Below are 251,312 nucleotides of genomic sequence, written 5' to 3' on the forward strand. Positions count from 1 at the left end.
ATACCTATCAGTCTAATTAATTAATTAATCTAATTAATTCCTGTCCTGTGACTGTTAAGGGAGGAGCTACCCATAAGTGATGCTGCCATGATTAGCCAGGAATTTAAATTTAACTTCATTACTAAAATAAAATAGAAAAAAAATAGAAAAACATTTTCCTTCTCTATTGCTTACCTGTTTTGCATGGTGTGGGGTGAATTTTTCTGTTGATCCATTGTGGGGTTAATAATAAATAGTAGTGGGGGATTAATGATTGTAGCAGAGACTTCGGACTATATAACTTATGCAGCAAAGGACATTGAGCTGTCTGCAAAATTGTGTGTTTTAAAAGGCTTTCGGTACTTTGCTGCTATATATATCTTCAGTGTATGAAGCATTCGTTTGATTGTCCCCATAAAACTGTATTGACCCACTGCATTCGTCATACAAACTAAATCTACCAACAACAGACCACCCTGATACAAAGTGTGGCTTCAATCAACCTCTTAAGTGGAAACTCACGAACGCTCGATTAGGTCCCTGGGTGGCTGCCATTTCGGGAATTTAACACGTGGCGGCGGCCATCTTAATCTCCAGAACAGCTGTATTTTGCCGTCGAGTGTCTGGAACTAAAAACGGACACTTGACTAAGCAAACACCGCTGAGACATCCAGACTTCCATATCTTTGGGCTGGAACTACTGAATGAGCCGTCGTTTGGTAGAAAGACTCCTACCATGGGGATTAAAAAAAAAATCTAAAAATTTGCATGTGAAATAATAGCAGTCAGGTTCCTTCACACGTGTGCGTTTCAGGGCCTGCCAGGGCACAGTGTCACACCAGTGCAACTAATATCTGGTGTAACAGTAGTGTACATTAAAAAAAAAAATACAGGGGGCTTGTTGTCACCTTTCGGGGACCCTTGGTGTTGTACGTGGCTGGGTGGAGGAAGAGACCTTCAATGACATCAGTGAGGACAAGGAACAGGACATGGCTAGCTTGGTATCCAACCTTGTGCAAATGGGGAGTTTGCGGTTGTGCAAATGGACTGTTTGCGGTTGTTTGCGGTGCGTTAAACGGGGAGTTTGGTCTGTCACTGTGAAGCGGGCGTAACCCTTACACTACCTGATCGATACAACATCAGACCTGATGTTTTAAAGCATGTTATTCCAAACAATTTAGGAATGTTAGGTGATTTATGCCCTTTATGGATTAAAACCAGACTCTGCATCAACTATGTAATTTTCCATGGGAGTTTTGCCATGGATCCCCCTCCGCCATGCCACAGTCCAGGTGTTAGTCCCTTTGAAACAACTTTTCCATCACTATTGTGGCCAGAAAGAGTCCCTGTGGGTTTTAAAATTCGCCTGCCTATTGAAGTCTACGGCGGTTCGCCAGGCTCGCCCGTTCGCGAACATTTGCGGAAGTTCGCGTTCGCCATTCGCGAACGGAAAATTTTATGTTCGCGACATCACTAGTGATGGGATATTCTTGGAATATATTGCTGATTATGCCTGCTACTCTATTGGAATTACTACTTGTTCCTGAGCCATTCTAGGATACCAGCGGAAATAGGCTGTGGGAGACCACCTCTCCGCTACGATTCCTTTGATTTTCGATGGAGTGATCATGATGATGCATTGCCAGGAGAGCCCTGACATCCCCAAGCTGAATGCTATCAGCAAATTGTAGAGCATTATAGGACTTAGTACAGGAGAGTTAACAGAAGTTCCTGTTGAGGAACTTCCAGCTCTGAGGACATGGGAGTTGAGTGGTGCCCAGTGGACCTAAATAAAGTTGTAGTGGTTTGTTCCTTTAATGATAAATCCTTGGTGGTCCAGTAGCCTTACTAAAGATTACCTGGTGGTCCGGTGGTGGAGTGCAGACCACCTGCTTATGGTGCGCACTGAGGAAGTCAGAGCACAGGCTAGTAATACAGGCAACTGTGCTCTGACTCCTTCACTGAGCATTAGAGCATCACAAGGGATTGATTAATATAGCCTGCACCAGACAGAATGGGAATAATATTTTATTTTTTTATTGCCAGTTCTGCACTATATTAAATAGAAAGTGTTCTTCGTTGGGGGTGCACCAGCAAGCTTACACCCTCTACTGGTTGCTGTTTGAACTCTTTTTTTAAACCTTATGAAAGCTGCCAAGCTCAAAAGTATTGATTGAAATCATATTTGACGCAGCCAATCAATTCAAGTAATCTTTTAGGAAACAAATTGAAATGCGTGAGCGTTGACTTTATCACCTGCTACAGGTGAAGTTCCTTGTATGAGCATTGGGCCAACATTTATAAAGGCACATCTTGATTTGTAATGAAATATAAAATACTTACTCCAGGGTGGGGGACCTATGTCCTTAGGGCCACATGTGACCTTGTGACTGAATCCAAATTTTTCAGAACAAAACCTTTTATTTTTATTAATAATTTTTTTAAATATTTTTTAATTTTATTTTTAAAATGAACATATTTAAACATTAAATAATACAATAAGTTTCTACCTTTATTTAATCCTGTTGCCTACTGTTTTCACACCAAAAGAACAGGTTTACACAATATTTGGAAGCAGGCCATCAGTTTGCATAAAGCTTCTAAGACAATATTTTTTCCTCCTAAAGGAAATTATCAACTGCTTCAAGTTTTCACTGTATGTTGGTGCCCTCTGTTGGATATGTTGTGCTAGACTATATGATCACTCTAGACTAGAGCCAAATCTATTTTATACAGGTACACAAAATGTACAACAAAGAAGTCTACGCAGTGAGAAGATGAGCTGCATTTAAATATTCAATTTTGACACATAGGGGGATATTTTTTCAAAAGGATCTGAAAAGTGGTGGTTAAATTCCATCACTATTTTAGTTGTGTTAAAGTCATTTAAAAACAGTTTTTCTTCGTAGTAAACTCCTCCAGTTTTAGACATTTTTATGATAAAAGACTGCCATGTTTATAGTGGTAGAAAAATTCAGCCAATCTTATGCTGGAAAAAGTGGCGTAAATATTGATAAATGACCGAAAAGAGACAGATAAACAAAAACCAACAGATGTAATAAATTGATCCAAAAAAATTCAACAAACAAATCAATGAAAATTAAACATTTTGATAAATCTCTTCCATTTTGTCCTATTTATAAATTCTCGTTTCTCTTTCATATAGCACCGTGTTATATTGTCTAATGTTTGGTGTTTGTGGCACAGATTTTAATATTTGTTAATGCGTGTATTTTAGAATATCAGCATAGAATGGTTTTCAGAACTTATCCCTGGTACAAACATAAATTTTTAAGTTTCATCTAATGTTATTTAAACAATTATTTAAACGAATATTTTGCCTAAATGGGCAACCCCCTCCACCAACCCCAATAAAATCACTGTTTAGTAGATATGCCCCCAATTAATTACACGGATGAATATTTTATGCATGTATTCATTGGGTGTATATCTTAAAAAAAGCCTGAAAATTTTGTTTTGTTGGGCTAGAGGTGTTGTGTACTTAAAATAGGTATGTCTAGTGCAGCCACGGACATCCGCGACATCAAAGCAATCATTTATAATCTTTTATGAGTTAAATAAATTGTAGCGATGCTAGGCCATTGGGGTTTTCTGTTCTCTCTCCATATCACGTGCTGAAGAAATAAAGAGTGGCAAGATTTTAGTTTGAGGGTTATACTCCCTCTCATATTGGAGCTAGGTAGGCTCTGGTATATGTGAGTCTTATTATTATAGAGTTTGGAATAAAGGTTTCATGTTAATTTTGCACAGATTGTCTGCACTATATAGTTTTATATACCATATGGAACAATCTCAATAATAAGGATTATTTGTTACGTACAATATAATTGGGTTGGAAAGCGTGTCACATATATTAATATGAGAAGGTGAAGTGTTTCTGCACAGTGTTGTATAGTGTTTTTATTGTCTATTTATTTTGACACTGTTTAAATGGGAATTACACTTTATGGTATTGCATGTGTATGTAAAGAGAAACTTTAATATTACATTGAGAAAATATTGTCAAAAACATTTTTAAGCACCACGCACACATATTTCATTTTTTGGGATAAATAAGGTGACTATGCAGGAAAAGGCAGGAGAGATTCAAATAGGATAATGCAGAGTTATACATTTTGCGATCGGGAGTAAACATGTAATCTAAACTGCAACTGGGGTTGATTTATGGTTATTATTAAACAAGACTAGGTGACAATTTAAAATACCTAACTAGGCAACAACATGCAATGCCTTTTAGAAGCTTCAAGGCGAGCACTGTGCGGTTATGTTGGGGGAAAAAAGGGGGTATTCATTGAAACAACCAAGATATAATTACGTCTATTTATAAATAAATGGTAAGACCCCCACCTCTAATATGTTGTGCTTTTGATGTACCCTTTATCAAGAAGGAGTTTGTTGAGCAAGAAAAATAAAAAAAACAAAAAACAGAGGTGATTAAATCAATAAGGGGAACATCAGATTAATGTAAGGGTTCTTGACAGTAAGCACAACAAAGACATGGAATTCTCTGCCTACAAAATGTTCTGACAAAATGAATAGTTCTTTCAGAATGGAATTGGAGAAGGCAGGTTTTTAAGGCTATAATTTAGAAAACGGTCTTATTAGACGCTGGTTGCACAGGTTTTTACAGCACATTTAGAAATCGGCTTCCTATGGATGAATAGAAGTGTGATAGGTTGAACGTGGCATCCTATGTTGCAATATAATGCTATAACTTGCCACTTTCCATAGGTCTGACCAATGTTCCAAAGGGCAGGTTGGTGTTATCTGTAAGCAATAAAACACAGCAATGTCTGGCACGTGGTGTTTTTATGCTACAGCACTGCACATGCTTCTGTCAGAAATTCCCCTTTCTCCCCATGAAATTCAACTTGGCTAAAACCACAGGAATGTAAAACCTAAATATCTGGTTCATAAAATATAATGACTATGGAGTTTACAAAATGGCGGACGTTGCTATAATGCCATTGCAGATATATGTGGACTCCATTCAAATTATGTTCAGGTACACAGCTACAAATCTGTGAATGCAGGCCACAGACATGAAGTCCACACAAATAACTAACTCTATATACCTCCCAAGTGTCCCTATTCAGGAGGGACAGTCCCTATTTTAGGCCCGAATCCCTCTGTCCCTCTTTTCGATCCCAATGTCCCTCTTTTTAGGAGCTTCATGTTGTTGGTGTGTCTGAGTATGAATGAATAAGACTTTACAGGTAGATTCCAGAACAATCAGTTCGTTTGGGTGTGGATTTGGATGAACTGGGTGAAATTAGTTTTTGCAGAAGTCCAACAGAACCATGAACTTAAGTTTTGGAAATTTCACTATGACTTGAAATTTGCTACTAAATCAGGCACTGTTACCTAGTGGTCAGAACCTATATTTCATCATATTACCAAAATCCAGGAGATAATATGCCCAATCAACTAATGGACAGAAAAGAAAAAAAGTCACAGAAATAAGTCATATTTTTTGTTGTTAAAAAGCTGTTTATTGTTCGCATATAAATTCAGTGTCAATGTACTGATGTAAAAATCAAATAAATAATAATAATATGAATGTCTGGATACAAGTCATAAATGATAGCAACATTAAGTAGAACATGTAACCTTTCTCTCGATTAATAGGAAGGGGTAGAGAGCACACAAATGTTTTGTCCAATTCTGAATATCAGATTACTGAGGGTTTTTCTTTGCTATCAAGAGAAGGAAAAAAAAAGAATATTAAAGGCTTACTTTAACCCTTTGGAGCGCGGGAACCTTTCCTATGTAAAATGCCATATTGTGCACTATGGGGGAGGTCCCTCCACTCCGATTGCTTACTTACTTGGAATCCAGCGCTGGGCGAAGCTTCTAGCGCTACCTTCTATTCACTGTGCTCACGTCACTGGGGCCACGTGCATTGCAAACACAGAGAAACCTGTGGATGGACCAATTGCCAGTTTAGAGTGCATGCGTCTCAAGATGAAACACTGCATCCTGCACCATGACCGCTTCAAATCACTGCAGTGGTCATGGTGGTTGAAGTAACCTTTTAAATCTTTCTAGTAATTCACTAGAAGAAAACATAAGTATGAAACAGAGATTCCACTTGTGTAATTAGCTAAGCTGAACAACCATCACAAAATCAAAAATGCCTCCTAACCCTCAACTGTTTTGGTGGATAAAAATGACATCTTCTGATATCTATGAATAAAAAAGGCAAAAAACAGTCGGCATCGGATGAGCAACGGCACCCTGCACTCCCGAGCACGACCCCCACCATGCCAGGCTAAGGACTGAACTGCCTTTACAAGCACACTAACGGTACCGGGGGAAAGCCTACAGCTACTACTCCTACTATGCCAGCGCCCATCCGGGTTAACAGAGCGGGACTTATTAACTGTTTATACTGGGTTTTTTTTTTGTGTGTGTTTTGTTTTTTATTTTATTTTTTGCTACATACCAGGTGGTATTAATGTTCCTTTCTAATTGCTTTAGCAGTAGAACAGCCTGTTACCACACAACCAAGCTTGGTAGGCCTAACACGCCTCATACACTTAACCTTGCGAGCCCAATCCTCACAAGACATAATACTGTTTGACTTTACCCGGCTCAGCCAGCATATCTAGCTAGTACAATATACATATGTCTCACTAACCATGTTAGTCTAGCCGTTGGAATCCTAGACATCACAGATTAGTTAATCTTCAGCCTGTTTATAACATAAAAATGTGCAACGTTATTTCATGCCATTGTTTCACCAATATGTCAATGTATGCGCTGTTGTGGTGTTTATTAAAACGATTTGTCCCCACATGCACAACAACAAAAATAAAAATAAAAAAAAAGGCTGTGTGGCATCCTCTCTTTATTGGACCATAAGTGAGGTTATTAGAGGATACAAATTAAAAATCTTCTTTTGATGATTTTAATGCCTTTGTTTCTTGCATTAAAGGGACACTGTAGGTACCCAGACTATTTCAGCCCATTGAAGTGGTCTGGGTGCCAACTTCCATCACCCTTAACTCCTGCAAGTGTAATTATTGCAGTTTTTTATAAACTGTAATGATTACCTCGCAGGGTTAGGTCCTTCTCTAGTGGTTGTCTACCAGACAGTCACTAGAGAGACATCCGACTATGCATGAGGACATCCAGCGTCGCCGAATTGAATAATGCTTTCCTATGGGTAGGTCTAATGTGCGCTCATGGCCATTGCCGTGCATACGCATTAGGTCTCCCCCGCCGACGTCCGCGAGGAGCGTGGGTGGAGCCTGTCCCAGTGCCGAGGGACGCCGGCGCTGGATTCAAGTTTATGTCTGAAGGGGTTTTAACCCCTTGAGCGATATGAGATGGGGGGTACTCCAGGATTCTACACTAGAGAATCCCTTTAAAGCATAGTGGAGATCCCAGTTCCTATGCTCTTTTTACATGTAGTTTAACACTGGTAGAATGTTTTATGATTTGATAACAATAAAAGTAAGCCCAAGATGGCAGCCACCTGCAGCCTTAAATTTGAAATTCTCTTACAGTTCTATTGGAATTCACACTATGTAAATAACAGGATAGTTAGTTTGAAATTAAAATTGCATTCTACATTAATACATATCATATATCAAAAATGACAGTTACAGAAAAAGAAAAGAAAAATAGTGAAAGAGTTTAATCTACGGTACTTTTAATGAAATTAAAATGAGAAGAATGGTACATATTTATATAGCGCTCAGTTTTAAGCAAAAACAGTTTTAGGTTATTTGCTAAATTGAGAATTCAAAGGGAATTTCAGATCTCAGGTCAAAATAGCCCAACTGGAACGATTCTTTAAGTCGGCTATGATTTCAATTCGGCTCGTCTGGCCCAGAATTTAAAATTCACTTTGAATTCTCGTTTTAGTAAATAACCCTGAGTTAATTGGATCATTTTAAGTTCCAACAAAATACAGTGAAAGCATTTAAATTCTGAAGTGGATCTCCCGAATACAGAAGTAATCTTTGCAGAAGGCAGCGATAGGAGGAATTCATTTAATAAATAGCGTGTTTGTGTTTGTATGAGTGACAGAGCTCAAATGCAATATTCTCCATTGTATCACTCTATGATATAGAACATGCATAGACTGTATCAAATCATTATGTTCTTCAACAAAAGTCCAGACTTCTCGAATACTTTTGTAATCCTGTAGTCCGGGATAGATTATAAAATGATTTGATATTAAAAGATATTTCACTCCAATTAAATAATCTATTTTCTTCATACCCATCCTTTAACAATGTTACACATTTTATTTTATCTGGTTAAAATAGCTGCTGTTTGCTGCTTTTAACAAATATTAAATTGCTCATTACAGATTTCACTAAAGTACTTTTATCGAAAGCTTTTATTACATCTCTGGCCCCTAACTAAAAAAGCAACGCCTTTAGATGAATAATGGTAAAGGACGTGAAAAACACATTACCATCAAAGACACAGATACAATATGCTACCAAAGCAGGCTGTAGTCACAAACTGTTATTACCTAAATGAGGGTTTAGATTAGATTAGGTGTAAACATATAAAATAAAAAATAAAATATATGTTTTGACAACATTGCACTACTTTACACCCTATATGAACATACTAATCCCCCACCCCCCAGAATATATATTCATTTAAAGAAACACTATAGTGTCAGGAACACAAACATGTATTCCTGGCACTAAAGTGTTGAAATCATTGTTTAGGTGTCCGGCCCTCCTTGCCTCCCTTTTAATTTACTCACTTCTTTTTTCGCATTCCGCGCTGGTCTCCTTGCGGCTGGCTCCGCCTCGCTCCGTCTCCGCAGCTGAGATCATCAAATGATGATCTCAGCCAATCCAATGCTTTCCCATAGGAAAACATTGGGAGACTACTGTGCATGCGCAACAAAACACAGCCCTGGCCAATCAGCATCTCCTCATAGATATGAATTGAATCAATGCATTTCTATGGGGAAAGTTCAGCATCTCCATGCAGAGGGTGGAGACGCTAAATGTCAGTGATTGACACCGTGTAGTTCTATATTAAGAAGCAGCTCTAGTGGCCGTCTAAGTGACTGCCACTAGAGGTGTCCCTAGGCAGCAATGTAAACACCGTCTTTACAATAAAAAGGCAGTGTTCACGTTAAAAGGCCTGCAGGGGCTCACTATACGCACCAGATCAACTACATTAAGCTGCAGTTGCTCTAGTGACTATAGCGTTCTTATATACTGCAGCCAGCAAAAAAAACAAAACAAACAAAAACCAACACACTTTATCATAGCACCAGATGTCAAAAGCCTGGTAAAGACTCTGTTAAACATATGGAAGTTTCATTCAGATCGTCTAATGTTTTAATGTAGACCCTTGATGACCTGTTGTGGGGCAAAAGCTCCTAAATGCTACTGATCTGACAGTGACCCATAAAAAAGATCTCAAGGTTCTGATAAAATCACAAAAAAAGTACAATATTTATATTAAACCATCATCACTGATGTTCAACTGAAGAATTATTGTGTACCTTCTTGATCACAGATAGCCCGAGCATCTTGTTGCCTATCTAGATTTCAACCCAATTACTTGAAAGTACAGTAGTGACATTCCTGATTAGTATTTTGGTGTGGACATTGGTATAGCCAGGAGAGTTATGGTACACTCAAATACATTTTACGATTAAATATTTAGAGTCTAAGAGCAGCAAATTTATTATATTTCTGATCAACAGGAGCAATAAAATCTATTTTTCTCATCTCATACATATTTCTGATTTAGTAATACACTTTAAAGCACATTAGTTGAAGAAAAACAATTGCTGAAGGATTGTTGCTTGTCCTGAAAAAACATCTGGGTTTGGTAACATAAGGTCCCACAAAGCATGCTTTGAATAGAAAGCAGTGGCATGGAACAAAGGGGGTCCATCTGCAATTTAGTTGCTTGTTTAGGTTTTCTTTTGTCACACGTGCACATGGGCCATCAAGGTCAGCACACAGGTTGATTCTTCTTTTTGTTTATGGAGCTGAGAATTTTCGAAGAGTAATCACAATCAGAGCAATGAGCACAGAGGTCCCCAGCAGAGACGCCAGGACAATCGCAGCTACAGCCCCCGGACCTAGAGAACCTGCAACAGAGACAGAGTCAAAGTCTATAAATATTGTGATCAGTCGAGGCTGGTTCATAGAGGCAGGTGGGACAGCACAACCCAGTTCGAAAGTAAATCAAATATAGTGAATTGTTAATAAAGAATACATTTATTTTAGAATAAAAACAATGTGTGTCATGATTAGTTCTGCAGTTTCCTCCACCCGTCATTTATTATACCTCGAGATGCATTGAACAACTAATCATTTCAAGATTTGGGGTTTTGTTTTTGTTTTTTTAATGCCCCATTCCCAAGGGATACATCTCTTAGTACGCTTAGTGTGCTCTAAAAGGGTCTGAGTCTTTAATTGGGCTGTCAGACCCTAAAGGGCCTTCTTGCGTATTGTCCTTTCACAGGACAATATGCAAGAAGGCCCTTTAGGGTCTGACATCCTGTCTTGTAGCACTGTAATTGGGTAAAGTATGAAGGGTTGGACTCAAAAAACTCTTTAAAGTAGCTTGTTTCCCAAATATGTGTATCTATATATTTAGGTTTTGAACACGGCATGACCTCTCATTGTGTCAAGGTTTGAGAACATGGGATAAAACGGGCATAACCCAACGAGTTAATGGCAGAGACAAACTCTAGGGTTAATCTAGTAACCCTTCAGAAACTACCAGTCATTTGTATTGGCATCTGTACTTTTACATCTGGACATAGATAATGTTAATATTATACATTTTACAGATACCAAGAGAAGACATTCTATAATTTCCCATTCCAGAAAAAGGATCATAGCCACTTATCAAAATAAAAGCATAGCAAATCAATAGATAAAAATTATTATAACACGGGGGGCGGGGCCTGACCGCAGAGCCGAGTGGTTGACTAGCTCAAGAGCTCCTGCAACAAAACAAATAAAACACCCCTTTTCATGAACCAAACAGCGACCAATCGGGCCACAAAGGCCAGGAAAGGAAAGGGGACACTGAGAGGAGCATTATGGTACCCCTTCAGCGACTAAACAACCGGCACCGCGGACAAGCACGTGAGGCCCAGTCGACAGGCGGACGCGGGAGAGACGGCCGCTCTCCCCCGCCACAACTAGATGCCACTGTGCAAAAGGGCCCTCGTTTCCCCCCCCCCTCTGGACCGGCGGGGGTCATCCCGGTCCGCCAGTTAACGAGCAACACCCACCTCTGGGACACTCGTCACAGCACCTCCGACCAAACGGCCCCAAGAGGCCAAGTTAAGATGGCCGACAGCAGGGCCATGAAACAGTCAGCAGAGGAATGGGCAGCGGCCTTCCAAGCTAAGTTCGAAGCAGTATGCCAAAAATTCTGGGAGCGACTGGAGAGGAGGAACTTACCTCCAGCACCGAAACTAGCCACAAAAGCAGAGCGGCAACGAACAACCCCTCACATGCAGCCGAGGCACCGGATCCCAACAACACCACTGCAGGAACGACCAGCCTGCGCCACGCAGGAGGTGCGACAAAGGGGCAACAACCCAAAGCGGACGAGCAGAGCCCAAGCAATGGCGGCGCCGCCACCTACGAGAGGCTCACACAGACCCACCTCAACCCAAAAGTGTTACCAAGGTCTAAAACGAGCACGCCATCAGCAACGACCTAAGGGCCTGCAGCCATTGCTCCACTACTGCACCGCTAGCCCGGATGCGTCAGACACAAGGGGCAGAAGCTTACAACTACTCCTCACACACCCAGCCAACAACAGAGTATCACTACAGCCCGGACCGGAGACACCACAGCTGAAACATGCCTGTTAGCACACAGCCCAGCAGTTGCCACGGACCAACAAGAAGGCGCAGGGGGACACCACTACACCCCACAACCACAAAGGGTTCCTACCGCAAACCGGAGTCGGGTGAAATCTCCCAAAATAGAGGCACCAGAGACTGAGCATACTAACTATGGAGGACATTGTTTTGCGAGAACGACCGACGGGGTGGAAGATTTAACTACCTGCTCCAGCGCACTAGTGGCATCGGGTGAAGGCTTGCTGGTCGGCAGAGCACAACTGTATGTATAGTCACCCTACAAGTATCCGATACCCAGCGGTTCAATTGTTTTCTATGCTTAAGCCAAACTTGCCTTTATACCTCATGTTATTTTATTGTCCCCCTCAACCCAGATGTATATGTATATGAGCCAAAGGCTAGCACAGCTTTATACTATTAAGCTCACTGATAACTGCACTAAGCCGCACATGGCTTTGATAAAAGTGCCTAGCCTCAGAACACTATAGAGCATTAACCCAATCTAACCTGACCCTTCAAAGCATGTATGTTACATACAGTGGTCGGTTCGTTGACCTAATCACCAAGTCTCACTGCCTACATAGACATAAGTTTAGCTCGCTCTCTACTAAACAACTCCTCATACTCCTGCTTGATAAGCCTGAAATGCCATTTATTCTTCTATAATCTTCACCATGTATAGACAGACGTTGATATCTCAGAGGCTTTTCCCTGTACTCCAGACATGTTTGACCAGCCTGTTATCTTACAACGTTAATTACAAATGTGTGCAGTAAACGTATATGCCATGTACCAGTTATACAGTATGAATTACAACTCTTGCTCCCGCTGTTGTGGCATGGCAAGAGCGTTTGTTCATTATTTGCACCACAAAAATAAAGAATTTAAATAAAAAAAATTATTATAACACATAATTGACTGAATGCTTAAGTGAGGACTGACACGTGACCACCCCAACTCTAACAATTAGTTTAATTGTCTAAAGTGAGAAGTATTCTGAACCTTATAAGATCATGTGTTTCACTATAGTTTTTACAAAAAAGCACATGATTTTAAGCAATGACTGCCTGATCTAGGTAGCAGAGGAGAGACTATTGCATACCATCATCGTTACCCAGGGGCTCCTCATGTGTTGGATCTGGGTCTGAAGTATCGGGGGGCACCCCTGTAACATCTGAAGGCCGAACAGATGGTGTGGTTTCAATTGGTTCCACTCCCGAAGGAAGCTCTGCAGGTTCTTGCCATAGGGTGGGAGCGGCCACTTGTGGATACCCTGCTGGATACAGAAACACATGAACTGTTTAATAACAATAACATTAGATGGAGTAAAACATAAATTACAGTACTTGTCAAACTTTAGAACCAAGGCACATTTTGAGAGGGTTATATTCTCCTTCTCATTTAAAAGGTTTGTTCATAGAGTTTATTTTCGAATGTTAGAGTCTGGTAGAATGTCTGCTATATTCCAAGATTCTTCATGCAGGTATTGTGTGTTTTAAATGTACCAATAATAATAATGTAATGGAGACTGCTGAAGACTTGGCGATTAGTTATAAGTACCTGAAAACTACTGATTTGGCCTTTTGCCAGTTAGGGAATCAAATCTTTCAAATATGATAGAGCTCTCATATTGTAATGATATTCTTTCTGTACGATCATGTATAGAATTTAGGAAATCCAGCTTATTAGTCAATGAGCATTTGCAGGGCCATGTCATGTTCTCCCTCCTTTGCTGTGCACAGAATGTTCCTAATCTGAAAAAACATAATAATACTTCTACTGAAATTAATCTGCAGATTACCATTGGTCATAAAATAATGTAAAATCTTGTAATAGCAAATCCAACAGCACAATGCAGAGATGAAATGTTATGTTCTTTCAAACATGACAGGTCCCCCCCCTAAGCCATCCAAAACGTCAAAAATCCCCATGGGATATCATTTGACATTTCAACTGCTGGTAAATTTTGTCTATATAAAAAGCAATGGACAGCTCAACTTAAAGGGTTATTCCACTGATTTCACAGATTTTATGTATGGAGTCCGTAAGTGCAGCGCTTCAATAACTCCACCTATGGCTCCAGCAGCATTATTAGCCAGGCCGGAACTCTTCATATAGGCTAATGTCAATTCTGAGCATATATCTATGCACAGTCGTTCATTCATTGGCTGAGAGCAGTCAGCTGATGCTCTCAGACAATGCATGAGTGTCAGGTTCCGCATCTTAGTTTTGCAGAAGCCCAATATTCTAAACATGCACATAGTGAATGCCCAGTGCCCGGAGGACAAAGGTAGGAAGGCAAACTGTTGCAAAACAGTTTGACCCATTATCCGGGAATGGAGCTTGTGTACTCCGAGCATGGGCAGGCTGTAGCAGTTATGATGGCTGGAGTAACTCTTTCATTTTGACACATTAATGTCTATATACTGGAAATTACTAGGAACACTCTCCTGTGGCCTATATCTTTGAGAGAACTTACCTACCTTTTATGTGCTTACACCATGCAGATGGTTTTGTACCCTTCGTTGTCAGAGATTCTTAATTAAAAGAGCCCATTTAACTTTGTACTGTAGTAAATGTATGAATCTCATACGGAGGTATTAGGCTGCTAGAGCAAGCCCTGCTAAAAAATAAAACAATGGGGTGTAATGACGTTGTGGCAGGCTTATGCAATGTATGATCATATAATGTAATTAAATCCCCATTATTTTTTGCCTAGATTAGGTGTTTTTAAAACTATCACATTCTGTGAGCTTGAAGCTGGTTTTTAGTGAGTGAGTGAATAAACTGTATTTTGTATGTTAATTAGTCTGCGCATTCCCTCCTATAATGTATGCCTGTCTAGATGAGAGCAGTTTTCCTGGATTCATGCCATACAGATGGGTACACTACTAGAGTCCCTCTCAACTCTTTATCATCTTAAAGACTGGCCCCAAAACAGGCTCAAAGTCAACATCAGCTGGTTCCATTTCAACCCTGTCGTCCTTTGGCACAGAGACATTTAAACATGAGTGCCAAAGCACCTTGGAAGACCATAATGGCTCATTCCTACTGAGCAAAATGTAATATTGAAATCTTGAAAAATATGTCCTGTAAGGCTGAAATTGATATCTGTAGTTTGCTATGAATTATTATTTTCTTTATTATTTTGGTTAGCAATCACAGCTTTAACTTCTACTTGTTATAATTGAATCAGCGTACTAGCTCAGACAATGTCCTATTCTTCTTTTCTTATCCCTCCACAAGAAGACACAGCCTAGCATCTTCTCGCCGCCTTGTTTAATGTTCCTATCGGCAGATAATGACGTTCCATCTGGAATGACATTTATAGAACTGCCCCTAGATATCACTTTAACAATACGCAATCGGCAATGGCCCTCAGGGTTAAACAGCTTTAGTATACTTTTCTGCACCAGTGTGTTACAGAAAAGAAAAAAATCTAAAATAAATAATAAATATCAATAAATGATTGGTTGTATTAGGCCCCACAGTATAGCATGAGTTATGGGAATTAGAAAGTGGGCATTTTGATGTGGCAACTGGTTCATTTGTACGTCAAAACGATATATACGATATATACCGTCAAAATGAATTTTGGAAATGTCTGATAATTCATTTTCCACCCCAAGTAGTTCAATTTGTACTAAGAATTGTATTATTTCTCTTGGGCCTCCAGTTTGAGCAAATTTGAAGGACAGTAATTTTTCATAATTTCCTTTAAATGTTTGTCTTTGAAGTGTCGTTTGTTGTCCACTGTTTTCTAATTAGCTCCAAAGATGTTGAGTTTAGTGAACAGCAAGTACAATACAACATTAAACAACCCTGTTAAAGATTATACTATGGCAATATGACTCCAATAGCAGGGCAGAAAGACACATGAAATCTTCTGGATATAGATTGTTTTGTACAGATATAACCAAAGAATATTGCATTATATCGAAACTTGTATCAACTGATAAGTTAAAGGGTTACTGTAGGCCCATTACTGCTGCATCTCATTGTAGTAGTTATAGTGTCTGGAATCGCCTGGTGCTGTCCTTCTAAACCATTTTAATGCTTTAATGCTAAACAAGAGGCCCCAATAGCCCACCCTCTCTATGCTGTTTGGGCTAATGAGAAAGCATTAGCCTGAGCTGCAGTGGGTTATGGTGATTAACTGAGAGTGTGACTCCATTCGGCCTGTCACATCACCCATGGCTAGTATGAATCACAGTATGGCTACAAAGAAGTTTAGAATCTCTGCCTTAGTTACACCTCCAATGGAAGCCAGGGACATTAATGACATGAATGACATTAACACTGAATTGAGAGACAGTGCTAGGGAACTCCAGGCATTATAACCAATTCAATTAGATGAAATGTAATGGTAATAATATTATGTATATCCCCCTCGTGCTGCCAAAACAGCTCTGATGCATCGAGGCGTGGGCTACACAAGACCTCTGAATGTGTCCTGACTCCTGTGATATCTGGCATTAAGACATTAGCAGCAGATCCTTTAAGCCCTTCAAGTTGTGAGGTTAGGTGCGTGCTAGCCTGACTTCTTCCCATTGTGCATTCTGCTGCCATCTATTCCACAGGTAAACAACGCACACACACACGGCTCTCCACCTGATCTAAAAGAAAATGTGATTGCTCCATAGTCCTGTTCTGATAGTCATGTCCCCATTGAAGGAACTTTCGGCAGTGGACGTGTGTCATCATGGGTACTGTGACCGGTCTGCAGCGACGCAGCAAACTACGATGCACTGTACGTCCTGACACCTTTTATAATGGCCAGCATTACGTTTTTTTTTTTAGCAATTTGAGTTTTCCAGATGGGCTAGCCTTTACTCCCTAGGTGCATTAATGAGCCTTGCACCACTTTTGGCATGTACTAACCACAGCATACTGGAAATACCCCACAAGACTTGCCATTTTGGAGAGGTTCTGACCAGCAATCACTATTTGGCCCTTGTCAAAGTCACTCGGATCTTTGCACTTGCCCATTTTTCTTCTTCCATCACTTGAAATTCAAGATCTGAATGTTCACTTGCTGCCTAATATATCCCACCGCTTGACAGATGCCATTGTAACAAATAACCAACGTTATTCACTTCACCTGTCAGTGGTTTTAATGTTGAGGCTGACCAGTATTAGGATTCGATCCCTAAAATGTGCAACTACCTAGTCAATTTTTTCGCAACGCAATTATTTACACTCTTAAAATATCCAATGCTGCAGAATTTGTTGTGTTTTAAAAAATAAATGATCAATTATTCATCCATTATCTTTCTGTAAGATTATTTTGAAAGCCAACAGGTCCTGCTGAAGTGAGTGCAGTAGTGTAGATTAGTATCCTTCTATTGGATCATGTTATATGAACAGAGCCCAACAGGGGTAATAATCAGCTTTTCGGTAGCTCTTGATTGTGGAATGATATATGTTTAGTAAAAGGTGATGTAATATTATAATTTAATAAGATCCAGCACCTCTAAAATGCAAACCAGCAGATCTAAAATCAGAAAACTAACATTAACAAGCACAAATCTTGTTTGTTTGTTTTTGGATTAAAAGTATAAAAGAATGGGATTTGAATGTGAACTTAATGGACTTTAGTCTTATATCAACCTAGACAACTATGTAACTATGCAACACACATTAATGGTCTCAGAGTACTGTTTAGGTGTCACATGCACAGTAAAAAAACGGTTGTAAAAATGTTGTAACAAAAATACTCAAGTCCTCCTGTCTTAAAGGGACATTGTAGTCACTATAACCATTTCATCTATTTGAATTGGTTATAGTGCCTGGAGTGCCCTGGCACTGTCCCTCTATTCAGTGTTCCAACATGTTCATGCAGTATACCACAAAATAAGAGTCCCTGGCCACCCACAGTCCGGCCCCTTCTGTATGTGTAGCTAAGGCAGAGATTACACACTTCCTTGTTGTCATACCTATTCATACCGTCAGTTGGATCTCTGACAGGCTAAAAGCAGTCAGCTGACACTCTCAGCCAATCACAGCTACCCATTGCTGCTCCAGTTAATACTTCCTTATTAGCCAAAGCAGCACAGAGGGGATGGACTGCCGGGACTCTTGTTTAGCATTAAAACATTAAAAACTGTTTAATGCTGAAATAAATGATTTTACCAGGGGACTCCAGATACTATAACCAGTTTAACCCCTTAAGGACACATGACATGTGTGACATGTCATGATTCCCTTTTATTCCAGAAGTTTGGTCCTTAAGGGGTTAATGAGATGAAGCAGATACAGTGCCTACGGTGTCCCTTTAACCTTTTGTGTATTTATATTGCTAATGTTGAACCAAAAAGATGTAAATAACATAAAAAGAAATGACATAACATCCAAATGTGAACCAAGTTTTAAAAACATTCTTTTAATGATACGTTGACAGATTTCTCACTAAATCAACAAGCTTCTATTTTTAAACTATTTTATTGTCATGAGTCAGGTAAAAATAATAAGTGAGTCATTCACAAATATTACATTATAAATGAGCAGGTTGAAGACATACTTATTGGTTTACATGACATGATTTTGGAGAAGGTTAAAAGAATAAAAATAATTAGAACAACATAGCATAAAATCAAAACTGAACTAAGCATGCTCTCTTTGACCATTCATGTGTGTGAAGGCACAGTAGATGAGGTCTGCAGCCTTGATGCAATAAAGTTGACACAACATCGGAGGAAGCAAATATGGTGTGTCCAGTTTCAAAGGGTTTGTTTTATGAGATTATTGGTTGTTGGTCTGCTATAACCCTAGTTAAGTACCAATCTGTAAATTCAAAAGTGGATTTAATTTTGGACTCGGTAGAGCAATCAAGTGAACTGATATAAGGTGGCCAACTGAGAACGAATGTTTTCATCAATATACTTTTGTTTAATGAGGATTCTATCCAGTCCATATGGAACAGGAAGGAAATTTTTGTCTTTAGCAAGAATATTGGGGGCTATGGGAGACTGATCCAGTGATTATAATACTTCAAACGTGCCACAACCAGGATCATTTGGGTCAATTTATAAATGTGGCTTGATTCTTCCATTGTTTACCCTTACTGTTGCTAATGTTGGAGAAAAAGGTAATAATTTACCCACTAGTCTCGTTACATAATTTTTGACTTGTCTCCAGAATGTTTAAATTCCCACACATCACCAAAAGCAGTGCTAAAGGTCTGCTCTGTCTGTCCCACAGTTCAAACATCTAGCCCACATGATGTGTGATCTTGAAATACATTTCCTTATAAGGAACTTATGGGAGTAGTTTAAGCAGCTTGAGTATTGTTGCTATGAGCGTCTCAAGAGTTATAAAGGTGTTATCCATCGTGACAAGCCAGGTTATGTCACCGTGTGATCCTAGATATGTCTAATTTAGGAAAAAAGTGAGCTTATGGAATAAGATGAAGTAGTATGCTGTGAGAGTAGGTGATCTATAGAATGGTCCCAGTCTTCCGAGCTGAGGTGTGGCAAGATAGTGCCTAACTGCCTATCAAATTACGTGTCTGTAGGTATGCAAAATAGGGTACATTGAAGTCAGGAAATTTGTTTCATTTGCTGAAACATGTTAATTCATTTATTGCTTTCATCCAGGAAATCATGTATACTGGTTTGACCTGCGGTTGCCCAAGAACAGCGTGGATATTGGGCTTCCCCATCCTGAAAGTGAGGGTTTCATAAAAAGGAAACAAGTCTGGTGTATTGCCATTGGAGTCCTCGGAGCGGTCTCAAAAATTACCACGTTTTAATAGTGGTTGCTAATAAAGGATTTTCATATTCTTCCTCTGGGAGGGAGAAGTCTGAGGTGTGCAGCATTTGAGAGAGAGACAAAGTTGTGCTTCTATGTGTACTACTGTGAATTGTCCCGACCCTTTTATCCAGTATAGAGTGTGACAATAGTGTGCTGCTAGAATGTGAAGTTTCCAATTTGGAATATATAAACACAAGTTAAATCTGGGTAGGGATAGTTTATGCATTGTGATAGTTGGATGTTTTATGTTGCCAAAGAAATTTGGAGAAGAGCTGGTTAAGAATATTTTTGTAAGAACATGAGAGAAGTATGGGTAAAGCCTGTAAAGGATATAGGAGTTTGGGAACTATAACTGAATTTAAGACAGTGGCTCTTTTTAAAAAATACAAGGGGAGGTGTTCCCATCTAGAGAGAAGATCCTTCAACTCCACCAGAAGCGGCATCATGTTAATTCGACATAAAGTGGATATTTTGGGGGGGATAAGTACCCTTAAATATTTGAAGTTCGAGGTTGTCCATGATAACTGTTGTGGAAATGAAATATTATCCTGATTTCTTTAAACTAGTAAAATGTCTACCGTATATACTCGAGTATAAGCCGACCCGAATATAAGCCGAGGCCCCTAATTTTTCCCCAAAAAACTGGGAAAACTTATTGACTCGAGTATAAGACTAGGGTGGGAAATGCAGCAGCTACTGGTAAATTTCTAAATAAAATTAGATCCTAAAAAAAATATATTAATTGAATATTTATTTACAGTGTGTGTATAATGAATGCAGTGTGTGCGTATGAGTGCAGTGTGTGTGTATGAGTGCAGTGTGTGTGTATGAGTGCAGTGTGTGTATGAATGCAGTGTATGAATGCAGTGTGTGCAGGGCCGGTGCAAGGATATTTGCCCCCCCCCATATGTCCTGACCTCCCCTCCTCCTCCCTCAGTGGTCCTTACCTCCCCACCCCCGTGTTCCTTCACCCCCCTCCCCCAGTGGTCCTTACCCTCCCCTCCCCTAGTGGTCCTTACTTCCCCCTCCCCTCCCCTAGTGGTCCTTACTTCCCCCTCCCCTCCCCTAGTGGTCCTTATCCCCCCCCCCTCCCTCCCATAGTGGCCCTTATCCCCCTCCCTCCCATAGTGGTCCTTATCCCCCCCCCTCCCTCCCTCCCATAGTGGTCCTTATCCCCCCCTCCCTCCCATAGTGTTCCTTATCCCCCCCTCCCTCCCATAGTGTTCCTTTTCTCCCCCCCTCCCTCCCATAGTGGTCCTTATCCCACTCCCTCCCTCCGATAGTGGTCCTTATCCCCCCCTCCCTTCCATAGTGGTATAGTGGTCCTTATCCCCCCCCCTCCCTCCCATAGTGGTCCTTATCCCCCCCCTCCCTCCCATAGCGGTCCTTATACCCCCCCTCCCTCCCATAGTGGTCCTTATCCCACCCCCTCCCTCCAATAGTGGTCCTTATCCCCCCCTCCCTCCCATAGCAGTCCTTATACCCCCCCTCCCTCCCATAGTGGTCCTTATCCCACCCCCTCCCTCCCATAGTGGTCCTTATCCCCCCTCCCTCCCATAGCGGTCCTTATACCCCCCCTCCCTCCCATAGTGGTCCTTATCCCACCCCCTCCCTCCAATAGTGGTCCTTATCCCCCCCCTCCCTCCCATAGCGGTCCTTATACCCCCCCCCCTCCCACAGTGGTCCTTATACCCCCTTTTTTTATTTTTTATTATTATTAGTATTATTTTTTATTATTATTTTATTTATATTTGTATTTATTTTTCGTCCCCCCTCCCTGCTTGATACATGGCAGGGAGGGGGGCTCTCCTTCCCTGGTGGTCCAGTGGCAGTTCAGTGGGGGGAGAGGGGTGCTGGCAGAGCTGTAACTTACCTGTTCTGCAGCTCCTGTCAGCTCTCTCCTCCTCTGCGCCGTCCGTGCAGCTCCTTCTATCAGCTCACACTGTAAGTCTCGCGAGAGCCGCGGCTCTCGCGAGATTTACACTGGGAGCTGACCGAGGTGCTGAACGGACGGCGCGGAGGAGGAGAGAGCTGACAGGAGCTGCAGGAAAGGTAAGTACAGCTCTGCCAGCACCCCTCTCCCCCCAGTCTGTATTATGGCAATGTAAATTGCCATAATACAGACTCTGACTCGAGTATAAGCCGAGTTGGGGTTTTTCAGCCCAAAAAATGGCTTATACTCGAGTATATACGGTATTTACTTTATATAGTTCTCAATCAGCATTTATCGTTTTATATGATTTACTTAAAATGGCCGCTAGGGCCAGGGAGTTTCCCTTAGTCATCGAATAACACCCTCACTAACAAGATGGCGCTGGAATCTGGGGGAGACCCGCAAGATGCCAGTGACATCACACCCGGTAGGACGAGCAATAAATCAACCACTTAACCCCTAACCAATTATTGATGTATTATTTCATGTTATCTCTGACAATGCTATGATGTAATTTTGCTTTATAAGGGGCATGCCACCCCCTTCTAATAAACATTCCTCAAGTTTTTCATTAACCTGAAACTTGTGTCCGGTGTGAATTACTTCAGGGAGCGTGCACGCATTGTTTCTTAATTTGGCATGGGGCAGATACACAAAATAATCAATTTATTGATTGATTTCCACTTCAATAACGTGTTTGGTTTTCCTTAGGCTTATTGGTGGGCCTGGGTCTAACCTTAGTGCTATCGACTTGAATAAGTTAATTAGAAATCCCATTATCAGGCTATATCGATCAAGAAGAGCTATTGTGTTAGGGAAGGATGTTACAGGGTCCAAGAGACAGAGTAGAACAAGCCCATAAGTTTAATAGTGTGGGAGCCTAGTTAAATTCATTTTATATCCTCAGAAGAATACATATATCTAATAATTTGGTCTAACGCTAAATTAAAAAGGATGGGTGATCATGGGAAACTCTGTTCCACTCCTCTCGTAATTATGAGTTCTTTTGGGTCTAGGCTGTTAGAGGAATCAATTATTATTCATTATGGAACATTTCAGTTTTAAGGAGTCAGCTGAATTAAACAGACTAGCTCTATAACACCCATACCTGAACTGTTTATATTGTGAAGCAATGTTTTATATTATACACCAAGGCAAAAACCATTCTATACATCATTCCCAGTTCTAATCTTGCATCCTCAGGTACTCCTGCTTTAATGATATCCCTTTCTCCCATTGTAAATTTAATTTTAGATTTAGTACTAAAATGTGCAATTTTATCAATGCCAAGTCTCATATTCCAATAACCAGCCCAGTCCCCTGATGTATCCTCTTTATTCAATGAAATTACATCCCATTCAGATGAAACACAATTAGGTTAAGCAGAACAGAGAGTGACTTCTCAAATCTGTTCCCACCACTTTTGATCAAGCTCAGAATGTTCAATTCAAATTTTCTGTACTCCATCTACAGTCTACTTTCAAAACTATATGCAAAGCTGTTTCTAAAACTTGTTTCAGTTAGTGTATAAACTTTGCCTATGCAACCAAATACAACGTTAGAATAAACCTAAGTAAATTATAACTCCTGCAAATCCCCCCATTTTTACGTAACACAATATAGTTAACCTGACATATTGGATAATTCTTTTATTGAGTTGGGGGTTAGAAAAGTCTTAGAACACTCTCTAGTAATTTTTGATTTGTATTTTCCCATTCCTACCTATCACTCTCTCCCATATCAGTGATTTAGCTAATAGACCACTTTTCTTAGCACTAAAAGGAATTATCCACAATTCTAGAGGTGCATTTAAGTGCTATCTTATTTTAATTTCAATTTCACATGTATCACTGAGCTTTTCATTAATAGTTACTACTTGGTTCTCCTGTCCAGCAATAATTAATTTGATGATTATGGAAATGTCCTTACTTCAGTTCCTGACTCAACATATTTAGGGACTGAAGTCGTTCTCTCACCTTTTTTTCTGGTTACACTATATAGGGCTTAGCCCTAATTTGGAAATGAATCCCAGGAGAGACCTCCTTTTTTTTTTTTGTATGTTTTAACCTGACATGTTCCATCCTTTACGAACCAATGCTGACATTTTCTAAAGGCATGTGTAATTTTTCCCTTTTATATAATTTATTAAACTTTAGATACATTTTTATAAAACAGCCATCAAGTTGAATAACACAAACTCTCTTAGGTTTGCAATATTCAAAACACGTTTACATTTTACAGTACACGGATAGTCCATTTTTGTGCAATTTGTTTTACAAGTGAAAAGTAGTAACCATTAAAGCTGGGGGTGGGGGGGGAGTAGTTGCAGTAAAAAAAAAAAAATATATATATATATATATATATATTTTTAAAATCTACCAATATAGATCTTTATGCTGCCCTGCTATTTCTTCTCACATTGTCTGTGAATAAAACCAACCTCCGTTAGTGGCTTCCCCCTAGCCATAAATCATCTGTTTTTCCATCAGTGGTCCTTCTTTGATACTACGGATGGAACGCCGAATCACTAAAGGAAATGGTTTGCCCATTGTGTTTTATTTTTATTTTTTTTTGACAATCTTTATTTTTCATTTTATGTTGTACAGAAAAGTGAATAAGCAAAGATTCAAAACAACGGTTGCAAGGAAAATTAGTGCGATATCCCAACACTAAGGACAGTACATGAATGTTCACAGTCTAGCCCTGGGAGAATACAAGTAGGCACTAAGAGTGTGCATTCCAAAAGATTATCCGCTTCTATATATGGGAGGTCCTACGTTGCTATATATGGTGGTGCAGAAGCGTGGCTAGTCTTCGCGTGGCTAGTCTTCGCGTGGAGACCCTCTGGATTACCGACATGGCTGCCTAGAGTCATGCCCTGTCCTTCCCTTGGGTGGCTATTGTCCTACCCGCCGTGGTTTGGCAAGGGAATTACTATGGTCTAAATTCAACTCCCTTGACCGAGAGTAGTCAGGAAACATTGAATGCGCAGCAACTGGATTGTAGGACCTCTGAGGGTCTAGCAGTGCAACTATGTAAACGTTTTGCCGCTCATGTCCTATCGACTACCCAAAGTGCTGACACAGCACTCCCATTGGCACCTTTTGTATGATAGGGGGGGGCTATAGTGATGAATTTGACTTCCACCCTTACACGACAGATACCTCATGAGGTAAGGTGGCCCGTCGGACCTATATTACGGGCCTGAGTTGATCAAGGTCTGGCATCGGGCGACTATCAGGTACACATCAGCTGGACAAGCGTGACCCGCGGTACTATCTGTGATCCCTGTGGGTGCAATTATAGGGAGTGCATCGGGGGGGGGGGGGACGGGACTTATGTGCGTCCTGAGCCATTGTGTGTTTTATGATTTGTCCAGACAGCGTTTCGAAGGTCAGAATTTCAGACGAATCACAATTCATTTGAAACTGAATGCACGAGTCTAATTGATAGCTTTGTATAATGGGTGTGTGTAACCCTGTTCTTTATGAGTAACACAAGAGGAGAGATTAACAGATACCCACAATAACTTGCCAGTCTTCATATGGGAGTTCTTCTCCAATGCCTTCTTGCCAATAGCCAATAATACATATATGGGAAATAGGCGTGAATGTTAGTAGGGAATTATAATTATTTGTGGGACAGATCCACTGGGTGTAAGTGCATGCAACATGGTGATTGAAAGCACATGGGTTCTCTGACGTTGCTGTATGTAATGTAAGATATCTTTACAGGCACATGGAACCTGCTCAGGTATTTTCATGTAGGTTTTAAGACTATACATTCCTACAGGAAAAGAGTTGCTGGAGTTCAAGTAGTAAAGATGTAGGTTTCAAGACTACCATTTGCAAATAGATTAGGGATTTGAGATGTCAGCTTAACCGAGGGATGCATACGAAATTAGACATTTATGCAATATATCCCACCACTTGACAGGTGCCATTAAAACAATAGAATCACTGTTATTCACTTCACCTGGAAGTGGATTTAATGTTGTGGTTGGTCAGTGTAAATTTATGTGAAGTTAGCTAAGGTGCAGATCAACCTATCAAATGACTATTGCAAGGCAGAAAATAAGGAGACAATGTTTTTCATTTGGGCAGCACAATGTTGATTTAGGCATCTGTGGCGTTATCCTTAGTCTGCTCTTGTGGGATAAATTCAATTCGGTCAGGGTGGATAAGGTGAGGTAATAGAAAAAGTTGGGTTGTAAGTATTTTGGTGAACATCTTGTAATCAATATTGACTAGGACTAGAAGTTTATCATTAGAGCAGTGCTCCTCAACACTCTCCTCAAGGCCCACCTAACAGTCCAGGATTGAGGGATTACCTGGGTGTATATAAGGTGTTTGAAAAAAAACAAACAAAAAAAAAACAACTTAGAGTCTAAGGCTTTAGTTTTTTTTAAACTCCTTGGGCACACCCAGTTTAGGGCAGGCTAAGCCCTAAATCCTAGACCGTTAGGTGTGCCTTGAGGAGAGGGTTGAGGAGCACTGAGTTAGAGGGTTGTCAGATGGCTTCCCTAGTTCAGGAATCAATGAAACCTTAGTGTGTTGCATATCATCATAAAGTAGGAGACATCCAAAAAAGCCTGGAACAATTTATTAAGTCTTGAAGCAAGGGTCTGACTGCGAATTTAGTAATAGGCTTAATAATTCTTTAAAAATTGAATGGTATTGTGTACTTCTTTTGGCTGAGTCAACATAAACAAGTTTAGCTATGTCTATGGCCTACAGAACTGTATCATTTTAACTCATGTAGGTTGGATCACTTAGCGCTTGGTCAGAAGAGTGGTGGTTCTGGAAATATTTTGAGTAATTGAAATTGGCGCAGGGTTGGAAGTTATGGCACTGTCCTTTGAGCACTCATACCATTTAGATTCCAGCCATCATAGTGCTGCTTTGTCAACTCAGTTTGTAATTAATGATAAGAGAGCACAACTCTATTCAAGTTTTTATAAGTTCTCCAAGCAGGAATTAAAGAGACGAATGTTTGTCTAGTTGTTCTAGGTCAAACAGGGTAGATTGTAGTTGGTGTTTTGTGAAATTAATTTTCTTGTGCTGAGTGTCCGGACCAATTAGCAGGTCTCTGATGACGGTTTTGTGATAGCCCTAAATATGTCTGTATTAATTATCTCGCTAATATTTTTACCATGCAGAAATGGATCATTAAGTTTCAATGCTCAGTGCAGCACTTACATCAGCACGATCAAACCAGTAATTAAAGGACCACTATAGGCACCCAGACCACTTCAGCTTAATGAAGTGGTCTGGGTGCCAGGTCCAGCTAGGGTTAACCCATTTTTTTTTATAAACATAGCAGTTTCAGAGAAACTGCTATGTTTATAAATGGGTTAAGCCTTCCCCCAAATCCTCTAGTGGCTGTCTCACTGACAGCCGCTAGAGGCGCTTGCGTGATTTTCACTGTGAAAATCACAGTGAGAGCACGCAAGCGTCCATAGGAAAGCGCATTCAGCCGATGGGGCGGAACGGAGGAGGATCGGAGGCAGAGAGCTCCCCGCCCAGCGCTGGAAAAAGGTAAGTTTTACCCCTTTTCCCCTTTCCAGAGCCGGGCGGGAGGGGGACCCTGAGGGTGGGGGCATCTCAGGGCACTATAGTGCCAGGAAAACTAGTATGTTTTCCTGGCACTATAGTGGTCCTTTAAGTGTATGGCTGAGAAACAGGCACACAATCACGAGTGAGCAAGAAGAGGTTGTAGCAAGAGTAGGAATGGTGCGGGTTGGGAAAAGAACAGCTAAGACGTAGGGGGGCTGTGTTTTCAAATGTCTAACAAACTATGTTTTGTGTAGAAATCCAAAAAATGTATCAAAACTACCTGTTGTAGTTGTATGAGTTAGGGATCAAGACTAGGACATATTAAAATCAGTCATCATATTAAAATCACCCACAGTTCAGTTTTAGTTTGTTATCGGGTTGTGCTAAGATTGTGAACAAGACAGTTCCTCATTATCATTGAACGTTACAGAGGGGCAGCATCTACCTGGAGTTGCGGAGTGAATTTCCCTACCCCCACTTTCCCCATCTTTCATTACCCCTGCTTTCGCCTTTCTCCACTTCCCACCCTCTCCCTCTCTCAGCCCTTACCCCCTACATTTTTCCTCTCACTTACTATGTTTTTGCTAAAAAAAATTCAATGACTAATGTAAAGTACAGTCCAGGTTTATTTAAAGTATGTCCACAGGTGTGATGGTTTAGCTTCTACCAATGAGCTTTTGATAACTTGTATAATAAGACAATACACTAGGGGTTCGGGGTTTCAAACACTCTGTGCCATTACTGGTTTGTTCATTCAAGAACAATTCACACTGCAACTTGTATCTTTGTTGATCAATTCTGTCAATTTTGGTTTTGCTAAAACTGAAAATAAAGATTGCCAAAAAACAAACAATAAAACATTAAAGGTTTCAGATGCTGGCCACCAAAGCCGAGAAATAGCTGAAATATTGAAATTTGGGCAGCGTTTTTATCAGAGTGCTAGTCTAGAAAAGTACCCTCCTCGGGATGTAAATTGACTCAAACAACCATCCAAGTTAAGCATTGCCTTGCAAACTCTGCCTAGACCAACTTTTACACAGAGCATGCTTTGTGTCTAATAAAACAGCACCTTTTAATAAATTTGTCATTTTGGCAGTTTTTATGTCTAACAAATTCTTCAATGTTCTTGACACATTGCCTAAATTTCACAAGTTAACGAATTCAAGTTTGACAACTAGATAGAACAGTATAAGCTTTGTGCAATTTTTTTGAAATCAAATTATCACTGGCTGTTTATCATGATCTTTAGCAACTGTATGACAATTGTGTACCACGATGATAAAGGTTGGATACATCTGACCAAAAATAAACATGTGACCAATTTACCGAATAACTACCCACTTATCTTAAATAGCAGGACCTATTAAAAAGCTTTGTAGAACACAGCCACCTAGTGGCACAAATAATCCCTAACTGTTTTGTACATTGGTCTTAAATATAGAAACATAGAATGTGGCGGCAGAGAAGAACCATTCGGCCCATCTAGTCTGCCCAGTTTTCTAAATACTTTCATTAGTCCCTGGCCTTATCTTATAGTTAGGATAGCCTTATGCCTATCCCAGGCATGCTTAAACTCCTTTACTGTGTTAACCTCTACCACTTCAGCTGGAAAGCTATTCCATGCATCCACTACACTCTCAGTAAAGTAATACTTCCTGATATTTTTAAACCTTTGTCCCTCTAATTTAAGACTGTCCTCTTGTTGTGGTAGTTTTTCTTCTTTTAAATATACTCTCCTCCTTTACTGTGTTGATTCCCTTTATGTATTTAAATGTTTCTATCATATCCCCCCTGTCTCGTCTTTCCTCCAAGCTATACATGTTAAGATCCTTTAACCTTTCCTGGTAAGTTTTATCCTGCAATCCATGAACCAGTTTAGTAGCCCTTCTCTGAATTCTCTCTAAAGTATCAATATCCTTCTGAAGATACGGTCTCCAGGACTGCGTACAATACTCCAAGTGAGGTCTCACCAGTGTTCTGTCCAATGGCATGAGCACTTCCCTCTTTCTACTGCTAATACCTCTCCCTATACAACCAAGCATTCTGCTAGCATTTCCTGCTGCTCTATTACATTGTCTGCCGACCTTTAAGTCATGAGAAATAATCACCCCTAAATCCCTTTCCTCAGATGTTGAGGTTAGGACTCTGAAATATTCTGTACTCTGCCCTTGGGGTTTTATGTCCAAGATGCATTATCTTGCACTTATCCACATTAAATGTCAGTTGCCACAACTCTGACCATTGTTCTAGTTTACCTAAATCATTTGCCATTTGGCTTATCCCTCCTGGAACATCAACCCTGTTGATGGCTTATCCCTCCTGGAACATCAACCCGGTGGATGTTCCAGGAGGGATAAGCCAAATCCCTCCTGGGTAAATATTGTAATTAATGAACAAAACGTTTTAATTGCAAGCTCAGTTAGCGCGGATAACGCCTGGATATTTGATCGCATGGCACAAGGGTCACCTACTCATAATATTTCAAATGTAAGTTCCTATTATTTGCACCTATCAAGTGCTGGATTGAAATTTATTGAAACTGTATAGATTAACATACATTGTTAAAATAATCTACCCGAAGATGGCTCCAGTATTTGTCACAGTGCAGCTCATTAGAGGCTTCCACACGTGGGGCGATTGGGGAAAGAACGGAGATATCACCTGATGTGCACAACTCATATGTGGCTTCATGACAGTGGAGGCTCATCCATAGAGGCACTTGGGGCAGGGGACATTTCTGATACAGAGCACTGTGCTGCTGGTCATGAACAGCTTTAATTACTCCTACTGCACTTGAACTTCTTTTAAGTGCTCAGTCACTCGACAGCTGAGACCTGAGACACTAATGCCTTGATGCTTTAAACTGCACGACTGGGGCAGTGACTCTGAGGACTAACCTGATTCAGATTTCAATCAGTTTTAATCTGTAATTGATGCTTGTTATGTCAGCTCCTACTTGGTTCCATATTATCACTGCAGATTAATTATATTACCAGCTGCAAAGGTAATAAAGAGTCTATGAGTGCACACTGTGTGCTGAGAGCCAATAGTGACTCAGGAATATCTGAAATGGTTGGTGTGCATCATTATCTTGATGCCTTTACTATATAAGTACACACTGTGTACTGAGAGCTAATGGAGTAGTTGACACGTTTCATAACAGCAGTACTATGTAATAGAAAGCTAAAGTTGTCATAGCAGGAGCACTGCTGAGGATGAGATCATTAGAGAGAACTTAAGTATATTTCAGACATGCTGTGCCAGGATCTCTGTATTGCAGCTTTATGTAATTCATTACAGTCATCCTAGATATGTTGGATAGTTTTGAGTTTCTCCTTATTGTGCCAGCTCTGTGAGTTGTTTATCTGTATTTTATTCTGCTCTACCTATTGTATGGTTATCTTTGTGTATTGTATTGTATAGGAAATCTTTGTATTGCGCCCAGCTTTATGCATTTATATCTCTATGTTGTGCCCAGCCCCGTTTATTGTACGAGTATCTCTAGCTTGTTCCTCGCTCTATATTATAGATCTCTCTATGTTGTGTCCAACTTGTTTTATTGTATGAGCATATTTATATTATGCTCAGCTTTCTATATTAACTCCTTATTGACCAGACTGTTTTTCAATTTTCTTACCGTTAAGGACCAGGGCTCTTTTTACATTTCTGCTCTGTTTGTGTTTAGCTGTAATTTTCCTCTTACTCATTTACTGTAATTTTATTCTATTTTTATATTGATATATATTTACATCAAAATACTCTTAGAATGAAATGATACAACGATGTATATATAATAAAAAAAACAAAAAAAAAATATATCAATATACATAAATATACATGTTGACTTCAATATATAAATATATATATTTAAATTTTACGTGCATATTCATGTAATATTTTTACATAATTAAGTAATTGTATTAATTACAATTTGCAGGACCTGCCTAACAACCCAGGCCGAGAGTCCAGAGAATTTAATTTGCTAGCACTGTATTTAACCCTGTAACTTTCCATGACACCCTAAAACCTGTACATGGGGGGTACTGTTTTACTCGCTAGACTTCGCTGACCACAAATATTAGTGTTTCAAAACAGTAAAACATATCACAGCGATGATATTGTCAGTAAAAGCAATGTTTTTTGCATTTTTCACACACAAATGGCACTTTCACTGATAATATCATTGTTGTGATACATTTTACTGTTTGGAAACACTAATATTTGTGTTCAGCGAAGTCTCCGGAGTAAAACTGTACCCCCTATGTACAGGTTTTATAGTATTTTTTGAAAGTTACAGGGTCAAATATAAGGCTTGACTTTGTTTTTTCACATTGAAATTTGCCCGATTGGTTATGTAGCCTTTGAGAGCCTATGGTAGCCCAGGAATGAGAATTACCCTTATGATGGCAATCCATTTGCAAAAGAAGACAACCCAGGATATTATAAATGGGGTAGGTTTAGTCTTTTTTAGTAGCCACATAGTTACAAACACTGGCCAGAGTTAGCGTTCATAATGTTTTTTTTGCATTTTTAACACAAATATCAATGCTAACTTTGGCCAGTGTTTGTGACTAAGTGGCTACTAAAAAAGACTGGACATACCCCATATTGAATACCCTGTGTTGTGTACTTTAAAAACATATGTACATGTGAGGTGTAATTTAGATATTTATGACAGATAAAAGTGTTACAATGTCACTATTTATACATTTTTAAAAATATATATATTTTGAAAAAGCAATGTCCTACTTGTACTTATAGCCCTATAACTTGCAAAAAAAAAGCTAATAACATGTTAACATTGGGTATTTATAAACTCAGGACAAAGTTTAGAAACTATTTAGCACGGGTGTATTTTGGCGGTTGTAGATGCGTGTCAGATTTTGGGGGTCAAAGTTAGAAAAAGTGTATTTTTTAAAATTATTTTTTCATCATATTTTATCATTTTTGTTATAGTCAATTATATGATATGATGAAAATTATGCTCTCTTTAAAAGACCATTTAAGGGCGAGAAAAAGGTATATAATATGTGTGGGTTGTCATGCAGGTCCCTCAAATTGCAATCAATAAAATTACTTAATTATGTAAAAATATTACATAAATATGCACGTAAAGTTTAAATATATAACATATTTATATATTTGAAGTCTACATGTATATTTATGTATATGGATATATATTTTTTTATTTATTTATATATACATAGTTGTATCATTTCATTCTAAGAGTATTTTGATGTAAATATATATATTAATATAAAAATAGAATAAATTACATATATACACACTTTACTTATTTATATTTTAGCATTTATATACAATATATAGTTATTATATATATTATGTATACGTGTGTAATTTAATTATAAGTATTTTTATACTATATGTAAATATTAACAAAAAAATACATTTAGTATGACATTATATTACACATATATAATTATATTTTGATTTAGTAACTTTTATTTTACAGATGCAGATAGACTGCCTGTCAGTTCAGGCAGTCCCCCTGCAGGCAGCACTATGGACGCCTTTTGCGGCCATGTGACCGTTCTTTCAGAGCGATCAGATGGCCTGCGAGGGTCTAATTTGTCAAGGGGGGACTGTCTGGGCTGTCAGGCAATCCCCCCAGACGGGGAGCAACACTGATCGCCGGTGTGGAGACGGCGGCGATCGGGTAAGTAATATATTTGCCGCGGATGTACTGGGTACGTCCGTGGTCCTTAAGGACTTTTGTCGGACGCACTCCTTAAAGGGACACTATAGTCGCCAGAACTACAGCTTATTGAATTTGTTGTGGTGAGTAGAATAGCTCCCTTCAGGCTTTTTGCTGTAAACACTGTCTTTTCAGAGAAAATGCTGGGTTTACATTACAGCCTAGTGATAACTTCACTGGCCACTCCTCAGATAGCTGTTACAGATCCTTCCTGGGTCATGGCTGCCTAAAATGCATCCATTCATTCAGTATCTCCTCCCTCTGCATGCAGACACTGAACTTTCCTCATAGAGATTCATTGATTCAATTCATCTCTATGAGGAGATTCTGATTGGCCAGGGCTGTGTTTTAATCATGCTGGCTCTGCCCCTGATCTGCCTCCTGGTCAGTCTCACCCAATCCTATGAGGAAGCACTGTGATTGGATCAGGCCACCACTTCTGATGATGTCAGCAGACTGTTTGTTTTTCTGAGTCTAACAGCATGCAGAGTTATAGCTTCTGGCTTGAATACAGTAAGATTTTTACTATATTTATGGAGGCATGAGGGGCTAGATGGTGGTTTTAACACTATAGGGTCAGGAATACATGTTTGTGTTCCTGACTCTATAGTGATCCTTTAAGGAGTTGAAGAAGAATCTCTGTACTGCTTAGGGAGAAGTCAAATTCTGGCACCCCACCAAACTTTGCCAGCTACCACTGCTTCCCTCTGATGATCAATGTCTATGTTCTGTATTACCATCAGGAATTTGCATGATCACGTCTGAGTACCTAAATATACATAGTAATTCTATTACTTGCATAAAAGCCCCTAGATTATTTACATTACAATCGTTCTCTCTTTATAATGTATTCTCACTGATAAGCAGTCTGAAACTCTGGGCACAGTATGTTTCTTCTATAGTGTCTCTGTCACCTTCTGAGTTCTCAGGCACTTGGTGGCCAGTGGCGGCACAGTAAAGGGGAAGTTTTACTTACTAGAGTTAAACCATGTTGCGGTTTAATGCAAATAAAGGTCCTCATCTGCATGTCCACTCTGTGCATGTGGGGATGAGTAAGCATTAACCTGAACAGCAATGGGTGGCAGTGATTGGCTGAGAGTTGACCAGTTTCAGGCTAGCACAGCTGCCCATTATTGGTATGAATTGGTGTGGCTAAGGAAGAATCCTCATTCAGTAGTAAACTGTTGGAGAATAGTTTAACAATGAATAGAAGGACATCATCAGGAGACTGTAGGGACTATAACCAAATCAATGAAATGGCTAGTCCATAGAGAGGTCCCTTTAATAACTAAACTGGAGAACTGCTCAAAATTTTAGATAAGTAATTTTGGCAAACATTTTTATAGCTCATAAAAAAATAATGAAAGTTAAATTAAATGTGTATTTTTTATCAGAAAGGCCAGTCAGGCTGGAAAAATGGAAACAATTATAAATACGACGACAAAACTTGCAAAAAAGAGAAATGATTTGGCTGCACACTGAAAATGAAGAGGCATGGCCAAACATTCAAAATGTGCTTCATCGAATTTATCCAACAACTTTACTACACCCACGAAAACCTAAAAGCAATGTAACACAAACGTACACAATATTAACAGAAACATTTGTTAGGATTGATTATTGAGTTTTCTCACTTGTGTGTTGATTTTGGACTTTTTGGCTAGTAAAGTTGCAGACAGTATAAAACATTCTAAAAACAGTAATGCACACATTGTAATATGAAACAGGGAATGGCTTGTGAGTTTTTTTAATTGGCTACACTAATTGTGTAAAATGTATTGTTTTAATTAATATTGCCTTAAAGGACCACTATAGGCACGCAGGCCACTTCAGCTCAATTAAGTGGTCTGGGTGCCAGGTCCAACTAGTGTTAACCCTGCAACTGTAAACATAGTAGTTTCACTAGGGTTAATCCAACCTCTAGTGGCTGTCTCACTGACATTCGCTTGAGGCACTTCCGCACTTCTCACTGTGAAAATCACAGCGAGAAGACGCCGACGTCCATATGAAAGCATTGAAAAATGCTTTCTTATGGACTGTGTGAATGCGCGCGCGCAAAGCGGACGTCGGGAGAGGGAGGAGAGTTCCCCAGCGCCGAGGGAGCCCGGGGCTGGAGAAAGGCAAGTGTTTAACCCCTTCAGCCCAGCATGACTGGGACCCTAAGGGTGGGACCTAAAGACCCTATAGTGCCAGGAAAACGAGTTTGTTTTCCTGGCACTGTAGTGGTCCTTTAAGTAATATGCCGTCGATAGGTAAAATAAAACATCTTTCCTATAAAAATTGATAAATTAGTTGAAGGAACAAAAACTGCAAGAATGCTAAATTTATGCTAATGAAAAGTAGTGGTATTTAAAAGGTTAACGGGCTTCGGTAACCTTTGACATCCCTGAACCACAACTTCTTGTAAACGTCATGTCCGAGAGGCAGCCACATGCTATATTCGATGAGGGGTCACAGGTAGTAATAAAAATGTGTGTATGCATGCCAAAATAAATTTGGCATGTCAAAATGGCCTTATTTTTCTTTTCATTGATTTACATTTTGGTTATCGTCAATCAAGAATATTTTTATGTTGAATGGTTTCCATGTCATTCATCTAATTATTTAAATGTATAATGTCAACCCACTCTCTTACATAAACACACTAAAATTTGCTTTTGTAAGGAGATATCACCATATAATTATTTACTGCATTAAACTGGGGAATATTCTGTTGCAATATCCCGACAAAAGTAAATGTTTCACTCTCAAAAGGTGATCTTCACACCCACGTGGCAGTGCACAATATAGGTAAAATATAGCAGAGTGGTCAATGTCTTAAAGTGCTGCATTTCAAAATATTTTAAATGGAACAATAAAACAAAAAAACACCACCACAAAAAGATATATATATATTTTTTTTACTTACATGGTTTTTTTTTTCTCTTTACGGTGTTAGAACAGTGGGTCTCTCTTATTTATTTTTTCTTCTTTTTAAACAAAAACTTGCCTTAATTCCAGCGAAGGGACAGAATGTTCAACACAGCAAAACCCTTGAGATTGATATTTGTTGTCCAATCCACGTGTCAATGAGAAGCACTGGGCACACACTCAGCATCAGTGTATTTTAACCCCTTAAGGACACATGACGTGTGACATGTCATGATTCCCTTTTATTCCAGAAGTTTGGTCCTTAAGGGGTTAAACGCCTATGCTGGACATAAACTAAATTCAATAACTACATTTATTTTTGTTTGAATGACAACCCATAGAATTGTGGAGACTCAGAAAAGGCACATGTTTATATGCAAGGCTGTGCTTAGATTGTCCTTAATATCCAACTGCAACTGTTACATAATGGCATAATTAACTACAATTGTCACATCTATAGCAACTACACTTTCTGATGTACAAGAGACATTGTGACAAAGCTTTTTTGGGGGTAAATGATACAGAATTAGGTTAAAATGAAAGAAAATTGTAGTTCTTAATTGTTTTGATTTATGTAAAAAACAAAAAAAAACGAAATCTGTTGAATGCTGTACACATTTGATGTCTTAGAAGAGTAAAAGCAGACACATTGCTTCTCGATGTCACTTTAAGGGTTAAAACAAATAGCTTCAGCATACTGTGGGACCAAGCGCCATGACCACTGCAAACTCATTTGTGGAAATGTTACTGTTTCTTCACACACCTGCGGTGAATGCAGAACACACAAGCACACACATTCCACATGACACTGGGAGATCTTGCACTCTGCTGTCAGAGCTAACTGGATACAGCTTTCCTGTCCCATCCCCCTGTAATTTTACTGTGCCTAATCACAGTTACTGGCATGGAATCAGGATGCGTAAACTCTGCATGCAGGCAATAGGTTTCATCTTCCAGCATCAGGAATGCCATCAATCTCTGAGCATTAGTGATCTGTAAAAAGTATATTTTATAAGCTTATGTTATGTAATAGTTTTTATGATTTAGTTTCTTCATACTTAATGCACTTTTTCACCCAGTTATATAGATCTGGAATGGCCAAAAGGTAGATGACCCCACACTGCTTCAGAACTACTCCCATAATGCTTTCTGAGGAATAGGAGAGAACCTGCAAAGATGGCTACGCCTGATTTTAATTATTTTCTCAGAACATAATGAGGTCACTGCCATAATCATTACTCATCTCAGAAAAGTTATTATTACTACTACTAGTATTTATATAGCGCCAGCAAAGTCCGTATCGCTTTACAATATTATCAAGGGGGGAGATTTACCAATAAATGAGACCATTACAAAAACTTACAGGAACGATAGGTTGAAGAGAGCCCTGCTCATATGAGCTTACAGTCTATAGGAGGTGGGGCGTAAAACAACAGGACAGGAGGTAGCAGTCAAACAAAGTGCTTGTATTTCAGTAGCTTTTTGGTTACTGAACCTCTGATCCCGAATATTTTAATGTATTATTATTTACCAGTATTAAATAAGATATCAAATGTTGAGCACATTTATGTATTTAAAGGAAAAACAAGGGTGATTTCAAAACATGTTTGAGGATGAAAAGTTGGTACATTATCGGAGTTCTACTCCGTGCTCAATTGTGTTAGAACAAATTGTACTAAGGATTCTTAACATTGACATATTTCATTTTAAATAATTATAATCTATATAACGAAAACAACAGGTGAAGAATGTCCTGCTCAAACAACCTTACTTTAACTGGGTCTTCAGTTCTAGGAGGCACAGGGTGGGCCCGGTGAGTTAAACCAGCTTACAGCAAGTAAAACACCGAAACATTGTGTATCTCAGTATGGCAGCTTACAGCGAAGTGGAAAGGAATATTGTTTCATTAAGTGCCTTTTATTACTGAATTTACCAATCAGGCGACTGCATTCTAGGGATGCCAAACAACACTGGCATTAGCTCTTCTGTGTCCTCTATGCGGTATAGGTAGCTATTATTTGTCATGGTCTCTGCTGGATAACCACAGCTAGTGAGTACTTACACTTGCTATGTGAACAAGGTGCAGGGCCAGAACTCCAGGTGGGATGCCTCATGTACAGCTGGCCTGACCCAAGGCCTTTTGTTTTTAAATTACTTTGACTTTTTTTTATTCAGCTGTGCCAGTATTAAAAAGTGGAAATGTGGCTTTTGTAGGTCCCTGGTGTATACACAGGAGTAACACTCCACATACATTAGGTGTGCTCTGCACATTACATTCAAACGTTACACACGAAAGCCATGAATTGCACCCGCATTATGCAGAAGAATCACACACAAATGTTTCACGTGGTATTCACACATGGCCATCATGTTCACAACATTCAAACACTGTACACACCTAATAGAAATATGAACATTCAAACACTGCACACCGCATGCTTTATGTTCCCAATAAAACACTTTCCAAAATTAAATCTATACGGACGGGGAAAGGGAGGGTTGTGTAGTGTGGTTAGGTCACCTGTATGTAAGGCCCTAGTGCCTGACCATATGTGCCCACCCTGGGCATCTCTGACCACCAACCCTAAAACATGTTTAAACAAACAAATCCGGTCAAACTAGCACCTGTCAAGTTTGTCAATAACTTTTCTATAAAAGAAAATACAACTGCTTTTAAGACTACAGTAAACAGGTACTTTTTAGGATTTTTACACCATGTTTTAAACTCTGGCTGATTCGGACATCAGATGACTGCTGAATAGACTACAAGTTTTAAAACTATACTGTCCCACACGACTCTGGTACCTACCTCTGCACAGCTACATTTCTGGGTGCTCTACCGTCACTGTATACAATAGTGTTGGATATGAAATGATTTTCTCATTTTCTTTAAAGCCATATAATCTGTGTTTATCTGAACTATGTTTTATTGTATTCTTCACATTTATATTTTTAAATCAGCGACTGCCTAGAATCATTATACGATCTTGTGTCTATGTCTTTGAGTAAGTCTATGTAAAACCTATCACCTACATACTTAACTGGGAAACTGCTACACAGTGCATTCAGCTCTTACAAGTGATTTCAGGTTCTGTCTGAAAAATGGTTCTGGGGTACAGATTCAAAATCGGGTTTACACTAACAGACATACATTAGTGAGGTCCCTGGGTAAACATCTACGATAAATGGTTCATGGTGGCAAGCCCTGCCTTCTATAGTGCAAAAGGAGACACTTGCCAACATTGGGCACAATCTAATAAAGAATCCTACAATAAAGGATGAGTGACAACGCTAATTTTTTAATACAAGAATTAGGAAACGTCATGTAAATAATTTAAGCCCCTATTAAAAGGTTAAAAATCACTGTGCTATAGTGTCACAGAAGCTGGTGGAATGAATAGGTCAGGTTAACTGTCCCTTTAATAGAAACCCAATAGCAATGTCGATTCTATACCTACACATTCATGCTGCAATGTTTTATAAATTGTTAAAACACAACATACTTTTTCCTCCATAATTTGCAAACATTTTTATTTGACTGGTCACAACATGAAATGCTCATGTGGGAGAAAGGGGTACGATGACCTATGTGCATTAGAACTGCCCTACAATTTTAGAGTGCCTGGCTCTGTCTTCACAGGAAGGTGGTCTCTCTCATAGAACGATAGGAGGTAATCAATTCTCTAGTCTTGACAGCACAGGATTTTAGATAGACAGAGAGAAATCTGCACTCCAGGATTCAGTATGAATAGTTCTCAGTGCGGGTTTGCAGGATAGATGAGCAAAAAGATAGCACTCAGGGGACTTCTGGAAACATAAAACTCAGCTTTTATTTAGCTTCAAAATAAAAAAAAAATGAGGTTTCCTTTTCAATACAAAACGTTCTTCAGGACCTAAAGAAAAGTTTGCATTGAAACATCAGCAGTTTTATTTTGAAGCTTAATAAATGGGGAATTTAATATTTCAAAAAGTCCTACAGATCTATCTTTTTGCTCATCTATATAGTTTTTTTTTAAATCTGCAATACTCTATAACGAGCTCAACATAATTAGCTTATAGTTTTACTGTATGTCAAATCCGCCAAATTAATAACCTAATAGTCTAGAAAGCATGTACTAAACCACTATCAGCTTGCATCCTATTATAGCATATATGTTCGTAAAGTTGGTAGAAAAAAATGATTTTCATTTTCAGAGATAGTGTTTTGTTTTTTTAAGAAGCTTGGCAAACTGGACTGTTCATGTATGGAAAAGCAGGATATCTTCTGGGGAAGAGTGAGAAATGTCAAGAGACATTCTATTAATTTCCATGACGATTGCACTCCACGGGCCAAGATGGCGCCTGTTTTTGCCACTATGTTCTACATTTTTCATACGGCCTAGTACTGACTTTCAGATTGCAAAACCGGCCCATTTCTGAAAGATTTTGAAATCTTTCTTTCTCAAATAGTAAAATCATTATGGCTGAAAGAGTTAACATTTCATGGAGGGCTGATAGAGGTACCACTGGGCAAGGCCACTTGGTCTTGCTTGTGCTAAGCTAAAGCGGGCAGATGTGGTAGCCACAGCGGGCGAATGGCCAGTCAGTATGAAAGGCGCCCTTTTACCTCACACAAAGGACACCTTGTCCACTTTGGAGAGTTGTGCGCACACCCTTCCCTGTGTCCAGCCGCAACGGTTACATCAACTTATTTACAGAACTTGAGGTGTGCAACACACAAGTTTACGTCTGCATTTGTGTCTGAATGTGTGCAACAAAGATCCTAATATAAAAATACAACCATTCGGGCAGTTCTGATTAACAACATGATCTATTTTTCTTGTCTTTAAAATCTAGGAATTAAATATCTGTCAGTTTGACACAGTTAGAGATCAGCTCTTAGACGGAATGAACCTTAAGATGTATATAAAGTACGGACTTATCACTTTGGAAGGCAAAATATGTAAAAACTGGAGTAAACATGTTACAGACATGAGTAAAATCTGAAAAAGTAAGACTATACTTCTACCATACCATAATTTGAAGATTCAACTACAGTAAAAATGTATCTAATCAAAGTGCTGCGGGCCTACAAAGACATTCATACTATACACTTCTAAGTTCTTCACAACCTTTTAAGTTCTTCACAACCTTTTAATTACCTGTGAACATAGCAGGGAGCAAAATTCCAGCAAATAGCAGGAGGAGAAGCTGTGGAGTCACTGTACAAGGCATGTTTGTCTGTGGACACGGACGGGAAGATGCAGAGTGAGAGAAAGAGGTGAGACGCTATGAGGACCTTGCTGCTCCTGGGTTAACAAAGGTGTCTCTGTCCAGTGAGGATGGAAATGTTTAGCTGAGGATCACGAGAGAGAAGCACATACACCCCTCATAGCCCACCCACTCCTCAGTCACGTCAGAAAGAAGAACCACCTTCACAAATTCCTTTTCTAAAACACAGTTTCATATACTGCTCTTTTCATAACCAGAGCTGCATAGGTTGTGCAATAGTAGACCTATAGAACTGTTTGGAAATAGCAGCTAATCTAGATTCATCCACTGATTATCTATGGGAGGCTTCTTGCCCAGTAATGCTCGGGTAAAATACCATTTTCAAGTTTCAGATGACCCACACTCATGCAGCCTAAGAACATTTTAATAATAATATATTTAAAATAAATAAATAAAAAAATAATCTTTCTGCCCAAATTTTAATTAGACTGCTTATGTTTTAACCCATTTTGGGTGACATCGTGTGAAAAATAATTTTATCTCTGGATCTTTGGTATATTCGCTCAGACTATTCCAAACCTGATAAAAAAAATAAAAAAAAAGTAGTCCTTTAGCTCTAACAAGGAAATAAAATAAATTAGGCTTTAATACAATTGTGTCTCTAGTAATGTATATGTTCATGCAATGACTCCCAAAAAACAAACATAAAATCTCATACTATTTACACTTTTACACTCCTGAGCTTAATTAATTCCACCTGGGTTAGGGCAGCAGGCTAGTAGTCATAGTGAATCATTTTGCTTGAAAGCCCAGATAATTAATATAGACATCAATTTAAAGTATCTCATTCAGATTCGTGTTTGAGTAAGATTGGTATATAGTGAAGCAGCCTTATTGTTCAGAAGTCAGTGTGAGATCTCTGGTCTGGTGGCAGGACACCAATGCTTGCATGTTCCTCGGATTGTCAGTACATCCTGCTGTCTCTCAAATAATGTGTAAAAACTGTTGCAAAATCTTTTTTTTTTGACACATTAAGTTTTTCTGCAAAACCCAAATGATCACCCAGCAATAAGGCATCCAAAATCAGGTTTGTGATATAATACAACCAGCGCTTTATTAAGGTCAGGCCTAAGCCCCCCCCCTCCCCCCCCCCACAAGTCACTGCACACTGGGGCAAATCTGAAGTAGTCCAGGAGCTGTGTAAACATAAGTGTGCTCCATCCCACCCACACCACCTCTGCATTATGTGGGTTTACATTGCAAGGGAATATTATTTTTTATACTCCCTACCAAACAGCACCAAAATTATACATATGGCTGCAGCAGACTCAATGACTCAAATGAGAAGTTTTCATAAACCACATACTGGACCCACCTGCAAAGGTTTCCAAACAAAACTTGCAAAAAGGTGTGGGCGGGTTGGAGAGAGAGGACAGGACTGTGGAGGACTGATAACAGAGCCTTTGAGATGGTTTATCGCCCTTACTTAACCTCTCTTGTAGTGCTTAATATGCCAATGCACTGTACACACTTGCAAAAGCTCCAAACATATTTAAGGCTGCCCATCCACTGAACCCACAGAGCTGAACCCCGACAAGGCAGTGAGGGGAGTTGCAAAGTCCCACCCTAAAGCCTCTCTCCACCAAATAACGGTGGTAAAGTGGCAGAACATGCAAGCCTCTGAAACGAGACCATGCAGTGCTGCGATGGAGGAGGGGATTATCCCCATAACTCACTCTTTGCCCCCCTGATTACCCTCTCCACTATTCCCATCTAAATAGACATGATGGGAAGAGTGGAGAGGGGTGGAAGCTTTCCAATTGTCCTGCTCATGCAGTTCTCAGAGGGTGTGCCCCAGCAGGACACTGGGAGTGTTTGTTTGGGGTAAGTGAAATCACAAAGTCGGCTCCCCCCTCCCTGAGAAGCCGAGGTAGGGGAGGGGGGAATATTCCCCCTACCCCACCATAACGATCAGTAATCTTCCAGAGTCTCAATTTCGCCCATGTTCAACCTCTCGGAGGAAGCATTCACTGAAAACCCTGTAAAGAGAGAAAAAACTCTAGTTATTAAAGGAGAAAACAACATGAGGTTAAGAAAAGTCAGTCTGAATAGGGTGGGAGAATGGTCCGAGTCATTCTGAACACTCTTGTTTCTAGCTTTTCTTTAACATAAATACATAATCTTAGATTTTCACTCCCAATTTTAAAGGGACACTATAGTCACCTGAATAACTTTAGCTTAATGAAGCCGTTTTGGTGTATAGAACATGCCCCTGCAGCCTCACTGCTCAATTTTCTGCCATTTAGGAGTTAAATCCCTTTGTTTATGAACCCTAGTCACACCTCCCTGCATGTGACTTGCACAGCCTTCCATAAACACTTCCTGTATAGAGAGCCCTATTTAGGCTTTCTTTATTGCAAGTTCTGTTTAATTAAGATTTTCTTATCCCCTGCTATGTTAATAGCTTGCTAGACCCTGCAAGAGCCTCCTGTATGTGATTAAAGTTCAATTTAGAGATTGAGATACAATTATTTAAGGTAAATGACATCTGTTTGAAAGTGAAACCAGTTGTTTTTTCATGCAGGCTCTGTCAATCATAGCCAGGGGAGGCGTGGCTAGGGCTGCATAAACAGAAACAAAGTGATTTAACTCCTAAATGACAGTGAATTGAGCAGTGAAATTGCAGGGGGATGATCTATACACTAAAACTGCTTTATTTAGCCATTTAGTAATTTAGGTGACTATAGTGTTCCTTTAACTATTCACTTTCTCTTTGATTTATTGATTATAGAACTTGGAACTACTTCCTATTTCTTTATCTTAACCAGCAAGATATATTTGTCCTCGTCATATGCCAAACTATTTTCTTCACCACGCCATTGTTTCAGTAGACTCTGAAGAATGAGTTCGAGAGTTAAAGCTGCCCAAATAAGCTTTACTTATTGTACAGTTAATCTACGCAAAGTCCCTCTAGGATTGTTCACCCACTTCCATACCACACCAGGTGTCCTATCTGTCAACAACAACTGTCACAATTCTGCTTCCCTCACCACACACAGGTTACCCTCCTTTAGAAATAACACTGTGGTGTAATGGCAAAAATATAAAAAGGTGTCAAAAACGGACTAACATGAACACTGGAGTCTCTTACCTAGAAGACTTGGATCTGCTCTAACCATCTTCTGTTTCTTTTTCTTGCGCCCAGCGCTCTGTGCCGCTTCTAAAGACATTTGCTGTACACTATTTTGACTTGTCTGGTACATGCCCCACCCAGCATCCTAAAACACCAGAACAACAACAAAAAATCAACTAAATTAATTATGTTCCTTCTTTGAACATTTACTTCTACAGAAACAAAAACAAGCAGGTCCCCTGCTTGGTAATCAGACAGCTAGACTGCACCTGTTGTTGTTCAGTTTTCTGCTTAGTCCGGCGATCTAAGAATTGCTTTGAGAAATCCTTTGCCTCTGGTGTGTCTCCCAGATATGCACGAACATAATCATGTACTTCATAAGGAGACTCCACTTCACGCAGGAAGGACACAAATGTGGGCACTGTATCAAAAAGGATAACGCATCTTAAAGGGATTCAAATGGAAGCAACACTATAAAGACTCATTTTAACTGAGAACATATAAAAAAATAAAAATTAAAATTGGATACACAAATATAAGTTCATGAATCAGAGCAATAAAACGAACACAATTTGAACAGAAATGCTGATGGCCCTGACATGCGTATCAGTAAATGCATGTTTATGTCACAACTATTTGATTTAATTTTGGCAAATGAGGCACCCAAGCACATGCTAAGAAAGCAAAACATTTCTTAGCATGTGCTTGGGTGCCTCATTTGCCAAAATTAAATCAAATAGTTGTGACATAAACATGGCTTGTAAACCACATAGATGTTTGAAGTCTTGAAGTGAAACTACTAACTATTCTAGATGATGTGATGTCTAATGTGTGTTTTACTTCTACGCCCTCTACTGTCTCTTCACCAAACACTCAAGGCTGCGTGCGGATATCTCAGAAGTCAGTGAATGATTTTAAGTTGTGTTTCAACTTTTAATATACCCCAGTTACTGAGATATCATAATATAAATTTCTATTTATCAACGCTCCTTGCAGCACCAAACTGAAGAAGTATTGACAATGTTTCCTGATCTTAGACACTACTAAACCACAAAGCAATATAAGTGAATTCCAGCCTCTTGGGCACACAATTAGATTGAAAAGATAATGTGCTCCAGCTTAATATGCCTTTCTGATTGTACAGTGTTGTGAAATATGTTTTTTTCTTTGATCTCTAAGTTGACTCCTCAATTTCATATATACCGTATTTTTCGCTCCATAAGATGCACTTTTTTCCCCCTCAAAAGTGAGGGGAAATGTCTGTGCGTCTTATGGAGCGAATGTATAGGTTTACTTACTTATCTTGTAGCGTGGGCCGGCAGCACAGGGCGCACCGCGGTACAGGAACTTCAATTTCAGGTTCTGGTTTCCCGCTGGACTGAAAGGAAGTGCGCACTCAGTGTGCACACTTCCTTTCAGTACCGCCGGAAACCGGAACTGAAATTGAAGTTCCAGTACCGCGGTGTGCGCTGTTAAGCCGGCCAACGCTACAAGACAGGTAAGTAATTATGGCACACTATGGGACAAGGAGAGGGGAGAATACTATGGGAAGAGGGGAAACACTATTGGACAAGGGCGGGGGAGAATACTACTGGATGAGGAGAGGGGGGGGACACTATTGGACAAGGGGAGGGGGGAGAATACTATGGGAAGGGGGGAGACCACTATTGGATGAGGAGAGGGGGGAACACTATTGGACAAGGGGAGGGGGGAGAATACTATGGGAAGGGGGGAACACTATTGGATGAGGAGAGGGGGGAACACTATTGGACAAGGGGAGGGGGGGGAAATACTATGGGAAGGGGGGAACACTATTGGATGAAGAGAGGGGGGAACACTATTGGACAAGGGGAGGGGGGAGAATACTATGGGAAGGGGGGAACACTATTGGATGAGGAGAGGGGGGAACACTATTGGACAAGGGGAGGGGGGAACACTATTGGATGAGGAGAGGGGGGAACACTATTGGACAAGGGGAGGGGGGAGAATACTATGGGAAGGGGGGAACACTATTGGATGAAGAGAGGGGGGAACACTATTGGACAAGGGGAGGGGGGAGAATACTATGGGAAGGGGGGAACACTATTGGATGAGGAGAGGGAGGAGAATACTATGGGAAGGGGGGAACACTATTGGATGAAGAGAGGGGGGAACACTATTGGACAAGGGGAGGGGGGAGAATACTATGGGAAGGGGGGAACACTATTGGATGAGGAGAGGGGGGAGAATACTATGGGAAGGAGGGAACACTATTGGATGAGGAGAAGGGGGAACACTATTGGACAAGGGGAGGGGAGTTAAAGAACACTTGGACAAGGGGATGGGGGTTAAAGAACACTATGGGACAGGGGAGGAGGGGTTAAAAATCACTATGGGACAAGGGAGAGGGGGTTAGAAATCACTATGGGACAGGGGAGGGGGGGTTAGAAATCACTATGGGACAGGGGAGGGGGGGTTAAAGATCATTATGGGACAGGAGAGGGGAGTGGGTGGTAAGGAACACTATGGGCCAGGGGAGAGAAAAAATATTCTGAACACACTTTCCAATAGTAAGAAACACTATGGGACAGTTTGTTCATATTATAGAATATTTTTTTTTCTAGGTTTCCTCCTCTAAAAACTAGGTGCGTCTTATGGTGTGGTGCGTCTTATGGAGCGAAAAATACGGTATATATATATATCTGCTTCCAAAAACATTTTTCTGGCACTATATAGTCCTTAGGGTCCCTCCACCCTCAGGTCCCCCCCTCTGCTGGGCCGAAGGGGTTAAAACCCCTTCAGCCACTTACCTTAATCCAGCGCCAAGCTCCCTCAGCGCTGGTGACATCTCCTCCCCCTCCGACGTCAGCTCCTGAGAGGAGCCGAATGCGCATGCGCGGCCAGAGCAGCGCGAGCATTCAAACCGCCCATAGGAAAGCATTTCTCAATTTTCGCATTGTGCGTCGCAGAAGTGCCTCTAGAGGCTGTCAGGAAGACAGTCACTAGAGGCTGGATTAACCCTGCAATGTAGAAACTGCTATGGTTACAGCTGCAGGGTTAAAACATGGGGGGACCTTGCATCCAGACCACTTCATTGAGCTGAAGTGGTCTGGGTGAATATAGTGGTCCTTTAACAAATGCCATCAGTGCATGAACACAGGACCTTTCAAACAATTCATAATTTGAAACAGAGTGAACTCCTTAGTTGCATTATTTAACATATTTCCTTTAAGAAAATATTTCCTGAAAAGAAGCATTAGACTTTCTTTAATTATATAATTACAAAAAATAATGCATTTAATACAGAAGGTAAAGAACACTTTAAAAGGGATTTGTAAATTACCTGTGCAGTCATTGTATCAAAAGGAAACAATTTAAAGACATTACAGTGTGTGTGTGTGTGTGTGTGTGTGTGTGTGTGTGTGTGTGTGTGTGTGTGTGTGTGTGTGTGTGTGTGTGTGTGTGTGTGTGTGTGTGTGTGTGTGTGTGTGTGTGTGTGTGTGTGTGTGTGTATATATAGAGAGAGAGTACGATATTTAACATGACATACACATATATACTTCAAAGATTGGTTGCACTCACGGTCTTATGTAAATAAATCTTATTGTTTCAAAAAAATAGAATCCAGGGATCGTTGTTTCAGTCCCTCCTGGGACTTTCATCAGGATCACGATACATATGAAAGTCCCAGGAGGGACTAAAACGTCGATCTCTGGATTCTAATTTTTTGAATAAAGAAGATTTATTTACATAAGACCGTGAGTGCAACCAATCTTTGAAGTATATATGGATATCTAGCCTTAAGGTTTGGCATCCGGCAATTAAAAGGAATATCATATTTTATAAATTAGAGTGCAAGGATTTCCATCCAATTTTTTTTTTTTTTTTAAATGATATATAGAAACCAAGAGGGCTGCACTCACCTGAACATACATACCATTATAGGGTGCCAATATATACAACATACAAAATACACAATCCAGCGCACTCACTTATTCACTAAACAATGATTTTAAATCTCACAGATTGTAATAGTTTTATTAAAAAACAGCTTACCTAAGCAAAAAATAATGGGGGTTTAGTTACATTATATGATCATATATTGCATAAGCCTGCCACAACGTTAATGTACCCCATTCTTGGCAGGTCCTACTCTAACAGCCCAATGCTTGCTCATAATAACCATTAAGACTGACTGCAAGGATTACCCTACATGAATATAAATTATGTATGTTACAGAACAGGCAAGAGCCATGATTTTTACATACAAATCTCAATACATATATATAGGTATCAATATGTCTCGGTGTCCTATGTAATTAACCATATTTATCAAGGCATTACTAGCCCTTGTTTCTATAGAGAATTTTGTTAGCAATTTTGTTTTCCATCTCATACAATTTAAAGCATGGATAGCAAACACACCACCCATACCAAATTCACTGTAGCCATGCACAGATGCACGTTAGCTACCCCTGTGAGGTGCAGCAGATTTGATTTTTCTGCTTATATCACATTGGAGACTAGGTTGTGAAAAAGTAGTTTTAACATGACAAGCGTGAGGATAACATTGTACATAATTAAGCAGATACAAAGTCAAAAAGAAGAAAGGGTAACTATTCAGGGCAGTGTCTTACCATCCAGACTTTGAGCAGTACTGAGAGCACGCAGAGTCTGCTCACACCACTGCGTGAAGCTATCCTGACACTTGGAGGCTCCCTGGAAGAGCCTTAGCAGCTTCTCTTCTTGCTCAACCTTCTTATTCTGACGGCTACTGGTACCTGTCGGCTTACTGAGGAGAGATAGGGTAAATGGATTGTGTCAGGGAGGAGGTAGGAGAAGGTACTATAAAAACATACAATTATAAACAAGGTCACAAATTAAAATGAAAGTACATATTACTTTGGATATTGTAGTTTTTGTGTATAAAGGCAATATCTTCAGGCAAGGTTGAAGGATCTAGTTTTCATGTTTATCTAGTAACGGTTAAAGGCAGGGGGGAAATGATAGAAAAATTTAAATACATAAAGAGAATCAACACAGTAAAGGAATGGACTATATTTAAAAGAAGAAAAAAAAACTACCTCAACAAGAGGACAGTCTTAAATTAGAGGGGCAAAGGTTTAAAAATAATTTCAGGAAGTATTACTTTACTGAGAGGGTAGTGGACGCATGGAATAGCCTTCCAGCTGAAGTGGTAGAGGCTAACACAGTGAGGGAGTTTAAGCATGCGTGGGATATGCATAAGGCTATTCTAACTATAAGATAAGGCCAGGGACTAATGGAAGTATTTAGAAAACTGGGCAGACTAGCTTGGCCAAATGGTTCTTATCTGCAGTCACATTCTATGTTTTATTTCATATTTTAACTATACACTGTAAGTGATGAAGTAGCATTATTTTTGTTTAACCCTTTACATGCAGCTAAGAATATGGAACTAATAAATGTCTGCCAGGCATTATACAGCGCTTATTTAAACAATATATTGCAGAACAAGACTCTAATGGGACGCAAGCTGCTGTTTAGCACAAATTATTTTCTATGTTCATTTCAGATTCAACTTTATTATCACTGTGAAAAGAAAATGAAATGGAGATGACCAGAAATACAGTAGCAACTAATAAAATACACAATAAAAAAAATCATGTGATCACATAGACCAAGTGCGTAAAGCGCAGGATGTGATCACATAGACCAAGTGCGTGAAGCGCAGGATGTGATCACACAGACCAAGTGCGTAAAGCGCAGGATGTGATCACACAGACCATGTGCGTAAAGCGCAGGATGTGATCACACAGACCATGTGCGTAAAGCGCAGGATGTGATCACATAGACCAAGTGCGTAAAGCGCAGGATGTGATCACATAGACCATGTGCGTAAAGCGCAGGATGTGATCACATAGACCAAGTGCGTAAAGCGCAGGATGTGATCACACAGACCATGTGCGTAAAGCGCAGGATGTGATCACACAGACCATGTGCGTAAAGCGCAGGATGTGATCACACAGACCATGTGCGTAAAGCGCAGGATGTGATCACATAGACCATGTGCGTAAAGCGCAGGATGTGATCACATAGACCATGTGCGTAAAGCGCAGGATGTGATCACATAGACCAAGTCCGTAAAGCGCAGGATGTTATCACATAGACCATGTGCGTAAAGCGCAGGATGTGATCACACAGACCATGTGCGTGAAGCGCAGGATGTGATCACATAGACCATGTGCGTGAAGCGCAGGATGTGATCACATAGACCAAGTGCGTAAAGCGAAGGATGTGATCACATAGACCAAGTGCGTAAAGCGCAGGATGTGATCACATAGACCATGTGCGTAAAGCGCAGGATGTGATCACATAGACCAAGTGCGTAAAGCGCAGGATGTGATCACATAGACCAAGTGCGTAAAGCGTAGGATGTGATCACATAGACCAAGTGCGTAAAGCGCAGGATGTGATCACATAGACCATGTGCGTAAAGCGCAGGATGTGATCACATAGACCAAGTCCGTAAAGCGCAGGATGTTATCACATAGACCATGTGCGTAAAGCGCAGGATGTGATCACACAGACCATGTGCGTGAAGCGCAGGATGTGATCACATAGACCATGTGCGTGAAGCGCAGGATGTGATCACATAGACCAAGTGCGTAAAGCGCAGGATGTGATCACATAGACCATGTGCGTAAAGCGCAGGATGTGATCACATAGACCAAGTGCGTAAAGCGCAGGATGTGATCACATAGACCAAGTGCGTAAAGCGCAGGATGTGATCACATAGACCAAGTGCGTAAAGCGCAGGATGTGATCACATAGACCATGTGCGTGAAGCGCAGGATGTGATCACATAGACCATGTGCTTGAAGCGCAGGATGTGATCACATAGACCAAGTGCGTAAAGCGCAGGATGTGATCACATAGACCAAGTGCGTAAAGCGCAGGATGTGATCACATAGACCAAGTGCGTAAAGCGCAGGATGTGATCACATAGACCATGTGCGTGAAGCGCAGGATGTGATCACATAGACCATGTGCTTGAAGCGCAGGATGTGATCACATAGACCAAGTGCGTAAAGCGCAGGATGTGATCACATAGACCAAGTGCGTAAAGCGCAGGATGTGATCACATAGACCAAATGCGTAAAGCGCAGGATGTGATCACATAGACCATGTGCGTGAGGCGCAGGATGTGATCACATAGACCATGTGCGTGAGGCGCAGGATGTGATCACATAGACCATGTGCGTAAAGCACAGGATGTGATCACATAGACCATGTGCGTAAAGCACAGGATGTGATCACATAGACCATGTGCTTGAAATGCAGGATGTGATCACATAGACCATGTGCGTAAAGTGCAAATTGTATACTGGTCATGAACATAACATGAAAATGTGAGAATATCACCCATTATGGCATGTACATAAAGTGAACATTTATAAACACATTGACCATATGTCCATGTGCAATGTATGAGGACATCATCTTACTTCTACACCTAAAATAGTGCAAAAAAAAGCCACTAAATGCAAATTATAAACTAATTAAAAATATACAAAATAAAAACTTGTGTAAAACCTAATGCATCTCCTAGGCAAAAAAGAGCAACCTGACCAATGCAACAGAACCTCAGTACAATTATAGAAGAGCCATTGTCTAAGCAAAGAATTCAAAATCTATTTCCAAACCTACAGGTCCAACAATACAAACTCTTATTTTGTACTCTACTTTTCAAGTAATATTCACAAATTCACAGACTGAAACCACATATTGCTCATTATTTTATTCTGCTCACGCATTTATTGGAACATTGTAAGGATTAAGGCACGGACGGTAGGAGTCAAGGTGAAAATAGCATCAAAGGACAAAATATCCCCACAGACAGTAAAAAATAAACGGCAGATACATTGATTGTTTATTTGACTACCTGGCATTATTTTTGTTCTTTCCGACTGGGTTTCTGGGAGCTATTTCCTTCACAGCATCATCCCAAAATCCCACACTGGAGCCCTTGTTGTCCGTGGTACTCCAGATGCTACTTAGAGAGTCTGTCGACCACTGGGGACTCAAGTTATTGTTCAACGTTCCCCAAACAGAGTTTCCAGAGCTACTGCAACTAATGTTGCTATTGAGCTGCGGAGGCTACAAAATCGAATTTAAACACAGATTAAAAATATGTTAGAAGCATTACAACAAATTTATATACTTGATTATGACGATTAAGCTGGCTACTTACAGTCACTATAACATTCTCATAATCAGAGGTGTACTTAGTTCTAAACTTCTAAGTTGCTCAGCACCCACTCATCCCTTGTGTGCATCTCCTGATCTTTCTTCAATCCCCCTCAACCCTTTTCACCCTCTTGTAAATCTTTACATTTATGTTTCTTCTTGTGTATCTCTTAACAGCCTCCCCCTCTGTGTCTCGTCTGTTTCTGAACTTAGCATTTCTTTGTTTCTATAGATAGATATATATGCAATCATACATGCACTTACATTCAAATTTGGATACGCTCACATACACACACTGCCATAACGTGTATTATCACACAATTATATAAACACTGTCACTTAGAGAGACACACACACTTTTATACATATATATTATCATTTATATAGCGCCAACAGATTCCGTAACGCTTTATTATTATTATGATATTTATAGAGCGCCGTCAAATTCCGTAGCGCTTTACAATATTATGAGAGGGGATTTAACTATAAATAGGACAATTACAAATAAACTTACGGGAACAATAGGTTGAAGAGGACCCTTATATTCTATAGAGTTTTGCTTGAGGACATCTTAACGTCTTTCAATCCCACATAGGATTGACTGAATTATTTCTTATGGGAGGGAGGTGCTGGAAAGAGCCAAGTTAACCAAGGGTTTTAAACCCCTTTCACTCTGGGGGGGGGCGGCAGGGACCCTACAGCATTAGGAATATAATGTTTCTTTACAAGATATATAATTGATATAATATATAATTGAAACAAAGCTGTATGTTATGTGCATAGGCTAGTGTTCATCACCTTTATAATCTCTGCAAAGAGTTAAACAGTAAGAGGCCCCATATGTGATTTAACGTGTTTTAATGCAGTGTGATGTTAATTATTTCCAAAAACTGGAATGGTGGGGGGGACGACTCCTGGTTGGCTAACGAAGATACTTTTTGGTGTGGGGAGGATCTCTTGCCTGATAACACAACGTCAAGTGTTTGCACAAAAAGTAAGATCTTTAAAAGAATCTTAGTTTTCTGTTCAACATAAAGTGTTAGATTATTGATAAAAAAAAAAAAATGGTAAACAATCCCATGAGAGAACATATAGCTCAGATTATATTGATTGGTTTGCTGCGATAATAAAACTCAGTACTCACAGAGACAACAGGCACAGCTGGAAGAGTGATGTTTGACGGTCTGGCACGACCAGCTTGTTGTTGCTGCTGCTGCTGCTGCTGATTCTTCTGCATCTGCCTGGCCTCTTCCTGCTGGATTTCCAACAGAGATTTGGTAGTGCCAGTGGCTTTGCTCACATTCCCCCAACCAGACATCTTTTGCTGCTGCTGCTGTTGCTGGAGAGACTTAATTTCATGTTGCTGACGTCTTTGCTGCATAACAAATATTCAATTCATGTGGTTATTAATGAAAATTTAGAATTACTGAATATTGACAAATATGGGCCTACAATGTGTAGAATAATTTACGACATGAGTAGCCCAATGTTTATAGAATACATTAGACAGACTGAAACACACACGGCTCAAAATTTCCACTTGTTTCAAGCCATTGGCAAGTGAAAATTTAGCCCTGACAAGCGTACTAAAATTTAGCCCAACAAGCGTACTATAACTTGAGGCAAGTACGCTTTAAGACCTGGATAGTAGCATAGGGCTTTAAATTTTAATATGATAACACATATATATATTCATATACATACACACAATAACATTTTAGTTTGTTTTAAGAAACTACATTAACCAAAAAAAGATGTAGTAAGCAAGGGCTGATTTATACATTTATACATGTTACATTCGTTTCCATGGTGACTGCTTCACTTTTAGAACATTTGGCTCACATTTCTGTTGATAACATCCATTAAGATCCCCAAAGCTCTTTGCAAAAAATTACAAAAAATAAAAATTAAAAAATTGAAAAGAAGGGTATATCACACACATTTTTCTGGATTATAAAGGGTAAAAAACACACACAGCTTGCTTGTGAGGTCATATCCTATACTTCGAATTATGAAGAAGGCACAGGACAGAGGCCTGTGCTCTATTGCCTCATACGTAAGACCTCTCAGAGAAAAAGAAATACACAGAAAGTTTGGTCGAGACAGAGGAATATATAGAGCCATACACAAATACAGATATATCTATAGATGACTTAAGGTTGGCCATGCGCTTAACATTTCTACAAATTAATTTTCTCTCTCTCTCTTTATTGTCTCTGCCACCAGTGCGCATCACTATTTACGTACTCCCTATTTTATTATTATTTTTGGCCTCTCATTACTCCACAGACTGGTCTTTAACAGGAATGTGCCTGTGCTTTGTTTGCATTTATGGATTTGCTATGTGTCTTGGCATCACAAAATAATCTAAAAAAGCTCAAGTAATTCGTATGACTATTACAGCAATGTTATTCTAGAAATTCAGGCTTAGAAGCTAGTATACAAAATGGCTGTCAGTGCGGATTATTACAGATGACAGCAATGGTGACTACATTTGTCTGCAGTAACTCCTAAATCTGGCACTGGAGACCTTGAAGCAATGAATAACAGGCAGAGCACTGTCAATACGAAATTAGGGATATATCAATCTCCATTTTTATGGCACCAACAACAAATTTAATTGAAATGCATGAAGTGCCTGATGTAGCAAAGATGAAGCCTTACAGTATTATGGTGAATACCAATTGGCTTATTCACTAAAGTTAGACTTATCAGTACTTCAAATTCAAGGCCAAATAGCTGAACTTTAAGAATTCTCCAAGTCTGTTTAACCTCCAGTTTGGCTACTTTGGCCTAGAGTGTGAAATCTACTTTAAATTCCTGACAATTCTCACTTTAGTGACTAACTCTGTAAGTGAAAATATCTTTGCATTAATGGCAGAGCCACCCATGACCCTTTCCTTGGAGTGCATAATAATTTGGGTGTCAACAGTATAGGTAATGCCCAGGTAACCCCTTTTTATAGACCTCATCTCGATTCTGCCGCTCCCTCTCCTCCTCCAGTTTCTGTATCTCTGCAAGTGACAGGGCTGACTGCTGACCACCAACTGGGCTGACCTGCTGCCCCCATGTGGAAGATGATGGTAGCTGCGAGAAGACATAATAGAGAGAATATTGGTGGCAAGCATTACACAGTTAGATTATTATTATTATTTTATTATTTATATAGCGCCAGCAAATTCCGCAGCGCTGTACAATGATAAAGCACCAAAAAATTGTCACTGTGCTGTGAAGAAGTAATACATATCATACATGCCATATAACAAAACAAAGAAAACTCAATTGTTAGACCTTTAAAAGACATCAATGTTTAGTTGTTAAATCCTTTTTAGCTATATTTTCATTTACCTACAATAATGATTGCAAATTTTGGCCTCGAAGGTTGCTGTGCATCATGGGAAATGCAGTTTACAAAGCTTAGCCAAGTTGTGCATGAATAATAAATTTACTTTGCTCTGTATTTTTTTTTTTTTTAAAATCAGGCTGCCTTAACTAGGAGTTTATTTCCTGCTTTATATAGTGCTTCTGACAATTTTAGTATTCACGACATTCCCCCCTTTTTTTGTTTTATTTTAGGCAAATGCCTCAAAAAAAACCAAAAAAAAACACAAAACAAAAAAAAAAAAAAAGGACAGAAAAAAAATAAAAAAAATAAGAGTGGATGAGCAGCCACATCTGTCCACCCTCTCATTCCACTATTCTTTGTGATAACAGTAGGAATAGATGGACACCAGTACTGTGGATACATTAATATAGGAGAATATGGTTTGGAGAACACCTTTGTAGTGGGTGAGAAACCAAGAATGCGAAACCTCACAATAACATATTACCCCTCCCCCCCACCACCACACTCACTAAATTTAACAATAACAAGTTAAATAGCCTAAGTTTAATGCTGACAAAATTCGCTATTCTATTAATGTGTCCATATGAGAAAGCCATAAACTCACACTACACTAATCTTTATGGGACATGAACAGTGCATATACAGTTTAATATTACTTGTTGGCACCCCTTTACTAATGCATCATTTCCATAATGCCTTTCAAAAATAAAAGCACAACGTGGAGATTCTTTCAAAAAAATCCCCAAGAAGAGTTCCATAGTGAAAGTTAAGTGTTGTGTCTAGAGTTACCTTCATTTGTGCTAGTTGTTGCTGTTGCTGCTGTTGCTGCAGTCGTCGAAGTGCCTCCTGCTGCTGCCTCTGTCGTTGAAGCTCCTTTTGCCTTTGAGCCTCCTCTCTCTTCTTGCGTTCCTCCTCTTCCTGTTTCAATTTTGTCTCTTCCAACAGCCGCCGTGCATTCTCCTCTTCTTCCCGTACCCATTTGGCTGCTTCCTCCTAGTATAAGCCAGTTCATAATAAGTAGGTTCTGAACCCATTTAAAACAGTTTTACCAGGAACTGAGGGATGGCAGCCTAACAACCTTATAACCATTACATCAACATATAGTGGTGATGGTGACCACAGTGTTCTTTTAAATGCATTCTGATTTATCTCTCACAAGGCATTTCAAAGTCGAGGGGGTATCAAAATGGGTGGTTCCTTAGCATTGTCGATCTACTGCTGACTTTCTACCATAGTGAGTGGCATTGGTAAATTAGCTGTGAGCATTTTGGAAGAACCCTAGATTAGGACAATGCATTTACCTGAATTGATGGTAAGTTTGAACACAAAACCATGATAATCAATAGAACACACTACTTGTGAACAGACTAAAGAAGAAGTTGACATATTAGTCACATGATTGGAGGTGGGTTTACCTGCTTTTTCTGATACTCTTCTCGTTGTCTCCTTTCTTCCTCTTCTCTTTTTTTTTCCTCTTCCCGCCTTCTCTTCTCTTCTGCCCTTTTTCTCTCTTCTTCATGTCTTTTCCTCTCTTCCTCATGCCTTCTCCTCTCTTCCTCCAACCTTCTTCTCTCTTCTTCCTGCTGCCTTTTTTCATCTTCTTGCCGCCTCCTTTCCTCCTCCATCCTTCTCCTCTCCTCTAGCTGGCGACGTTCTTCTTCTCTCTGTCGCTCGTCTTCTTCCATTTGCCGTCGCAAAGCCAGTTCTTGTTCTCTTTGCCGCCGTAAGGCTTCCTCCTTTAAGAGAGATACAGTGATGATGCACTACTAATTGCCTAATTTACCATATATCTAATCAAATAAATGAATACGCACCTGTTTACGACGTGCCAACTCTTCCTCTTCCTGTCTTTTCCTTTTCTCCTCCTCCTCATGACGCCTACGTTGCTCTTCCTCCTCTTGTTTTGCCCTTAATTCTGCTTCTCTCCTTTCTTGCTCCATCTGCAATATAGGATTTAACATAGGCTTTATTTCATGTACCTGTGTGAAACTAAAGCATCACACCAGGGGGCAGAAAAGCGAGAGAGTCATACAAGGAAGAAACATTTATTTATATAAATAAATAAAAAAGCAATCTTACAAAATGTTACATTTTCAACTGGTTTCTTCCAAACTGATCACATGGAGCTGTTTTTACACTACTTATGATTATAAACACAAGCAACCTTTTTTATATTCAGTTTTGTACGCTTATTTAAATTTGTGATTAATGTACTTCTTTGTTCTTCACATGCAGAAATGACCAGAAAGCAACAATTAAAAAGAGAAATGTAAAAATACTTTGAAGACCTGGGGCCAGTTTTGGGAGGATGCTAAGTGTAAAAAAAACAAAACACAATGTTACTTGTTACATGTACCAGTTTCTATCTAATAACAGAAACGCTTTCATGGATGTGCATGCACAAGCAAAATCTAGAGTTTAACATATTTCCCACCACATTATTTACAAAGGAATACTGCTAAAAAAAAAACCCAAACAAATGTTTTAGCGAGTAGAAATCCACCTCTGTAGGGTACCATGACCTGCAGTGGCAAGTATTTTAAGGCCTGGCAAGTTGCATTGAACTACAAATTTTAACCCCCGTTTTACATATTTCCATGATACATTTCATTATATGTATTTCTGAAACAAGCATTTTTTCAACAAGCAGAGTTTACAATCATGTTATTTGAAATGATAACATCAGCAATATAGACTGAAAGACTGATTTATAAAGTAATCAATATTATAATATATATAATTATTATTATTACAACCCACCAAATATAAAAGTTATTTTTTGCATAAGCATGTTATAGACAATGAATTTGACTAATTCAGTATCTGAGACAGACATTTCAAAATAACTGTTAGAAGAGATACAGGATCTATAGAATTAGCAGCATGATTTATGGTGATTTTAGCAGCATCATATTTATGCTTTTTTCATATTTAAAAAACACAAGTTCTTCACTCTGTTCATGTAAACTTTACATGTAAACTAAACCTTTATACCTACAGGAAGACTGTAGGATTATAAAGGGTACAACAACTGTTAACAGATTTATCTTCTATGCAGGCAATAATATTAAGTTAGGACTCACCAAAACCTTGGACAAAGAAAGACTTTATATTTCTCAAATTAAATCCAAATGGAAAGAGGCAAAAAAAAAAGTTGATAAAACTTTATTCTCCAATTACAGTCACACCCTTTTGACCGTTTTTTAATTCGTATTTAATTTGAATCGCCCAGTGTATTACTGTCTGCTCTGCCATATTCCCTCCCTCTGTTGTGGACACATGGAGGTCTGTAATAGGTGTGTGCATTGTGTGTGCATTGTGTGTGGATGTGTGCAATGTTTGCTTTGTTTTGCCCCAATCCAGCTAAGCTTTCTGCTGAGAAGGGGGATCCCTGGTGGTCCAGCAAGGATTAAACTACATGGTGGTACAGTGAGTGGTAAAGTTATATAATGTAACCAAACCATTTTGCATTATGTTGCATTTATATCTAGCTTTATCGAAGTCAAGATCTATAGCTTGGTTTATGTGGACGAGGACGGATTCTCTTGTGTGGTATGTGGGTAGAAACATCTCACAGGTTAAAATCACAAGTAGCAAACTTTTATCTAAATCTAAATCTCTCACATGGTGGCATTTATTTTCTTTGTGATGGTTTTCCTCAACCACATCAATTTCCATCACAGAGTTACCATCTAACCTTTGCAGTTTTCACCTTTTCCAGCTGTTCTCGTGTTGCTCCCTGAGATGATGGCTGCTCTACTGGCAAGTCCCATACACTGCTGCCGTCCCAAACTGCAAATAAAGCACAGATGTGGAAAATGACAAAAGTAGGTAAGAAAAGAAAATGCTATAAAAGAAATATGTATGTGAAAATAAGACTAAGCTTTGTAAACATGTTTAGTAGCATCAAAATATCTTGTTACCCAAAAGTGCTACCTAAAGGGCTATACACATTTTGACATAACCTTCATTCTGTGGATACACACTGACTTAGGCCACTGAAATCTGCAGATTTTACATAGAGATCAAAACAAAGTTAATAAGTAATGTTCTCTACACGATTAATTTCTGCTAGGAGTGTGTTAAAGGATCATTATAGGGTCAGGAACACAAACATGTATTCCTGACTCTATAGTGGCAATCCACCATTTAGGTGCCTTCCCCCTCCCCCCCCCCTTTTCCCTCCTTAGCCCCCTCAGAATGGGTTAAAACTCACCTTATTTTCAGCTCTCCACGGGTCTGCCGGCACTGGCCCCGTTCCCTTGGTGACCTCATTAAAATCGCCCCCATGGGGAAAGCATTGGAGTGGCTAAAATCAGCAAGAGGGCGGGGCCAAACATGTTTTGGCCAATCAGCACCACCTCATAGAGATGCATTGAATCAATGCATCTCTATGAGAAAAAATCAGCGTCCCCATGCAGAGCATGGGGACGCTTAACGGCAGGGCATCTTACTGTGCAGCCCTGAGCCAGGAAGCCCCTCCAGTGGACATCTAAGGAGTGGCCATTTGGAGGTGTCCGTAGGGGCAATGTAAACACTGCCTTTTTTCTGAAAAGGCAGTGTTTGCATAAAAATGCCTGAAGGGAGCTATTATACTCATCAGAACAACTACATTAAGCTGTAGTTGTTCTGGTGACTATAGTTTCCCTTTAAAATATACATAGAAATCGCCCAACCTCCTGCAACATGACCACTGGGAATGGACAGGGAAGCAGCATGCGCAGCTACTCTACCCCAAAATGACTTTTATAGCATCATACGAGTCCTTACTAGGATGTCTTATTATCACCTGCCTGTAGACTCCATATTTGTATTTTTTACTATTATATTAAAGTGGGCTCAAAAATGAAAATAACCTTTCTCAACTGACAGCTTAATGGACGATGGTGGAAGAGAAGGAAGTAGGAAGTTTGGGTCTTAAGAGTCTGGAGCCGCTATCTATTCTAAAAGCATGCAGCCGCCCAATGCCCTGGGGTATAGCCTCACAACTGACAGCCATGTCAACTGTGCAGCCACTGTTACTGTAACATATAGTTTTGACTCACAGAAAGAAAATATAATTCCACCTCTTCATAATTCAATGGTAAGTTCCTAACCTTGAAAGGAACACTCCATACAAAATTACCACTACCGCCCACTATAGTGGTTTTAAGTGCCAGGAGCACCCAGGGAGCCTCCCAAAGTAAGTTATCAAACATTTTGAGAATGTTTTCAAAACTTATCTGGGGTCCACCTGAACCCCCAAAAGCTCCTGCACTGGGCTAAACCTGGCGGTTCAGGGCTTCGCTCACTGGCTGAGAGCTTATTAAAGGGATTCTATAGTATTTCTGTATTCCTAACACTATAGTGCCACCCCCAGCAGCTAAACGGTTTAAAAAAAAAAACTTTAGTCACTAACCCGATTCCAGCGACTATGTCCCTCAGCGCTGGGTCAGCACTCTGCCTCCTCCGTTATCTTTCGACGGCACCGCAAGCACTTTAGCCCTCCCCATAGAAAAGCATTGCTTCAATGCTTTCCTATTGAAATTTCACTGGATCTGGATGACCTCATTCAGAATGTGAGGACGTCCAGCGTCATTTAGGGGACCTGGAGTACGCTAGCATCCAGGAAGTGCCTCTAGTGATTGACAGCCACTGGAGGCAGTTTTAGTCCTGCAAGGAAGTTATTGCAGTTTCTTAAAATATATTCTACAAAATAAGGCAACTTAATTATGAAGAAGAGTTAGCAATGACTTCTTGCATGGCAGCAATCTCAAAATCAGCACTCTATACAATAAAGGATAATATTTTGCCTCTATCTGTCCTCAGGATACACACCCTTAAACTAGCTAAAAATAAAAAAGAGAGAAAAGAATAACATGCATTTATTGGATTTGAACAGAAATGAATATTACAGATAGGTCACCCCCTAATTTAGGCCATGAGGATCATTGCTTACCACAGCAACCTTGTAATTTAGGATGCCCTATTGATCAATGAGGCTAAAATATGAACAGTTACAATACATACATAATCTGAATTACACAATAGTGTCAATTAAGAATGCTTTGCGATCCTTCTTTGTTACACCTGACTTATTTCCTATTATATGTTTTTAAGTGTAAAGCTCTGAGTGAGGGAGCGTTGCCTACTCTCCGCATGCAATGCGCTCATAGGAATATTGGCTGATGTTTATGCCTAGGCACCTCTCCAAGCAAAGGCGATACAAAGCTAAGCATTGCTATACAACCTAGGTGTCACCTTACCTGACTCTGAATATAATTGATAAAGCTTGTTATTATTGATGGCCTAAGACGTGAAATCGTTATAACAAAACTGGTTTTCATGTTATTTACAAAAAAGTGCTCTCTTTATGCTAGTTATTTTAGATAAATCCCACTCTGTTGGATTAAATGTTCGGCTAAGCTTAAAAAATATAAAACTTGTGCGAATTATCACGCCACTGTGTAACCTATGTGAATCCTGAGATACGCTGTTGTGGCGACTGTTGAAATGTCTGTAACTTCCCGCACAACAAAAATAAAGAATTAAAAAAAAAAAAGAATGCTTTGCGATATGCTGTTACCTAAATATGCTATGTAACCCAAGCATTATTACTTGGTCCATATGCAATGTATCACTTTTTTCAGTACTATGTCTACAGAAGGCAGTACCTGTGGGTGGTGGAGCCGCAGTTTGAAGGTCCCACAATGAAGAGTTATCTGGTATAGACACCGGTCTTGCTATTGTAGGTATCATGGTCTGCTCAGATATCCTTCAAGAAAAGGAGTATTATTAATTATCAAGCTTTTTATTGTATGGAATAATCTGTGAGAATAAACATCATGGTATGCCTTTAAATGGACACTATAGCCTTTATATCTGCCTCATTTAATTAATCTGTTAGTGAATCTCGAGTGTCCAGGTACAGTCATTTCATTCAGCATTAAACAGTTTGTAATGTTATTAGGTTTTAACACTAAACAAGAGTCTGTGCTGCTTTGGCAAATGAAGAAGTATTAGCCTGAGCAGCAGAGGGCAACTGTGCTTGGCTGAGCATGTCATCTGACTGCTTTTAGCCTATCAGAACACCCACTGAGAATATGAATGGTTAGGACTACAAGGAAGTGAGTAAATATAGATTACAATGTAAGCCATGAACTAAGATAGCTGTGAAAGGGTACAAATATCAAACACAGGGCTCAATATTCACTAGCCATTAGCGAGTGACAATTTTGCTGCTGACAAGTAGAAATTCGCCCTTGGTGAGTGTGCTATAGAATCCTCTGTACTTGCCAGACCTAATTTAACATTAGATCTCACAATGGCTATTTTGGCTGAATGGGCACAGATTCAGAAACAAATCAAAACCTTTTGGAAAGCATTTCCAGAAGAGTATTGGCTGTTATAGCTGCACAGGAAGCCAACTATATATATCTCCCACTCTCATATTATATATATCTAATTATATATACAGTTGTGTCGTTAAGGGGTTAATCCATCACACACACACACACACACACACATCATTCCCATAACTAGCCACTCACACGATGACACACATAGCATCACATTCACACTGAGATAGACACACTGTCAAACACACACAGAAATTATTACTGTGGATGATTTTGTTGAAGGATTTCCAAATGTAATTATTTATTCCTCCATTTTACATACAATCTATCAAAGACCACAAGAAAATAGTCAACTGTAATATTAACTCAATTACAAGACGTTTAAAATGACCGAAGGGTCAACCAAACTAAAAATATTAACTGGATGAAAAGACAATGGGCCCACAAGCATTTTTAAGTACACACATACAGACTTTGCACTCACTGCCACACAGAGGCATTCATTCACAGAAGCTTGTATATAAGGTAGTACACAATGTATTGCTGGGGCATGGACGATATCCTGGACTGGGCAGGGGGTCGTCAATATCCAGGGCTGCACGCTCGGGACTCCACTGTCCCTTCGAAGGCCCTGCAACACTGATTAACTGATCAAGCCTTTTTTAAATAATTGATGTCCAATCTTGACTTGTACATACTGTGTATTACAGATTTAGGACAGATTTATTTTTGTACATATATTATGATACTTTCTCTGAATAGAATTACAGTTTCAGTCTCCCTTCTGCGTAATGGCAATATACACTTTTTTTCTTGATTAGATTATTTTTTGGCATTTATTTGAGTGCGGTATTGCTTTGATTTTTTTTTTTTTACTTCAAATTGTAATACATGTAAGACTACGTGGACAGAATGCATCCTAATCCAATATGAAATGTTTGTTATATATGTTAAACATATTGTTAGCAGCTGTTAGAGATTCATTCTCCCGCTGTGCCTGCTTCTCTGATCCATATTAAACTTTTGTTTCAGCCTCTCATAGTCTTGTTTCTTTCATATCTTACAAAGCACCCACCTCATGGGCATTGGCTTTTGTACAGGCAGAATCAGTGGTGTTTACTGTGCCTGCTTCTATCTTTCTTTTTCCTCACAGGTGGGGGAGCATTATAATACTGGAAGTAGTGTTATGACAAAGAGTGTGGTGTTACACATGATGTGCGAGCAGGAAGAGAGCAAAAACCAAACCTGCTCAACAATTTTAGAAACGCTATATTGCCTTATCATAATAACTACCGTATATACTCGAGTATAAGCCGACCCGAATATAAGCCGAGGCCCCTAATTTTACCCCCAAAAACTGGGAAAACTTATTGACTCGAGTATAAGACTAGGGTGGGAAATGCAGCAGCTAGTGGTAAATTTCTAAATAAAATTAGATCCTAAAAAAATTATATTAATTGAATTTTTATTTACAGTGTGTGTATATAATGAATGTAGTGTGTGCGTATGAGTGCAGAGTGTGCGTATGAGTGCAGAGTGTGCGTATGAGTGCAGAGTGTGCGTATGAGTGCAGAGTGTGCGTATGAGTGCAGAGTGTGCGTATGAGTGCAGAGTGTGCGTATGAGTGCAGAGTGTGCGTATGAGTGCAGAGTGTGCGTATGAGTGCAGAGTGTGCGTATGAGTGCAGAGTGTGCGTATGAGTGCAGAGTGTGCGTATGAGTGCAGAGTGTGCGTATGAGTGCAGAGTGTGCGTATGAGTGCAGAGTGTGCGTATGAGTGCAGAGTGTGCGTATGAGTGCAGAGTGTGCGTATGAGTGCAGAGTGTGCGTATGAGTGCAGAGTGTGCGTATGAGTGCAGAGTGTGCGTATGAGTGCAGAGTGTGCGTATGAGTGCAGTGTGTATATGAGTGCAGTGTGTGTGTGAATGCAGTGTGTATATGAGTGCAGTGTGTGTGTGTGAATGCAGTGTGTGTATATGAATGCAGTGTGTGTGTGTGAATGCAGTGTGTGTGTGTGAATGCAGTGTGTGTATATGAATGCAGTGTGTGTATATGAATGCAGTGTGAGTGCAGTGTGTGTGTGAATGCAGTGTGTATATGAGTGCAGTGTGTGTGTGTGTGAATGCAGTGTGTATATGAGTGCAGTGTGTGTGTGTGAGTGAGTGCAGTGTGTGTGTGTGTGTGTGTGTGTGTGTGTGTGTGTGTGTGATGCAGAGCCTTGGTGGGGGGTGGGCATTTTAATATATTTTTTATTATTATTATTTTAATTTTTTGTTATATAATTTTTTTTATTACTATTTTTATTATTATATTATTAGTTTAATTTTTTTGTTATAGAATTTTTTTATTACTATTTTTATTATTTAAATTTCTTTTGTTATATAATTTTTTTGTATTACTATTTTTATTATTGTATTATTATTATTTTAATTTTTTTTGTTATATTATTAATGTATTTTTATTACTATGATACATTTTTTTTGTCCCCCCTCCCTGCTTGCTAGCGTGCCAGGGAGGGGGGCTCCTTCCCTGGTGGTCCAGTGGCATTGGTAGTTCAGTGGGGGGCTGTCAGAGAGTTTACTTACCTCTCCTGCAGCTCCTGTCAGCTCTCTCCTCCTCCGCGCCGTCCGGTCAGCTCTTCTGTCAGCTCACACTGTGGCTCTCGCGAGATTTACACTGGGAGCTGACCGAGGTGCTGAACGGACGGCGCGGAGGAGGAGAGAGCTGACAGGAGCTGCAGGAGAGGTAAGTAAGATCTCTGACAGCCCCCACAGCCCCTGTCTGTATTATGGCAATGCAAATTGCCATAATACAGACTATTGACTCGAGTATAAGCCGAGTTGGGGTTTTTCAGCACAAAAAATGTGCTGAAAAACTCTGCTTATACTCGAGTATATACGGTAATAGAAATGTATTTCAAAAATGTCACTCGGATTGGCTGAATTTTCACTTAAGTGGACATTTTGCCTTGAGATAGATAGATGAAAATTGTGAAGTCCAAATGGCAGCACTGCTTTTTCAAAATTAAATAAATGTATTATTTTTTTTTTTTTTGCAGGCTTTTATTTATGCAAGTGTCTGTTTGTATATAGTTTATATGTATATTACTTATACACACATCGTTTGGCATACAGATGTTCCTACAAGTCACAGGACACAGTAATTCCCAGAGGTACCTTAGTTTTAGGGACTGAAATTGCTGCAAAAGAAGAGTCAGTTGTTGTTGCTGCTGTGAGGACAGGGCTGCCTTCTGCTGCTGTGCCAGGACCTGAGCATACTGCTGCCTGTGAGGAAGTACAGAATAAATAACTGGTGTTTTATCTCAGCACTAACAGAAAAATTCTACACATTACAAAGAATTAACTGAGTACATACATCTGTTTTCCTGCATAAATAAGGAAAAGTACTGAACAAGAAGTTGTCACATATTCCATTAAATACAGTCCTTATTTATTAATTACAGACATGCAAAAGGGAAAACACACACAAAGAAGTCTTCTTAGGCATTATCGCATACTACGTATAGACTTAGAACACGTGCATATACTACACTCACTGAATAAGGAACTGCCGGTAGTGCAGTTGCTGCAACTGGTAAAGTGCGGTAATTTCTTGATGGCGATTCAGGTGCTCAGGGCCCAGTTCACCCTGTAAATAAAGGTTAACATACAATCAAACTAGAATAAAACAGACAAAGATGTTGCCAAATCCACTATGGAAGACATTTTTCCCCACTATAATTGTAGCAAAAACAAAACAAAGGTACATAAACAAAGTCACGAATGTATAGTGACATAACAGTTTGATACATAAAAAATGGTGAGGTTGGAAATGTATTGCATAAATCAGAGGGAGAACTAAAAATAAAATAATAAATTTTTTTTTTAATTTATACATAACCTCCTATGTGTCAATCAAAACATGAAGTGGGTCTGGCTTACATGAAATTTGATTTATTATCATTGCTTCAAAAATACACGTCAGTTTTATAGCTTTGGTGATGGTAAACAGTACACAGCTGATGAGATTGCTGGCCATTCAATGGTCAGCTTATAGTCAAATATTTTGTTCCAGGAGTCTCAGAAAAGAGAAAAGATTATGTTATATAAGCATTGTTACATAACTTGGCATCCATACCTATCTTTATCCAAAATGTATGTAAGAAGAATAAAAAATTATAGAATCTATACAATATTCTATGAGAGGAGACACTTACTAGTCTGGGAGTTGGTGGTGGGGTGAAGGGAACTCTCCCCCACATTTTAATGAGATCACCAAGTGGTTGAAAGGCCTCATCACATACTCTCCTCAACAACAAGGACATGGGGAAGTAACCAGCTTGGAACCACTCTGCCATCTCTCGATTACTAAATGGACCTGTACAATAATTAAAGGTTGTGCATAAACACTTCATCAAAAAATTAAGAGTGACAGAAACAGTACTATACAAAAAATACAAGAATTTGACTTGCCTTGAATTTCTCCTTGTGGATCTTTGTAGTACCATTTCTGCTGGTTGTCTGGAGAAGGCCCTTTCACTCTGTGGTCTGGCACTTTCCCTGGTAATCGGTCATCATCTAACGTCCCGTCCTGCAGGTACGCCACCAACTGCTGTGCCTGCTGTTGGGCAGAAATAAAGACACTCTACACAGCTCTCTAAAATGCCAGCACAAAACTAATAAATCAAACAAAATATATTTAGGGTGAAACCACCTGCACCATGGGATATGCATTTATACGGTATCTCACAAAATATTTTATTATATCTTTTCATGTGACAACACTGAAAAAATTACACTCTGCTACAATGTAAAGTAGTAAGTGTACAGCCTGTATAACAGTGAACATTTGCTGTCCCCTTAAAATAACAACACACAGGAATGCCTAAACCATTGGTAACAAAAGTGAGTACACCACTAAGTGGAAATGTTCAAATTGGGCCCAAAGTGTCACTATTTTGTGTGGCCACCATTATTTTTCAGCACTGTCTTAACTCTCACGGGCATGGTTCCCACTGGAGTCCTCTTCCACTCCTCCATGACGACATCACAGAGCTACCTTCCGTTTGAGGATGCCCCACAGATGCTCAATAGGGTTTAGATCTGAAGACATGCTTGGCCAGTCCATCACCTTTAGCAAGGCAGTGGTCGTCTTGGAGGTGTGTTTGGGGTCGTTATGTTGGAACACGGCCCTGCAGCCTAGTCTCCGAAGGGAGGGGATCATGCTCTGTTTCAGTATGTCACAGTACATGTTGGCATTCATGGTTCCCTCAATGAACTGTACCTCCCCAGTGCCGGCAGCACTCATGCAGGCCCAGACCATGACACTCCCACCACCATGCTTGACTGTGGGCAAGACACACTTGTCTTTGTACTCTTCACCTGGTTGCCGCCACACACACTTGACACCATCTGAACCAAAAAGGTTTATCTTGGTCTCACCGGACCACAGGAAATGGTTCCAGCAATCCATGTCCTTAGTCTGCTTGTTTTGAGCAAACTGTTTGCAGGCTTTCTTGTCCATCATCTTTAGAAGAGGCTTCCTTTTTGGACGACAGCCATGCAGACCAATTTGATCCACCTGCCACTCCATCAACCTCTGCAGCAATGCTGGCAGCACTTATACGTCTATTTCCCAAAGACAACCTCTGGATATGATGCTGTGCATGTGCACTCAATTTCTTTAGTCGACCATGGCAAGGCCTGTTCTGAGCGGAACCTGTCCTGTGAAGCCGCTGTATGGTCTTACCCACCGTGCAGCAGCTCAGTTTCAGGGTTTACCTGATATCTCTCCTCCTATTTCTTTCAATGCAATCTATTCATTATCTCTTCTGACCGTTTCTCTTTGTGTGTTCTCCCCTTGCTGTATCTTCTGCAGATTCTCTAAATGTGATCTCTCCGTTATCTCTACAATTGTTTCTCTCAATGCGACCTCTGACTGCATTTCTTTCAGTGTGGTTACCGCTGCCATCTCTCCTACAGCTGCTCTCAGTGTGGTTACCGCTGCCATCTCTCCTACAGCTGCTCTCAGTGTGGTTACCGCTGCCATCTCTCCTACAGCTGCTCTCAGTGTGGTAACCCCTGCCATCTATCCTACAGCTTCTCTCAGTGTGGTTACTGTGGCGGAACCAACCTCGCCACCGGGCACTGTAGAAGCCTGGTTGCTCGCCTGCTCCCTTTGGACTATGGCCCTGCATGTTAAAGCTTTTATTTTCGCTGCAGAAAGGCTTATTCGTGCCTTTCTGCCAGGGTGTTCGGTAGATTGAATCTACCGAACAAACTGCCGAATGCACGACCACCCGGCAGCTGGAGTGTGCCACCAATTGACCCCCCTGAAGCTGCGGTTACCCGCAGCTTAATTGACGAACGCTGGGTGGCCTTTGTTCGTCAAACGAACACGTGGCGGTGGCCATTTTGACACTCCCGAACAGCGGTGTTTTGCCGTCGAGTGTCTGGAACTAAAATCGGACACTCGACTAAGCAAACACCGCTGAGACCTCCAGACTTCCATAGGTTCGTGCCGAAACTACCGAAAGGGCCGCCACTTCGGTAGAAAGACTCGTACGGACAAGGAGACTCCAATAAAGGCAGGCAAGAACCATTTCATTCGGTACTTTCAGCCGTTTATACCCAGGAACAGAGACCGACCGCAGGGCCAAACCTTATGGAACTATTTGCGGCTACCGTTGCCTGTGCGGTCGGTCATATCTTGCAACCTCCATAACTGCCGAACCCCTGGTCCGATCTGGGTGATCTTTGAGTATGTTACTCACCCAGATCAGGGCTAGCTGGGGATCCCCTATTTAGGAGTGTACCCCAGGTATTTGGGGTACATTCAGAAAGTGGGGAAGTAATGGACATGGCTAAGGGGATTGTGTGTCATGCTGAAGAGAGGAGATGTGTGGGAGGTAACGCATGTGTGATTGGTGTACTGTAAATCCCCCCCTTGCATGGGAGAATCCTTTATAAGCCAGTTGTGTTAATAAACGTGTGTCCTTGTTTTAACCCTCAAGCTGAAGTGTCGTCTCATTCTTGGGGGGAATTTGATTGTATGCCGATTGCCAGGAGTGTAACCCTTTCGTATGGTTTTCCTGTTCGGCTGCTTCCAGTGTTCGTGTGCTTCTTGTTCGGGAGTTGGTGAATTCGTGCAGTTTACAGTTCGGGAGATTGGTGATTGCAGTAGCTGCTTGTCTATCTGGAAGGGGATTATCGACTAAACGGTTTTATCCTCTTGTGAGCGAAACGGTCCGTTACAGTTACCCCTGCCATGTCTCCTATAGCTTCTCTCAGTGTGGTTACCCCTGCCATCTCTCCTACAGCTTCTCTCTGTGTGGTTACCCGTGCCATCTATCCTACAGCTTCTGTCAGTGTGGTTACCCCTGCCATCTCTCCTACAGCTTCTCTCAGTGTGGTTACCACTGCCTTCTCTCCTACAGCTTCTCTCAGTGTAGTTACCACTGCCTTCTCTCCTACAGCTTCTCTCAGTGTAGTTACCCCTGCCATCTCTCCTACAGATTCTCTCAGTGTGGTTACCCCTGCCATCTCTCCTACAGCTTCTCTCAGTGTGGTTACCCCTGCCATCTCTCCTACAGCTTCTCTCTGTGTGGTTACCCCTGCCATCTCTCCTACAGATTCTCTCAGTGTGGTTACCACTGCCATCTATCCTACAGCTTCTGTCAGTGTGGTTACCCCTGCCATATCTCCTACAGATTCTCTCAGTGTGGTTACCCCTGCCATATCTCCTACAGATTCTCTCAGTGTGCTACCCCTGCCATCTCTCCTACAGATTCTCTCAGTGCGGTTACCACTGCCATCTCTCCTACAGCTTCTCTCATGGTAGTTACCCTTGCAGTCTCTCCAACAGTTTCTCTCCTTGCAGTCTCTCCCTGCAATCTCGCCTCCAGTTTTTTGCCATGCTGCCTATTCTTACCACCATTTCTTCGCCATGATGTCTGCTCCTATACCACTTATAATGCTTTTCTATTTTTTCACATATTTTTACTGTCGCTAATGTCCATTCACAAGGCACTCCCCCTGCTTTTCTATTCACATCTCTTCCCCTGCAGTCATATTGTAAACGTTAGAATACTTATAGCACAGAATACACCTATGCTTAAATTTTCCTCAATATCAAAACAGTTGCCAATGAGTACAGTAGGCATTTAACATGTTACACTAAAATGATCCCAACAAGCATGATGTTTGTTTTCTCGCTATATAGTCCTATTTACTAAACCTCTGATGTTCTTGAACGATATCATGTCTGCAGGGTTAATATTTCAATTCTTACACTAATAGCCAGGCCTGAAAAGTTTCTTAACACAGAATGCTTAGAGAGTGAAAGGCTCCACACAGTGAGTCCAGTTATCTGTACGTACAAATGTAATTATTGTATATTGTGCATGGTTTCTCTCTTACCTGTTCTAAATGTTCTAGTCCATCCTCTTCATCAGTTTCTTGTGGCACAGTTCCCATTCCTGGTGCTCCACATATCGTAGGAGGGATAGGCCCTGTAGTGGTGTCTAACTGAGGGGTAGGGATAGGGTGAATGGTAGGGCTTGGAAGAGGATCATGGATTTGTCGAACAACATTGCTTTGGCTGAGAACAGGAGAGGGTGATTGAGGTTTGCATGGAACAAATGTCTCCTTGGATCCCCTATGACTGTGTAAGGATGAATCTGTAGAGATAAGTAAAGCATTTTAATTAATAAGAGGAAGCTTTCAAATACATTTATTGAGCATATCGAGTCAATACAAATTTCAAACAGAAAAGAATGCAATGGCACCACGTGAAGAACACTGAAAAGGAGGAGAATTTAGACAATGGAGGAGTACTCTGAGTGTTCCAGGGGAACATTGTTTTTCTTTGTGTTCAAACTTCTCTGGTCCTTCAATGTACAGCGCTATGGAATTTGCTGGCGCTGTATAAATAATAATAAAATAATAATATTGGTCTGTGTAAACACTTTGGTCCTTGTTACCATAGGTTTTTGCTAATCGCTGTTGATTGCATTTCATATTAGACATGATTATGAACAGGACACTAATGATGATTGATATATTTGGATTTATCTCAATGGAATTTGCTAGTGCTCATACGACTATTGTACACAATTATAGTGCTCTATTACATCAATGGATTTAAAATTAAGTTTTCCAGGATTTCTAATATTCTTGGAAAATTGTAAGTTTTCACTGTCATTTAAAGGTTGTTTCTATAAGTGTAATATATCAGTTCTGGACTCTTGCCCCTTCCCAATATGGCATCCGTGGATTCGGATGCCTATACTGAACATTCATGAGACTATCACGCCCTCTTAGTGGGTAGGACAAACTACATATCCGGAGGACTCCGTTCCAGCGGAGGTATGTCACGGGAAGTGACGTAATGCATGGAGAAGCCTCAATACAGAAGAAGGGGCAGACTACACCATGTTGGTAGGGACAGATATAGGTCCGAAAACCGGATGCACTGCCATATTGGGGATGGCATATGTTGCATCCGGTTCAGACCATATTTGGGTATGGGAGGGTTTTGTTCTGATTGTTTGCATGTGGGTTGCTAATTTTTCAATTGCCAAATAGGCTATATAAAGAAATGTATACCAGACAGCCACATATCTGCACCTGAGGAAGACCCAACCCGGGTCAAAAGTAGTGCTTGTGAGGAGAGACTGTGTGGCACTCCAGTAACTTTCCATGTAAGGAATTTTATCATATCTTGAATAAATGTTATTGATTTTATGACTGGAGTTGCTTTTCTTTTTATCATTTCCCTCTGAGGATCAAGATCAACCCTATCTGGATTGAAATCCATCCATTACACTCCTAAGCGGATATAATTGAGCCAGTTATTCCAACAGGCTCAATAAAATCTGAGTGTAAATTCATGAGGATACTCATTGGATATAAATTATATGAATCATTGTGTTGCCTTATGAGTTTTTCTTCCTTTTATGAATAAGAACATCATTGCAAGAATCCTCCTCGGGCATATATATTTATTTATTATTCTCCACCACTTAACTAGGATATATCACGAGTGTGGATGTAATAGATTTTATACACACATATCTTACTACTATGCGCTGATCACTTTTTCTTGTGTTTTGTTGTACAATATTTATAGTAATAATCACATTTTAACCAAAAATTTCTTGTTTTCTGCCCCCCCATATAAAGAACACTGTGTGTGCTGGTAACTTTTCCATTCCTAGTACTAAATATTCCTTCTAATTGGTAAATCTTGGTGTGTTTGTTTGTAGGATCTTGTATGCATAAACAAATACAACCACATACAAATGTGTGCAGTTCAAGAAAGGCTCTTTAAATAACAGACCAGAGATTGTGAGGTTTACTTATTTAACACGGACAAGAGAAGGCCAACAGCACTGGCATGAAGGGGAGTTTAAAAGCTATATTTTAATGATTCAAAAAAAAAAAAAAAAAAAAGAGAAAAGTATGGGGGGAGGGAGACAAAAAAAAAACAAAAAAAAAACACAGTAAGCTTTTTCTGTTTTTAAGTGTTCCTTTATCAGGCTATTTGCTTTTATCATTAGAAAACAATGCTAGGACTAAATATGGGTTAAGGTTTATAATAAATAAAATAACATCAATGAGACATTCGTTAAAAAAAAAAGGTCACAATACTACATGCAAAAATGAACTTTTGCTGATATTTGTCATAGTGTATGTGTATGTGGTACACAACATCATGGGAATCATTTTATAAATATTTTAAAAATACACACTAGGTTTCTCCTCTTGCATATGAAGGGTGATGTGCGTGTGGTATGCTGTTTGAATGCAGTAAAGGCTTCTGCAAACAGTCGGTATGGGACTGTACTTTCTTCTACTGGTAGTGTCTTACCAATGACAGAGAATAAAGCCCTAGAATAAAAAGAGGGGTATACCCACCTCCAATGCAGACATTTTCATCAGGTTTTGTAGGTAATAGCCAATTTTTGAGCAGTAACCTGCAATTTGGCAGGACAACACACAATTTCAAGCAAAATTGTCCCTCTATTTGGAGCAGCAGCATCCACTGAGGAATACACCACCCACCAAAACATCACAACAATGAGAATGCCACTGCCACAAGGCCCTTTTTTTATGTAGTGAAGTCACAAAGTGTCAGGAGCGTCATTAGTATAATGGAAGGAACTGCTTGATTCCTCTTAATTATTAGACTTCAAATCCCTTTAAGCTACGTTTAACAAATCAAACACCTGTTAAACTATGGACTGGGATGCCAATTAAACCAAATCATTAGTGTATCGATTGACAGACATCTGATCCATTCTACGCTGCTGAAATGGATTTCTGCACATACCTACTAGTTATCATTACATAGGTGGAAATGGGCAAGAGAACATTGCTGCCCTCTGCTTGTCATCAGTAGTGTGGGTGACCACACTAACAGTGTTATTCCCTAATCTGAGACATTTTAGGAATTCAAAGTGAGTTTCAAATTCAAGGTCAAAGTTGCTGAACCGGAATCATAAAGGACTTGGAGATTTTTTTTAATTTCAGCTAATTTGGCCTTAAATCTGAACTTCTTTATGAATTAATGATAATGCTGACTTTAGTGAATAACCCTGAGAGGTCTTCAACCAAAATGAAGAGTAGAGGAATTTACAGTCCTATCCATGGTCATTTACCCTGTGATCACCAAAAACAATGCTAACTTGTTACAATACACATGATCCCCAACTTTATTTAAAAAGAAAAAAAAAACTATAAAACAGTGGGATTAATTTACCAAAAAGAGTAAAGTATGTTTATTTAAAATCAGTGTAAACCTGTAGTTACTACCAGAAATCTTACCATCTCTATGGTTTGGTGTGGTAGCAGGAGTTGGGGGTGTTTGCGGTTTTACTTCCTGCTCAGTGCTGTTGACTATAGGGGGACTTGCATTCTTCTGAATAGGTGGCTCTGAACAAGGTTCGGTCCATTTAGCTGGGGAGGACGTTCTGTGGTCTTGTTCTGAAACAGGCGCAGCTTGAACTACTGCAAATACACAAAAGTAAATTAAGTGACAACGCTGTATACAGACACGGGTTACAGTTTTGGATCTGTGGTCCAAAGGGCTGCATTACCAACAGACATTTTCCTCCAGAACATTTCCTCTTGAAACACTTAACTGTGGCTCCAAATAGAATGAATTATCAACAAACATGTAACACTTTTCTACTAAAGTACATGGTGAATAAAGCCCAGCAGTGAGATTCCATATCAAGGTGTATATCTACAACAGAGAGTACAATATGATGAACTGTATGTTTCAAAGGTAAGTATAAATGATGTGTCTCACCAAAAGTGTCCCTTCTGCTAGACTCTTTGGTCTGTTCATCTGCCTGGCTTAGATCTGGCTCTTTTGCCTCCTCTGAGTGGCTACGATCAGAGTCAGAGTGCTCTAGTCCCTCACCCGAGGCTCGGAAATCTAGCTCCTGCTCCTCAGGGATGGGCTCCTTCTGGACCTTCTGGGAATAAAGTGCAATTAAAACCATGTAAAAGTAGTACCTAAGTCAAGAAAAAGGCTATAAAGAAAAAAGGATTGGAACTAATAGAAGACACCATGAGCCAACTATGAATATCAATGGTTCTCCAGAAAGGAGGCTAATGTATGAACATAAAACTGAAGACAAGCAGTGGTAAGGCAAAGCAAGGAACAATAGAAAGGACACTGCACTGCTGGGGAGAGGGACATAATCCTGTGCAAAAGAATGTACCTTAGAAGGCAGGAATGCCCCTGAAGAGTCAAAAGTGCCTGTCTCATCTTCAGCATCCTCTAGACACCATTCAGGCAAGCTGTCTCGCTCATCCTCTGCACTACCAGAGCCACTGCGTGGTCTGCGGTACCCACGTTCGTCATCACGCTCCCGGAAGTCATAATCAAACCGCCTTCGACGCTCTGGATGTTCCCGCCAAACTGTTCCCCGTGCACCATCTTAGCAAAAAACAGAAGGTCATAGTTTTACAAGTAATCTACAGTCCAAGAACTTTGTTGCACTTTCTTAATAAGCTTTGTAATCACACTACATAAGCTATACAAATTACAAACTTAAATTAAGTGATTAACATTTTATTTTTGGCACAGCCAGCTAACAAGTAGTGTCTAGTATGCAGGGCTCTACAACTATCATCTCATGTTATGAAACAAGAACGAGCTCATAAGATTTATCACTATGGTGGTTTATTTTTTCGTTATATACAGTGCCTTCCAAAAGTATCCCCCACCCCCACCCCCACCCCCTGACTTTTTACCTATTTTGTTACATTACAGCCTTAAGTTCAATGTTTTATTAATCTGAATTTTATGTGATGGAACAGAACACAATAGTCTAAATTGGTGAAGTGAAATAAGAAAAATATATACATAAAACTATTTTTTTAGAAATAGAAAACAGAAAATCGTCATGTGTGTATGTATTCACCCTTTTTGTTATGATGCCCATAAAAAGCTCTGGTGCAACCAATTACTTCAGTCACATAATTAGTGAAATGATGTCCACCTGTGTGCAATCTAAGTGTCACATGATCTGTTTTACATATATACACACCTTTTTTGAAAAGCCCCAGAGGCTGCAACACCTAAGCAAGAGGTACCACTAACACCGAGGAACTCTCCAAACAAGTAAGAGACAATGTTGTTGAGATGTACAAGTCCGGGTTAGGTTATAAAAACGGACGACAATAAGCCGTACGCTCCATAGAGTTGGGCTTTATGGCAGAGTGGAAAGAAAGCATATAATTTCAGCAAAAAACTAAATGGCAAGTTCTGAGTTTGATCTGGTCTGATGAGACTAAAATTTAACTTTTCGGCCATCAAAGAAAATGCTATGTCTGGCGCAAACCCATCACATCACCCAAAGAACACCATCCCCAAAGTGAAACATGGTGGTGGCAGCCTCATGCTGTGGGGATGATTTTCAGCAGCCGGGAAAGGGAAACTGGTCAGAGTTGAGGGAAAGATGGATGGTGCTAAATACAGTGAGAATTTTGAGCAAAACCTGTACCACTGTGTGTGTGATTTGAGGCTAGGACAGAGGTTCACCTTCCAGCAGGACAATGACCCCAAACACACTGCTAAAGCAACACTGAGTGGTTTAAGAGGAAACATGTAAATGTGTTGGAATGGCCTAGTCAAAGCCCAGACCACAATCCAATAGAAAATATGTGGTCCGACTTAAAGATTGCTGTTCACAAGCGCAAACCATCCAACTTGAAGGAGCTGGAGCAGTTTTGCAAGGAGGAATGGGCAAAAATCCCAGTGGAAAGATGTGGCACGCTCCTAGAGATTTATCCAAAGCGACTTGGAGCTGTGATTTCCGCAAAAAGTGGCTCTACAAAGTATTGACTGTAGGGGGGTGAATAGTTTTGCACAATGACCTTTTCTGTTATTTTGTCCTATTTGTATGTATATTTATTTAGAAATTGACATCACCTGCAGATCCCAAGGAAAACTTTAGATGCCTGCTTCAGAAACAGCAGCTCTGTATGACAATTCTCCCACAATCCCATGTTTAGTTTGCAAATAAGCACAAAAAGGCATATATTGTTTTTTTTAGAATTTGAGCAATGACAATTATTTATGACGACTGAAAAGAGAAATGGTAGAGAGAGAGGGAAAAAAAAACATAACCTTCAATCAAACTGCTCGGAAAAGCCAACATCCCATGGAATACACAAACACAGACCCCAGTATCTAACCTATAAATATATTTTCTTTTTCCCCCCTCATTTTGAGGATCATTTAGCAGATGAGAGGATTTACCCATTAAATGTAGAATCTAAGATGCAGTATGATTGCCACTCTGTCGCTAATTACTGGCACTGATTAGTTTGTTGCAGCACACCTGTATTTATTCCTAGATACTACTTTTGATACATATACTTTCTTCTCGGTTTCAGACTATTATATTTATATACTTTATTATATTGATATATAACAGTCCCAGTCGCTAATAGAACTGTTCATCGTTTACTTTGAAGGAAGATACTTCAAATATTAATACTGGTATGTATATATTTTAGGAAAAATTTTAGGGATACTAGGGTCTGCACCTACACATCCCACGGAACGTTGGCCTCATGAACAGCTTGACTAAAGCTTACATCTTTTTTTTGTTTCTATGTTTTTTACTGTACATCTTTGTAAATACAAACACTCACTGTCACATTATTTGTAAACTAATGAAAGCATAAAATTAAATGGTGTGGTTTTGTAATTTTTGCTTGTGTGTGTATTTTGCCCTATTTGTTGTTTGCTTCACAATAAAACATTTTTTTTTACAAAAATCTTCAAAGTTGTGGGCATGTTCTGTAAATTAAATGATGCAAATCCTCAAACAATCCATGTTAATTCTAGGTTGTGCGGCAACAAAACACGAAAAATGCCAAGGGGGGGGGGGGGTGAATACTTTTGCAAGGCACTGTATTTTATGTAAATTTCCACCCATTAGATCTTTTCAGGGCAATTAAAAAAATATCACATGCTACATTTAAAGAAACACTTGACACATAATGCACTTCAGCTTGTTAAAATGCTCCATGCATCTGGAGTCTCATATTTGGGACATTTTATAAACGTGCAGATTCAACAGAAATCAGCACTTTTATAACTAAGAAACATGTTCCATTCAGGAATGTTTTCTTCCGCTTACTCCACAAAGCTAACTGAAGCGAGAGGTGTGCTGTGCTAGTATGCGCCTGCCTTCACCCCTTCTTCTCAGTTAGGTATTTTGTAACACTATATTATGCAAGAAAAATAAAATAAATCAATGCTTGATATTCTTATCATTAATGTCGGTTTTAAATATTTTATTTATTTTTTTGGTGGAAGCACTGATTTCGGGCTTACTTAGACATACCAAATGTGTGTTTATTCTTATCACAAAGTCCTCTATCCGTTCATGGTTCTGTCACAAGTAGCATGTGAAATTTGGTTATCTATAAATGGCATCAAAGAGAACACTCTCGGCTGGGAATTAACCCTCTTTAACGCATTAATCATAAACATAGTTACTCACTTCAAATAGCAATAACAGGGAGAATACTCCGCAAATCATGGTGCTTTTCTTGCTCTCTGTAGGAAAACTGAGCATATCCCATAAGCCCATTAAGGAGTTTACACTACATGCATTTCAATACTCAGCAGAAGTCTTACTCGTGGAGAGACACGAATGAATCCAATACGCAAACAGAAGTCACTGAGAAAACAGCTTCATTAAGGAAGCAAATTGCATGTAAATGTGATAGGTAGTAAGAAATAGTGCAGCATGCACTCATCATACAAGTACTTGCAATAGCTGCTGTAAGTTATGCAAATTCATGCAATCACAATCAATAAAGACGAGAATACAGGGCAGGTGAGCACCCTGCATGCGAACTTAATAAAACAATACCGGTGCATATGGCGCCTGCAGTGTCCCTTTAAAGTATGCAATATGAGCAACTAGTTCCAGTAATATGAAATAACTCTTACCAATTAACACAATCCTGTTACATGGTTGGTCTTTTTTATAACATACCAAGACTTTCAAAAGGCACAGAATGTCTGTACAGCTTTAATTACAGACTGAATGAAGCAATTAGGACAATTTACTTTCTAATTAATAGCAGGAAAGAACACCCTTAGCTGACAATTAACACGACTCAATACATGTGTACTGTCACTGTTCATTTATCTTCTACTCTACTTGGTTCCTCCAAGTTCTTGATACAAGTATTTTATTTTTAATGTACTTCATGTTGCACAGCCATCTGGGGATCACTGTTCATTTTTTGTCCATCAACGAGAAAATATAAAACACTGCTCGTGTTATTGCTTTCATTATGGCTTGCTTTGCCCTGGTGTCAGAACCTACATACTGATAATAAAACCACTAATCCAATTACTGAATGAGAAAAACCCTTTATTTAATAAGATCTGCCACCTAAAAAGGGACACTATAGTCACCAAAACAACTGTAGCTTAATGAAGCAGTTTTAGTGTACAGATCATGCCTTTTTCCTATGTCTGACATACTCTGACCCAAGAAGAAGTTTAAGTCCGTTTCATTTCCTGTGTCAAAGTAAGTGCTCACCCTACTGAGTGGAGCGGACTAAAACTCCTCCTTGGGTCACAGAATGTCAGGGGTAGGAAAAATGTTTTAAAGAAAACTAGGAAGATCATTCTAAATAAAATGCACATTATCATGCACTCCTTTGAAGTTGTTCCCCATTTATGACTTGGATCCTTGTGGCTAAGCTGCAGTTAAATATCTGCTTTCAATATGCACAACCCCACAGAATCCAAAATCAGGTGTTAATCTTAGCAGAGCAAGGTGCTTATACATAGTTGGAATTCCTCTAGTGTGTGTAGAACTATGATTAAAATTTGATGGTAATGTAGCTTCTAGAAAGTGTCACTGCTAAATACATTTGTCATACTACAAAACTGGCCTAAAAAGACAGTGATTAAGAAAAAAAAAATGAATTCTAGAAACAAAACTAGATTCTCTCTGACCAACAAATGGCAGTTAACATATTACCAACAACACAATGTGATGTTCTTCCACTATTGTTATACCAAATATTAGATAAATAAACTATATCTTTAGATCCACAGTTTTTCTCCCTACAATTCTACATTCCGTGTTACTGCAGGTGTGCAAACTTACTCTTTAAAAATCAAAAAATGATGAGACAATTCAACTACCCTTGCAAGTGAGCACTACCCAGAACCACAGAATGAGAAATTTGTATTCTGAAAGTTTGTTCCATGCATTCTACCTCAAGTGTACTTTCCGCAACACAGATTTTTATTGAGCAGAAAAATATATTGAGAAAATAGACTATAATAAAAATGTAGCTTTGCATTTCAATATCAGGGCACTGTGTAAAAGCAGAATTGATTAAATCAGAGGTACCTATACTAGTATGCATTATTACATTGTATATGTTGACATCTAAAGAAAAAGACCTGAAGAGGGGTCTGTGGACTCAATTGGCCGGTAGGATCCTAGTAAACAGTCAAACAATTCTAAACCTGTTTGACTACTTACCGTGGGCTGTGGGGGTTATGGTAATTGGATTGTTCTTTAATGGGTGTAGAAATGGAGAATAGACGGCGTAATGAAGGAAGTGCAAAAATATTATTTTTTTTTAAGTTTTTTTTATCAAGTGGTGTAGTATATTTGGAGAATAAATACCACCCCAAAACATTATCAGCTCATATAACTTGTTTTAGGGAAGGCAGGTCCGTGCACCATCTTGCCTCCAGGGTAAACCATTTTGCAATGGTTTAAACATGAGTTGTTCCTGCAGTATCTCACACAGCTGACTCCATCTTACTTCCTTTCTGCCAGTGCCTTATAGGAAAGGTTTAATTAGGGGGGCTTGGGGATAGCCTGTGAGCATCACCTAACGCACTCAGACTGTTACTGACTGCCCGTTAAGAAAAATAGTATGTACCATGAAATGCTTATAGAGATGTATTCATAACACTATAGTGTCATCTGGCCCCCTCCATCCGCTCCCTCTCCCCGGCAAAAAAAGGGTTAAAAAACCCTTTAGTCACTTACCGGATTCCAGCGCGCATATCCCTTGCGCCGAGTCAGCACTCCGCCTCTTCTAAAGTCACCCCTTCCCATAGGAAAGCATTGCTGAAGCATGAGGACGTCAAGTGTAATTTAGACGATCTGTAGTTTGTTAACATCCAGGAAGTGCCTCTCGTAGCGGTCTGATTGAAAGCCATTAGATGCAGTCTTAGTCCTGCAAGGTAATGATTGCAGTTTCTCTAAAACTGCAATGATTTACATTGAGGGATTAAATGGTACAGTGACACTGCACACATGACCACTTCAATAAGCTGAAGTGGTATGGGTGACTACAGCTTCCCTTTAAGGTTTTACAATTAGGGAAAAAGATAAAGTCTAATCAAAAACCTCCAACCTTAACTGGTCCTATCTGTTCTCCACCCTAGAGGCACTAAGTCTTGGGCCGAACTTCAGAAACTGGGTACAGGCACTTTATAGAGGACCAATAGCCAATGTAAAGGTTAATGGCCAAAACGTACCCCCTTTTCCGATAAGCAATGGGACAAGGCAGGGATGTCCCCTATGACCCTTCCTTCTAGTCCAACCCATGGAACCTTTCCTAAATGCAATTAGGGCTAATGGTTGCATACAAGGTTACGAGGCCCCAGTAGGAGATATAAAGGTCTCCGCTTTTGCAGATGACATATCACCCTTACTAACCTGAAGCAATCCCTGCCCCCATCGAAGCGGAAATAGACAAATTCAGTGCTTGCTCAAATTTCAAAATTAACACAAAAATGCGAGATATTGGGTCTAGGGGTGGATTCTGGATTTAAATCTAGGCTCCACTCCTCCTATAACTATAAATGGACAGAGACAGGGTTCATGTATCTAGGCATTAGACTAACGCACACAACAAGGGGTCTATACTGATTGAACTATCTCCCACTAATAGCAGACATTGAATCGAAATTGAAAAAAAATGGAATATGCCTCATTTCTCCCTTTTTGGCAGAGTTAATATTGTCAAAATGATGATCCTGCCAAAAGATCTATCGGTTTCAGACTCTTCCAATAACATTTAACAACCAATTCTTCCAAACCTTAAAGGACCACTCTAGGCACCCAGACCACTTAAGCTTAATGAGGTGGTCTGGGTGCCTGGTCCTTCTAGGGTTAACCCATTTTTTCATAAACATAGCAGTTTCAGAGAAACTGCTATGTTTATGAATGGGTTAAGCCTTCCCCCTATGTCCTCTAGTGGCTGTCTCATTGACAGCCGCTAGAGGCGCTTGCGTGCTTCTCACTGTGATTTTCACAGTGAGAGCACGCCAGCGTCCATAGGAAAGCATTATGAATGCTTTCCTATGTGACCGGCTGAATGCGCGCGCAGCTCTTGCCGCGCGTGCGCATTCAGCCGACGGGGAGGAGAAGAGGCGGATCGGAGGAGGAGAGCAGGAGGAGATCTCTCCGCCCAGCGCTGGAAAAAGGTAAGATTTAACCCCTTTCCCCTTTCCAGAGCCGGGCGGGAGGGGGTCCCTGAGGGTGGGGGCACCCTCAGGGCACTCTAGTGCCAGGAAAACTAGTATGCTTTCCTGGCACTAGAGTGGTCCTTTAAAAAAAAGCCTTCATCTCCTACATATGGGGACATAAGAAATCACGACTAGCTTATGACATACTCACGCGTAATAGAAGCAGAGGGGGCATAGGCCTGCCCCATATCAGCAAGTACTATATTGCGGTTCTTCTCACTAGGATACGGGAATGGAGAGACACTGACTGACCAAAACCAAAAGCTTCTCACATGTCCCTCTCGATACACTGCCCTGGCAGACCTGTCCCTTGCATAAAATCTCACACACCCCACACCCTCATACACAACATTCTCCAAAAATAAAGACACCACAAGAATATTTGGAATTTCCCCCCAGGAATTTCCCCATGCTTCCCCATCATTAACAACCCTGACCTCCTGGGGGGCAGAGGGGCATCATTCTTAAAACAGATCGTGGGTATGGCAAACCCGCCACTGAGCATGATACTAACCGCAGAAAACCCACCAAGACTCTTGACTTTCAGAGGCCCAGTGGACATACCACACTAACAGACAAGTCATCCCTACTGGACACCCAGGGACTTTATCTCATTTGAGACTATGTGTAACCCATCCAGCAAACGTACACTTTCACTCTCACAAATCGATAGACTGCTTTAATCAGACTATGGTGTACAGGATGCACCTGCCTTCCAAAGGAAATGTATGCAGGGCCTACACATACACCTGACAACCCGAGACTGGGCACATATCTTTGACAAAACAATGGTGGCTTCAGTGAGCCTCTCTAAATGAGAGTCCTTCTACAAACGCATCACGAGATGGTAGCGAACCCCATATGTTATTCACCAATTCTGGCCCTGACAACCCAAGACTGGGCACATATCTTTGACAAAACAATGGTGGCTTCAGTGAGCCTCTCTAAATGAGTCCTTCTACAAACGCATCACGAGATGGTAGCGAACCCCATATGTTATTCACCAATTCTGGCCCTGACAACCCAAGACTGGGCACATATCTTTGACAAAACAATGGTGGCTTTAGTGAGCCTCTCTAAATGAGAGTCCTTCTACAAACGCATCACGAGATGGTAGCGAACCCCATATGTTATTCACCAATTCTGGCCCTAACAACCCAAGACTGGGCACATATCTTTGACAAAACAATGGTGGCTTTAGTGAGCCACTCTAGATGAGAGTCCTTCTACAAACGCATCACGAGATGGTACCGAGCCCCAGATGTTATCCACCAATTATGGCATTTGCTTAGTGATAAATCCTGTAGGTGTAACTCAGATATAGGGAACATGGAACACATCTGGTGGTCATGCCCAAACCATCGCAAATATTAGGACCACATCATATCTATTATAAACGACATCCTGGTATTCCCAAACTCCCTGACCCCCTCCCAGATCTTATTAGGCTGTCCCAACACCTTTCAGGACACACGGAAACAAACTCTATTATGGTTACTGCTAGGGGAAGCGAACGGACTTGTCCCGGTACACTGGAGACAAACCAGTACGCCAATAGTCACACAATGGATTGACAGAGTGGAAGCTATGAGAGAAATTAAAGACCTATATTGGTCTACCAAGGACAAAAAAGATGAATACTTAAGCATCTGGGACCCATGGCTGCGATATTGGTCAGGCAGGGACAGCCAGACGCAACAAACTAAGACCTAGACCTCACAGTACCCCCACCCATCGTATTTACTATTCCCCCTTCTCCTTTCTGTACCCCATGCTACGTAGTTCACTACACATAAGAGAGGACAGACACACCATGCATGCACAACAAGGTCGATAGATGGGACCCACTCAGGCCTGCAGCAGTAACATACGTGGTTATCTACTTCACGAGGTTTCTCTCACGGCCCATAGGTCCAGATTCCATAAGAAACTGCCTCTACAAAGGGTTCAAGTAGGCAAGGAAATGTTTCGATAGAATGGAACTGTTGACCAATGGAGACTGACTCATTGCAAACATACCACTGTATGACTATGTATTGTGTACTTCTGTATTATACACATGTGTAATTGGCAACTTCCCCTGATCCCCCCACCTTCTTTCTGTACCCCAACTTTTTGATATCAACAAATACAATTTGAATTAAAAACAAAACAAAAACCTCCAACCATAAATATATCTCTAAATTTAATAATGTTTAAAATATCAACTCTTATTTGAAGGTTTAGCTATCTTCCACACAAAAAAGGTAGACACCTGTTTTTTGGCCTTGGCACCTAGATTCTGGTAGTTTTGAAGCTCAGATTCTGTCTGCTCTATCAATTAAAGGGACACTATAGTCACCAGAACAACAGCTTATTGAATTTGTTCTGGTGAGTAGAATCATTACCTTCAGTTGTTTTGCTGTACACACTGTCTTTTCATAGAAAATGCAGTGTTTACATTACAGCTTAGTGATAACTTCACTGGCCACGCCTCAGATGGCTGTTAGAGATCCTTCCTGGGTCATGGCTGCCTAAAATACATACAAACATTCAGTATCTCCTCCCCCTGCATGCAGACACTGAACTTTCCTCATAGAGATTCATTGATTCAATTCATCTCTATGAGGAGATGCTGATTGGCCGGGGCTGTGTTTGAATCATGCTGGCTCTGCCCCTGATCTGCCTCCTTGACTGTCTCAGCCAATCCTATGGGGAAGCACTATGATCTGATCAGGCTACTACTTCTGATGATAGCAGCAGACTGCTTGTTTTTTTGTTTTGTTTTTGTTTTAGGGAAACAGCATGCAGAGCTTCAGGCTTGAATACAGTAAGATTTTTCTATATTTATGGAGGCATGAAGGGCCCAGAGGGGCTAGATGGTGGTTTTGACACTATAGGGTCAGGAATACATATTTGTGTTTCTGACTCTATAGTGATCCCTTAATTCACTATAGTTACACAGAAAATTTTAGATTTTTTATAATAATCACATTTATCACACGTTTTAGAATTCCAATAAAATTGGGGTAAAGTTAAACTGGAAACTGTGTGACAAACCGCGTAAACCATTAAAATTGGTGGAAAAATATGATTTTTAACACATTTCATCAGTATGTGTTAATCATATCAGAGACGCTGGATATTTTTACAGCCTGTGGTGAGTTGGATACTATGAATCAAAGCTTTAGTTATATTATGGTTGAACTTTAACGATACAATATACAACTGGAACAACTCTAAATAAATTAATACCATAAAGAAAGCTTGTTGTATTGTCATGAAGAGCACTATAAAAGCACTAGATGATAGAGAATGAATTGAGGAGCACATATTTTTGCCTTGCTATAGCAATAATCTAAGTTGTGCTATTGGCAATATTTTGAGATGTGGAGGGGGTATAAATTTGGTTTTCTAACCAATCAATCTTAGTGGCTATGTTGGAACAAAAGATAGACAAACCAGGGCACATTAAGTTAAGACATCGTATCACATAAGATTCACGTAACTACAACATATGAGTCGAGTGTGGACTGAACATGGCAACTTTTGCTGCAACCCATCGGTGTGGTACAGAATTGACCGCTCTGGTATTTTTATGGCTAAGGTAATCCTGGAAAAATGCCCAGTATTGCTAATATGGCTTTTGCCCTTTGAAGATTGTGAACTGAATGTTTGGTGTCACCTTTAAGGACCAGAAATGTGTGAGACATTCACCAGCTATAATGGATATTGGGCTTTCTGAGGAGGGATGTGAACGCTAGAAGTGACCTTTGCCACGCTAATGTATCTCCAGAGAGGTTAGCACAGAAGGCAAATTACATTAATTCAACGTTATAGGATGTTTGCTATTTGATGGCTGCCAACACTCTGGCTTTATCTCTGCCATTCTAGAAATTAACCAAAATGTCTCGTGGCATGATGGCCAGAGCCCTGGGCGATTTTGGGGGTCAGAAGAATCCATCCAGCCCTACAGCTTTAGTCTGCCTTGGAGGTGGCAGTGCGACTAGGAGGCATCTTAAGATCAGTTCCACTGCAGGAATTATCCCTACACTATGTATCTTTAAGCTCTTTCTTGGTCTCATATCCTCCAGGGCCGCCGGGCATCTCTCATGAGTTTCATGTTGCTGCTGTAGACTATGTACAACCAGTTGAAATGAGGCGAGTTGGTGTGTACAGTCACAGGAGGTAGTTTCCAAAACTCCTAGTCAGCCCGTCAAGCCTTGCAAATTAGTGTGTCGCCACATTGGTTTAAATATTTTCTGGAGATCGGTCAAAAATTGTCACCAGGGAGTGTAAGGAGTCGGTATTAGTGGTTTATCATCTTCTTTACCCCAAGTGGCAGTTCATTAGATAAATCAGAGTAGTCCTCTGGATGGTTGCCATATTGGGCCTAGTTGCGCCATGAGCTTACAGCAGGAGCTCTCCGATGTTCATGCCCATCCGTGGCTTTTCAGGCTTTTGTTTTTTGATCTTGTGACCCATATTGCTTCCACAGACCCAAATGTGCAAAAATAACCACCCAATCGGGTTATAGAGCTAAAAATAAAGGTAATATAGACTCAATATCCTGAAGCTCTCAGTGTGACAATTTGCGAAAGCGGCTTGACATCACCCTGGCCTTATCCTCTTTAAGGTTGCGAGATCTAGTGAGTGTATAGTGCTTCTAAATGACTAAATATCATTCACAAAACCAGTTATCAATAAAATCATACAAATTAAACATCAGTCAATTTTCTGGAAAGATTTTATAACCTTTGATGCAGACATTCCAGGCATACTGTATTCTCTAAAAAATGGTTCAACTTGGATGGCAGCATAATTTGAGAGCTCCCGCGCATCCACCCGCAATCACACACCTGCAAACAGCATCACAACTCAGAACCACTGTGACTACACACCAAGATGTCCTACCTAGGGGCTAAACCACGCCGAAAAAAGCAAGGAGACAGACTCAGATCATACACTGGCATTCGCCCCCTGCAAAAAGGACGCTGGGTAGACCTAGAATCACTGATGACAAGGATGGACCTCCCCCAATTCTACATATGGGTGCCTCGAACCCAACGAGCCATTCTGAGGACCACAAATCCAGCTATCCTCAACTCAATTCAAATATGGGACCAAAACCGGCAAAAATACTCCTTTAGCAAGCTCCCCTCCCCAATGACGCCAGTATTGAAAAACAGGGCTTTCAACCAGGGATGAGGGTCAGAGGATACAAGGGAATGAGACAACAGGGATGATATGTCCACCTCTATGTTAAAGCAATAGTTACATACGAACAACTGAACACACCAGCCCTGCTCAGATTGGGCAACTAGTTTAGATATGTACAAATAAAGGACTTTGCTAGGAGCGCAGAAGTACAGACGTCAGACACGTCCCAGATTACTTTCTTCGAAAAAAATGTGTTTTACTGAAACCTCGCAAACCAAACTAACCACATTACTATATAATCACCTTAGCTCAGAAGTAGACGCTGCGCTATACAGACCAATAGGAAGCCGACCTGGGGGCGGGGGGGACCTGGAGGGGACGAATTGGCAAAATACCTGGGAGGCATGTACAAAAACTACTATATGTGTAACACTCCAAGAGCAGTCATACAAAACACTGTTTAGATGGTATATGGTAAATTTAGTGGCCCATAGGGCATTAGCACAAAAATGGTTGTGATTCGAAGTACCACAACTTACTTAGTAATAGACAAGCTACTACCTTATGGATAAGCTGACGGCACAGGTTGGAAATTCAATAAATACTTTTAACAAGGTTAGGGATCTATGAGAGCAATACAACACGTAAATTATCATACTCTTTACAACCGTTAGAGAAGGGGGCAGGGACCACACTCTGGCGAAACAAGACAGCATTTAAAACTTACGCTTTAACCACTATTTTCTGGGGGGGAGGGAATCAACTTCCATACTTTCTCATTCTGAATAACACTCCTTTGTTTACGGTTAAAATAAAACAAAAACTTGACGGAAAGCGGAACATGGCACTGGTACACCGAACACGGCTAAAATACTTTATATGTAAACAAGCTACGTCAAGAGTATACTATGTCACCTCCTACTACAATATTGTAAAGAGGATATGTAATGTTACCCAAGTCATATGGTGTATCTACACTAAGTTATATTACTCTGATGAATGTAATGTCAATATACTAAAATGTCTTCGGATGTACCAACTGATGACTGTACGATGAATCTTATTGTGAATATTGATATGACCATGAACCTGCTGGAAAGCAAATTCATAAAAAAAAAAAAAAGAATTAAAAAAAAAAAAAAGTAAAATGGTTCAGCCAGTATTATTTAATAACACATCATTGGTTTTAATCCGTGTAAAAAAAATAAAATAAACTTGAGACATCCACTTTAACCTGCAAGATCTTGGGGGGGGGGGGGGGGGGGGAGAGTGGAAAAAAGAAAAAAAGGGTCGTGACTAGACAGCATTTGAATATCAACCTGCTTAATGTTGGCTACTAAAACCTTTCCTTGAAAGTCAAAATGTTTGTAATGTTTGTAGATTTCCCCTGTTAAATGTATAAATAAAGTACAGAACATATGTACGTCATGACAACGGTATCTCTTGCTCTGAATGCAAACTTTTACCATAAAATCAGGAATACAGAGAACTATATTATCGTTTAAGATCTTAAGCTTGAAATTATAAAAAATACCCATTGTTTTCATGTGGTGTCAGCCTTGATTCCTTCGTTCCACCATGTGGCTGACCCCTGGCTAGATATGCATTCCAAATATCATACATTTCACCACACAATGCCATTTATTCTCATGCACGAGGCCATCAGATGCCACAGACAAGCTCATGTACCTTCTCTACACAAACATGTACTTGTCTTTCACCTCAAAGTATCCTTTTGCATTACTGTCAAATATGCATGACCAACTGACCATTGTGAACTTTCAACAATAAACCAGTGTCAAGCAGGCAGCCTAAGGGTTTAGCAAAATATGGCAGGACAGAGTGGTCTAAGAGTCTTTTTATAGTCAGAAAAAACTGTCTGCAGTAATCAGAAGAAATCACAAAAAAGTTTGAACTATAAATATGGAAGTTAAATTCATTTCCATGGAATGCTCCAGCAGTGCCATGATAATCGAGCATTCAAATAGAAAATAAATAACTGATTGTGTTTTAAGGAACACAATCGTTCAATAACGGTTTTGACAACTTACCTGGGTTCTACCGGGCACCAACTCAATGCCTCCTCTTCCCCTAGAAGCCCTATTACTGGCAGTGCAAGGAGCTGATTATTGTCTGAGAGCGCTCAGCTGACTCTCTCAGTCTATGAGCCTGTCCTGGACAGTAGGGTTTAGCTCAGTGTACCTATGAAAGTGTCTTGCTGGAACTTCTGGCTCAAGGGAAAAGGAACCCAGTAGACTCCTGGTGTGTTAAACAATTCTCAAACGTTCTGATTACTTAATCTCGGAGGTTGCCATAACATTTCTTGCACAGTTATGATACTTGAAGTGATCCTTAAAAATAATAACAAAATCACAACACTTGCAAACTTTTTTTTTTTTTTTTTTTAGCATTTAGGACGTGTAATAAAACAAAGTTGTGCTAGTTCCACGTTAACGGTCATACTAACCAAGAGGTAAAGGACATGAAATTGGCATAGCTATGTAATATTACCATTACAAACAAAATCATGCAATTTACTTTTAGTCATACAGAATCATTGGCAAAAGGGGTGAACTGTTAATGAACAAATGACAATATAGCCATGGTTAAATTGCTAGGCTTGCATATAGCGAATCCCTTGCTGTTTCCTGACCCAGCCTTCACCCCATTCTTATTAATGCATCTTATGCTCCTGTGTCTGATTTAATTTGTGTCACCCCCCTTCTTCACCCATCAGGTGTCTAAGTTCCCCTCCTGTTTAACCGCTATATCTACCTCCATCTATAATGCAACATGATATGTGTCTATGAAACTAAAAAGTTACACGTTAACAGCAGCCATCTGTCCATATCTCATGTAAGAACAGCAAGTATGAACAATTGTGTTCTCATTATTTACCAGGCTTTAATAGTTTTAGCCAAAAAGATACAATGAGGATTTGTCTTGTTACATCTTGGGTAATCATTATTAGTCAGCCTATTGGTATTCATCAACTGCATCAGTACAGTGATCCTACCTGGAAAAGAAGCTGTGGTCCTTATATTTGACTAACCTATTCCTGGAGTAAAAGATATACAATGTGCAGCAGAATGTCTAGTAGAAGCACAAAGTAAAGGAGAGAGGAAAAAAATATGTATTTGCAACATAACCTACAACCATATCTACTATTGTTTAAACTAAAAATGTGCAAAAACTAAAATTAATTTGAATTATTCTGGCTGTTGTTTAAATGGATTTACCAACGCCATTTTAGCCACATTTTATAAAATGCTTGAATTATATGAGAAATTATATGAGAAATTAAGATTAATTAATTATGAAACAACCTCTAGTTGTCAAGGTTTGCTTTCTCCTTCCCCCACAGACATCAGATCCAGTGTGCACACTCAGATTCAGAGACCTCTCACCATTAGTCTCTTCCGGGCAGAAAAGGGAAAGGTTGCAGTTCATAAGAAGTTTTTGCAAGCTCTTTTGCGATACCACAAATTACTCCATACATGAAAAGTAAATGCATGTATTCACTGAGCGTATAACTTCAAACTGTGATTTATGTATTTTTCGCCACAAATTTCAATGTGAAGTGGTCCTTTAAAATTAATGTAAAGTTATCATGAAAAGCAAATTAATTAAGTATGGCTCACATTATCAAACCGTTTTATGTTTTAAACTTAAAGCGGCACTGTCATGCTGAATCCGTATTTTTTTTTTTAACCCCCCTCCCGACTCCACTACATCTAACTGATCCCCTAGTCACCCCCAAATGCCCCAGAGCCCCCCATATTACCTATTTCTTAATCTTTATTTTGTATCCGGAACTATGTTCATGGTGCCACCATCTTTGTGTGGGTAGATGAAGTCCCTGTGGGACACGTCATCTGCCCACACTACATAGCGCTGTGAGATTCCCGCACATGCACAGTTAAACACTTGGGCATGCGAACTGGAATTTCATCCATTTGTCAGAAAGACGAATGAATGAATGGAAATGTCAGACGAACAAACAAACACTGAATATCAGTGTTCGTTTGTTCGTTCAGTTTATTACAAGGAGGGAGCTACCGGTGCGCAGCTCCCTCCTTGTAAAATGTAAAGATAGAAGCGGCAGGGAGCTGTGCTCCCCACCACTTCCTAAGCCCCCAAATGTCCCCCCTCACTCTATGGGGGTCAATATGACCTCCATAATAGCATAAGGGAGATTGGAATCTCCCGAATACCCCTACTCGCTATACCGCGAGTAGGGGCATGTCTACTAGACAGTGAGCAGCCTGTGGCGGTTGGGGGCCCTAAAGGATACTGGGGGAGAGGGGGTGGTCCTCCTCTCCGGCCCCCACCTATGGTCCTCCTCTCCGGCCCCCACCTCTGACTGGTGGGTGGGGGCCATAAATAACAATGGGGGAGAAGGGGGGCTATAATAAAGGTTTATGCTGTACATATAACCAAACAATAAAATCTAGACACAGAAAAATAAAATGTTCTCCATTATCACAAAAACTACATACTGAAATTTGGAAAGCAAGGAAATCCACCATTCCTAGGGCTTATTCCCAATAATATTGCATTACCCACTACTATTCTTTCTGATCTCTGGCATTTGTACAGACTATTTGTACAGACTATTCATTTACTTGCATTCATAGGCCAGAGGACTTGAAAGCTTCTGAACCGAGCTCTACACACTAACCAGGACTATTAGAGCGCCATCTCTCTCCTTCCCTTCTTGGTGCAGCAGTCCGCCACACACCACCACCCTCCTCTTCCTCACCATTCAACTCCTCCCGCAGGCTGCGCCAGTTCACGCTCTCTGAGCGTATAAACTCATGCTTTCTCACAGTAGGTGCTGCGTTTCCATCTTCAAATGGTGGTCGAGCTGCTGGAAAAATAAAGGAGTCTAATGTAACTACAAATGCACACGTTAGATACAAAAACACTGATACTCATACACGTTGGGCTATTCACAGAACAGTACCAGATTAAAATTCACAGCTTGGTTATTGGCTTCTCAAAGAAAATAAAGTTTTCTTTCATTTACTGCTACAGACTGACTTCTATAATTAACCAATAGGTATCCAGTGCTGCCCTAATTCTAAATACATACATCAAGACACTTGTTCTGTTTTGCTGGGTCAACAGAAAAAAATCATCTGCATCGATCAATGAAAAAGATTTTCTACGCAAGGATTTTTCTTTTTAAATTCTATTGCTAGCATACAAAAATAAATAAATAAAGTCCACAGTGGGTTTAACCTTATCCCAAGAATACCAGTGCCAGGCACATGGCACTAAGGCCAAACCCATTTTTGCTCTAGCACCTTCCCACTTCTCAATGTGGATCCTATCTTTCCGCTTCTATATCATGCACTCTTTCCATGTTTTATCACATCCTTTGCACTCTTCAGCAGCTGACCATAGCAGGAGCAAACTTCTGGATCCTTCCCAGGCCTCATTAGTGGGGCATTTTTGATCTGTTGCCAAAAATCTGTTTATGGAAAAAGTTACCAGAAGTGTGTGTGTCGGAAGCTGTGTGAAGTTGCCATTTTCCAGCAGTGGGGTAGAACACAGGATCAGGACCTCTGTCTGGACAGAGTTTGTAGTTGATATGTTCACCTGTTCATTGCTGGACAGGGCAAAAGTACACGCCAGTTTACTAAAACACTGAACAGAAAATAATTCTACAAAAACTGCAAATTTTAACAGGAATGTTGTATATTTCCTACCGTTTTCAATTTTTTCCCCCCTGCATTTTACTAGAATGAGAATTTGTGGATTCCTTATTAAACTCCTCCCTTGTATATCAACACCCAAGTAATGAGCTTTTTTACAGCTTTTAGCATGGTGGAACTATTCAAACTAATAAAACCAACATCAGTAGCAGACCACATCAGAGTACGACCTGCATATAGTAGGAGAAACGCTAGTCCAGAAAAGTACACTCCTGTTAAGTCAACACAGTAAATAATGATCCAAAATAGATTTTAACAAAGCATATATTTTTAATTCCAATGGTTTTTAATGTGGAACTCTGAAAAGAAAATTGCAACATTTATGGAAAAGCAGTTGAATTTTCAACCAAGAAATACAATTCTGTGGTAAATTACTACAATTCCAGATGGAAGTTTCTGGAATTAAGAGATGCAAAATCATATTTCGGTAGTAGTGTGAGGGAGTAGGGATCCAAGGATGGCCTGCACGTGTGATGAGTGTCTTTAGCACTGTGTCCAATTTCCTGTCACTTGCCGTTACCTCTAGGGATTATACACATATACTGAAGTCTGGAAGTCTCCACTGGCCCCTCCTCAGATGGCTACTAGAGGTGCTTCCTGGGACAGTGCTGAACACTGTGCAGCACTGACATTAAGTGTCTCCACCCCCTGCATGAAGACACTGGACGTTCCTCATAGAATTTAATTGATTCAATTAATTTCTATGAGAAGATGCTGATTGGCCAGGGCTGTGTTTGGCTTGTGCTGGCTCTGCCCCCGATCTGCCTTCCGAACAAGCTTAGCCAATCCAATGTTAAAGCATTGTGATTAGATGAGATCACCACTTTTGATTATGTCAGCCAAGGAAGCAGATTACGGGTAGAGCCAGCAGAAGCAGACTGTAATAACGTTAAGCTGTTACAATATATAGGGGGACCAGGGTGGTTAGATGGTGTGTTTTTTTTCCTGACCCTATAGTGATCCTTTAAAGGAACACTATAGTCACCTAAATTACTTTAGGTAAATAAAGCAGTTTTAGTGTATAGATCATTCCCCTGCAATTTCACTGCTCAATTCACTGTCATTTAGGAGTTAAATCACTTTGTTCCTGTTTATGCAGCCCAAGCCACACCTCCCCTGGCTATGATTGACAGAGCCTGCATGAAAAAAAAACGGGTTTCAATTTCAAACAGATGTAATTTACCCTAAATAATTGTATCTCAATCTCTAAATTGAACGTTAATCACATACAGGAGGCTCTTGCAGGGTCTAGCAAGCTATTTACATAGCAGGGGATAAGAAAATCTTAATTAAACAGAACTTGCAATAAAGAAAGCCTAAATAGGGCTCTCTTTGCAGGAAGTGTTAATGGAAGGCTGTGCAAGTCACATGCAGGGAGGTGTGACTAGGGTTCATAACAAAGGGATTTAATTCCTAAATGGCAGAGGATTGAGCAGTGAGGCTGCAGGGGCATGTTCTATACACCAAAACTGCTTCATTAAGCTAAAGTTGTTCAGGTGACTATAGTGTCCCTTTAAACAATATCTCAAGAGTCTGCAAAGAACATGGCAGTGATTTCTGTACAGCTCTCAATAACAGTGATCTGCATATCCAATAAATGTGCAGCATAAATGTAATTCAGCTAGCTGTAACAATTTAATAGAAACTACTGGTATTCTCCTTGAATGAATGTACGGATATAGCAGCTTATGCATACAGCTGCATTACAAGTGCTCTCATAGAAAGATAATTCTACATAGGAGTTTCATTAGAGGAGTGCACAATAAAAATACTTTTTTAATGTTGCATCTTCAATAATGTCACAAAGTAAGGGGTAATAAATTACCTGCAGCAATTTTTGTAAATCTATGTTGCTATAATGAAAACCACAAAGATAAACATGTGGCCCCTTGCTGTTTTTTTCTTTTTCATTTTAAATGAAACTTTAAAAATACCATTAAAAAAAAAAAAAAAAACTCTCCAAACATAATCAGGGGTGAAAATTTAAACCTCCTGATGCTCGAAACATGCAGTTCCAGGCGCCATCACTCCTTCAAGGTCTGGCTCTCTCTAAATAAATCAGGGCGCAACGGCCGGAATTCATAGCATACACTCTGACTCACTCAGGGGTGTTATGGCGAAAGGGCAGTTACTGTGGCCTGCACCCATCGGAGGTGCAGATCCAACACTCTTCCACTAGACCACCAGGAACTTTAAGCCCCACTGACCACAGATTCCCTCACTGCAGAAAGCCATCTGTGGGTAGGCAGGCAAAAAACAGTACACATCAATCTAACATCACACACAGCCAACACACTTCTCTCTCACACGCACACACAGCAAGCCAACATCACAAACCATACACATTACAAACAGCAGCACACATCACATACAACTGGAGCACACCGCAAACCATACACTTTACACAGATAGAGCAAACCACACACCATACACACAGCTAGAGCACACCACACACTACACACTACACACTGCCAGTAGAGACACACATTAGAAAACATTCAACTTACACACACACTATGGGAAGAACAGAGGAAGAAACACTCAAAGTTAATTCAATTAACTCTGAATTTGCACAAATTACATCTGAATGGAAAAAAACGGACGCCAAAGTTACTATAGGTGGACTTGAGATTTTTTTTCAAAGTAAGCTTTTTTGTGTGTTTCAGTTTTTAAATTTCTGACTTAATTCAAATTCATGAAAATGCTGAGTTTGAATATGTCAATTGCCAGGTATGTGGGTCAATGCCCAGGTATGTGCACCAATGTAAACTTATTTTGTGTGTCAGGACAAGTAGATTGCCATGACAGACCTATAGGTAGGGTTATCACTTGAGTACCCATGGACAGGTGGATTAGGAATTTGTTGTTGTTGGTTGATTTATTTGTTTGTTATTTTTAATTTCCACACTCCTATTAAAACAGCAGCTTTGTTTTTTTTAAATGAATTTATGAGAATGTTACGTTTAATTTCATACTAAAGTGAAATTAACATCTTAAACTTTACATTTAAAGTCATACCTTTCTCAAATGAGAGCATGCAAGATTTAAAAAAAAAAAAACACCACCCTTAATTAAACCTTCCAAGAAAATAGCAGGACATTATGGCATAATTGGAGGGTAAGCTAAATAGCTTATGCAAATATAAAAAACTTGTATCACTTTCAGATGCATTTCCTAACATAAGACATTAGCAGTTTTACCAAAAATGTAAAAAAAAAAAATTTTTTTTTTTTTTTTAAATAAAAGCATTTTAGGACTATGCAGACCACTGCATGTTGAGGAGGGCTGGCCATCATTAAAGTAAAAGAAAATATGCATATACTGGTGCAGTAAAAAAAACCAATCATCATCAAATGGTTTTACCAATTTACTAGTTGTATCAAAAAGAATATATAATGTAATGGCACAGCGCAGGACAAGAGATTAAGAAAGCCCTTGGTGTTTCAGGTTTCCGGAAAGGAGCGAGAACACCGTTTTCCTGTTAACTAGTTTTCCCAATTCTTTTAACTGTATGTTATAGCACTTGCATCTATTAACACTTGAATCTCTATTTACTTAAAGATTTATTCTTGGAGACCCACGAATGATGGAGACCAACGTATGATTACTGTGACAATGACAACCAGAAATAGAAACATGCAAAGAATTGTCATGGATGTCACCTCCTGCTCATTTCAAGAGAATAGTTGAGTCTACATCGACCATTAAATCCATTCCGAGCAAGAATCGCTAAACATGTCAACCTGGGGAGTGCTCTCAATAGTGAGGGCAGAGGGGACCATCAGTGAGGGGCAGGAAAACAAAACACTGAGGGCTGGACAAGAATGGCATATGACTATATTAAATGATATATCCTAAATAGGAGGAGCTATAAAATGTATCACCTCATCCAATACAGTATGTTCAGTTGAAAAGGACTGCACATATGTTTTTTTTACTCAACAGGTGTTTATGGATTAAATTATATTTCGATTATGCCAGCACCGAAGGGGTTAAAGTTTCTGTTTCTTTGGGTGAATAAGGAACTGCTAGTGTGACAAGTGCCTGCGTAGCTTCTCCTCTCTCTCTTAGTTTTGGGCATGCACTGACGTGCCATAGACAGCAGGAGGTCCAAACTTTGGGCAGGGCGTCAGAACAGAAGCCCTGAGGGGGGTGGGATTTGGGTCATTACTTTAATATCAAGCACCGCAGGCTTGAAGACGGCTTTGCTCCTCCAGAACAATGGGGCTCTGTTTTTTCCAATCCGCTTAATCGGACAGAGGCGAGCAAAGTCCAGTGGAAAACAAGCACACGCTCCCCCTAAAAATGCACACAAAACTTTTGCCTTGTCTCTCTCCCATCCCCCAGCATACTCAAGAATCAAACTTTAACGCAGCGTTCCTAAGGCCATGGAAACAGAGATACCTTCCTTGATTATAATCCTCCAGGGCCCATAACTGCTGATGCTCATAAAACATAATAAACACAAAATAATAATGGGTCTCTTAACACAGAACACTAAGGCCAAGCTAGTAGTTATAGAGTTTTCATACATGTATCCATTCCCTTCAAAGTACCTCTCTCCATTGACCTCTTGCTTTAGTCATGTTGTGCATTCCATCCTTTTTAATCAAAGCATTTCCCAGACACCCATTCAAAAACATCTAGAATGCTGCATCTGGCTATCTATGAAATTATATACATTAACATTTCTACTATTCCTACCCATTAGTAACAGATAAGAATGTGTCCATTTAATGTTATCACTGCTTCATTAACCCCTTTCCCAAATCAGTAGTAAAACAATTGCTAATGGCAAATGATGTGCACCTATTATGCAAAGCCAATAACTGGTGGGGGAGCAAATTTAACATACCACCCCTCATTGGCATATCCCCAATAGAGTGAGGTCCAATCAAGTGACACAATGGACAAGCCCTGCCCCTCGGTTTATAAACACAGGAATGTGGGTTATGATTCCAGACCCAGCAAGAGCTCCCCCCATAGTTGGAGAGGGAGTGTGTCAGAGAATGCATGGCAAGGTTAGTGGACTGGAGAAAAAAAGTCCCTGAGTGAAAAGGTTAAAGGACCGGACAACAAAAATATCAAGATAATCCGAAGTTGAGGTTGCATTAGTGCAAGGAACTTTAAATAACATACTCTAACCAAGTTCCTACAGTGACCAAACAACAGACGATCCAATAATGTTTGAAAGAATATAAGTCGTGAACAGTAAACAATTTAACTGGATAAAATTTGGAAAGAAAAAAGTTCAGAGAAGTCTTCAAAACCAGCCACCTGGTAAGTGCCATTTTGAGGCCAATGATATAATCAATTCATAGCCGGATATGTGAGATTGGAGTATAGTGATTTTAGCAGTATAGTGAGTTTTGCTATAGATTGTTGAAGCTGTGTTTTATAATGCTCCTGCTGCACTGTGCTGTTGAAGGCAGTTTGTCTACCGTTATTTGTCTACAGTCTGTACTCAGCAAGGCCAGAAGCTACTTCACTTACAAAAAGCCAGTACATTTCTTCCATGGCCTCTCACATCCCCAATGCCCACATTCATCCAGGCTGGAGAGCCAACACATGCTTACCATGTGATGATTCTTGCAGTGAATTAAGCCTGTGTGTGAGGCGACAAACCCTGGATAAATCTAAGGAAATCCGTAGCTTAACCCCTTGTGATGATAGATTAAGGTCTTAGTAAAAAAAAAAATAATTATGCGTTCACATAAAATTTTGAAAGGATGAAAATGATTTGGAATGTTTAGATTTGTTGCACTTTATTGAAATTGGCATTGGCGGTTTGCATGTTTACAGTAAATTATTCTAAACAGTTATTATTCTTGGATATTTCTTCAGATGGCAGATTTGTGATTGTCACACTAACTAAACTGCAAACCCACTGTGAACACGCATTATTCTAGTCCTATAGACAGTGTTCAGCACACGACAACTCTTACACAATAAGAAAGGCTGCCCTGTGATTTTGGCTGGTGTAATTTGGTTTTCTGAATGAAGATGAAAGTCCCATCTAATGAATCGAAATCAGATTACTTTTAATTGTGGATGGTTTATTTAAAGTAATATGAATTTACTATTTTGAAAAGCAGATGCTTCAATAAACCTGGATCATACAAGTCATTAATACAATAAATTGATTGGGTTAAGACAGATATAATTGGCAAGAGCTAGCAGTAGCTATTCTATCTTCAGTTGCTGTAGTGTTGCAAGTACTGCATGGCAATGAGAGAAATGTAAATCATAATAACATGCAAATCTAATAGTTTATCTGACATGCAAGAGTTACAGTCGGCAATACAAGTTGCAAAAAAAGTTGTCTAATCTGGAACTGTGTTGTTCCCTTATAAGTAATAAGCATATACTGTTATGCGATTAACTAGATTTGTGATATTAGCACAGAGTATGTAAGTTTATAGTTTGTTTGTATTTAATAATCTCAGCAGCAGCGAAAGAGTTTAAGCACAGCTTGACAGAAAGGCTTATTTGTTCTAGCTGGTCACACTGTGACAAGAATGTCATTATTACAGAGTAACAGAGAGAACCTGCAGAGAGTTGACAGAGTAAGCAGTAAAAAGGCAGAAAGATTGGAGTCAGGTCCAGGTGAATCCTACCTGCCCTCCCATGCGTCCCGGAGCAAACAAAGCCTGGATATTTTCCCGCAGCGGGATATGTCACATGAGCATCATGATGTGTGCGTCTGAAAGCAGCTTACCCCCGAGCGTGAAATCATAACACAAACACTCTTTTTCCCTCCACCCCTCCCCTTCTCAGTCTGGCAAAAGCTCAGAACACTGGGGTTAGGCAGGCACAGGCCCCTGCTTGCCTTGAGGGAATAAAGCCAGCGAAAGCTCAGGTGCCTATGGAGTGGGGGTGGGGGAGGTTTGGAATAAAGAAAAATTGCATAGGTCAGTAAAAATGAGAATGTCTAACTTAGGCAGAATAGGCCTGCAGAAGTAGAAGGCTTGTGCATGCATTCAATTGTTGGGTCCTAAACTCCCTTTAATTTTGCCCAGGCCGCTAAAGAAACAAGATATTAATCACCAGAGGGCCACATAGTGGAGAGAAGCAGAACAGCGAAAGCATCCTCCTACGGCAGATGCTGCACTCCTAACCCCATCGTACCGGATGTTTGTGGGAGGATCAAACTAACAGGGGATACACTAGGAGCATCAGGTGTCTGTCCAGTTGAAAAGTAAGTACAAGTTGCATTATTTTGACCTTTTTTAGCAATCAGAGGATTATTTTCTTGCACTATGGTTTTGTTTTAGGTCTTCTCAATTATTGATAACCATAAATCTCAGCACAGAGCAAATTCATTTTTTCCAGAGTAGTGCTGCAATGTAAAACCAAAAAAATACTTTATGCCCCTTTAGATGCACTTGTTATTTCACTGTGTAATCTACGTAGTAACATATTGCTCTGTTTTATCAATGCACTGCCCTTTTCCTGTGGTGGATCCAACACTTTCCACTACTCTTATATCTTTAGTATTTATTGTGTACTATGCTATGATGAGGCTGTATATATAGCAATTAGAGTCATGTCTCTGATTATTTTAAGTTTCATATTATAGCTTCCATTCAATATTTTTTTTAAACCACAACGTAAAATAAATGCAACAATGCATTTCACCCAGCCTCAAGCTATTGGCACAGCTGGCATATATACGGAGACCCTATCTTCATTAGGATATACCCAAAGAATGGATGTGAACAGCCTATACACTGCCCGAATTTACAAAGCTACATTTGCTTTGGAAACTAAATATGCTGCTTGAATATCAAACCATTCTTTGGCTTAATTTTAAAGATTCAGTAGGGACTTACTACCCCTAACTAATATATTTTATAGATCTATATACTGAAGCTTCCAGTGGTGTTCACGGATTACATTAACCAATGTGTGATATATTAGACATCAACCTGGTCTGTCTTCAGTGTGAGTAGCCATTGAAACAGTCACAAGACTGTTCTACCTCCCAATAACACATTCCTCCACTTTGCTAATCCTGGATTGGTTCTGATTGGTTCATAGTGAGTAATGAAAAGCGAGTTGATTAGCTAAACAGGTTTGGTCCTAGCTGCTTTGCTGACATGAAACCGCTCCTAACGTTTAAATCAGATATCTCAAACAATTATGCTTCTATACCTACAAGTTATAAGAATGCTGATACATTAACACACCATTAAATCTGTGTAAATAAGTTCTAATTAAAATGCATACATTACAAATATTTTGTCAACGTATGGCCCTCCGTTGTCTTATAATCTTTAATTGGTTTTACAAAGCATTTACACCATTCAAATGCTATTGGTTTTCCTACACTGAAGTTTCTCTAAATATAAATTGTAAAATAGATATACCTTCATTGTGAGTCTCTGATGTTACTATTCAGTGGAATTTATCTAGTTGAGTTTACCTTGACTGCTTCATGTGGCCTCCCTTTTTCGTTTCAGTGGTGCTGCAGGTCAGCACAGACCGGGAGGAGGAAACTAACAGCAGGTCCCCAAGATGCACCTTACTCAGTTCTTGCTCTCACCGTCTAGTGACCAAGGACGGACATAGCACCATTAAGGCTGTAGGAATGCAAGGACAAGGTCTGTCTTACCTGCGCGACATCTGGGGTTTGTTACTGGACATGCGTTGGCGTTGGATGATGCTAGCTTTTGCTGCCTCCTTCCTGGCTCACTGGCTTCTGTTTGCAGTGTTTTGGTACCTTCTTGCTGAGATGAATGGAGACCTGGCACTAGACCATGATGCCCCACCAGAGAATCACACTATCTGTGTTAAATACATCACTAGCTTCACTGCCGCGTTTTCATTCTCACTGGAGACCCAGCTTACCATTGGATATGGCACCATGTTCCCCAGTGGGGACTGTCCAAGTGCTATTGCTCTGTTAGCAGTACAGATGCTGCTTGGGCTCATGCTGGAAGCTTTTATTACAGGTCAGTAATTTTTATTTTTAATACTGAACAAAAATCAACAAAGGTACATAGGGAAGGGATGAAAACTATGGTATGACCAAGTATATTTAAAAAAAAAAAAAAATCACCATTAGACAACACAAAAACTAACTAGTTACTTTCTGACAAGCTATTAGCTTAATGTAGACCGCATTTATTTTATGATGAAAACTCATCTCAAAATATTTTTTCCATAGGTGTTTTCGTAGCCAAGATCGCAAGGCCTAAGAATCGATCCCCCACAATCATGTTCTCAAGACTGGCTGTGGTGGGAAGCCCTGAAGGAAAGCCATGCCTGATGTTCCAGGTGGCCAACACTCGACCAAGCCCCCTAACAATGGTGAAAGTCAGCGGAATCCTTTACCAAGAGAGAGGTGATGGCCAAATCCAACAAACAAGTGTAGACTTTTCACTGGACAATCAAACAAGTGGGACAGAGTGTCCTTTTTTCTCCTTCCCTCTTACATACAACCACAGTCTCTCTCCTGGTAGTCCCTTGGGAGCCCTACTGCAGCGCGAAACATTATCCACATCTGGTCACTTGGAACTTGTGGTCTGTCTGTCAGCAACTCAGGAAACCTCTGGTGAAATCTGTCAGAGTCGTACATCCTACCTGCCCAGCGAGATCCTCCAAGGTCACCGTTTTGCACCATGCCTAACAAGACGGGCTGAAGGAGGATATCGTGTCTGCATGGAAACATTTGGAAGGCCACTCCCTGAGCTACCCCAAACCTCACATAGACAGACATACAGAACTGAGCTGGAGGTCTGTGCTAACGGACAAAGGGGGGACACCTTCCAAATTTGCGAGACTGGACTGGGGGAGTAACAGCCTGTAATTCCGATTTTGTCCTAGTCCCCTTCAGCCATCCTCGCTTTAATAACCAAACTGTCCCTTTTCCAAAGGAAATTCACACTGGATATGAGGGGTGGTGTTAATATGGCTCCAAAGACTGTTCTGTGATAAATTACTGCAGTACAATAAGCACTGTATCCCCTTTGCCGCAGAAGGGGCCTAAAGGGCATTGCCTGGCTGACATGCACAACTATGAAAACAATAATGAATTACTCAAAGGACTCCGAGCACTCCAGTGGTGAAGACACAATAGGTTAAAAAGACAAAGTTGTGTGCAAACTGTGGACATGCACATATATAAATGTATGTATACATATGTACAGCAGGAAAGCATACATAAAAACAAGTGCAAATGAAACAATGGACATATTTGGGAAGCAAAACCTCATTGTTATACACAACATAGGTTTGTTTGTTTTAGCAGATTGTCCACCATAAAGTGGAAAGCACTACATGTAACAAAGCAATGAGAGAATAGAACCACACCCAAGATATAACCGGACACATACATACAAGTGCATGTGGTACACAAGAAAAAAATCCAGGTACACCTACATAGAAGTTTACGAAGATGTGCATACCTGTCTTAACACAAAAGCAAATCTTTGTCATCCTAAAGATTTTTAGGGCTCTTTTTCTTCTTCTTTAGTAATAGACACAGGTGTATAATATACACGTTATTGAAGAACATGCTGAAGCACACGCATGCGTTTAATCTTCCTGTCGAACCAGACTGTTCTTAGTGGCAAGGCTGTACTAACTCTTAATTCCCAGCTGGCTGATTACAGAGAACAGTTCCATGCCAGAGCATGAAGAAGCCAAGGGACTGCACAAAGGCTGGTCCTGCTACATCCACTCAATATACTTCTGACAATAAACCTGAATAAACTGTGTGGTTCTGGGTGGTTCCCTGTAGCTGTTCAATGTGTCTGACAAAACAAATACATAAAGGCCAATGTCTGTTTTACAGTCAGGATAGTTACCACTGCTGAAGAGCACACAGCATACACATACCTGCAAACATGAACCTAATTCTAAAAAAGAAAATGAAAGGTCATGATGCATTAGAAAACTTATTCTTTAACATATGACCTATTAAACACATACAACACAGTTAAACATATACACAACTGTATGACAATTCATTATTGCTGCAATGTGGTTCTAAACCTTGTGTCCCTGAAAGGATTAATCATCTTCTATTCCTCTCCCATATATCCTGGGGTCAGGATAATGCAAATCACCAAACTACCTGGCTTTGTAATATAAAAGGACTATAGTAATCCAATTAACATGCGGTTATGCATTCATTTTGGTGCTATGCCACACTTCAATCCATAACCAACTCATACAAAAATGCAAGTAGGTTATAATTACCGGGTTCCTTTCGTGCTGGCTTTTCAAAACGACGATCTCCCCTAGAAAGGTAGAGAAATATTAAATTAAGGAAATGGAAGAAGGAAATATTCCTTTATCCTAGTGGCCTCTCACAAGGAAAATGTAATTGATCCAGGACTAATTCCTAATAAGGTGTGATATATTAAAAAGTATCCAAACTGGGGCAAATTTCCTTTTACACAATGATTTCAGAAAGGTCAAATTATGCCTCTTAGTGTCACCTTACTGCTGGAAAAACCAAAGTTCCATTACATTTAAATTTACACAAATCTAATATAAAGTCATGTTGTAACCATCAAACAATAAGTGTAGATAGTCATTCAGCCCTTCGACAATATAACTAATAATCCGCCTCTACCTTGAATAGTGCAACCACGCATATTAGCGAGAAGGCTTTAAAAGCTTGATTACCTGCATGACACGTCAGATATAAGTATTACAACTTCTCCACAATCCAGTTGCAGCCTGGTCTTTGCAAAGTACCCTTTTATAGGTAAAATCTCTCACTACAGCCATTATCTAATACAACCAACCCCAGAAGCCTTGATGACCATGTAGTTGAAGTGCAGTTCTTTTTTAGCTCCCTGTGAGACAAATCCAACAATTCACTGCTGAGGTCTTGAAGGCACTCCAAGTGAAGGAATGACAGTATGTTGCCAAGCAAGGTTTACCCACCTTTCTTCCCAACTTTGGGACCGGTGCATTTCACGAGCTCCTCGTCCAAAACCACTTTCAACCTCATCAAAACTTCTTTGGTAGAAACCACCCTCTCCTCTGCCTCTGCCTTTAGGAACACAAGAAGCACATATTCTCAAAACATATAAAATGTTAGTTCTAACATAGTTGTATAGATGTCAAGTTCATCCATTCTAGAAATCCAGAGGCTGATGCAAAAATTGAGTCGAATGGCATATTTTTTATACAGTTCAAATGAAAAGTAAAAAAAAAAAAAAGTTTTGCACATCCTTTTATCAAATCTTGTTTTCCTGTATTTTTTATTCAAAGGCATCAACATTTACACAAACTAAAGTTACAAATATTTTTATGGATGTATTTCAAACTAGAACGTCAACAAGCAACAAGAAAGAAGAAAGAAAAATAAACATATAACAACGTTTGAAATTAACCAATACGAGAGGTTCACAGACACACAAAGATTGATTTTAGTAGGGTTGTAGTTTACCTCCTTAACCCCTTAAGGACACATGACATATGTAACATGTCATGATTCCCTTTTATTCCAGAAGTTTGGTCCTCAAGGGGTTAAAATAGACTAAATGTTAAGGAGCTCTATTTAGAGCCTAAATCTGAATAACAGTTTCGATTTCCTGCAGAATACAGTTTTTGCTTACACATTTTAGAATCATTAACCGGTTAGTAAATTGTTATATAGACTGAAGCATTGGAAATCTTTTTTTTTCCCCATTAACCAGTGCTCACTGGTGTACCAATCGCGGTGTTAAAAAAATTAACTTTAAGATTATCTCAAAATACAGACAAGTAAAATTCTACAGTCTAATTATCAAAAATAAATCAAGACAAGTTCCAAAAACTTTGGACATACACCTTGGAGAGCAGGTGAAGAAAGGTGACAAAGGAAGATATGACAAGACACCCGGTGGGTAATAAAATATTTCATACAAAAGGCTGCGCATTCCTTCAAGACAAACATAAAATGTGAATGAGGTTGCACATTTTAGGTTTACTAGACAAATAAAACACACACAAGAAATAGGACAGCATTTAAAAAAAAAAAAAAAAATCCACTTAGCTGGTAGCATATTGTTAAGTATGATACAAAACAAGAGACCTAAAACATGCACACAAAAAAAAACTGGATGAACCATGACTAGTCCCATGTTCTCTATGTACATAATTTTATTAAATGTTATCCCTATTTAAACATTTCTAGCATTGGGTTCATGAGCAGCATAATTTCTAAAAACTAGCACACCATAGAGGTTATTTATCCCAGTACAGAACTGAATGCATTGTGCCAATTGGAATGAAAACAGATTGCACTCTTAATTCTATTCTAGTAGTTTAACCCCTTAAGGACACATGACGGAAATATTCCATCAAGATTCCCTTTTATTCCAGAAGTTGTGTCCTTAAAGGGAAACTCCAGTGCCAGGAAAACAATCTGTTTCCCTGGCACTAGAGGGTCCCTCTCCCTCCCACCCCCCAATCCCCGGTTACTGAAGGGGTGAAAACCCCTTCAGTCACTTACCTGAGGCAGCGACGATGTCCCTCGTCGCTGTCTCCTCCTTCTGATTCCGTCGGCCGGTGGGTGAGACTGATCCCGCCCACCGGCCGAGGAGATCTAATGCGCATGCGCGGCAATGCCGCGCATGCGCTTTAGGTCTCCCCATAGGAAAGCATTGAAAACGGATTTCAATGCTTTCCTATGAGGAAATGAGCGATGCTGGAGGTCCTCACAGAGCGTGAGGACGTCCAGCGACGCTCTAGCAAGGAAAATCCTTGCTAGAAATCAGGAAGTGACCTCTAGTGGCTGTCTAGTAGACAGCCACTAGAGGTGGAGTTAACCCTGCAATGTAATTATTGCAGTTTATAAAAAAAACTGCAATAATTACAGTTGCAGGGTTAGGAGTAGTGGGAGTTGGCACCCACACCACTCCAATGGGCAGAAGTGGTCTGGGTGCCTGGAGTGTCCCTTTAAGGGGTTAATTGTTCAAATAATGAGCTAAACACATATTATGACAGACATTCCACACAGAGATAACAAAAAAACTGAAACTGCATCCACAACTAAAAGTTTCTGCACCCTCTATAGCAGTGATGGCAAACCTATGGCACGCCGGGCCCTCTCTGTGGGCACGCGGCCATAGGTTCGCCAATAATGCAGAGTAGGCACCTGCCTGCCCGAAACGGCAGGCGCCTACTCTGCTTCCGGGTCGGGAGGCAGGGGAGGGATCTGTGATGCAGCTCCCCTGTCCTCCCGCGAGCAAGCTGTGTGGAGCGTTGCCGCGCGTTACCATGGCAACGCTCCACACAGCATCGCGCGGGAGGACAGGGGAGCTGCTACACAGATCCCTCTCCCTGCCTCCCGACCCGGAAGACTGCTTGCCACCACCGGACCACCAGGGATGCCCGTGTCCCCCCCGTCCCCCCCTTCCTTCATTAGAGGTAAGAAGGAGGAAGGGGGGACTGATTTAATATACTTTGTTTTATTTTTTTATTAAAACACCTTTAGCCCTACCCCCCCCTCCCCACACACAGCACCCCTACACCCCCCCCACACAGTACCCCTACTACCCCCCCCCACAGTACCCCTACTACCCCCCCCACAGTACCCCTACTACCCCCCCCCACAGTACCCCTACTACCCCCCCCACAGTACCCCTACTACCCCCCCCACAGTACCCCTACTACCCCCCCCCACAGTACCCCTACTACCCCCCCCACAGTACCCCTACTACCCCCCCCACAGTACCCCTACTACCCCCCCCACAGTACCCCTACTACCCCCCCCACAGTACCCCTACTACCCCCCCCACAGTACCCCTACTACCCCCCCCCACAGTACCCCTACTACCCCCCCCACAGTACCCCTACTACCCCCCCCACAGTACCCCTACCCCCCCCCAGCAGTACCCCTACTACCCCCCCCAGCAGTACCCCTACCCCCCCCCCCAGCAGTACCCCTACCCCCCCCACACAGTACCCCTACCCCCCCCACACAGTACCCCTACCCCCCCACACAGTACCCCTACCCCCCCACACAGTACCCCTACCCCCCCCACACAGTACCCCTACCCCCCCACACAGTACCCCCCTACCCCCCCCCACACAGTACCCCTACCCCCCCCCCACACAGTACCCCTACCCCCCCCCCACACAGTACCCCTACCCCCCCCACACAGTACCCCTACCCCCCCCACACAGTACCCCTACCCCCCCCCACACAGTACCCCTACCCCCCCCACACACAGTACCCCTACCCCCCACACACAGTACCCCTACCCCCCCACACACAGTACCCCTACCCCCCCACACAGTACCCCTACCCCCCCCAGCAGCCTTACCCCTCCACAGCAGCCCCCCTACCTCCCCCCACAGCAGCCCCCCTACCCCCCCCACACACAGCACCCCTACCCCACACACAGCACCCATACCCCACACACAGCACCCCTACCCCACACACACAGCACCCCTATGTCCCTATCCCCCACATCCCTCCCCTCCCCCACACCCAGCTTCCCTCGCCTCCCCTACACAGCACCCCTCCACAGCACCCCTATGTCCCTATCCCCAGCTTCCCTCCCCTCCCCTACACCCAGCATCGCTCCCCACCCCTACCCCCCATACACAGCAGCCCTACCCCACAACACAACACACAGCACCCCTACTCCCCACAGCACCCCTGTCTCACACACACACACAGCACCCCTCACACACACACACACACACAGCACCCCACACACACACACAGCACCCCACACACACACACACCACCCCACACACACACACACACCACCCCTCACACACACACACACCACCCCACACACACACACACACCACCCCACACACACACACACACCACCCCACACACACACACACACCACCCCTCACACACACACACCACCCCTCACACACACACACCACCCCTCACACACACACACCACCCCCCCCACACACACACACCACCCCCCCCACACACACACACCACCCCCCCACACACACACACCACCCCCCCCACACACACACACCACCCCCCCCACACACACACACACCACCGCCCACACACACACACACACACACCCCCCCCACACACACACACCACCCCCCCCACACACACCACCACCCCCCCCACACACACCACCACCCCCCCCACACACACCACCACCCCCCCCACACACACCACCACCCCCCCCCACACACACACACCACCCCTCACACACACACACCACCCCTCACACACACACACCACCACACACACACACACCACCACACACACACACACACACCACCCCTCACACACACACACAACCACCCCTCACACACACACACACACACAACCACCCCTCACACACACACAGCACCCCTCACACACACACAGCACCCCTCACACACACACAGCACCCCTCACACACACACACAGCACCCCTCACACACACACACAGCACCCCTCACACACACACACAGCACCCCTCACACACACACACAGCACCCCTCACACACACACACAGCACCCCTCACACACACACACACAGCACCCCTCACACACACACACACACACACACACACAGCACCCCTCACACACACACACACAGCACCCCTCACACACACACACACACACACAGCACCCCTCACACACACACACACACACAGCACCCCTCACACACACACACCACCCCTCACACACACACCACCCCTCACACACACACACACACCACCCCTCACACACACACACACCACCCCTCACACACACACACACACCACCCCTCACACACACACACAGCACCCCTCACACACACACAGCACCCCTCACACACACACAGCACCCCTCACACACACACAGCACCCCTCACACACACACAGCACCCCTCACACACACACAGCACCCCTCACACACACACAGCACCCCTCACACACATACAGCACACACAGCAACCCTCAGACACACACAGCACCCCACACACTACGCCCCTCAATGCAGTCTGTGTGTGTGTACTCAGCAGTCTCTGTGTGTATGTATTGCATTTGTTGGAGATACTAATAAATATAAGCTTGATTTTATCATTATTTAAAATTTGTATTATTGAACTCTCTGCTGTTGTGTTCTTTTAAAACAAAAGTTGTTAATTAGTTCGGACAACAGTACGAGTTGTTTTTTCTAAACTTAAACCTCAGTATTGAGGTTTAATTGCCGTGTTGGCACTTTAAGGGAAAAAAAGTTGGCATGTATTGCGGTTTGGGCACTCGGGCTCAAAAAGGTTCGCCATCACTGCTCTATAGAGTGTTCTGTAGAGGTCTCATACTCTATATTTAGTGTGTTGCCCTGTCTTTTTTTTTTATTCCCCTCAGGTTTTTTTTTTTTCTTTCTGCCTCTTGGATATTAACAATTATGCTCAATTATGCCTACTTGTCTTTACATTATCTTTTCTTCCTTGCATTGACTTTCAGTATCTGGACGCTGCCATTTTATTCTCCTTTGTCCATGGTGTCTGCAGTTTGCTGTTCTGTGGAATTCTTTTGACTGATAGATTATGTGTAAATCACCTTCGGAACCTTGCTTATTCACCACCCATTGCCAGAACACACTTTACATCTCTACTTCATCAAAAAGTAAAGGAAATAGAGGAGCAAAATAGGACCAACAACCTAAAATTACAATTATAACTTCTCCAAATAAAATACTATCTCAAAGTATGAATCCCAGCTTCTACATGTTTTATACATTATTTTTGTAGAGCTTTTTATGTAGGGGATTTGAAAGATAACCAAATAAATTATAGAGACTATATTAAAGGAACACAATAGTGTCGGGAATACATCATATAGTGTTAAAACACTAAAATCTAGCCCCATGGCTCCCCTTTACCCCCCTAAATATAGTAAAAGCTTACCTTTATGCCAGTCTGCTGGTGATGGCTCTGGCCCTAATCTGCCTGCTTGGCTGCAATCATCAGAAGTGGTCATCTAAGCCAATTACAATGGTTTCACATAAGAAAGCATTGGATTGGCTGAGACTGTCAAGTAGGCAGATCAGGGGCAACTCCAGCACAAGTGAAAAACAGCCCTGGCTAATCAACATCTCCTCACAGAGATGCATTGAATCAATGCATTTTATGAGGAAAGTTCAGTGTCTCCATGCTGAGGGTGGACACACTGAATGGCAGTGCTGCCCCAGGAAGCACCTCTAGCAGCCATCTGAAGAGTGGCACTGCATTTTTTCTGAAAAAAATACAGTGTTTACAGCAAAAAGTATGCAGGGATTGACTATACTCACTAGAATATATTAAAACTGTCGTTCTGGTGAATTTAATTATCAGTTGAATGCATGGTTGCATTCTACCATATTCTACTATTGAAGGTATTTTTAAGTATAATAAACATTAACCCCTTAAGGACACAGCTTCAGAAGCTTGACTTACGCTTAATGACACAAGCTATTTTTGCATTTTCTTGCTGTTTGCGTTCAACTGCAATTTGTATCTCTCTCATTTATTGCACCGGCACATATTATATACTGTTTTTTAAAGGACAGAAAGGGCTTTAATTTGATATAACACACACATATATATATATATATATATATATATATATATATAAATGCTTCCTTATTATAAAAAAAATACAGAAAAATGCAAAAAAAATGAAAAATATTGTGTGTTTTTTTTACAGTTTTTGCAATCATAATGTGTGCCTAATTAGTGCAGGTTAAGGAAAGTAATTAAAAATAAATTCATTTATTTGTTCTGATTTACAGAATATATAATGTGTCTGGGATTTTCAGTTTTTTTTGGTAGTTGCAGGTCACAAAGCACAAGGAGTAAAATAAAATTTTAATGTGGAGCGATTTTAGAATTTGGTATGTTTGTCTTGTAAGCCTAATGGCCATAAAAGAAAACAAAATTGCCACACAAAAGTATATATTTATATAAAGTAGACATCACAGGCTATTTACCTAAGGTTGTTTTGACACTTTCTACGTAGCCATTTTACCGCCAACCTCTGCTAAATATTGGAGTAAAATTGTGTTTTTGGGGGGTTTTCGCACACAAACTTATAACAAAGAACTTCTCATGTGTATTTTGTAAAGTTGGTGTGTGCTATTCCTGTACAAAGTTTTATTATGTGTTCAGTTACTTCTGCTGAGTACAACGGTACCCCCATTGTATGTATTTGGCACTATTTTGTGAAGCTACAGTGCCATATAGGAGACCTGTCCTTTTCAGTATTCACAGTAGAATTTTGAGAGACGGATTTAATGAGCCTATGCTTCCATTTGGGGTATTATAACAGTTTGACTGTTCAAAAACCCCCACAAAGGCCTACCATTTGTAAAAGTAGACACTCCAGGGTATCTCATAAGGTGCATATTGTGCCTTAACATGCCCCCATTTTTTTTACCATTACATGCCAAAGTATGTGGTAAAAAATAATTTTGTGCATTTTTTACATACGGATTGCATTTTTGCTGGGCATTTTGTATATTTCATATGTGCCACTAAGTTCAAACCCCCCAAATTATGCTCAGCTAAGTCTTCTGAGTAAAATGACACCCCCATTGTATGTCTATGGCACTATTTCGTGAAGCTACAGTGCCATACAGGAGACCTGTCCTTTTCAGTATTCACAGTAGAATTTTGAGAGACGGATTTAATGAGCCTATGCTTCCATTTGGGGTATTATAACAGTTTGACGGTTCAAAAAAACCCCCACAAAGGCCTACCATTTGTAAAAGTAGACACTCCAGGGTATATCATAAGGTGCATATTGTGCCTTAGCATGCCCCCATTTTTTCACCAATATATGCCAAAGTATGTGGTAAAAAATAATTTTGTGCATTTTTTGACATACGGATTGCATTTTTGCTGGGCATTTTGTATATTTCATATGTGCCACTAAGTTCAAAACCTCCAAATTATGCTCAGCTAAGTTTTCTGAGTAAAAAGACATCCCCAATGAATGTCTTTGGCACTATTTTGTGAAGCTACAGTGGCATATTGGAGACCAAGCCATATCAGTTTTTACAGAACTTTGAATTTTGACGCTGGGCCTATGTGCAATTTCCAAGCATCTTCGCAGGTTTTAAATTCAAACTACCCCACAAAGGCCTACCATTTCTTAACGTAGACACCCCAGGGTATTTCAAAAGGCATATTTTGAACCTTAGCGTGGGATCATTTTTCCGCTAGCTTGTACCAGGTGTAGTGGTCATAAGCGTTTTTTCTGCCTTTTTGACACACAAAGTGAGTTTGCACAGTATATTTTGCAAACCTTATGTGTACCACCACTCTATAATACTTTATATGTTGCTCAGCTATGTCGGCTGAGTACAAAAATACCCCCGTATGTACCTTTACCAGGTATATGTGGACATCAGAGGGGCACATTTGGGACACAGCCATTCCATTTTTTTTCAAACTTTACATTTTTACGCTGTGCCCATGTCCCATTTTAGAGTATTTTACCAGGCTATATAATCCAAATACCCCATAAAGCCATACCATTTCTTAAAGAAGACATCCCAGGGTATTTCAAAAGGCATATTTTGAACCTTAGCGTGGGATCATTTTTCCGCTAGCTTGTACCAGGTGTAGTGGTAATGAGCGTTATTAAATTCATTTTTTAACTTTTTAAAACTTTTTTTACTTTTTAAAACTATTTTTTAAACTTTTGTTTTGCTTATTAATTTTTTTAAAGTTTCCTAAACTTTCGTAAAACTTTTTTTTACAGATTAAACATTTTTCTAAGCTTTTTCTTTTACCGTTAACCCCTAACTAGCAGTAAGCAACACTAACAGTAAATTCCCCATTTTCCCATAACTCCCACCCACCCCAGCTAGCAAAATATTTAATTATACAATATTTAAATTAGTTAATTAAATAAATTTAACCCCTGAGGGTTAACAAATAAATAAAAGTTAATCGTCAGGGGTTAAAAAAAATTAGATCACAATATAATACTGTGATCTGTATTTTGATCACTGTAGGCAGTGATAGACTGGCAGGGAAGGGGTTAATTTTTATTTGGACTGGGTAAAGGGTTTATTTTTTTTAATTTTTTACTTAAACGTTATTAAAGCTTTTTATTTTACTTAATTTTTTAACTTTTTAAAGCTTATTTTAAAACTTTTTTTTTAACGTTAACCCCTAGTTAGCCTAACACTAATTCCCCCAATTCCCCGCTAACTTCCACCCTCCCCAGCTAGCTAAATTTATAATTTTAAAATATTTAAATTAATTAATAAAATAAATTTAACCCCTGAGGGTTAAAAAAAAAAAAAAAAAAGAATTAACCCTCAGGGGTTAAAAAAAAAAAAAATCAGATCATATTAAAATGTAATCCCTGCCAATTGATCACTGTAGCCAGTGATCAATTGGCAGGGAAGGGGTTAATTTTTTATTAATATGGGTAAAGGGGGGGTAAAGGGGGGTGGGATTTTAATTGTACTTTATTTTTTTGAACACCAGGGGGCAGGATCACTGAAGATCCGTCTCCCTGCACTTCACACTGAACCCGGAAGTGCAGGGAGGCGGAGGCGAGTATACACAGCACATGTGCTCGCTCTGACATGCTGTCAGAGTGGGCACATGTACAGGGGCAGCCCGATCCGGTGCTCCCGGTCTGCCTCTAATGCAGAGGCAGACCGGAGCACCATTAACCCCACGATCGCGGCGATCTGGGGTTAATTTTACCGCGTGACGGACGAGGTCCGTCATCCGTCGTTAAGGGTATCCCCTGGATGACGGACCTCGTCCATCACCCGTCCTGAAGGGGTTAAAGGCCTAGGATTATCTTTTGAGTTTAGTTGTTAATAAAAATCAACTTGAGAAATGTAAATATCAAAATCATCATGACAGCAGGGTTTGAAGCACAGCTGTCTTAATGAAATACTGTCACTTCCTCATATGTATTAAAAATATGGCTGACAAAACATGAATCTACATCAGTATTCTATGCTAAGCAGCCACATAAACTCCTGGTGGCTGCTTAGGATAGAATACTGAGAAAGACAGTATTTCAAAGATTATGTATTAAGGCACTAGTTATAACTCTAGCATGACTGGAAGTGGTCTTCACGCTCCCTCATTATTGCCTTGGGAGCTCTTGCAGAATGATACATGCAAAATTTGACTTGTGTCAGACTGCAAGTCTAGATTTAAAAAAAATAAAAAGCTCTACACTTAAATTTTAGGAACACTAAACTTGGCACAAAAGCTCTGTACTCAACATGTTCACTACATGCAGGATGATAATATTCATCAAGCAAACCCTGGAACAATTTTAGAACAGGAAGAATCACTAGAGAAACAAAGGAAATGCTTTGCTTGTTTCCCTTGATGAGTGTTGAACTATGTATTAAGGCAGGGATAGGCAACCTTCGGCACTCTAAATGTTGTGGACTACATCTTTCAGATTGCTCTCACAGTAATAATATTGGCAAAGCACCAGGAAGATGTAGTCCACAACACCTGGAGTGCCCTAGGTTGCCTACCCCTGTATTAAGGGAAAACTACAGCTTTAAAAATAAAAATATTTTTAATTGTTAGGTGCATTCTTTTATTTATTTTTTTAATTTTAAAACAAATCAACCAATCTCAGGTGTAATCCTCACAGCAGTCACTCCACTTCCTGAGGACATCAATACTGATCTCAGAAGAATTGAGGGCCGAATAGATACTTCTCATAGAAAAGTACTGAACCTATGCAAAAAAACATAAGCAACATTCACTAAGGCGACATTGAGGGGAGAAAAAAATATATATTGCCATTTGGAAAAAAAAAAAGAAAAAAAAAGGGGGACAGAGTATATCCACCAAAGCCACTTAATTAAGATAAAATAACTTTGATGCTTAGAGCTTAATATTTCACCCAGTTACACATTCCCACTACTTAAAGGGACACTATAGGCACCCAGACCACTTCAGTTAATTGAAGTAGTCTGGGTGCAATGCTCATGTCCCCTTAACCCTGCAATGTTCTAAATACACTGCAGGATTCAGACTGCCTCTAGTGGCTGTTAATAAGACACGATGGCATTAGGAATATACTTTTGTGTTCCTTTAATATGAAGTTGCCAGCAGGTTTTTTCTTTTTGTTTTTTTAAAAGCTTGGTTAATTATTTATTGGCAGCTTTATAAAGTTGTGTACCAGCTTCTTATTTAACCTGAATACCAAGGTTCTCCTTCTAATGAATAATAGGCTTACATTTAATGAACAAATTCAGCCGCAACCTGTATAAGTATTGTACATCTCAAAAGAGCCTTATCAAATCATCTTGAAGAGAACAGTGCCATCTATCTGGGAGTCAGCAGCACAAGACACTTTCCATTACAGATGATTTACACTATACAAATCGTATACATATGAACATACAAATATATATATATATATATATATACACACACACACACACACACACACACTTCCCATAATTCCACAGTTGCAGTCCTTCCATTCAATGTTAAATATTTTTTATAAAGATATATATATATATATATATATATATATATATATACACACACATATACATACACACATACTTCCCATAATTCAACAGGTGCAGTCCTTCCATTCCGTGTTAAATAATTTTTAATATTGTAACGCTAAATTAGAGTCCACAACAGCCCATCCATTCTGTGCTGCGTTGGCTAACAAGGAAGCATTAATACAAGCAGCAATGGGATTCTGTGGTTGGCTGGATGTGTCAGCTGACCACTGGAAGTGTGTATTCTCTGCCGTAGCCCCAGGCTGGGGATGGCCAGGGACCCATTTTAATGTCACACTACTTATAAACAGTTTAACACTGAATGGAGGGGCAGGGCTAGAAGATTCCAGGCACTACAACCAATTCAATATGATAAAATTATTATAGTGGCTACGGGGTCCCTTTAATGCCATGGCCTTCAAACATTCTCACTGTGTCCACAATACTTCTGTATGAAAAGCATTTACTTGACCAGTAAACAAAAAAGTTTTTGCTGCAAAACTAGCAGAAGCAGGACGATTTTAGGGACATAAGAAAATTATTTCAAAAAACAAATAAATGCATTTACTTGCTTAGTGCAAAATGTTATTTCAACTTGGACCTTCCCATTAATCAGTTTCTCATTCGTTTTACTAGAACAGTAGCCAGGAACTGCTCTCCACCTACACTACAGCCAGGGCCGTTAGTCAAAGTAGACATTCGTCTAGGGCGCCAGCCTGCTGTGGGCGCACACCGGGATATTTCCTGGTGGGCTCCTCCTGTCTTGGGCCGCAGCGCAGGGCAAGCAGCTCTTGACTACTTACAATTGGGAGAGGGGGTGGTTAAAAAAAAAATATCAGTGTAGTTTTCTTTAGTGGTTATGGTGTCTACATTGTTTCTTTAACTGTCTGCTAATATAAATCTGCATTCTGTGTGAGATTTGATAAAGTTATCACAAGAAGACATGAGCACTCATGTATCAGAGAAGGACTTTATAGACCTATTCCAGTACAGGTTTAAATATTTTATTTCATTTACATCATTTATATTAATATCCAGTATTTATTTAAAGGAACACTTCCAGCAGGAGTAACGCTGTCCCAGGGTAAGTTTGTATTTCAGTACGATTTAACAACTTACCTGGGTCCCATAGGGTGCACATGACCATATCCTCTGCTTCCGGCCTTCTCTTGCAGGAGAATGCAATTTGCAGTACAGAGCTAAGCAAGGCAAAACTGTGAGCGTTAGCCAAGCACTCAAAGTCAGTGAATGTGATCCTGAATTAGCCATGCTATATTTCTTAAGAAACATTCACTCTCTTCTCCTGCAGGAGAAGATTAAATATGGTGCGGGCACCCAAGTGACTCCAGTAAGTTGTCAAACTGTACACAAATGGGTGGTAATGGTGATGGGAGTGTTCTTTTAACAGAGCTCGAGATGTGAACTTCTAAAGTAAACACACCCCGTTTTACTGATAATGAAGGCATCAAACCATATGAACCAAATGGACACTTCTTTCAGGAAGTGTAAACAAGGCTTTGTGAGTCACAACCAGGGACATAAAGTGGTTTAATTAATCGTATATGCTGAGACTGACTCTTTCAGCCCCACTTCAACATTATTGAAAGGGAAAATACAAATAAATAAACATTCTCCATCACTTCACGCTTAGTACATTCAGAACTAAAAGATGAATTGGGTGGCTAACAAAGTATTTATTCGCAGTTCAACCTTCTCTCAGAATGCGTAGCAAAGAACCATGAATTGAACACTTTGTTCCAAGAAAAATAACTTAATACGTTTTCATTTTGGCATCAGCCTATAGTACTCGCTTCTGATCTGCGCTTCTGGGGTTTAGATCACAGAGTTCTTCAAATTGTTGTCATTATATAATCGGCTCTGGGGGCTGAGAGAATTACTGAAAACCTTTGCCTATTGATGTGAGCAATGCAGAACTATTGAACAAAAAACTCCCACATTAAATGTTGTTGGCTGATTTTAACATTGGTATAAATAGTGCAAAAGTTTGAAGTTATCAGGAATTCACTAGACACTACTGAATCGCTAAACATTTTTCTCACCACCTCAGGAAGCCCACCTGGGCTTCCTCAACCTGCATTGAGACAATGGTCATCCTAGAGTAAGTCCAGCCTCATGATAATCCAGATACCCTTAGGATGCCCACACTAAAGTAAACAGAAAACACACCAGAAATAATAATTTTGATTACTATATCCATTAGAAAAGAAAAAAGGTAAAACCTTATTATTTTGTGCTGCAGCAAACTACCGAGAAAGTGGTAGTAATAATAAGTACCAGTGCATAAAAACAAGCAGCGCACTTATTATTATGCAGTGATTGCTCAAAAAATGCAGCTCAGTCAGCAATATGACTTCCTGGACATTATGGAAGATGTAGCAGACAACTGATATCCCATCCTACTATAGGAAGCAAATTTGTGTATCATGGTGTCTTGTTTTTGCTAAACTGTGTGTTTTTGAGACTTTATATAGGAACAATATAATTTGTCGTTTTCAAACAACAGTGGTAGCAGTCTTCAAACTTTATGCCATGTGTCCTTTCATATATTGGAATCTGAAAAGTCAAAACCTTGATCCCATTTGGAATTATAGTACCTCAACTGTGCTTCTCATAAAATTAAACCTACCTCTGCCTCTGGAGGAACTTCGACCTCTAGGGGCCCCTACCACCGTCCCTCCGCCTCCACTGCTGCCTCTTCCCATGAGGCGCAGCACAGCTGCACTGTTCACAGACATTGAGAAATTCCTCTGTAAGGAAAAAAAATATGAGATCATAAAAAAAATATTCACCACATAGCAGAAAGAAATGGTAATCAATAAGACAAGTGCATTTGTTTATCTTCATAACCTTTTCCTAAATAATGACACGATTCTTACTAACTAATGTTCTGCTTTGATGAAATCCCTCCCCATCACAGCATACAAGGTAATTTATTAACTCAGAATTCAAAGTGAATTCAAATTTAAGTCCAGACATATGCATAACTTGTATAGTTCAGTTTTTAACAAAAGAAAATGTAAAAAAAAAAATCTAATTTAGTTTACAATTTACTAACTGCCCAAATGCAAGATAAATAAAAATCACTGTTTAGTAGATATAACTCAAATGAAAACGTGCATTTATTTACTTATGCATTTTTTCCTGGCATATGGTGGCAGTACAATAGGGATGTACTCTTCCCTTAGGGCAAGCATCTGAAAGAAATAATTAATTAACATAAAAGGTTCCTCCCCTTACCAGGTATAAGAGACCCTGCAGCCTTAGTACCTCAGTTCTCATTCTTGTTCCAACAGGAACGGACGGCATCTGGAAGTTGGAGAGATTGGTGGGGCACATGGGTTGCTGCCAGGGGGATTCGGCCTGATAGCCTCCCGGGTGGAGCGCTGAGTGGCCATGGGACATACTGCAGTTACGGAGGCAGGTATGAAAGCCTGCTTTTATGCCGCGTGAGGTCACCGGCTACGCAAGGAGGCGGTCTATTAGGGCAGCGAATCCCTGGAAATGGCACCAGATTTGAAACGATCTGCCTATGTATGCTGTGCAGATCTTTCTGTCAGCATGGATGCTAGGCAGTGAAGATCTCCCGTGTCACCAACCCCCCCCCTCCCTCCCCCCCTTTTAAGAAAGGGTGTTATAGAAAAGGTTCCAAATTCCCAAGTTTATCAAGGGGTATACTCCCGTTTGTTCCTTTTTCCAAAACCAGACTTGTCTTTTCGTCCAATCTTAGATTTAAAATCTCTAAACAAACTCATTCCTTATCAACATTTCAGAATGGAGACAATAGAGTCTGTCACACATATCCTTCGAAAAGGAGATTTTATGGCCACCTTGGATCTGAAGGATGCCTATCTGCATGTTCCTATAAAGAAAAGGGAAAAGCATCCATCATTTCCTGTTCAAAGCTCTTCCGTTCGGGCTAGCCTCGGCACCCAGGATTTTTACAAAGATCCTCACACCTATCACAGCACTCTTAAGGCTACAAGGTATCACAATCGTGCCCTATTTGGACGACTGGTGGATAAAAGCAGATTCAAGAACCACGCTGAACTCAGATGTGACCTACACTCAAAGTCCTGGAAGAACATAGTTGGATTATAAATCTAGAAAAGTCACACCTTACCCCTTCAAAGTCCATCCTGTTTTTAGGGTTTTTTATCAAGTCAGACACTCTGTCAATTCATCTTTCAAGCAAGAATTAGAAAAAGATAAAAAAAATTGATAACGAAACTACTTCAAGTATCGGAATGTTCCGTAAGAAAAGCCATACAGGTCTTGGGTCATCTGACCTCTACGATTCCAGCAGTAAAATGGGCCAGAGCGGAATCAAGGCCCTTACAATGGGAAATCCTTGCGCAGTGGTCAAAAAAGCAAGAAGACTTAGATGCAATCATGTGTATTTCAGAACATACAAAAGAGAGAATCTCTTGGTGCCCGGAGGAAAAATTCCTTACAAAAGGCCGGTCATTTCGTCTAAAATCTTGGGTAGTAATTTCGACAGACGCCTCAAACACAGGTTGGGGAGCTCACCTTGGATATCACTTAAGACAGGGTGTTTGGTCAAAAGACGAAACAAATGAATCTTCAAATTTCAGAGAAATGCTAGCAGTCTTCTACGCCCTTCAACAGTTCAAAGTTTTTATTTTGGGGAAAAGCTGTAAAGATCCAGTCGGACAATCAGACTACTGTGTCCTACCTGAACAAACAAGGCGGTACAAAAGTAAAAAAATTGTATCTCCTTTGCTCACGGATCATGTCTTGGGCTCAGTACCATCTGGACAACATTTCAGCAGTTCACATTCGGGGTGTAGACAACGTGGTTGCAGACGATTTGAGCAGATCAAATGGTCCCAGAACGAGTGGTCTCCCAATCAAGTGGTTTTTGCTCAGCTGGTAGAGAGATTCGGTCTTCCAGTTATAGACCTTATGGCAAGAAGATCCAATGCAAAAGTGAGTTCGTTTGCCTCCCTCTTCAAGGTGGACAGGCCTCTGGTAATAGATGGTCTTTCAATCCGGTGGGAATTTCCCCTTGCGTACATCTTTCCCCCGGTAAGCTTAATCCCGAGAATTCAGCAAAAAGTTGCATCAGATCAGACACGTCTCCTGGCCATACTGCCGTGCTGGCCAAATCGCAGCTGGTTCTCGGTTTTGAAGAATATGACTTTAGAGTACTGGACTCTTCCAGTTACGCCGGATCTCCTGGAAAATGTGGAGGTCCCAGTGGGAGTGTTGAAGATGTTCAAATTGACAGCTTGGCTGCTGCAAGGCTGATTCTGCATCAGAAGGGTATTAAGAAAGAGAGGTTTCAATTGCTTTTAAATTCCACCAGGAGCTCTACCTCTTCTATATACTTGAAGATTTGGACAAGATTTCTTCACTGGTGCATTGCTAAAGATTGCATTAGATCCCATCCGTCTGCTGACACAATCCTTCATTTTTTTGCAAGATGGCCTTGAACAGGGTTTTAGTCTTTCTACCCTCAAGGTCCAAGTTTCTGCTTTAAGTCATTTTTTGGTGAAAAATTGGGCTTCTAATCCTCTCATTGGGAGGTTTTTTTAAAGCAGTTAGGCTTTTAAAGCCTCCTATTAAAATCTTGGGATTTGTCCTTAGTTTTAAAATGTCTGTGTTCTCAGCCATTTGAGCCTTTAGAAAAGGCCTCTTTCAAGAATGTGTCCCTAAAATCTGTGTTTTTGGTAGCAATTACTTCAGCTAAGAGAGTTGGGGAACTACAGGCACTGTCCTACTCGCCTGACTTTACTAAGTTTTATCCGGATAAAGTGGTTATGTTCCCTAAACCTTCCTTTCTTCCTAAAGTCATCTCCTCCAAAGTTATCAACCAACCTATTTGTCTACCTTCCTTCATTGGTCCGGCTAAGCCTGATTGGGAGTTTGATTGGAACCTACTGGATGTAGGGAGGTCGCTTGAAATCTACTTAGAACGCTCCTCTGCATATAGGAAGACGGACCATCTTTTCGTAAATTTTTTTTGGAAAATTCAAAGGTCAAGTGGCTTCCAAAGCCACTTTGGCAAGATGGCTGGTAGAGGTTATATAGTTGGCTTATTCTTCATCGAACCTTCCTATACCTGCTTCCTTGAAAGCACATTCCACTAGAGCCATGGCTACGTCTTGGGCCAAAAAGCATGTGCATCTCCGGAAGAGATATGTAAAGCGGCTAACTGGTCTTCTTTCAACACCTTTGTGAAACATTACAGGCTAGACGTATTCTCTGCCTCTGACGCTGATTTCGGGCACAGGTTGTTACAAGCTGTTATGACCTAAATTCCCGCCCTTACTCTGGGATCTCGATATATCCCTATTGTACTGCCACCATATGCCAGGAAAAATTGCAATTTTACTCACCGTAAATTCCTTTTTCCTTAATATGGTGGCAGTACAGCACACCCTCCCTTTATCTAATTAATACAAAGTTTTCTGAGGTTTTTGTGGTTCCACTGTGGTGTTCTTGATACGTACTGAGGTCCTAAGGCTGCAGGGTCTCTTATACCTGGTAAGGGGAGGAACTTTTTATGTTAATTAATTATTTCTTTCAGATGCTTGCCCTAAGGGAAGAGTACATCCATATTGTACTGCCACCATATTAAGGAAAAAGGAATTTACGGTGAGTAAAATTGCAGTTTTTTTTCATTGGGGTATATCTAAACCCAGCAGTTATCTTGTCTGCAGCCTTTGCAAGCTGTCCCAATCTACCCCCACCCAGCCTTTCTGTGGCTGCCCAAATCACAGACTTCCCAATGCAGCTCAATGAGATGTATTTGCAAGGCAACTGCTGCCTCTTGAGTTTAGCTCCACTGAGCTAACCAAACAAGGAAGTCAAAGAACCGGTTATCTGCTTCCAAGTCAAATGGTGTAACCACGTTAATTTATAAAATTTTAAATTTCTATTGAAATCTGCACTTTTTGAAAAAATTAAAAAAAGAACACACTCTTCGCACATACAGCTTTTCTGCATGCTAAAGTGCTTTAGAAGTCTGGAGTGTCCCTTTAAGCCGGTTTTTCTATACACACTGCATTTCATGTTCCTAATGTAACAAAATTACTTTCAGTTTGGAAGAGTACTCGATTCTGCTTTTCTATAATTTTTTTTAAATTTTCCAAAAACTACTTTTATAAGAAAAAAAAATTACAAACAAAAAAAAGGAAAATAACCATTTTCTGTTAATTTTACATCTCTAGATGTGATCTGCAGAACGGTTTGTCTAAAAGGAGATTAATTTGTAATTCCATTTTAATTCAAAGGGTCATGTAGTTTTTGGCTCTCAAGATAACAGAAAAACATGAGTTCTGTAATTGTATCATCAGCTTGCTAAATCATGGTTCATAGCTCTAACCCTTACCAGACAACTCACAATCAACTGCCGTACTAACATTCGTTTTTTTTTTTTTTTAGATAATCTAATTTAGATATGTAATTACTAATATTCATGGTTACATTTCTCTAATCAACTTCTTCTTTATTTATGCCCGTCTGCCCATTCCGAGAGATCCCTTTATGATGACGGACAACGCTTAATAATGAGATAATGAAGGCTCCTAAGCAGGACCTTCCAGCTTCCCTATAACTTTAGTGGAGGTGGGGAGAAGGACCCAGTGGACCCAAGGGTAAGAAATCAAACCTTTCTAAAACAGTTGGACTACTAACAATTGGAAGGGGGGGGAGGGGAAGGCGCACTCCCAGAGTACTCCTGGTGCCATAAGCAATTCAGTGAGCTGAAATGGTTATGGGGATTGGAATGTTCATTTAGGCTGCTTGGGATGTCCCTTTAAGGGCTGTTTGTTCCCTTCACACTTTATCCACAGTGGATTCAGAAAACCAGACACTACTGAACTGGCTACTCTGTACCACACGTTATCCATGATTCCTTATCTTTGGCTCCCTAAATCAAGTAGTAACGTAGAGATGGCATTCTCTGTCCAATACCATTACCACTGCCTCTTTATTATGGGGTGCCATCAGCTGACCTACTAAATAAGGGACAATGTGGTTGGTGGTGTTGTAGGGTATTCTGAATACTACCTGGTGCCCTTTGCTACCAGTGACCCATCCTTCCCTTCAGTAGCATCACATGCTTAACATTACTAGATAATGTTTGGAAATTACCATCCCAGTTGGATCATGTAAATGAGCATACAAATGGGTGTAAGATTCATACAATAGTGATTAATGGAGAAATGCAGAACTTAAGCTCAGACATTTGTGGGTATGGTGTGCAGTTTTTGACTTCTTCTGGCACTACTACGAGGGTTATGCAGTGTTTTTAATCAATTGTGTTTTATCTTTTAGTTTGATTACACAATATTCAGTTAATGAGTGCAAAAACTGGATATAGTTAGGATGTGCATTCAAGTACGTAACTAAATTTTACTTTTCTATCAATTTCACCTCTCATTACCAATTTCAGGAGTCCTTCAAGGTTCAATTTTTGGCAACATTCTATTTAACTATGTATTGCCTCCCTTAGCAACCATAAAAACTTATATGCTGATGATATTCACATACATCTTTACTCCATTGGCCATGCTTCTTTTTATTTGCTCTTGGATCATGGCAATCATACCTCTCTTTTTGTCTCAAACTAAATAATTGCCTTAAAAAGCATCTTTCAAGAACAGATTTTATTGTTCCTCCTTCGTCAATCTCCATTCAGGTCAATTGTAGAACTATGCAAGCACATTGCCTGGGGTTATTGGAGTATGTCCCCAACTCTTTTAATTGAAGATACTGCTCATAATTGCCCCTTTTTAACACAAGCTGTAACTAAGACACTTACTCAATAAAGGAAAACTATAACGTTAAGAAAACAAATTTGCATAGATTTACTTACCTTTTTTCAGTGTCAAGGCTCCCTTGGCGCCGTTACCTCTCCGCCCCCCATGATATCCGCAGAAGTCCAAGCCAATGCTTTTACGTTACGTGCATTTTACTCTGTCAGTGCAGCAAAAACGCCTCTAGTGGCTTTAATACTGACAGTTAAAAGAGATGGTCTTTACCCTTCTAACAAAACTGCAATCTGCACCCAGACAACTCTGTTAAGATGAAGAGGTCTTGGTGACTATAGTGTCCTTTTAGTAATAATTTTGTAGCCTCTGTACGTTAGTAAGTGGTTTACTCAGCTGATCAAAAATAAGGCATAGGCCAAGTATCAAAATTTCGAATTTTAAAACTAAAACTATCAGGCCACAAACTCAGTGCTGTAATTTAACCAAAAATAATAAAATGCCCTTCGGTTACGGTTTCTATGTGTTAATGGTATCAGTATGTCAGGATTGTTGGAATGGTATGGCGAAGAGAAAATATGTGACAAGGCACTTCCATGATAACACAGATAGGTATACCCGTCACTACTAGTGATAAACCACTAGACTACTTGCTAACAATATGTTATGTACCTCATTGTGCTGAGAAAATGTGTTGATTTTATATCTATAAGGAAGCCTGAGTGTACATTGAATGCAATTCTTGACATGACCCATGTTATGACATTGAGGAATTTTGGAATAAAACCAAATTAAATAAAAACAATTTTTTTTAAATAATCAAATATAAACATACTGTGGCAGAGCACAAACCTACACTCAAATATTACAGCAATATGATAAATAAGGTTTACACAATTCACAGCAAAAATGAAAAATAATAATACAATTTAGTGTTTGTAATATGTTAAGAAAAAAATAAAACATTAAAAATAAAAAAAATGCTCTTTACATCATGGTACAAAACAAACATTTGCTATGTAGGGGGTCATGGTAACAAGTAGCAATCACTACTTAATCCAGATCACAATTGGCTATATATAACTTTCACTTTCTGCACATATTTGACCCACCTGTTCCTCCTCAGTGAACGGGACAAGTGCCAATGGTAGTAAGGGCTCTTCTTTCAAAATAGGCATGAACTCTTTGTCAAGGAGATCTGAAGGAACCTAAAAAAGAGAAAACACATAGAAAAAAAAAAAAAAAAAAACGGATATTGTCTGTTCAACTATCATTCATTCACCTCTTTGATACTAAGTGCACCCACACTTATTGTATATCATTTTGTTCAGGAGAAACAGGGCTTCAATTTCACATCAAATTTTTATATATGAAACATTTTAATATAAATAAAATCTAAAAAAGTGTGAGAATATATTTTTTGTTTTTGTTATTTTCTTAGTTCTGTATGGCATTTTAACTGTGAATGTCATAATACTGTTAGCTATTACTGCAATAATATACAAGAGTACAACCGCACCCCCCATGTCCAGATATTATTGAATTTTGGAAGCTTACAAGGTCAAATATAGGATTTTCCTATTTTCTCTTATAACACATAACAAATTGCTAGATTTGTTATGTTGCCTTTGATACAGTATGGCATACCATTTGTAAAGTAGACAACCCAAGGTATATGTCCAATCATTTTTAGTAGCCACTTAGTCACAAACCCTGGCCAAAGATAGCGTTCATATTAGTTTTTTGCATTTTTCACAAAACAACTGAGCTTTTACCAATTAAATCATCAGCATTGCACTCATGTATGTGTCCAGCAAAGTCTCCTGATTACAACAGTACCCCCTATGTACAGGTTTTATGGTGTTTTGGAAAGTTACATGGTCAATATAGGACTTGCCCATTTCAGTTTGCCTGATTGAATTGCGGGGCCTATGTTACATTTGAGACCATATGGCAGCCCAGGAATGAGAATTACCCCCACCATGGCATTCCATTTGCAAAAGTAGACAACCCAGGGCATTCAGAATTGGTTATGTTCAGTCTTTTTAAGTAGCCATTTAGTCACAAACACTGGCCAAAATTAATGTTTATGTTTGTTTTTTTGCCTTTTTTTCCACACACAAACAGCACTTTCACTAATGATATCGTATTGTTAGGTCTTACTGTTTTGAAACATTCATGTGTGTGTTAAGCAAATTCTCCCAATTGCTTGCAAATTAAATTATATGCACTTTCTGCCTGGGTTGTCAAATATATATATATATTAAATTAATATCAAAACACAGTTCGAATGAAATTACATGTATATCATTTTAATTATTTATATTTTTGGAGGATACTGATGAACAACCTCCATAAAAAGTAAAGTAAATGCTTTTGTGAAGCCACTACATCCCTAAAATAGAAAGAAATATAAAAGCAAACAAACTGACAAGAAGGTCATCTAAACTTTTTAACATAATTAGGGAAAACATTCTTAATATCAGTCAAGGTCGGATCAGGCCCATGGAATTTTCTCTTTATAGGAGTGTATTGTAAAGGCCATTGTAGAAGAACACAGACACAGATAAAAAAGACTAGGAAACTAGAGAGCACTGCATTCGAGAACTGCGATGCATGAACTGTCAGCCTGGTGTAGGGCCATTTTTAAGTGTGGCATCACCAAAGTAACCTGTGACAGTTTTCAACTACATGACACATTCAAATATCTCCACCTAGAGGAACCTTGGCTCCACTGCAGAACTGGTTACATATAGAAATTTGAGATAGCCATAAAGTTTTATATTTATTTATAAACATGGCCCAACAGTATAAGGTGGTAAGTTAAGCAGACTAATAGTTAGTGATTATATATATATATATATATATATATATATATATATATATATATATATATATATATATATATTTGCATTCTTACCTTATTGTCCTTTATGTAAAGTGCTAACATCTCTTCACGCCCGTACCGATAATCTGCGAGTTTGTACTTCGACAGCGCCGGAGAGAGGGGTGGGGAAATAACAGAACCCCCACCAGACAGTGCCCTAAGCCTAAAACACATGAAAGTAACATAGTTACATATATGCAGTTCTTTTTGTTTGTTTTTTTATTTATTGTTTTTTTGTCACTCTTAAAACTTTCTTAATAAAATAGATTCCTTTCAAGAGCAGTAACCTACACATTAGGAGCAGAATCACTTGTATTCTTCTATTAAAGGATTCATAGCAAGTGGCCACTATAAAACTTCCAAATGCCAGAGCAATCCTAAACAGAAAAGACTATTGTGACATGGTTGTTAAACGGATTGTGAAGAATATTGGTGTGGGAATGTAAATCATTTTGCTTTTATAAAGCAAATATACACACAAAAGGTAAACGATACTCACCACTCTGGGCCAAAGTTCAGTGTCTGAGTCTCGGCTGTCATTGTGCCTTTTTTTTAATTTTGTTATTACTAAGAGGATGGATATCTGGAAAAAGGAAGAAAATATTAGGAAGTGACAGAACACATAACAATGCAATGCAGACAAATTAAATTGATTTCAAAGGATAGAGATGTGTGTGTGTGTGTGTGTGTATATATATATATATATATATATATATATATATATATATATATATATATATATATATATATATATATATATATATATATATATATATATATATATATAAAAGAATGGCATTCTGTGACAATCCTTGGTTATCCTGCTCTTCTCCCCAGTCACCCATGTCTCAATAGTCATGTTCCATTTTGCATTGATCAATTACCCTTGCAGTCTTGTTCAGCTCTACAGCCATTTGTCTTTCTAGAAATTACATCCTTCACTAGTGCTCTTGTTCCTTGTAACCCATGTTCCATTTCCTTGCCACCCACGTCTCTTGCCCAGCATTGTATTGTACTATATAAATTGACATAATCCTTACATAATGAACACAGTTCATTGTATTACCCTCATTAGGCAACAACAACGTATTTAACTTCAAAATGCAGAGTAAGTTTTCAAGTACTTGGGATCTCCAAATTGATATTATTCAACTTGATAGATTTCCACAGATTTGAGGCCAAGTTTACCCTGCTTGGAATAAAACTTGTAACAGATCCTGCGGCTCAAGATCTAACCACTAATCAATCGATGGTTCACTTCCTGTGAATGACCTGATCTGTTTGATGGGAGTACCTTCTCTTTCATACAGTAGCTACTCTCTTGAGTTTCCTACTTAACAAAATACTCTTACTCCAATTCCAATAAACAGGTTTTGGTGGCATTATTGGATGAAGCCTTATGATATACGGTAGCTATTTCTTTACATGCCAATAGAATTTACTTTATAGGAAAACTCAAAGCATCAAAAAATAACTGTGAGAAAGGCTGAACCTGATGGACACATGTCTTTTCAGCCTATGTAACTATAGCCTGGTGTGGTGTAGTGGTTATGGTGCAAGCATGCTCCAGGCATAGTGTCTCTGCTCTAGGGATCGACCGATTATCGGTCTGGCCGATATTCTGTATTTTCAGCAATATCGGTATCGGACAATAAAGATACAGATATTGCCGATAATACAGACCAGAGCCGCCATCAGGGTCCTGGGGGGCCCAGCACACTCTTACTTAACTTCGCAGCAGTTCCCTTCGGCTCCCTTGTCTAACTCTCGCGAGTCCTGCGGCCGTCAGAGCGTTGCCACAGGTTACCATGGCAACGCTCTGCGCTGCACACAGGCCGCGAGAGTTAGACAGGGGAGCTGAAGGGAGCTGCTGGGAAGGTAAGTAAGAGTGTGCTGGGCCCCCTCTGCACAGTCCATGCCACCAGACCACCAGGGAATGCCATATGACCCTCCCTGGCCAGGTAAGAAGCAGGGAGGGGGGATTAAAACATAATTTTAAAAAATTAAATATTAAAAAAGTTACAAAAAGAAAAATGCCCTCCCACCCCACCATTTACACACTTAACATACCTGCGCAAACGCACACTGCATTCACTATACACACACACACTATACAAACACACACTGCATTCACTATACACACACACTATACAAACACACACTGCATTCACTAATCAAATACTCTCACTCAGGGGCGTATTAGCCGCGAGGCAAACAAGGCATTTGCCTTGGGAGGCATTTTCCAGGGGGCGGCAAAAAAAGCCGCCCCCAAATGCCCAAGGCAAATGTCTTGTTAGCCTTGCGGCTAACAGACATGCCGGCGGGCTGCTGGGCGATCGGGAGGCACTCTACAATACAACAATAAAAATAGACATAGGGCAATATTGTTTGCAAAAGTTATGGGTTAATGGATAAGAATGATTTGCACTCACAAACCCAATTTGATTGTAGGCATATCACTAGAATCAATGTAACGACTTCAGGACCTTGGAACCTCAGTAGCATGCATAGGAAGAATAGAAAATAATAATAGTGCAGGGTATCTCAGTAAAAAATATACAATTTATTTAGTATCACACTTACAAGAACGAAGTGTCAAATAGGCACATCAGGTGGAAACACTTTGATCCAGAATCCACGAGAGCAGAATAGCCAAATAAAACAAATAAATACACAATATATAAAAAAATATCTAGATACACTGTACACTAAAAAGGCCCTACGCGTTTCGTTCAGGGTTGAACTTCCTCAGGGGCAAATATCCAGATGCTGTCCTTATGCAAGCATGGTATGAAGTGCCAAATTTCTCCTTTTTAAGTTCATTTTCGGCGCGCAGTAAGCAGCCGTGCGCCATACTTCCGGGTTCGGTGCACTTCCGGTTACGCTTGCGTTGCGTTCCGGAATTGATAACCAAGCCTCGTTTTGGTTTACATCAGTAAGGACGGCCAGCCTTGCGTTCCATATGCGTTCCAATGCTCGAAAACGAGCAGAAAGTCCCAAAGATAAAAACCACAATAGGTAAACAAATTAAATAAAATTAAATAATCAAACAAGAAAAAGATATCTCAGAAATAAAATATCAATATAAAAGAATGAGTAAGAATAAACAGACAAACTAAAATGCAATAAAGTTAAGTAAATATAAAATCACAAAAAACAAACCAAATCAAAATCTACATTTAACCCATTCGGTTTCAGAGTTTTTAACGTATGTATCCAATACCCCTCTCTTCCTTAAAGCCATCATAAGATCACCACCTCTTTCATTTAAAGTAACTTGTTCTATACCTATGCAACTTAAGGTATTAAATTTAAAAGAGGGGCAGTTATTACAATGCACTGGCACTGAGTGTGTTAACCAGTGCATTGTAATAACTGCCCCTCTTTTAAATTTAATACCTTAAGTTGCATAGGTATAGAACAAGTTACTTTAAATGAAAGAGGTGGTGATCTTATGATGGCTTTAAGGAAGAGAGAGGGGTATTGGATACATACGTTAAAAACTCTGAAACCGAATGGGTTAAATGTAGATTTTGATTTGGTTTGTTTTTTGTGATTTTATATTTACTTAACTTTATTGCATTTTAGTTTGTCTGTTTATTCTTACTCATTCTTTTATATTGATATTTTATTTCTGAGATATCTTTTTCTTGTTTGATTATTTAATTTTATTTAATTTGTTTACCTATTGTGGTTTTTATCTTTGGGACTTTCTGCTCGTTTTCGAGCATTGGAACGCATATGGAACGCAAGGCTGGCCGTCCTTACTGATGTAAACCAAAACGAGGCTTGGTTATCAATTCCGGAACGCAACGCAAGCGTAACCGGAAGTGCACCGAACCCGGAAGTATGGCGCACGGCTGCTTACTGCGCGCCGAAAATGAACTTAAAAAGGAGAAATTTGGCACTTCATACCATGCTTGCATAAGGACAGCATCTGGATATTTGCCCCTGAGGAAGTTCAACCCTGAACGAAACGCGTAGGGCCTTTTTAGTGTACAGTGTATCTAGATATTTTTTTATACATTGTGTATTTATTTGTTTTATTTGGCTATTCTGCTCTCGTGGATTCTGGATCAAAGTGTTTCCACCTGATGTGCCTATTTGACACTTCGTTCTTGTAAGTGTGATACTAAATAAATTGTATATTTTTTACTGAGATACCCTGCACTATTATTATTTTCTATTCTTCCTATGCATGCTACTGAGGTTCCAAGGTCCTGAAGTCGTTACATTGATTCTAGTGATATGCCTACAATCAAATTGGGTTTGTGAGTGCAAATCATTCTTATCCATTAACCCATAACTTTTGCAAACAATATTGCCCTATGTCTATTTTTATTGTTGTATTGTAGATTGCCTTTTGGTATTTTCTGTATTTGTTATGAGGACATGAGAGGAGTCCTTTCATCTACAATACTTTCTAATTAAGGGTAATTTTTGTGTGTTTTTCTTCACTTATTACCCACTGTGTGTGTTTTGATCTGCACACAGGTGTATTTGCATTTTTCTGTTGTATATTCGATCGGGAGGCACTGCCTGGTGGGCGGGCGGGCGGGCGGCGAGGGAGCACTTCCCCTGAGCTGTCTGCTCAGCTCCCTCGCCAGCCGCAGAGTGAGGCTGGGAGGCGGAGCCGGAATATGACGTCATATTCCGGCTCCCAGCCTCACTCTGAGGCGCGCGAGGGAGCTGAGCAGACAGCTCAGGGGAAGTGCTCCCTCGCCGGCCGGCCGCCCGCCCGATCGCCCAGCAGCCACTGGACCACCAGGGAGGATGAGACACCACCCTCCCCAGCATTCCCAAAGGTAAGGAGGCTGGGGGAGGGGGGGGGGGGGTGTTAAATAAAATAAAAAAATGTGTTAAAAATAAATAAATAAAAAAAATGTGTTACAAATAAATTTAAAAAAAAAGTGTTAAAAAAAAATAAAAAAAATGTGTTAAAAATAAATTTAAAAAAAAGTGTTAAAAAAAATGTGTTAAAAATAAATTTTAAAAAAATGTGTTAATGTGGGTGGGTGAGTGTGTGTCTGTTAGTGTGTGTGTCTGTTAGTGTGGGTGTCTGTTAGTGTGTCTGTTAGTGTGCGTGTGTGTCTGTTAGTGTGTGTGTGTCAGTGTGTGTGTCTGTTAGTGTGTGTGTCTGTTGTGTGTGTGTGTGTGTCTGTTAGTGTGTGTGTCTGTTGTGTGTGTGTGTGTGTGTCAGTGTGTGTGTGTGTCAGTGTGTGTGTCTGTTAGTGTTTGTGTCTGTTAGTGTTTGTGTCTGTTAGTGTTTGTGTCTGTTAGTGTTTGTGTCTGTTAGTGTTTGTGTCTGTTAGTGTGTGTGTGTGTCTGTCTGTGTCTGTTAGTGTGTGTGTGTGTGTGTGTGTTAGTGTGTGTGTGTGTGTCTGTGTCTGTTAGTGTGTGTGTGTCTGTTAGTGTGTGACTTTGTGTGTCTGCTAGTGAGTGAGTGTGTGTCTGTTAGTGAGTGTGTTTGTCTGTTAGTGAGTTTGAGTGTATCTGTTAGTGTGTGTGTGTTTCTGTTAGCGAGTGTGTGTGTGTGTATTTAGAATGCGGGGCGGAGGGAAAGGTTGGGTGGGGGTGGCGCGGGGGGAGGGGGGGGGCGCCTGAGTTTTGTCCTGCCTAGGGCAGCACAAAACCAGGATACACCACTGCTCTCACTGCCTCCACTACACACACATATTCTTGAAAACATGTATATTTTTTGCATTTACCTTAATAAAGATTTGCAAATAAATAAATAATAAACATGTCCTGTTAACAGTAGACTTAGTTTTTTTTTGTTTTTTTTTAAATGGTAAAAGTACAGAATATCGGTATCAGTAAATTATCGGTATCAGCTCAAAAAATTTTTTGACAAAAAAAAAAATCGGTCTCTCTCTACTCTGAGTGGTATGTGCCAACATACAGAAACTCAAAGTAAAACATAGACAAATGAACTATGTTAATTCCTAAAATCAAGAAGTATAACTGGACTGGAATCCAAGGAGCACAGTGGAGAAACAAGGGAGGAAGGAAGTGGAAAATGGAATGTTGAAGCACAAAAAAAAAAAGGACAAAAAGGAGAAATAAGAGAATGGGAAGTGGGAACAGGATAAGAATGAAAAGGGGGTAATGGTGAAAAGGGAAAACAGTACTGGGGGAAGAGAGCAAGAATGCATATCCCAAGAATGTCCAAAAGCACTCTGATTTCCTTAAATATGCAGTAGCAGATGTAAATAAATAGGATAGAGCGCGACAACTACCAAGTATAGCAAAGTGAAGGAGTCACAAGTGGCTTCCCTTAAATCTTTACATAACAGAATGAGTCAAACCCAAGGAATTAGCCCCAATAAAACAACTGCAGCAATCTCAAAGATAAGCCACTGGAGGTTTCATTGATCTCCGTTTCCCCTAGTGAAACCACTCCTGTACTAGTGCCTTGTTGAGTGTTTGATAGAATGGATAGAGAGAGTGGGTATAAAACAAAGATGGGTGTTAGAGTAAAGTCAACTGTGTCAGACAGTATCTTCTCATCATCTTTTTAACCCCTTAAGGACCAAACTTCTGGAATAAAAGGGAATCATGACATGTCACACATGTCATGTGTCCTTAAGGGGTTAATAGCCTCCTAATATACCTAAAAGTACACCTGAACTTGAGGGCTAGATTGCTATATGTGGTGACCCACAACGGTCAGGGATGGAATGGAAGATACTACAAAAATAGGTTTTGTACCATAACCAAAAAAAAAGGACTGCTCATGTCTATAATGCGCCCAACTCTCTTCCCCAACCTTCAGTATAGGGTGGAGGTTTGTAGAGAAGATGGGAGGTATATTTGCCCATGATACATTCAAAGGTTTTAACAGGTGCCACAGTAAGTGGTGGTGCTCTAAGCTAGTTATGAAGTGTTTTCACCTGGAAATATTGTCCAGTGTATGACCAATGTGATGAGTGGAAAAAGAGTAAAATCAAACGTGTTAAGGTTCCCTGAGGGGGAAGGTGGAGGGCCAAAAAGAGCCCAGTCCAGGTACTGGGGGGAAAAAAAGAAGGGATGAAGACAAGAGAATAGTCTGTGTCACCTTTAATATCTGTTAAGATTGCTCGTTTTGATGAAGTGATGGGGGTGGCAGCCTGTGACACGGACAACAAGTATAATTGGATTGTTCTATTCCAATCCACAGATTGAAGTGTAGAGCGGTCATCCAATGCACAACAGGGACCAACAGTAAACCATAGTAGTATCTCTCTTATGAGTCTAAATTCTCATTCTCATCTCATGGTGAGGGTGTGGAGTCAATCAAATCATAGGCCATTTGTCTGAATAAAAGGAGTAATCGCCAATTGTATAAGTATGGCTTTGTAAACATGCAAAGGGCGATGAATTATGTTCATCTTCACAATACGGATTCTTCCAAACCATGAAACTGGAAACTTGGGCACACATTGTAGTTTAATTTAAGTCTGTGATATCCTCTCATAATGAGATGAGGTTAGTGGAAAGGGAATATCTAAGTATGTAAACAAGGTGTCTGTCGGCTGGAGTGTGAGGGAATTTGTAATTTGGGCACTATATCCAAGGGAGTCATGAGAAGAAAGATTTTGAGTCCCTTGATTAGCATCTGTACATGACAACAATTACAATTTACTGCTAACACATGTAATAACAAATTTGCCATGCAAATGTTATTTCAAACTAGGTGCTCTGTTTACATCCAACAACTGCTTACATTACCTGCCAAGTGCTATGGATTAGCATGTGTAAGAAATGGTGATGGAGAGATAGAAAATAAACTGAAAATCTACCTTTGTTAATGCAACGTGTCAATGTGCAATGAAAGGTACCACTACAACAAGAGAGAAACAATCTAGGAAATTACTGGCTAGTTCTACGTTCAATGGGATATGGTGGTCAGGAGTGGTAGCCTGATCCAATCACAATGCTTCCCCGTAGGATTGGCTGAGACTGACTAGGAGGCAGATCAGGGGCAGAGCCAGCATGATTCAAACACAGCCCTGGCCAATCAGCATATCCTCATAGAGATGAATTGAATCAATGAATCTCTATGAGGAAAGTTCAGTGTCTGCCTGCAGAGGGTGGAGACACTGAATGATTGGATGCATTTTAGGCAGCCATGACCCAGGAAGGATCTCTAACAGCTATCTGAGGAGTGGCCAGTGAAGTTATCACTAGGCTGTAATGTAAACACTTCATTTTCTCTGAAAAGACAGTGTTTACAGCAAAAATCCTGAAGGTAATGATTCTACTCACCAGAACAAATTCAATAAGCTGTAGTTGTTCTGGTGACTATAGTGTCCCTTTAATCCATCCTCAGTGCCAGAAGTAAGCAGCAGAGGGAGGAAAGGGACAAAAACATAGCAAGTGTGTGTTTTTTTTATAAATAACATCCCAGGCAGCAAAAGGCAATAGTAAAATTTAAATAAGGTGGCATTGGGACTTAACCCCTTAAAGCGGCACTGTCATGCCGAATTCCGTTTTTTTTTTAACCCCCCTCCCGCCTCAACTACATCCAATCGACCCCCTAGTCATCCCCAAATGCCCCTATGCCCCCCACATTACCTATTTTTTATTCTTTATTTTCTGCCCCGATCTATATTCAGGGCGCCGCCATCTTTGTGTGGGTAGGTGAAGTCCCTGTGGGACACGTCATCTACCCACACTACACAGACTGTGAGATTCCCGCACATGCCCAGTGAAACACCTGGACATGCGAACGGGAATTTCACCTATTCATTCATTCATCAGACAGACAAATGAATGAATAGAAAAAATCAGACGAACAAACTGACACTGAGTATCAGTGTTCGTTTGTTCGTTCAGTTTATTACAAGGAGGGAGCTACCGGCGTGCAGCTCCCTCCTTGTAATATGTAACTATAGAAGCGGCAGGGAGCAGTGCTCCCCACCACTTCATAAGCCCCCCAGGTCCCCTCCTCACTCTTTGGGGGTCAATATGACCCCCATAATAGCACAAGGGAGATTAAAATCTCCCCAATGCCCCTACTCGCTATATCGCGAGTAGGGGCATGTCCACTAAACAGTGAGCAGCCTGTGGCTGCTCACTGTAAAAAAAAAAAAAAATAGGGTAATAAGGGGGGGACGGGGGGCCTACTGTCCCCCCCCGCCGGCCCCCACCCCTGGACGGCGGGTGGGGGCCATAATGGGAATGAGGGGGGACCTACTGTCCTCCCCTCAGGCCCCCACCCCTGGGCGGCGGGTGGGGGCCATAATAGTAATAAGGGGGGGGGGACCTACTGTCCTCCACCCCCCGGCCCCCACCCCTGGGCGGCGGGTGGGGGCCATAATAGTAATAAGGGGGGGGGACCTACTGTCCTCCAGCCCCCGGCCCCCACCCCTGGGCGGCGGGTGGGGGCCCTAATGGAAAAAAGGGGGGGGGGGACACCTACTGTCCTCCCCCCCGGCCCCCACCCCTGGGCGGCGGGTGGGGGCCATAGTAGTAATAAGGGGGGGGGACCTACTGTCCTCCACCCCCCGGCCCCCACCCCTGGGCGGCGGGTGGGGGCCATAATAGTAATAGGGGGGGGACCTACTGTCCACCCCCCCCCCCGGCCCCCACCCCTGGGCGGCGGGTGGGGGCCATAATAGTAATAAGGGGGGGGGGAACCTACTGTCCTCCAGCCCCCGGCCCCCACCCCTGGGCGGCGGGTGGGGGCCCTAATGGGAAAAGGGGGGGGGACCTACTGTCCTCCCCCCCGGCCCCCACCCCTGGGCGGCGGGTGGGGGCCATAATAGTAATGGGGGGGGGGGGTCTACTGTCCTCCCCCTCCCCCCCGGCCACCACCCCTGGGCGGCGGGTGGGGGCCATAACGATAATGGGGGGGGACCTACTGTCCTCCCCCCGCCCCCACCCCTGGGCGGCGGGTGGGGGCACTAAGTAAATTCCCCCCCCCCCCATCAAGGTGACTAGGGGTGCCCAAGCCCCTAGTCACCCACCCCCCACCCAAATAAAAAATGCCCCTACCTACCCCCCTCACCCTAAAAAATAGTGAGGGGGGAATAAAATTGCTAACCTGTAAAGTAAAATTAAACTTACCATTCGACGTCTTCTTTTTTCTAAAATCTTCATTTTTCAGCCCCAAAAAAGGCCAAATAAAAAACCATCATAGCCGTCGAACTAAAAATAAAATAAAAAACCCGAGCGCAAAAAAAAAAAACCCGACGAAAAAGAAAAAACCCGAGCGCACAAAAAAATAATCCATCTTCACCCATGGAGGGCTCCGCGCAGACTGAGCTCCGCAGGGCGGGGCAAGGCTTATAAAGCCTTGCCCCGCCCTGCAATTAGCCTAAGAACACTCTGATTGGTGGGTTTAAGCCAATCAGAGTGCTCTTTGTCATTTTACAAGCGTGGGAAAGTTCTTTGGAATTTTCCCACGCTTGTAAAATGACACAGAGCACTGTGATTGGATGGCTTGAAATCCATCCAATCACAGTGCTCTGTGTCATTTTACAAGCGTGGGAAAGTTCTTTGGAACTTTCCCACGCTTGTAAAATGACACAGAGCACTGTGATTGGATGGCTTGAAATCCATCCAATCACAGTGCTCTGTGTCATTTTACAAGCGTGGGAAAATTCCAAAGAACTTTCCCACGCTTGTAAAATGACACAGAGCACTGTGATTGGATGGATTTCAAGCCATCCAATCACAGTGCTCTGTGTCATTTTACAAGCGTGGGAAAATTCCAAAGAACTTTCCCACGCTTGTAAAATGACACGGAGCACTGTGATTGGATGGCTTGAAATCCATCCAATCACAGTGCTCTGTGTCATTTTACAAGCGTGGGAAAATTCCAAAGAACTTTCCCACGCTTGTAAAATGACACAGAGCACTGTGATTGGATGGCTTGAAATCCATCCAATCACAGTGCTTTGTGTCATTTTACAAGCGTGGGAAAATTCCAAAGAACTTTCCCACGCTTGTAAAATGACACAGAGCACTGTGATTGGATGGCTTGAAATCCATCCAATCACAGTGCTCTGTGTCATTTTACAAGCGTGGGAAAATTCCAAAGAACTTTCCCACGCTTGTAAAATGACACAGAGCACTGTGATTGGATGGATTTCAAGCCATCCAATCACAGTGCTCTGTGACATTTTACAAGCGTGGGAAAATTCCAAAGAACTTTCCCACGCTTGTAAAATGACAAAGAGCACTCTGATTGGCTTAAACCCACCAGAGTGTTCTTAGGCTAATTGCAGGGCGGGGCAAGGCTTTATAAGCCTTGCCCCGCCCTGCGGAGCTCAGTCTGCGCGGAGCCCTCCATGGGTGAAGATGGATTATTTTTTTGTGCGCTCGGGTATTTTCTTTTTCGTCGGGTTTTTTTTTGCGCTCGGGTTTTTTTATTTTATTTTTAGTTCGACGGCTATGATGGTTTTTTATTTGGCCTTTTTTGGGGCTGAAAATGAAGATTTTAGAAAAAAGAAGACGTCGAATGGTAAGTTTAATTTTACTTTACAGGTTAGCAATTTTATTTCCCCCTCACTATTTTTTAGGGTGAGGGGGGTACGTAGGGGCATTTTTTATTTGGGTGGGGGGTGGGTGACTAGGGGCTTGGGCACCCCTAGTCACCTTGATGGGGGGGGGGAATTTACTTAGTGCCCCCACCCGCCGCCCAGGGGTGGGGGCGGGGGGAGGACAGTAGGTCCCCCCCCCATTATCGTTATGGCCCCCACCCGCCGCCCAGGGGTGGGGGCCGGGGGGGAGGACAGTAGGTCCCCCCCCCCTTTTACCATTAGGGCCCCCACCCGCCGCCCAGGGGTGGGGGCCGGGGGCTGGAGGACAGTAGGTCCCCCCCCTTATTACTATTATGGCCCCCACCCGCCGCCCAGGGGTGGGGGCCGGGGGGGAGGACAGCAGGTCCCCCCCCCCTACTACTATTATGGCCCCCACCCGCCGCCCAGGGGTGGGGGCCGGGGGGGAGGACAGTAGGTCCCCCCCCTTATTACTATTATGGCCCCCACCCGCCGCCCAGGGGTGGGGGCCGGGGGGGGTAGGACAGTAGGTCCCCCCCCCCCTACTACTATTATGGCCCCCACCCGCCGCCCAGGGGTGGGGGCCGGGGGGGGTAGGACAGTAGGTCCCCCCCCCCTACTACTGTTATGGCCTCCACCCGACCCCCAGGGGTGAGGGCCGGGGGGGGGAGGACAGTAGGTCCACCCCCCCCTCTTATTACCATTATGGCCCCCACCCGCCGGCCAGGGGTGGGGGCCGGGGGGGAGGACAGTAGGTCACCCCCCCCCTACTACTATTATGGCCCCCACCCGCCGCCCAGGGGTGGGGGCCGGGGGGGAGGACAGTAGGTCCCCCCCTCTTATTACCATTATGGCCCCCACCCGCCGCCCAGGGGTGGGGGCCAGGGGGGGGAGGACAGTAGGTCCCCCCCCCCTCATTATCTTTATGGCCCCCACCCACCGCTCAGGGGTGGGGGCCGGGGGGGGGGACACAATAGGTCTCCCTCCCTTATTTTACTTTACAGCCCCCACCCGTCGTTTAGGGGTGGGGGGCAATATTTTATTTTATTTTTTTTACAGTGAGCAGCCACAGGCTGCTCACTGCTTATTAGACATGCCCCTACTCGCGGTATAGCGAGTAGGGGCATATTATTTACTATTCATTTTTACTTAGTATTAGTAAAGTTGGCTGAAAGACCAGTTTAGGTCTTTCAGCCTTTTAGTAGATAGCTCCCTGATACCGTGGGAATTAGGGAGTTATCTACTAAGCGGCTGCAAGATGCAGCCACAGCAATGAATAGGATCGGGGTTTCATTCATCAGAATGAAATTCCGATCCGAACAAAGTACCGAATTGCATCCTAACACCAATGGAGAAACAGTGCTCATTCTGTTAGGATGCAATTCGGCAGTTTTGCCGGCGTTCTGTCTAAGTGACAGGACGCTCGGCAATACTGACAGGAAGCATTGTGGGAACTGGGAGGAAAGCTAGGGATCATGGGAAAATTGCTCTGACCAGTGGAAATGAAGCACACTTTGCTCCTCCGCTGGTCAGAGCTGGTCAAGCGGAGGAATCCTCCATAAGACAGAGTCCCTACTTTGTCTTATGATTTTAAAGAAAACTAAAGAAGACAGGAAGAAAAGAATAACAGATCCTGAGAGAGGGGGAGAAGAGGAAGAGATTGAGGAAAGGTAAGTTCGGCATGACAGTGCCGCTTTAAGGACCAAACTTCTGGAATAAAAGGGAATCATGACATGTCACACATGTCATGTGTCCTTAAGGGGTTAAAGGTGCATGGTGATTAGAGCATAGGGGGAAAATAGGAGGAATTATGTAAATTAAGGAACAATACAGAAAACAAGGTAAATAAGTACACAGACACAAGGGAGGGAATAGTTTAGGGTGGAATTTGCAGGGTACCAAAATGTATGGGAAATTCCACTGGAGCGATGATTTAGTGATGTGCAGGAACACAGATTAGCAGAAAGGTGACTGTGTGGAGGAAGAGATTATGTAGGGCAGACAAACAGTAAAGTTGTTGATGTTTTACATGCTAGTAAAATTCTGAATGAAGTGTCTGTTTCAATGCAAATAACAGATTTTGGGACTGCCTGACACTGCCTGACATGACTCCTTGCGTGCGCACAAAAAGTCATTAACTTTCCGCCAGCTGCAAAGTAATACGAGCAGGAGATTCTCAACACAAACTATGTCAAACAAAACAAATATGTCAAAGGTGAATTTATGGAAATGTCAATGGGGATGACTTGGGCTTCTTTATTCATTTTGACAGAATTGTAAATTGTGAGTATTCAAAATCCAACACAAGGACACTAAACGCCTTTGGCAATAATTAACGCTTTCTGTGGTGGCTTTCTTTTAACAAGCTTGTATGAAGCTCTGCAAAGAGTACTAATGTTATCACAGGAAAGCAAAGGTAGGTGTAATTCTGCAATAAAACGTGCGGGAAGGACTATTTCTAGAAACACATGAGAGAAGCAAGTTGAATTGCTAAATCTTGTATTTTTCTGAACACTGAGAGACCATAATTCAATCCCATCAGACCTGCATTGCTAGCCACTCATTATATATATGCATATACACAATAGACAGTGAAATATTCTCCTTTTATTCTATTATTGCCAAAGTACCAGCCTCTGTTTGCAGTAACTCTACGGGTCTACCGTATCCCTGGCATTTAATGAGGGAGTGCACTAGTGGAGACATTTTCAGAGCTCCTTGCACTCCTGAATACGAGTTAATGACAACAACACAATTTGGTACACGCACAAGTGTCCAAGAGGCACATAAAACATGGGTAGCATCCACCAAACACACATAATGACGTTCTGGGGAACAAACCTCACCACCCAGACCTGGTAGTTCACCGACTAAATACCAAGTGATACCATGACGAGTATCAAAAATCTAGCTCAGCAAAGTATTTCCTCCCTGATATAAATTTGCTTTTTGTGAAGTCATATTCATAACTGTATGAGAATGTTCCCATCACACAGATATAACAAAATGTATAACAAGCCATGTAACCCTGTGTTCCCACGTCTTCCTTTCTGTACCCTCAAACCTTCAATGTTTTTATTTTTCATGAAGAAAACAAACTTCAAATTATAAAAAAATATTATATATATATATATATATATATATATATATACACACACACACACACACACACACACACACACATACATACACAGAAATATAAAGAGAATTTGTATAACATATGCTAGGAACCAACCAGTTCAGCAAATGTGTAACTTAGCGTACAAAAAAAATAACAGTAAGTAGAAATGCTGTTATACTTAAATCTGCTTTGGAGCTCGCAGTATAAAGACACATTGCATTTAATTTCCATAAAGCGGCACTGTCATGCCGAACTTTCTCTATTCGATTCCTCTTCTCTTCCTCAGTCAGGATCTGTTAATTTCTTCCTGTCTGCTCTAGTTATCTTTAAAACATAAGAAAGTAGGGACTACTTTGTCTTATGAAGGTTTCCTATGCTTGATCAGCTTTGACCAGTGGAGGAACAAAGTGTGCTTCATTTCCGGTGATCAAAGCAATTTTCCCACAATTCTCATTTTTCTTCCTTGTTCCATCGAAGCCTCCTTTCACTTTTCCCGAACGTTCTGTCACTTAGGCAGAACGCCAGCAAAACTAACGAATTTCATCCTAACAGAATGAGAATGGTTTCTCCATTCGTTTTAGGAAGCAATCGGGACTTTGTTCAGATCGGAATTTCATTCTAATGAATGAAACTCTGATCCTATTTGTGCCGTGGCTGCATCTTGCGTCCCCGCCTCCCCCCCCCACGGGGGCCCTAAATGAAAATGGGTGGGAGCTGGGGGGGGTTATTTATTGTCCTCCCCCAGCCCACACCTCTGAGCGGCGGATGGGGGTCATAAATGAAAATGTGTGGGGGGGGGTGACCTATTGTCCTCCCCCTGAGCGGTGTGTGGGGGCCCTAAATTAAATTGTGGGGTGGGACCTATTGTCCTCCCCCCGGCCCTTCCCCTGCGCGGCTGTGGGAGCCTTAAATGAAATTGGGGCTGTGGGCTATTGTCATCTCCCTGGCCCCTCAATAACAATAAGGGGGTGACCTATTGTCCTCCCCCCCCCCCCCGGCCCCCACCACTGAGCGGCAGGTGGGGGCCCTAAATAATAAGGGGGGCCTATTGTCCTCCCCCCAGGCCACAACTCCTGAGAGGCGGCTCTAAATAACAACAAGAGGGGGGACCTAAATGAAAATGTTACCCCAAGTGACTAGGGGACCACAAGCCCTTTGTCACCCCTCCCAAAAAAGAATAAACTCCTACCTACCCCCTCACCCTAAAAATAGTGAGGAGGAACAAGAGAAATAAATACCTGTTTAAAAAAAACAAGAACTTACCATTTTAAGTCTTCTTTTTTCTAAAATCTTCTTGATGGGGCAGAGGGGATGGGGGGGGGGGACAATAGGCTTCCCCTTATTGTTATTTAGGGCCCCCACACACCGCTCATGGGTGCAACAGGTCCCCTGTTCATTTTAATAGCCCCCCACTCGTGCGGCAGGGGTGGGGGCTCAGGAGGGCTTTTTTTGTTTTTGCCTCTGGCTGATCACTGTTTAATAGACATGCCCCAGAATTTACTAATACTGAGTAATCTTTAGTTAGTATTAGTACATTTGGCTGAAAAACCAATTTAGCCCCCCAATTGAGGGGGAGAGGGGGAGAGGGACAGAGGGGGAGAAATTTAATTCACAAAAATTCAGTGTTAAGTGAATTACACCGTATGCTTACAAGAGATAAGCATTTCCTTTTGGCCGCTCTAATCTATACAATTGCTGACAGTGGATATATAAAATAGTAATATCCATATACATAAATATATGTAAGTAAAATAATCAGGGTCTGATTTAGCACTGCAGTGCTATCAACCAAGCTGTAATTTCCCTTTGTAATCCCTAGGACCAAAGAAAGCTGCTGTGCATTACGTGACAGGCATTTAAATGAACATGTATCCTGCCCAAGTCCTCTATGTTCACCTCATATGCCCCATTCTACTTGAAATGTTTGTTTATTCATTTATTTAGACGTTTTTCAGGAGGCCAAGTAAGAATTAGCTGTCATGAAGCTTTAACCCCTTAGTGACCAGACTGCTTTTCAATTTTCTTACCCTTTGGGACCAGGGCTGTTTTTACATTTCTGCGGTATTTGTGTTTAGCTGTAATTTTCCTCTTACTCATTAACTGTACCCTCACATTATATACTGTTTTTATCGCCATTAGTCTTTCAAAAGATACCATTATTTTCCTCATATCACATAATTATAAGAAAAAAAGATACAATATGATTAAAACATTTAAAAAAAAAAACACTTTTTCTAACTTTGACCCCCAATATCTGTTACGCATCTACAACCACCAAAAAACATCCATGCTAAATAGTTTCTAAATCTTATCCTGAGTTAAGAAATACCCAATGTTAACATGTTCTTTATTTGTTTATTTAGCAAGTTATAGGGCAATAAGTACAAGTAGCACTATTTCCAAATCTTTTTTTTTTCTCAATTAACACACGTTACACTGTAACACTGAAATCTGTCAGGAATCCCTGAATACCCCTTCACATGTATATATATTTTATTTTATTTTTAAAAGAAGACAACCTAAGGCATTAAACTTGGGGTATTTTGACTTTTCATGCAACCATTCACCACCAATCTATGCAAAATTCTAAAAAAATTAATAATAATTGGTGATTTTTTTTTTTTGACATACATAGCAATTTAAACATGTACTGAGAACTGTGAGGGTTACTGCCAAGGAACACCCCAATAGGTGTTTAGCAACATCTCCTGAGTACAGTGATACCACCCACGTTTGGTGTATCGGGTTCTCTGGGGGCTAAAAGACCTTATTTGGAGGGTGTTCATTCCAGTTTTCCAACTTGGGATTTTCACAGCTGGTCATCATGCACCCATGTCCTATTAGGGACATTTTTGAAGCTGGACAATGTAATTTACCCCTATCAAACTTTACCAAGTATAGGTTTTATGGTGATTTGGGAAGTTACAGGGTCAAACTTAAGAATTGCTAATTTTGTTTTTTGTAAATTGCTATTTGCCAGATTGGTGTTGCCTTTGAGACCATATGGTAGCCCAGGAATAAGAATTACCCCCGTAACGGCATACCATTTGCAAAAGTAGACAACCCAAGTTATTGCAAACGGGGTATGTCCAGTCATTTTTAGTAACCACTTAGACACAAACACTATTTTAATGAGGAAATTGCCACATTTATTCTAGGCATCTGTAGGTACACCAACAGTATACAAATTACTTTGAAGCAGTGAATGATGGATGCAGTGTATTATATGTACACCATGTAAATGTATAAAACTCTACAATACAAAATGGCTAGATTAAACAAAATGGCTACAAATGAGGCTGTAAAAATATTAAAAAGGTGTGGCATACTCCCATATAACAAAAAGAAAATTTATAGTATACACATGTGCAGAGTGACTTGCACCCAATCCAATTATCCAATTAGCAACCATTAAAGTAGAAAACAGACTGCACAAATATGCCACAACAGCGAAAAACAATGGTGATACAAAACAGGTTTCATTCACCTTCACATTTTCCCTGGATTTTGTGCATAGGGTCCATTTTCTTCTGTATAAAACTCCTATAATACAATTTATATTTTGGTGCCTTTAATCCTGCAGGTCACCTAAATGGTCCATATTCTTGCTACTTTCTATTCCTCTTTTGTATTTCTCTCTCCTTTTTTGCTAAGAATTTTACAGTCCAATGTTAAAAATATATACATTTATTTTTAACATTAGAATGTTTGTATAGTGCTACTCAACAGCTGCAGATCTGAAAAAGGCCACTCTTGCTCTAACTGATGCTCTAACTGATACTCCTACTGCCTGAGGAAGCATAGCCCTGGTCATTTTTTTCACCAAGTTAGACATGAATGAAGATTGCATGCTGGGCTACCTCACATATTGAAAAATGGAAAGGTGAGCTTAATAGAACTCCTTTCTATTATACAGACTCGCAAAACATTATGACCAACTTAATGTTGCAAATGTTACTTTTTTCATGGTACATTACACATAAAGAAAAAAAAAAAAAAAAAGTGGTTTTAGCCACAGCTTTACGCAGCTGCTATTGTAGATCATTAAACCTCTAAACAAGAATAAATGGTCGCTTCATGAGGTAAATGTACAGAACTCCATTATGGATTGAAGAACAATACTGTGTTATTAAATTAGAGGGCAAAGGTTTAAAAATAATATCAGGGGGGGTGTGGTCGGACTGCCGACCAAGATGGACGTGTAGTCTGAGAGCTCCACAGTATCCACGCTTCATCTAATCTCTGCCAAAAGCATCGAGCCGTCAAATTGGATGGCAATACCCCCAATATTTCTGGAGCACAGGACGGACCCAAATCCCAAAGAAAAAAAGGGGGGGGGGAACACAAAGAAGCCGTTGTTTCGGTGGCCGACATGCTCACCTCTCCACGAGGCTCACAGGCCGCGCAAGATGGCCGCCAGCACAGCCCAAAGGGCCATAACTCTCCAGCTACCACGGCGGACCCGGATCCTCCAGGCCACAAACAGAGCGACACAGCGCACATACTAACCAAGCTGTCCGAGGTCAGATGCTACCTGGCGGGGGAGATCAACAAAAGCACCCAAGCACTAACGGCGGAAATACATGCTCTGGGAGCAAGGACGGCGGACCTGGAACACAGGGCAGATGCCGCGGCACAGGCACACAATCAAGTGGTGGCCCACGCCAAAGCAGCGGAGAAGAGACTCACCGACCTGGAGATGGCAGTGGAGGATCTGGCGAACCGCACCCGCCGCAATAACGTACGTCTGAGGGGCATACCGGAGGTGCAGAATGAAGGCCCCCTGGTGAGCAAAATGGAACACTTCTTTCATCAACTCATACCAGAAATCCCAAAAGACAAATGGATCATCGATAGGGCGCACAGGGCTCTGCGGGCCTGCAGAGCCGAGGGGACGCCGCCCAGGGATGTGATAATAAAGTTCCATTACTATTCCTCCAAGGAAGCGGTCATGCAGTACGCCCGTCACAACACCCTAAACTATCAGGGCGCGGACATAACTGCATATCAGGACCTGTCGCCGATGACGTTACAGAGAAGAAGAGTGTGGAAGCCACTAACGAATATACTGCAACACCACGCAGTCAAGTACACATGGGGTCAGACAGGACCCCAATTTATCAGGAATACAATTAGGCAACCAACAGTTCAAAGTAGCGGCGTACGCAGACGACGTTCTGCTCACGCTCTCAGATCCCGGAAAATCAATGGCACACCTCCACACACTCTTACAGACGCATGGGGACGTCTCGGGGTACAAAGTTAACCTCACCAAATCAGTGGCGATATCATTTCACCTCACAGAAGAAGATAACACAAACCTAACCAACACACACAAAATCAAGATAGCCACAGAGAAGCTCACGTACCTCGGGACACAACTCTCAGCAAACCCTACCATGCTATACAAACTGAATTACACTACATTAATCCACACGCTAAAGAGATACTTAGAGAAATGGGCTGATAAACCCATCACATGGATAGGCAGTCTACATTCAATAAAGATGAACCTCATACCCAGACTCCTATTCCAAGCACTACCCGTTAGGGTCACCAAAGGAGATTTAGCCGACATCCAGAAAGCGATAGACGAGTTTATATGGCAGGGAAAGAGACCCCGGATAGCCAGGGCAGTACTGTACAACCCCGAGGGGAGGACTGGGATTGCCTCACCTATACCACTATTATCTTGCAGCGCAGGTAGCGCAAATAGCACACTGGCACAGCCCTGCCGGCCACCACCAATGGGTGGATATAGAAACGGCCCTGATGGGCGAGGACCCACCGCAACTCTTAATATGGACCCCCAAAAACACAGGGTGCTCCTTAAAACCACATGCCCAGCAATCCTAAACTTGATAGACATATGGGACAAAACTGCCATAAAACAACAGCTCATGAATACTCCCTCTCCCTTGACACCGGTACTGCGCAACGGAGCGTTCCCACCGGGATTACGCACAAAAGCCTTTCAAGGCATAGAGGCCACGGGGATAAGGAGATACACACACCTGTACCAAGACAATTAGGTAATTACCTATGACTATCTCAAGACCCTAGCACCGCTGACGACCCGCGACTTTTTTTCGCTATATTCAAATCCGAGATTTCGCCCATACCACAGAGGTTAAGACAGCAATCTCCAAACAAATAACCTTTTTCGAACGCGTGTGTCTTAACGAACGCATGCCCACGAAACTGATCACAACTCTCTACAACCACATTGGTGGGGAGTCAGGGGACAGGGGTACACTAACGTACACAGAAGAGTGGTAAGCTGATCTGGGCGAGAAGCTGGAGGGGGAGGAGTGGCGAGACATATGGGAAGCAAGCTCCAAGGTATCCATATGCACCACATTACAGGAACAAATGTACAAAATTCTATTCAGATGGTACACCACCCCAACAAAACAATGCCACATGGGACTGAGCCCCTCGGACACATGTTGGAGACTGTGTGGGGGAAAAATGCACATACATCCACATGTGGTGGCAATGCCCCAAAGCAAAAGCTTACTGGAAAGAGGTGACAGAATTGAATTCACGCATCCTACAGAAAAAGCTGACAGCAGACCCATGGGCTTGTCTCCTATCCAGGCCGACAGACAGGCTAGACAAGTATAGCCAGAGACTCTTAAACCTACTAAACCTGGCAGCACGTAGGGCTCTAGCACAACACTGGATCAAGTCAGAAACCCCACCTATTACGCTAGTACAGACGAAAATCAGAGACAACTGTCTGATGGACAGATTAACGGCCCAGGTGCGAAACACCACTACCACTTACCAAAAAGTATGGGCATTGTGGGAACAATTCGACACCTGACTGCTGGGGAAAACCCAGACCGCAGAGGCAGGACCAACACAGAGACAAAATATAGCAGAACGCAGAAGGGTAACAATACGAAACTAACACAGCCGATGCACACACACACAGCAACACACAAAACGGATCACTTACTCGCATACAACAATAATACGTGACGTATGTTTATTACGCTTGTTTTTTGTATGTCTTTTATACATGATATACATGTTACAAAAAAAAATAAAAAATCAGACGGTTACCAAGACACCATCGGGCTTCTGCGCAAGCCACACAATGCATACCGGTCGCAATGTAACTGTCATCACCAAAATAAAGAATTGACAAAAAAGAATAATAATAATATCAGGAAGTATTACTTTATTGAGAGGGTAGTGGATTCATGGAATAGCCTTCCAGCTGAAGTGGTAGACATTAATACAGTGAATGAGTTTAAGCATGCGTGGGATAGACATAAGGCTATCTTAGATATAAGACACTAATTATTAAAAAGTATTTAGAAAATTGGGCAGACTAGATGGGCCGAATGGTTCTTATCTGCCGTCACATTCTATGTTTCTATGTTTCAGATGACAAACTGACCCATCTACTCCAATGAAAAAGTCCTTTGGTAAACCATTTCTGATGCCTGTCTTTCAGTGTGTTTTATTAATGTAAGTTTCCCACCTCCTAAAAACTATCAACTTGATTCCTAAACTTTACAAGCATGATCTACAAAGAGAATTGCAAAACGTTAGGTGTCAGCAGAAGATGCAATCAGCTATGAATTCCTGGCTTCCTTGTGTTACCAAGCACAGCTTTGTAGGACACCCCTCTTATCTTATACTAAAGCAACATGTGTACAGATAAGGGCTCATACTTCAAAGTAATGGACTTTTCAACTGCTTTGTTGATTGGATCTCCCCTTACTATGTTTCCTGACTCACTGTATTCAACTGTAGTTCAAAAACAAAAGTGAATGCTTCACATAGAGAAGCAGTGTTGGCAGATGGCAACCCAAGTCATCAGTAATGATGAATTCACTGAAGGCAGCTATAAAGAGGAGACTCTTGTGTTTAACAGCAATTTTGACCATTAGAATGCCCAGGTTTGTGGAGGGGGGCAGGCATTATAATAAATCACTTAATTGTTTTACACAAATACATAACGTAATCATTTGTTGGGGGGAAGGGGCGGGTTAGAAATCACTTACAGGATGAATGACTGGACTGGCAGCTAGTGACATTAAAAATGTAATACATAAAATATATATTGATAAGATCCCGATACAATACTGGACTCAGGTCGTAACTCTCTAGAAAATAACCGTATTCTCACCCCGTCATATAAAGACTGTCTCACTAGACAACTGCATCATTCGCAGACCAACTCTTACGCGATGCGTAAGACGATGGGCGTGATTCACAGCGTTAGCAAGGGCTGTGAAGTCGATTCATAACACTTTTAACCCTGACACTATGGCACGGATTGACAACTTTGCTTGGAATATAGGAGCAAGCTATAAAAAAAAAAGTTAGAAGCCCAGTTTTTTTTTTTTTTTTATATGTGCAATGCTTCATTTTCAAAGACAAAAATATAATTTTTAAAGGCACACTATAGTCACCAGAACCACTACCGTTAAATGTAGGGGTTCTGGTGTCTATAGCATATCCCTGCAGGCTTCTAATGTCATCACTGCCTTTTCAGAGAATAGGTAGTGTTTACATTGCTGCCTAGTAACACCTCTAGTGACTGTCACACAGATAACCACTGGGGGTGCTTCCTGGGTCAGTGCTGCAGTGTGCAGCACCTACATTCAGTGTCTCTATGCTGTGCATAGAGGTGCTGATCGTTTCCCATTGAAATGCATTGATTCAAAGATAACTGGTGCAAGATTTTGCTGCACATGCGCAGTATCCTGCCAATACTTTCCTATAGGAAAGCTATGGCTTAGCTGAGATTATCGAGATTGATTATCTCAGCCATGGAGGCGGGACCAGCCGCAGCGAGACTGGCACGTCGTGGGAGAAAAGATAAGTAAAAACACCTTTCCCATGCGATCGAAGGGTGCCAGTAACCTAAAAAGACACATTCTCTCACACACTCACAAATTGTTATATTTGTTTTATTTTTAATCCACCCCGGATCCTTTCTTTGGGGTTCAGCAAGGCTACTCTATAATTTTCCTGCAGTTCAAGCTCTGCTCCCTCATGTGCTGTTTAGCGATGCCGGGGCCAGAGTGACATCATATTCCAGCTCCTGGCACCACTAAAGAGGGCGGGGGAGCAGAGCACGAACTGCAGGTAGGTCACTGCTTCCTCAGCGGTGTTCTGTCAGATTACAAAAATCTCTCAATTGCTATTAAGACAACGTTGTCGCTACATTGTCTGACAAAATTTGTCTATGACGTTGGGATTTCAATTAAGATTCCAGAAAAGCCAACCTTTCTTAAAGATATCTTTCTAAAATACTTGCAAAGTTCAATTGGTAACAGAGCCACTTAAACTATAATCTCTAGAACTTAAAATGAAAGCGAAGAAAACACAAATGTTTCTCCCACAGCAGTCAGAATTCGCGCATGAATGCCAGTCCATCCACACCATCAGATTTGCTGCCACTGCAGTTAATGGCCCACAAAAAAAAAGGGATATATATCAGTAAACCTATTAAATCATTAACAAGATATAGTTCCACTTTTGATAAGGAAGGTGCAGTAACAACTTTCCATATTAACCTCAACAAATCAATGCAGGTATCCCCAATAAGGCTTTAACTGGAAACCAATTTTCCAGGGTGTTTAAATACTCAATATCTCATTACCCCTGCTGAATATCGCTACAACTTTGTGGTAGGTGGAGAAATGTCTCCTAAAACAATCATATCCCTTAAATGATATCTCTTCCGCTCACCAATTCAGATGAAAGGAGGGTAAACTAAATACTATACTAATACTATCTAGAAGTATAACACACAGATATACTGTTAAATCAACGTTTATACATTCCATTCCTGCCACAGGATATCTAAACAAAGCCTTTACTTTACACCACAATAAAGACTTGCTATAAGTCTGAAAAAGTTAAAATGTGATGCCGAACCCTCCATATTGAAAGTTAATTTTTCTGTATTTGCTTATTCATCAAAAAAAAAAAAAAAAGGTACAAATCCTAGTTACTCACAGGATACTATAGGAACCTGCCTATCAGGAAATGCAGCTGTTAATCAATGATGTTTATCAGAGCCTCCTATTGCATCACATGAAGTGAATACACTTATTGTGCTGTGCTGAGAAGAAAGCAATCACAAATAGTAGGGGGTTTATTTTAATTTTTTTTTAATGTAGCAAAATATCACTTGCAAATAGTTATTTTGGTTGCACTGTAGACAATCTAACTGCCACTCCCATTAGTGTAATAACTTGTGGAAACATGATGACAACTTCTCTCAAATTGAACAACTGCGATAAAAGTTTGGAACCTCATTTCAGAAGAGCACTGAACTACTTGGGAGTTGATGGTTGTTCAGTTGAGGATTGGATTATTGAGTAGACTGGGAGATATTGAAATTTAATTAAACCCTTCTGAGGCCAAAGTAAAGGTGTTAAAAATACAGACAATATGAGAGACTGTATGTCACATATTGAGATAGTAATTAATTATTTTACCAACGATATCCTGTTCATAAACCCTATGGACAATTTGGCACAAGAACATGGTTATTGCAAAATAAGAAAAAGCAGACATCATCTTAGTGTCTTGCCAACTCACAAAAGGAACTGTTTATTAAAAGGAATTTTATATAGGCTAACTGCAGAAACAAATGTTTGCACTATTCTAACAAGAACCACTTGCAAGTTCTCCTTGAGAAATTGTCCCAATGGATGCATATCCCCACCACCGTGCATATGAGCAGCATCTCATAGTATCTAGGGTTCAGTAGAACACTACAAACTATGGAATGACGAGTCATGTACTAGTGGATGGGTAAACAAATGCTTGCGCCATTATTCCTATTGTTAAATCTTTTATCCTTTAGATTGTAAGCTCACGGCAGTGCCCTCTACCTGTTGTATCGGTCTGTTCTTATTGTATTTTTTCCCACTTGTACAGCGCTGCGGAATATGTTTGGCGCTTTATAAATACCATTAATAAAAAGCATTTGCAAGGAACAAATGTGAAAGGTATAACAGCTGACAGCATATCCTCAATCTTGCAGGGTTATTCACCATAAAGAGAATTCAAGGTGAACTTCAAATTTATCGTAAAAGTAGCTGAAATTGAGAAATTCTCTAAGTGAGATATGTTTTCAGCTTAGCATCTGTGGCCTTAAATTTAAAATTCCCTTTGGTCTCACTTTATTAAAAAGCCCTGCTTAATGTAGTGGTTCTGGTGTCTATTGCATGTTCCTGCAAGCCATAGCGAAAATTTAGTGTTTACATTGCTGGCTAGTTACACCTCTAGCGGCAGTCACTCAGACATCACTGCATGAACATGAATGCTGAATTTACTGCATCTCTACGAGCAGATGCTGACTGGCACGGGGATGCTGCATTCCAGCACTGATTGTGTTCCTTTAATAATGATTAATATCTAGCCTACATAAAAACTTTCTTCCAGTTCAACAGTGAACATGTGTGAGCACCTGCGTAAGCAACGGAGATAGTTTGTGAATAATTTTGCTAAGAAAATCGTATTCCACATTTTTATGCTTACAGTGCCAAATATGTTTACGTAAAATAACCTCTGAACTATGAATGCTATTAATTTTAATACACCTAAGCAGTTCCACTTAACATTTGTGTTTGAATGCCTCACCATCAAACCACAGACAGAAGTTCATGATCAACACAAAAAGCTTCTGAATATAGCTTATGACATATGTATAAATATTATTTTATCATTCAATATTACACATAATACAAAATATCAAAAAATATAAACAATTATTTTACAGGATACTACAGATATTCAGATGAAACGAAATACACTAGCGAGCTTTAATAATATCTATGTGTACTGGGTATATATGAATAGCATTGTTTGGATTATTATTTGTAATATTGCAGTGCGGTTATTCCTATATAAAATCAGAACGATAAGACCAGATCTATCTGAAATTGTATTGATATATACATACACACACAGATCTACACATGCAAACCACACACAAAGATGCAAGTTATGTATCAGCACCGCAAATCTGATATTCTGTATAGGGATTTATAGTATGACTACTGCCATACTAAATATACCAGATATGCCCTTCACCTTCCTAGCCTGGTTCTTAAAAGGCATATTTTACCATAAAACATGGGATGACTTTCCAATGTGCTGTCAGAATCACCATATACATTATATATGTGTGACTTATTGAGAGTGTCTCAACATTGCTGCTAGAAATGGATGAGAACTGCTGCATGTGCAGCTTAACGCATCCATATAATGTGTGTATAGGCAGCTGCATCTACATCCAAATTTCATTGTAGTTTTTCTTATACCAATGGACTGAACAGCAGGAATGTAACGAAACAAAACAAATGAAATAATACAACTTTTTTATATTTGCCAAGACAGAGTCCTTTAAACCACCTCTCTGAACAGTAATGCTTTGTCCAGCTGTTCCTGGCAACAATTTTCCTTCCCCTCCTACACTTCCTTCTATAAAGTCCAGGAAATCAGAAACACCCTTTAACAAAGTATCAACATGGACCCAATCTAAAGTTCCTGAGAGTAACAGCCTCACTGTATCTTGAAAATAAAACTAATCACAAGTTTTTGTAAAGTTTAATTTGATATGCCCACTGCATTTCTGCATGCTCTACAGCACACACATGGTCATGAAAGACATTTTCCCAGGTAAAACACTTAATAAATATATCCCAAAAGTACTCTGTTTATTCCCTGTTCTTGGGCTAAAACACTTACAATATTGTCAGTCCCACAGTCAACCCAACACAGCCGGAAAGGGGGTGACAACAATGTAACATGGGGGGGGGGGGGGGGGGTTATCTGGGGTTGATATTGGTAAAGCATATTAAGATATACACGTGATATACACAGGGCTATTCAGCAGTGTGAACTATTACAAATGCAATTTGAATTTCACATGTCAGTCAAACTGAAAATACAGTTTGTGTTTTATTATAAAATTGCAGGGAGCTGAATACCTAATGCAAGATTTAGGCAGAAATAATGGATTTACAAACTCCACTTTGGAGTCATTGTTTTGTAGCCTAGGTTTTGCCAACAGTTTCTTTTTAATTTGTTACAATTGCCTGTTTAGAGAGTAAGCCCCAGCAGACGGATAGGAGATAATATTTCCTGCTGAGCTATTTTAACGTCAAACTCGCTTTCCTTTGACTTTGAATTCGTGACAGTTCGCACTTTAGTAAATAGCCCAGCCAGAGCCCGTTTAAGGCAAAGCAGTGAAACTCAGCGGCTCCTGCACATGTGTGAGTGCCTGCTCTGTGTCTGAGTGGACCCTGGAGCTCACTCACAGCCCGCACACAGCCGGACACGCACTCACAAACTGCACCCCACACTCACACCGCCAACGGTCCGCCGCACACGGCGCTAACGCTGAGCGTATGTACTAAATCCCTGTGTACCTCTCTCTCTCTGCTTCACACCCGAAGCGAATCCACAAGCCCAACAACACAAGATGGCTGATGCCACGCACCGTCACCTGACGACTCTACGCTTCGCGTCACCAATGACAGCGCGGCGTGCCCAGTTACTCCGGAGCGCTAAACGCCAGAGCGAGTCGCCGGCCGCTGAGCCACATGTTCTCTAGAGCGTCTGCGGTTCACTTCGCGGTCGCCATTATGTCGGAGACCATAGAGCTCAGCGTTGTGAGACAGACAGACGTTGTCACTAGGGTGTCTGCTCTAAGAACCAGTAAGGCAACAGTCGCTACATTGAAAGGTGCTCAGCAGCAATCTTGAACACGTTTATGCTGACGGAAGCACAGAGAGTAGAAGTACGCTGCCTTAGTGCTCGGGTGTTTACAACACGCGAGGTCAGAGAGCCCCTAACGTGCTCGCAGCAGTTGGCAGGGCTCGTCATCATCTGAAGTAACCCGTAGCAACGCGTAGAGCCCACGCTGGCGTTCGGGTCACGTGATGAGACAGAATGCGGAAGGGCGACCATCTTAGATAAGGGCAAAAGTGCCCATTTGTAACACATGTTAAATCTGAGTTGGAATTTTTGGGAAGGCCTTCATTAAAAGTGTGTGAGAGTTCAGTAATAATACATCCGGGATTGAAACCGCTAATAAATAAATGTACTGACACTTACAGGGTTATTCACTAAAGTGAGAATTCAAAGTGATTTTCAAATTTAAAGCATGAGTAGCTGAACTGATAGTGTAGGTAGATTAGAGAATTTTTCTGATTTGACTATTTTGACCTTACATTTTGAAACTCGCCTTGAATTCTCACCTTAGAACATGTTCTGTTCCAGCTGTAGGGTTTATTCACTAACCAGTGAATTGAGGAAACGGATTAAACCGTTTACCAATAGCCACAGCTTCAGGATTGTTTAGTAAAACTTTAGGAAAGCGCATAATCAAAACGGAAAAATTCATCAACTCGGCCATATTGGCCTAATAATTAAAAGGGGAACTATCAATGCTCTGGTCTAGCATTTACACCATTGTATAAACCACAGCTTTCTAAACTGTGTGGTGTAACAGGTTACTTTAACCCTTATGGTTAGGGAAGTATCAGGGATCTCCTGGCAGCACAACAACTTGATTTTAGTGTAGTTGTTATGGTGCCAGGAGTGTTTCTTCAAAGGTTGTAGTTGTAACGGAGCCTGCTATGGTCGCACCAACAACGGGTGAAGGACTCAAGGAAAACAAGTTCACATTCACCCCTGTTTGCCTCCCAACCTGTGCCAGCACCTCCAGTGCAGCAGAGCACTCCTATTCTTGCCATTGAGACATTGCAGGCTTGACCAAGACGAAAATAGTATACAGAAGGACCAGCGCAAAAAAAAAAAAAAAAAAAAGGCAGCACACCTAAAGGATAGGGCTCCCTCACAGGCCCTATAGGTATATAGGTATAAAGGATAAATAAATAGGTATTCTCAGTATAAACGGAGATTACTCTGCAATACCAGCACCAGCCAGTAGGGGTCACTGTGTGTGGAGAGACAGGGATAGGAAGTTACAGCATATTCTTCCCTGCCTCTCTCTACTCACTGATCTGCGGGGGAGCAGCTCAGGGAAGTGAGGGATGAGGGGACGGGGAAGGCAGCAGGGAAACATGGGGATGCTGAGACACATGGGGACGCTGTGGGACATTGGAAGACACATTGGGACACAGTGTCTCCATGTCTCACAGTGTTCCCATGTCTCCCAGCCAGTGTCTCAGTCACTGGCATACATACCAACCTCGCCACTGTGCACTGGAGAAGCCTGGTTGCTCACCTGCTCCCTTTAGACTATGGCCCTGCAGTTAAAACCTGTTATTTTCCCTGCTGAAAGGTTTCTTCGTGCCTTTCTGCCGGGGTGTTTGGTAGATTCAATCTACCGAACAAAGTACCGAACGATGGACCACCTGAGAACTGGAGTTTGCCGTCAATTAACCACCCAGAAGCTGCGGTTTAACCGCAGCTTAATTGATGAACGCTGGGTGGCTTTTGTTCGTTTGCCGAACACGTGGCAGCGGCCATTTTAACTCCCGAACGGGCAGCGGTGTTCAACGCCCAAACTATGGAACTGAAAACGGACACTTAATTGCGCGAACACCGCTGAGCCGCCAGCCTCCTTACCTCTCCATTCGGTAGTGGAACCGACGGACTGTTCATTCAGTAGTTTAACCTAAGTCTGTGATTGGTCAATGTCCAATATGTTTCCCAGTTTACCATCTGGTCCCCTAGGGGAGTGTCCACCAGGTGGGAGACCTGCAAAAAAGCCAGGCAGTTAGCCCCAGTAAACCAGATTCTGCTTGACCCTCAAAACTAAGTGTCTTCTCGTTTATTGGGGGATTTGGATTGTATGCCGATTGCCAGGAGTGTAAGCTGATTGTATGCTTTTCCTGTTCAACTGTTTCCAGAGTTCGTGTGTTTCCTGTTCGGGAGTTGGGGGATTCGTGTAGTTTGCAGTTCGGGAGATTGGTGCTTACAGTAGCTGCCTGTACATCTGGAAAGGGGAATATCGCCTAAACAGTTTTTAACCTCTTGTGTGCAAAACGGTCCGTTACACCGGGCCTGTCACTCCAGGGGCCCCGGCCGCTCTGTGGACCCCTGTGACCGGGTACCCGCCGCCATCTTTTGCGGCCCGGCCCGAGCGGAAAACAGCCGGGGGCCACCGTCCAAGAGGTCCATCGGGTGGCCCATGCTGTCAGGGCCACCCGATGGAGATGGATTGTCAGGGGGCCCAGTCAGCGCTGGGCGCTTTAACAGCAAGACCGGGCCCCCTGTGATGAAATCACACAGAGCTGGGAGGAAATGACTGCACGTCACTCCTTCCAGCATACAGAGAGCACGCGCGGGAGAAAGCAGAGGGAGACAGAGTGGGAACTCTGACTCCCATCCACCTGAGCCACCACTGGACCCCAGGGAAAGTCACCCCCCTGAACCAAAAAGGTAGGAAACAGGAGGGTGACTTAAATATTTTGTGTGTGTGTCTGTATGTATGTGTTTGTGTGTATGTGTGCCTGTGTGTGTCTGTATGTATGTGTGTCTGTCTGTCTGTGTGTGTGCCTGTCTGTTTGCATGTATGAATGTATGTGTCTTTGTATATATGTGTGTCTTGTATGTGTGTGTGTGAATCTGTCTGTCTGTCTATATGTGTCTGTATGTATGTGTGTAGTCACAATTAAAACAGGTAGGCACACTTAATATGTTAATAAAGAACAGAAAATAACAACTAAAATCGGGTGCTCACTCGTATAAGGCTGTATTCCAAACAGGCCAAAAGAGTTACATTTATTACTTAAACAAGGAGCACAACCACAAAAATATATAGAAAAAAGTGTTTATTATATGGGTCAAAATAATAGGCTCTCATAAACAGTATCAATGCATGGAAAGGACAATAAATGTCCAAAAAAGAATATAATGTAATATCTATAAGTTCTTAAATTGCATACAAGCAAGCTGCATAATGCATGAAAAGTTATATATAAGTATACAAGACAACTATATGAGATGCCAAATGCAATAACCCCCAAAACAATGATAAATTATACAAAAATAAAGACAACAAACCAGACCTAGTGAGAAGAAGGACAAGAGTCAACCAATACACCCCCAACGTTCGGCAGAATGCCTTTATCAAGGGAGCCACATTCTGCCAAAACGTTGGGGGTGTACTGGCACTGGCCCTGCAGCCAATCTGTATTTCCAAATTTACAAAACTGGATTTAAAAAGAAAGGTACCGGGGGGCGTGGCCTGACCGTTGAGGAAGATGGCAGCATAATCCTGTAGCTCCCTCTTCCCAGCTAACTCAATCCGCAAACATCCGCAGTTACGAGCGCTCAAAACGCCACAGACAGCCCGGACAACACCACATCAGGCACCCCTCACACGAAATAGAGACATGGGTGGCGGAAAACAACGAAAAGACCCCAAAGAACAGACCCCGTCCGTCGCCATGATGTTCCGCTCACAACCAGACCCTGACGGGCCGTCCTCCCGCCAAAACATGGCAGACAGGGGCAGAAACATGGCTGAAACCAACAGCCCTACACTAGACGCCCCTCTCACCCTGCAAGTAATGCGGCAAATGCTCCAAGAAGCTACGGCAGACATTAAGTCCCACATGGCATCGGAGCTTGATAAGAGGCTTGCAGGCCTCCATGAGGAAATCACCTCCCTGACTCAGAGAGCGGATGACACCGAAGAACATATCACGGACCTCACCTCCAAATCCCGCGAACACTCCCAAGAGCTTGCCTACCTGTACGCGAAGATCGAAACCATGGAGGAAAGCATAGAAGACCTAAATAACAGGTCGCGGCGCAACAACATTCGGATCAGAGGCCTGTCTGAAAATGTCACGCCGGACGCTCTACACGCCACTCTAACAGACCTGTTCCGAACTATCCTGCCGGAGGCTTCCCCACAGGACCTCCTCATGGACCGGGCCCACAGAGCACTCCGACCACCGACCCTCAATTCCGAATCCCCTAGGAATGTTATCGTCCGCATGCACTTCTTCGCTGTAAAAGAACAGATCCTCAACCTCTCTAGGGCTAACCCTCCTCAATATCAAGGGACCCGATTGGCCTTCTTTCAAGATCTAGCCCCATCCACATTAAAGAAGAGAAGGGACCTCAAGCAACTCACCCTAACGCTTAACCACTATGGAATCCGCTACATGTGGGGTCACCCCTTCAAGCTGATTGTCAGGAAAGAAAGTCAGACACATATTCTGGCAAGCGCTGCAGAAATGGCACCATTTGCAGAATCGCTGGGACTTACCCTCCTGCCGGCCCAGCAAACAGCCTCCATGAACACGAGGAGCAGACCACGTACTCAACGTACCCCCCCCCCCTCCCCAACCTCAAGCCAACACCGGAGAACTGGAACTCACTCTGGGGCGTCCCACGGACATAAAGTCTCCCCCAGAGATCCCCAGAATACTATCTGTGACGAAATGCCTTTCGTCACTGAATTTATTGGTGACAAGCTGCCCTTTACCCCTGGCTGTTGGAGGAGCCTGATTGCCAGCCTCTTACCTGTTGACTATGGTCCCTGGGAGATTTGGCCCTTCAGGTGCAACATTTGGGCATATTGGATTTGTATGGTGCTGCTGCTGGCCCTTTAAAAACCATCCGTGGACATATTATGACTTTTAGGAACAATGTCCCTTTAAGACTGTGTAGCAGATTGCAATCAGGCTGTCTTCAATATTATGTATGCTATTATGTGTTAGGTAAATTGTAAATGTGTAGGTTCTATGTGATAAATGTAACAGTATGTATTTTTACGTCTTTTATTGTCCTTTGTCTGCCATGTGGCTAATGGAGTTTTACCTCTGTCCTTGGAGATAATTGGATTCAGTGGCGTACACATGACACATGGGGCCCCGGTGCGAAAATTGATCCGTGGGCCCCCCCCCCTCGCGCTTACTCTGCGCGGGCCGGGGCAGCAACACATGGCGGCGGGCACCTGGTCGCAGGGGTTGCAGGGCTGCGACCGCGGTATGTACGCCAGTGCATGCAGATGCACACACACTTAAAGGACCACTACAGACACCCAGATCACATCAGCTCAATGAAGTGGTCTGGGTGTCAGGTCCCTCTAGTTTTAACCCTGCAGCTGAAAGCATAGCAGTTTCAGAGAAACTGTTATGTTTCACTGAGGGTTAATCCAGCCTCTAGTGGCTGTCTCACTGACATCCGCTAGAGGTGCTTCCGCCATTTTAAGACACTGAACGTCCATAGGAAAGCATTGAGTAATGCTTTCCTATGGGCGGTTTGAATGCGTGCACGGCTCTTACCGTGCATGCGCATTCGGAGCTGAGAGGCGGAGGGATCCCCAGCGCCATGGGAGTCCGGCGCTGGAGAAAGGTAAGTGCTGAAGACACACACACACACACACACTCTCACGAACAAATGCATACACACTAACTAACAGACACACACATTTACTGACAGAGACACACTCAGCGGCAGACATACATACACACTCACTTACAAAACATACACTCTCACTGACAAACACACACTCACTAACAGACATCAAACAGACTCACTAACACACACACACATACACACTCAGTAACAGACACACACATTAGCACACTCACTAGCAGACACACACACTCTAACACAAACACCAACACTCACACTAACACACACACACTAACACACACACACACACTAACACTCACACACACTAACACTCACACACACACACTAACACACACTAACACACACACTAACACTCACACACACTAACACACACACTCACTCACACACACTCACTCAAACACACTAACACTCACACTAACACTCACACACACTAACACTCACACACACACTCACTCACACACACTCACACACACAAACACTCACACACTCACACTAACAATCACACACACACACTAACACTCACACACACAAACACTCACACACACACACTAACACTCACACACTCACACTAACACTCACACACACTAACACTCACACACACACACTCACTCACACACACTCACACACCCACACACACACAAACACTCACACACACACACACACTAACACTCACACACACTCACACTCACACACTAACACTCACTAACACTCACACATACATGTTTTGTTTTTTTAATCCCCCCAGCCTCCCTACCTTTTGGAGTGCTGAGGGGATTCCCTGGGGTCCAGTGGTGCTGCTGGGCTCCTGGGGGGGTGGTCACCCGGCGGGCAGGCAGGCTGGCCGGTGCGCGAGGGAGCACTCTTCCCTGAGTGCTTCCTCTTCAGCTCCCTCGCGCGCCGCGTAGGGATGCCGGCGCCGGAAGATGACGTCATCTTCCGGCTCCGGTATCAGTGCGGTGCGCGAGGGAGCTGAAGAGGAAGCACTCAGGGGAGAGTGCTCCCTCGCGCACCGGCCAGCCTGACTGCCCGCCGGGTGTAAGCAGGGCCAGCCTCGGGGGGCCCGGAGGTGGCCGGCTTCAGGTTCAGGGCCCCCCAGGAGAAGAGGCTGGCCCAGTGGGTACATACAGGGTCGCAGGGGCGGCCGGGCCCCCTGGTGGGCCGGGCCCGGTCGCAGCCGCGACCCCTGCGACCCTGGTATGTACGCCACTGATTGGATTACTTCCCAATTATCTCCAGGATAGAGACTCTGTGGAACTGTTTTGGGAAGAAAAGCCATGCTTCATTTGGTAACAAAGGACTTTCCCTTAACTTTTGAACCACTGGTCTGATTCGCACCATTTTTTAATATGTTGTTCCCCTGAATGGATTGATTGTGAATATGTATTTTTATAGAGATTGGATGTATGGTTTTAGAGTTATGAAAGTTGGGTAAAAAGTATGTTTTAACTGTATGTATAATTGAGTTTCCTCTCAGGATAAGGGGAGGGGATATGTGGGATGTAACTGTGATATGATTGGTTGTTTTATCCCTCCCTGTGGGCGGTCCTGTATTTGCAACAACTGTAATAAAAGCCAGACTGGGTGTGCTAGCACCTCAGATCATCTTGTACCTTCATGAAGTTTCGGCTCATGTTTGGGGGATTGGAGAACTACACTCTGGGGATTGCTATAATCACTATACTCCCCAGGGTATAATCGCTGAGCTCTGCTAAGAGCTTGTTCCTGTTCCTGCTCTCTGGAATTCGGAGAGGTCCACCTACTGGAAGCTGGACCCTGGTCTTGGGTCCAGAGTGGGTGGAGTTGGCGAGACCCCAACCAAGCTGCGGCGGTTCGTGGGGTCTGCAGTGGTTATGGTGTCAGGCAGAGTGCTTGGAGACCTCGGAAAGCACTAGGAGCATCCGTCAGCGGAGGGTACCCGGTCGGGGTGCCAGCGGTTCCGTTACAGTCGGGATAAGCAGGACACCACCCATCACAACCCACAGGGGACAACCGCAAAACCACAAGAGACCCACATCGCCAGTTCTCTATTACCTGACGAACGACTCGTAACCAACACAACAACTACAACGTAGGGAAGAGGGAGACACCACACCTCACTCATCTCACCCCCTACATAGGACCAACAGTCCACACAGAACGGACAAAGACCCCTACGTCCACGGTCACTCCCCAAAAACGACCTGGCAACCCTGTCATAAGACCAGGCCTACTGTACAGACGACCCCTCACTACAAACACCTACACACCCACCACACACACCACCCAACACCCCCCTTCATCTTCTTCTCTCTCTTCCTCTTCGCCTCCTTCCCTCTCTCATCTCTCGTCTCTCCACTCACTTCCTTCTCCCGCCTCCTCTCCCTCCTCACTCCCCCCTCCGGATGCCGCGGAGCCCAACACACGGGCCCTCACCGGGACCCAAAGGCAACCTAGGGCCCAAACCTAAACGCCTCACCTGCATATCCATAAACTGTAAAGGCCTAAATAATCCGACCAAAAGACACCGCCTGCTCCGCTGGGCGAACCGCTCCACGGCTGACATTATCCTACTCCAGGAGACACATTATGAACACTCCAGAGCATTCCCCCTCCTCAATAGATACTACAGGGAATGCCACCTAGCGAACTCCCCAGCCGAAAAGAAAAATGGGGTAGCCATTCTGGTCCGCATCTCCTGCCCTCTCAAATTTACACGCACAGTAGCAGACCCACAGGGCCGATACATAACCCTGTCAGGACACATAGGACCCCACAGGTTCGCAATAACCTCCATCTATGCCCCTACCCTCCCAGACTCCAACTTCTGGGACACCTTCCAGACCCACCTTCGAGTATTCCCATCGCACCATATGATCATAGGTGGGGACTATAACGCAACCCTAGCCCCGGACGTGGATAGGAGGCGAACCCACACCCTAGGCACAAAGCCCCCACCAACCGCCCGTACAGACAAGTTGCTACAAGCATTCGTCACGCGAACGCAACTAGTAGACACATGGAGAACACTACACCCCACCACTGCAGACTTCACCTTCTTCTCACACCCCCACACCTCGTACTCACGCATAGACATGTTCCTCACTTCCCCCTCCCTACTCCCACATATAACACAAGCATCGATAGGGTCGATCACGTGGTCAGACCACGCAGAGATCCTTCTTCAATTCACTATCCCAAACACTACCAAAGTATGGTCCTGGAGACTCAATCCAACTCACCTCCACACCACAACCATCAAAGAAGCCATCAGACAGGACATCACCACCTACTTCGAACTCAACAAAGACTCCGTAACCTCGGCGGGCACTCTATGGGCGGCCCATAAAGCCGTCATTAGAGGCAAACTAATAGCAGCAGCCACAGCATATAAAAAGAAACAACTAGCGGAACTCGAACTACACCTCACAGCCCTCAGAACTACGGAACTCCTACACAAAACAAACCCTACCCCCACCCTGACAGCCCAACTGCAAACGCTTAGACACAACATACAAAAATTCATGGCACAAGACTCTAAAAAAGCACTCCAATGGACGAGGCAAATGTTCTACGAAAAATCGAACAAGGCAGACACATTACTAGCCCACAGACTACGCCGGAGACAGAGAGCCAAACACATAACCCGAATAAAAACATCCGACGGACAGCTGCACACGCTACCACACCAAATCGCGAATGCCTTTCAGAAATACTATGCCTCGCTTTACGACCATGCCCCTGAAACACGACAAAACCCCATCCCAACGAGAACGAAAATAGAAGCGTTCCTAGAACGCATCCCTATGCCCTCACTAACAGAAGAGGGCCGTCAAACACTCAACCCACCAATCACCACCGAGGAGATCGCACAAGCTATAAAATCCCTAAAACCGAACAAGTGTCCGGGCCCCGACGGCTACTCCGGCCTCTACTACAAAACTTACCCAACGGAACTCCTCCCGCACCTCCTAACACTATTCACCTCCATCATGGACGGTGACCCCCCCCCCCCAGACATGTTAAGGGCAAACATATGCCTAATACCGAAACCCGATAAAGACCACCTAGACCCAGGCCACTACAGACCTATCTCACTACTCAACACCGACATCAAAATCCTCAGCCAACCGACTACACCCATTCCTCCCTAAACTGATACACCCGGACCAGGTAGGTTTCATCCCACACCGCCAAGCAAGCGACAACACCAGGAGAACGTTTGACCTCATCTGGCTAGCAAACAAACGCAAACACCCCACACTCCTCCTCTCCCTTGACGCCGAGAAGGCATTCGACCGCATACTCTGGCCCTACCTATTCGCAACCCTCAACAAAATGGGCTTCCCCGCGACCTTCATTGAAATGATCAAAGGACTATACTCCCAACCCACAGCAAATCTCCTTATCCCGAACGCCCAACCTCCCACCTTCACGATCCACAACGGCACACGACAAGGTTGCCCCCTCTCCCCTCTCCTCTTCGCCCTCTCCCTGGAACCCCTCCTACAGACAATCCGACAGGACGTAGCCATAACCGGCATCAAAAACCGGGGTGCAGAATACAAGGTAGCAGCCTACGCGGACGACCTACTGTTGACACTGACAGAACCCGCAACATCCCTCCCCCCACTACTGGCCCTCCTGGAAGATTACGCAACAGTGTCCGGTTACAAATTAAACCTCAGCAAGACAGAAGCTCTACCAATCCACATCCCAACCGACACACTAGCGACACTCAAATCAGAACACCCGTTTCGATACGAACTACAGTCCATACAGTACCTGGGAACGCGATTACCGGAAGAACTACACTTGACGTATCAACTTAACTACCTCCCACTAGTAACCAAAGCGACACAAGACCTAGAGACCTGGCAACATCTCTCCATTTCCTGGCTGGGCCGCCTGGCATCTATAAAAATGAACCTCCTTCCGCGCTTCCTATTCCTATTTCAGGCCCTGCCTATACCCATATCCAAAGCAGACTTCAGAACCCTACAGACACGTATTGACAAATTCGTATGGGCGGGGAAAAAAGCAAGGGTAAAAAGAGCGACACTATACGTACCACATAAAATGGGGGGTCTAGGCCTTCCCAACTTCTGGGACTACCACCAAGCGGCCCAGCTCGCACAAATACAGAACTTACACGCCCCAGCGGGGCACAAGATATGGGTAGACCTAGAACATGATCTACTCGGCCGGGACTTCCCTTCCCTACTTTTCTGGCTACCAAAAAAAGACAGACCGCAGACCCCCCCTACAACCCCTGCACTAACACACTCCATGCAACTATGGGACCAGGCCACTCGCAAACATAACATGATCAACTCCCCATCCCCATTGACACCCATACGCAACACCCAATTCGAACCAGGAATGACCCCAAAAGATTTTGCACGGTTCGAAGACAACGAACTGGTCAGATTTTGCCACTTTTTCAGGGGATCACAACTTCTCCCCTTCCCGGAACTCCCGAACACCACACCATTTACCACGTTCGACCACTTTCGCTTTCTGCAAATCAGAAGCTTCTTGTCCCAACCGTCCAACCACCAAGCGGCCATCACACCAGCCACGACCTTTGAAAAGATGTGCTTGCACTCCCCAATACAAAAGGGGCAGATATCCACTATCTATGGAATACTCCACAACTCCACCTCCCAAGAGGCCCTTTCGTACACAGCGGCTTGAGAAAGAGATATAGGACAACCGGAAGATCCCTCAGACTGGAAAGACATATGGGACGCCACGGCCTCACTCACAATTTGCGTTACACACAAGGAACAAGCTTACAAGACGATGTTCCGATGGTACATTACCCCCCTGAGGCTGAAACAAATGCGTTTCTCCACCTCAGACCGCTGTTGGAAGGGATGCGGGGAGCAAGGCACCTACTTCCACCTCTGGTGGGAATGCCCCCAAATTGCCCCACTTTGGAGAGAAATAGCCCATATGATAAACAGAATGCTCCACAGCAATATACCGCTAGACCCCTGGATATGGCTTCTCTCTAAACCACACGATACCCTAACACGCGCCCAAAACAAACTCACAGCCCGGGTGGCACTCGCCACACGTAGAACCATAGCCAGACACTGGGGCAACAACACCACCCCCTCCATGCCCGAAGTCCAACGGCGCATAGAAGAGGCCGCAGAAATGGACAAACTATCAGCCCTGATCCATGACACGACTAAATCTTTCCACAAGATATGGGACTCCTGGATAACGAGAGCGGCAACAATGCCATAACCTCCTTAACACATAACCTCTGCCACCCAAACAGCCCCGCTCCTCCCCCGGGGAGGGATCGGGGGGGAGCGGGGAGACAGAGGACGCACGACCTTCCTCTTCACTTTTTCTTCTCTTCCTCTCCCTCTCTCTCTCTCTCTCTCTCTCCCCCTTCTCTCTCCTCCCTCCCTTCCCTCACCCGCACCTCAACTACGCCTCCCCCAACACTACCACACAGACACCACAAGCCAACAACCCACCAGCCAACACACCACAGACACCACCCTAACGTACAACAGATAACAAACAGACAGACCCACAAACATCCCTCCCTGCCCAGATATGACGATATTAAGAACCCCAAATTGGAGGAGCCCCACCCAAACAGGCACCGGCAAGACAGGTGTCTCCACCACCCCCCTGCACTTAACACGCACCACTTAGCACCTAACCCCCCCAACCCAAACCAAAACTCACGCACAACACCCACCAAGACTGATCCCACACCCCCACGCCCCGGAACACACCCAAATATGCACAAGGCAGGCCCACAGCACAAAACCCTGAACACTGCCTCAGAACAAACAACCATTAGAGACGATTAGACGCACTCACCCGACGTTACCCACAAACACATACACACACGACAACTCCACCTCACACTCTGTCCTCCACACCCAACAATACCACCTATGATGCAACACAAAACCGCTATGACAGATACACCACGTAACCGCAGGAGACCAGACCCAAACCTCCCCGGCTACATCACCAGACAGGGAATCCCCCCCCACGACCCAGTTTTGTACCCCCCTTCCCAACCCCTAGAGCTACAACAGAAATAGACGTAACAGAAACCAAATGCTACGTAAGCTAACGATAACTAAAGCACCCGAGGAAGACAAGACGTTACGACGCACTATCTACAACAAACTATACAACCATGATATACAAACTTTGTAACTCTAATCCCACTCCCGAGTTTTTATACCTGTAACCCCCCCCTCCCCGATGAAAACTTGACACCGCATCAAAAAGAATTCATATTTATGTATAACAATAAAAATAATATTAAAAATAAAATAAAAACCCACGACAGGCAATGTGTACAAACCACAGAGAAGGCTTCTGCGCAAGTCAATTGTATGACACCAAACTGTATGATATGCATGCTACTAACCAAACCTTCCTTTCTGTCATACCGCTTAAGCAAATACAAACGAATAGGCTTCTGCGCAAGCCAACTTAACTGTAATATTACATACCTGTTGATATATAAATAAAGAATTGAAAAAAAAAAAAGAAAGGTACCTTTTTAAAGCCAGTTTTGTGAGTGGGGAGTCATTGAATGGCTGAGAGCCATTCACTTGGGTGGGTCCTACACTAACAATTCACCTTGCTTGCTTTAGCTTATGGCAGAAGATAATCTCTAATGAGACAGAGAGGGGTGTTTTTTGTTTTTTTTAAACCCCCCACATACTTATTAACCCTTAATATGGAACACATGGGAACACCTAAGTGGTCTGCCTTGACGTGGCAGGTGGGCTTACAGCTAATGGCCATTAGAGTGGTACTAAAAACCTCCATTTATATAAATATGCACAGGGACAATGGGCGCCTTTTATGTACAGTTATAACATAAGCAAACAGGAAAGAGGAGTTACGCTGCTGGCAACAAAGTTCATTATGTGGTATGAGCATTTTTTGTTGATGGTCAGTTCTATACCAAAAAGAGGTCACACGACCATCAGCTAATGCTGTAATGCTGAAAGGCGTCAGTTCGCAGGTAAAAATTCTATCCAAATGGTTTGACTACTTACAATGACAAGCTGTAGTGGTTTTGGTGCTTGGAACATTCCTATAATCTTCTGGAAGCACACAGGATGTCAAAAAGAGGTCTTTTACAGTTTTTCTATTTTTTTCTCACCTACTTTATCACAATATAGGGGAGAGTTATCAGGCCAAAACAGGTGCTATTCTGGGACAAAGTGCTACATAACAAGCAACCACCATGGAAACTATTAGAATGGCTTTCAATAATTATAACTATAGAACAAGGAAAATAAATCCCCAGGTAGAAAATATGGGGATTTTAAAAAGTCATTCAAAGAAAAAGGTTAATGATTAATCTTCCAGTGTTCTCACAGCTGGAACTATATCTGATTGTAAGATAGAAATATTTACCTAGTTATCAACCTTTGTACAGTACTCTCCATTTGTAAGAAACTATCCTAAGATGGTCTAAGACTATTTTACAATTCAAAGATTTAGATACAATCTATATTTTATACAAAAGCAACAGGTAAAAAATATGATTTATTCTGAAATCATTGAAAAAACACATTGACAGGTGAAATGAATACCATTGATTATATCGTTACAATGGCACTTGTGAAGAGGTGGGATGTATTAGTCAGCAAGTGAACAGTCATTTCTTGAATTTTAAGTGTTCTGAGATGGCTTTGACAAAGGCCTATAGTGATTGGCCAGACAACTGAATCAGAGCATCTTCAAAACAGTAAGTCTTGTGGGGTATTCATGGTATTCAGTGGTTAGTAGTTATCAAAAGTGGTGCAAGGAAGGACAACCAGTGAACGTGTGTCCGGATCATGGGCCCCCAAGGCACATTGCTGCACTTGGGGCTATCACGTCTGGTCCGATCACACAGAAGAGCTACTGTAGCTCAATTTGCTAAAAAAAAACTAATTCTGGCCATGAAAGAGGTCAGAACACAGACATAGTGCATCGCAGGTTGCTGCGTATGAGACAGCATAGCCGCAGATCCGTAAGAGTATCCCGGACCAGCACCAAAAGAGCTTTTAATGGGAACGAGTCAGAACTGGACTATGGAGCAAGAGAATAAGGTTGTCTGGTCTGATGAATCTCGTTTTCTTTTAGATCATGTGAAAGGCTGGGTGAGTGTGTGTCATTTACTTGGGGAAGAAATGGCAGCAGGATTCACTACGGGAAGAAGGCAGACAGGAGGAGGCAGTGTCATGCTCTGTGCAAAGTTCTGCTGGGAAACCTTCTGTCTCGGCATTCATATGGATGTTAATTTGACACCTACCACCAACCTAGAGATTGTTGCAAACCACGTACACCCGTTAATAGCAATGGTATTCCCTGTTGGCAGTGGCTTCTTTCAGCAGGATAATGCAAGCTGCAACAATTGTTCAAGAATGGTTTGAGGAACATGACAATGAGTTAGAAACATAGAATGTGAAGGCAGATAAGAACCCATCTAGTCTGCTCAATTTGGCATCCAAATTTCCCAGATCCCAATCCGATTGAGCATCTGTGGGATATACTCAAACAACAAAGCTGATCCATGGTGCACCCTCCTCACAACTTGGAAGACTTGTAGGATCTCCTGCTAGTGTCTTGGTGCCAGATACCACAGGACACATTCAAAGGTCTTGTGGAGAGGAACATACACAATACTAGGCAGTTGGTTGTGGCTGATCAGTGTATAGACTGGGCTTACATACAACTCAAGCATAAAGCTATGAAAGAACAGCAGTTTCTGATTAATTACTATTTAGTGACATTTTAATGTGTAAGTGTAAATTTACACAGTTTTCATTTTTTTGTTCATGCTTTACAGAAATACTGAGGAATACTGAGCAATATTTTTGTAGGTTTTTAACTATTTGGCTGCTAGTGGGCAAATAGTACTGAAATATTATCGTTTGCTTGCATGAAGGCAAGTGAATGATAATTTGCAAACGTTCCTACAGTTTCTATTCAGTTTAAAAATTGTCGATTTGTGAATCTTCTTTGTGCTTTGTATAGGATTCGGATCAAAAGCACAGATTTTAATATGGACATCGAATGCACATAAAGCACAATGTGCACGAAACGTGCGCAGCTATGGAACCCAGCAGGTGGGCACACCCTAGTCCAGTTGTGAGCAGCAGCAACTATGGATGAGACACTGCACTGCCACTCATAAGACTTTGGGAACTACATCACAAAGCCGGAGAGACTGAGGCCCCACTAAGCACCCTCATGGTGGACCGGAGGAGAGAAAAGTGCGGCTTGATGGAGTCAGGCATGTGGGAAGACCCCAAGGGGAAGTGACTCATTGACAGTTACTTACTTTGTCCACAGATGCACTACTCAGTAGAATGCTTCTCATAAGGAAGCATTACACCCGAGGTAGATATCTTTTGGAGCTCCAGATGTTGTGGACTACATTTCCCCTGATGCTTTGTCAGCGTTATGACTGTAAGAGCATTATGCACGGCCAGTGCTACAACCATCGGGCTCTCCCCTCCTGCTAATCACTCTATGTAGCATGACCGAGCTGCTGTACCTCTCTACAGACCAGCCTCTGGCTCTGGTGCATGCCAGAAGCTGTGTGGTGGTGGCAGGTTTATGAATGACTTCATATCCTTGCTGCATGTGTACCACACAGCATGGCTGGCACTGTGGCATCTTAGTGATGGAGTTGGGCTGCAGGATTGGGACTCAAATGAGCTGGACAGCATGCTTAGGGCCGACTAAGTATGTAACTTGACATGGCAGGTGGGCATCCCTCTAATGACCATTGGAGTAAATAAATAACCTCAATTTGTTTAAGTATGCATAGGGATTTGGGAAGAGAGCAGGTAACTTTTTTCCTTTGGTTATTACTGTATGTATTGGGGTTGATGTGTACCAAGGTCTTTACTGCCACCCAAGAGTAGTGGGAGTTTGAGCGCAACTCCAGTCAGTTAAAGTGTCCATTTAAAATTACTACTTTCACTGTTATTTTTTTTTTTTTTTAGCAGATATCTAAATTGAATTAAGACATATAAATGTTACCTCCCAATATACCCTCTATTTGTGTTAGTAAATAACTGATCTGAAATTGCAGTTGCAATTTCTGATATAGTACCCATATTTTCCAATTGTAATAACAGATTCACAGTTTCCTTTACAAGAAAGTACATCTAGGACAGCAAATACATTTGTCATTGCCAATCTAAAATCATCTTGTTTTTTTACACAAACACTCAGTAATATTTTCCTGATGAAGGTCACTCCTTGGATAAGACATTCATGTGTTCATTTCACATTCTTTCCTCGTATAATAATTAAAATGTATTTTCACAATAGCTTTTACTCTTTTAGCTTTGTCTCATGCATGCTGTGATTCAATTACTCGGGCCAAACATTTATTCCTTCCCAGAACTTCTGGGAATTCAGGTCCAACATCTGCAGCTGGAACGTCAATAATAACAGTGACTGAAATGCTTTAATTCTTTTTAACCCCTTCATGCTGGGCCAGTGGGAAAAAAACCCTTTCTAGAGTAGGAGTGGCCTGTCGTAACACCTATGCATGCTGCAATCCCCAGGTAAACAGAGATATTATTCATTGTTCCAGAACCAGAGCAGACCAGAGTAATATCCTTGCCCTGCAACGGTTATTTCCCAGGCATAAGTCATCAAACTCTAAAAGATATGGAGCATTAGTAATGCCCGCCCTCTATGTCTGACCTCCAAGACTTTCTTCTCATGTACAGTAATGGGGAATTAAAAGGGAGCCTTGGAGTTTAGATCAGAAGCTGCTCACCTGCCCTACTTTTCAATGCCCCCCGCCACTCCATAAAAAAAAAACATTGAGCTTGGTCTCTGAGGTATACAGTGATCAAGTGGGCGCCAAGTCTCCCCCTCAGCCCCTGAATTAACTTTGTGTATTTCCGTCTGATTTTTTAATTATCTTGGCCACAGTGCTGGAAAACAGTTAGAACTTGAGTTGGTGCATGTAACCTACTAGTCCAAAAACCACTGCAGCAAGTGATACTGGTTAGGGGATTAGGCTGTCTCTTCAATTAATAATCTTCTATGACAGTGGATATTTGATGTCTCTAACTTTTCTATTTTCAGACTTTTTCTGAACTGTTCTTTCGGTGCAATTCCATTCATCTGAATCGAATTTCTGAAATTAAAATAATGTCCGATCTTCATCCAAAATCAAATGTGTCAATGGATGAAACTCGGTTTGGATGAAACTAAATTATTTTTCATCCGAATGTATTTGACGAAACAAAAATGTTGTGGGGCTCCCAAGTCTAATAATAATTGTGCTACCACTCCATACTCTTGCAGAATGCAGGTTACATGATTATTTTTGAGTGAAGAATCAAGAAAAGGGATTATTTGGTTAAACCTATTACACTGGTCCTTAGATTTTATGTCACGGCCTTTTGCATCCAAGATCATTGAAAGAATTGTGTATGAAGACTTACGTCTGTCTTCTGTCCGTACTCCCACCTCTGATGCTCGCCTTCAAGATTTCTCGAGGGCTCCACCGTTTCTGTGGAACTCACTTCCCTCCTCCGTTAGATGCTCACCCAGTCTCCACTCCTTCAAAAAAATCGTTAAAAACCCACTTCTTCATAAAAGCGTGTCAATTAAACTGTTAATAGCTCCTGACTGATTCCTCTTCCGCAACTGTCACTAGTCTAATACTATCCTTACCTTTTTGTGTCCCTTTACCCCACTCCCTCTAGCATGTAAGCTCATTGAGCAGGGCCCTCAACCCCTCTGTTCCTGTGTGTCCAACTTGTCTGGTTACAACTACATGTCTGTTCGGCCACCCATTGTAGAGCGCTGCGGAATTTGATGGCGCTATATAAATACCATAATAATAATAATAATAATAGGGCCAATGGGATTTGAATACTTGCTAAACATTTACATTGTAAGTTCAGAGGGCAGGATCCTCATCTTTTACTGTTCCCGTATGTCATACATATTTTGTAAGAATTATATGATTGTCTTGCTGGCATATTTTACAGCGCTGCTGTATATGATGGCGCTATATACATTTTTTTTTAATAATAATGATTTGTACTGTGCTGATGCACTGTTGACCAAAGGGACCAAGTAATGTCTCTATTTACATTTGAGGATCCTTTAATCTCCCTTAAAAAAAAAAAAAAGTTTTTTTTTTTTTTTTTCTCTTCTACATGTTCAACTTCACTCAGCACTGATACCATGGTACATACTTACTTTATCAGCAAGTCACCCACACACAAATATTACTGTTGTGCTCAATCTGCATATCTTAAGTTGGACCTTGGGAAAGTCTGCCTAAGCCAGAGCATGTTTCAACAACTATCCCCCAATACCCATCTTGACATCAAAATGAGCAAAGATATAGAATAGATAGACATTGTGCTTCCGACTTCTGTCTGCATATCTGACATCCTTTGCATTGTTGACACAGTTTTAAACATAGCACAGCAGAGGAGCAGCTGTACCATAAGTTGAAATACTCCCTTAGATTGCCCAAACATATCTGGTTACAATGACAAAGCTGGAATCCCTATCAGAAATGCACTGTAGGGTAACTCATTCCTGATCTAATGGCAAATCTGACACTGGTCAATAGGCCGCTATTTCATATGTGTTTATATTAGGGTAGTGTGGATTGTGTGGATTGTGAACAAAAAAATCACAATAAACAATCACAAAGCTTTATTGAAAGAAAATTATTTTTCATTGCGGACTATGTGTCAAAATCTTCCCTATGCTCCTTACCATTCCACGGTGATCTGCTCTTCGGGGATATCCAGAAAGCTTAAAAGTGTTTCTTTCCCAAGGAAAAGGAACCTCATATTCGTCATCATAGAGAGACAAGATGTTTTGTGACTGTACTTTCTGAGAGAGTAGATCTAACCATCCAAGGAAAGAATATTCTAGGAACACGTCCTGGAGAAATTTTCAATCCTCCTCCAATACAAAATCCAATAGAGGAAATGGATCCCGCACTGTATCTAAAAATCGCAAAACTTCTGAAGGTGCGCCAGCCCAGCAAGATCTTATAGGAGGAAGATTCCTGTATTTCCTGTATTCCTGTATATATTGTGGGGAAGGCTGAACTTGATGGACGCAGGTCTCTTTTCGGCTATCTAACTATATGTATTGCTATCCAGGCTGACCTAAAAATATAGGATACAGAATAGAGTTTGAGACATTTCCAAAAATCAGCTCTTTCAAGAAGTCAACAATTCCACTAGGAAAAAAAAAAAGGAAGGATTTGAAGTGCCTTCAAGATCATGTCTGGGTAATAAACTAAGAAAAGAGCTCCTTCACAACAAACAGTGTTCTTGGGGGCATCAATAAACAAGTTAATATCAAAAATCAACTTATCACAAAAAAGAAAACTGAAAATCAAGCAAAAAAATCTTAAATTTCTTCATAAACCATTAATTCCGGGCCAGGACCTACATGTCCCTAACATCTATGACAGGTCTGATCCACTGGTCCCAACGGAACTCCAGACTGATTTAGAACAACTTTCTGAATCAGTTCAACAACACCTAAAAAATAAATTGCCTCTTCTGGAAAAGATTATCCGGCTATATTAACCCCTTTTGTCATTTAAGGGCCCCCACCCGCTGCCCATGCGTGATGGCCGTGGTGACAATAGGTTTCTCCCCCACCCCCTTGTTACTTAGTGGCCCAACCCGCTGCCAATGGGTGGGTGCTCAGGTGCCCCCAGGGCCGGTGCTTCCTATAAGGCGAACTAGGCAGCCGCCTAGGGCGCCATATAGGAGGGGGCGCCCTGCGCCCCCATCGACGGTCCTTTAAATGCTGCAGCCGCCTGAGTGCTCTATAGAGAGTGCTCAGGCAGCTGCCGCACTGCCTCACCTCCCCTTCCCTGTAGCGTGGCCGAGCTCCTCTACGGTCCACGACCCGGCTGGACTGACAGGAAGTTCACACTGAGAGTGCACTTCCTGTCAGTCCAGCCGGGTCGCAGACCGGAGAGGAGCTCGGCCACGCTACAAGGGAAGGGGAGGTGAGGAGAAGAAGATTACGGGGGGAGTGGAGAAGATTGGGGGGGGGGAGTGGAGAAGAAGAGAAGATAACAGGGAGGGGGGAGTGAAGGAAATTACAGGGAGGGGGAGTGGAGAAGATTACAGGGAGGGGGGAGATTACAGAGAGGGAGGGCGGGAGAAGATTACAGGGAGGGGGGGAGATTACAGTGAGGGAGGGGGGAAGATTACAGGGGGAGAAGATTACAGGGAGGGAGGGGGGAGTGGAGACGGTTGGAGGGAGGTGGGAGTGGAGAAGATTACAGGGAGGAAGGGGGGAGTGGAGAAGATTGGAGGGAGGGGGAGAAGAAGAGAAGATCACAGGTAGGGGGGGAGTGGAGAAGATCACAGGGAGGGGGGGAGTGGAGAAGATTACAGGGAGGGAGAGGGGGGGAAGAAGAGAAGATTACCGGGAGGGGGGGAGAAGAGAAGATTAGGGGGGGAGAAGAAGAGATTACAGGGAGGGAAGGGGGGAGAAAAAGAGAAAATTACAGAGGGGGAGGGGAGAAGATTACAGGGAGGGGGGAGAAGAAGAGAAGATTACAGGGAGGGGGGGGGAAAGAAGAGAAAATTACAGGGGGGAGAAAAAGAGATTACAGGGACGGGGGAGAAGAAGAGAAGAACACAGGGAGGGGGGAGAAGTGGAGAACACAGGGAGGGGGAGAAGAGGAGAACACGGGGAGAAGAAAAGGAGAACACGGGGGGAGATAAGAACACAGGGAGGGGGGTTGAGGAGAAGGTGGGGGAGGGAGAGACCACTAAAGGAGGGAGGGGGTGGTGGAGAGACCACTAGGGGAGGGGGGTGAGGAGAGACCGCTAAGGAAGGGGGTGTGGAGGATAGACCACTAAGGGAGGGTGGGGGGAGACGAGAGACCACTAATGGAAAGAGGGGGCAGAGGAGAGCAGAGACCACTAAGGGGGAGACGAGAGACCACTAATGGAAAGCCGGGGAGAAAAGGCGACCACTAAGGGAAGTGGGGGGGAGAGGAGAGACCACTAAGGGGCAGGGGAGATCTCTAAGGGATGGAAGGGAGAGCTCTATAGGACAGGGGCAGGACAGGGAGCTCTTTCACACTACGCACACACACACACACACACACACACAATGCATCCCTATACACACAGAAAGACAACATGCTTCCCTTACACACAGAGAAACACACAATGCATCCATTACACACACACACACACACACAATGCAACCCTTACACATAAAGACAATGCATCCTTTGCACATATACACAAAAACACACACTGCTTCTCTTACACACACACAGAAACACAATGCATTACACACACTCAACGCACCCCTTACAGACACACACACTGTATCCCTTACATACACAGAAATACACTTTGCATCCCTTATGCATACAAACACAGATTCACACAATGCATCCCTTACACACAACAAGAAACACACAAAACATTTCTTATACACAAACACACACTGCTTTCTATCCCTTACACAAAAACACACTGCTTCCTCTACACACAAACACACTGCATCACCTACATAAACTGGTATCCCTATACACTACATTCCATAAGCACACACATTAGATCCTCTACAGTAACACATAACACATCCCCTACACACTCCACTCCCTTTGAGCGAACTCATGGGTGGAACATGTAGGTGGACTTATGGGTGGGCCTTATGGGCATACTCACCGTCATGCCCTGGGGCCCAGACCTTGAGCTGTGTAAGGGGCCCCAAAAAATGGAGCTGCTTCCCGTTCTCCCAGAACATAGAATTGTGACCTCAGTTACAAACAGCCTCCAGAGATCCTGTTCTACACCAGACCAGTGGAGCCAGACTGCAGCCAGAGCCATTCACCATCCTCATCTGATTGTAAGTAGGCAATCTAGTATATTATTAGTGACACTAATCTCTAATTTACCTCACATTAAAGGGACTCTATAGTCACCAGAACCACTGCAGCTTAATAAGGGGGGGGGGGGGAGGCGGAAAATCTTTTTGCCTAGGGCGTCAAAAATCCTTGCACCGGCCCTGGGTGCCCCCCCCCCCCCCCCCCAGTTAATAGTTATTTTAGGTGGACCACCATGAGGCACTTTTATAGATTCGTGGGGGTGGCGGGGCTTACAACAGTGACTGTTGTAGTCGACATGCCCCTACTCACGGCAGAAGGGAGATGTTAAACTCCCTTATTTACTAATACCAAGTAATTTTTACTCAGTATTAGTAAAGTTAGCTGAAAGACCAAAAAAATAGACCAGCCACGGAAGACTCTAATCGGATTTCTATTCATTCAAATGAAATTCCGAACCAAACAAAATGCGTGAATTTCATCCTAACACAAATGGACAAACTGTACTCATTCTGTTAGGACGAAATTCAGTGAATTCTTCAGTGCCCTGTCTAAATGACAGGACGTTTGAACGGCAAATAAAGCAACACGAGAACACAGGAGGAGAGGTGAGCATTGTAGGAAAATTTATTTGACCACAGGAAATGGAGCGGACTGAAGCTCCTCCTTTGGCCAAAGAAGGTAAAGCCTAGGAAAAATAAATAAGATAACAAAATAGGCCCTATGTTTTATGTCTTATGTTTTAAAGAAAAATAGATCAGATAGGAAGAAAAGAAGAACAGATCCTGAGAGATGAACAGAAGAGGAAGCAATTGGGGAACGGCAAGTTCGTCATGATAGTACCACTTGAAACAAAAGTGATTTAACTCCTAAATGACAGAGAATTGAGCAGTGAGACTTTAGAGCGTAGATGTCAAATTCACGACCTACAGGCCGCATGCTGCTCACAATGAATAACTTTGCAGCCCAGCAAAGATATTTATTGCACAGGTCACCTGGAGGCGTGCAGAGGTTAATGGAAGCAAGTGGAGGTGGGCAGAGGTGAATGGAAGCAGGCGGAGGCGGTCCTGAGGCGGTCCAGAGGCACATGGAGGCTGGCAGAGACGGTCCAGAGGCACATGGAGGCTGGCAGAGACGGTCCAGAGGCATTTAGAGGTGCGTAACGTCACGTCATGTTCTAATGTAACATCTACATGCAGGGGTTTCTCTGTCACAGGGTGCGGACGGCGCCATTGGGGGTATACACTCTGGATACACAAGGTGAGTGGAGTCTGAGTCTGGAGACAAATATCGTTTTTTTTTGTTTTTGTTTTAAACAGGTAGCAGAGGTTTAACAGAGGTGTGGGCTTGTTTTTTTTTTACAGGGGGCTGGGGTTTAATAGTGTTGGGGGGCTGGGGTTTTCTACAGGGGGTTTGGTTTTGTACAGGGGGCTGGGGTTTAATAGAGTTGGGGGCTGGGGTTTTGCAAGGGGAGGGTGGGGTTTAATAGAGGGAGTTACGGTAAAGCCCTCGAGAAATCTTGAAGGCGAGCATCAGAGGTGGGAGTACAGACAGAAGATAGACGTAGACATTGGATGGGGGGATGGGGGGGGCAGCAGATTGTGAATGTGCCGGGAGGAGGGGGTTTATCAGTTGTGGCGAAAGTAACCTCACCACGGGATCCTGGAGGAGCCTGCTTGCCAGCCTCTTGCCCCAGGACTATGGGCCCTGTAAAAGGGCTCATAAAAGACATGCCATTTCTCCATGCTGTTCGGGAACCGAACAGACGCACAAACTATGGACCACCCGGGAGCTTGTTAAGCCCTATCATCACCTCATAACGATTCTAACCATAGTGTTCTAACTGTTCGCCTATATGGCCGCTGTTCGTGTGAACGACCACGAGGTGGCGGCCATCTTGTTCCTGCGAATGCAGGAAGCGGTGTTTGGGTGTCAACCTCAAGGAACTAAAATCAGACACTGAAACTTCCAAACACCGCTGGACTTCCATCATAGCCTGCGTTCGGTTTAGTACATCATGGAAGGGCACTGTTCGGTGGAATCGTTCGTCTGGATGAGCGGAACAAGCTCCATGGTATGACTATTGACTATGTTTGGTAGTTTGTTCATTTTTAAACTACCGAACTTGACTGACTGCTACCACTTTTCCCCTGGAACTATTTTGGGCAGGAGCCTTGTGTGCGGTTGGTCAAATTATGACTTCCATTGAAAACCCGACCCCCTGAACCGATCTGGGTGATTTTTTAGATATGTTGGTCACCCAGATCGGGGCTATCAGGGGATGTGACTTTTGTGGGGTTTTCATGTGTTTTGGGGGTACTTTTGGGGTGTCTGTAAGATGTGTGTTTTCTGTGCCTGGAGATAATTGAGTTTGTACAGTTTCTGACTCAATTATCTCTCAGGCACAGGGGTGGGATTACCGTGTTATTTTATTTAGGAAACCCCTTGCATGGGGTTTGCATAAAAGGCCATGTGTGGCCTCTAATAAAAAGATTACGTCCCAGCATTAAGCCTCGACTCGTGTGTGTGTGGGAGGGGGGGGGGAGGGGGGGGATTACTATACCTGCTATACTCTCTTGGAGGAGAGGTCTTCACACTGGGAACTGGATCCAGGTGTTGGTCAAGGGTGGGAAGGGACGGCGAGATCCAGCGGCGGCTAAGGGGACTATGGTGCTTATGGTTTCCGGTGCAGTGCTTAAAGCACTCAGCAATACAAGGAAGAGCAATTGGCGGAGGTACCCAGTCGGGGTGACAGGCGGTCCTCCACATCAGTCACCACCACCACTTTGAAGCCCAACAGCCCAATAAGGCTGCATCCAGGCTCAGACTCCATTAGAGCCTTTATTGAGGATTGGAAGGGCCTGATAAAGATTAAAGGGACTCTCCAGGCAGAGGATTTTACTCACAGTGCCTTCTCTCTCCTGCACACGTCAGATGTATTTTAGTACGTCTAATGTGTACAGGGCCTTTTTAGGGCCCTACATGATAGGAAGTCCCTCTGGTGGCTGTCTGAGTGACGGCCACTGGAGGTATTCCTATCAATCAATGTAAACACTGTATTTTCTCTGAAATTAGTGTTTACATTAGATTGCCTGCAGGGAGCTATAGATCATACCTGAACAACTACATTAAGCTGTAGTTGTTCAGGTGACTATAGTGTCCCTTTAATATATATATATATATATATATATATATTAAAGTTTAATATCTGTCTATATATATCATTCCTCCTTGGTGTTTTTATCGTGATTAAATTTTCACTGTTTGATATTTGTTGATTTATGACCTAGTTACTATGTCGGCTTGGTCTCACAGTTTAGCTGGTTTCCTAGTACCCACGATATCTCTGCGAGCATCTTTAAGTCATAACGACACTTACGGCTTCCCGTCACTTCCGGGTTGGAATAAACCTGGTTTATTTGGCCCATGTTAGCCTTTGAGTTTAAAAAGCTTGCTTTAGAAGTATGATCTATACACCAAACTGCTTCATTCAGCTAAAGTTGTCTTGGTGTCTATATTGTCCCTTTAGTTATATAATTGTGGCTATTGTGCAGCTATACATGATGATGCCCCATGTATTATTTTACTGTTGCTGCACAAAAATGAAATGCAGTAGACCAAGAGGCAGGCTAACATTTATTTTTGAGACATAATAGAACCTTACTTTAAAAAAAAAAAAACATCTCCAAAACAAACAAACTATAACAGGTGTATATACAATATTATACATTGAATATGTTAATATGAGGTGTGTTACACAATGCAGTAATTCATGTTCATAAGAAAGGTCAGTTAAAATTCGGATGCATGACTGAATGACAATACCGTGGATTTCCTGGCTGTTATAAGGCTGATCGGAAGAAGAATGTTGCTGGCTTTGATATGCCACTAGTTACTATTAATATATTGTACAATACAATACATACATAAGGCAGATAAATCCACCCACTCCTAACAAAGCTGAAAGCTTTAAGGTTATGGCTGCTTTAAAGGACCACTCTAGTGCCAGGAAAGCATACTCGTTTTCCTGGCACTAGAGTGCCCTGAGGGTGCCCCCACCCTCAGGGACCCCCTCCCGCCCGGCTGTGGAAAGGGGAAAAGGGTTAAAACTTACCTTTTTCCAGCGCTGGGCGGGGAGCTCTCCTCCTCCTCTCCGCCTCCGTTCCTCCCCGTCGGCTGAATGCGCACGCGCGGCAACAGCTGCGCGCGCATTCAGCCGGTCACATAGGAAAGCATTCATAATGCTTTCCTATGGACGCTTGCGTGCTCTCACTGTGATTTTCACAGTGAGAATCACGCAAGCGCCTCTAGTGGCTGTCAATGAGACAGCCACTAGAGGATTAGGGGGAAGGCTTAACTAATTGATAAACATAGCAGTTTCTCTGAAACTGCTATGTTTATAAAACAATTAGTTAACCCTAGCTGGACCTGGCACCCAGACCACTTCATTAAGCTGAAGTGGTCTGGGTGCCTAGAGTGGTCCTTTAACTGTGAAGCATCAGGCATCACCAGCAATGGTTCTGTATATGGAACACAACATACTAGCTCTAACATCATCCTTAAAAGGAACACTAATTTTTTTTTTTTTTTAATTAAAAAATTTGAGTTTCTTAACCCCTTAAGGACACATGACATGTGTGACATGTCATGATTCCCTTTTATTCCAGAAGTTTGGTCCTTAAGGGGTTAAACTAGTTACATTACTGCTTCCCCATTTTAGCACTTAAAGGGTTAAATGACATTCTCACATTTATTCCAGCGCTGGGAGAGTCTCCACACTGCAGCTCCAATCTGCCTCCTGTGAGGTCATCAATACAGAGGACTGTATCAATCAGATCCTTCTCACAGAGAAACACACCAATGCTTCTCACAAAACGTTAAAATGTAAGCTTCTCCACGAGAACCACTCACTTCTGTTCTGAACAACAGTTCCAGCCGAGAAAGGCAGGAAATACTCCCAATTGTCTGCTTTAACCCCTTAAGGACCAAACTTCTGGAATAAAAGGGAATCATGACATGTCACACATGTCATGTGTCCTTAATGGGTTAAAGCAGACCAGTATTACTAAGGAGATTGTTAATTTTTCTTTAGTGACACTACTTTCGTTTTATTGCGTTTGTTAAAGGGATAAAGCATTCTTTGTTTTCTGCAACATGCAGTATAAAGGGCATATTCTGAAACCATAATCCTATCTAGATTAGATCCTTAGATAGATTTGACTGCTTTTAAATTGTATCTTAGTTTCCAAGTGAAATTTATTTTATCATTTGCAAAACTGCTTCTTGAGAAAAACTAGTTTGAGCAAAAAAAAAAAAAAAACAAATAAAAATATCATCCATATTTAAAATGTGAGGACCTCCACCGTCGCTGAAATCCCCATAGGAAAAGCACTGAAATTATTATTCAATGCTTTCCTATGGGGAGGTCTAATGCGCATGTGCGGCAATGTGCATTAGGTCTCCGTTGGCGGGGGAGGAGAGTAGGCAGAGCCTGACCTAGCGCAGAGGGACATCTGCGCTGGACTCCAGTAAGTCACTAAAGGGGTTTTAACCCCTTCAGCAACTTTGGATGGGTGGGAGGGAGAGGGGCACTGCGGGAAACTGCAGTGCCAGCAAAACTAACGTTTTCCTGGCACTGGAAAATCCCTTTAACTGTGCCTAGAAGTTTTTTTTCTATTTCTATAAATATATATTAAAGCAAATTATACTCTATATAAATTGCTTAAAAGGAACACTCCTCAGCCCAATGGGAATTTTTTTTAATATTTAGTAAATATATATCATTGGGCATATATGTAAAAACATCTCACAAAGCTGCAAATCCTCCCTTTCTTTCCCAGTCTAGACTTTCTGTGACTGTCCAATCGCAGACGTCCCAATGCAGCTCAATGAGAAGTCTTTGCAAGGCAGATGCTCTGGGCAATTAAAAGTTTGGCTCTATTGCGCTAAACAAACCAAGAAGTAATAGGACAGGTTGTCTGATGGACATCCTGGGTGGTGTAACAAGATTAGTTTTTAAAATGTGCAAATTTCTACCAAAATATGCACTTTTTGAAAAATGGGAAACCGATCCCTGAAGTGCTTTAGGGATCTAGAGTGTCTTATTGTGCATGGATAATGTATTCTACAAGCGTAGTTCTCTATGAATGCCAAGCCTTGTGGAAAACTATACAATGTTTTGATCACCTCTTTAGACAGCACATTTCAAAGCTTTACCACGCTCTGTCACCGGTCTTTAAAGGGTGCCCTCATTTACTTTAATAGGATAAACAGCATTTGTCTAGGTGTCTATTAAAAAGGTGATCCACTCCACTGATACTGTTGCCATCTGTTTTACCATTTCATATTCCATTTCTTTCTTAGGAATTCTTACCCAAATGTTCATACTTTTAAAGTAATGGTTACTAGGACGTAATTTTGTTCATATATATTGTAGCACTTGTTCCCAACTGTGTTGCTTTGTATATCGTGCTGAATTTCAGCAGAAGCCTACTGCTCAATCCTTAAGTGCGGTAATATCTTTTGTAGCAATCAGCTTATCTTAAATCAGCCAGAAGTGTACACGCACAGATGAAGTGATCCAGTAATATATCAAAGCCTAGAAACTCTGAAGGGTTCAGGCGTATAAAGCACTACGGACAACCAACATTGTGTGGTCTTTTGTTTTGGATACGACTTTCATTTTGCTACTTTACTTGGTATGACCAATTTCCACTACTTTATGTAAAACGCAGTATATGTATATTTTCCATGAATGAAGAATGTATATGGTAGATACAAAATAGTACACCAGTGTTTATTGCCCACTCCTTTAAAAACAGCATAATGCATCTCAAATGTACAAATGAGGGTTACAGAACTGAAAACACCATCTTTATAGTTTGTTCTACATGCACTGATGGAAAATACTCAATTTAGATATATGTACATATATACATATGAAAAGAAAAACGTTACCTGCGCTTTCTCCTTAATCCCTATGTATATTTAGACAAATGGAGGTCATTTAGTTGCTCCAATGGCCATTGGAGGGAATGCCCGCCTGCCAACGTCAAGGCAGACCCCCCTAAGCGGGTCCTAACACTGACCCTTCAGCCTGCTTCCTTGAGCTTCTGGCAAAGATATCTCTAATGAGATAGAAAGGGGTATTTTTTATATACACCCCTATACTTATTAACCCTTAATAGGGAACACATGGGATGGGTAGCAGCATTGTAACCAGGCTGTGTGATACAAAGTAAATACAAATACAAAAAGAGAAGTCCTGCGCTTAAGCAGCAAGGACTACAACACACATCAGCCCCAATATATAGTAAGAACCAAAGAAAAGAAAAACGTTACCTGCGCTTTCGCCTTAATCCCTATGTATATTTAGACAAATGGAGGTCATTTAGTTGCTCCAATGGCCATTGGTGGGAATGCCCGCCTGCCAACGTCAAGGCAGACCCCCTTAAGCGGGTCCTAACACTGAGCCTTCAGCCTGCTTCCTTGAGCTTCTGGCAAAGATATCTCTAATGAGACAGAAAGGGGTATTTTTTTGTATACAACCCTATACTTATTAACCCTTAATAGGGAACACATGGGATGGGTAGCAGCATTGTAACCAGGCTGTGTGATACAAAGTAAATACAAATACAAAAAGAGAAGTCCTGAGCTTAAGCAGCAAGGACTACAACACACATCAGCCCCAATATATAGTAAAAATATATAGTGACCTCCATTTGTCTAAATATACATAGGGATTAAGGAGAAAGCGCAGGTAACGTTTTTCTTTTCTTTGGTTTTTACTATATATTGGGGCTGATGTGTGTTGTAGTCCTTGCTGCTTAAGCGCAGGACTTCTCTTTTTGTTTACATATATACATATGCAGACATGCATTCATTTTCTGAAGGATGAGTAAGTAGATGGAGGATTGAATTTTATCTCTACAAACTGGTTTCAGTGCCATGTAGATTGAGACAGTTTCCTACACACTTAACATGTCATAAATCCTCAGTAATTATTTCCTTAGTTCATTAAAAAGGTATAAAAGGATAACTGGACTGTCAACACAATTACCAAGACTGGAAACAAACTACCGAGTGAAAAAAAAATCAAAAAAAATCAAAACACACACAAGAAAGCAGGCATTATACAGAAATATTAGTAAAATGTTTATTACTTTAATAATATATTTTAAAAAACATGTATAAAGACAGCAGCCAACAGAAATGTAGAAGATTGGATGATTTCCCCAGTGTGCAAGGAAGTGCGGAACATTCTAGCACAGAAATTAGGGACATTACCCCCTGGAAAGGAGAAATAATTATTAACATCTAAAAGTACCAAGATCAGCAATCCCTTCATTGATTGAGGGAGGGGGGACTTGTACATCCATCAACAAAACACTACCATTCACTCCCCCCCTCCACAATATTGCCAGCTCAGTGTATGATTAAAGACAATCTAGCCCCATGTTAAACAAGCAGGGCTACTGGAGTATAAAATAGCTGTACAGAATAGCACTGGTTCATCAACACGGACTGGAATCAATCAGCATTGCTTGGGGATACTCATTTTGCACAGAGTTGCATGTCTTTCAGACACAGTGTATACTCTCCGGTCACAGAATACTAATCAATCATATAAATATATTCTGTATCAAGTTATATACAGGGTTTTTTTTCCACTCATACTCTTTCATAATTAAAAATATAGGGACTATGTCCAAGCGTCAATACGGCAGCTTTCAACCTTATCGAACACAGATGGTCGCATTAATATGTCTTTATGTATTGAAGGGGCAACCGCAGTCGGATGGCATAGAATACTTTCAAAAACACATATAGGCTGCAGGTGCCCTACGACAACAGATAATCCAGAAACCGTATTTTAAAAAAAATATAGCCAAACACTGTCTTTTATGATATTCAAACAAAGGGAAGGTTTTCAATACATACTCTGCCCTAGCTCTCTCTGCTTACCGACTGCATGGAGAAAAATATAAAATAAAAATCTATTGAACCAAGAAAGGGCAGTGGTCAGGGCTCTGCAGAAGGAATGTTTAAGAGGTGCAGTTCCTAAAGATGCCCATGTAATCTGTGCAAAGCTAAAGCTTTTGCAAATGTTGTAACCAAAATTAATTCTACATTGAAACACATTTTCAGCAGGCATGGGAGTCGCACAAAAAAAAAAAATGTAAGGCATCAAAAACCACTTCTTTCATGGAAGCAAACTAACAGACATTGTTGATATCGGAATGCAAATACTTGAAACATTCGATCGCCTATATGCTTCTCATTGCTGTACTTTTGTTTTGCTCTCCATAATGGCTAAAATAAGGGGAGTAAAGCCCACACAACAAAAATCAATGCTATGCTTCCAGAAAACATTAAAAAGAGGGGACATGGAATGGCCAGACACTTTAGACAAGAAAATAGGACTGCTGGTCAGAAGGCAGTTAGATCTTCATGTAATTCAATGCGGCAAGACCCAATATCTGTCCACTATTTATTATTAAACTGTAGGCGTTTAGTCTGCTGCCTTGTCAGGGATATGCATTAAGTTTATAGGACATACTGGCCAGCTAGTGCCCTTCTGCTGTTGCTGCACTACAACTCTCAGTACAGTCAGCCATGCTCTCAGTTCCTGAGAGTTGTATTCCAACAACAACTTTGTCCACAGTTGACCAGCTATGTTACAGGGCCTCTCCGTGTATCCTGGATAAGAGGACTAGGGCAGGTAGTTTGGGTGCAAGCCTTTCTGTATCATGAAGTGGTCAGCTACTAATTAAATGCAGACTTCAGCTCTTTAAAGGCAGCTCTGCGGTTTTTCTTCTCTTCCTCCTGACGCTTCCTCTCGTCTTGCTCAGCTCGGATCTCGGCCTCAAACTTGCTGGCTGAAGACAGAGCCTGGACCTGTGATCAAAGCGAAATAACCCAAACAGGATGTCACAATAAGATAGACACAGAGCAAGAGCAGACAGAAAGTACTTTGAGAAAACAAAATGAGAATAAAATGATGAAGACAAAACAATATTTAAATGCCTTACATTAACATCATAGTGAGGACAAACTGTGCACGTTATTGCTTTGTGAGTGTTCTCTTAAATTCTACAAATGTATATGTTTAAAAGCCAATGAACATTATTAAAACCTGGTAGTACTATGAGATTGTGTTTTATAAAACCAACTCAGACCAGAAGGATGGTTGGAATCTAACATAAAGTAAGTGCCAAATCGTTTTAAGGTTTGACAGATAACCAGCACACTTGTCCTGAGAACTCCTGGCATAATAGTGTGCTGTAATAGTTGTAATTGCCTAGGTGGTCCCTTTAAAATCATTGCTCATGTATCAGTTTTGTTAGTCAAGATGCACAATAAATACATTAAAAAAAAAAAAAAAAAAATGTATTTTTGGTAAAATGTTACCAAAATGTTCTACTTATAAAGTTACTGATGTATTCAAAAATCAGACATGAAATGGTTTAAAGTTCACTTACATTAGATATCAGTTTCTTTAGTGGCACTGTCATGACACAAATTTAATGTTACACTTCAGGCACCATTATAACACTGGAATGAAGTTGCTAGGTGCCAGGAGGTTCCCTTTGCCAGTTTTCCTTTAGGCGGTCAAACCATTCAAATTATTTTATTCACAGTAAAACAATTGCCCTACATGACATACTGTTCATATCGTCCAGAAACCATTTATCCCTAAAGCTACCCCTGTCCTTTTGCTGCTCTCAGATTCTTGAAACAGGAAGCCTCAGACTGCCACAGTCAGCGCCACCGGCGATTTGCTTATTGTCAGCAGTGCTCACCATAAAAATGTACTGAGAAAAATGTTTCTTATGCAGTTTTTATTTTATTTTTTATGAATGGGGAGCTACTGATTGGTTTAGAGTATCAGCTGACTTTGTCCCTGGCAGTCTGAGGCGAAAAATAGGGTCAGAGCTACACCACACTGGAGAGAAGACTTGGAGGTCAAACCGTTTCTGAACAGTATGTCATTTAGGTCAATTGTTTTACGGAGATGAATAAAAAATAAAATTACAAATAATTTCAAAGAATAGGTACATTTTTTTAACCTTCTCAAAGATTATGGTGACCTAACAGAAATAATGTATATGTTTAAACTGGACAATAGCAGCAATTCCTACCAAAATAATGCTCAGTCATTTTAACTCTAATATCCTCTTTAATTTCCGTTATACCAGTGTGCAAATTCACCTTAGCTTCAAAGAAGTCCTTGGCTCCTTTAACGCCTTCCGTGGAAACATCGATTTCAGAAAGTTTAGCCAAAGCCATCAGACCACTGTCCTGTTCCAGCTCCCCAGCTGCTGCCTTCCGAAAGATCAATAAAAACTGTGGGACAGAGAAAAAAAAAAAAAAAAATAACTTACTATGCTAGCTTGTTTACAAAAGGATTCTATAGTCCGTCTTTGATTCGGCTTAAACACTCCAGTTACAAGAACGACTCATGTTCCTTGTACAGGTTATGGTGCAAGGAGTCCGTATTATAACTGTATCAATTGTCAAAGATCTCTGCAGATGCAAGCCAAGTTATTCACTTTGATACAATTACAGGTTTCTATGAACTTGTATGGCATGTATCCACATCTTACTCTTCCATCACCACATTCTCTAAAATGGCATGATGCAAGACGAATGTATAATTCCATTAATTAATAAAGACATCAGGAAACTGAGCTCTCACACAGAGATTGAAATTTAATTCTAATCGGGATTTAGCACTAATGGAACTCCTTAACGCAGACCAGTCACCTTTGGATACCTTGGCATATTTTGCCAAGATCCTTGATAGTGACATCACTGCTTGGATGCAGCAGAGGTCATACTTGCTTGAAGTTGTTCCCTTCGAGCAGTTTTCTTCTTTTTACAGCTCCTGGTGCCTTTTCCTCTATAAACCATACAAGTACTGTACTCTTATGCAAATGAGCAAGAGTACAACAATGTCGTCTACGGAGGATCCCACAAGGCTAATGAGATGGCTGTGGAAACTGACTTTTTATTTTATTTTATTTTTTAAATTAGGCATTCACCAGAAGAAAGTAGGGAGCGGTGCTTGCCGAAAGAGCCAAACTGTTCTAAAACAGTTTGACTACTCAAAAAGGGGTAGCGTGCAAGGACACTCTTCATTATAACCACAGCAGCTCGATGTAGTGGTTTTGGTACTTGAGTGTTCCTCTACGAAAACAGAGTCAATGCTAGCAAGGAACGTCCCTTTAAGATATGTATATTTCAGAACAGCAGCTATTAAAAAAAAAAATAATTGTAGGGATTTTTGGTCCATATTTACTGTAAAATAATAATTTGGATTTAAGATAAGGCAAGATGCGAATGGATGAGGAGGGCATCCAGTTGTTATATGAAAGGTTGAAAGTAACTGCAATATCTTTCATAAGCACAAATTATGCGGACAATACATAAATCTATCAATTTCAATCATAATCTCACAACATACTGCCAGGGTTTCTCTTTTTGTAACTGGTCACTATCTACTTACACGCCAAATCATAAAACTGGCATGGAAAGAACCCAGTCAGCTTGGCATGTTATTTCTGTTATTGAATAAACAGACAATCCTGTGTATCCAGCACTGAAGCTCTATTGTACACTCAACCGTTTCCCACGAAGCTCACCTAGCACTTCCACATCTGTATACCTCTACTGAGAGAAAAGTCATGTTAGCATATCAATAGTTGGCCAGGATAAGAAATAGAATCTTTATGCACTAACATTCTGACAAAAAATGTTTTTAAAAAAATCCACACAAACAGATCAGGATATTTTAAAATCCCAGGTGCAGGTTTTAAAAAGAATTAAAATAGAAGTTGACATTTTTTTTAATATAATTGGTCAAAACTGACATTGGTTATTGCTTAATAATTAACATGTCTGTCTCCCACATTAACATAGTTGTTTTGTCTAAACTACCCACCATAAACGTATTCACCCCTTTAGTTACTAAAGCCAAAAGAGTCATAAGAATCCATGAAAACATGGGTAATTTCTTGGGGACTTCCACTCCCACTAACTAGCTTTTTCATATCCACTCATTAATATATTATGCATGTGTTCTTACATGGTTATGTCTATTATACAAAAATGTATGGAGTGTTCCTTTAAAGGACCACTATAGGGCCAGGAAACCCCCCCCCCCCCCCCCTCTGGGTCCCACTCCCACTGGGCTAAAGGGGTTAAACACTTACCTTTCTCCAGCGCCAGGGAACCATCCTTCCTCTACCTCGCGCGCATTCAGTCAGTCAATAGGAAAGCATTTCTCAATGCTTTCCTATGGACATCAGCGTCTTCTCACTGATTTTCACAGTGAGAAGCGCAGAAGCACCTCTAGCGGCTGTCAATGAGACAGCCACTAGAGGCTGGATTAACCTTCGGTGAAAGGTATCAGTTTCTCTGAAACTGCTATGTTTACAGCTGCAGGGTTAACCCTAGATGGACCTGGCACCCCGACCACTTCATTTAGCTGAAATGGTCTGGGTGCCTATAGTGGTCCTTTAAGTTGTGTTGATGCCAAAGAATGTTCCTTGAAGGGTGGAACTTAAATCTGGCTAGGAATCCTATCAACCCAATGAATAGACAAAAGGTTTTGCTGCAACTTTCTATGTTGTGCGTATGACATGCATTTTAAGCAAGGTTATTCACAGATCTCAACACACATACACACTTTTCATAATGCTAGTGAGAAGAACTATGAATATGATAATCTCTTGATCACAAATGGTTCTAGAAAAAGAAAGGAGGGAAAACAAAAAAACAAAAAAACACAGCTGTGACTCACGTACCGTTTTATACAATTTTCAACTTTTGTGATCTCAGAAACTGCAAACCATTAATACTAAAACCACTTAGAATCTAACCACTGCACAAATCATGGCTAACAGCTTGTGGTGTGATCATGTTTGTGTGAAACTTAGTGTAACCCCTTATTACCTTAAACTGACCATAAGGCTTACTTGTTCTAAAAGGATTTGTCACCTAGGAAGCAGGTGGTGGAATAGGATATACGCGAGGATATTAAATGTAGTATTGTACTACATTGTTTGCACTACAGAAGAACTTCAATACTGAGGTAGCTTATTGCAGGAGTTAAGCTGAATTTATATGTTGAACATGTTAAATCCGGATATAATCCAAATGGATTTAACATTTTTGGTTCAATTTATTCCTTCTGCTGGGCAGTTATTTTTACTTTTATTACGTAGGGGGGCATACATATACATTCTTATGCCCCATTTATCATCCCATTGGTCTCTTTTAATGTTTAAATTTGAGTTCCTTTTGAATGCCTTGTCTTTGGCTCATTTCATCCTCCACATCATGGAGTTAATCAAGGCATCACTAGGGCTCATTTACCCTTTATTGTGCATAGGCAGAAGCTTTCTATTTAAGATCCACACAATGTGTGATACATCTTTCGTTTCTGTGTGTAAACTATTTAAAGCACAAGCTTCTCACTTTATTTGCAAGATCCACACTGTGTGACATTGATATATGTAATGTCTCCTTATGTGATCACTATCACAGCGATGGTATCGCTTTGTACATGGTTCAATATACTCTATAGCGTGTTTCTGGTTAATGCTACTTATTTCGTCCATTGGACACATCTATATTGCACATATTATGCCTTTATCTGAAGAGGATGTACGCCAAACTTCCGCCATCCTCCGGGTTCTGTGAGGGTTAAAATCCCCTTGGAAGCCCGACGGTCTCCCCGCCCTCTATTTCACAAAGCCATTTGATTGGATAATGACTATTACGTCACGTTTATGGGTGGCACTCCATACACATTTAAAAAGAGGTGCCCTTCATTCCGCAACTGCTCTTGATAAAGGCAACTTGTTTCGCCGAAACGCGCGTTGAGCAAATTATTCAAAGCGGATGATTTTTAATTTTATTTAGGATCCTTCTGGGTTGCTTAACTGTCTTATACTTTATTATTTCGTGTGGAATTAGATACTAGCTTTACTACCAGCAAGATGCTAGGGACCCCTCTCCCCAAATCTCCTATAGCTGTTTAGGCATTTTGTTCTATACAAGTACAGCAGGTTTATTTGGAGTATAAGTTCTTTTCCGGTTATGCTACACATCTAATACATTCTTATGTATTGGGTATAATTACTGGCATTTATAGAAACTATTTTCCATGCACCTTTAGGTTTGGAGTTTGCTACATATATTGTATCTTTTTTCTCCCTTTATAAGTAACTTGCTACTACTATTGGCAATTTCTTGCCACACATACATTTTTATAGTTACTTTGTTTTAGTACATCTCCTGGACTAGTCGATACTTTACCCCATTAGGTCCTAATTTTTTTATTTATTTTTTTAAATTCTTTATTTTTGAGTGCAGATGAGATTACAGGTTTAAGCAGTGACATGTTCAGTACATAGTATCGTTGCTAATACTTGGCATATATAATCAAGAGGTGCTGCACTTTTTTTTTTTTTTTTGAAAATCAAGTAAAAACATGAATACAACAAGATGAGAGATAAATTCAATAGTCTGCTTATAGAATAGAGTGCCGTGATATGGACAGCTAGGCATGCGTAGGTAGGTACATAACATTTGCAAATGTCCCAACAGCATATATAGGTATGCATACAAGCTATGTGTCGGCGTGAGTGTATGCATGATATTATAGTGTAAGCAAGCTCAGTTACAGGCTAGACATTGTTTTATTGCAATGTGGTGTAGTGTGTAAGTAGCTTGGTGATGCTCTGCTGTATATTCTTGCAGTGAGTTTGGTGCTGGGATTAGCTAGTCTGTGCGGGAGACGAGACCCGCGATTCGGAGCATAGTATCGTCCTGCTTGAGGATTGGTAGTTAAATGCAGTAAGTGGGTAAATAAACTATCGGAGCTGATAGGTTAGTACAGTGAGCTCCTACGGCTGTATTCCTGTAACCATATTTGTGGCATATAGATTGTCCCTGTTTGTGGATGAGAAAAGGCTGTTTATGTGTAGAGCATTGCAGCCCTGTGGCCCGTGCTTAATATGCATTCTTAAGTTTTTGTGTTTTTGAGTGCATGCGAAAGAGCTACCATCCTGTATGCGTGTGTCATGTCCCGACAGCATGCTCCGCTACATAAGGCTGTTACATCGTTATAGTGGGGCTTGTCAAGTATATACAGTGCACAATAAGTTTGAAAGATAACATGAGTTGCAATTAACTTATATACATGGATTCATATAGGCATTTTTATAACACTTGATAGGCAGGCTAGCATATGCTATATTCTTTCTCTAGATTAGAGCTGATTCAGACACTTGTATTGTAAGCTCTGTGGAGTGCTCCGTTACCCTGAGCTCGGGGGGGGGGGGGGATGTCTAAGTCGTGTTTGTTGGGCCGTGTACTAGCTGTGTTTTGCCCACTTCCGTTGACCCTGTTACTCTATTACTCATGTCCCATTCAATTCAGTGCCTCTGTTTGCACTTGGAGATTATGGCTAATTAGTGGAATGTGGGTAGTGGGTGGGGAGAGAGACCCACTGTGTTGCACTGGTTTGCTGTCTTTACTGAATTACGTTCAAGGGTATCGGGTGGTCAGGGATTATATCATGGCTTGGGGCTGATGTAGGTTGTCCTACCCATGTATCCCTAGTTGCTTTGTTGTCGTGTGTCTCTGTGCATAAGGTAGAGACCTAAGAGACCTATGTGTAGGTTCGATCCCTGGGCTGCTTTCTCACTGCTGGTGTACAGTCTCCCTCCCCCCTCCGCATTAATACAACAACAAGACACCATAGGTAATTAGAGCTGTCAAAATGAGTTCAAGACAGTAGTACCAGCCATATATGAGTGTCGTGACCCGTTATGGGTCAGGAAGTGCACAAAGTTACTTGGGGGGGAGGGGGGGAAATAACGTTATATTAACATAAGTCTTCAGGTACAGGTGCCCGGTTGGCACTAAGTTTGCAGGCACTTCGGGTTGCTCGGGCGTGAATGGGACACAGTTACTCACAGTCCGCTGGTGCTTCGGCGAGGGATATGCGTGTATGGGATTAAGTATGCATGTTAGCAGGTATGCCAGGGTTCCTGCCAGGCGTTCCCTTTAATAATTCAAGATGCCAGTCCCGGTTAGGTGTGGTGTGGAGAAGGGGAGCAGTCCTGCCGGATCGGGCCCTTTGGGTTCCAGTCAGTGCCCCGGGTACCTTGCTTGAGATGTTCCCTCCTCCCAGCTCTGTTGGGGGCAGAGGGTCGGGGTGAGAGGACCTGGTCTGGTATGGGAGTCCCATGCGGCCGAAACGGTACAATCTTATCCACGTCCCAGCTATATGGCACCCTCTGCTTTGGGGCCTGCGCCCCTTGTTCTAGAGCATGCGGTAGTCCTAAGGCCTGGAGCGCTGCTTCCGATTCTGCTGCGGTGGTGAGAAGCAAGTTCTTCCCTCCATGTGGGATAATTAGGCTCCTCGGAGATCCCCAGCGGTATGGGACGGAGTGGTTGCGAAGAGTCGTGGTTAGAGATTTGAACTGGCTTCTCCATATTAGTGTTGGTCTGGACAGGTCCTGGAAGAACATGAGGTGAGCATTTTCGAATGGGCAGGTAGGTTGTCCCCTCACTGCTGCCATTACTAGGCGTTGGGACGCTCTCGTCTGAAACTGTACAATGACGTCCCTTGATGAGTCTCCTGGGGCCTTTGTCGCCTTTGGTATGCGGAATATCCCGTCTACCACGGCTAGCTTGTGTTGCCCCGGGTTCAGGATTGTGCTCAGCAGCCTCCTGGTGTAGTGTGGCAACTCCTCCGTAGTGATTGATTCAGGGATGCCCCTGATTTTAATATTTCTGCTTCTATTCTTATCCTCTATGTCATCCATTCTAGTAGTGAGTTGTGTTTGAGCTTTTTGGAGCTCTGCTGTTAGTGCTTCCATTGCCAGGGATCTGGAAGTTAGGCCCTGTGTGTCTGCCTCCACTGCTGTCACGCGGCCCTCCACTGTGCGTATTTCTTCGCGCACGATCGCAATGTCTGCCGCAAATAGTTGTCTGATATTGCGGAGTAGCGCTTTGATGTCCCCCTTGGTGGATGGCAGCTCGTTGTCTTCGTCGGAGGAGGGGTGATGAAGTCCCCCTGCTTCTGGAATCTCGTCCAGTGCATCCAGACCCCGTTCTTCGGAGGAGGCTGAAAGTGAGTCGCCATTTTTTCTTGGCGCGAAGGTGCCATGGGCCTTAGGTGGCCGGAGCAGGAGATCTCCAATATCCTGGGATCCCGCTATTTTTACGGGTCCCTGGCACTTGGACTTCTTCCGCATGCTGTTATCTCTTAGTTTGTCGCTTAGATGGGCGAAAATAAGCGTTTTTGGGTGCTTGTGCAGGCTTGTTGTTGCGGAGCTCACTTGTAATGTGTCCGCTCTGTTCGGCTGCTGGCTCCGCCCCCCAAGGTCCTAATTTTTAATACTTGTTTTTACGTCTATTTTGGTTTGATTCTTCTCCCCTAAGAGGGATTATTAAAGAGTTTTTTGTTTTCGGCTCTCTGCACTCTATTCCTACAGTTTAATTGCAGAGTAGTCCTGTATATAAGGATACAAGTTTTTTTTTGGGAGACAGATTGTTCTATATCTGCCACCCATTAGTCCTATTTTCTTTTCATATTTTAGGGGTTAGGCCCCATTGTATCTTCCAACCATCACAACCCTGGTGGATGGACTTGTTCCATTTCCTTCCAGCGTTGTTCTCTCCCTTTATTTACGCACCCGATCCCAGCACTGATGTCCCTATGCACCTCCACCATCATCAGAAAGGAAGACCTATTGTGCATGCACAGTGAGCACAATAGGCCCCCACCCCCTACCCATATGAAAGCAGTGAATCTATGCTTTCCCTTTGGGACCTCTCTGCTGCTGGATATCCTCATACAGAGCATGAGGACGGCCGTAATTGTTTAATTGATCTAGAGTCCAGTAAACTCCCATTTGAGCCTGTCTTAGTACGGCAATGTAAACATTGTAGTTTCTCAAAAACTGCAATGTTTTACATTGCAGGACCAAGAGGGACAGAGACACTGTACCCAGACCATTTTAATGAGCTGAAGTGGTCTGGGTGCCAGTAGTTTACTTTTAAAAGTAGCTCTTACTAAAAGTGTAATTCATTGTAACAAATATAAAATATTGATAAAGTGCTTATATGTGTAATATGTACATAGAACAAATCATCAATTAAGTGCCAAACCAAAGTGCAATAAAAAAATAAAAAATAAAAAAAAGTATACATTTTGTATAGTCACAACTCAACAAGGTGCAACTTTAAAGGGTATATTCTAAAACACAGTGTTCAATTTTATACAATGCTAATGTGTATTGGTGCAAAAAAGGTGTTACACATAGTTATACTTTACAATATGCTTAATCTTCCTTGATGTATTGGTGAAAGCACTAAAATGACACTATACAAAAAAAATAATAGTACAGACAACCTAAAATAAATTGAATTTGTATTTATAACAAATGTAGTAATGCAAATGGATGAAGCCCAAGTTATGACTCTATATCTGTAGTCTTAGAGTCTTAACGAGGGACTTCCTCCCTTTCACAAACCTCCTAAAAGTCCAATAAAGGGACACTATTGTCACCAGAATAACTACAGCTTATTGTATTTGTTCTGGTGAGTTTAATCATTCCCTTCAGGCTTTTTGCAGTAAACATGGTCTTTTGAGAGAAAATACAGTGTTTACATTACAGTCTAGGGATCACTTCACTGGCCACAAGAGGTGCTTCCTGGGACAATGCTGCACCCTGTGCAGTACTGCCATTCAGTGTCTCCACTCTCTGCATGCAGGCACTGAACTTTCCTCAAATATGCGTATTGGCCAGGGCTGTGTTTGACATGTGCTGGCTCTGCCTCCTTGACAGTCTCAGTCAATACTATGGGGAAGCACTGTGATTGGCTCAGACCACCACTTCTGATGTCAGCAGGAAGATCAGAGGCAGAGACAGCAGCTGCAGACTTGAATACAAGTACACATTTTACTATATTTAGGGGGCAAGGTGGGCCAGGGAGGCTAGATGGGGTTTATAACACAATAGGGTCAGGAATACATGTGTGTTCCTGACCCTATAGTGATCCTTAATAGTTTTATACTTGTTTTTTTGCTTAAAATAAGTTCACCAATTACTACCCTACTGTGGACATCTTTTAAAAGGTTGCGTGGTCCTAAGACCCTAAGAGAGACGCTTGCTCAAGCAATTAACCTACAAGAATAGGCTCCAATACAAATGAGAGTTATAAAATTACTCTTTGAATATTAGTTTACCTATACATACTACAACATAGGTTTATTTATGCTTACTTACATATACTGCATAAAGAAAAAGTGGTTTATTAAAATGGAGGGAGTCCCCTCCAAGGATACAGAAAAAGCTATAACAACTCTGTTCTGGCCTGCCTAATATCCATTCTGTTCGTATTTTGCGTTGTCAGCATAGCGCCTACAAGGGGAGAAATAGCACCTCTGTTCAAGGGCTGGGAGAAATCCTCCCCTCTCCCTCGCCTGCCTCAAAGCAGATGCATGCACTCTGAGGCTGCAAATAGGTCCAATCACAGGCTTCATTGCATCATGTGAATGCAGAGAGACGTGATTTAAAAAGATAAAAAAAAATAAAAAATTAGATTTTCTATTTTAAAAATGTAGGTTGGAGTAACCGTTTAAATATAGTTATAGGTGAGAGTATAAATAGAGGAATTTACACTGCTTTGAAAGCAAGAGTGGTCAAAAATGACTGATTTGATTTACATTTATTTTGTTTAGTCACTATGCATTTTCTTAATTATGAACATTAACTATTGTAGTTTTGAAAGCATTGTTATTTTACAGCATTTTTCACACCTGCTAAAAAAAAAATAAAAAAAAAAATTGTGTGCATCTGTTTTGGGTTTTGTGATAGCTATAAAAAGGTGAGAAAAACTATTAATAAGAAAGAAAAAAAATGTTTTGGTCAAATTACAAAACTACCAGCTTTGGCAAGTCTGATATCGAGTTAGTGGTGGCATGGCTTTTGGGGTGAGGGGTTTCATGATGCAATCTGCAGCACAGACAACATTTCCACCCACAATGGGTGCACATGCACACAAGAACAGTAGGCTGCCCTAGTATCTAGCGCTGTTTTAGTGCCCATGTTTGAACTTTGAATGTCCTGAATTTAAACTCTTTAAAAACCATCACAAAACACAGTTAAACATACACGAACGTTGCCCTTTTAGTACCTCTCAACACCAGGTAACAAAGCAGGTCTGTCAGACAAAAAGGAAATTAGAAGAAAAACACAGGCAGCACTCCAGGATATAGAAGGTGAATTTATTAGTGGGTTCACCACCTCACCAAAATAAGCGCGAAGTTTCGGCTCATAAGAGCCTTAATCGTGCAAAGGTGAAATTAGAGTCCATGTGACATGACAGGTCTAAGTTATATGTAATTTAAGGAACACATGTAATAATTATGGTTTGTGCTAGAACAAGTAGGGTACAAAAAATAACTGATGAATTCTGAGAGAGTCCCATTGCAGGTAGAAAAAAATAAAAAAAATAAAATAAAAAATATGCCACCCTGTGGCAAGTCCAGTTATGACAAACATGAACGAGGATGAATTACTATTTTGTTGCAGAACCTGTTCTCAGGGCATCACGTATTCTTAATCTACCTTTGACGTAGATATATTTAAAGACACTGGCACCTTCTGGGGTCTTTGCATATTTTGCCAAGACCCCAGATAGTGACTTTGCCATTTGCAGTGAGGTAAGCGTAGGGTGCAGGGAAAGGAGAGCTCTACTTACCTAAACCTGTCCCTCACATCTGCCTCCATCATCCTTATCTGCCTGAAGGTAGATATCTAAGGAGGATTCCGTGAGATGGCAGGATCTTCTACACACAGAGCCTCCCCCACCTTTTCTCATAAATGATGACTAAAGGATTTGACAAAGCTTAACAGCGTTAGCGCCCCTATTTGTCAAGTGGAGAAATAATTCACAAGACAAAACGGTCTCTACTTTATCTTATGATGGCTTTGACTGGGTTGTAATTTCGCTAAAATTCCAACAGAGTCTTCATGAGCTTTTCATAAAGATTCCTTGCTTCCCTTTGCCCTTGACAATATGGCAGAAGTGGAGTTATGCTTCCACCTGAACCCATACCAGTTCATACCAGGGACAGGGGCAGTGACTGTAAGAGAGCACTCAGCCTATCACTGCCTGCTATCCCAGGTATAGTGTTTAGTAAAACATTGCTCCGCCTTCACCATTTCATCAATGAAGGTCAGGATGCAGGGACCAAGCATCTCTACTTAAAAGTTACACTTTAGTCAACAGAACAACTACAGCTTAATGTAGTTTTTTGGGTGTCTATATTCTTTGCAGAGAAAAGGTAGCATAGATGGCCACTAGAGGTGCTTCCTGGACCAGTGATGCAGTGTGCTCCTATCACCATCACCACTTCAAATCACTAAAGTGGTCATAGTGGCTGGAGTAACATTTTAACGGGGAGTAAATTGTTTAACAGTGATGCAGAACCTGGCGCCCAAAAAAAATCCAGGCACCATAACCACGGTGAAAGCAATTATGGATTCTACAGTGTTCCTTTAATGAATTGCAACATATACACATATATAAACCATTGTTTTATATACAAGTCACAGTTGTTTCCGAGTGATTGAAGTGGCTTTACCTCTCGAAAGTTCAACTTTCCATCAAAGTCTTCGTCTACTTCTTTGATCATATTCTTTAACCCAAGATGTGTCTGTGGAGCTCCTAGTTTCTCCATCATCAACTTCATCTCCATCAGATCAATGAAACCATCCCGCCCAGTGTCATACCTACACAGAGACAACAATAATAAATTAAAATGAAACGGGACATAAAAAACACACACAAGCACCAACTACACAAATACACTTTCAGGTTATTGATAAAATACAGAAAGTTAAACCCATCACTTGTCATCAGACCAAAGCAGAAGAGGAACTTCAACTATTATAACCCCAGACCGACCGACATGTATCAAATAGAACACAGGAACCAACAGAAAGAATGTGCAGATGCAACAATATTCAAAGAATAGTCTAGTTTAGGGCTTGACAGGAGTCAGAAGGACATTTTACTCATTTATTTTAGAAAGGACTAAATCTATGGAGCTTCTTGTAAGATAAGTTGGGCAACATGATTAAGATAGCTTTTGTAAATTTTGGCTTGCTCCTAATTCGGTCAAGACCTTGTCTTAAATATGTAATAAAAAAAAAAATAAAGATGGAAAAGTACCATAACCACTATACAGAATCAACAGTGGTTATGATGTCAGAAGTTCCCTGGCACCATCCGATGGTAAACAGTCAAAATATTTATGAACGGTTTGAAATGTACTTGGCTCTGTAGGGCGCCCATGCTGCTTCCAGTCTAAGCAGATATGCTAAAGTGAATGTTTATACTTCCACATGATCATACCAACACATTATTAATTCTGGCCGGGCAGAACTTGGAACTACATGTCGCCATCTGCCAGAGATTGGTGAGAGAGTTATACTACCAAGGGGCAGATGCTGCCATTTTAACTCTGCATGTTCCTGAGCTGAATCAATGGCGGCAGCTGAAATAATTGCAGCCTAGTAGTGCAACTCCTATTAATCTCATGCAGCAGTGAAACAATATCATTTAGCATTAGAGATACATAGCAGGAAATAACAGCAAATAATGTTGTTTTGGGATCCTACAGAAGAACTCCTTGGTGATATTTTCCCCATGTATTCATCATTATGTATCTATAAATATCTCTACACACGGGCCATTATTTTTTGTACTGGCAGCACCAATATGACAGATCCCGTAAGTCATGCTTACAGGAAACTGCCTCAAAATTTAGTTAATGTAGTGCAGAGCAAGTGCTCTGGGAACTAGGACCAGAGACTAAAATAGTGTAGCTGTGCTACAGCAAGGGCAAAGGGGAGGAAGGAAAAAAAAAATACTTTTTGCTTTTATGCTAGAAGTTACAGAAAAAGGGAAGAACGGATTGTGTCATTGTAGGAGGGAAGTATCAGCCAGAAGCACAGCAAAGTCCATTTATAGACAAGAGTTATAGCATGGGGAGGGCACTGAACATATATCAGCATGTAATTCAGTCATAAGGAAGACACACTGAATCAAATGCTAGATGGGTTGCAGTTTTAGGATACAAAACTTTTTCCTTGAACAAGCTCCAAATATGGCAATTGTGATCATTATTTAAAAAGTGCAAATAAAAGGAGAAAACCAGAATGAATGGTAAGCATAGCAGCCATGGTGCCAACCACATATCTGTTTAGGAGACAGGGAAATGCATGCGTGTACTTTGCAGTGTGCAGACTTCAAAACAGTTTACTTTAGCAGTTTAATGATTAAGCACAGGGATCAAGTAGGAAAACACCATACCTGGGTTAGGGGAAATGCACAGATCACAAGACTGAGGGGAAATAAAGTCAGGAACTAGGACGTAGACATGCAAGCAATCTTTAATCACCTTGCAGTCTATTTTAAAGGGCATATTCTGCAGAGTGTATTAATCCATTCATTACAAGGAGACATGCTTTAAAGTGACACTATCACTGTCTGGTGACGTCGCAGAATTTGCAAAGGCCCCCGATGGTGATGTTGCAGCCGATAGTCCGGTGGGGGAGATAAAAATTGTACAGCATTGAGGTCTATGATGGAGAGTCCTGCAATACCACAGGATCATTCATAGACAGAGCCAATTCCCTGCAGCCGTGGGGGATTGACAATTTTAGACAGAAGTAGAAGTGTCTAGAAGTGTCAGGATTAGGGAAGAAAAATGCATGAAACAAAAAGTAGTTCATACTTTGTCTTATATTTATAGTTAGGTAATTTATTTCATTTTTTTTTTTTAAAAGAAGGAAGAAAAAGTAGGAAAGAAGAAGAGATTGGGAAAGGGTAGGTATGGCAAGCCGCTTTAAGTAGATGATATTAACAGGAATCGGCACTTATTCCCTTGTACTATTTTTAAACATTTCTGCTGTATCAGGAAAAATGTTGCATTCTGTTTTTGCAAGCTAAAACAAATTCCCCTCCAGTAAAAATATTTGCAGATTTTGCAAGTGATATTTGGTCAGACCTTAAAAAGGGAGCATTGATATTATAAGGAGTACTAACCACCATAACCACTGCTGCATATTGTAAGAGTTATGGTGCCAGGGGCACCCTTGCACCTATACATGTAACCAGTCAAACTACTGGTCAACTGAATACATAACATGTGTCCATCATGCACCAGTTACTTCATCTACAAACAGGGAAACCACATCCACCATGTTTTCCAGCACAACCCACATTTATACAAATTGATAGGCAACACACAGAAAGTGCTTCCCTGCAGTATGTAGAAGTCAATGCTGCAGGCAGTACAATCAATCAGGAATCCTGCAGCACATACATTATCTATAATACAGGGCAGCATTTTCATGTTCTGCTAATCAACATAATGAAATTATGCGTGGCCCACAAAATATGGTGGATACATCTATGATCAACCAGAAGTTCGTGCTGAGAACTTCTAAACCAAGCCACAATATGCAGGGCCAGCACAGAGAGTCACACCTCCCTGCATGTGACTTGCACAGCCTTCCATAAACACTTCCTGTAAAGCCCTATTTTGGCTTTCTTTATTGCAAGTTCTGTTTAATTAAGATTTTCTTATCCCCTGCTATGTTAATAGCTTGCTAGACCCTGCAAGAGCCTCCTGTATGTGATTAACCCCTTAAGACCGCAGCCAAATGAACAAGTTGTGATAAAAAAAAAACGTAAACAAAACCTGGCATTTGCGCTACATGTCTGTCCAACCGTAATTCACCTCTTTCATATTAAATGCACCCACACTTATTATATATCATTTTATTCAGGGGAAACAGGGCTTTCGTTTAACATCAAATATTTAGGTATGGAACATAATTTAATATGAAAAAAATATTACAAAAATGAGAGAAAATAAGATTTTTTTTAATTTTTTTTGTTCTACATGACATTCTAACTGTGAATGTCATAATACTGTTTGCTTTTACTGCAATACAATACAATTATTTGTATTCAGCGATGTCTCACGTGTAAAACAGTACCCCCTATGTACAGGTTTTATGGTGTTTTGGGAAGTTACAGGGTCAAATATAGCATGTTACATATTCCAGTTTTTTCACATTGAAATTCGCCAGATTGGTTACGTAGCCCAGAAATAAGAATTACCCCCATGATGGCATACCATTTGCAAAAGTAGACAACCCAAGGTATTGCAAATGGAGTATGTCCAGTCTTTTTTAGTAGCCACTTGGTCACAAACACTGGCCAAAGTTAGTGTTAATATTTGAAAATGCAAAAAACTAATTTGAACGCAAATTTTGGCCAGTGTTTGTGACTAAGTGGCTACTAAAAAAAAAAAACCATACCCTGGGTTGTCTACTATTGCAAATGGTATGCCATCATGGAGATAATTTTCATTCCTGGGCTACCATACGGTCTCAAAGGCAACCTGGCGAATTTTAATGTGAAAAAACTGAAACGCAAACCTTATATTTGACTCTGTACCTTTTGAAAACACCATAAAACCTGTACATGAGGGGTACTGTTATACTCAGGAGACTTCGCTGAACACAAATATTAGTGTTTCAAAACAGTAAAACGTATCACAACAATTATATCGTCAGTGTAAGTGCCATTTGTGTGTGAAAAATGCAAAAAATGTCACTGTCACTGACGATATCGTCATTGTAATATATTTTACTGTTTTGAAAGACTAATATTTGTGTTCAGCGAAGTCTTCCAAGTAAAACAGTACCCCCATGTACAGGTTTTATGGTGTCTTGGAAAGTTACAGGGTTAAATATAGTGCTAGCAAATTAAATTCCCTATAGTTTCAGCATGGGTTGTCAGGCAGGTCCCGCTAATTGTAATTAATAAAATGACCTAATTATGTAAAATTATTACATAAATATATGCGTAGAATTATTATATATATATATATACGGTATAATATATATATATATATATATATATATATATATATATATATATATATATATATGTATATAATTTTTTTATTTATATATAGGTATATATTTAGTGATATATACGTATATACTTATGTATATAGATATATATATTATTTCGTTCTACATGTATTTTGATATCTATATATATATATATATATATATATATATATATATTAATTTTAAAATACAGTTAGAACGAAATTTCGCATGTTTATATATTTATCTATTTTGTATTATTTTTTATTGTATTTTTTAACGTATTTATATATTTTTTATTATATATAAATATATATATAATAAAAATTATATATATATTTAATCAATATCATTGTACGTGTATTTTGATATTTATATATATATATATATATATATATATATATAATTATGTATATATTAATATTAAAATACATGTAGACAGTATGTATATTTATGTGTATATATATATATATATATATATATATATATATATATATATATATATACTTAGATCATATATATATGATCTAAGTATATATAATCTTATTTTTACACTGTGTTAACTGATTGATTTTATTTGAATTTCAGACAGCAGGGGGAGTATACCTGCCATTCCAGGCACTCCCCCTGCTGGCACTGCCTTGGACGGCTATGCCGTCCATGTGATCGCGGGGTCCTCGCAAGGACCTCGCGATCACATGGCCCTGGGGGGCCGAAGAGGACGGAGGGGGACTCCCTGGGCTCCCAGGTAAGTCCCCCATACCGCGATCGCCGGCGTGGGATCGCCGGCGACCGGGTAAGTACATAAGACCGCAGGACGTTCTATGCCGCCCTGCGGATTTTAGAGCCATCTAAATAAGGACGGCATAGAACGTCCTGCGGTCTTAAGGGGTTAAAGTTCAATTTAGAGATTGAGATACAATTATTTAAGGTAAATTACATCTGTTTGAAAGTGAAACCAGTTTTTTTTTTCATGCAGGCTCTGTCAATCATAGCCAGGGGAGGTGTGGCTAGGGCTGCATAAACAGAAACAAAGTGATTTAACTCCTAAATGACAGTGAATTGAGCAGTGAAATTTCAGGGGAATGATCTATACACTAAAACTGCTTTATTTAGCTAAAGTAATTTAGGTGACTATAGTGTTCCTTTAACGGTGCCTGGTGAACCCCAAGTAATAAAAAATAAAACTGCTGGCACACTGTAGTGGTTATGGTGCTTGGAGTGTTCCTTTAATTCAGTCAGGCACACGGAAAAAAAAATTAGAATGTCTTTAAGTGGAAAAAGAATGTAAAATGTCCCAGTTTTGTTATGGTTTTTGGAGCACCAAACAAGCACACAAAAGGCTTAATAGGGGTTGACCTTTTTTGTCTCTTTAAGGGCAATGTATACATTTTATTAAGGAAAGAAGGGTATTAGTGGTTTGACTACAAATCTAGTTGTATCAGACTTGTCTGTACAGTAAGCAGGGAAAGCAGCCCAGGAATGTGTCACCATCTCTCACTGGCACTCCCCGGTATGCAGACTCACTGTTGTGACATGTCAAGAGATAAGGAGATTGCACAGAGAGAAGTTAAGGGTCTCAGGCAGAGAGGAAAGAGAAGAAATGGCTTAAGGAAGGAGATGAACTAAGAAGATAATAACATGAAAGGGTAAGCGCAGGTTAACACAGTTAATATTTGGAATGCAAGTGCCCTTGCACTCGTGATTCTGTAAATACGAGCTCTTTAAGCACACACTAAACACTCTACATCATACTTTCTTCTTTTTTTGTTTTTTTTTTTAAACACCAAAGAGTTCTGCGTAAGGTCAGGAGGGAGTCAAGGAAAATAATGTTTTTTTTAACTCATTTACATTTGCTCACCCAAAATCCCTTGCAGTAGTAACAGCACTGCAAATGTGAGATTTCTGTGGGGAAAGCAAGTCTCATGGCTTGACTGGTGTGTGCAGATCTGTGTTTAACAATGGATTTACTAGCAACCGATTTTCAGGTGGAAGTGGTTTTCAATCATTTTTCGCCCCACCATACCTTTCTTGGTTTGTGCTCCGGAAGTAACGCCAAGCCTCAGCAACGTCCAGCGGGTCTCAGATAAGATTCAAACCTGAGGGCACAGCAGGCACTATAACCACTACAGCGTACTGAAGTGCTCCTCTAAGCATCCTATGACAAAATGGAATGTCCCACTCATTTAGGATTGCAAGGTTGTATAGATCTGTCAGTATTAAAAACTAGTGGGGTAATCTATGCTGACCAAACTAATAGGAAAAAAAAAATTTAATTAAAAAAAAATTATGGAAGAAAGTTTACTCTCGGAGTGCTAGATAGCTGTGTGGTATTTTTTCCAATTACAAAAGTTTCAACTGTAGAATTCTGATGCTGACTAAGGCATATTTGTGTGCTACTATACAAACAGGACCAGGCACACACAGAGTCTAAAATGGCAGTTTAATTCACATCAACCCTGGTGTGTTACACTGCCTGCGTGCATAGTCCGATTTGTAAATCATTGGTGAGGAACTTGGCTATTCAGATTGCAAAGCAACGGGACAACTATGTGACACGTGCCTTCTCGTTACCTTCTCCTTTAATAGTCTTACTTCCTATTACACAGTTCTCACCTCCTTGCCTAAATATTCACCCACGTAAGTCGCCATTACAGAGTGCTGTATTTACAAACTCTGCAAAGAGAAGTGATTTCAGCCATTCTGGTTTATATCTACAAAAGTCAGAAAACACCAGCTTTAACAAAGATATTTCAGTGAAATAAATAAATAAATAAAAGTAATTTAATGTTAAGCAGGAAAACTTGTATAAGCAAATCTTAATCACCCTTTTCAATTGCCCTCAATCCAAGGACACCAATTAATACCTGGCATGCCGTGACAACAGAAAGATAAATAAATACATTTAAAAAAAAGGTTCAGGTATAAGAAGGTCAACTTTCTTACAAATGGACTTTCACTATCCGGATTGAGCAGACATTCTTACCAGAGGGCAAAATGTAGATTATGCTTCTAATTAGAACACTGAAAAGTGGTGTATAAGTAAGATATGCAAACTTGTTCTACAGGGTGTCTGACTACAGGTCACTCTGAAATTTGGTTTCAGGGGATAGTAGCTGCAGAGCAAGAAAAGGCTTCATCAAAAATAGATACCTTTAATTTTAAACAAACAAAACACTAAACAGTGAGACACCAAGTTGCTATATATCCAGAATAAACTGTACACCGCAGACAGCACTGATGGTGTTAAACAGCTGTTCCTTGGAGCACACTGACAGCACTTGAGACACACAAGGCTCTGATTGTCAATTAAAAAAAAAAAAAAACTCACAGCTGCACAACAAGTGTTCAGCGGTGGAGGAGCACACCCTGCATCATATTCCACAGGGTGGAGGCCACAGCAGCAGTGCCAGGCTTCCCCACACGCACTGACCTAATGGTCCTACATATCTGCTCAGGGGAAGGAGTATGAGCCTCTTACTGTCTGTCTGACATACACACCCACAGCCCAGCTAAAACCATAAGGAGAACAAGCAGTCACACTGTCTGCCTCCCCCCCCCCCCCCCCCCCCACACACTTCAAACCAACATACATTCTTCTAATACATATACTAACCCTCCTAGGATTCCTTTACACAGACTTCTACAAACTTGCCATAGGGGAGTCACAAAAAAAATTTAAATACGTCAGCTAGATAATTTTATACAGTGCTGCGGATTATTACAATAACATTATTTTCACCCACCTCCAACATAAAATGAGAAAAATATAACATAACAGCACATGTCTTTATCTGGATATGCTTGCTTTTTTCTTCATATGATTAATGTACACACAGGTCATGTGCATATTACGAGTTACCTCCTCCAGTCATTTAGTAAGAGCTACACAAAATATTTGATCTTTGGAATGGAATAATTAGATCAAGAAAAGGGAATTGATACAAACGTAACAAATAATTTGGAAGAAAGAGAAACAAGCTAGTAAAATTGTGTTAGCATTCTAAGGGTGGGTGGGTGAGTGCAACTATACACTGATGGGGTGGACAAAATGTACCCCCTAGCTATTTTATAACTATTACTCAACAGCTAGGACACTAACCTTTGGACTCCCTTTTATAAAGCATACTTGGATTTTGAAGTGTATTAAAAAAATAAAATAAAATCAATTTCCCAACAACGCCCATCATGTTAACATATCTCCTGACATTTCATAAGGGCAAAGAAGGACAAATTAATGCTAGGGGTGTGGCCAAAGGCGGGGCTGTGTTGACTTACTAATAATTTATGCAACTAAAATGTCATTTAAAACATGAGCAATGTATCTTATTTACACAGGCTGATTTATATACACATTTATTGTAGATTAAAGACACATTACTATGAGTGTTATTGAAGTAGAGCTCTGTTAAAAACACACCAAATATATGGAGCTTCTAGAAAAGAGGGACATTAGGGTAGAAAGGATGGACGGAGGCCATTGGAGCAACTAAATGACCTCCATTTGTCTAAATATACATAGGGATTAAGGAGAGAGCGCAGGTAACTTTATTTTCTTTGGTTTGTACTATATGTTGGGGCTGATGTGTACTGTAGTCATTGCTGCCGGCCCAGTAGTGATGGGAGTGAGCGCAGGACTTCTCTTTTTGTATTAGGGAAGAAAGGATGGACGGAGGGATATGACTCAAAAATAGGGACTGTCCCTCCGAAAAAGTGACAATTGGGATGTATGTGTTAGAACCCGGTATTATTAGATCTGGTATGCATAAAATTCTGTACATCGGTTAGCCGGACACAATTCCTCAGCATGTTATGTTTTCTATGTGAGATATTTCAGTACCAATTTAAATAGTTATTAGTATTTGATGAGGAGATAGATATAGGTATATTTATTTAAAGGACCACTATAGGCACCCAGACCACTTCAGCTCAATGAAGTGGTCTGGGTGCCAGGTCCCCCTAGTTTTAACCCTGTAGCTGAAAACATAGCAGGTTTCTCCCGGACAGCCACTAGAAGCTCTTATGCGATTTAAACCGAGTAAATCGCACTTATTTGAAGCTGGACGTCATCTCAGACCTCCAGCATCAAAAAAGATCCCAATAGGAAAGCATTGAGTAATGCTTTCCTATGGGCAGGTGTGAATGTGCGCGCGCACGCGCCTCTGGTCATGAATGCGCATTTGGCTCCACTTGGGAGCCAACGTTGATGGAGGAGAAGAGGTCACCAGCGCCAAGGGAGCCCGGCGCTGGAAAAAGGTAAGCAAAAAAAAAAATTATATTTTTTTTTAATTAACCGTTTATTCGCCACGAAAGGGGCCCTAGTTACCGTTCAGGTGACTAGGGCTCTATAGTGTTAAGAATACATATTTGTATTCCTAATGCTATAGTGTCCCTTTAAACCCTTAAGGACCAAACTTCTGGAATAAAAGGGAATCTTGACATGTCACATGTCATGTGTCCTTAAGGGGTTAATATACACAGGTATTTTGCTGGGCAAGGCTTAGAAAACCTAACTAGAGATATTCCACGAAGCCTTTTGGCAGTGTATCAGTTAGCTATAATGACAATCCAACACTAGTGCCAAGAGTACAACTATCCCCGGAAGCTGATACACTACCAGCTCCAGTTATGTACACACAAGCATAGTTCTGAAAGAGGAATTCAATTGATCTAGCATACACTGGTTCATAATGAGAAGTTACAAGACTGGGTGTTAGCATAAGGAACTAGATGAATCAGCTGGACTGTGGTGAAAGATCAAGGCTCACAGCGGATATGGATGGGGATGGGATGGATGGGGATGGGATGGGGGGGATGGGATGGGGGGGGGGGGTTGCAGAATGAACAAATCTAACATGAACAGTGGAAGTGGCATTAAGGGGGTAAGGGATGAAGCATTATAGCCACTTAAGTGATGGACAATGGCAACTCGTAAAAGGGACAACATTAACAGGGGGAGAGGGGTGTCTGTGGATAAGCACAATGAAACTTGGGCTGCAGTTATAAACTTTATTTTTTTAAAGGGAAGTGGTTAAAGTTGTAAAATAAATTGTCAATTTCTTTACATAAATCTTTTTTACAGGCATTTATATACATGAACATAAATGCACTGCTACTCTGACAGTCCCTTGTCTGAGATTGCATTCTTTGAATGGTAAAACATGCAAGTACATGTTGGGTAGTACATAGAACACACACACACCTACCTTCATTTCTCCTTTTTCCAGGTTTGATTACAAGCAAGCTTAATGGTTATAATAAACCTACCAAAAGTACATGAATGGTTATTCGACAATTCATGTTACCATGTTCTGTGCCATTCTCTTTCAGGTTCTGATAATGTCACTGTACAGGACAATGCCACAATTCAATGTGCATGCGTAACACCCATGCACAAGCTCCCAGTGCACTGCCCATGGAGCATAGACTCAGCAGCTATTCCAGATTCTAACAACATGTAAGCCTTTTTTTTTTTAGAAAGGATTTAGTGCTTACATGGAAAAAAAGTAGTAGCTAAGGAATGTTAGCCAAAAGCACTATAATTGTTTTTGTTTGTTTTTTTTAAAAAGAGCAATTATGAGTCAAAGTTCTAAAACTTGAGCAATGTGTAAGAAGATTCCACTGGTTTCCATGGTGACTGCTCAACTTTCAGAACTTTGCACCGGAGTTGCTCTATATGCATAACCCTTGCAGAACTCAAAGTTACACAAATTCGTTTAGGACTTGACTTAATATGCTTAACACTAATATATAGTAGATTTACTGTTTGAAGGTCAAACCATTTCTCAGTGACAAACTTTGTGCTGGGACACAGAATGAAAACGCCTGCCTATGCAGTGCCAGTTTACTAAACCATGAAACTTTTCTGTCATTAAAATTTATTTTTAAATGCTGCAATATAACATTTTATACAGATTTGAAATCTAGAAGTCACCATAGAAGGCATAGCTTCCTATGTTTATGGACCTTGTTTTTCATGAAAAGTTCTGCCCAGAATTTTGTACAATTTGCAAGGAGGAAAGTAGTAATCAATACAGGACAAAGTTAAATGAGTTAAATGGTTAGCCTGCTGTAGCATGCGAATACTGCATAGCCCAAGGCAGCCCTTTTCCTGTACAGACCCTCATCATGAAGAATTGCTATGTGCCCAGCATTATATAGTGGGACCTGCCAACTGACAGCTAGAGGTAAGTGCCCCCTCACTCACATGCGAAACATGGCCTCCATGTCCTTGATCTGTTTTCGGGAGAACTCCTTGAACTCGGTGTAGGGGTTGAAGACGGTGGACCGGTGAGGGGGCACAGCATTGCCTGCGTTGATGTCCTGCCTCCTGTTCAGCTTGGCACTGAGCTCGGAGTCTGCACTGGCCGTGGCCGCCTTCTCCTCGGTCTCTGCTCCGTTGGGCTCTGCCGGGGGCTCCGCTCGGTCCTCCGGGGGCTCAACATCCTCTAACACCAAGCGGCGCTGGAGCTTTTGGGCGAGCTCTGTTTCTGCCATGGGAGAGCGCGCTAGGAGGAGGAGGGCGGGAGGGAGCTGTACAGCACTGTGCTCACTAACTTCCAGGAGCCCCGGAGTTGTAGGGAGAAGGGAGGAGCGGCTGGGCGGGGGGGAGGAGGGGGAGAGTCATCATTTCTGACTTATTTTCTGTACAAAACACTCCATGCTTCCGCCTTAAAGTGTCTCCATGACATCAACAGGTGCATTAAAAGCCAGGAAAAGCACCCAAAAAGTTCCCCACAGGGAAAAACTCAGGATTTGGGATGAACCCTTTTATTGATTTGTTAGTGCAGCACTACTATCACTGGTTTGGGAGCTGTCATAAAAATGGAAAAAAAAGAACTCATGGCTGTGATGGAATCCCGTAGACATTCCAAAGAGCTTAAAAGATACACATGAAACAAAAGTTAAGTAGGGACTATTTTGTCTCATGTAAGACATGATTTTTGGCAAAATGTGAAAACGGGGCATAGCTTCCTGCCATTTCCCAGCTGAGGCACACCATCCAGCTTATTTTGGTCTCTTGTGCTCCATTTCTTTGGAGCAAAAAGAACAAGTCCCCAGAAACAACCATGCTACCGCACATCAACAGCTCTCTGCAAATGGACTACTACCCTGATTAAAGCTGATCAAGTGCCCTCACACCAGGCAGACACTTAAAATATCACTCCTTTTCTGGCCAGGTCTGCTACTATGGCATCACCAGTGACCTTCAATACATCACTGACTAGTTCCCGCCACCACTGGTCTCTCATTTATATTTTTTATTATTTGGAATTATGTGCGGTATGGGAACATCATGCTATGCACAATTCATGCCCATGACTTGACACATGCATAAAAAGATCTAAGGAAAGTCTGGCAGCAGCTTCCACTGATGTCCATTTTGTACACAATCGACACAGCTCCTGGCAGTGGAAGCTGCCAGGTGCTGAAGAGACATGCAGGATTCGGTGAGAGAGAGCATGAGGTAAGTATAAATCTCTACACTGTCCCCCATGGCGCAAATATACAAGCCAATAAGTCACCTTGGGAGGATCTCTGTAAAGAATACAAAGATTCCTCAAGTGAAATTGTTGCTTTAAGAGTACATGGAAGCTTCCACTTTGTTAGCGTTCAGGAAATTTAAGTGGACAGTAGTTTTTGGGGTACTTTTCCCCCATTGAACATTATTTCTAAAACGCTAGGAGAAAACATGTTAGCGAATTGAAAATTGAACTTTTAAAACAAAACCTTAAAAAAATTAATTAAAACAAAATGTGGGTGTACATTAGTGAGGTTATCCAGTAAACTGGGTTTTGTGAAGAATTACACCATTAGGTCTAAATCCATTTTTCTCCTTACTGAACAGCTTAACTGAAGAATGGAAAAGTGTATTCCTAACGCTATAGTGTTCACCTCACCTTTTAGATTCAAGGCCGCCTGCGCTAAACTAAAAAAAGCAAAAACAGAAAAGAACCCTTTTTCCGATGCCAAGACTCACTCTGTCTTCCTGCCCGCTCCACCTCTGGTGACGTCTTCCTGGAGGCAGTCCCATCTTCATCTTCTTGTCCAATCCTATGCATTCAAGACAAAAAAACACATGTTCAGCAAGCGCCATGCTCATCCAGTCAAAGCTTCTAATAGGGAAACATTAATTCCAATGTTTCCCTCTAATCAGCATGTAATGACGTTTAACTTTGAATGTCACATGATCGAGATGACGAGACCACAACAAACCCAATTTTTTACAGTGCAAGCACCCTGGTGGCTCTTTTGAGGGCTAAACACACCTCAAGATCCTTGAAAGAATTGTGTATGCGAGATTGACAGACTTCCTTGAATCAAACTCTCTGCTAGACCCGCTTCAGTCTGGTTTCTGCGCTAAGCACTCTGTGGAAACGGCACTGACCAAAGTATCCAATGATCTACTCGCTGCAAAATCTCGTGGTCACTACTCTATCCTAATTTTCCTTGACCTGTCTGCGGCTTTTGACACTGTTGATCATCAACAGCTTCTTCTCATCCTTAGCAATATCGGATTACAAGATATTGCTCTCTCCTGGTGCTCCTCCTACCTCTCCCAGCGCTCTTTCAGTGTTTATTTCTCTGACTCTGCTTCTTCTCCCCAACTCCTCTCTGTTGGTGTCCCTCAAGGTTCAGTCCTTGGTCCTCTACTGTTCTCCATCTATACTGCCTCCCTTGGTAAACTCATTAGCTCCTTTGGCTTCCAATATCATTTCTATGCAGATGACACGCAAATCTACCTGTCCTCTCCTGATCTCTCCCCGTCCCTCTTGACTAGTGTCTCTGACTGCCTCTCTGCTGTTTCTAACTGGATGGCTGCCCACTTCCTTAAACTAAACTTGACCAAAACTGAAATTATGGTCTTTCCTCCCTCAAGTGTTGTTACTCCTGTGTCTGTCTCCCTCCAAGTCAACGGTGCTACCATCAGCTCCACCACGCAGGCTCGTTGCCTAGGTGTTCTCTTTGACTCCGACCTCTCCTTCAAGCCTCATGTTCACTCTATCGCCAAATCCTGTCATTTCCATCTCAAAAACATTGCGCGCATCCGCCCCTACTTAACGCCAGATGCGACTAAGGTGTTGGTCCATTCCACTGTACTTTCTCGCCTTGACTACTGTAATCCGCTTCTCAGTGGTCTTATGTGCTCCCAACTTGCGCCGTTACATTCCATAATTAATGTGGCGGCGAGGCTCAACTTCCTGTCCGCCCGCACCTCCCATGCCTCACCCTTCTGTCAGTCCCTACATTGGCTTCCTATAAAATATAGAGCTCAATTTAAAATTCTGGTTCTTGCTTTCAAATGTCTACATAATGCTGCTCCCACCTATCTATCCTCCCTTATACACAAGTATGTCCCGTCTAGGCCCTTACGATCTGCTGAAGACTTACGTCTATCTTCTGTCCGTACTCCCACCTCTGATGCTCGCCTTCAAGACTTCTCGAGGGCTGCACCGTTCCTGTGGAACTCGCTTCCCTCCTCTGTTAGATGCTCACCCAGTCTCCACTCCTTCAAAAAATCATTAAAAACCCACTTCTTCATAAAAGCGTATAAATTAAACTCTTAATAGCTCCCAACTGATTCCTCTTCTGCAACTGTCACTAGTCTAATACTATCCTTACCTTTTGTGTCATTTTACCCCACTCCCTCTAGCATGTAAGCTCATTGAGCAGGGCCCTCAACCCCTCTGTTCCTGTGTGTCCAACTTGTCTGGTTACAACTACATGTCTGTTCGTCCACCCATTGTAAAGCGCTGCGGAATTTGACGGCGCTCTATAAATAATATAATAATAATAATAATAATAATAATAGTGGCGGTCTTCCATTGTAAACATAACCGCATCTACAAAACTGCAATGGTTCACATTGTAGGATTAATAGGGCAGGATCGATGCAACCAAACCACTTCACTGAGATGAAATTGCCTGGGGGTCCATAGTGGTCCTTTTATAAAATCCATTACAACAAAATGCCATCCCTGATTAATTGATCTCCCTCCAGCAGTGTAGAAATGCTGCATACTGCAGGGCAGCAATCTTCGTGTACCACCTGATGGTAGGAAAAATGGCAGGTTTAATAGCCATGTCTATTGGTGGAAAAACCCCATGAAAGTGAAACAATTTTTTAGATGAATTGTTTTGGGCATTAGTTAAAACAGCATTGTCAATACAGTATGAAGTGCTATGTGGAAAGCACTTGACTTTAGCAATGTGTGGTGAATTATGTAACAGTCACTGCACACAGTCCTGGATTGGCCATATATATCTGAATAAACCTATCTAACTTCTTCTGCAGAAGAAGGCCAGATGCGGTATGGGGCACTGACAGGACCCAGGTAAGTTGTCAAAACGTTCTAAACCGGTGTGACAAATTACATTGGGATAGTGATGGTGCACTCCTGTCACCATAACCACTACAGAGGGCTTTAGAGTTATGGTGCTTTCATTGTTCCTTTAAATCTCAGCTCTCCAAATCTTCTCCTCATGGGTATTGGTAGGTGGATGATTCCTCTGGTGAATTGGGATTGCCTGTAGGTTTTGGTGGTTACTGTAGTTTTTCCTGGTTACTACTAAATTCCAATCTGGAATTTGTTCTGTTTATGTTTGACTATTGCTGCTGTTTCTTTGTTGTTGTTTTTCCTGACACACACATTTTTCATTTTGCTGAGCAGAGCATGAAAGTGCTGCCCAAGTGTTTCACTACCTGCCATATCTGACTCCAGCCTTGAGGTGATCCAGTCTGTACATTATCTAAATCACATTGTGTAAGTGGGTCTCCGAGTCAAGAGACAATCTCACTCTGGTTAAAAAAAAAAAAAAAGAGATGGATGGGCCCTAAGCATATGTATGTGGGAACTTTCTAAACGAGATAACCATAAAGCACTCCAGAGTATTATCTCTATTAGAAGCCAAGTCCCTAGTATGTAGACACTTTTCTAAAGTCATTTGTGGCCCTGGAATATGTCACACTAAATGTGTGCCGCTCCAAGTACTGCATAGAATGTTGGTATGCATTGGGTGGTAGCAAGTAATAACATATAAAAGTCATTTTCCAGTGAAGGCTAACTGTGAAACTTCAGATATTTTCAAACAACATTTTCAATGATGCTTAGCAGCCTAAAGAAGATGTAGTTCTGAAACAGGGGGGGCATGGTTGGCGATCACTTTTATGTCCTCCCAGTAAAGTTGAAGGAGAAGCTGCCCTGTGTATGGAAGTGGGGATTTTCCCCTTCGTAATCTGTGTTTTCTGCTTTATATGATAAAAAAATATCTCGATTGTATACACCGAGTGGGTTCAGGAGTTTTCATAAATCTATAGAATATGAAAGTATCTTACATGAAGAATAGATTCTGCACATAGAATATTCAAAAAGAGAAGACAATCTACTCAAATAGAAGGAAATCAGATACACATCAGAACTCATAGAATGTAGAGAGCAGAATAGAGTTGATATATAAAGATGTAAGATGCACAAATCCGATATGCATCAAAACGCACATTGCTTACAGAAAGCAAAATTGACTTGTGATATGTCAACAGACATGTCTGATTTGTTACATATTACCATATTAATTTAATTAGTATTATTGCCACCCACATACGATTTAAGGGACTTGGACCAAACTGTACTTTTCAAATATAAAATATTGCAAATTATTGTTATAAATTTTATACATACATTGCCAACCTAACCAACCTAGGCAAAAAACAAAAATAAATAAAATAAATGTGGGACAGACATTCAGCAAGATGTGACTGTGAAATAATTCTTAATCATGATATATCTAAATATAGTGTATACTTCGCAACATGTGCTTAATTTCTATACTGCTACATTTTTATGCAGAGTATAGATTTGATAATGTCTGATTTGATTGTATATTTTTTTTTTGCCTTTTTGCTTGATTAGTCACCTAATGTGTATCACGAATGCCCAGTGCCAAAATATGCGGTACAATATTTCGTAACTGTTGGCAACCAAGATTCTGCTCTTAACCAATATTTAATGATCTAACTTAAAGGGAAAAATGTAGTAACTGGGAACAAGATATATCCTGGCTTACGCTGATAATTAGTATAAATAACTTTTTGAGTACCAGAGGAGTGAGCAGCTCTCTATTTAAATCCATTGTATCCTGCTCTGGTGCTCGAGAGCTTAAATCTTCTTTAGCTGCCAGTCAAGCCAGTAACTATTGCACATAAACTGATCTCACTTAGAACAATTGGTTGATCCTTCCAGCATTCTTTCTCTTGCAGCACAATCCTAAAGCATTCAGGGATGCAACAGACCTTTTATCTTGTTGCGTAAATGGGATTAAAAATCAGGATTGTGGCATGCTATCCAGATGGCGATTGGGTTTTCAAATTACCGTGCAGCCACTTTCAGCCAGAAGCTGCAGTGACATTTTATTTGTATGTTAGATATAAATTTGTTTCTGATATTAAAATGGAAAGTTATAGGAACTCAGGATGTGTGTGTGTTGTTGTGGGGGCTAGAGCGCTCTCTCTCTCTCTCTCTCTCTCTCTCTCTCTCTATTAATAATTCCTTAATTATATTATATAATTAATTCTGCCGCTTTGTACTAGAATGTAATTACTTTACCCACCACTGTGACATGTTAAAAGAGCTAAACTGGCTGTCGCTGGTATCCCAACGCACTCTACTCCTATCCTACCTGTGTAGAATGCGCTCCCCGGCTGTTCCCACCTCCTATAACAGTGATTGAGAACCTATGGCAAGCGTGCTACAGGGGGCGCACCGGGCCCTCTCTGTGGGCACGCGGCCATAGGTCGCCAAGAGAGGGGGCCGCAGGTGCCAGTTACACCGGTCGGCAGCAATGCAGAGTAGGCACCTGCCTGCCCAAAATGGCAGGCGCCTACTCTGCTTTCGTGTCGGGAGGACCCAAAAGCAGGGGGAGGGATCTGGGAAGCAGCTCTCCTGTCCTCCCGCGAGCAATCTGTGTGGAGCGTTGCCACACATTACCACACAGCATCACGTGGGACTACAGGAGAGCTGCAGCCAGACATACAGTACTTACCACCACCGGACCATCAGGGATGGCTGTGCCCCCCCCCCCCCTCCTTCACCAAAGGTATGAAGAAGGGAGGGGGGATAAAGATTTAATATACTCAGCACCCCTCCCCCTCCCACACATTGTACCCCTACTCCCCCAGACACAGCACCCCCCCACACTGCACAGCACTCCTCCCCATACACAGCACCCCACACACACACACACACAGCAACCCTTTAGACACACACGGCACCCCTCACATACAAACACATACACTGCACCCCTCAATGTAGTATGTGTGTGTGTGTGTATTCAGCAGTCTTTATGTATTCAGCAGTCTGTATGTGTGTGTGTGTGTATTCAGCAGTCTGTGTGTGTGTGTGTGTGTGTGTGTATTCAGCAGTCTGTCTGTCAGCAGTGTGTGTGTGTCTATTCGGTGGACTGTGTGTGTATTCAGCGGACTGTGTGTATGTATTTAGCAGTCTGTCTGTGTGTGTGTATTTAGCAGTCTGTGTGTGTCGGTGTGTGCATGTATTAAGCAGTCAGTGTGTGAATGTGTTCAGCAGTCTGTGTGTATGTATTGCATTTGTTTGGAGATACTAATAAATATAAGCTTAATTTTATCTATATCATTATTTAAAATTTGTATAATTGAACTCTCTGTTGTTGTGTTCTTCTTTTAGTACAAAAGATGTTAATAAGTTCGGACAACTGTACGAGTTGTTTTTTCTAAACTTAAACCTCAGTATTCAAATTTAATTGCCGTGTTGGCACTTTGAGGAAAAAAAAGTTGGCATGTATTACGGTTTGGATACTTGGGCTCAAAAAGGTTCGCCATCACTGTCCTATAACTTCCGATCCAGTAAACGCACAATATTTAGCATACCGCAATACAAAAATAAAGTGGCCCAATCCTCCTTTTCCTATAGAGCACTGCAATTATGGAATAACCTCAGGGACACAGTCAAATCTTCAATCTTTTTGTATTTTTGTAATATTAACAAAGGTTATGAGGTTATGAGAGGCACAAAATGGGGTAAGGAGAATAGGAGAGACTCCAGACACAAGGTATGGTGAAGCAACACACAAAAAGGTTACAATTCCAGAGTGGGAGTGACAAAAGCAGGACTCCCAACCATCCCGAATTCAGCAGGAGAGTCCCAATTTGCTGGGCCTGTCCCACCGTCCTACTTAGTTCCCTGATTTTCCACTTTTGGGAAGACAAGGGAGCTGTCCCCCAACAAGCAGCGTGCTCGTGCACTGTTTAGGTCACTAGGACCTTTTAGATAGCACTGAAACAGTGTTTCCTGCATGGTGTGCCTTCAATGGGCTGGCCTGCTTGATTGGCAAGCAGACCTTACACTTCTACCAGCAGATCTGCCCCCTTTTCACCCACTGGCATCCCACTTCGCAGGATGACGCAACTGGGAGGTATGCAAGCGACAATTCCGCCCTGTGTGACAAAATAATAATATAAATATGCCTCTGCTCGCAAGAGACCCATATTTTTTTTTAAATTGTGAGAATACTGTAATTTACTGTAATTGCAAACTCGATATTAACTAAATGTAATTGAGAGGATATAGGGAACCTATAGACCCGATAATAAACTCCTCTGCTACAGCCATCTATGCTGCCTTCTAAGAAGTCAGCATGGCTGCTATTGTCTTCTTCAATCTTCGTCAGTGCATTGCTTCCCTTTGAGAATCATTGGATTGGAGGTATGCTTGTGTGGCCAAAAGCAGGGCTCCTTCAATCAAATGCTGCTATGAGCTGCATTTGATTGCAGGACCAAGCTTCACTGAGTACTGTACAAAAAAGCACCACTAGAGGGGTATGCAATGCACAAAATTGCAGTTTCTACAAAACTGCCATATTTTACATTGCATGGTTAAAATCGCAGGACCACTGCACCCAGACCGCTTCATTGAGATGAAGTGGTCTGGGTGACTTTAGTGGTTCTTCAATTCAGGGAATCACACCAAATGTGCTCATTTAGTTCACCCACCACACACAAAAACTTGATCCTGCCGGTCCAATGAATGGCTTCTTTATACACCGCTGCTGCTTGGACGTAATACCTCTGCAGTAGCTTTCCTAATGTTAGACATGCATTTTGATCCTGCATTGTGCCAGTGCAGCAAAATATGACGCAGGTGAAGTTAGACCAATCCAGCCCATGGCATTAATCTAACCGCAAGCAAATCCAAAATTGTAGCCCTAACGTAAGTCAAGTCCTAAGTAGGTGCTATATTAGCCACCACAGTGCCATCTATTTTATGGATAATTATTATTAACCATGCCACAAGAGCCCTTCTGGTTAACAGGGTTAATTAGGACCCGCTCATTTGTTTTATTTTATGTGCAACAATTTGTCCTAATGGCACATATTTTTTTTTCATTAATACATTACTGGGCTAGTTTAGAAATTGATCTAGAATTTCTGAGCAATTCATAAAACACCATTTTATTCTAGAGAGCTACCTCCATAAGTGTCCTTTACTGTGTCATACTAGTTACTAATTGCTATTTGTTTTATTTGTTTTATTTTTACTTCATTGTTAGGGAATTCAGAGAATGAAAGAAAACAACAGTGCCATTTATTTTTCCTTCCTTTAGAATGCTTAGATATAAGCAAATAATTCCAAATAGGAAGCATGGCAAATTTACTTTTGTTTTTAATATAAATCTGCTTGTACAAAATGTTCGTAATGAATTCTCCCCCAAGCAGTTTCCTGGACTTTCCCTTCTAGTGTTGGTGAAAAGTGATCTAACTTCCTTGCTGGCAACAGGAATAGAATCTACATTCAATTACTTATAATATTGCATTGTAACTAATGGACTAGTGTTTGACTGTAATGCAATCTTTAAAATGTTACTCCAACCACCATTACCACTTAATGAAACACTTCACATCCAGCGTTATTTTTCAAACTGCAACCCAGCACACATGACTTAGGCAGTCCAGAACTCTGTTCCGGGCTACCTAATGTCAATTCTGTGCATACATTACGTCTGTCGTCAGCGCACACTGCAAGCTGGCAACAGACGTAATTGTTTCTCCCTTACAGGCTTTTTTCTCCCCTCTCTCCCTCCCAATCTCCTTTGTTATTTTTTTTACCTGCCCTCTTTCCTTGACCAGAGCATAGCACTGCCTCCGCCGGCCTGTCTTCTTCCCATGGAAGGCATTTTGTTGGTGGACAGGTGTCATCATGGGCACTCTACACGTGCTTGGGCTACCAGCAAGTCCTGTTAGTTGGGCATTATGTTACTGTAGGATTGTAGAGTAAGATTCTAGGCTTGTATTTTGTTCTTGAAAGCGTGTGTGTCTGTTTTTATCATTATTATAGGTGAGTTAAAGAAATGTATGATTTTTTTTTAAATATATCATTCTTATTGAGTTTTGTTTCATACAGCATGTAAGCTCATTGAGCAGGGCCCTCAGCCTCTCAGTTCCTGTGTGTCCAACTTGTCTGGTTAGAACTACATGTTTGTTCCTCCACCCACTGTAAAGCACTGCGGAATTTGTTTGCACTATATAAATAATAACATAATAATAATTAGGCAACAGAGTTTGTTTATGTGGTCAGAAACATGGCAGGAGTCATACAATGGTGGTAGCATCGAAACAAAGAGGTGTAATGCCATCACTGTAGGTGAGAAATCTTGCATCGTGAAAGTATTATTGCTCTAAAGCTCTGGATGCCCTGATTTGATAGATAAATTAGTCATTGGTGTTATTTGACAAAATGTGTAAATTCTGAATGGAAATGTGCGAGGTTTGAAATCTGCCTTTGGTGAAGCCAGATTTACTCTACAGTTGATATTCGAAAAATTAGAATATCGTGCAAAAGTTCATTTATTTCAGTAATGCAACGTAAAAGGGGACACTAATATATGAGATAGACGCATTACATGCAAAGCAAGATAGTTCAAGCCGTGATTTGTCTTAAGTGCGCTGATTATGGCTTACAGGTCATGAAAACCCCAAATCCACAATCTTAGTAAATTAGAATATTACATACAATCAATAAAACAAGGAGTGTACATAGAATAATATCGGACCTCTGAAAAGTATAAGCATGCATATGGACTCAGAACTTTGTTTGGGCCCCTTTTGCAGCAATTACTGCCTCAATGCGGCGTGGCATGGAAGCTATCAGCCTGTGGCACTGCTGAGCTGTTATGGAAGACCAGGATGCTTCAATAGCGGCCTTCAGCTCTTCTGCATTGTTCGGTCTCATGTCTCTCATCTTTCTCTTGACAATGCCCCATAGATTCTCTATAGGGTTCAGGTCAGCCGAGTTTGCTAGCCAATCAAGCACACTAATCCCACGGTCATTGAACCAGGCTTTGGTGCTTTTGGCAGTGTGGGTAGGTGCCAAGTCCTGCTGGAAAATGAAGTCAGCATCCCCATAAAGCTTGTCTGCGGAAGAAAGCATGAAGTGCTCCAAAATCTCCTGGTACACGGCTGCGTTGACCCTGGACCTTATTAAGCACAGTGGACCAACACCAGCAGATGACATGGCTCCCCAAATCAACACAGACTGTGGAAACTTCACACTGGACTTCAAGCATCTTGCAGTGTGTGCCTCTCCATTCTTCCTCCAGACTCTGGGTCCCTGGTTTCCAAATGAGATGCAAAAGTTGCTCTCATCAGAAAAGAGGACTTTGGACCACTGAGCAACAGACCAGGTCTGTTTTTCTTTAGCCTAGGTAAGACGCTTCTGACGTTGTTTGTTGTTCAGGAGCGGCTTGGCAAGAGGAATATGACATCTGAAGCCCATGTCCAGGATCCGTCTGTGTGTGGTGGCTCTTGATGCACTGACTCCAGCCTCAGTCCACTCCTTGTGAAAGTCCCCAACACTTTTGAATGGCCTTTTCCTGACAATCCCTTCCAAGCTGCAGTCATCCCTGCTGCTTGTGCACCTTTTTCTTCCACACTTTTCCCTTCCACATAACTTTCTTTTAATGTGCTTTGATACAGCACTTTGGGAACATCCAACTTCCTTCGCAATTACCTTTTGAGGCTTTCCCTCCTTATGGAGGGTGTCAATGAGGGTTTTCTGCACAACTGTCAGGTCAGCAGTCTTCCCCATGATTGTGATTCCTACTGAACCAGACTGAGAGACCATTTAAAGGCTCAGAAACCCTTTGCAGCCGTTATGGCTTACTTAGCTGATTAGAGTGGGACACTGTGAGCCTAGAATATTGCACCTTTTCACAATATTCTAATTTACTGAGATTGTGGATTTGGGGTTTTCATGAGCTGTAAGCCATAATCATTGCACTTATGACGAATCACGACTTGAACTATCTTGCTTTGCATGTAATGCGTCCATCTCATATATATTAGTTTCCCCTTTTACGCTGCATTACTGAAATAAATGAACTTTTTCACGATATTCTAATTTTTTGAGTATCACCTGTATGTGCACAGCTGAGCATAGTATTTATAAGCAGTTACTTAATAATCAACAAAAAGGTATAGCAATCTGAAGTCCCATAACTTACTACTGGCAGTTGTTTCCAGGAGACCAATTTCTCAAAGTTTACTTGTTTCACTGCAGATTTCTAAATCTACTCATTTGTGTTAAAGAGACTCTGACGTTTAATCTAATAAACTGAATTCTTGATTCCATAGTCCAGAACCAGAACAGAATAGTATGTCGAAAAGAATTTTAGAATTGTGTGCACATGGGACAGCCAGCTTCCAGTCACATTGTATCTAGCAGCAGAAATTAACTACCCTTTTAACACACTATGGCTGAAGGCACACACCAGCATTACAATATCTTGTTTTATTGTAAAAGTTATTGCTACGGTTAATATTTATTTAGCTTATCCCTTTTGATGAAATCAATGCTATAGGCTAAAGGCCTATTTTTAGTGCAGACACCTTGTGTGGTAATCCAGCTATCACAACCCTATCTCATACCATCCAGCATTTATAATGGACAAAGAGGACACTTTGATTTTAGGGGTGTGAGTGGGGTATGGCCAGGGGTGGGGCTGCTCTAAGAAATTTTAGGAGACTTACTAATAACAATTTATGCAACTAAACTGTAACTTAGAACAGGAACAATGTGGCCTATTTACACAGACTGATTTCTTACCACGTTTATTGCAGTTTAAAAACACATTACTCTGAGTATTATAGCTGTGGAACTCAGTTATACACTCACACATTAAACAATATGGAAAAGAGGGACATTCGGATAGTAAGAAAAGGACATGGAGATTTGGGCTCTAAATAGAGACTGCCCCTCCTAAACAGGGACACATGGGAGGTATGAATATTTATCAGTAAACAATTGATCCATGCTGCACCGTTTGTAAGAGGTGTGTTAAAGCTGCTAGAGGTGCTTCCCCGACGCTCAATGCGAAAATCACATTGAGCATGCAGAACGTCCATAGGAAAGAATTGAGAAATGCTTTCCTATGGGCATTTTTAATGCGCGCGTGGCTTTGCCCGTGCATGCGCACTCGTCTCCCCTCAGGCGCTGACTTCAGAGGGGGAGGAGAGGTCACCGTCGCCGAGGGAGCCAGGCGCTGGATAAAGGTAAGTGGCTGAAGGGGTTTTAACCCCTTCAGCCCAGTGGGAGTAGGTCCCTGAGGTTTTCCTGACAGTATAGTGGTCCTTTAACAGCTAATTTTATTGCTATTTTAAATCCTACTGCATGCAGTGTACATCGTGTATATATAGGAGGTGAGGTGACCAAATGTAGTCAGGTCAAAGACTGGCTTCTATTCTACACAAGCCATCTCTTGACCGAACTGCTCCATCTAATTACTGTCCCAAGAGGGCAACTATTTTAGCAGCAGTTGCACAGAATTTTATTTTGTGGCAAAAAAAACGATGCAACCAAATATTATGCTGCTGCTTTTTTCTATCCTAGACATAGGTGGCCTAGTGGTAAATATACCACTACCTATAAATAATTACTGAAACCTGTATTTAATCTGTTTGCACAGGAAATTTCAGAAATTCACACCTACTACAACCTTCATGACTTGAACACAAATTTTATACAGTGTTCAATTCTATCCCACAGGCACCATAATATAGATTTACACACAAGGTCAGGACAAAATAAACACAAAAAGGATTAAGTAATGGACACTTGTGATTTGCTTATTAGTGACTAATGTTTCAGGAATTAATTATCGTCAGGGGGGGGCGGGGGGGTTGAGGGGGGTCCTGCATTGCAGAATTGTCCAGTCAAGGCTTATTCCTCTTTTTGGCTGCTATGAGGCGGGAAATGTAGTTCTGTGTACCCATGTCTGCTCATTACGGCATATGAAGATTTTATTTTTTTATTGAAGTTTATTGACCCATCAAGCAAAAGGGCAAGATTATTTCATCAACAGTGGTGTCTGTATCTACACATAATAAAGTGTGCAACATACCAGAGTTAAGGAGAAGAACAAAATCATGTGATGCAGTTTAGTTGAGCAATCACGGCACCAGTATTTATCATGTGATTAATAAGTGCAATTGAGGATGTGCACATTATTAACCTTTTAACAGTATCCATAGATACAGTGACCATAAATAGCAGTTACATTTCCTAAAGTGAAGTGTACCTCAGTATAGACCGTTTCTGTTATACTGCAATATTTTTATTAAACAATTTGCTGCTTGCAAATGTATTTAGTTATAGGAAAATAATATAGGAATATAAACGATTAATTAAACTTTTCCTTTAATGCAATATCTTGTATCATGTTATGAGAAACATTTGTGCTTATGATGGTCATTCATTATGTGTTATTCTCAAATGCTGGATAATATCACCAAAATACGTTTTTTTAAAAAAAATTAATACTCTATGTGAGGTACAAACCAGCTGTTCATTATGTCTAGAAATCCTGCTAAAGTCAGGTTACTGTACACTTTCTAAATCCAATCTGAAAGTTTAATTGGTGGAATGACTAAGCTGACATTCCACAGAACAATTCTAATACTGCTGATTAGACTGAAAAGATATGCCCAGAGGGACAAATGTTTAGCAGCGAGAATGGAGAGAGAATTTGAAGGTGTGGGTTCATATTTCACATTATTGGTGTAAAGTCTTGCTTCAGTATAGCCTGAATGTCCAATATCAGTAGAAAGACCACCTGCCAAGGCATTGATACTGTTTTGTTCCTTCAACACAAAAGCACTTCTTGTTGACAAGATAATATTCTGTATTCAGTGTGCATTCCCAGAATTTGTTCATCACGTCTATGTTCTAAAGCATCACTCTTCAAATTTCCATGACTTTTAGAACAGACTTATTGACAAGTTATGTCATAATTTGGCTACTGAAGAGTAGTTATATTTATCCCTCCATCTAAGTCTACATGTTGTAGGAGTCATTGTGCCCTGCCTGATCCACAACTTTAGTTTGGGTACTGTCAATTAAAAAGTCCACTGCACCCTAATCCCACTTTGCAACTGTGTTAGTTATGCTGGCATGTAAGATCATTGTTTTCCATCTCAACACACTCCAACAGGTCAGGATTTGGTCTTTTTTCTTTGTCTAGTGCCATCTTTAACACGCAACTTCAATGGCTCTCTTTCTTCAACTTTTCTATTCCACACAAACCATCTCTCGACCGAACTGCTCCATCTAATTGCTGTCCCACATCCCTACTCCTTTTAACTCAAAGTTTCTTGAACGACTTGTTTGTACCCACCTGACAAATTTTCACAAATCGCTATCCTTGTTCGCCTTCAGCTTGGCTTTCTCCCCTTACATTCTACCAAAACTGTTCTAAATTCAGTGACTAATGATCTAATCATGGCTAAATATAAATACGCAATACTAATTATTATAGACATCTATACTGCTTTTGTCACTGTTAATCACACTCTCCAGATCCTTCATGACACTGTCCTTTCTTAGTTCTAATCCTATCTCTCTTAACACTCCTTCAGTGTATCTATTCTAGTGAAACTCATTCCCCTCTCAGTTAGAGACCCTCAATGATCCCTCCTGTTTACTCACTGTATTGCTTCGCTTACAAAACCTGTTAGTTCATTTGGATTCCAAAACAACCTAGATTTAGATGACATCCAGATATACATCCCATATACATACATACATACACACATATACATCTCTCTCTTGCTCTTTTAAACCATGTCACTGCTTTACCTCCATCTGCATTACTTCCAAATTTCTAAAACACAGTCTTCTTATATTCCATTCATATAAAACTAAGCCTCCTCTGTTGCTTTCTCTTTGTTGCTGCTATGTCCATCACCCCATCCTTGCAAGCTCACTACCTTAGTATTGTCTTTGACTCTTACCTTACCTTTCAAATCATGTAATTTTCACTTTAACTACATTACCTGTATTCATATACTACTGTATATAATACTGAGGAGCTTGTTCACATTCTTCTAATTTCCTGCATTGATTATTATAACTTTCACCCATTTGGTTTCTCAAGAACCAATACTGCCCTCTACACAGGGTCATCCCGAGATGTTTTACTGGTCGGATCCAAGAAGAAGATGTGGTGCCCCATTCATTGCACACCCCCTACTTTTTCTATCCCCATGTTTCTCTTTGTTTATATGTCCCCATGTCCCCTGTGAGTCTAGTTTCCCTAGTCACCTCCTTGTGTTTATCTCCATATATGCCATACAGACCGCTCAGCTGTGCTACATTAAAACTAAATATAATATAGAGTGGCATGTCTCTGGTATCAAGGCGGTGGTGCCTACTGGAGGTTGTATTTAATAACTTAAGGATGGCAGGTTGGTATAATGCTACCTCCTTGTAGGAATCACCTGGAACCAAAGGACCCACTGGGTGCTCTTCGTTAGACCATAATGAATGCTGCTGACAGGCTTATTTTTCGTTCTTGTTGCTTCTCTCACACACTAGAACCTTGTAAAAGGGGTTTCAGTAGAGCCTCTTGTATGTGTAGCTATACAGGAAAGGGAGTGTAGGCACTTCCATGGCTGCATTAACAATACAGGATTTTGCTGGCTTCTAACACTGGAATCCCACAGGGACTCAATAGATCTTAATGTGACAGTATACGTACTGTTCGTTACTTTTACATACTATGGTTTGCTGTGCTAACTTATGGCACGTGGTCTTACACCACAAGACCAATTTTGTTTAAAGAAAAACAAAAAAAAGATTAAGTTAAATTAAATATATATCTTTGCTATTTATTTCTCTAACTGCAATATTTGCTCATGATCTACTTTTATACTTGGCCACCTAAATAGCAGCTTACAGATATATTTTACTAGTAGTTAGTGAGGAATCATCAACTCAGAGAGAAGAGATTACAGGATTGAAATGCAAATTAAATGTTTTATTTATTTATTTTATTTGCATTTCAATCTTGTGGTCTCTGAGTTGACGATTCCTCACTGCTGAGAGCAAAATTGGTCTGGTCATTAGAAGAGTAAATTGGATAACATTTACCAGGTGTTATTTACACCTTAAAGCTGTGAGTGGAAAATTGGAATTAAACATACATCATTTTTCATAGTTATATGCTGTATTGTTTTGTATTCTGTTTCTTTAGGAGAATTGTCCCTATTTTGTTATATATGTTTATACTTGTTTGCAATCATATATGTCATGTGTGTGTACTTGTTTGCAAGCAAGAGAAAGTCTTTGGGGCAATATATTCTAAGGGAAGTTTTATTTATTATTTATTTTTTTACCTTTCCACTATGATTCTCACATTTTGTTGATTTTACTTAAGACGTGAAGTTTCATAGTCTACTTTGAGCTGTGTACATTTAAATAGTTTTACCTCCTGCTCTCTGGAATATAGCATTGCTCCTGATGAGTTGTTGAAGTGTCCAGAAAAAAAAAGGTATTAAATGAAAGTGAGCAAGTTTAAACATAAATTGAGTAAAAAGACTCACACATTGCACAGAGGAGGTGTATTGACAGATCTCTTAATGTTCTGGAGTCGATAGGAGCCCTTGGAATTTTTCTCGATTTAAAGCCGCCCTGGCTCCAAAAAAAAATCTATTCTATTCTGTTTCTATATAACTCCCTGTGTCTGAATCTCATTTATTTTTTTCCTGAGAGTTCTTTTAAAATACATAAATAAAAGTAGGGGCTGATTTCCTTTATGTATAGCAGTCAAATTGACTAAACTTGAGAAGAAGAACCCCTTAAAGAGAGAAGCAATTGTCCAACTCGTCCAATTACTGCCCCTATCCTCTTATCACAACTAGGGATGTGCATAGGCAAAAAATTTGGTTTGGTTCGGCATTTCCGAAATTTGTGACTTAGGCAATTTGTGACTTAGGCAATTTGTGACTTAGGCAATTTGTGACTTAGGCAATTTGTGACTTAGGCAATTTGTGACTTTGGAAATTCGGGACTTTGGAAATTCGGGACTTTGGAAATTCGGGACTTTGGCAATTCCCTAACCCCTACCCTTAACCCTACCACTATCCCTACCTAGGGGTTAGCGGTAGGGTTAGGGGAAGGGTTAGGGGTAGAGTTAGATTCCTGTCATCATTCCAGTAATTTTCCTTCCCTCTCCTGTTTTGGCACTTTTCAGAAATCCGAAGCACTTCGTCCCTTCCGAAATACGGCACTTTGGCATTTTAGTTCGGCACTTCCAAAATTCGGCATTTCCGAAATTAGTAAATTTACATTCGGAACGAAACGAATTGCACATGTCTAATCACAACCCTATCCCGTCACTACAGCCCCTGGACCCCCAACTCCACAGTACAGGACATATCCCCCCACTAACATCCCTATTACAGTGTTTACCCCCTACAGCCTCTATTGCTCCACTACAGCCGCTATCCCTCCCCAGGGCCTTCTTTAATACTGATTGAACCCTGGGTAAGCATTTGCTTCGGCCTACGAGACCTTACTCCTTCCCACTCCCTGGCATGCAGTCACATCCTTGATCCCAATGTAGTGGCATGACAAAGTAGAGAGGGCCCTGGTGAAAAAAAAAAATGTTGAGCCCCCTAGAGCAAGTATGGCCAAAAGGTAAATCCCTATCTGTTGTGCTTTAGACAGCTGGGGCTCTACCATTTTACCATGCTTGCAGGGTTGTATTTAGCACTGAGCAGTGTGTTTGAATGTAAGCATGTTTTAGTATGGAGTATGTGTGTGTGAATGTTGAGGTATATTTGTATGTGATGTTGGCATTTGAATGCAAGCATGCATTGAAGTGTAGTGTTGTTTTTTGAATGTAGGGGTGTCTTTATATATAATTTTGGTGCTTAACACAGATGTGTGTTTGTATGTAGTGTTGATGTTTCAATGCAGGAGTGTGTTTGTATGTGGCAGGGGTGTTGAAATGTAAAAACACTACTACTTGTCCAGGGACTAAAGCGTTTGCCAAACTACTTGTCCGCCGTGACAATCTACTTGTCCTTATACACAATTTTATTTAATCAAAACCGTATTTAGATCAAGTATTTATTGATAGTAATTTAGGAGACAGATCGAACAATACTTCAATGCAATTAACAAATGCAAGTAGGTAGTGAACTTAAACAGAATCATTTCCAAATGAGAATTGTAGCTTACTTTATAAAAAAATATAACTATAATTACCTGAGGCAACCTCATGAGGCCATTTATATCCATGGCCATGCTTGGTTACAGAAAAGGCTGAGCCTACAGGTCAATCTCTTTGCTCCAGAACCACTACATTAAACTGTAGTGGCTCTGGTGCCTAGAGCGCCCATTTAAAAAGAGCATTAACAAATAGCTATGTAGTGTGTAGGTTATGCAGTGTGTGTAAGGAACGTAGTGTCAGGTGGGATAAGGATGTAGTGTGTATTTGTGTAGGTTATGTAGTGTGTATGGAATATAGTGAGGTGTTAAAAGGGATGTAGTGTGTAGGTTATGTAGTGTGTTTAGGGAACATGGTGTGGTGCAGTATAGAGATGTAGTGTGTAGGTTATGTAGTGTGTTTAGGGAACATGGTGTGGTGCAGTATAGAGATGTAGTGTTTAGGTTATGTAGTGTGTAGGTTATGTAGTGTGTTTAGGGAACATGGTGTGGTGCAGTATAGAGATGTAGTGTTTAGGTTATGTAGTGTGTATAGGGAACAAAATAAAACATTGATAAAAGGAATGGAGCATTTTAGTTACGAAGAAAGGTTAAAAAATTTAAATCTCTTTAGTTTGGAAAAACGGTGCCTCAGAGGGGATATGATAACATTATACAAATATATTCGGGGCCAGTACAAACCATTATCTGGAAATCTATTCATAAACAGGGCTATACATAGGACACGAGGTCACGCATTTAGGCTGGAAGAAAGGAGATTTCATCTAAGGCAAAGGTTTTTTTTACAGTAAGCGCAATAAGGATATGGACTTGTCTGCCTGAAGAGGTGGTTTTATCAGAGTCTATACAGATGTTTAAACTGTAATTGGATAAATACTTGCAAAAACACAACATACAGGGATATTATTTCTAATTAGTGGGGTAATAGCTGCTTGATCCAAGGAGACATCTGACTGCTATTTTGGGGAGTGACAGATGGCAGAGCGTGGGAGAGAGTGACAGGTGGCATAGTGAGGGGGTGGCAGAATGAGTGAGGGGATGAAATGTGGCAGAGTGAGGGAGTGGGTGGCTGGTGGCTGTGTGAGGGAGTAACATAGAAAGGTGGTGCCTGGTATCAGAGTGAGCTGGTGACACAGTGAGGGTGGGGGTGACTGGTGACAGAGGGAGAGGGTGATACAGCGAGGCAGGGGGTGACTGATGACAGAGTGAGGGAGGGGGTGACTGGTGACAGTGACTAAAGGAGGGGGTGACAGTGGTCCGGTGGGCTTTCTCTCCAGTCAGCAGCTCTGCCGGGTGTGAGCTGCAGACTGTGCTGTATCTAGCAAACTCCAGAAGTCAGAGCGTTGCTGTGGTAACCCAGCAACACTCTGATTGGCCAGAGGTTGAGAGATACAGCACAGTCTGCAGCTCACACCCGGCGGAGCTGCAGACTGTTCCTGCTCTTTCCCCGGGCAGATGGGAGGGGCCTTGCACCCTGCAGCTCACAGGGAAAGCCGCTGGGCCCCCTCCTGATGTTGGGTCCTCTGTCATGGACCGAGGATACAACAAGTCACTCTGCTGCTAGCCCAAAGCCGGGCTAAAAGACAAAAGTAACAACCTGCCCGGCGTCCGGAACTGCATGTCCCGGGCGTCGGGTGATGGGAATTGCGCAAACCTGATGGGGTGTTGAAGTTTGAATGGAGGGGTGTATTTGTGTGTAATGTTATGGTGTTTGAATGCTGAGATGTATACACATACACTGCCACACACACACTGTGATAAACATATACAAATAGACACACATACTGAAACACGTGCAGATACACAGATATATGCACTGACACACATACAGATACAGATCCACAGATTGACACAGATACAGGCACACAGATACATAACCTGACACACATGCAGACACACAGATACAAACACTGACAAACATGCAGATACGCCATAATACAGATACACACACACAGATATACACACTGACACATACGCACAGATACACATACTGACAACATACAGATACACACAATGACAACATACTGACACACAGTATGCCCAACACACACACTGACAGAAATACTGACACATACACCGACACACATGCAAAATGTACACTTTTAAAGTCACCCTCCAGTTTCCTACATTTTGCAGGAGGGTGGTTTTCCTGGGGTTCACTGTGCTGGCCGAAGCTGTAGGGAGTTAGGTTCTGTCTCTCCCGACTCAGCCCCTCTCCTCACTGCATTCTCCTCTCAGCCTCACGTGGCTTTGTTTACTCTGGGAGGAAGTTACCGGCTATCACTTCCTCCGAGGCTGCCAAAAGAAGGACCCGGTTGCACAGTTTAAGGGCCACAGTGCCCATTCAATCCCCTGCTGATAAATGCATGGGCCACCTAATGGGCACTCTTAGTGTGTGGGGCCCGGTGCAGCCACACCACCAGCACCAGCGGGCACATAGGGGGAAATTTTTTTTGATTGCAACTGTTTTGGAGTAACTGGGCCCGGGGCAGCTGCCCAGTTTACCTGCGTTAAAGACGGCCCTGTCGATCACTACATCCCCTATTCCCCTCCTTCAGTCCCAATTTCCACATTACAGCCCCATGTCAACGATACGAGTCCTAATACCCACACTACAGCCCACTACCCCTACTACAGTCCCTATCCCCACAATAATATAGCCCCATTCAGAGGGCTGTAGAGATTATTGTGCCTGCAGTGTTCCTTTAAATAATATATCCGTGCCCATCCCAACATTAGGTTCTAGATCCTCCTCTGATCTGCAGTTTTAATGGGGTGGATAGTCCACCATAGAGACATCTAGGATTCCGCAGATTAAAACTAATAATGAGCCACACAAGTACAGGGGATTGTATTTTCTTCTCCGTGTTCTTTTCATTGGTGTACTGATGCAAAGAGGAAGTGCAATGTAGGGGGTGGTGGCATGACACAATTAATATCCTGCCCTTCTTTCCTCTCAGACAGGACTTCAGTGCTGAAAATTCACTGAAATTATTGTTTTGAGGGTGGAAATATTAAAGGAACACTAAATAGCAGGAACACAAATGTGTATTCCTGACCCTATGGTGTTAAAACCAACATTTAGGTGGCTGGACCCTTTTTGCCCCCCTTTAAAAGGTAATAAAACGTACCTTATTTCCAGCACAACGCGGGTCTGCTGGCGCTGGCCCCATAGGCGTGCGCACGGGGTGTGCCGGGTGTGCCTGGGCACACCCTAATCAAGCCTCAAAATTGAGGCTCTGTCACCTCTGTGCTGAACTGCTGTCTGCCGCCCGTGTCGTTTGTCTCTTAATCCGATCCTTCACTATGCGAGCGGAAGCGCCGCATAGTGAAGGACTGACTTGATCCTCCTCCAGACCTCCCCTGTAACGTTCGCGTACACGCGTTCCGTGACGTCACGCAGAGGCGCAGTCACGACAACGTAAGGGTGAGGCCGGCCGTGTGACAGCGCAGTGCCAGAGCTGAGGCTGCAGAGTGGAGCACAGCCTTTTGTTCCCCAGAAGAGGTTCTGGGCGGCAGGCAGGTAGAGTAAGTTTAAATATGATTTCTTCTCCCTTCATGAGGCTGCAGCATTTCATTTCACTCCTGGCATTATTAAATTACTTTCAGTGTCAGGGTGGCTCAGATTTGTCTGGCTCAGCTTTGCCCCCCATTGGAGCCCTCCCTAGAGTGAGTGCACTGCCCCCCATTGGAGCCCTCCCTAGAGTGAGTGCACTGCCCCCCTTTGGAGCACTCCCTAGAGAGTGAGTGCACTGCCCCCCATTGGAGCACTCGCTAGAGTGAGTGCACTGCTCTCTAGTGGAGCACTCGCTGGAGTGAGTGCACTGCCCTCTAGTGGAGCACTCGCTAGAGTGAGTGCATTGCCCTCTAGTGGAGCACTTGCTAGTGTAAGAGCATGGCTGTGAGTGACTAAATATTACAACATTTACACACACTACAACCTCACACACACTCTGCAGTCACTACACACACTACCTTTTTTTTTTTTTTACTTAAAAACACAATCTGCAAATAATGAGAAGGGGGCGTGGTTTGCAGCCGGCCGAGCTGGACGTGTTCGGCTAGAGCTCCGCTGTAACCACGGTGCCAATCGCTAACATTTGCACGGACAGACTTTAAACATATATATTCCGGTAAGGGAGCTAAGATGGACAAGAAGGCCCCAAGGAGGCAGACCAAGAAGGGGACCGACTCGGCTACTACAGTCTCCGAGTTATTTGCGGCCTCCCGAGCTATGCGCCTGAGCTCACAAGATGGCGGCCGGGACGGCCAAAATACGCCGCGATCACCTTCGAGCCCAGGCGGCAACGTGGCAATGGGGGGAGCAGAACCCGAGGCCAGCCAGATACTTGCTAAACTGGCTGAAGTGCGGACTTACCTGGCTGCCGAAATGGTCCGCAACACCGCTGAGGTCAAAGCGGAAATTCAGGCCTTGGGTGCTCGGACGACGACGCTGGAACACAGGATGGAATCCACTGTGATCGCCCACAACGAAGCAGCTGCCCAAATCAATAGCCTGAAAACCCAGCTTCATGCGGCTACATCGGCGATTGAGGATTTAGGTAACAGATCGCGGCGCAATAACGTTCGCCTTCGCGGCCTACCTGAACAAGATGGAGAGGGCTCCCTCGCCGACACTGTGTTGGCTATATTCCGCCCGCTTCTCCCTGATATACCGGACCACCTATGGCATATCGAAAGGGCACACCGAGCTCTCCGGGCCAGGAGAGCCGATGACAGACGGCCTCGGGATGTAATTGTGAAATTTCTCTCTTTCCAAACTAAAGAGGCCGTAATGAGGTGTGGAAGGGGCCGCCCGATAACGCACAACGGGGTGGAGGTAGCCTTGTTCCAAGATCTCACCCCTGCTACCTTACAGCGTCGGCGGGAATGGCGCCCACTTACCGAAACATTGCAGAAACACTCCATTAGGTACGCCTGGGGCCATCCCTTCCGCTTACTGGCTTTCAAAGACGGCCGCACTAGAGTTCTCGCTCCTGATGGCGACCCGACTGCCTTCTTAACAGGCTTGGGGATTGATATCCCTCTTGGCTTTACGGTTCCGGTGGCAGCGACGGAGGTCCTTGCACCTCTTCCACGCGACTGGCTTTCGGCGGGCGAATGAGGAGGTCGGAGTCCTGGCGGCGGCGGGAGCCCTGCTGTACGTGTCCCAGAGTGGTGAGCGGATCCGGGAGGGTTCTTGCAAGTTGGGAGGGTGGCCCTTTTTTTGATAATGTTTTTGTAATGTTTTGCTACCCCCCCCCCCCTTTTTTTCCTTTTTTAAACTTTTTTTTTTTTTCTTATTTTGGGGGGGGGTTCCCATGGTCCGACCGTTGTCCCCTCTGCGGGTGGGTTCTGTTTCTGGGGTGGGCTAGGGCTGTGAGGTTTCCCATCATCTCCCCACCCCACTAACTAACTAACTAACTCACGAAAACGCTTTCCCCCGGCCCTCTCGCTCTCTTGACATGCAGTAGTGGGCTGCGAATGCTTAATTTTTTTGGACTCGAGCCGGCCCGTTTTTACCCCCCTTGCGGACTCAGCAGGACTCATAGCGGCAAACTGTTCCCCTTATTTATTCATTCATTGTTCATTACTCATTACTCATTGTTCATTGTTTCCCTGATACTTACATGTTCCATTGTTCCAACCCGGGCGAGGGGGCGGCGGGTGGCGGGTGACGTGCCCGGTTGATTGCTGGGGCCCTTACTAGCCCCTGCCCTATGTTAAAGTGTGTCTATTCCCCGTTATGGTTGCTGCCACTGGGAATGCTAGCGTTTAAGATGGGGGATGTGTTTTGGCGGCCCATTTGTTGCCTAGGTCGCATCTATGCCTCACGGTACTCATGGGAAGCAATCTATGCGTTTTACTGACTTTACATTGTGTGCAGCATTATTTTTGTTTCTCTCCGTCCGTCCGTCCCCCCCCCCCCCCCCTCGTCTGGGTGGGCGGGTGGGTACAACACAACACTTCTCACTCGCCCTCTTAATCCGGCCCGCTGACTATATACTGAGGGTCACCAATGGGTACTGTTGCCACTGGGTCTGGAGCTCTATCCTGGGCCTGGGCCGCCTGAATATATCCATTTCCCACGTGCAGTATTATTATTTTCGGTTATTTTTAGCTGCACTTGAGCGTATCCGCTCCCCTGCCTGTTTAACCCCTTAGGGACACATGACGTGCCTGACACGTCATGATTCCCTTTTATTCCAGAAGTTTGGTCCTTAAGGGGTTAAGGGGGTTTATGTTTCGAAGTATACATATTCGCCCCGCGGGGCGCCCCCAGATAAGACCTCCAGTTACTAATTAGGGAGAGGGGTCGATTCAACGGAGATATGCCTAATACCCATACTCTCTCACTCTCTCCCCCCCCCCCCCTAGGGATGACAATGGGTGATGCTGGGGTTTGTTCTGGGGTAGAGGAGCTCCGCTCCCCCTGGATTGTTTAAATAAAGTGTTTGTCCACAATATATTAATTTGGGCACCTTATGGTGCCTACTACAGTTGGTCTATGCTTGGGCTACTCTGGGGCATTTTTTGTGCTCTGGGGTCACCTCAGTATACACCCCAAGTTGTCCTGGCAATGGGTAAGCCCAGGCGAAAGTTCTCTCGCTTGTTCTTCTTTCTTATACCTTCTCCTTTCTATGCTTCTACGCTTTCTTCCCTCTCCCTCCCCCCCTTCCCTCTCGCCCTCCCTTACGCCCTCAAGGGGGACGCAGGTACCCGTACATGCTACATGCCACGCGGACACAGTGGGCGAGACCCATACTGCCGCTCTATGTTTTTGATAACCTCATCGCAATATACGCAGGGACCCCTGGGGGACCCGGCACGTAAAATACGCATTACCCTTTCCCTATCGCGATGCCATTGAAATTAATATCTTTGAATGTCAAGGGCCTCAATGCTCCGAACAAGCGTCGCCTTATGTTCAGAGATCTTAAGCGGTTAAACACGGACATTGCATTCCTGCAGGAGACACATATTCCAGCGTCGGCGAAATTCGCCCTAAAAGATCATGTGTTCCGGACAGTCCACGAGGCCAGGGCTCTGAACAAACGTAGTGGTGTAGCGGTACTTATACACCACAGGTGCCCTTTTAAAGTGGGGAAAGTTGAGGCGGACCCAAAAGGCCGCTTTGTACTGGTGTCGGGAACTTTATACTCCCATACGACTCACTTTCTGAATATCTACGCCCCTAATGACCCCTCTACTGAATTCTGGGATGCTATGGCCCAGTTGGTACAGGATCTACCACACGGAATGGTGATTGTGGGTGGCGACCTTAACGCCGCCCCGTGCCCGGCCGCAGACCGGAGCCGGGGCTGCGGCCTCCCGCGATCACACGGAAGAGGGAGACAAGATAAGATTCTCCAGTCCTTTATCCTCCGGACGGGCCTCTTAGACATCTGGAGGGCACATCATCCTGCAGACCGCGACTTCACTTTCTATTCAACACCCCACGACACCTATTCTAGGATCGATATGTTTTTAGTGAACTCTCACTCGGCGTCAAAGGTTACGGGCGCCACGATCGGCTCTATCACCTGGTCCGACCACGCCGAGGTCACACTGACCTTGGACAACTTATGCGTAGCGTCCCCATGGTCCTGGAAGTTAAATACTTCTTTGCTACAAGATCTGGCAGTGGTGGACGTAGTTCGGAAGGAAATGTCAGAATATTTTACTAGGGAAACAGAGTCAGGCCTCCGCCCGGCCACGGTGTGGGCCGCCCACAAGGCGGTTATCCGCGGTATCTTGATTCGCGAAGCCACACTGAAGAAAAAGCGCAAATCGCAACTAATATCATCTCTCTTAGAAGCGTTGGGACGGGCCGAGGAAAAACACAAGGCTGCCCCGTCGCCTACTACATTAACGGGCGTACAAGACCTGCGGGCTTCGGTCCGCGAGGCACTCTTGGACGACACGGCCAGGGCTATAATGTGGTCCAAGAGGACCTATTATGAAAAATCTAACAAGATGGACACACTGCTAGCCAGAACTCTTCGCCCGAGACAGGGCCACTCGCATATAACGAGTATTAAAAACAGTTCGGGTGGGAACTGTACAGATCCCACCGACATAGCTCAGGTCTTTACAAGCTACTTTTCCAATCTCTACAACCATTCGAACGACGACGAGGCGACACGTCAACGTGACACCAAGGAAACTAAGCAATTCTTGTCTCGATTGACTCTTCCACGATTAGGGAGGGAGGACTCCGCGATCCTCGGCACGCGGATCACGGCCGAAGAAATTGACGCGGCAATAACCGCTCTGAAGGGTAACAAAGCTCCGGGCCCGGATGGCTTTGAAGGTAGCTACTATAAAATCTTTCGTGACGAACTTACACCCCACTTAGAGACCTTATTTAATGACCTTATGGAGGGCGGCACTCCGGACAGGGACATGTCTCTGGCCGACATGGTGTTGCTACCCAAGCCTGGCAAAGATGACTCAGTTCCGGAGAACTTTCGCCCAATCTCATTAATCAATCACGACTCAAAAATCCTGGCTAAGATCCTGGCTACCCGATTGAACCCTTTCCTCACAAAGCTAATCCATCCAGACCAGGTGGGATTTATTCCTAGTAGGCAATTATTTGAAAATACTAGACGTAACATTGACCTCATTTGGAGACAGGTAGATAAAGAGATCCCAACGCTGCTCTTGTCGCTAGACGCGGAAAAGGCCTTTGACAGAGTCAAATGGCCTTACCTATTTGAAGTCCTTCGGCACTTTGGCCTTCCGGCCACCTACCTAACTGCAATTGGGGCAATGTATACCGACGTGCAGGCGCGGGTTCGGATAGCAGGGTCAAAAACTATACCATTTAGTTTAAGCAATGGAACGAGGCAGGGCTGCCCGTTGTCCCCACTGCTGTTCGCTCTGTCGTTGGAGCCCCTTTTGCAAACAATACGTGACACTCAGGAAATTAAAGGAATTCAGATCGGAGGCCAGCGATACGTGGTCTCCGGCTTTGCGGACGACGTCTTGCTGACCTTGACTGAACCAGGGGCTTCGATGGCGGCTCTGATGGAGGTGTTGGACTCCTATGGCAGGCTTGCCGGCTATAAGGTGAATCTCACCAAATCAAGCGCTCTCCCGATCCATATGCGCGACTCTGACGTGGAACACCTAAGGGAGACATATAAGATTCCTATAGCCAGAGACAATATCAAGTACCTAGGGGTTCGGCTGACAGCGGACCCGACCCACCTACACCAACAGAATTATACACCCTTAATCCGCACCTTAATAGCGGATATGGACAGGTGGCAGGATAAACCGATCTCTTGGATAGGTAGGATCCACACGGTGAAGATGAACGTGCTCCCACGGATCCTTTTCCTATTTCAAGCTCTGCCGCTCAAACTGACTAGGTCCGACCTGGGCTCGCTCCAGCAAGCCATAGGGAAGTTTGTTTGGCAAAACAAGAAACACAGAGTATCTCGAAATATTCTATACAGGGCAAGATCTAGAGGCGGACTAGGCCTACCGAACCTATACTACTATTACTTGGCAGCCCAGCTTACGCAAATAGCGTTATGGCACTCTCCTCCGAACGAAAGGAGGTGGGTGGATCTGGAATCATCCCTCATGGGACCCGACATCCCCCAATTCTTTATGTGGGTCCCCAAGGCCAACAGACCACTCCCACGCATCCACTGCCCGGCCATTGCGAACTCTATAAAACTCTGGGATGCTACATCGCTTAAATACGGGTTCTCCACGCAGTACTCCCCGTTAACTCCTTACCTACGAAATACGGCCTTTAGCCCAGGGCTGACGGCTGGGGACTTTAGGGGCATAGAAAGCACGGGACTCAAACGTCTATGTCATCTATACGAAGATGGCTCGATAATTCAGTTTGAGGAACTAAAGACTAGGGCGACTTTACGCCCCTCTGACTTCTTCCGGTATCTGCAGCTTAGAGACTTCGCTCAAACACCAGCGATCCGGGCTATAGCATTAACACCGCCTACATACTTCGAGAACATGTGCCTGAAGGAGCAATTCCCGAAAGGCCTTATCACTGCCTTATACGCTCACTTAAGTACCTCCACATCGGAGTGGGGAGCACTCACCTACGTAGCACAGTGGGAGGCCGATCTGGGCGAAGAGCTTGAAGGGGTGGACTGGCAGGATATCTGGGAGGCCGCTGCGGCTTCGTCGGTATGTGTCTCCATGCAGGAACAAGCCTACAAGACTATGTTTAGGTGGTACACCACTCCGGTTAAACTTCATAGGATGCGTAGAACCCCCACAGACTTATGCTGGAAAGGTTGTGGCAATAAAGGAACCTACATGCATATGTGGTGGGAATGCCCGATGATTCAGCAATTCTGGAAACAGATAGCAGAGGTACTGAAGACTATTTTCGATAGAGAAATCACCCTGGACCCTTGGGTCTTCCTTCTGGCCAGGCCTATGGAAGGCTGGTCCAGAACGGAACAGCTACTAATTCATAAAATTAATTTGGCAGCTAGACGAGCCCTAGCACAACTGTGGCTACAAAATACTACCCCCCCACTAAACATGGTCCTACACAAGATTAAAGATACATTCCTAATGGACAAACTGACGGCCAAGGTCAGAGGCACACATGCGAAGTTTGAGAGGGTTTGGGCTCCATGGATAGATAGCGGGGTGGGCGGTTGAGAGGGCGGGAGTGGGTTTACCCCCCACCGCCCCACCCCCCCCGACGGGTCTGCACCGGTAGATACTCCTGACTTTTCTCTCCTGTACGGAAGTATGGGGACCCGACCCGGAAAATAGCAAGCTATAAGATACCCCATCAATGTCACTCGCCTTTCCGCCATCAAAATTGGGTCCATCCAATGCCCCCGGGTACTGATACTTAAATGTCCAAAAGAGCTGACGGGTCCCGGCACCCCCTTTTCCCTTCCCCTCCCCCCCCTTTCCTGATCCCCCTTACCACCCCCCCCCCTTCCTCTTTCTATCTTCCTGTCGCTACATTTCCACTATTGACTCCATATGGTCCCTATATCCCCCACTATCTGACGGCACAATCCTCACACTACCTCCACGGAGCTATTACTGCCGGAGCTTAAAATGGTTAAACCGCACCTTTACTGAGGCTGCCTTTCCCTTGAGGTGGGAGTGGGGAAACATACTTCAATACCACAAAGCTCAACAGATGCCGTCATCACGTCCTCCTGGTTACTTCGTATCAGGCGTTTGGACCAACCGAGTCTATTTCTTTTCTCTTTTCTCGTTTTACAATTAAAAATTTTTTAAGGTGGAGCACCTTGAACCTGGGTGGCACGTCGGGGCGGAAACACAATCTGACTTACCTAACGCAATAGGTTATGCTATGTTAATAATATACTCGTTTTCAAACTATATGTCTTTATGCCCGCCTTATCGTGCTCCTAATGGTCTCTATTGAAATTGTTACTGATGTATGTTATGTTGTAACCTTATAATAAATAAAGAATTTAAAAAAAAAAAAAAAAACACAATCTGCAGTCACATCACAGGTCAATTAAAAGACTGAATCAGTGAGCTTGCATGTTCCTTCCTTGACATCACGTAAATGCAAAGTCCACCCACTTAGCAATAAAACATGGCTGCTTAGACATTACTGAGCAAGCCAATGCTCCTCAAAATCAGTAGAGGTAGTATTATACCCTTCAAATATAAAGGGGCAACAGATAGCAAAAGCTATGTTTAAGAGATAAGAATAAAACTTAAGAAAATGCAGATAGTAATGATAATTATTTTAGCTTAATGATGATTATACACCCATTGTTTAATTGTGAAGCAGGGCAGAATGCTCATAAAAATAAGAAAATAATAATAATAATAATCGAGTATCAAAGAATAACATCACAGAACAAATTTCAACAAGGGAAGCATGAAGCACGTTTTACCTTTAGATACACTGCTAGTAACAAAAGAAGACTTTATATCTGGCCATTGTTTCATTGTTCAACAGACGAGTACAGGACAAAGAAGTGGAGGAAGAGGACAGCAAGAGAGAAATAGAATGAACCATACCAAGTGGAATGGAACTTATCAGTAGGGCCTAGGGCCGGTGCAAGGTTTTGGGCTACACAGGCAAAGATTGATTTTGTGGTACACCGAAAATGCATCTTCACCTTTCATCCCTTAACCCCCCTCTTGAATGTTGTACTCCTTTTGTGTTTCTTAGTCCCTCCTTTGTGTCGTACAACCCTCATTAGTGTATCTTATCCCTGATTTTCACCTGTGTGTGTATCTAGGGTCATAGCGCAGCGGCATTAGTCTCCTCCCAGAACGGCAGAGCGGAGTCAGTCACCCGTCTCACAGCCTTTCCTCCCTGATCCCTGAGCCTGCTGGTGTCTTCACAACAACTGAAGACTTTTTGGACTTTCAGTCTCAGATGACCCCTCTCGACGACCTGTACTATCTGGAGGTAAACTGCAAGGATAGAGACACTTTGTACGGCACTGACACATTATAGGGCCATCACATTGCCATGTTTGTACCATTGCTATGCATTCAATGTGCCATGTCCCATCAATCAATGTGCAATGTCTAATCTGTCAATACTATGCTCTGTATGGGTGGCAGTAAGTTGTTGAAGAGTTTAGTGATCATGTAATGGCACACGGGTAGCACACAGCTACTCATATCTGTGCAGCTGGTCATCATACAGATTAATCATGCAATTCTATAAGGGGAGCTATTACTTGTTTGAGGGGGCGGAGAGGGTGGGTGGTTGGAGAGGGGAAGGGAGGGAGGAGGTGGGAGGTTAGTACAGTACAATCTGTGCAGTGATACTCATTCACTGCACATTAAAAACCACAGTCACACTCCACATCAAGAAGGGCACTGTAGCGCTTAGCGGACCAGGGGGAAGTGATCTTCACTGGCAGCTATAATGCTTAGAGGACGTGTCTGTTACAGTTACCTGTCTCCCCGACCCGTGTCCATTCAGAACTTAGGCAGCCTGTTGCTGCTTGCTCTATCAGGTCATCCCTCTAGCCTATCCTCTGTTACATTTTAATATATAGATTATCATTATGTACTTTATAGGTATAATATAGGTAATGTTTGTCTTCATAGGTTATGAACTCTTGATATATTTGCCTCATTGTGGATGTCCAGAGTGATACGTCTGTCTGTTAATTCAAGTCAGTCTGTTTAAATCTTAACCAAGATTTATTGAACATATTGAAACACAGTCTGTTATCCTGAAAACAATAATTGTGAGATACAGAATTTCAAAATATGGATCGGTTTGTTATCAAGAAACTAAAAAAAGTCAACACCTCAGACTCGGTGGCTAACACTGTGCCTGAGTATTTTTGCTGATAAAAGTGCAGAAGAAGATATTTCTGTTGGTTCCGATCAGTGCAGTTTACACTCAGATAATGTACCAATTGATGACTTAGTGTGTAGCAGTGTATTACAAGCGTCAAGTCTTGATGAAGCTGAGGAGGTTATTTTTTTTTTAGTTCATAACCGAGCACTTCATATTCTAAGCCATCAGACATACAAACTGATGAACCGGGGGCGGGGCCGGGCCGCCGAGCCGAGCGGCAGCCATCCATGCCGGCTCCGGCTCTGAGCTGCTTAAATATACCAAAATATTCAAAAATAAGACACCAAAAGCATACCTGGAGTAAGGGAGAGGCACAGGAGCAAAACGCAGGGACACCTGCTAAGCCACAGCCGCGCAACCCGAGTAACCGGAGCAAGCTGAGTCCATGAGGCCTACACGCACACGGCAACGGCAGGAGCCACGAGACCAGATGGCTGAGAGAGAGAGAGGGGAAACCGGACCCGGCCCCGCTTCCACCCCCCTCGGGCCGGCGGGGGTGATCCCGGCCCACGAGTCAAATCTCCGGAGACTGGAGGCAGGAGTGCTGCAGAGCGGGGAGCTCACCCCCACGCCAAGATGGCCGCTGAAAGCACACGCCGCAAGGAGGGAAGCGAGGTTGCCTGGACCCCCGGTGTGACAAATCCCACGGCTGGACCCCTCCAGGCGGCTGAATGGACGACACGGAGCCGGCCTGTACCCCAGGATTTGGTGGTGGTCCAGGGAGGGATGCCCCCAACTTTGCGAGCCCTGTGTCGTTGGGGCGAGCTGGACCCCCGGCGGACCGGTAGCCGGGGAGGCGAACACCGGCGACAAGTGTGAGACCGGAGAAGGGTGAGGCACCTAGGGGCTGGAGCTCCGACGGGGAACTGTGGGAGTTGGGGAGGTGCAGGGGACAAGGGGCCGAGGACTTTTCAGGGGTGGGAGTCTGCCGGACTACCGACATCCCTGAGTGCCCACAGCACTGCAGTGCACCCGATTACACGGCCGGAGCAGGCCTGGAGGGGGAAAAGAGGGGGACAGATGCACCGGGGGTGCTAGAGAGACCTTGCACTGACCGGCCAACTGGATAAATAGGGGCACACCTGACATCAGCATTCCAGAGGCCACAGTAGAGAGCAGCCTGCACCGCTACAACCTATCCTGCCAGGCACTACTTTGCCACCTCCAGCGGAGAGGCTCAATTAATGCCGCTATACAGCTCTACTTCACACGAGCACTGTCCCAAGCAAAGGATAAATAAATCAACGAAGGACTGACAAGGCTAATGGGACTGTTTCTTGATACTCCGTTTGTGAACCCGTTCTCTCTGCAATTTTTTTTTTTTTTTTTTTTAGTTTTTACTTGCTTTGCTTATTTGATATCAGCTAGTTATGGTCAAGCTAGCTCAAAATGCCAAAGGAATTCATAGTATTCCCATAGTATTAGCGATTAAGGATATATAGGCATATGTTACCCAGCATATCAGAGTTTTAATAGACTAAGTGATATTGACACATCTAATTTGAAGTGTGTATATACTTACTGAACTTGCGCAGGGTAGCGCAGCGAGGACATGACGTTATGTTTTTAAATGACTACCATAAGCTCCACATGTTTCCTATTGCCTATCTACCTGCCTGAATACTACATTGTATATGCTATGCTATGCCTAAGAAACCACACGTGCACGGACCAACCAATGCAAAACACATACACAAATCAGCACACAAAGCACTCGCACAAACCAGTACACAAAGCACTCGCACAAACCAGTACACAAAGCACTCGCACAAACCAGTACACAAAGCACTCGCACAAACCAGCGTACACAAAGCACTCGCACAAACCAGCATACACAAAGCACTCGCACAAACCAGCATACACAAAGCACTCGCACAAACCAGCAAACACAAAGCACTCGCACAAACCAGCAAACACGAAGCACTCGCACAAACCAGCAAACACACAGCACTCGCTCCAACCAGCTAACACACAGCACTCGCTCAAACCAGCTAACACAAAACACTTGCACAAACCAGCTGACATAAAGCACTCGCTCAAACCAGCTATACAGGATATGACAAATCCGCTTCTGCGTAAGCGACGAAATGTTTGCACCTTTATTAACCAATGCTTATGCCCCTGCGCGGGCAACTACTTGCTTTATTACAAATCAGATTGCTAAATGCGTTTATATTGTGAAAACAATAAAAATATTCAAAACAAACTGATGAACCAGAACCAATGTATAGTTCCAGTGAGTGCCAAGCGGCAGGTCATGACCAAACAGAAGACCTTACATATTTTAGTTCAGGTCTTTCAAGTCAGAGTATTTCATGTTCAAAAAAGCAATCAAACATAGCAGCTGATGATCCAGTCTGTAGTATTCCCCAAAACAGATTTGAACGCCAGAATCGAGTAGCTAGAGGCCCTTATCAGCCAAAACTGAGCATGTTTCCGAGAATTAAAATTGTGAATAAAGAGAGAAATTTTAAAAGTGATTGGTATGGAAAATACAGGTGGCTCAAATACAGTCCAGCAAAAGATGCAGCATTTTGTTTCTACTGCCGTTGCTTTTCTTCTAATGATGCAACACAAAAAGGTCACACTGATCCAGCCTTTATTGCAAAGGGATTCAGAAACTGGCACAGGGCTAATGAATGTTTTAAAACTCACCAACCATCAAAATCTCATATGCTGAGCACTTCTGCATGGTCAAGCTTTAGTGAAGGAAAACATATTGATGTGTTACTAGATGAGAGCAAGAAAGTTTATCTATCAAAAAAAGAAGAAGAAAGATGCAAGAACAGAAATCTTATGAAGCGATTGATTGACATTGTTCGGTGTTTGGCAACAGGTGGCAGACCATTTCGAGGTCTCAATTGCCACAATCTCCTCGAAATGCCACATATCTGAGTAACCGCATCCAGAATGATTTATTATGGCCTTACATAATATTGTGCAACAAAAAATTGTGTCATCAATAAATGGAAAAATGATCTCAATAATTGCAGATGATACTGCTGACTGTGGACTGTTGTAGTACGATATTTTAATAATGAACAGCAAAGTCCAGTTGAGCATTTTGTTTCAATTCAAAGGCTTTTAAAAGCTGATGCTCAGTCGATTTTTGACCAAATAAATAATGTTCTTGAAATTATTAAAACCGACTGGTCATCAGTGATCTCTGTGTGCTTTGATGGAGCATCTACTATGTCCGGATGCACTGCAGGTGTTCAGATGAAATGTAAAGAAAATAAACCATGAAATACTCTATGTACACTGCTATGCACATTGTTTAAACCTTGTCCTAGTTGATGCATGCACCTCAAGTAGACAAAACAGAACAGTGTTTGACTTCTTTGGCATTATCCAGACTCTTTATGCCTTCATGGAGAGAAGTCCTGTGAGACATGCTGTAATGGAGAAGATTTCTCAAGTAGGAACTCAGTTGAAGACTCTAAAGTCACTGTCAAACACAAGGTGGGCATGCAGAGCAGAAGCAGTGGCTGCAGTAAAAGAAAACTTCTCAGTTATTTTACAGGCCTTAAATGAGATCATCAAATCAAGTTGCTTAGCTGATTCTAAAATAAAAGCAAGGGGCCTTATTTGTGAATTAAAAAGTTTATCTTTGCTCTGCACATGATGCACCCTATTCTCCAAATGGTGGTAAAAGTTAGCAAGACTCTGCAAGCATCAAATCTCAACTTGCTTACTGCAATGACAGTGGTGAAAAGCCTGCGCAACTCCTTGGTTTCCATGAGAAGTGACCCAGATTATTTTCAGTCCATTTTCCATGACTGTGAAAGAAAGTGTGCCGAAAATAACATTGCCATTCCCCCAGTTAGGAAGAGAAAACCTTCTGTCCTTCTTGATGAAGCAGCAGCACAGAACAGTCCATCTATCTTAAGCAGTTTTGCCTGTTTGGGTTGCAGTAGTGTTGCTATCAGGCGCCTCATATAGTGTGAGAGGTCTGTTAGCCCTATATCATCAGGCACCCCTCTAACCTTTAAATTGAGTCTCCTTCTGTGGTCCTCCAGGGCCTCCACCCTCTCCTTTTCTTATTAAAGGAGCACTATAGGGTCAGGAACACAAACATGTATTCCTGACCCTCTAGGGTTAAAACCACCATCTAGCCACCCTGGCGTCATCATGCCTCCCTACAAATAGTAAAACTTACTTGTATTCAAGTCTGCAGCTGCATATTTTGTCCCTGTTTCCTTTAGACCTGCCCACTGCCTGCTGACATCAGCAGAAGTGGTAGCCTGATCCAATCACAATGCTTCCCCATAGGATTGGCTGAGACTGACCAAGAGGCAGATCAGGGGCAGAGCCAGCACAATTCAAACACAGCCCTGGCCAATCAGCATCTCCTCATAGAGATGATTTGAATCAATGAATCTCTATGAGGAAAGTTCAGTGTCTGCATGCAGAGGGTGGAGACACTGAATGTTTGGGTGCATTTTAGGCAGCCATGACCCAGGAAGGATCTCTAACAGCCATCTGAGGAGTGGCCAGTGAAGTTATCACTAAGCTGTAATGTAAACACTGCATTTTCTATGAAAAGACAGTGTTTACAGCAAAGCAACTGAAGGTAATGATTCTACTCACCAGAACAAATTCAATAAGCTGTAGTTGTTCTGGTGACTATAGTGTCCCTTTAACCCCTTAAGGACACATGACATGTGTGACATGTCATGATTCCCTTTTATTCCAGGAGTTTGGTCCTTAAGGGGTTAAATCTCTCGTGCTACTTCCTCTTTC

The 251,312-nt window shown here is 41.8% G+C and overlaps 4 protein-coding genes across 10 annotated transcripts; 1 reads left to right on the forward strand and 3 right to left on the reverse strand.

Moving 5' to 3' along the window:
- Nucleotides 1-9,649: 9,649 nt before the first annotated feature.
- On the reverse strand, nucleotides 9,650-41,056 carry SNORC (secondary ossification center associated regulator of chondrocyte maturation). 2 transcript variants are annotated; one of them, XM_063440962.1, is made up of 3 exons: nucleotides 40,835-41,056; nucleotides 12,930-13,100; nucleotides 9,650-10,087 (listed from the first exon to the last, which is right to left on the reverse strand). In XM_063440962.1, the coding sequence occupies exons 1-3, from the start codon at nucleotides 40,905-40,907 to the stop codon at nucleotides 9,978-9,980; spliced, it is 354 nt and encodes a 117-aa protein (XP_063297032.1). In that variant the 5' UTR covers nucleotides 40,908-41,056; the 3' UTR covers nucleotides 9,650-9,977. The 2 variants fall into 2 exon arrangements, with proteins under 2 accessions (XP_063297032.1, XP_063297031.1); XM_063440961.1 differs by having other exon boundaries at nucleotides 12,930-13,103; nucleotides 40,835-41,049.
- Nucleotides 41,057-41,364: 308 nt separating this feature from the next.
- GIGYF2 (GRB10 interacting GYF protein 2) lies at nucleotides 41,365-156,988 on the reverse strand. 6 transcript variants are annotated; one of them, XM_063442386.1, is made up of 28 exons: nucleotides 156,911-156,988; nucleotides 129,388-129,471; nucleotides 128,922-129,051; nucleotides 127,114-127,209; nucleotides 119,893-120,013; nucleotides 105,740-105,848; nucleotides 105,044-105,084; nucleotides 92,881-92,985; nucleotides 75,658-75,875; nucleotides 75,240-75,408; nucleotides 74,753-74,935; nucleotides 71,345-71,604; nucleotides 67,400-67,547; nucleotides 67,144-67,304; nucleotides 66,484-66,575; nucleotides 66,104-66,211; nucleotides 62,245-62,345; nucleotides 59,289-59,383; nucleotides 57,406-57,531; nucleotides 57,007-57,327; nucleotides 56,381-56,584; nucleotides 55,213-55,332; nucleotides 53,390-53,620; nucleotides 51,941-52,155; nucleotides 48,654-48,808; nucleotides 44,307-44,458; nucleotides 44,056-44,182; nucleotides 41,365-42,943 (listed from the first exon to the last, which is right to left on the reverse strand). In XM_063442386.1, exons 2-28 carry the CDS (start codon nucleotides 129,426-129,428, stop codon nucleotides 42,876-42,878), a joined length of 3,897 nt encoding a protein of 1,298 aa, XP_063298456.1. In that variant the 5' UTR covers nucleotides 129,429-129,471; nucleotides 156,911-156,988; the 3' UTR covers nucleotides 41,365-42,875. The 6 variants fall into 6 exon arrangements, with proteins under 6 accessions (XP_063298456.1, XP_063298452.1, XP_063298455.1 ...); XM_063442382.1 differs by having other exon boundaries at nucleotides 92,800-92,985; XM_063442385.1 differs by having other exon boundaries at nucleotides 92,881-92,988.
- On the forward strand, nucleotides 98,815-104,572 carry KCNJ13 (potassium inwardly rectifying channel subfamily J member 13). Its single transcript, XM_063442387.1, has 4 exons — nucleotides 98,815-99,118; nucleotides 100,858-101,036; nucleotides 102,301-102,792; nucleotides 103,008-104,572. Coding segments are annotated over exons 2-4 (1,125 nt in total). The 5' UTR covers nucleotides 98,815-99,118; nucleotides 100,858-101,035; the 3' UTR covers nucleotides 103,640-104,572.
- Nucleotides 156,989-187,830: 30,842 nt separating the features above from the next.
- Nucleotides 187,831-214,299, reverse strand: EFHD1 (EF-hand domain family member D1). Its single transcript, XM_063442391.1, has 4 exons — nucleotides 213,913-214,299; nucleotides 202,376-202,523; nucleotides 190,912-191,046; nucleotides 187,831-189,597 (listed from the first exon to the last, which is right to left on the reverse strand). The coding sequence occupies exons 1-4, from the start codon at nucleotides 214,200-214,202 to the stop codon at nucleotides 189,466-189,468; spliced, it is 705 nt and encodes a 234-aa protein (XP_063298461.1). The 5' UTR covers nucleotides 214,203-214,299; the 3' UTR covers nucleotides 187,831-189,465.
- Nucleotides 214,300-251,312: the final 37,013 nt, after the last annotated feature.

The sequence above is a fragment of the Pelobates fuscus genome, chromosome 2, assembly GCF_036172605.1.
Source record: "Pelobates fuscus isolate aPelFus1 chromosome 2, aPelFus1.pri, whole genome shotgun sequence".
NCBI lineage: Eukaryota > Metazoa > Chordata > Amphibia > Anura > Pelobatidae > Pelobates > Pelobates fuscus.

Bases quoted from the DNA above. Each gene is read 5' to 3' on its own strand.
- EFHD1 (XM_063442391.1), bottom strand. From the start codon at position 214,202: ATGGCAGAAACAGAGCTCGCCCAAAAGCTCCAGCGCCGCTTGGTGTTA. The intron at 191,047-202,375 runs GTAAAGCCACTT...TCTGTCCCACAG, and splicing joins GAAAGTTGAACTTTCGAGAG to TTTTTATTGATCTTTCGGAA. The intron at 189,598-190,911 runs GTGAATTTGCAC...CTTTGATCACAG, and splicing joins AGGACTTCTTTGAAGCTAAG to GTCCAGGCTCTGTCTTCAGC.
- KCNJ13 (XM_063442387.1), top strand. The intron at 102,793-103,007 runs GTCAGTAATTTT...TTTTTTCCATAG, and splicing joins GCTGGAAGCTTTTATTACAG to GTGTTTTCGTAGCCAAGATC.
- SNORC (XM_063440961.1), bottom strand. From the start codon at position 40,907: ATGCCTTGTACAGTGACTCCACAGCTTCTCCTCCTGCTATTTGCTGGA. The intron at 13,104-40,834 runs GTAATTAAAAGG...TTCTGTATCCAG, and splicing joins GCTCCCTGCTATGTTCACAG to CAGGGTATCCACAAGTGGCC. The intron at 10,088-12,929 runs GTATGCAATAGT...TCTCTGTTGCAG, and splicing joins GCCCCTGGGTAACGATGATG to GTTCTCTAGGTCCGGGGGCT.
- GIGYF2 (XM_063442381.1), bottom strand. From the start codon at position 129,428: ATGACAGCCGAGACTCAGACACTGAACTTTGGCCCAGAGTG. The intron at 127,210-128,921 runs GTAAGAATGCAA...TCTCTTTTTTAG, and splicing joins TTTACATAAAGGACAATAAG to GTTCCTTCAGATCTCCTTGA. The intron at 66,212-66,483 runs GTGAGTGTAGTA...ACTTCCTCACAG, and splicing joins TACCGGCAGTTCCTTATTCA to GCAGCAGTATGCTCAGGTCC.